Source organism: Drosophila santomea, unplaced genomic scaffold, assembly GCF_016746245.2.
Source record: "Drosophila santomea strain STO CAGO 1482 unplaced genomic scaffold, Prin_Dsan_1.1 Segkk83_quiver_pilon_scaf, whole genome shotgun sequence".
In the NCBI taxonomy this organism is placed as follows: Eukaryota; Metazoa; Arthropoda; class Insecta; order Diptera; family Drosophilidae; genus Drosophila; species Drosophila santomea.
Genome location: NW_025319019.1, coordinates 274,820 through 563,177, shown reverse-complemented (window position 1 = coordinate 563,177; position 288,358 = coordinate 274,820). Strand labels below are relative to the sequence as shown.

Sequence of the window (288,358 nt, the reverse complement as noted above, 5' to 3'; positions counted from 1 at the left end):
TCAAAAACGATGATGGCCAGAACGTTACAGTCAATGGTGATCGGTATAGAGCCATGATTACTAACTTTTTCATTCCTGAATTGAACGACCATAATGTCCAGGAGCTGTGGTTCCAACAAGACGGCGCAACGTGTCACACAGCTCGTGCCACAATCGATTTATTGAAAGACACGTTTGGTGACCGCCTAATTTCACGTTTTGGACCTGTGAATTGGCCTCCAAGATCTTGTGATTTAATACCGCTAGACTACTTTTTGTGGGGCTATGTAAAGTCATTGGTCTATGCGGATAAGCCACAAACGCTAAACCATTTGGAAGACAACATTCGCCGTGTTATTGCCGATATACGGCCAAATATGTTGGAAAAAGTCATTGCAAATTGGACGTCCAGATTGGACTACATCCGAGCCAGCCGTGGCGGTCATATGCCAGAAATCATATTTAAAATGTAATGCCACAAGATTATCTTTCATGTCAATAAAATTCATGTCAATCGAATAATCCATCGTTGTTTTATTGCAATTTAAAGTTCTATACCTCTAAAAAAAACACCCGTTATATGCATACTCCACTTAGTGTATTTTTTTTATTTTGTGTTTGTGTATATCTTATTATTGTTCGGATACAATTAAGTGGTGCACGAAAGTATATGTATGTATAACTCCATCACTATATATGTATATAGCGACACCCAGGATCCATCGCGTCGAGATCTTATCGCTCCGGATTAAAGTGGGGTAAGTTTGACGGAACCCTGTTCCCAAGTTTCTTTATATTCATATATATACATATATTCCCGTGCTCAGTTTATTTTTACAACATTACTACATATAAATATATTTGTGTCAGGTTTAAAGAAAAATATCTTATTGTCAGCCTCTTTCAGGCAATTTATTTCATTAATAGGAGTTAAATATTTTGTGTTCAATATTACTTTAAATAAATAATAATTACTTTTCAGCGACGAGTATCCGCCTTGTTTTTGTTATTTTGTGTTCCATATTGTTTTAAATTAATAAAAATTACTTTTCAGCGACGAGTATCCGCCTTGTTTTTGTTATGCAAAAACAAGAACCCTCAGAGCGACGTTTGTAGTCGTGAATAGCCAACAATTTTTGTTGACGTGCGCACCTTTGCTTGGTGATGAATTCGATATTCCTCGCTAAAAAAAGTTATAGCCAACGTATCATCTTAAATCTATTCTTTGTATTACATGGCACTAGCCAACATTTCTCAATAAAATTATGCTATTATTGTAACTACAACAAAATGAGTAGGTAAACATTTCCAAAAGGCGTGCTGACGCGCGAAGTGGAGTAGGTCAAAAAAACGATGACATAACGTTTGACGGACAACCTTGACAAAAGGGGATCGTATTGCGCGGCCCGCGACGATCCATAAGGCACTACTAATATTTATTCTCGTTATGTTGGGGAGGTGAGGGGACAAGCTTACGCCGGCATCCTGGTGCCTGAACATCGGATGCCCCTCCCTCGGCCTGAGTCCTTTCACAGGACACAGGCACGAATACACCGACGTAACAATTTGATAAACGGCGACTCGCTTTTCAGGCACACATCACCGAGATTCTGGGTCTAAAAGTAGTACGAAATGGTTCAGTGGCATCGCTTCGGGAATTTTCGGACAAGTTTAACGCTCACATCCGTGCGTTGAAGGGTTTGGGCACCACTGAGCAAATCGCTGGCTGCATCATAGTGCAAGTGCTGCTGCAAAAGCTGGATGCGGCGAGCCAAGCTAAGTGGGAGGAGCGCTTGGAGGATCTGGTCTTTGTCAACCTTATCCCGTCGTGGGAATCAATGGCTGCACTCCTGGAGGCCGGGGATTGCAGCCTATACGCCTGTCCTGGTGGACAGAAATCGTTCGACGCTTGTTGCTACCACCCAAAATTCTCTTGGTTGCATGCTTTGCCATAATGCAGGGCATGCCATATATTATAGCCCGCAATTTAGAGACTTAGCGCCAGTAGATCGACTGCGCGATCTTGCCTAAAGGCAGGTCATCAGCTACGGCAATGCAGCTCGAGCTGCTCCCGCACCCGTGGAATCAGGCATCAAACGCTGCTCCATCTAGATGGTCCGCCTTCCTCGCAGCCACATGTTCCGGTGTCTTCAAGTTTCCACACTGCAGGGCCTTGTTAGATTCTGGCTCTCAACTGCACTTGGTCACCTCTCGGTTTGCAAATCAACTGCAAATTAAGAGGTCGAGGTCGTCTGGCTCCGTCACTGAAATCGGGGATTACAATTTCGCGACTGATGGATTTTCGGTAGGAATTGCGATGCGGTCTGTCACTTTGAATTTCTCAACGAGCATAACAGCAGCTATCGCTCCCAATATCATGGATCGCCAGTCAAGCTTTATTGTGGACATTGGGGACTGGAAGATTCCAAAAAACGTGCGGCTCGCCGACCCGGAATTTCATAAACCTCATCATGTTGACCTGTAAACAGGAGCAAGCCTGTTTTATGAGCTGCTGTGCGTAGGTCAGATAAAATGGTTGCCAGTACTGCCACTGCTTCAAAAAACTCGTCTGGGCTGGGTTGTGTCTGGAGGCTGCGCGAGTTATCGGTGACGGTACAAGCATGCCTTCACCTCCCCCGAAACCCCCACGGGCAGCGACCTACTGATGAGACACTCAACCCGGACACACCGCAGCGAAGTCATCAACCCACACCGAATCAGCGGAGTCAGGATTCCCAAGAATCGAACCGAAGCATTGGAAGGGGCATTCGGGCGAAAAGCGCCAACGCAAGGGGTTTCGCAGAACAAAAAAATTGTACGGTAGGCTAAGAGAAAATTATTCTGTAAATAAAGATTCATTCTGTTACCGAATTTCGAGCGACTCACTTCGAATATCAAAAACCCTCCTCGAAATCAATATAAAAAAAGCATGAATCGTCGACCACGACGTAACTGGCGCAGCCGGAAAAGGAACCTAAAGGAGATCCAGAGCTTTCAAAAGAAAAAAGATATGAAGATCACCGGAATATTATTAAATATTATACTGTAATGCAGGTAAGCAGCCGGCCAAGTGACTTCAATAAGTGAATGCAAATGTAAAAAAAGAAAAGAAACGAAATTAAAAATATTGCAGTGCACCCAAACGAATTGTAAATTCCGACTCCAAGCATACATAAATACCTTTATACACAAGAGCAAATATGCAAAATCAACAAATAACGGTGTGCGGAAACAAAATAAACGCCATTAACAATTGTGCATAACCCACGCAAATCAAAAGCATGTTAGTAAATATATATTAAAACAAGAGAGAACGCTATAGTCGAGTTCCCCGACTATCTGATACCCGTTACTCAGCTAGTGGAAGGGAGGAGAGTCTTAAACACAGTTTTTGGCGGTTTGTAGGCGTTATAGTGGGCGTGTCAGAAAGTTTTTTGGCAAATCGATAGAAATTTACAAGACCAATACGAAAATGAAAAAATATCAAAACATTTTTCAAAAGTGTGGGCGTAGCAGCTTTGGGCGGTTTGTGGCCGTTATAGTGGGCGTGGCAAAAAGGTTTTTTGCCAAATCGATAGAAATTTACAAGATACAATGATAAAATATCAAAACATTTTTCAAAAGTGTGGGCGTGGCAGTTTTGGGCGGATTGTGGGCGTTAGAGTGGGCGGGGCAAAAAGCTTTTTGGTAAATCGATAGAAAATTACAAGACTAATATAAAAATGAAAAATATCAAAACATTTTCCAAAGTGTGGGCGTGGCAGTTTTGGGCGGTTTGTGGGCGTTAGAGTGGGCGTGGCAACATGAATCGACAAACTTGCGCTGCGTCTATGTCTCTGAAGTCTGTATGCTTAATCTCAACTTTCTAGCTTTAGTAGTTCCTGAGATCACAGCTTTCATACGGACGGACAGACAGACGGACATGGTCATATCAACTGATCAAGAATATATATACTTTATATGGTCGGAAACGCTTCCTTCTGCCTTTTCAACGAATCTAGTACACCCTTTTACTCTAGGAGTAACGGGTATAACGACTATGAATCGCTGATGACCGTTAATGCAATATACGTTAATAATATACGGTGGAACAAAGAAAACGAAAAGAAAGTAAACAATTAGGAAAAAAAACTGCAAGCCATAGAAAAAAAATATATAAGTTATGAACCCTCTTCCCTTTCCCTTTGTCTTACCCCCTCCCATCAGCCTGCCTAACACGCGCTTCCTTCTCTTGCGTCGCTTGACGGTCACTCAACTCCGCTATACCCACTTCAAAACGCTGACTTCGCCCCTCCCTCATCCATCAACGCAACAGTGTATTCAATGGCCCAAGGATGTTGAATACACTCACTAGGTGAGCTATTCAGTGACAAGAGCTCGTCACACCCCCTAGCAATCATGGGTTGCATAACTGGCGCCCGAACCAAAAGAATAAATAAAACAAATAAATGAAATTAAAACAAAACAAGAGAAAACGCTATAGTCGTATTCCCCGACTATCTGATACCCGTTACTCAGCTAGTGGATGTGCGAAGAAGAAATTTCAACACTGACAGTTTTTGGCGGTTTGTGGGCGTTAGAGTGGGCGTAGCAAAAAGTTTTTTGGCAAATTGATAGAAATTTACAAGACTAATACAAAAATGAAAAAATTTCAAAACATTTTTCAAAAGTGTGGGCGTGGCAGTTTTGGGCAATTTTGACCACCCGCCACAGCGTTAATACTGTCTCCATCCAGGAGCAATATACGCGGGCGCAAAAGCGTCTTTATAAAAAATAATAATGAAGGCCTATGTAATGACCTACTGCGGCGATTTGCTTACACTCTCTGTAACCTATTCGCGAGTGCAATGTACATAGTGCCGAAGAGAAAAAAAGGAATAAATAAAATGAAAATATGAAATAATCACCAGTTAAACTCTAACTAAAATGTGTGGTAATCTGCTGGATAGGCTGAGTGGTGTGGAAGCACCCGAGGAAGCTGCCCAGTAGATTGTGTGGCAACCGTACCATTAGTAGGCCAAGGCCAATCAGGAAGAATACGGACCACCGCACCCAGTTCAACTGTTCACTAAATTCACTCGTCACTGTCCAAAAAATCAAAACCACATGAAAGAAAGAAAGAAGAAAAAATGAAACATTGTGGGCAAATATCGTTTTTTTATATTCGTGTATGTTTCATGAATATAAAAAAAACGATATTTGCCCACAATTACTACGAGAATTTTCTAAAAAAAAACATCTTTATCTTTCCTCAGATTTTAAGAAGAACACAAAAGACAACAACACACCTCAACACGCATACAACAATTGTCAAGGGTCAGTGAAACCATATCTACGTCCAGTTGCGCTTCTCTAAAATAAAAAATAAAATACGTTCTAAATATTGACTCTCTATAATAAAAAATAAAATACGTTCTAAATATTGACTCTCTAAAATAAAAAATAAAATACGTTTTAAATATTGACTCTCAAAAAAAAAACAATTTAAGATACGTTCTAAGTATCAAGTGAACGAACCCTTGGTTAACCTGTCCGACCCCATCCTTCCGTTACCCCTACGCTCGTAATAATGGAAGAAATTAAAGAATCCCTTAACGCGCTCCTTGCTCAGTTGACCGGGTTGCAGGATGATATGAGAAAGATAAATGGTAGGCTCAGTACGCTAGAAACGGTGCCATTGGCGCGTGCGCGCAATGAATACGAATTGAAGGAAGTCTTTACGCGTCCAGATTGCGCCTAAGAACTTCAGACATTCGAAGGTCAAGCCGAGAGATACGTTTCTTGGGTGAACCGTGCGCAGGCAATTCTAAACGATTACGAAGTTATCAAAGAGAGACCTCTGCTCCGACTCTTATGGGGTTCTAGACGACGACTGGACGGAAATTAAGAGAGTTCTGGCACTGCACTACGCGGACAAGCGCGATGTGCGTACGCTGGAATATCAGCTTGGCCAACTGACCCAGGGGAATAGAACTCTAGAGGAATACTATTTGGAGGTGAATAAGCAAATTTCCCTTATCCTCAACGGATTGAAGGCTATGTGTTATCCAATGGAGGCAGTTAGGGCCCTCTCAGAACACTCGAGGGACAAGGCTCTTGACGTTTTTATCCGGGGAGTCGGCAATGATGCCTCTAGGCTACTGGTCATGCGCAGACCAAAAGATTTGCAAGAAGCATACTTCTTTTGCAAGGAGTTACAGGCTGTTGCCCCAAGAGGGGGTCACTTTACCCAGCCCTCCGCGCCGGCCAGTTTCGTACCAAATACCCGGTTCTACCGACCGCCAAACGGAAATGATAGACCTTCATCAGGCTCGGGATATGGTGGGCCCCAAAGCAATAACCGCTTCCAGGGCCCGAGACCAGCCATTAAAATGGAGTCGAACCGGTCGGGCCAATCCCACCGCTCAGATTATAGGTCCCCCCCGAACGAGGGTTCTGGAATAAAGCCAACATCGAACGAATACCAGAACCCGTTCCAAAGGGCAACAAAGCTATACCACATGGAGCCCATACCCGACCCTTCTATTGCAATTCCTGTTGAGCATAGCGGGGTCCTTCCAACTGACCCCTACTATGATCAGCTTGGTACTGAGGACGCTAGGATGCCAAAAATTTCATCAGCCCCAGAATCGCCGCCGGGTCGACTGTCCTTCCTATCCCCTTCCGCGTCCAATCGGCTACGGGCTCCGTTGCAATAACGCGCTGCGTAGCCGGGAAGTTTTTTAAGAAATTAGGAAACAACTTGACCCTTACCTTCTTTGTCCTCCCCGGACTGAATACCTTTGATGGTATCATAGGGGACGACACCCTCAAAGATCTAAAGGCCTTAGTAGACAGGAAGAACAACTGCCTGGTCATATTCCCTTGGATAAAGATCCCCCTTCTTGCTAAAAAGTCCCCCAACATCAATGCTTAGAGAATTTTGCCTCGTTCAAAATACGAATAACGCAAAGGTTGGTGACAGAATCAAAATCTTCGATTCATCTACGAGAAAGACTAGTAGAGGTGCTTCATTATTTCACCGTCCCGAAGGTATTGGTCTCAGACAACGAGAGAGGCCTCCTGTGCCCGACGGTACTGAACTATTTGCGTACGCTGGGGATTGCGCTCTACAATACTCCGACCCAAAAAAGTAAAGTCAATGGTCATATCGAGAGGTTTCACTCCACCTTCCTTGAGATTTACCGATGCTTGAAAGGTGAACACCCTGACTTCAAGTTCAACGAATTGGTCGCTATAGCAGTGGACAGATACAACAATTCTGTTCACTCGGTGACTGGGAATAAGCCGGCGGACCTGTTCTTCGACCGCTCGGCCAGAATCAACTATCAGGGTCTGACTAACTTCAGGACAAAGGTCCTAGAGGATGTTAGAGGCTTAATAGAGTATAGGCAGAAACTCACAAACGCGGCCCACAATAAGACCCGTTCTGAACCCGTGTCTTACGATCAGGGAGACAGGGTATTTATCGCCAATAAACAAATTAAGACCAAAGAAAAGCCGCGCTTCAGGGCCGAAGAGGTTGCTGAGGATAGGAACGTGACGATTAAAACCGAGACAGGTGCGGAAATAATAGAAAAAATCATAACAATAATAATAATAAAAAATAAGAAATCAAACACCTACCCCAAAAAAATTTTTTACTTAATACTGCAAGTTACATTTTTAATTGCAAGCATCATCGTGGCCCAAATGGTGGGAGCTGCGGACATTTTCAAGTATTAAACTCCGGCTGTACCGCTGCAGAAGGGCACAGTCTGGCGGGTCAACGGTCAATTCAAACTGGCGCATGTAATCGACTTAGCAAGGCTCGAGGCACTGGTTCAGGAGGTTCAACGCGAGGCTGCGCTACTAATGGATCCCAGGATTGAAGCGCTAGTAACGCACTACCTGGAAGAATCGCGGGAGGGCCTGTCAAGACTGATGGGCACGCGGCGCGGACGTCGTTCACTGGACTGGATTGGGTCCGCGTGGAAGTGGATTGCGGGTTCTCCGGACGCATCGGATTGGGACGCCATACTTCGTGCGCAGGAAAACGCCGTCAAAACGGCCGACCAGTAAGGATAAACGCTGGCCTGTTCGACGCCTCACATGAGTCCCTGAGACAATTGAAGGAAGTAGCTGCGAGGGTCAATGCCATCGATGGAGATGTACACACGGCAACGACGCTTCTGCACAAGGCCCTAATCATCGATAGTCAGGTCGGCGAGCTGACCCAAGCTTGCCAATTGGCTAAGACAGGAATTGTAAACTCCCGCTTACTTGACCACGGGGAGGTACAAACAATTTTGACCGAGGTCAGGAACTTGCCGTACCAGAATACAGTAGAAGCACTGGAATTTTCCCGCCCGTCTGAGCTAACAAATGGAACGGCGCTGCTATACATTTTGTCTATGCCCAAGGACTACCGTCTTCTTCTTCTTCTTCCAGCAACGCATGGAGGGAAACAAGTCATGGTCAAACATGACAAAGTCGCCGTAACCACCGAAGAGACCTACGCCGTAGTAGACGACTGTCTCTCCATGGGGAACACGACTGTTTGCCCGGAGAAGAGTCTTCTGAAGCTAGACGAGAACGGATGCATCCCCAAGCTGTTAAACGGCGGTCAATCTAAATGCGAACTTCTCAGGAACAACGAGGCGCGCATAGAACTGGTCGAAGATGGGACAATGTTCCTGTCTAATTTCAACGGGACGATGGAAGTCGGATCCAGGACCCACCACTTGGCCGGAACTTACATAGTCCAGTTCGCAAATGAGAAGATCAGTGTGGCCGGAAAAACTTACACGAGCTACTCCTCGACGCACTTTACAGTCATGCCGGCAGTACTCACTTCAATAACTGCCACGGGATACGCGCCTTCACTGCACTACGTCAACGCCTTTAATATGGAGAACCTGAAGAGACTCTCCGGTATGTCCGAAAAGGTCTCTTTCTCCTTCCTGGTGGAAGCATTGGTCGCCTTGGTTGTCGGAGTGGCCCTATACACCGTATGGAGGAAGCTAACATCGCCCAAGGGGATCCCAATCATAAGAGACGGCACGTTGGACCTGGATGTACAAGAAGCTAACAGGGCACCCAAGGCCCAATAATCTTGAGGGGGGAGGAGTTATGAACCCTCTTCCCTTTTCCTTTGTCTTACCCCCTCCCACCAGCCTGCCTAACACGCGCATCCTCCTCTTGCGTCGCTTGACGGTCACTCAACTCCGCTATGCCCACTTCAAAACGCTGGCTTCGCCCCCTCCCTCATCCAGCAACGCAACAGTGTATTCAATGGCCCGCCGGCTGCGATGCGCTGCGTCGGCAGGCAACACTTAGCTAAAATCGCTCTGACTGCTACGCCAGCCAGCGACACTTCTTGTTGTTGGTCGCGATCGCGCTGCCGAAAAACTGCCGCCGGACGTTGAATAAGCGACCGCCGACGTGGCATGGCTCAAATTACGGCCGCTTACCCAACTGCTTGGGGAGTCGCCCCTCACCACGCACCGGCCGCGAACACTTCCCACGACTCTGGAGCCGTAGCTCTAGTGCGAACCAGGCCCAGCGGCAGAAGTTAGTCTTTTCCTGACAGCAGAACGGAGCCGACAGCAAGCCAGCAATTATAAAATCGAGTTATCTCTAAGAATATTACAATAAAGCGAATTTATAACGTTGAAATCCATCGTCTCGTCTATTTCTGAGGATCGCCACCTTCACCGTTGGTAGAATAACAAGGATGTTGATTACACTCACTATTCACTATTCAGTGACAAGAGCTCGTCACACCCCCTAGCAACCATGGGTTATATATATAAACATATTTAACGCTATAGTCGAGTTCCCCGACTATCTGATACCCGTTACTCAGCTAGTGGAAGGGAGGAGAGTCTTAAACACAGTTTTTGGCGGTTTGTAGGCGTTATAGTGGGCGTGTCAGAAAGTTTTTTGGCAAATCGATAGAAATTTACAAGACCAATACGAAAATGAAAAAATATCAAAACATTTTTCAAAAGTGTGGGCGTAGCAGCTTTGGGCGGTTTGTGGCCGTTAAAGTGGGCGTGGCAAAAAGGTTTTTTGCCAAATCGATAGAAATTTACAAGATACAATGATAAAATATCAAAACATTTTTCAAAAGTGTGGGCGTGGCAGTTTTGGGCGGATTGTGGGCGTTAGAGTGGGCGGGGCAAAAAGCTTTTTGGTAAATCGATAGAAAATTACAAGACTAATATAAAAATGAAAAATATCAAAACATTTTCCAAAGTGTGGGCGTGGCAGTTTTGGGCGGTTTGTGGGCGTTAGAGTGGGCGTGGCAACATGAATCGACAAACTTGCGCTGCGTCTATGTCTCTGAAGTCTGTATGCTTAATCTCAACTTTCTAGCTTTAGTAGTTCCTGAGATCACAGCTTTCATACGGACGGACAGACAGACGGACATGGTCATATCAACTGATCAAGAATATATATACTTTATATGGTCGGAAACGCTTCCTTCTGCCTTTTCAACGAATCTAGTACACCCTTTTACTCTAGGAGTAACGGGTATAACGACTATGAATCGCTGATGACCGTTAATGCAATATACGTTAATAATATACGGTGGAACAAAGAAAACGAAAAGAAAGTAAACAATTAGGAAAAAAAACTGCAAGCCATAGAAAAAAAATATATAAGTTATGAACCCTCTTCCCTTTCCCTTTGTCTTACCCCCTCCCATCAGCCTGCCTAACACGCGCTTCCTTCTCTTGCGTCGCTTGACGGTCACTCAACTCCGCTATACCCACTTCAAAACGCTGACTTCGCCCCTCCCTCATCCATCAACGCAACAGTGTATTCAATGGCCCAAGGATGTTGAATACACTCACTAGGTGAGCTATTCAGTGACAAGAGCTCGTCACACCCCCTAGCAATCATGGGTTGCATAACTGGCGCCCGAACCAAAAGAATAAATAAAACAAATAAATGAAATTAAAACAAAACAAGAGAAAACGCTATAGTCGTATTCCCCGACTATCTGATACCCGTTACTCAGCTAGTGGATGTGCGAAGAAGAAATTTCAACACTGACAGTTTTTGGCGGTTTGTGGGCGTTAGAGTGGGCGTAGCAAAAAGTTTTTTGGCAAATTGATAGAAATTTACAAGACTAATACAAAAATGAAAAAATTTCAAAACATTTTTCAAAAGTGTGGGCGTGGCAGTTTTGGGCAATTTTGACCACCCGCCACAGCGTTAATACTGTCTCCATCCAGGAGCAATATACGCGGGCGCAAAAGCGTCTTTATAAAAAATAATAATGAAGGCCTATGTAATAACCTATTCGCGAGTGCAATGTACATAGTGCCGAAGAGAAAAAAAGGAATAAATAAAATGAAAATATGAAATAATCACCAGTTAAACTCTAACTAAAATGTGTGGTAATCTGCTGGATAGGCTGAGTGGTGTGGAAGCACCCGAGGAAGCTGCCCAGTAGATTGTGTGGCAACCGTACCATTAGTAGGCCAAGGCCAATCAGGAAGAATACGGACCACCGCACCCAGTTCAACTGTTCACTAAATTCACTCGTCACTGTCCAAAAAATCAAAACCACATGAAAGAAAGAAAGAAGAAAAAATGAAACATTGTGGGCAAATATCGTTTTTTTATATTCGTGTATGTTTCATGAATATAAAAAAAACGATATTTGCCCACAATTACTACGAGAATTTTCTAAAAAAAAACATCTTTATCTTTCCTCAGATTTTAAGAAGAACACAAAAGACAACAACACACCTCAACACGCATACAACAATTGTCAAGGGTCAGTGAAACCATATCTACGTCCAGTTGCGCTTCTCTAAAATAAAAAATAAAATACGTTCTAAATATTGACTCTCTATAATAAAAAATAAAATACGTTCTAAATATTGACTCTCTAAAATAAAAAATAAAATACGTTTTAAGTATTGACTCTCAAAAAAAAAACAATTCTAAGTATCAAGTGAACGAACCCTTGGTTAACCTGTCCGACCCCATCCTTCCGTTACCCCTACGCTCGTAATAATGGAAGAAATTAAAGAATCCCTTAACGCGCTCCTTGCTCAGTTGACCGGGTTGCAGGATGATATGAGAAAGATAAATGGTAGGCTCAGTACGCTAGAAACGGTGCCATTGGCGCGTGCGCGCAATGAATACGAATTGAAGGAAGTCTTTACGCGTCCAGATTGCGCCTAAGAACTTCAGACATTCGAAGGTCAAGCCGAGAGATACGTTTCTTGGGTGAACCGTGCGCAGGCAATTCTAAACGATTACGAAGTTATCAAAGAGAGACCTCTGCTCCGACTCTTATGGGGTTCTAGACGACGACTGGACGGAAATTAAGAGAGTTCTGGCACTGCACTACGCGGACAAGCGCGATGTGCGTACGCTGGAATATCAGCTTGGCCAACTGACCCAGGGGAATAGAACTCTAGAGGAATACTATTTGGAGGTGAATAAGCAAATTTCCCTTATCCTCAACGGATTGAAGGCTATGTGTTATCCAATGGAGGCAGTTAGGGCCCTCTCAGAACACTCGAGGGACAAGGCTCTTGACGTTTTTATCCGGGGAGTCGGCAATGATGCCTCTAGGCTACTGGTCATGCGCAGACCAAAAGATTTGCAAGAAGCATACTTCTTTTGCAAGGAGTTACAGGCTGTTGCCCCAAGAGGGGGTCACTTTAGCCAGCCCTCCGCGCCGGCCAGTTTCGTACCAAATACCCGGTTCTACCGACCGCCAAACGGAAATGATAGACCTTCATCAGGCTCGGGATATGGTGGGCCCCAAAGCAATAACCGCTTCCAGGGCCCGAGACCAGCCATTAAAATGGAGTCGAACCGGTCGGGCCAATCCCACCGCTCAGATTATAGGTCCCCCCCGAACGAGGGTTCTGGAATAAAGCCAACATCGAACGAATACCAGAACCCGTTCCAAAGGGCAACAAAGCTATACCACATGGAGCCCATACCCGACCCTTCTATTGCAATTCCTGTTGAGCATAGCGGGGTCCTTCCAACTGACCCCTACTACGATCAGCTTGGTACTGAGGACGCTAGGATGCCAAAAATTTCATCAGCCCCAGAATCGCCGCCGGGTCGACTGTCCTTCCTATCCCCTTCCGCGTCCAATCGGCTACGGGCTCCGTTGCAATAACGCGCTGCGTAGCCGGGAAGTTTTTTAAGAAATTAGGAAACAACTTGACCCTTACCTTCTTTGTCCTCCCCGGACTGAATACCTTTGATGGTATCATAGGGGACGACACCCTCAAAGATCTAAAGGCCTTAGTAGACAGGAAGAACAACTGCCTGGTCATATTCCCTTGGATAAAGATCCCCCTTCTTGCTAAAAAGTCCCCCAACATCAATGCTTAGAGAATTTTGCCTCGTTCAAAATACGAATAACGCAAAGGTTGGTGACAGAATCAAAATCTTCGATTCATCTACGAGAAAGACTAGTAGAGGTGCTTCATTATTTCACCGTCCCGAAGGTATTGGTCTCAGACAACGAGAGAGGCCTCCTGTGCCCGACGGTACTGAACTATTTGCGTACGCTGGGGATTGCGCTCTACAATACTCCGACCCAAAAAAGTAAAGTCAATGGTCATATCGAGAGGTTTCACTCCACCTTCCTTGAGATTTACCGATGCTTGAAAGGTGAACACCCTGACTTCAAGTTCAACGAATTGGTCGCTATAGCAGTGGACAGATACAACAATTCTGTTCACTCGGTGACTGGGAATAAGCCGGCGGACCTGTTCTTCGACCGCTCGGCCAGAATCAACTATCAGGGTCTGACTAACTTCAGGACAAAGGTCCTAGAGGATGTTAGAGGCTTAATAGAGTATAGGCAGAAACTCACAAACGCGGCCCACAATAAGACCCGTTCTGAACCCGTGTCTTACGATCAGGGAGACAGGGTATTTATCGCCAATAAACAAATTAAGACCAAAGAAAAGCCGCGCTTCAGGGCCGAAGAGGTTGCTGAGGATAGGAACGTGACGATTAAAACCGAGACAGGTGCGGAAATAATAAAAAAAATCATAACAATAATAATAATAAAAAATAAGAAATCAAACACCTACCCCAAAAAAATTTTTTACTTAATACTGCAAGTTACATTTTTAATTGCAAGCATCATCGTGGCCCAAATGGTGGGAGCTGCGGACATTTTCAAGTATTAAACTCCGGTTGTACCGCTGCAGAAGGGCACAGTCTGGCGGGTCAACGGTCAATTCAAACTGGCGCATGTAATCGACTTAGCAAGGCTCGAGGCACTGGTTCAGGAGGTTCAACGCGAGGCTGCGCTACTAATGGATCCCAGGATTGAAGCGCTAGTAACGCACTACCTGGAAGAATCGCGGGAGGGCCTGTCAAGACTGATGGGCACGCGGCGCGGACGTCGTTCACTGGACTGGATTGGGTCCGCGTGGAAGTGGATTGCGGGTTCTCCGGACGCATCGGATTGGGACGCCATACTTCGTGCGCAGGAAAACGCCGTCAAAACGGCCGACCAGTAAGGATAAACGCTGGCCTGTTCGACGCCTCACATGAGTCCCTGAGACAATTGAAGGAAGTAGCTGCGAGGGTCAATGCCATCGATGGAGATGTACACACGGCAACGACGCTTCTGCACAAGGCCCTAATCATCGATAGTCAGGTCGGCGAGCTGACCCAAGCTTGCCAATTGGCTAAGACAGGAATTGTAAACTCCCGCTTACTTGACCACGGGGAGGTACAAACAATTTTGACCGAGGTCAGGAACTTGCCGTACCAGAATACAGTAGAAGCACTGGAATTTTCCCGCCCGTCTGAGCTAACAAATGGAACGGCGCTGCTATACATTTTGTCTATGCCCAAGGACTACCGTCTTCTTCTTCTTCTTCCAGCAACGCATGGAGGGAAACAAGTCATGGTCAAACATGACAAAGTCGCCGTAACCACCGAAGAGACCTACGCCGTAGTAGACGACTGTCTCTCCATGGGGAACACGACTGTTTGCCCGGAGAAGAGTCTTCTGAAGCTAGACGAGAACGGATGCATCCCCAAGCTGTTAAACGGCGGTCAATCTAAATGCGAACTTCTCAGGAACAACGAGGCGCGCATAGAACTGGTCGAAGATGGGACAATGTTCCTGTCTAATTTCAACGGGACGATGGAAGTCGGATCCAGGACCCACCACTTGGCCGGAACTTACATAGTCCAGTTCGCAAATGAGAAGATCAGTGTGGCCGGAAAAACTTACACGAGCTACTCCTCGACGCACTTTACCGTCATGCCGGCAGTACTCACTTCAATAACTGCCACGGGATACGCGCCTTCACTGCACTACGTCAACGCTTTAATATGGAGAACCTGAAGAGACTCTCCGGTATGTCAGAAAAGGTCTCTTTCTCCTTCCTGGTGGAAGCATTGGTCGCCTTGGTTGTCGGAGTGGCCCTATACACCGTATGGAGGAAGCTAACATCGCCCAAGGGGATCCCAATCATAAGAGACGGCACGTTGGACCTGGATGTACAAGAAGCTAACAGGGCACCCAAGGCCCAATAATCTTGAGGGGGGAGGAGTTATGAACCCTCTTCCCTTTCCCTTTGTCTTACCCCCTCCCACCAGCCTGCCTAACACGCGCATCCTCCTCTTGCGTCGCTTGACGGTCACTCAACTCCGCTATGCCCACTTCAAAACGCTGGCTTCGCCCCCTCCCTCATCCAGCAACGCAACAGTGTATTCAATGGCCCGCCGGCTGCGATGCGCTGCGTCGGCAGGCAACACTTAGCTAAAATCGCTCTGACTGCTACGCCAGCCAGCGACACTTCTTGTTGTTGGTCGCGATCGCGCTGCCGAAAAACTGCCGCCGGACGTTGAATAAGCGACCGCCGACGTGGCATGGCTCAAATTACGGCCGCTTACCCAACTGCTTGGGGAGTCGCCCCTCACCACGCACCGGCCGCGAACACTTCACACGACTCTGGAGCCGTAGCTCTAGTGCGAACCAGGCCCAGCGGCAGAAGTTAGTCTTTTCCTGACAGCAGAACGGAGCCGACAGCAAGCCAGCAATTATAAAATCGAGTTATCTCTAAGAATATTACAATAAAGCGAATTTATAACGTTGAAATCCATCGTCTCGTCTATTTCTGAGGATCGCCACCTTCACCGTTGGTAGAATAACAAGGATGTTGATTACACTCACTATTCACTATTCAGTGACAAGAGCTCGTCACACCCCCTAGCAACCATGGGTTATATATATATATAAACATATTGAACGCTTTAGTCGAGTTCCCCGACTATCTGATACCCGTTACTCAGCTAGTGGAAGGGAGGAGAGTCTTAAACACAGTTTTTGGCGGTTTGTAGGCGTTATAGTGGGCGTGTCAGAAAGTTTTTTGGCAAATCGATAGAAATTTACAAGACCAATACGAAAATGAAAAAATATCAAAACATTTTTCAAAAGTGTGGGCGTAGCAGCTTTGGGCGGTTTGTGGCCGTTATAGTGGGCGTGGCAAAAAGGTTTTTTGCCAAATCGATAGAAATTTACAAGATACAATGATAAAATATCAAAACATTTTTCAAAAGTGTGGGCGTGGCAGTTTTGGGCGGATTGTGGGCGTTAGAGTGGGCGGGGCAAAAAGCTTTTTGGTAAATCGATAGAAAATTACAAGACTAATATAAAAATGAAAATTATCAAAACATTTTCCAAAGTGTGGGCGTGGCAGTTTTGGGCGGTTTGTGGGCGTTAGAGTGGGCGTGGCAACATGAATCGACAAACTTGCGCTGCGTCTATGTCTCTGAAGTCTGTATGCTTAATCTCAACTTTCTAGCTTTAGTAGTTCCTGAGATCACAGCTTTCATACGGACGGACAGACAGACGGACATGGTCATATCAACTGATCAAGAATATATATACTTTATATGGTCGGAAACGCTTCCTTCTGCCTTTTCAACGAATCTAGTACACCCTTTTACTCTAGGAGTAACGGGTATAACGACTATGAATCGCTGATGACCGTTAATGCAATATACGTTAATAATATACGGTGGAACAAAGAAAACGAAAAGAAAGTAAACAATTAGGAAAAAAAACTGCAAGCCATAGAAAAAAAATATATAAGTTATGAACCCTCTTCCCTTTCCCTTTGTCTTACCCCCTCCCATCAGCCTGCCTAACACGCGCTTCCTTCTCTTGCATCGCTTGACGGTCACTTAACTCCGCTATACCCACTTCAAAACGCTGACTTCGCCCCTCCCTCGTCCAGCAACGCAACAGTGTATTCAATGGCCCAAGGATGTTGAATACACTCACTAGGTGAGCTATTCAGTGACAAGAGCTCGTCACACCCCCTAGCAATCATGGGTTGCATAACTGGCGCCCGAACCAAAAGAATAAATAAAACAAATAAATGAAATTAAAACAAAACAAGAGAAAACGCTATAGTCGTATTCCCCGACTATCTGATACCCGTTACTTAGCTAGTGGAAGTGCAAAGGAGAGTTTTCAACACTGACAGTTTTTGGCGGTTTGTGGGCGTTAGAGTGGGCGTGGAAAAAAGTTTTTTGGCAAATCGATAGAAATTTTTAAGACTAATACAAAAATGAAAAAATATCAAAACATTTTGCAAAAGTGTGGGCGTGGCAGCTTTGGGCGGTTTGTGGGCGTTAGAGTGGGCGTGGCAAAAAGTTTTTTTGCAAATCGATAGAAACTTACAAGACAAATAAAAAAATGAAAAAATATTAAAACATTTTTCAAAAGTGGGGACGTGGCAGTTTTGGGCGGTTTGTGGACGTTAGAGTGGGCGTGGCAACCTGAATCGACAAAACTTGCGCTGCTTCTATGTCTCTGGAGTCTGTATGTTTAATCTCAACTTTCTAGCTTTTGTAGTTCCTGAGATCTCGACGTTCATACGGACGGACAGACGGACAGACGGACGGACAGACGGACGGACAGACGGACATGGCCAGATCGACTCGGCTATTGATCCTGATCAAGAATATATATACTTTATATGGTCGGAAACGCTTAATTCTGCCTGTTACATACTTTTCAACGAATCTAGTATACCCTTTTACTCAACGAGTAACGGGTATAAAAATATCAAAACATTTTTCAAAAGTGTGGGCGTGGCAGCTTTGGGCGGTTTGTGGGCGTTAGAGTGGGCGTGGCAAAAAGTTTTTTTCAAATCGATAGAAATTTACAAGACCAATACAAAAATGAAAAAATATCAAAACATTTTTCAAAAGTGTGGGCGTGGCAGTTTTGGGCGGTTTGTGGGCGTGGCAACCTGAATCGACAAACGGACAGACGGACATGGCCAGATCGACTCGGCTATTGATCCTGATCAAGAATATATATACTTTATATGGTCGGAAACGCTTCCTTCTGCCTGTAACATACTTTTCAACGAATCTAGTATACCCTTTTACTCTACGAGTAACGAGTATAAAAATTTATGCAAACATATTTTTAGCAACAATCAATCGCTGATTGCCTGATTGATTAATATGTGCCACAATAAAAAATAAATAATTTCGCATATTACACAAAGTAAAATTATACAAACATATTTAGGCGGCAATCAATAATAATTAATAGCCGCTCATGCATCGCGCATAAATATGTGAATATAGCCACACTGGAAAAAAAGGGAAAGCATAACGAAACCTATGTGCCACAACTTAACAAATGCCAGTGCTCCGCCACCTTATTAATGCATGTGTGAATATAAGAGCGGCCGATCATTTCTTTCTGTGTGCCGGGCAAGAAAGGGGAAACCGGCACCGACAGCAGTTCGTTGGGAGCCCCCCTCCAGGCCACGGCATCCGCACTTTGATAGTCGACCACTTGGGTTTGTTTATGTGGGCGCACATACTTGCATGCACGCCGCAGCGTCCGGCCGCTACATTGTGGACGGTGTCGCATAACAACATAAACTGTACTCAGTAAAATCGACAAGACGACCGCCGCGGAGTCGGATGCTTTTGCGCATCGGATCATAAAAGAAAAAATATACAAGTAATCGAATCTTATGGCTGCACAATGTACACTGGAAAACACTTAAAAGTAGCATTGTATTGAGACCATTTGGCCCGGCGGCTTTATTGTAACATTTTCTTGATGTTATAGACACATATAAATAATATCAAATTACAGATCCCAACGTATTCGTTAGGATCGACAACGCACCCCACTAACGATAAGTACAAGCAAACAAGATACACGTACTCAAGAAAAATATCCAAAAGAATTTAAGAAAAAGGGAAAGAAAAAGAATACGCTACATCCTCAAAACTATATATTATCCATATTATTTTTAAACATATTCATACATTCATTTTACACATATTTTTTCAAATTTCTATACCTTATATATTTTTTTTCTAATTCAAAAAATTTTTTATTATACCCATATTACCCCAATATTCCTATATACATTTTACCAGGGTACAACAACCCCTATACCAATACATATATACATCATTCTCTCAGACAGTCCACACCTATACATCTCAAACTTCTAAGTACCCTTGCAAATGTCCAGATGTCCAGAATGTCCAGAAAAACAATCGAGGATAAGACAAAATCTAGGCTAGGCCTTAGAAGTAGCGGCAGTTTACCAGAGATAAGGGAGGAAGAAATAATAGTTATGGATTCCGGAAACGGGTCAGGGAGATCGGGGACGACTAGTCCGGCACCCCACGTAATAAACGTGGCCAACGCTAGCACACTACTAAACACCGCAATGAATACATCAATTAACATGACACTGAATCCCCAAGACATACTAAGCTAGCACCAGTAATAAAACCCTAACATCCCAATTTTTTCTATTACAAATTATAAATTGTACCGAATTATAGCAATACCGTTCAACGGTACGCAGATAGTAAACCTACCCAACTACATACTAAGAAATTACGAAGAATTAAATATTGTACAAGACCCATGTATCAAAGTAAACTCCGAATTTGTATGCGAAACCCCCACCACCCCCGGTAACCAGTCCTGCCTCCACAACCTACTCAACAACAAACCAGCGACATGCGACACGGTGGAAACCGCAAGGAACCAGCAAATCTACAGCCCAATAAAAGGAATACTCATAATCATCAACGCATTAAGCCTCAACATAACAACAAACTGCGCACCGGAAAGAATAGTAAACGGCTCGTTTATCGTAAGATACGACAACTGCTCTATCCTGGCAAATGAAACGAGATATGCCGACACCATCACCACAATCACAGAAAAACTACAGATTAACTTGATCAAAGCCGAGGAGGTAAAAACCATACTTGCAGGAGAACCACTCAGCCTGCGGAAACTACAAATAAATACACTGAAAACCGAAGAGGACATCGCAGCAATTTACGACAACGCAACAACCCACCTTACAGTCATATACATCCTGATTGCCGGCTCCACGGCATTGGCCGCCGCCGCCTGGACGTTAAGGAAGAACAAAACGACGTACACCGCCACGCATGTCCTTCCTACCGGAACTCCGGCCATACCTTCGCTATGGCCCTCGTTCCGTCTTGAGGGGGGAGGAGTTATCGGCGACCTACTTATGAGACACTCAACCCGGACACACACCGCAGCGAAGTCATCAACCCACACTGGATCAGCAGAGTCAGGATTCCCAAGAATCCAACCGAAGCACTGGAAGGAGCATCCGGGTGAAAAGTGCCAACGCAAGGGGTTTCGCAGAACAAAGAATTGTACGCTGGGCTAAGAGAAAATTATTCTGTAAATAAAGATTCATTCTGTTACCGAACTTCGAGCGACTCACTTCGAATATCAAAAACCCTCCTCGCAATCAATATAAAAGAAGCATGAATCCTCGACCACGACGTAAATCGCGCGCCCGTGCTGTAAATGGTTCGAATGTCAGTTCCTTGGCGTTGGTCATCGTCAATCTGTAATGGACGTCAGTTAAGTGTTTCTAGTTAGTCATCGGTGGTGTAGTATGCGCCGCCAATAAGCTTAGGCTAGTAGCTCCTAATGTAAGATTCTGATAAAGGTATCAACGCAACGAAATCCCTGGTCAAAAAGTTGGTAATAGAAGTTGGCCAAAAATATTTTAGTGGAAGAATATAAAACCCATTGGTGGTAAGAAAATAACACGGAGCCCCAAAATCCAAGTCTATCTAAAGGAAATAACTTAATCGGAACTCAAAATTTAAATCCCCAATACAGGAAAAAAAAATACGCGAAAAAAGGAGACCTATGTGTTAAGCCCATGTCGGTGGTCATTTTGGTAGGGAAATCTTCCTAATCTTTTGTTTGTGTATTTTTTGGTTCCGTGTCGTGTGGAGTGTGTGTCCGCTGTCCCGTAGTACTGTTTGTCTTGTGAAACGGGGTGTTATTTTATTCCTCCTGTTCTCCTTCCGGAAGACTGTGTTTCCGGTAGGAGGGGCAGGGGGGTCCTCCCTCGTTTCGTTGAGTTTAGACGTGCGCTTTAAAGCGATGTCTTTCAAGTGTTTTTTGACCTCTGGGTAGATTTTGGTTCGAAATTCATTGAGTTTATTTAGGAAGTCGTGTCCAGTGTTAAACTTGAGTTCGAACGGTGTTAGGTTCGTGCTCGAGTGGATCGCATTATTGTATGTGACAACTGTCTCTGATAAGATTTCTTGATGGTCCAAGTCTAGTTTCCCCTCCTTCCTTTTTGCGAGGATGATTCGGTATATTTCCGTCAGTGTTGAGTGGAGACTTTCGACTGTCGAGTTACTGCTTGACTGTTGAAAGGATGTCACGTGCACCTCTACGCCGTATTGCTCTAGGAAATCCGTGAAAACGGTTCCCGCGAATTTGGCACCTTGGTCGAATATGACCTTTTTGGGTATACCGAATTGGCAGAAAAATGTTTTAAATGCTTTGGTTACACTGATGGAATTCCTATTAGGTAGAAAGAATGCTTGCGCGAATCTAGAGAATTTGTCTATGATTGTGAGATTGTAGTTTTTATTGATTGTATAGGTATCCGTATGCAGGATATCTAGTGGTTCGTTGATACTAACTCGCCGGTGCTTGAAGGTTCCTTAAGAAACGTTAAGCACCTGAGGATTTTATAGTTGTTAGTTCCTGTGAAATATTCGGAATAAGCTTTTTTAATTATTTCGAAAATTTCGTCGGTAGCGAACACGGCTAAGGTCTTGTTTGGTTCTAACGTTTTTTTTAAGATATCCGTAACTATCTCTAAGGTAAAGAGAGGTTCAGAAATCTGTCTTCTGATTTTATTTTTGGATGGGACACAGATCGTACATGACGAGTCTGGCGAAACCGTAAGGGTGGCTTGCGAATTAAAAGCGTTGAGTGGGCTCTGGGATACCGGAATGTCTCCTGGTTCGCTCGGCATAGCTATGTTTATGTGAGTGTTTGGTTCCACCCTGCTTAGTGCGTCTGCGACGACGTTTTGGGAACCCTTTTCGTGTTCCAATTCGTACGTGTATTCGTGTCTTCCTAAGTCCTAATAAGGGTTTGTGGTCGGTAACTACTTTGAATTTCCGACCGTAGAGGTATGGTCTGAAATACTTTACTGCCCACACAATTCCTAACATTTCCTTCTCTATCGTCGAGTAGCGAGTTTCAGCCTCGTTGAGGGTTCTGCTTGCGAAGCATATTGGTCTGTCACAGGTTTTTGGTCCTTGCGACAGCACCGCTCCCAACCCGACGTTACTCGCGTCTGTAGTTAAGGTGAAGGGTAAGGTGAAGTCTGGGTGTCTCAAAATTGGGTCGTTGACAAGTAGTGTCTTGCAGATTTCGAAGGCTTTGCGGAATTCGTTGTTGATTATTACCGACTTGCCACCTTTTAATTGGTTGGTGAGCGGTTTAGTAATTCGCGCGAAATATTTAATGAATATCCTGTAATAGCCTCTAAGTCCCAAGAAAGACTTAATTTGTCGAGTGGTCTTGGGGCATGGAAATTTATTTATGGCCGCTATTTTATTAGGGTTTGGTTTGATTCCTTCTTGAGTGACTACGTAGCCCAAGAAGTCTATTTCCTTACGTAGGAAGTTCGACTTGGTGAGTTGGATTATCAAATTTGCTGTGCGTAGATTTCTGAAGACGGAGCTTATGTCATCCAAATGTTTCTGGAGTGAAGCGGAGAATATTATGATATCGTCTAGGTAGACTAGGCAGATTTCTCCTATTAGCGTGTTTAAGACATTATCCATGACACGTTGAAATGTGGCGGGGGCGTTTCGCAGCCCGAAGGTCATTCTGGTAAATTCATAATGGCCGTTTTCGACCGAAAATGCTGTCTTAGCCCTATCTATCCAGGGTGGTGAAGTACTTGGCCCGGCCTAGGCTGTCGAGGATTTCATTTATGTTGGGGATAGGGTATCGGTCGGCGATGGTTTTCTCGTTCAGTTTCCTGAAATCTATAACCAGTCGCCATTTTTTGTTGCCGTCCGAGTCGGTTTTCTTGGGTACTACCCAGACGGGTGCGCCCCAAGGTGAGTGGCTATTTCGGATTATGTCTTATTCTAGCATCTTTTTTATTTGGTTCCGTACTTCCTCTTTATGGATGTACGGGTACCTGTAAGTCTTTACGTGTACCGGTGTATCGTCTGTCGTCGGGATAGAATGGTTGACTGTATTCGAAAAGGTGAGGGTCTCCCTCTCGTCGTAGAATAGATCCCGGAACTGGTTGCAGACCGCGAACAGTCCTTGTCGCTCCTCTGGGTTTAGGTGCTCAGTTCGGATTTGGTCGATAGGCCGTTTGAATTGTTCGGTGGGGTCTGGCCCCAATGTCATGCTGTAGATTTGGTCGTGTTCGTCCTCGTCATAGGGTGCAACTTCTATTGGTTGGTCTAAGCAAAGTGTTTGTTCGTCATGGGAGTTGTTTGTTACCTCGAGGTAGCTAAGTCCGTCGATAGCAGTGTAAAGTCCGCTCGTAATAGTGAGGTCTTCATTGATGCCTACTGCATTGCAGGAAAAGTCCCCCTCGTCTATTTCTACTGGTAATTTAATTCGAGACTTGCTGTGGGGTGCGATGTGGAGTTCCTGTGTACCCCTGTTAATTTTTGTTATTATATCGATTGAGGCGGATTGTGTCTCAAGTTTTAGGTTCTTGATATCAATCTTTGCCTTGAGTTTTGTGAGGACGTCTATGCCCAGGAGCTCGTTGAAGTATGGGTGGAATTTGAAGAGTAGAAGGTTTATTTCGCCCTGCTCTCCAAATTTCTTTGACATGGGCAAGGTTGTTGCCATTGTCAGTGTATGTATAACTGTCCATGACAGTGGTTATTTTGATTTTCCGGTCGAGTGTGCGGGTTGATTCTTGCGGACTGCGTTATGTAGGGTAGAGTCGAGCCATGCGTCATGTTACTTAGGTAGCCGACTTGTCGGTCGAGGCCCCTGGTTGAAAATTTACATTGTCGTCGATATTGTTAAAATTGGTTGGAGCCCTTGGAGGGGGTCCGTTGCGTCGGTCTGGGTTATCTTGTCTCGGGGCCGGTGGTCCTGACCTGAAATTGTTATTCCAGCCCCTATTGTCGTTGTTGCGGAATTCCCCTTGCCGGAATGGGTTATCCCTCCGGTTATCCGTCCTGTTGTTATGGGGATAGTTGCTGTATCGTTCGAAGCGTCCCCCTGGTCTGTTTGGGGGTGCACTGTTGTGGTCGAAATTGTTATTGTTGGAGCAGTAGTTTAAGTTTTAAGTATAAGAGAACTATTATGAAATTCCTATGTTATGTTATGTTCGACCAATTATGTTATCATTCTCATGAAAGCTCTACTATGTTAAGAAGCGCACTCGTAAAATTGAAGTCGAAGCAGATGGTTGCGCCAGCGCATTAAAACATTTTGGATCGAACCTCTCGTTTTTTTTCTATCGGTGGAAATTTCCCAGCTAGGCTGTTAGCCGCCAGTCTTAATTTTCTAACAAATTTTCTTCGGGAAAACTCTCTCGATTTTTCAGTTACTGTAATTATTTCTGGGCCTATTCTGTCTTTGGTACATGAAGCTTTGCTCTGCCTGGCACCATTTGTGGGCTTGTTCTATGGTCGACGGGTTCCTAGCCCGGATGACCGTCCTGAGCGGGTCGCGGATGCCTACTAGGAAGGCATTTAGGCAAATGCCGTCGTAAAGAGCTCTCCTCGATGCTGCACAGCCCCCTTGTTCGGAATCGGTGGCCAGTGTCAGCAGCTCGCTTCTCAATCTATTAATTTCATGAAACAATTTCCCGAAGGGAAGATAGTCCGGCTGATTCTGTATTTCGGAGATTAAAATAGGCTCCGATTTCTTGCATGCGTACACGCGTTTCAGGTTATCCCTGATGCTGTCCCATTCCAATTTTGTGTCCAGCATATTCAGGGCCTCGTCCGCCTTGCCTATCACCTTGTTACCTTAGTCACCTTAGTGTGCGTAGCAGTAGCTGCCCGTACGGAGTCTGATCAGTGCCCCTAATGAGCATGATCACTTCCTCCACGCTCACTATGAATTTTTATAGGGTCCCCGGTGCACCCTCAAAGGTCGGCAGTTGTTTTACAAAGGCTAGTATGTCTTGGGGATTCAGTGTCATATTAATCGATGTTTAGTAGTGTGCTAGCGTTGGCCATGTTTATTACGTGGGGTGCCGGACAAGTCGTCCTCGATCCCCCTGACCCGTTTCCGGAATCCATAACTATGATTTCTTCCTCCCTTATCTCCGGTAAACTGCTGCTACTTCTAAGGCCTAGCCTAGACTTTGTCTTATCCACGATTGTTTTTCTGGACATTTGCAAGGGTACTAAGAAGTTTGAGATGTATAGGTGTGGACTGTCTGAGAGAATGACGTATATATGTTTTGGTATAGGGGTTGATGTATTCTAGTAAAATGTATATAGGAATATTTGGGTAATAAGGGTATAATAAAAAAATTTTTTTTTGAATTCGCCAAAAATATATATATAAGGTATAGAAATTTGTTAAAATGTGTGTATGATGAATGTATGAATATGTTAAAAAATAATACGGATAATACATAGTTTAGGGATGTAGCGTATTCTTTTCTCTTTCCCTTTTTTTAAATTCTTTTGGGTATTTTTCTTAATTACGTGTATCTTGTTTGCTTGTACTTATCGATAGTGGGGTGCGTTGTCGATCCTAACGAATACGTTGGGATCTGTAATTTGGTATTGTTAGTGTATGTCTATTAATGGAGAATTAAATTCCCAAAGCCCCCGGCCAAGTGGTTTCAGTGCAGTGTTTCTTCTTTTCTTTTTTTTTTAAGTGTTTTCTTGATACATTGTGCAGTGCAGTCGTAAAATTTGATTATTTGTATAATTTTATTTTAGCATCCGATGCGCAAAAGCATCCGACTCCGCGGCGATCGTTTTGTCGATTTTACTGAGTACAGTTTATGTTGTTATGCGACACCGTCTACAATGTATCGGCCGGACGCTGCGGCGTTTTTTTTTTTTTTATTAAATATACGGCAAGAATGAAATCTTCTAAAGATACCGTCTACCGACCGTAGATGGCATGCACGATTCATAACCCTCCAAGTAGAGTTATGCCTACGTACTAAACAAAAACCTCCGCTCCATCTCCTGTCCTTGACATGCTCACCGGGACTGCCAGTCAAAGTATTTCATCGGTGAGCAGGATGTGATGCTGAATCGCTCTCCCTCTACTTGTGCGCTGAGCTGTTGCATGGCGCTCCTTCTTTGACTCTTTAGTCGCCACTTACGACAAGCCGAGCGAACTGTGGTAGAATTCTTACCCCGCCACCACACGGGAGTACTCCTCATCCGCCATTTCTGTTGGCCATCTCGTCCTTGCGGACACGCTTTATCATGCGGACTATGATTTCGTGAGCCCCTTTCCATACGTCCTTGTTTGCCAACATAGCGGCAATCAGGCCTCTTGGGCTGAGAGGTGCACCAGCGAGCGACTCCAGTTGGACCTTCTCCACAGCAAACCTGGAGCAGTGCAGGAGGATGTGCTCTGCTGTTTCCACCGCGTTTATGCAAAAGAGGCATTGCGCTGTATCCACATGGTGGAACCTAAACAGGTACCCTCGGAAACAACCATGGTCCGTTAGGAACTGGGTCATGTGGTAGTCCACCACTTTGTGCTCACACTCTGCCCATTCCGTTAGGTCAGGGATAAGCTGGTACGTCCATCGCCCACGTTGCGACCCTTGCCACCTAGTCTGCCAGACTCCACGAATCCACTCGCGGATCTCCGTTTGGTCAACACCTTCACGCACTAGATATTGGCGCTTTATCTCCAGGTCAATGGGTATAATGCCTGAAAGAGCATGCGCTGCGTCATCCTAAACGGTTGAAAAGCCCCTGATTAGTCTCAGTGCCATTGTCCGAGATACTGCCCGCGCACTAGCCAAGTAGGTTACTTTGCTTGTAACACAGCTCCAGATAGGGGCAGCGTAAAGCAGCGTTGCCTTAGTAACCGCCGCAAGCAGAGTCCTTGCCGGCAGTCTGGGTCCTCCCACGTTGGGCATAATTCTTGCCAGTGCTGCAGCTGGCATTGCCGCTTTTCTGATGGCATACGCTGCGTGGTCCTTAAAGGAGAGCCTACGGTCCATTAGGACTCCGAAGTACTTCAACGTACCTGCTGAAGTGATTATTTCTCCCTTCACTTCGACCTGCATGCTTTCGATTCTCTTTCTCCTGCTCAACAGGACTAATTCCGTCTTATGTGCCGCAATTCCTAGGCCGACTTTCTCAAGCCAATCGGTGATCGCCCTGATCGCCACATTACTGTGGTCCTGGAGCTCCGGTATTGTCTTTGCCACCGTTGTTACCGCAACGTCGTCGGCGAAACAGTGTAGCTCCACGCCTCTCGGCTTGCTAATCTTCAGGATCCCATCATACATGATGTTCCATAAGATCGGTCCCAGTACCGACCCTTGTGGAACCCCTGCAGAGACTTGGTGGCATCTTGGACCAGCTTCAGTTACATACCACAGCGTGCGTTCCCTGAAGTAGTTGCCAACTACGCTTCGTAGATACCCGGGTATGCCCATGTTACGCATTGCGCCGAGGATAATGGGCCATCTCGCTGAATTAAACGCGAACAGTCGCCATCAAGTGCGTTCTTCGCCACTTCAGTTACGGCTGTGAGAGCATCGATCGTGCTCTTTCCTTTACGAAAGCCATACTGTTGGCAATGAAGGCCTGTGGGGCTCTCGGTGATGGCTTCTATGCGAGTGTATAGAATGCGCTCAAACAGTTTGCCCACAATGTCCAGCAGGCATAGGGGGCGATAGCTGCCTGCTGCGTTTGCAGGCCCCTTGCCTTTTGGCAGAAGGACAAGTTTCATTGTCTTCCACCGCTTGGGGAAGACTCCTTCCAGAAGACATTGTTGGAAGGCCTCCCTGAAGACCTCGGGTCTTGCGGTGGCAGCGGCCTTGACGATTAACCCAGGAATACCATCAATGCCGGGTGCTTTGTTCGGCTTGATCCTCTTCGCTGCTTCGACGACTTCGCATGCACGGATACACGGAAAATCGGAGGCGGGGGCTTCTAGAGCGGGTTGCCATAACGTGTCTTGGCTTGGGAATAGCTCCGACACGATGCTAGCCAGTGCGACCGTATCCTGAGGGGTTCCTCCACCAGCGACGTTAAGTTTTTTCCTGACTTTTTTGTAGGCAATACCCCAGGGGTCGTAGTCAACGCTAGCAAGCAAGTCCTTAAATGCATTTGCCTTTGCTGCAGATATGCTGTTTTTGAGCTCGGCTCGTTTCGCTTTGTATGCCTCCGTGCAGTGGGCGTGGTGCGATTGTCCTCTGGATCGCTGCGCTTGTCTTCTCGCCCTTAGGCATTCCGTGCGGAGCTGGTGTAAAGAGGCGCTCCACCAGTAAACAGGGGGCTTGCGTTTCGCATTTGTTTTCCTCGGCATCACCGCGTCGCATGTTGCTTTGAGCCTGTTCATAAGCGATGTCACCTTGGTCTCCGCGTGTCCACTTGTGGTCTCCATGGATTCAAGCTGGTAGGCCAGCATATCCTCATCCAGCTTTTTGATGTCCCATACTGGCCCTAGTGCACATCTCCGCTGTCTGGGCATCGGCCTCCTTGTACGTACCCGGAACGAGATCAGGTTATGGTCGCTCAGGGTTATGTCTTCTTGCACCGTCCAGTTTGCATTGGCCGCTAAGACACTGCTGACGAAGGTGACATCGATGTGAGACGAGCCTCTGTCGTTATTAAGGGTCGGCTTGAGACCGTCGTTTAGCAAAACGAGGTCTATCAGGTTCATGGCCTCAATCACTGCACGTCCTCTTGTGTTGGAAGTCCGGCTGCCCCATTCAGTGGCCTAGGCATTGAGATCACCTCCTATGACTGTTGGTCTGCGCCCTCTTGCATGGTCAACAAGCTTTCTGAGCATGTCCTCGAATTGCTCTGGGCTGTCGCTAGGTGGAGCATAGCAGCTGTAGAAGTGCACTCCTTTTATCTTGGCGTATGCGATGCCGCGCATTGGTATGTTTTCGCACTTTTCCACAGGTAGGCTAGCGAGACACTTGATAACCGCCTTACCTAGTTAGTCGAGCACCACGGAGTTACCCACACCCGGAAGGTATGGTTCACTCAGGAGCAGTACGTCCGCATTGCGCTCCCTCGCTGTCTGAGCCAAAAGGTTCTGCGCAGCTTCGCAATGGTTGACGTTGAGCTGGATGATGTTAATAGTGTCTAACATCATTTTGGCGGCTATTGGCTTCTTTTTTGGTGCTGGCTTTGTAGGCAGGGCATGCGAAACCACCTGTCGCATGGTTCTTATCCACGTCGTTGCTGCAGATAAGGCATCTTGGTGGCGCTGCGCAGCCCTTTGCCTTTTGACCATGCTCGCCGCATCGAAGGCATCGAAGGCTGAGTTGCAGGTGCAAGACCGATGGCCAAATTCTAGGCACCTGAAGCATCTTAATGGGCGAACGTCCTGGGCGATGTGACACCGTGACCATCCTACGGTTACCGAACCCCGATTGAGGACCGTTATTGCATCGTTCGTGCATAACGTCACCGTTGCTGACTGGGTTCCATCCCTCACTTTGCGCCACCCGCTAACATCCTATGGCGTTACATGTATGCCTTGGTATTGGGAGGTGAGACTACTTTAGAGTTCCACCGCTGTTGTTGCCTCATCCATTCCACTGCATATTAGCGCCATTCTCTGCGCCCCCGTGCCATTTCTTTGAGGGTCTCCTCAATTATTCCTCTGAAAGCCGGGATGCTGGCAGAGGCTTTGCCCTCTACTTCGAGCAGTAGCTCGCCCTTTTGGGTCCTTCGGATCTTTTTAACCTGTTTCCCAAAGTCGCTTAGGTTGGGATCGGCTTTCAGCGTACGAAGCATGTCAGCGTACGAAGCTTCGCCAGTTTTCTTAAGTATAATGGCCTCTGGCTTCTTGCGCAAACGCTTTGGCATCACCTTAGTCCACACCTCCCTTGTACTCGCGTCCTTGGCAACGGTCGCGTAGCTGGTTGGCTTTGGCTCCTTCGTAATGGTGGGCTCGGATATTAACACTGGGTGTGAATGTGGCTTCACTAACTCATTTTTAGGCGCCGTCGCTTTGCGGTCTTTTGCCTGCCGCGCCTCCGTCTGGGTGGCGGTGTTGCGGAAGGAGGCCTCCTCCTTACCAGCACCCTCCTGAAGCTGGATCGCTCTAGTGTTTATTGCAGCCAGCTTTGCGATCACACCTTTGGACTCTTTCGTTACGTGACGATGCGTTTCAAAAGCAGTCAGTAGCGTGTTTATCCTGACGTTCATCAAGCCCAGTAAGCTCCGCAGGTCTTCGTTTTTAAAATCCGATTGGTCTGCAGGACGGATTGGCGAACCAGTCGGGGATTTTACCGCTATTTTTTGCGTCGGTACGCTGATTAGGTCAGCAATTTTCTTTTGGCATGGTATTGGAGAGGCCAAAGTGTCCTCCACAACAGCTCCGCCAGCTTGCCCTCCTAACGCCGTCGCCTGCACGGTTTCAACTTCTTGCACCGTGATGCCTATTTTGGTTGGAGACCTCGACATTCGAGAGCACCTCCTGAATGGGTCATCACCGTTGGGGGCGGTGCCCCCTGTTGGATTGTCCATTTGGGTCCAACAGCACCAGTTTTTCAGGTAGCAGCACGCGGATCAGCTTTTTGAAAAGTGAGCTCCCACGTAGCGCCGTTCGTCTGGCAGCACCAACAGCTGATTTAACCGCTGACCTACAATAAAAAGTTGCAAAATTGCAGCGTCAGTCCGATTGCACTAATTCCTCCTTCTGTTTTTATGTTGTTTACGCGCTCCTTTATAGCGACTCGGTAGTGCGGCGAACACCCGCGCACCAACGCTATGGGACACTGCACGAAAACCAATTGTTCTGGCCACGGTGACACCAGGATAATCAAAATTTTGCGGAGCGTACAAAAAACACGTCCGTATTAGCAAACACTTTTCTTCCATCGCCTGCGGCGTTTTTTTTTTTTTTTTTTTTTTTTTTATTACAAATACGGCAGGAAAATAAAATCTTCAAAAGATACCATCCACCGTCCGTGAATGGCATGCACGATTCATAACTCTTCAAGTAGAGTTACGCCTACGTACTAAACAAAAACCTCCGAACGCTCTCCAGTCCTTGCTACGCTCACCGGGACTTCCAGTCAAGGTATTACTTCGGTGAGCAGGATGTGGTGCCAGATCGCAACCTCACTTTTGTTGCGTTGCTGCGAAACGCTCCTTCGCTAACTCTTTAGTCGCCTTTTACGACAAGCCGAGCCCGCTGAGGTGGTATTCTTGCCCCGCCACCACACGGGGGTGCTCTTTATCCAACGGGTCTGCTGGCCATCTCATCGATGCGAACTCGTTTCATCATGCCGATGATAATGCCATGGGCCCTTACCCACACGGTTTTGTCCGCCAGCATTGTGCGCATTAAGTTCCTCGGGCTGAGCGGAGATCCAGCAAGAGTCTCCAGTATCTCTCTCTCTGTACGGAACCTTACACAGTGCAGCAGGATATGTTCCGCTGTTTCGGCTGAGTCGCTACAGAACAGGCACAGGGCTGAGTCAACATGGCGAAACCTGAAGAGGTAACCCCGGAAGCAGCCGTGATCGGTGAGAAATTGCGTCAAGTGATAGTCCACCTCCTTGTGTTCGCATCCTGCCCATTCAACTAGATCTGGGATCAGTTGGTAGGTCCATCTCCCTTGTTGCGAATCATGCCACCTAGTCTGCCACACTCCATGCAGCCAGTCTGTGATCTCTTCTCCGGAAATACCTTCTCGCTTTAGGTATTGAGCCTCAATCTCTAGATCGATCGGGGGGATGCCCGCAAGAACATGGGCCGCATCTGACGAGATTGTTCTGAATCCTCTGATCAGTCTAAGGGCCAGAGTCCGTGATACTGCACGCGCGTTGTCCAAGTACGTCACTTTATTTGTGACACTCCTCCAGATAGGGGCTGCGTATAGAAGCGAAGATTTCGCGACCGCCACGAGCAGCCTTCTGGCCGGCATCCTGGGTCCGCCTATATTTGGCATGAGTCTTGCCAGTGCTGCTGCTGTCATCGCTGCCTTCCTGCTGGCGTATCTCGCATGCTCCTTGAATGACAGTCTGTGGTCTACAATAACTCCCAGGTACTTAAGGAATCCAGCTGACTCTATTTGGGCGTCTTTGACCGAGACCCGTATACTCTCGACGGCTTTTCTGCTGCTCAACAACACCACTTCGGACTTGTGCGCAGCAATACTTAGACCGGCGTTTTCCAGCCAGCTAATAGTTGTGCTAATCGCTGCATTGCTCCTGTCCTGTAACTCCGGTATTGTTTTGGCAACCGCTGCAACTGCCACGTCGTCTGCAAAGCAGAGTAGCTCCACTCCTGTGGGCTTGCTAATGGACAATAACCCGTCGTACATTATGTTCCACAGGATTGGTCCAAGAACCGACCCTTGTGGGACACCTGCAGAGACGTGGTGATTTCTTGGCCCGGCGTCAGTATCGTACCAAAGTATACGGTCCCTGAAGTAGCTGCCAATGATGATCCTGAGGTATCGAGGAATACCCATGTTGCGCATGGCCCCGAGGATTTTTGGCCATCCAGCCGTGTTAAACGCATTTTTTACATCAAGCGTGATGATGGCGCAATACTTCTTGGTGCCACCTAGCCATCGGTCTCCATCAAGGGCGGACTTGGCCAGATCTCTTAAGGCAGTGAGAGCGTCGAGGGTGCTTTTACCTTTCCGGAAACCATACTGGTGCCTATGTAGGCCATCGGGGCTCTCAGTGAACACCTCAATGCGTGCGTATATTATGCGTTCGAAGAGCTTTCCCACGATGTCCAGCAGGCAAAGTGGGCGGAAACTGCCTGCAGCGTTGGTAGGACCCTTTCCTTTCGACAGCAGTACCAGCTTCATGTTCTTCCAGCGGGATGGGAAGACGCCATCAATCAGGCACTGTTGGAAGGTGTCCCTGAAGATTTCTGGCCTAGCATTTGCGGCAGCCATAACTACGACACCTGGGATGCCATCGAGACCAGGGGCTTTGTTGGGCTTTATCCTTTTTGCCGCTTCGATGACCTCACTTGCAGTGACACCCGGGAAATCCGGGGCAGGGATTTCTTGCGCGGGTTGCCATAGGGTATCCTGATTTGGAAATAGCTCTTGCACGATGGTTGACAGTAGGGCTGGGTCCTGTGGAGTACCACCTTCAGCGGCTTTCAGCTTGTTGCTAACCATTTTGTAGGCGATTCCCCAGGGGTCTTCGTCGACACTTGCCAGCAATTCTTTAAAAGCATTTGCTTTCGCAGCAGCTATGCCGTTTCTAAGATCTGCACGTTTCGATCTAAAAGCCTCGTGAAGTTCCGCGTGCTGAGGAAATCCTCTGGCTCGTTGCGCCTGTCTCCTTGCCCTGAAGCATTCCGAGCGTAGGTGGTTGAGGGAGCCGTTCCACCAGTAGACCGGAGGTTTGCGTTTGCCATTTTTCTTCTTTCGCGGCATCGCTGCATCGCATGCAGCTTCCAGCATCTTCATGAGCGACGCCACCATGGATTCCGCATGCCCAGTTGTTTGCTCCATTTGCTCGATGCTAAAGGCCAGCATGTCCTTGTCCAGCTTTCTGATGTCCCATGCTTGCCCAAGGGTGCTCCTTGCATGTCGTTGTGCGATGCACGACGAGCGGGCGCTGAATGTGATTAGGGCATGATCGCTCAGAGTTACGTCTTCCTGAACCATCCAATTTGCAGTGGAGGCTAGACTTCGGTTAACAAAGGTGACGTCGATGAATGATGTACCTCTGTCGTTGTTAAACGTGGGCTTGCCACCATCGTTCAGCAGCACCAGATCCAGCTGGTTCATGTCATCGATAACGGCCCTACCTCGGGGGTTAGATGTCCGGCTTCCCCATTCTATTGCCCAGGCGTTGAAGTCACCTGCAATGACTGCCGGCTTGCGCCCTCTAGCGTGGTGTATCAGGTTGTCTAAGAAGTCCTCGAACAGGTCCGGGCTGTCACTTGGCCTGCGGCGTGCATGCAAGTATGTGTGCCCACATAAACAACTGAAGTGGTCGACTATAAAGTTCGGTTGCCGAGGCCTGGAGGGGGGCTCCCAACGAACTGCTGTCGGTGCCGGTTTCCCCTTTCTTGCCCGGCACACAGAAAGAAATGATCGGCCTCGCTTATATTCACACATGCATTAATTTAGGTGGCGGAGCACTAGCATTTGTTAAGTTGTGGCACATAGGTTTTGTTATGCTTTCCCTTTTTTTTTTTTCAGTGTGGCTATATTCACATATTTATGCGCGATGCATGAGCGGCTATTAATTGTTATTGATTGCCGCCTAAATATGTTTGTATAGTTTTTCTTTGTGTAATATGGGAAATTATTTATTTTTTATTGCGGCACATATTTGACGTTTACATATTTTAATGCGCGATGCATTATGTAGCGGCAATCAGCGATTGATTGTTGCTAAAAATAAAAATAAAAATATATATAATTTATATAATATATATTTGTTAATATGCCTTTAGATTTGCGTGTGTAATGCACAACTGTTAATGCCGTTTATTTTGCTTCTGCACACCGTAATTAGCTGATTTTGCATATTTGTTCTTGTGTAGAAACGTATTTATGTATGTTTGGAGTCGGTTCTTTTTCTTTTAAGCGCACGGAATTTACAATTCGTTTGGGTGCACTGCATTATTTTTAATTTCGTTTCTTTTTTATTTTACATTTGCACTCACTTATTGAAGTCACTTGGCCGGCTGCTTACCTGCATTACAGTATAATATTTAATAATATCCCGGTGATCTTCATATCTTTCTTCTTTTGGATGCTCTGAATCTCCTTTAGGTTCCTTATTCGGCTGCGCCAGTTAAGTCGTGGTCGAGGATCTGTTCTGTTTTTATATTAAAGCCAAGCAGGATTTGTGGTATTGAAGTGAGTCGCTCGAAGTTCGGTGACAGAATTGTTCACGCCAGAAGGGCGCAAACAACTGAGCAGCAGTGTAAGCAGTGTAAAGCTCCTCCACGGCTCGCAAGCACCGCTGCTCGCGCTCTCCTTCTCTCCTCGCGCTCTCCTTCTCTCCTCGCGCTCTCCCTCTCTCCTCTCGCTCTATTCACCACTCTGCGGTCCCGCGGTACTCCCAATGTTAGTTTTAAGTTAGTCTTAATTTACAAGTGCTGTAATAAAGTGCGAATCTGAAGTCGATCCCGTGACTTTTTCATTTCTGGAGGAAATTATCAGCAGCAGCCGCAACAGCAACAACAACGACACCAGAAGTCAACTTATATTGGACAGAAAATCCGCCCACTCCATTTCATGGTCCTTCGAGCCGGATTATGAACGGCGCGAGCCACCCGGCAGGATCGAACAACCTAGCGATTTGGGACAAAACTTCTCGCTTTGTATAGGAGGGTTCCGCAACTATTTCGGGGGGAACGAAATAGAATTCGTCGGACTTTGCCCTCCACCGAATACCGAGCGTCTTGGCCGTGCTTTCGGCATCGATGTCGAGGAACTCGCTATGAAGGAGGTGTTCGGCCGGGACGTCTTTAAAGACGCTTTTGTGGTTCGAGGTCCACTTTCTTAGCGGAAACCCGGAGGCACTAAGGGCTGCTTGCAACTCTCGAATCGAACTTTGGGCTTCGTTTACGGAATTCGCCCCTGCCAGAACGTCGTCGACGTACATGTGCTGCTGGATGATGCGGCGAGTCTGCCAGCTGTTGCAAGACTCGAATGGCGAGGAAGGGGGCGCAGTTGACCCCGAAGGTAACTGTTTTTAGTTCAAAGTCTCGGATGTCTCCTTCCTTGTTTCGGAACAGAATTCTTTGAAACGGGGTATGCTTTGGATCGACCCAGATCTGACGATACATTTTCATAATGTCTGCACTGAAGACGTATTGAAAATAACGCCATTTCAGGACCTGGATCGTTAGATCGGATTGTAGGACTGGACCAGCATGAAGGATATCATTTAAGCTGGTCCCATTTGCCGACGGACTTGAAGCGTTGAATACAACGCGAAGCTTTGTTGTGGTGCTTTCGGGCTTAACTACCGCGTGATGAGGAAGATGATACGAGGGAGAATTGTGAGTCGGCGGAACTTCTTTCATATGACCCAGATCCAGGTACTCCTGGATCACGCTGTCATATTGCTCTTTTAAGGGAAAGTCTCTTTTTAAACGATTTTCGTTTCTAAGAAACTGAGCTAACGCAATGGACCTTGAATATCCTAAATCGGATCCGGATCTTTTACCATCTTTACTGGTAGATCCTCCACCTCCCAGAACTTGCTGAGAAGCGTGTCGAGCGAATCAGGATCGCCTATTTGGTGCACCTGGGTCGTGAAGGATGCGACCCGTTTCGGCTTACCCTTGGAAATCGGCCCCGTTAGCACCCACCCGAAAATAGTTTCTTGGCCCAGGAGCGAGCCGCAAATATTTTGTCGGGTGCCATCCATCATTATGGATGGTAGAATGTCAGCCCCGATCAGTACATCAATTTGAGAGCTCTCAAAAAAGGTAGGATCTGCCCAGCGGAGTGCGGGCAGGTCCTTCAAAGAATTCCGAGGGATCGGATAGGAGGGCAGTTTGCCTGAGAGCTCCGGAAGGACGTACGCTTCAGTGTCTAACTGTAGACCTGGCTTAGTAGGAGAGCGAATCCCGAAGTGACACAGCTTCGAGGATTTCGCGGAGACCGAATGATTTAACCCGGAGACTTGGTCTGGGTGTTGCGGAATGGCAACTTGATGAGGTGAACAGGCGTTCTGAAATGAACGTCGCCTCGGATCCCGAGTCGATTAAGGCTCGGGCTCGGTAGTTCGTCCCCAAATGGCACACGTCAATGATCGCTGTGCTCAGTAGGACGGCTGAAGTGCCGGACGCGAAAAAAGTTTGCACCGCTGAGGTGCTTGCCGATGCATTTCTGCTGGAGGGTCTCGGAGGTTGCTGTGTAGGGGGCGAGGTTGAGGAACTCGCATTTTCGGAATTTGGGGGGCTGCGGTGCAGCAGCGTATGGTGCCTGCCCTTACATGTAAAGCAGCTGTGTGTGCTTGTGCAGTCGCGTAGCTGGTGACCTCTGGCAAAACAATTCAGACATAGCTGCTTCTTTTTTATATAGCCGGAGCGCGAGTCAACAGACATTTGAAGAAAACGCGGGCACAATCTGACCGGATGGTTCTCCTTAGAACATAAGTCACACCCTTTCTGTTTGGTGCTGACCTTTGTCTCGAAGGATTGAAGCCTTTTTGGAACTGCCTGAGTCGGTTTCATATCTTCGATGGCTTCCAATGTCCGATACCTTTCGCTCAGGAAGGCATTCATTTCTTCCCAAGCTGGGATCTCGGATTTGGCAGTTAGCGACTGTTCCCATAAGGACAGGGTCTGCTTGGGCAGTTTGCTCGCGCAAAGGAAAACCAAGAGACAATCCCAGTTTTCTGTGGATACCTGGGAATGCGCTAGTGCTGTTAAACACCCCTGAATCGTGGATTGTAGCTCTTTCAGAGCATGACCAGATTCTTGCGAAATTGAACTCAAGTTAAAAAGGAGCTTGAGCTGGCTGTTGACTAAAAGTCGCTTGTTTTGGAACCGATCTCGAAGCGCCTCCCACGCTGAAGCAAAATTGCCGTGAATAGGTCCCGGAAAGTGGGCCATCGGAGGTAGTCGCCATCGAAGACTTCCGTGTCGCATGGAGGTAAGCGGCAGCCGGACGAAATTAGCGGCTGAGAGGGTGCTTGCGCGACTTCAGGCTTTGCTCTGTCGATTGTTTCGCCAATTTGTGCTGCACATGACTCGTATACTGAGTAGCAGTAGTCATATTTGGCCTGGAGAATAGACACTGTGTCGAGGGATCCTTCTTGGGCCATTAGGTCAGAGCATGTTTCGTACTCTCTTTCCACTTTGTCCCATAAGGCTCGCACCTGTTGCAGACGGACTTGTAACGTGTGTAGGGACGGAGAGGCTTGATCAGGAGTGTTGATCTTCGCTTCGAAAAGGCTTACGCGATCGCTGACGGCGATGAATTTATGCAACGCTGCGGTTGCGGGCGTTGGCTGCTCAGAGGATGCCATTTTCTTTGTGGTAGAGCGCGTGAAGCGGAGGAAATCAGTCCCGACAGCGGAGGGACTCTCGGATTTTCTCGATAGAGAAGACTCACTAGACGCTCGCGTCACTGGTCGGGAAATGACAATCCTAGGAGTTGTCTTCGAACTGGTCGATGGCAAAACCTTTGCTTTCGGAGTGGAAGTCGCGGTTTTGACCCTGGGACTAACGGACTTGGGTGCTGGCTTACCGCGAGTGGATAGCGGAGATTGCGGGTTGAACTTTTGTTCTTTTCCAGGTGCGGGTGTCATTTTCTTGTCTCCCTCTAGGGGCATGCTCAGCTATGCCCTAGGAGAAGGAAGTCAAGAAGGCCTGCCCGCCGCAAAAAATGTGGAATCGAAAAAGAACCAGACACAGAGAGCACCCAAATCTGGATGGACAAAGAGTCCCGTCGGAATTCGGGAGAAAGTTGCAATTGGGATCTGGAAACAATAGCTCAAATACAATAGCTAAAAAAAGCTACCAGCTGGAGTCTGGATAATAGCCAATGATTTATAAAAAATCGCTACCGATTGGAAATCCCGAAAAAAAATAGCTAATATAGAAAATAGCTATAAATTGGAATTTATGGAAAAAATAGCTAAATAATAGCTAACAGATGCAGTCTGGGTAATAGCCAATAATTTATAAAAAATCGCTACCGACTTGAGATCCCGAAAAAAATAGCTAATATATAGAAAATAGCTATAAATTTGAATTTATGGAAAAAAATAGGTAAAAAAATAGGTAACAGATGGAGTCTGGGTAATAGCCAATAATTTATAAAAAATCGCTACCGACTTGAAATCCCGAAAAAAAAATAGCTAATATAGAAAATAGCTATAAATTCGAATTTATGGAAAAATAGCTAAATAATAGCTACCGAATAGAGTTCGGATGATAGCTAATAATTTATAAAAAATCGCCACCGACTTGAAATCCCGAAAAAAAAATAGCTAATATAGAAAATAGCTATAAATTCGAATTTATGGAAAAATAGCTAAATAATAGCTACCGAATAGAGTTCGGATGATAGCTAATAATTTATAAAAATAGCTACCGGATTTAGGACCACAACGAAAAATCGCGACAAACGGATGCGAAACATAAACACCAAAAAAAAACCAACAAACACGCCAAAAAGCCAAGTTGGGAGGCTGATAAATTTGGGTGGAACTGATAAATAATTATTTTAATTTAGGAACCAGAAATAGGAGCCAGAAATAGCTTGTAAAAAATTATTATTTGGCTTAAATAATTATTAAATAATCGGGTCAGTTTTTTCTTAAATTTTGTCGTCGGACTTATTTATTTTATTTTATGTTTCGATTATAGGGTATTCTCTCGTCGCTATGCGCCGGTTTTTGTCAGGGCAATAAAGAACAAAGAGGAGACGAAAGAACTTGCACTTGGCAAGCCTATGTAAGTCGCGACTGTGTATATGTATGTATGTATTATTTGGAGTTTAAACATATATATGTAATGTAATAACGGAAGAAAAAATCAGATTTTATTTTATTCTGTATGTCGAGATTTGTGTTTTATTTTGAGCCAAGAGATAAAATTTGTTCTCAGTTCGGATTCGCTATTATTTATTATTTTTTTGGAAATATGTTTTATTTGTGTATTAAACTGGTTAAATATATGGAGTGATTTTTATATATGTATGTAGATGTAAATTTTATTGGAATATGTATATGTATATTTATATGGATATGTATATTTATATGTGTATGGATATATATGTATGGATATGTATTTATGGGTATGTATAATTTTATGTGTATGTAAAATTTTGGTAAATACGTATATGTATATTTGATTTAATTTATTTGAATTTGTGGTTTGTATTTTATATTGAGGCAAAAAACAGCAGTTTAGCAGCGGACGATAATAGTGAATTTTGGACAGTGTTTTTAAAAAATGTATATATACATATGTATATGCGCTTGGATACCAGCGGATCATCGTGAGACGAAGTAGGGGGCCGGTATTGGCAAAGTGCTTTTTTATGCACTTAAAAAAAGAAGTAATCACGGTGGCTGGGCGCATGTACTTATATATTTTCACTTAATTTTCACTTTTCACTTGATACGGATGAACGGAAAGAATAACGCCGTTGGAAAAAACGAAAATGGCGACCACGGACGGAATAGGATATAAAGCCGTACTTATCTTGATTTTTTCCGCAAGGATCACGATGTGTCGCGGACTCGAAGGACCATGAAGTGGAGTGGGCGGATTTTCTGTCCAATATAAGTGGACTTCTGGTGTCGTTGTTGTTGCTGTTGCGGCTGCTGCTGATAATTTCCTCCAGAAATGAAAAAGTCCCAGGATCGACTTCAGATCCGCACTTTATTACAGCACTTGTAAATTAAGACTAACTTAAAACTAACATTGGGAGTACCGCGGGACCGCGGAGTGGTGAATAGAGCGAGAGGAGAGAAGGAGAGCGCGAGGAGAGAAGGAGAGCGCGAGCAGCGGTGCTTGCGAGCCGTGGAGGAGCTTTACACTGCTTACACTGCCGCTCAGTTGTTTGCGCCCTTCTGGCGTGAACACAGAATAATTTTCCTCTTAGCCTAGCGTTCAATTCTTTTGTTCTGCGAAACCACTTGCGTCGGCACTTTTCACCCGGATGCCCCTTCCAGTGCTTCGGTTGGATTCTTGGGAATCCTGACTCTGCTGATCCAGTGTGGGTTGATGACTTCGCTGCGGTGTGTGTCCGGGTTGAGTGTCTCATAAGTAGGTCGCTGCCCGTGGGGGTTTCGGGGGAGGTGAAGGCATGCTTGTGCCGTCACCGATAACTCGCGCAGTTATGGGAGGACATGCAGTCCCTAAAAACGCTTGGAAGAGTTTTCTCGTCCAGTCCCATATCCTCGCTTTCGCCGTTCCTGGACCAATTTGGACTTCTTAGAGAAGGCGGTCGCCTCCGGAATTCGTCATTGGACTTTGATGGCCGCCACGGTCCCATCCGGTGACTCTGGCAATTATATCGCATTACCATGAAACCAATCTTCATACCGGACCTCGAGCTCTTCTGGGTGCAATTCGATCCCAATATTGGCCTATTGGGGGGAGAAAGACGGATACCAAGGCCTTGAACAGATGCATCAGATGTTTTCGGATCAAGCCGCGACTGATAGAGCACATAATGGCGCTTGCAGGGATCTAACGCTTTTGAGGTTGCTGGTATAGACTTCTGTGGGCCCTTCTTTCACAAGTCGGGTACTCGCAACGAGCCTGCGGTTAAATGCTAGGTCTGCGTATTCGTATGCTTTGCAACCAAGGCAGTGCACCTGGAGCTGATCAAGGATCTCTCGACAGTTGCGTTTCTGTACGTATATGCACCCGGCGGAAGCCAAAGCAAATTTGGTCGGACAACGCCACCAATTTTGTCGGCGCCAAGAATGAACTTCTGGAGCTTTGAAGGTTATTTCTCAGAAGCGAACATCAAGGCTCCGTTCAGAATTTTTGCTTTTCGGAGACGATTGACTGGCGGTTCCTCCCTCCACGGTCGCCTTATTTCGATGGACTTTGGAAAGCGGCTGTGAAAACGGCCAAGTATCATTTTTACCGCGCTGTGGGTACGACGGTTCTGACCTTCGACGAGCTGAGGACGCTGGTGTGCCACATCTCGGCAGTTATTAACTCCAGACCTTTAGTTCCCATTTCAGAGAGCCCTGCCGATCTGGACGTGGTCCAGATGGTCCGCCATCGTCGTTTGACGAGCCAAATGTAACGGGCCTTAACTATAGTCGGCTTGACTCTTGACAGCGCATCTCCTTTCTTCAGCAAATCTTTTTGTCGCGATGGAAGAAAAAATACTTGCCGTTGCTCCAGCAGCGCTCCGGATGGCGCACCCCAAGGTAGCCGTGGACAACGTCGTTCTTGTTAAGGACGAGAATCTACCCCCAATGAGATGGCCCTTGGCGAGAGTCATGCAGTTGATTCCTGGCAGAGACAACGTCACTCGAGTTACAGAATTGAGAACCGGGTCTAGAGTTATAAGGCGCCCGCCTTATACACGCCATACACAAGCTGTGTATGCTTCCCCTTGAGGACTCTGTTGAAACCCAAGCTTCCAACGGGGGGAGGATGTTGGGTCAAGCAGCCGCCAAAACTGTGCAGTAGACTAATCTTATACTCTTAATATTGTAAGCCGAAGTAGTCAGTAGCAGTTGCGATGCCCATAGTGCAAGCCGCTGTTCTCGCACGAATTTATCTGTACGGCGCTCATTCCTTCTTTTCTTTGTTATCTACCTACCTTGTTATCTACCTACATCGTTTTTCGGCAAAGACTTAACATGTGAATTCGTTATAGCCCATGGTCGGCCCTAGCTGCCACTATAATTAACAAAATAAACAGTATCGGAAAAATTAAAAAACTTTCTTCGGCTATTTATTTCTCGCAACAGCTATTGAAAAAGCTCAATAGCTAACCAGATAAGTTACCAGAAACTACTGGAAAAAGAGGATCACTTATTTTATACTTCTGCTTATTATTTGAATTTGTCGTATTCCGCTTAAGATATGATGATGCTTCTTTCCCGAATGAAGTTTGATATGAATAGTGATTATCGAAGTAAAAAACTGTAAGCAGTAATCCCAAAGATTTCTCCCAGTTTTAGCTTTGAAATGTTAAGAAGGTGGAAGGAAGTTAATGAAGGGGCAATGCAAAATTTCCTTAACATCATTATTAATTTCCAATATTTTTATGTTGTTGAATTAAACTAATTTGGTTTCGACAATTAGTCCAACTATATATTTAGCGTAATGTTTTTCAAACTCACTTATTTTCAGAATTTGACACACAAGTTTTAAACAATTGATAACCTTTTTTAAATTGTTAATCATTTAATCACAAAAGAATGGTGAGAATTTGCATTCACGAAAAAACCAGGACAGATCTTAATTTTTTTTAAGACCCCAATTAAATTAAATTAAAGGGTATCTGTTGGAAAGTATGTATGTGTGCAAAAGTCACATAGCTTACATATACTCCTGCATAGCAGAGAGTAGGATAGAGAGAAGATGAATTGCTTATTGTAGCTTATCTTCATTCTGTCTTTTGTAGCTTTGTGGTATGTGGCTTTGTGTGTGTACTCATGATCTACGCGTCGTCAGTCGATTTATGAAAGCGAGCGTGTGCAGTTCTTACAATAAAGTGACACAGAAAATAAAACATCAAAGTGCCTGTTTATTTCATGCTGGTCTGACAATATTTAAATATATAATTGAATTCCACAATAATATTAGCTAATAACCATAGGTTATGGGCCCAGACACAAAATAGCATTGAAATAATTAAGTCTTTGATTGTTAATAACAAGCTACAATAAAAAGTGAAGAATAATACATGTGTATATATATGTACATACATATATGCATTGAATTGCTAATATATGCATATACATATTTAATATAATTACATACATATAGTTGTATGGCAGTTTAATATGTGCGCGTCTTAAACGTTTATAATAATTTCACAATTTCGTCGCATACACATAAGCGTTTTTTTTTTCGCGCGAAAAACCGCGACGCTGTAGCTGGTGTCGGTACCAAATTTTTTTTTTTCTCTTCTTTCTCTCTTCTTATTCTTGCAGTCACCGCATTTCTAAGAAGACAAACGAATACAAGTTGTGTGTATTGAGTAAAAAGGAAGAATGGATAAAGGAAAGAGAAATATTAAACCTTTTGATGGGGAAAAATATTCAATTTGGAAGTATAGAGTGAGAGTGCTTTTAGAAGAAAATGATTTATTGAGTGTAATAGATGACGAACAAAATATAGTGAATGATGATATTAAAAAGGCACAAAGACAAGCAAAAAGCATAATTGTTGAATATCTGAGTGACTCGTTTTTGTTTCATGCAAATAATGCATGTACACCTAAGGAGATTTTTGCTAAATTAGACGAAATCTATGAAAGAAAAAGTTTAGCTTCACAACTCTCATTAAGAAAACAACTATTGGGGTTAAAGTTAAAGGGTGATACTTCGCTACAAAATCATTTCTATTTGTTTGATAATTTAATAACTGAGCTCATTGCGTCAGGTGCAAAAATAGATGAAATGGACAAAATTTCACACTTACTTCTAACTCTTCCAACATGCTAGGATGGGGTCGTAACTGCAATAGAGACACTATCTGAAGCAAATCTGACTTTAGCATTTGTTAAAAATCGACTACTTGACCAAGAGACAAAACTAAAAAATACAAGCAAGGACACAAGCGCAAAAGTTCTTCAAGCGATAGGCAATAACCAAGTTAAAGAAAATAAATATAAAAACAAAGGAATGCACAAAAAACAATTGAAGAATAAATTTAAATCGAAGCCGAAATGTTTTCATTGTGGAAAACCAGGACATTTAAAGAGAGATTGTTTCTTATTGAAACGGCAGGCAGGAAATCTAAATGTTGGTAGTAATATTAGTGGACAAGAGAAGCAAGCTCAAATTGCAACAACCAATTCTCAACGAGGCTTTGCATTCATGATTAGAAAGGAAAACATAAATAAAAATATGGGGCTGATTGAATTCATCCTGGACTCCGGTGCATCAGATCATCTCATCAATGATATGTCGTTGTTTTCTGAACATGAAAACTTGCAAAATCATATTGCCATCGAAATTGCAAAGCGTGGAGAGTACATACATGCAACTGCAAAAGGAGTGGTTAACCTTACCAGTAGTGGAAGGAAAATAACGCTGAAGAATGTGCTGTACTGTAAAGAAATTCCACATAATCTATTATCAGTGAAGAAGATGCAAGATGCTGGAATGACGGTTGAGTTTAACCCGGATGGCATCAGAGTAACTAAAGATGGTAATCTAGCGTTTGATGGAACATGTGAGTACAATGTACCAATAATAAGATTTAACATGAATAGTAGAGTATACACATCAAAAGTTAGAAATAGTGCTGAGTATCGCTTGTGGCATGAAAGATTGGGTCATATAAGTGCAGGCAAATTCTTAGAGATAAAACAAAATGAACTATTTGAAGATATAAATATATTAAAAGACATAGAGCTAAATCAAGATCTATGTGAGGCTTGTATAAACGGCAAGCAATCTAGATTAAAATTTAATAAATTTAAAAACAAAGAAAATATCCAGAGACCTTTGTTTGTAATCCATTCCGATGTCTGTGGGCCAATCACACTTTCTACTATTGATAATAAAAACTATTACGTTGTTTTTATTGATGAATACACACATTACTGTGTGACATATATAATTAAATATAAATCAGATGTTTTCTCTGTATATAAAGATTTTATCGCCAAGAGTGAGGCTCATTTCAATTTAAAATTAGTAAACCTTTATATAGATAACGGTAGGGAGTATCTTTCAAATGAAATGCGTGATTTCTGTGTTGAAAAAGGCATAAGCTATCATTTAACGATTCCTCATACTCCACAATTGAATGGTGTGTCAGAGCGGATGATTAGAACAATCACAGAAAAGGCTCGATCAATGATTAATAGCTCTAAGCTTAATAAATGTTTTTGGGGTGAAGCTGTTTTAACAGCAACATACTTAATTAACAGGTCCCCAAGTAGAGCGTTGAAAGAAAAGAAGACACCATATGAAATGTGGCATAATAAAAAGCCAATCTTAAAATATCTTAGGATATTTGGTTCAACAGTATATGCACTTAATAAAATGCATAAAAGAAAATTTGATGACAAGTCAATTAAAACAATACTTGTCGGTTATGAACCAAATGGGTACAAATTGTGGAATGAGAAATCGAGACAATTTATGACAGCTAGGGATGTTGTGGTGGATGAAATAAACATGTTAAAGTCTAAGTTGGTACATGAAGAAGACTCGGAGGTTCAACTTGAAAGTGTTGATGATTCTTTAAATGAAGAAAATTGAAGAGTCAGATTTTCCAATGGTGGAAAATGATGAATCTGTTGATTCAAGGATGAATGTACAACATAGTGAAAATTCCACATGTCTAAAGAATGCCGATCCAGTTATAGAAACTGGTGATGAAATAAAAGATAACAAATGTGAGCAAGAAATCAGACGCAGTGAAAGAAATAAAGGTAAACCTAAACTATCGTATAGATTTTTAGAAAAATGTCTAATGAATACTCAAGTCTGTTTAAATGATATTCCCAGTACAATTGACGAAATTGAATTTCGTGATGACAGATCTTTTTGGGAAAAAGCCATACAAGATGAACTTGATTCACATTCAGAAAATAAAACATGGAGTTTGGTGCAGAAGCCTAATAATAAAAACATAGTAGATTGTAAATGGGTTTTTAGTATTAAACAAGATGAGTTTGGAAACTTAGTAAAGTATAAAGCAAGGCTAGTAGCACGAGGCTTTACACAAGAATATATGACTGATTATGATGAGACATTTGCACCAGTTGCACGAATTACCAGTTTTCGATTTTTGTTGGCCCTTTCAAACCAATACAATTTACAAGTCCATCATATGGATGTGAAAACAGCATTCTTAAATGGAACACTAAAAGATGAAATCTACATGAAGGTTCCAAAAGGGTTGCCATACTGCGATGAGAATGCAGTATGCAAGCTTAATAAAGCTATTTATGGCCTTAAACAAGCCGCAAGATGCTGGTTTGAAGTTTTTGAAGATGTGCTTAAAGATGTTGGATTTGAAAATCTAAAAGTTGATCGCTGTATCTATATTTTAGATAAAGGAAATTTCTTAGATAATATCTATATTTTATTATATGTGGACGATGTAATAATTGCCACTAGTAAATCCGAAACAATGTCTAAATTCAAATCATACCTTCTAAATAAATTTAAAATGACTGACTTAAAAGAAGTTCGATATTTTATCGGAATTAAAATTGATAGAAATAAAAGTCAGATATGTCTCAGTCAATCTGCATATATAAAGAATGTGTTAAGAAAGTTTAATATGGAAGACTGCAATGCAGTTAGTACACCTCTCCCAAGCAAACTAAACTATGAGGCTCTACAATCTGAAGAATCATATGAGGCACCATGTAGAAACTTGATTGGTTGTTTGATGTACATCATGTTATGTACTCGCCCAGACTTAAGTACATCAATAAGTATTCTAAGTCGATATACGAACAACAATAATAAGGAATTATGGCTATGTCTTAAAAGAGTTTTAAGGTATTTAAAAGGAACTGTTGATTTGAGATTGAAGTTTGAGAAAAATGTACAGTTTAGTAATATTCTTATTGGATATGTTGATTCTGATTGGGCAGGAAATGAGACAGACAGAAGAAGTACTACTGGTTATTTATTTAAAATGTTTGAAAGTTGTTTAATTTCATGGAGCACAATGAAACAAAAATCTGTTGCAGCTTCATCCACCGAAGCAGAGTACATGGCCTTATTTGAAGGTGTTAGAGAAGCCTTATGGCTGAAGTCTTTATTGATTGAAATTAAGCTAGAATTAAATAGTCCAATAGATATCTATGAAGATAATCAAGGTTGTATTAGTATTGCAAATAACCCAACTTGCCACAAGAGAACTAAGCACATAGACATTAAATATCATTTTACAAGAGAACAAGTTGAAAGTAAACTTATTTGTATTAAGTATATTTCTACAGATTTACAACTTGCTGATATACTTACTAAGCCGTTACCATCTGCAAGATTCATTACATTGAGAAGTGGACTTGGACTCTCAGAATGAATTAAAACATAATATTCTTGGATTAAACTACAGAGGAACCAGACTGAACTGGGGCTCGTGAAATAAAGTAACATTTAATTTAATTTAATAAATAAAACTGTTTATTTTATAATTTTGAATTTCTTACAAAGACGAAATAATGTTAATTTTTAGTTAAAATTGTTTGCAAAACTGAATTAATGTAAATAATATGTTCGATTGATCTGATTGGGTTTTACTGGGTTTCCCCAACTCCTCGCAGCGAATGCTGGATCAAAATTATTCCCCAGAAGGACATGCACAGTCTTGTTAGTAATAAAAGTACAGCAATGTAACTTTTGAGGTGGCGTGTTGGAAAGTATGTATGTGTGCAAAAGTCACATAGCTTACATATACTCCTGCATAGCAGAGAGTAGGATAGAGAGAAGATGAATTGCTTATTGTAGCTTATCTTCATTCTGTCTTTTGTAGCTTTGTGGTATGTGGCTTTGTGTGTGTACTCATGATCTACGCGTCGTCAGTCGATTTATGAAAGCGAGCGTGTGCAGTTCTTACAATAAAGTGACACAGAAAATAAAACATCAAAGTGCCTGTTTATTTCATGCTGGTCTGACAATATTTAAATATATAATTGAATTCCACAATAATATTAGCTAATAACCATAGTATCAATTTTTATACACGAGGACTTCAGTTTGACATCTACAGGGGGTGTCTACTCTAAGAATCCATCTGATTGGTTCTCGAATTTAAAGTGACTTCAAAGACAGCAGTCGCAAAGAGAAAAGTCAGAAAAAGAAGGCCAGCCATATTGCTTTGGAAGCTGGTAAATAGCAACTAGACTTTATCGTTAATATGTTCAAATAGTATTAAATATTTAATTTTATGGGGTGAAGCGTAATCTTATAATCAGACAATGTCAAATACATTTGAAGGATTTACGGTGGTTGCTGTTTCCGACCTTAGGCTACCTGAAAGTAGCGAAAACGTTATAACGGTTTTATTAGTTTACTTTTGTAAGCAGTTTGTAAGATATTTCAAAATATTTTTAAAGTATCTTTCGAAAAAATTGACGACAGAGTCAGGGTGGATAACAGAAATCTCAGTCCGACCTTCACGGTTATGCATGTCGGTCACACATTCAATGCCGGAACACTTGAAATGTTGGCAGTGGCATACGGAGAATCTGTTCTGGGTAAGAAAAATGTTAACAAGTGGTACAAACTCTTCCAAGATGGCCGAAAAGATGCTAATGACGAGCCTCGCGCTGGATATGATTCGGCACATCCACGTGTTTCGGAGCACTTTATTATATTTTGTACACAAAATTTAATGCAAATCCTTTGATTCATATTTTTCGATAGCAAAAAATCGCCGAGCACGCAAAACACGTATAACCTTTATGACTCAAACAACCAAATCTTCGTCTTTACTCAAGTACCTATTGTATACCGTGCTCTTAGTTTTCTATTCAGTTAACCTGAAGTCTAAAGAAAAAAACCAAAAAGAACCTAAATTGTCTATTTCTTTAGACTTTAGGTTAACTTATTTAATTTAGTCGTAAATATTTTAAATTTTAGTTCGTCGCGGGGGGTGGTTTGATGTGTATTTTAGATCAAGTGCCCTATCGTGTCCACTTTTTCAATTGTTTAAATGACAGTTAGTTGTTTTTGCTAAATGAAGGAGGATATGATATATCAAGGATATATATCCATTGCGTACTGGGACCTAATTTCGTTTACCTTGTATAGTACTTGCATTTAATTTAGTTACCTTTGCTGGTGAGTGGTTGATTTTCTTTTGTTCATTTACATAGTTACAGTTTACATAGTTCATTTCCGGGCAGTGGGCGCATTTCAGCTTTTACAAAAAACATTGGGGTTTCAAAACCTAAGACAGTTGAAACCTTTTATGGACGGAGGGATGTAAGGTCTTATATTGATTACTTCATATCCTATCCATAATTGTCAGTTAACTTAATTATTAGAAAGCTCCGTTTTACTAAACCTGCTGAACCTATTTTCTGACTTTTTAAACTATATTTTGGACCTCAACAACGTTTTGGGGTTTTAGTTCTTTTAAAATTTATTTTTTATCTATATTCCGTAATTCATTCAAGATGGCTCCTTTAGAGATGTTAAGGTTTTTGTGTTTTAATGAGAAAATGGTACATCTCGTTTTTTACAAATTTCTACTTCTATTTTACAAGCTGATTCTACCCATTTTTATACCCGTTACTCGTAGAGTAAAAGGTTTGGCCATATCCGTCATAAAGTACAGAAGATAGAGTTTAGATTAAGCATGCAGACGCTGCGCAAGTTTGTCGATTCATGTAGTCACGCTCACTCTACCGCCGAATACTGCAACGCCCAAACTTCTGAAAATGATTCTGATATTTTCTTTATTTTTCTTTAGTATTGTAAATTTCTATCGATTTGCCAAAAATCTTTATGGCGCGGTTATCAGATAGTCGGGAAACTGCACTATAGCATTCTCTCTTAATTTTATTAGTAATAAGGATACGTTTTCAAATGTTTAAGCGCGGTCGGCCGTGTGGACGAAACATTATCATTAGGCTCGGGATCAGGATCACATGAGATTGATTGTGATGATCCCTAACTTCAGGAGCTGGTCTCAAACCTTTTTATCTCTTCGCCAGGCATGAACACCAATCTAATGGGCCACACTCTGGATTTTATACGTTTTTATTGTTTTATTTTTTTATTAAAATACCTTTTTGTTTTTCCCATACATTACTAGTAGATTAACAAATTATGTTGGAAGATAATGGTAGTCTTCTACGTTTTTATTGTTTTATTTTTTTATTAAATTAGCTTTTTGTTTTTCCCATACATTACTAGTAGATTAACAAATTATGTTGGAAGATAATGGTAGTTTACACCAGGAAAAAGAAAACAGGAAATAACACCATAGTGGAAGTGCGAACATGAAATTTTAAAATTTAATATCGATAGATATTTTACAAAAAAGAAAATAAAACGGAGCTTCAGAAAGAATGCTTAAGTCTTAATATACTTTTTAATTGAATTTTTAAATGCCCAACCCAAACTCTTATATTTTACCGTTTTAAACATTTACCGTTTGTTTCGTTTCCACAGCTGTTTTTTTAATATAAAAAAAAAGAAATACGCGTGAATCTCTCGGAAGTGAAATCTGGAAAGGGCCAATAACTGAACAAAGTTAAAAAAAAGTTAACAGTTCCGTTTTTATCGGTATCCGACTTATGCTATAATAATGGAGATTATAGAAGTGCAGTTTTGCTGTTGTTATAATTCAAATGCAGGCATGAAGAGCCTTTAATATTAATAATAATCGATAGTAATATCGATGTACTCATCGGAATATTCAGTGGCACTGAGTATTAGAATACAAGTACATTTAAGAGAGAGTAAAAAGTTAGAGAGTAAGATTAGAGAGAGTGGGAAAAAGGTATATAAAGAACTTCCAAAATACAATAGTGCTTTACAAATAGTACAATAGTGCTTTGAAAATCTTTCTACTTTTATTATTACAAAATATATTACAATAAAAGATTTCTCTCATTCAAGTAGACAATTTATGTGATTATAAAATTGGCGTGAACAGATGCCACTAAAATACTCCCAAAAGCGCAGTATGCAAAATAGTAAACAGTGTATACACATGTGTCAAATACAGACTAAATGGGTTGAACTCTTAAAATACACCGGTAAAGGTAGTTTCTTTGAAAAGTGTTTAAAAGTTATTTATTTTGTAATACTAGAAGTTTTCAGCCTAACACTTTTGAACAATAAAAAGTCAATAAACGGAGTATACATATTGCTCGGTTTGACTAAAATGAAAAGCACATATTTGACATCATTAATTACTATAATTCTTTTTGCTAATGGTATAAATGGAATTTCCACGGAGACAAAAAATAAATTCTTGTTGGAGAAAGGGAATGACTTCAACTCCGTATCGTCTGAATTATCACAAAATTTAGCAAGGCAAGTTTTTTTGTTAATAAATGTATTTATTCTATAATTACCTCACATCATAATTACTTTATATTCATAAATCCACATTTCGTACATTTATTTCTAACCTTATTTAAGATGCGTGATATTTATTTGATATGTATATGCTTAAATATATGTTTATATTTATTGTTAACAATCCAGATATATCTGGTTGTAAACTGCTTTAACCTAGACATGTGAAGAATGTTTACGGTAACTTAACAATGTATTTGTAAATCGATTACATAAGTTGTTTAATATTTTTCGGTTTCTTTAGTCAGTAATAATTTTCAATAAAAATTTGGAAAAGGCTACAGAGCAAAACAAAGAAGTACATATATGTATATGTATTCCTAAATATCCAGATATATCTGGTTGTAAACAGCTTATCCCTTAACCTTCTAGCATGCAATTACTTTCCAATGTTTTTGTAAACCGAATATTTGAATATTTAAGTTGAATATTTTTTTTCTTCACTGTCAGTAATGTATTATTTTCAATTAAATTTCGGAAAAGGTGCAAAGAATAACAAAAACGTATGCATGCAACAGGTACGATGCATATACATACATACCTATTTAGAGCATATGGGCCTATAGTTTGCTTTATATCTGCAGACACCTTTGTAGAAAGATTACTGATATTGGTTGCGTAACTAGGACCAGAGGTTTATATAATACCCTTATAAGTAATACAATAATACACCCAAAGTTTAAAACACTGAACTAACCAAGAATGCGTTTTCATGCTAGATGCCCTTTAATATGGTTATAAAGTGTATACTACGCCATATGCAGTTTTAATGAATAATCTTCAGCGAATTAGTATTAGCGTTTCTGCCGAACCTATTCTTTTTATACCCGTTACTCGTAGTAAAAGGGTATACTAGATTCGTTGAAAAGTATGTAACAGGCAGAAGGAAGCGTTTCCGACCATATAAAGTATATATATTCTTGATCAGGATCAATAGCTGAGTCGATCTGGCCATGTCCGTCTGTCCGTCCGTATGAACGCTGAGATCTCAGGAACTACAAAAGCTAGAAAGTTGAGATTAAGCACACAGACTCCATAGACAGACGCAGCGCAAGTTTGTCGATTCATGTTGCCATGCCCACTTTAACGCCCAAAACTGCCACGCCCACACTTTTGAAAAATGTTTTGATATTTTTTCATTTTTGTATTGGTCTGGTAAATTTCTATCGATTTGCCAAAAAACTATTTGCCACGCCCACTCGAACGCCCACAAACCGCCAAAAACTGTCAGTGTTGAAGACTCTCCTTCGCACTTCCTCTAGCTGAGTAACAGGTATCAGACAGTCAGGGAACTCGACTATAGCGTTCTCTCCTGTTTATTTGTAGTTGATTTGTAGTCTCGGAAAAAAAAGGATTCTCGGAATTGAGTCCCGACTACTGCTTCTCGAGTATGGGCTTTTGGGTAGTCAGTTCGAGTCTTCCCGGATATTCACATTTGGGTATTCACTTCGAGTCTTCCCGGGTATTCACTTACTAATCGGGTATTGATTAACAAGTATTCACCCGGGTATTGACTATTTTATCGGTGGGCCACGGTGTTTTTATACCGTCTTAGAGCTTTTTGAGCTATCGGTCTTCGATGCCAAGTGTTCCCACCTAGGGGTCGTATTTCTAAATTTTTTAGGAGTCAATACCCGCTCGGTGAACTGTGCCCGTAATTGGAGTAGGTTGGACACTCGTTTATTGCCTCTGACTCAACACGATGATAGTACCCCTTCCCCTACTTTAGCTTCGGGTTGTGATCTTACAAAAAGGGTGTACGTAGCTGATAGTAACCAGAAGAAGTAGACGCTGATCCGTCAAAGTCGACTCGAAGCATAGTTGTATAACTATCTTCTTTCATGACAGTGATGCGGTAAAAAGTATCTCAAAGAACGGTCCAGAGATGAAGGAACAAGAGATATATGACCAACATGAAGGAGTATGTTGGGCATATATCTCTTGTTTCTTCATCAATGCAAAATACTGATCCTTTACGACAAGATTTCGAATAAGCTTCCTCTCGAGAGATAGACCCCTCCGCAACGCCTGCCGATAGGAATCTCATAAAAGAACCAAGTTTAATTTTGCCTGCAACCGGATAGAATAATCACCAGACGGCATTCGGGCGAAGTGCTTCATCAGTAATATTTGGAGCAATTGTTGCAGTTATGTTTTAGAGTAGTCGGAAACAGTGGACCGCAGGATAAAATCTACCAAAAACCCATCAGTAACGAAAGTGTAATTGCCTATTTCCGAAACTGCGCCATAGGATCTTGATTTTTTAAGTTAAAGCTAGTTGGCAAAACGGAATGTAATAAGATGCAATTGCGAACCGGAATCAAGCAATGCCCGACCGGGAATGAACGATCCATTACAGCTGTTAACTAAAACAGACGCAGTGGCTAAAAGCGCAATGTCACTACCGGAATCCTGTGCAATGAGTGCAGTGGCATGGTGGTAAGACTTAAAGCTGAAGCAACGAATGAATCAGGTGGCACCTGCTCGGAAGAAGAGATTGCATTTTTAAAATGCAGCAAAGTGTGATGCCTGGACCCACAAGTGCGGCAGTGACTTGAATTGCATTGCCGTAGATGATGCCCTCGTTTAAGGCAGTTCATACACAGGGCAAGCCTTTTTACCTTTAAGACTATCAGATAGCATTAACTCCCGGAACCGGGAACAATAATAAATTGCTTGACCTACATCATGGCAGACCAAGCACCAAATAGTACTTGGGGCAATAGCTATAAATGAGAATTTGTTATCGTGTCTATTTTCTCACACCTGGCCGCCTGGCGAGTAGGTTGCCATAGCGTAGTCCACGGATTCTAATGTTCTGCAGCGCTGCTCCAGAAAATTTGCCATCGATTCCCACGACGAAATCAAATTAATAAATGCGAATGAAAGCGAGCCCAAGCCTTTGAGAGCGCGAATATGAATATAGTTCCGATAGTTCCCGTAGTTAAGAAACTGATCCATTACCTAATGCCTTCTAACCCAGAATCTCCGTAATGTGTGCCTGAAAAAGCCTGGTTATTATAAAATCGTTTTTGCAAAAAAATCTAACGCATTAGCCTAGTTGTCCTTCGAGATTTTTAAAGATCGGATGGTATCCAACGCAGAATCTTTCAAGCAAGACTTTAGGTGCTGCAATGGTAATTGGCAAGGTCCGGATGGCAGTCTATAATAATTATAAACATCGAGTAAAAGTCTGTCCAGTTCGCATATGCGAACTATGTCGCGTCTGATGCCTTGGATAACTGCAATTATTCGGCGTGACAAGCTCAAAGAAGCTGGGTCCGCAAAAATCGAATTTTTGAAATTTGAAAGGTGGAATCGTTTGCCCATCGTTTGCCCATGTTTGCCCACCAATTAGTTTTTTTTGCCCACGTCCAGTTTTCAAGATATGAAATTTCGAAAAATTTCGAAAATTTTCAAACTTCAAAAAGTTGAGTTTTTTGAACTTTTTTTTTAATCGCAATAACTTCGTTTGCCCACGTTTGCCCACCCTTTAGAGTTTTGAAAAAACTTTTAGTTTAGAAAATATAAGCACTTAAGGAATTAAGCATTTTCCATACCTCAAAACTAAAAATTTTCAAACAAAATCGTTTGCCCACCCTCTAAAAATGCTTTTTATCGTTTGCCCACCCTTTAAAAATTGTTTTTTTCGTTTGCCCACCCTTAAAAAAAAATAAAAACGTTTGCCCACCTCTTAAAACTAAATATTTTTAAACAAAATCGTTTGCCCACCCTCTAAAAATGCTTTTTATCGTTTGCCCACCCTTTAAAAATTGTTTTTTTCGTTTGCCCACCCTAAAAAAAACGATTTTGTTTAAAAATATTTAGTTTTAAGAGGTGGGCAAACGTTTTTATTTTTTTTTAAGGGTGGGCAAACGAAAAAAACAATTTTTAAAGGGTGGGCAAACGATAAAAAGCATTTTTAGAGGGTGGGCAAACGATTTTGTTTGAAAATTTTTAGTTTTGAGGTATGGAAAATGCTTAATTCCTTAAGTGCTTATATTTTCTAAACTAAAAGTTTTTTCAAAATTCTAAAGGGTGGGCAAACGTGGGCAAACGTGGGCAAACGATGGGCAAACAATTCCAACTTTCAAATTTCAAAAATTCGATTTTTGCGGACCCAACTTCTTTGAGCTGGCGTGACATCTTCGGCAAACGTGGAATGCGTAGCAAAATTGGCATCACGCTTGAAAATCGCTCGTATGCTAGCCTTGAACTGAATAAACTTTGAATAAACCACACTTATTGTTCAATTAATATTCTTAGTTTATTATAATTTATTTGACAGCGAAATGTTTGTATTCAGGCGGAGTATGTAGACGACTAAGATTTGTTTGTCTCTTCGAACGCTTTGTTCGCTCTTAACTTATACAATCGGTCTTGTTTAATGCTGCCAGCTGCATTAATTAAATGCAATTATTTAGTAATTTATTTGTTTAAAATAATTTATTTTTTAATACAAACAAGTAATCAAAGAAATATTATAGTAAACCGTTAAAAAAAATAAAAAATAATTCATAAAGGTAGTGTTAAGCCAATGAGCTTTTTCATTAGTCTTGGAATTAACACTTATTGTTCAAATAGTTATCTTAGTATATTATAATTTATTTGACAACGAAAGGGTCAAACCAGAGCAAAAACGTTTGTATGCAGGCGGAGCATATAGACGACTGAGATCAAAAATGAGAACGCTCTGTACGAAGATGAGCGTAAAGATAAGGACGCAAACGTTTGCTTAGATAAAAAAGCAAATAAGTGAGAGGAAAACCAGCTTTTTCCGTCGTCGATGAACTAAAATGTTTTTGAAATTCGAATATAACCCGTGTTTGGATTTTCACAACAAATTTTGTTTTTAAAATATTTATATTAAACCATTTTTATGCTCTTTAAAATTAGTTATAGATGAAGAAAATCTGTTCAATAGTTTTATTATTAACCTGTAGAGTAAAATGGTATACTTGCTTCGTTGAAAAATGTGAAACTATAAAAATGTTGAGATTAACTAGGCATGCAGTTCCAGAGACATAGACTAGCTAACTAGTTAATATTACCAATACAAGGTTTTAAGTACTTATAATACTTATAATAAGTAATATGCACAACAAATAGAGAGGGTAATTAAAGTGAAAAACCTGATAACGAATATAACTGTGAAATTAGTGAAAAAGATACATCTCGACTAAAATATAAATAAAATTAAAAATATAAAATATTACTATAGACTAATAATTAAGACAATAACAACACAAATCTGACAAAAATTAAAAAATGTTAACGCAAGCTATATGGATTTCTTTAAGCAAAATGCCCTTTGAAAAACAATAGTATCAAACCCGTTTGCATTTAAAAACGTTCAATTTAAAAAAAAATAAAAAAACCATCAATACTATGTTTCCATAAATTACACATAAATATAATATATTTCGAGTTTTAATGGCTTAATCCTGGCCATATTTATTTGTTTCTGCTGTTTATAAAGTTATTCGTTTGACATTATATAATTTTAGCAATACTAGTAACAACTCCAAATATACATTTTTTTCAGTTCACGGACGCAACGAACCATTGCGAATTCTTTTCGTATTGTTGGAATTCGTTTGGAAGACGAAACAGTAGAAACTAAAAACGGAATACCAACAGTGTTAGTATACAAGGAACAACATTTTCGAGTATTTGGTAGCGGATTAAAAGAAAATACAGCTATAACGTTTACAACTGAAAAAAACGATTATGGCGGTCCATGTCTAAAGCCAGCTACTGATCTGTACACACCGATAGAAGTATCCAGCGATGGATTTTCAGCACTATACTCAGTAAAATTTCCATCATTTATAAATGAATTTTTTATTTGTGCCAAAACAGCTGAGAAAACAACAAATGTAAGTTTTTAAGTTTAACTTTCTATAAGGTGGTGTAGAACCAAATAAGACCAATAAGCAAACAAATAAAATAAGTTCGTTTGTTTGTGTCCGTAAATTGCTATGTATATTTCCTGTTTCAATGTGCCATTTAAGAAAACTGTTTTTAACTCTTTTTGAAGGTTTTTTTTGTTATATTACTGTATATTCTAGCTACAGGAGCAAAAGTCTCTCATAGTCGACTTTCTATATTATTCCTAAGTAAATCATCATGCAACGAATCCAACTCTAGTAGGACTTCCCAGTTCGTTATATTTAGCGGAAAACACCCCTTCGCTATCTACTATGTTTTTATTTTTAGGACTTTCTGTGATTGTCCAGGTATTATTCAATTCATGACCACTTAACTCATTTTTGTCCATTTTATACTGAATTTCATGGAATGAATTTGGAACATCGTTAAAGATAATGTGAGCTTTTAAAACAAATTTATTTTAACTATTTTAATCCTTATTATATAATGTCTTTTTTTTTATATCTCACTTCTTCCACTCGTTATTTTAATATCATCAGTTCAAATCAGATTCTTTACAGATAGTGTTTCATCCAAGTATCCAGCTGTTTAATTTTCCCTACTCTCAGTCAGGTTGTTTAATCCATTACTTTCATTCAGGAGATCAGCTTGCATTTTTTTTTTCTTACTCTCACTCAGAAAAAGTATATCCGTTTCCTCAATATAAATCAGGATTTGTGTGTTGTCGCATTCCTTACTATCATTCGGGAATTTTGTTTCCTCAATTTTCTTATCATTTGGGAAATTTTTATTTGAACATTTCTTAATATCTTTCAGAAATGTTTTTTCTAATTTAACAGCACTAGAATTAACCACATTGGATTCATCGACATCCACATCTTTTGCAGCGATAATTTTTATACCCGTTACTCGTGAGTAAAAGGGTATACTAGATTCGTTGAAAAGTAAGTAACAGACAGAAGGAAGCGTTTCCGACCATATAAAGTATATATATTCTTGATCAGGATCAATAGCCGGGTCGATCTGGCCATGTCCGTCTGTCCGTTTTTATGAACGTCGAGATCTCAGGAACTACAAAAGCTAGAAAGTTGAGACTAAGCATACAGACTCCACAGACATAGAAGCAGCGCTAGTTTGTCGATTCATGTTGCCACGCCCACTCTAACGCCCACAAACCGCCCAAAACTGTAGAATATATACATATATCAAGATTATACATACGCTTCCTTCTGCCTTTTACAAACTTTTCAACGAATCTAGTATACCCTTTTACTCTTCGAGTAACGGGTATAATGAGCTTCACATTTTGCTAAAAAGTCTTTAAACATATACACAAAATACGTCAGCTTTGTGTTTTATTAAGTTATTTACACAATAGTGGGTAAACTGATCAACAAGAAGTAATTTTTTAATTCCACAAAATCAACGCACAGCGACTCATCATTATGAGATGATCCCTTGCACCTCATTTATCTACCGCGCGGTTTTCATTCACTTCGTTTACCATAATTGCAATGCCTTGTGATGTTGCGGTTTTAGCTTGTTTTTTGTAGTTTGTATTATCTTTATTTCTTTCAGTTAGTATTCTTTTATAGTGGTAACAATCCTTTTTAATGTGTCCCTGTTTGTAGTGAGATCTAACCCTATTCTTAGAATTCCCCTTCAATGTTTTCTTTTGTTTAGTTACGCGAATTTTAAATGAGTTGTTTTCATAGCTGTAGTTTTTATTTTGCACAATCGTATTTAAAAAATTTCCTGCTGATGTTTTTATGATCATTTTTAATTTTAGTTTCCTGATCTAGCATCTATTCCTAACAAATCCCAATGTTAAATAATCGTCTGATAATGGATGTGATGACGCTATCGTAAGCCGAAGGCAATGTAATAAACATTGGGACACTTTATCAATCTCTTATATTTTGGCACCTGCGGCCAATTGATATTGATTTTTCTTTTATAAATCGCGTTCAAATTTCCAAGAATTTGACGCGCCGTTATATCCCTCGTCGCAAAGTTTAGAAATAAATTTTTGCACAACGCTCAGGTAATTTATCAGGTATGTCTTGATCGATGACCTTAAGCGCATCCAGTTCGGTCAATAAAGCCCTTATTCTGAATTCCCAAGTCGCGTACTTCTCGCCATTGAATGGCTTTACATTTCGTTTTCCCTTGTCCATGATAGCGTGCACATATACACAGGTCTATAAGTATAGGTTAACACGCGTGGAACTAAACTCAATGCAATTTTACAAGAGCTCGTAATTTCACAAGAATTCTAAATTACCAAAAATCGAAATAGTTGTTTTATAAATAGTTGTTTTACAAATCAATTGTCTTAGGCATTCAACAATTTTTGCAAAAATAATAACCAACGACGGGCTAGAAACTTACTCGCCTTTATGTTATTGGCCAAGGGCAACGTAATGGAAACCAAACTTTAATTTCTAAATGAGAAAAGCTGTCGATTCGTGAAAAGAGCTATAACTGTATTTTACACAAATAACAATCACGGCCATTCAATTCAGGAAAGAAACGAAGCTTATTTATTAGTACTCGGTACACCCTTTTTGTAAACAGAAATGCCTTAAAATATTCCCCATTAAGATCTTTACACTTCAGCACTCGTTTCAACCAAGTGTTGAAGCACTTTTGCCACTGATTGATATCAAAATCAAATAACATTGACCTCTCTTTTTATTTTTCAAGAACGGAAATAAGTCGAACTTAACAATTAAACATTGTTGCTTAAAAATGCAGAGTTTGAGGAGATTTGTGGAAGCTCGCATTGTCTTGAAGTGTGATCCGTCTTCGGCGGTTGCTTTTCCTAATATCAACTGTAAAACAAATGGTTGTGTGTTTTGACTGTTCAGGGATGTTTTAGTGGTACGATTGCGACATTTCCAGTTTTTCCGAAAAATCTGGAGTACATTTTTTTGAAAGTTCTTCGTGCGCGAGCAACTTTTGTTGGATTTGGCTCATCTTGAAACAGTCGACTGCTGTTAACTTTCGGACTCTTACGGGTAAATCCCCGACGTGCTTTAAAGCACAGCGATCATATTTTTTTTAAGCATTTCTTTCTTCCAATCGGCACGAGCCTTCTTTTAAGCGATTGACAAATTGTGTGAGTTCCAACGCGATAATATTTTTTTGACGGTCATATGTTCATGTATTATTAAATTTATGCTGGTCTAACTAATGCCTAAGGTCACAGCATCAATGGTTTTTGGAATAACAACGGATTTTGGAATTCCATAAACATTGGTCTTTGATAAAGCTTCATCCACAAAAATGTCAAAACGTTCTAAGTACGTATACCCTCAAAACTGTTTAGCTTAACAATAGAGCTTTCAGTTGACAGATTGTCCATTCCCGAATAAAATAAAATAAAAGGCAACCCTCGTAGTCTCACTCTCTCTAAGCGCCTATCGCAACACTTCTGTCTGGCCACCAGCTTCAAGATTTTGTAAGAACGTCGTTTAAATGTACAATGTATTAACATTTAATGTATGCCACTGGAAAATATAAAGAATTCATTTTATAACAGACAGTTTAAATAAGTTAACATTTCTAAAATTATGCTTGAATTATCTGCCTTGTATTATGGGCTATTTTGACAATCCGCTAGAGAGAGTATTATGCTCTCATAGTAACATGACAGAGATGCCGACTTAGCACTAGGACTGTCCATTGCATGTTTATATAACCTTGGAATTAAGAAATACAATGTACCCAGTGGTACAGTAATTTTGCACTTATAGTAAATAATTTAAACGCTTGGTAGTTTTTTGGCTACAACATTTATATAAACCATTTACTCCTATGACTGGTTGGAATTGCAGCTGCTTGAGATTATGAACTCTCGCTTTAATGATCTTATTGATCAAGGATGACTTCGCTGCAAATTTGGTAATGTGACTCAGATGACTTCTTACACGACAAATGACTGTTATTTCCATAACAAACATTTTCTTCGGAATGAACCCGTAACAACCTAGCCAAAGAGCCTTCGAAAAGAAGAGACTAATAGCCCTTGCCTCGTTTCCTCGGTGATCTCTTATAGGAGCGGTTAGTAGAACTACATCTACGTTCAGAGTATGGCCAATCTAAAACAATTATCCGAGAACCATCTTGGAAATTATTATGACCATACATAGGGTGTGTTGATTTCAGTCAGAAGTTTGCAACGCTGTAAAGGTGCCTTTTGGGAAGAAGTTGGAAAGTTTTGAAGCTTTAAACTTTCGTGCAATTTCTAAGATCTATTTTATTCACGAACAGTTAAAAACATACTAATAAAAACTGTCCCGGCTCCCAAGAAATAGAAACATAGCACGTAAAAAAACAAATTCAAACTGAATATTACCATAGACCATTTAAAATAGCATCATTAAATAACTACAAATAATATCATTAGCTTATCTAATTTTACCGAAAAATAATCTGTTATATCTATTAAATAGACATTAAACAATTTATGTATATATTGCCTCTGTATCTAAAACACAATGGAAACAATTTTTTTTTTTTCAAAAATCTTTTTTCCGTCTTTTTTAGCTATCGAAATTTCGACTGTTATATTTTTATCTTCATATTTTGTAATCGTCAAAAATCCTTTGTATCTGCAATTGCTGCTTCGTCCTTTTTATAAACTCGTCGGTATTTTCCATTTCCGGGAATGAAATCACTCTGCTTTGTATATGCATCTGCGGCATACATATGCATTTGCGGCATACTCCAATTGCGGTGTTTCTGTATGCTTCTTCAATTGTTAGTTTTTAGCATGAGATGGTAGACACGACCTTTCATAACGCATGGTGGTTATCCAGTGGCCGCTGCACGGATCTCTTGTACATCTAAATTATTTTAAGGATCAAGTTAATCACGGAAATGGTGTTGTCGAAGGCTTGGGACTCCTTGCCTCCAATCTTGGAATTCTTATTAAAGTGGTCACCGAGTCACAATGTACTTTCCTTGATTGTATCAGTCTGATTCTACGAGCGAATTGCACCCATCCCTTTGTTTCAAGATTATAGCTTTTCTACGTGTGAATGTCTTACAATTTTACTAAGAGGGCGTACTTAACTAGCTCTTTGTGATCGATGCGTAAACGGATGAAATAACTTTGCAAATGAAATGCGTACGACATCTTGTTACTAATCCCATCTTGCCTTTCCCATAAATGTGTGCTTTCGACCCACTTCTGCAGTTATGAGTCTTATGTGATACCGCTTCGAACGTCTATCTGAAGTGTCGACCGGGAACTTTATTAAGAATCTTTTAGAGCTCTTGGGAAAATGATAAAGATAGGTGGCTAAAGATAACTTTATTTATATATAAATATGACTTATCCAATTTTCATCAGTAAAATTGCATGGTATAGAAGAGGCTGAAAATGCCTAATAAACTTTCGTGAATGCTCTTACAAAGATAAGTTGTGCATATAGAAGAATGAAGATGGCTCGAGGATATATGGGGAAACTCTGGATAGTGTGCATTTCTATATATTAAGTTGAAACTAAACATAACTTATATAAGTTATGAGTCGTTTGGTTTTGTTTAATAATATTTATTCGCCACTCTCCCGTTAGGGCGAGGGTCACAATATTCCAAGTATTTTATAAAGGCGAAAGCCTCGGAGTACATTTTATAACTAACTTAATGGTCCGATCCCGCTGCAGCTCCAGGCCTCTGGTTCGCTGCAGAATTGCTGGCAGAGGGCCAGGTCAGCACTTCTGTTTTATATACAAAAACGGTTACGCCTAAAAACAAGAGGAAACGCTATAGTCGAGTTCCCCGACTATCTGATACCCGTTACTCAGAGATTGTCATAAATCGACAAACTTTTATAGTTCCTGAGATCTCGACGTTCATACGGACAGACGGACATGGCCAGATCGACTCGGCTATTGATCCTGATTAAGAATATATATACTTTATATGGTTCTTCTGCCTGTTACATACTTTTCAACGAATCTAGTATACCCTTTTACTCTACGAGTAACGGATATAACAATAACACAAAGTGAATATTGTCAATAAATATATACAAAGGTGTATAGCAGTATGTCTGTTTTAACGCAAAGCGCTCTAACCGCTATCTGATACTTAAGTTACGTGGTCGGCGGTGTTGTCGGAGGCTTTGGATTTCTTGCTGCCCATCCTGGAACTTCTCAGCTGCTGTATAAAAATACGGGTTTCTTCATTATGTGCCTTCGCCTTGCCATCGCAGTCCACGATTTTCTAATCACTTCTGAGTCAAGGATATCTTCTAGTCCTAAGAACTTGAACCTTTTTAAATCCCAGAATTCCGTTCTGGATCTGAAAGAAGCTGTCCTCTCTAGACTCGATAGATTTCGACATGAAATCGATAGTCTCCCTTTTGACACGAAATCTCTATCTTCCGGGACTGTCTTTTTTTCAGTGATGTATCTTTTATTCTGGACAAGAACACAAGCCAATAACACAAGCTGCCGATTTTTTGCCTTTTTAAGATAAAGTTGATTTGCGAATCGGGAATGTTATAAGGTGCAGTTCAGATACACAGTCGAACAGAGCACGGCAAGCAACGAAGTTCTAGCTTTCGAAGGAGTACTTGGACGATGATGCATCCAGCGATTTGTTCCGTGGAGCACATTCCATTAAAGCGCGAGTATGAACGTTAAATTTATTCGACAGCTCACAAAGCATTAAAACGGAACCACTTTGCACTGCCCTTAGCCTAGGAATTTCAGTAATCTGTGCCTGAAATAACAAACGACGATTAGCTAATCTGTTCTGTTCTGTTCGATTAGCAAACTTGATGCCATCCGATATTTCCAGTGAATGAATGGTTGGAGTGTCCCTCGTAGATGCTTAAGCTTTTCTAAGATCAGTAAATTTTAAGCGGGGTGTGCTTTGAAATCTCCCCCCGAAATGTGGGGTTAATTTTATTAATATCAATTAATAATTTTCGAGCATAACGAGAATTTTTCTGAATGTTTGGTGATGCTCATCGATCAGCTCCAACCTCATATGAAGAACGGACTCATCAAACGAAGTTATTGCAGATAAGTTGATAAGTAGTCCGCTAAACGTTCCACTCTATTATAAATTGCAGCCTGTTGACTTCATTCCAGAGCGAACAGCAGAACGCAAAGGTGCAGGCGCGAGAGGACAAAGGAGAGAAAGCGCGAGGTTAGATGGACACGCAGCTTCTGTGCTGCTGTAAAAATGTTTTTTAGAAACCCTGTATTACGAATAAGGTTAGCTCAAAAAGGTTAATGGTTGTTAATCTGCGTTTTATAAAAGCGTGCTGACATTGTGAAATTATTTACCTACAAAGGTGCTGCAAATGAGGAGTTATAACATTTTAAAAAAAAAAAATGGATAGCCGGCAATTTAAAGATTCCTCTGTAATAGCTTGCATTGAATTTGCATTAATGATCCTGTGCGAACCGAATCCAACGACAGTTTAAATAGTTTTTTAACACTGAGCATTGAGAAAGGTAAAATTTAGCCGAGCACTTAAATTTTTAAAAAAATATAGATTGATAACAAGTATTTTTTCATTTTGTATAAAACCTGGACTTAAAAATATTCCCTATTGGTGATAAACAAATTAGGACAGGACCAGAGATTCCTGGTTGTGAAACCGAAACAGCCACATCGGAATCTCAAGCAATCGCAAGCAAAAGTCCCTCCACAGCGGATTTATCGGGTTGCTCCTAATCCTTTTTAACTGCCGCTCCTAGCAACATTTGGGGACTGGCAGCAATCGACAGTTGATCAGCTGTCGGGTCCTGTTGATCACTTGCCGGAGGCTGCGGGTCGTTCCTCTTATAGCTTAAGGCTATTAAACTGCGAATCTAGCGCGGAAAAGAGATCATAAGCTCGACGAAAACTATCCTTAGCCACGCCAAAACTACTGATCATTTCTTCAAGCAACCTTTAGTTTAACGTATAATCGTTTTTATCTCGTTGGTAACCCCAAGGCAAGCATAACAACAGTATTTTAGAACATGGGCCTTAGGTCATCACTTGGTCGGCCGCAAAAACTAGCGTACTTAGTGTGTACCATCTTAACGCACAGTCAGCAAATAATTTTTGTCTGCTCAGGCTTTATTACTAGATGACATTTGTTTTGGAAGCACACAACATTTGATATATACACAAATTTTATATATAAAAGCCATAAACAAATCCGTTTACTTTACGAGTAACGGGTATACTAGATTCATTGAAGTACATAACATGTAGATGAAGCCGTTTCCGACCATATAAAGTTTATATGTTCCCAATCAGGATCAATAGCCGAGTCGATCTGGCCAAGTCCGTCTGTCAGTATGAACGTCGAGATCTCAGAAACTATAGAAGCTAGAGAGTTGAGATTAGGCATGCAGATGCTATAGAAATGATCTGGACACCGGACCAGCGGTTCGTACTAGCATATTCGTATATGCTATATTCATATATGTAATAAGAAACACAATGAGTGGAAACAATGTCTTAACCGTAAATCATTGTAAGGTCAAAGTGCTGATAAACTGAAGAAAGCATCATATCATTGATTTCGTATTGGTAACTAAGTTCTAGTAGCTCACTAGCGGTAATAGTTTTGTAGAACGATCGCTTGTGTTAAGAGATATCGTAAGATACACGACGGACAAACATAGCTTTGGAGGGGGTTTTTATACATACCCCGGCAGATAATATTATACTCTTGAGAATACCGTTGAAGCAGCGGTTTGTGGCGACGGCGAAGGCTTAAACTCCCACGGTACCGATGCTGTCTTTTGCTTAAAATTAAATGTTAAGCCCTTCTAATTGCAAACGCTAGCCCATAGACATTAGATGCTAGACGAAAACCATTTCATCTTTGAATATGATTAACAGTAGAAAAATTCTATTATTATTTAAAATCATATCTAAGCCGATTAAAATCATAAACGTTTCGGGAAGAATTTAATGCTGGAAATAAGACAAAGCTGGCAAAAAACCAAATAACTTATTTCACTAATTATGATTACTTAAAATTAAGAAATATTCAATGCAAAGACGTACATTAAACTGGAAACTTAATGTGTCAACTCTGTTTTATCCAATTCGATTGGTGCTTTATATATTTGAAGATATACCTTTCACGCTTAACTATGCTGACAATGTCACAAAGGCTTCGGGAGATGGTCCTAAAACTTAAAAAAAAAATCCAGCCGTGATCCATTCCCAACGGGTCCTTTGAAATGAGTGGTGACAGAACTTTTGGGATTTCTGCAAAATTGTACTGTTATTGATTATATGTAATAAAATAAAATAAAAATCTTCATTTCCAATTCCATTATTGCACAGATGTAAGTATTTTTAGCAGTTCTTAAATTAAAAAAATTTCAAGACGCAGATCCACAAAGTGAAGAATTTACGTGCAGATAAATTTTCAAAATTGTCAAATGGTCAAAATTTATGATTCGTGTCTTAAGTTTTGTATATTGTGGCCTCTTGTAAAGTGCCTTTATTTCTTGGAATTATATTCAATTTGGAAAATCAGGAATTAGAAGTAAAAAATTAAGTTAAACCTTTTTTTGTTTACGTTTACCATTTTTTTAATTTACCCTAGTCTTTTTAGCCCTATAACTATATAAGTAAACATTTATATAAGTAATATACGTATATATAATATGATGCCGTGATAACCTACTCTAAGTGGGTGCTCTTTGGACAGAATAACACGGGTTAATAATCTTGGTGGTTTTATAGACCCTTAACTAAAATTTGTAGACCATATTTCGTCCATTATCAATAAGGCCAGGAGTGTGCCTGGTTTTGTAAAAAGGTGGTCAAAAAAATTTGATCATCCTTATTCATTTGGCTTGACCGTCCGATTCTTGAGTATGGATCACTAGTTTTGAGTCCACAATACGTAGTTTACTCGGACCGCATTGAATCGGTTCAAAAAAATCCTCTTACTGATTGCTCTACGGCGCCTAAACTGGGATGCAAACCTTATATTTCTTCCTTACTTCAGTAGACTAATGTTAATTAATTTACCTTTCCCAGCTAACCGTAGAACAATACTTGGAACAGTCTTTTATTGTAAGCTTATTCGCGGTGAAGTTGATAGCACCGACTTGGTAAGTTGGGTAAACTTCTCTGTTCCAAGCAGATTAACTAGAAACTACTTACCTCTAATCTTGATCTAACGATGAGTTTGAGAATAATTACAGAGAATAATGTTCTGACTATAACTTTATCCTATTATCTCTAATCTTGATACTCTGCAGCTCTTAATGCAAACAATTCTAACTTTTTTAACTCAATTCTTATTAAAACATTTCCTCAACATTCGATTCTGTATCCTTTTTTTGTAAAAAAATAATAAAATCGAAGTGCAAAGTAAAGGTTTAAACGTGCGAGTAACATAATACTAGCAGTACAATGCTTAGAGGACCGGTGCACCTCTTTTCTTTGCCGATAGCATTGGTTTTGAACCGAATTATATATGCTATGACTCGTACCACCTGGCAGAAACTAGAAAATCGCTCCAGAAGCGATGGCACTGAGACTGTGTGGTGAACGCGTGCCTGTTCCGCCTTTGCCTCTAGTGCGGCATCATTCATGTCGACTTATCTGATCTCCGTCAAAGGCCAGTCACCTTGACTGCGTGTAAGCCACTCCGGGATCGAAGTTCTTCAGCACAATGTTTAGCTCTTGTCGCACAGTCTGCTAGATTTTTGCTAGTACCAACATGTCTCCATTGAGACGGTGAAGAGTGATCTATAATAAAGGTGACCCTTATAGCGACGAAAGTCTTCCATCTATTGACGTCCCCGTGCAGCCAATGCAGAAATATTGTATCATCCGTCCAATAGTCTGGATGGGAAGGTTTTCTATCTACTTTTCCGTGGTTAGTCAATTCACCAACTTGATGGCCGGTACTGCACCACTCAGCTCCGTTCTAGGTATGAGAGGTTTCGTAGGAGTAACCTTTCATTTTGCAGCCAACAGCGAGGTGTAGCACGTTCTGCCCTCATGCTCGAGTCCTAGGAAAGTCGTAGACGCATAGGATGTGGAAGACTCGTCACAGAACTCGTAAAGCTAAGTTGAAGTTATGTATCCAGGTGAATAATAAATACACCGCTGAATACTTATATTGTGGATCCTAAGAAAGTTGTCAGTGTTCGACTGCACTGATGATCTCTTGCAATCGAGCGGACAATATTCGCTTCGTTGCTGGACAAAGATAAGGCATCGAAGACGATTCGCTGTTTAGTCGACTGAGGATCCTTCTCAAAGACAGTGTCATGTGAAAGTACAGAAGATGCTACGCGCCTATTCGTGGATGTATTCCTTATTAAACTGCTTTTACCAGAGGTCCTCGTCTGTTGCTGTAGGGCGGTCTGGAACCGACTCGGCCTCACAGAAACGAAGTATGGGCTCGTCGGGCAATCCGATCCTGTTGTCGGGCAACATGCGCCAGCATGTCCACTCCTAAATGGCCGTGCCTATCGATCGTGCCTAGTGGGTTTCTGCCTATGAGAGCCCTCAAATATCCTAATACTGTGGCGTAGAGCTAAGACCTGGCAGGCAGAAAGTAACCGAATTGAGAACATAAGCTGAATCAACCCCTAAAAAGAAATTTGTGTTAATAATACTACAGATTTCGAAATTTACTTAGTACTTGCAACGACGGCCGCCCCAAGGATCCACCCCAGGACCCAACCCTGCTCGGGTGGCAGACCGCTTCAGGTGCAGGGACTGAACGATGTATTCCGATACTATGGTTGCCTCAGATCCTAGATTGATTAGAGCATTGACTGCGTGTAGGCCGTTGACAGGATTTCGTTCGACGATACGAGCAGGGGCGAGAAGCACATTCCTCAAAGGGACATTCGACGAAGTTGCCGAATAGCATCTGCAAGATGCGTTCTGGTCCTCCGTTCCTTGCTGCGGGTGCACTAAGCGGCGGCGCTGAAGACCTTCTCGGATGCGGCTGTGCACGGTTCGAGGATTGGTTGAGTCAATACTGGGAAATTCTATACCAAATGATGGCAACGCCCAAAAACTTGCGATTTGCTCAAGCAATTGATGCATAATTTTTTCCTGCTCACTATCTCCTTTCTCCAAAGCAAGAAGGGTTGCGCAACGACGCAGGATATGGACGCCATCGATGTGGTAACATGCTCTATCCGGTCGTCTTGAGCGCTCCTAGGAACGGTGGCACCGCTCCCTTGATGGTGCTCCCAAACGTTATGGGTCTCCTTACGCAACTGCTATGCTACGTAATGCGCCAACCAGTGCTGCGCGTCTGAAGCTTGAACGCGTCGGAATGCAGTCAGGCAAACATAGACTGTATTAATTTTGTATTTTCCTTTTGCAGCTTGGGCGGCGCATAGTTAGCGTTCATGTGGTGCTAAAAAACGAGACGAAGATTATTGTACCTTTTAATTATCAGTCCCCAAACCACGGCGTAATTTGTCTCCGTGACTTGAATTTGTCGGATGTCATTATCGCGCCCTACTGGCCCTCTTTAAGAATGTGAATCGTTGCATATTACTCAGATTCTTGTTGTTGTGTATGAGGCTTGTGAAGGCGTCATATTAGTCTTGCCAGTTTACACATTCACCGGAAAATTTGCAATGGCGCAATAGGCGTCCATATAACGCTCCTCAAATTCCGACAGAAAATTCTTCGAGGCATAGCTCGATCCCACGAACCCTTCTAGATAGACGATCATCCGTAGTTCTTCCACATGCTCTAGACCCTGCTTTAAATAAATTCTCGTTTTCCGCAATTGCGAATCCTTCTTATGCGTCTATCCTCTATATCTGTGGTTTTGCGTTTGACACCATTCGGGCTTCTATACTCATTTAATGGCTTTTCCCCCGTTTTAAAGTGTAGAATTTTTTTCCATCTCCCGGGGATCACAATAACATTTTATTTTCACTTTTCACAAAATGTATTATTTTTGGGCTTTTCGTTAAAGAAAATGTGACGGGTGTTATTCCAATGAACCAACTAAAGGTGAATTTACTCAAGAATGCGAAGAACAGGAAATACTTGAAAAACTAACGGGACTTTTATATTTTTTATTAATATATTCCTATCTACCATAAAAAATGGAATAAGCTGACCCTTACAAATAGGAACATGCCAAAATACAGTTGTATATCTTAGCTTCGCCGGCACTTCTATATTCCATAAAACTAACTTAAATAAAAACGTATCTTCTTCATATTTTATCATAAAGCGTTCCAAAGCGGGGCACTACAATTTTTAAACAATCGGTTTGAAATTTATTAAATTTGGACGACCTTATCTGCAATTGAGTTATTCGATAAATTAATTGATAACAAGAAAGGAAACGATCCGACAAGTCGAAGTCTTTAAAACAACGCAGTAAATATATATATTTAAATGTATACATATATAATATATATTTTAAAGAAAACTGCATTATACCAAATAAGAGCATTGTTAAAATTTCCACTTCCAAACTTTGACTTTTACAGACCTGTTCCAAGACTCAGACGGAATCTAATTTCCCGTTGTTATTCCTCTATTAACTTCCGAAAAAACCTCACAAAAACATACCGCTTAGCATTTAGATTTGCTAACTTTTCATGCATATGAAATTTTAATGTTAATTTTTATATCATCAGATTTTAAATAGGAATCCTATTTTATTAAAAAATAATAATTTTGTAGAGGCATCCGAAATTCAATTAATTGTTACGTTAATTATTTTGACAATCCGACGCTGTTATAAGATAAAAGTTCCGTTACCGCGCTATGTGGAATCTACCACATAGTGGACGGACTTGACAGAGGCAGAGCATAAGGTCCCCCGACTTCGAAGACAAACCTTACCAAATACACTGAGGATCATAGTACTTTGAAAACCTTTTCTAGTTTCGATTGAGAAACTTGAATGATTTATTTTCGAACGTTCAACCATAGTATTAATGCTGAATTAGAGATGGATCCCTGACTGGCTTCACAATTTTAATATACATACCATAAGCAACCACATTTCGGTGTCCAAAATTTCGAAATAATATTTATTGGATCGAACTATCTCAAGTGTGTTCAAAGCTCCCAGTACTTTGTCAATTGTTTGCAAAATGTACTCATTTTTATATTTACGTTTGCTAGGAAACGAAGAACTGACGAAACCTTAGTAATGTGTGGCATACAGTAGAGTACCTATAATAAACAATTCTTACAAATCAAGGACCAAAATAAAAATTCTAAGGGTCCCCAGTCACATCGGCATCAAAAGCAATGAATACGCAGACACCGCAGCCAAAGAAGCAACAACTCGCTCCTTAATAACTATCCCAAACTTTAACCACACCGATAAAAATAGATACATAAAGACAAACATTATTAATGTCAAAACCAAACCAATTACATTAAAAATTCATCTCCCTGGTACCAATCGATAACCCTAAATAACAAAAACATAACTGATTATACCAAACACGGTAAAACCTGTGATATACCCAGAAGAGATCTAAAAATTATAGGACTATATCTAGGACATCTTCAAAATCATAGATCCAGCAATTCGAATTTAAAACTTACAGATATCTTAAACCACACCAAAAAATCTCCAGCATTTACTTAAATTTATAAAAAAAAGCAAACATATTCCATCTCCTGTAAACATTCTTTCGTAACACAAATAACAAATTTCCGTAATCCTCCAATTGTTAATCACTGTATATTTATTGTAAATAATTGTAAATATTGTTAAAAATATTAAGTAAATATTTTTAAATTCCGGCTATAAGCGCCAGCAGCTATAATCGATATCTGTTGTTGCATAAGTTTAAAACTTTTGTCTACAACGTATAAATAAATAAATACATAAGCAGGAAAAATGTGAACAATTCCTTGCCGACATAGTAAGATTGTAAAAATCAGCAAGGCCTATATATTTCAGTTTCTAATTCTTTGATATTTTAAAGTAAGGTTCATTTACAACCGATCAGGTATGTGTAAGAAGCAAAAATTGTTTCCCAGGATCCGTTAGATAGTTAGCGAAAACCGTTGCGCTCAACATTTGTATTCCCGAAAATATGATATGACAAAAGTCTCTCCTCATTTTTTCTTATAGGCGTTAAAGTGGACATCGCAAAAAGTTTTTTGGCACAGCCAAATTTACAAGACTAATAAAGAAATGAAAATATAACACAACAAATTACAAAAGTGTGGTTGTGGCAGTTGTTGGCCGCTTATGGGCGTTAGAGTGGGAATTACAACGTACTGAAACAAACTTTTATAGTTCCTGAAATCTCTACGTTCATACAGACGTAGAGACAGACAGACGGGCATGGTCAGATCTACTCGACTGGTTGTACTAATTAATAATATATATACTGTATGGTGTTGGAAACGCTATCTTGGTCCTGTTACATACCATTCATCAAATCTAAAATATACATTTAAGCCTTAAGGTCTCTTTGATAATGTGCACGGCACAAAGCTTAAAAGTGTGTTTTTTTTTTAGCACAGCAGAGCTGCAACGACGACACCTTTGGAACATCAAGGAAACTCCGATTTTTTGAAAATAATAACATTAGAACCGTTGATACCTGTTTGGTTGGCCATAATCATCATCGTAACATGCTTGGGCTTTTCGGCTTTGTTTTCAGGTCTTAACTTGGGTTTAATGTCGATGGACCGCACAGAATTAAAGGTAAAAGCGGAATATATAATAAAATGTTTTAATAACTGAAAACTTTAGATTTTGCGGAACACTGGTACTGAAAAAGAAAAAAAATATGCATCAAAGATTGCACCTGTTCGTGATCAAGGTAATTATCTTTTGTGCAGTATCCTCCTGGGTAATGTGTTGGTTAACTCAACCTTTACCATTCTGCTGGATGGTTTAACTTCTGGACTCTTCGCTGTTATATTTTCCACATTGGCCATCGTACTTTTCGGTGAAATTACTCCACAGGTGAGTTTTCTTAAATTTCTGATCACATAAAATAAATAAAATTATAAAAATGATCAGAACATACATAAAAATTAATACAACGATTTTATCATTTCTATGATATACATATATACTAAAGATTGAGACCTAAGTAACTTACTCAGTTACGTATAACGTATAATTATCTTACATTTTTTTATATAGTTTTAAATATAATTATATTTTTATGTATATTGTATGTACAGCTGCGAAAAATAAAATTGCACCACTTGCCCAGTAAAACTTTGAATAAGCCTCCTACAATTTAGGGTTTAAAAGGAGCTGAAATACCTTTTTAGAAAGGTTAAACAATTCACTTTTTACTGAAAAATAACTACAATTGTTCTATTGTTATATCCTAAATAAAAAAATTTGTTAAGAACGACAAAATTAGGCGAAAAAAAATAGCACCAGGTCCTGGCACCGTTTTAGGGATATTTTGCTCCAGGCATCCTTAATTATGGCCCAAAGTTATCCGTTGTTAATTGGCTTTGAAGCTGCAACTGCTTTTCTTATATCTTTTTTTTTTTTTTTTTTTTTTTTAATGCTTTGCTTTTATTTATTGAATCTTCTCATTTACGAGACTAACAATAAGTGTATCAAATCTTATACTATAACCTAATTAGGAGTCATGTAGACTGAGACAGTGGCCCTGACAAGTTATGGCTGGGTTGGAAGGTCTGATCGTTGTAGGCGGGTTCGGCTGGAGACCCGAGTCAAGACCCTTGCTAGAGGATTTGGGTGGACAGAGAGTTTTTCATTGTAGGACGCTTTTTGCTTGTCTATTTCATCTTTTACTGCGAGAATGCCGAGGTCCCTGTGGATGTTTTGGTTACGAATATACCATGGTGCCCCAGTGATAGTTCGCAGGATCTTTGATTGGGCTCGCTGTATGATGTCTATGTTGGTTCTGCTCGCGTTCCCCCACAGCTGGGAGCCATACGTCCAGATTGGCTTAAGAGTGGAGTTGTAGAGCAGGACCTTGTAGTCCAGACACAAGGGCGATCGTGAGTTTATAATCCAGTGGAGGCTGCTGGCTTTCAGTTTTAGGTGCAGATTCTTGGATTTGATATGTCTGCGCCATGTTAGACGTCTATCGAGGTGGATGCCCAGATACGTTACTTCATTAGCTTGGGGGATCTGCGTGCTATTCATACAGAGCGGAGGGCAAGTTTGTCTGTTGAGGGTAAACGTTATGTGTTTACACTTTTGTTCGTTTATTTTAATACGCCAGTCAGATAGCCACTTTTCGACTACCACGAGGTGGTTGGCGAGTTGGGTTGTTGCACGGACTGGGCATCTGGAGCGGCTAAGGATCGCAGTGTCGTCGGCGAAGGTGGATGTTGTTAGTCGGTCGCTCGTGGTAATATCTGCTGTGTAAAGGACGAATAAAGTTGGCCCAAGTGCGCTACCTTGTGGGACCCCAGCTTCGATAGTGTAGCTGTCGGAAATTGTTGTGTTATATCTTACTGCGAAGGCTCTATTGTAGAGGTAGGATTCAAGAAGTTTATGAGTGTACCCGGGCAAGTGTGTTTTAATTTTATGCATGAGACCTTTGAGCCAGACGCGGTCGAATGCTTGAGATACGTCGAGAAATATCGCGCTGCAATATTCCCTGTGTTCGAAGGCTGTGCGAATTTCTGATGTTATTCTGTTTACTTGTTCTATTGTTCCGTGTTTTTCTCTGAAGCCGAATTGATGGGCTGGGATAATGTTGTGGGCTCCCATATATGGTATTATGCGCGTTAGAAGGCATTTTTCGAATAATTTGGACAGGCATGATAATAAACTTATTGGTCTGTAAGATGACGGAATCGTGTGATCTTTTCCAGGCTTCGGTATCATTATAATAATTGATTTTTTCCATTTCCTTGGATAATAGCCGAGACTTATGATTCCATTGAAGAGTTTACAGATGACCTTAATAGCACAGTACGGAAGTTCCATTATCATTTTTGTGGTTATTAGGTCACCGCCTGGAGCCTTTTTTGGTTTTAGCTCCCTGATGACTTTTGTGATCTCGTTCGGCTGAAATGTAGTTGGCGTGGATTCAGTTTCGAGGTGGATTTGCGGAGGAACATAATCATCTGCTGCGGGGTTCGGCTGGAAGACGCCTCTGAGATGTAAGGCAAATGATTCGGCTCTATCTTTGTCGCTGCGGGCCCAGCACCCTGAAGAATTCCTTATAGGGGTGACGGTTTGAATTGGAGAGCTTAGATTTGGGTGAGCCCTCCACAATGGATGCTTTGTACTAGTTGGCGAGAGTTTTCCAATATATTTAAGTTGTTCATTTTCAGCTTCTTGCTTCAGGGCCCGGCTAAGATTGCGGGTGGCTTCAGTAAGTCTTTGCTTTGAGCATGGCGATCTGCTGGTTTGCCAAGCTCGTCGCAGACGCCTCTTTTCCAGAACCAGCTGTTCAATTTGCCGGTTGGTTTTGAACTTCTTAAATTCCCCATCCTTCCGTTTAGGGGTTGAGATCCTGGCTGCTGTGACGAGTACCTCTTCCAGTGCGGCGGTGGAGCAGTCGATGTCCGCTTCGATATTTAGTTGGGGAGTTAGCTCGATGTGGGAACTCACATACTTTCTGTATTTCATCCAGTTAGTGTTGTGCAATTGTCCGCAATTTCTGGGCTTTGAAGAAGGCTTATCAACAAAGGCGAGTGGTCAGATGAGAGATCCGGTAGTGCTATGGCGCTTATTAGATTGCGTGGGATGTTTTTTGTCACCGCGAAATCAATTAGATCTGGGATCTTTTTTGGGTCTGCAGGCCAATATGTGGGGCTACCAGGAGAAACGTAGTCCAGTTTATTGCTCACCTTTATAAGTGCATTATACAGTTGCCTTCCCTTGGGAGTCACGAGGCGTGATCCCCAGTGCGTGTGTTTGGCGTTGTAGTCTCCTGCGGCTATGAAGCGATCCCCCAGAGTGTTGTAGAAGTCCATGAATTGACCTTCAGAGATATTAAATCGAGGTGGGCAGTAGACAGCGGCAATGCAAAGGTTGCCGTTTCCTGAGATCACTTTTATGGACGTCGCTTGCAGGTAATTTGTTGCAAACCTTTGATGAAAGTGGTGTTTGATGCGTTCTCTGATTAAGATGCCCGTTCCGCCGTGGGCCTTGCCATCCGGATGATCTGTACGGTAAAAGGTATAACCTCTTATATGGAAGTTATATCTCCCTGTGAGGTGCGTTTCAACCAGCAGCATGGCGTCGATGTGATTTACGTTTAGAAATTGAGTTATTTCAAGTTTATGCCGTGAAATGCCGTTGGCATTCCACATGGATATACGTAGGTTAGTCATTTATTATTTGGACTGTTGTGCTACAAGCAACTGAATTACCATGTTCTGGTTCTGAACAAGGGTTTGCATGGTTGTTTTCATGAATGACATAAGTTCCATCATACTTTGTTGCATGGTGAACATCATAGATTCCATTTTGCTTTGCGGTTGCACTGGCCCCTGCTGGCCAAGAATTTTTGATGGGACTACGGCCTGGGGACTGTGCAGGCAAATCCAAAACAGGAACAGAATTATTTTGGAACTAATCCTTGGCTTCCTGCTGGTGTACTTGGGTTTAAAGTCTGGTTAATAGTATTCTCGCGCATTAGCCTTTTGAAGAGATTGGCGATTATTTTTTCCCACGTGTTTCGGGTTGTACGTGATTGCATTTCGTATCATTATGTTAGAGCATTGAAGGATTCGACCAATATTTCTGTATGATTTTCCTTCAGAAATTGGTTTTTTGAACATGTCACGTTTATCTGAAATGCAATGATTTCTTCGTCCCATTTTCATAATTTTTTTTAAGGTATGTTTCAAAAATAATGTTGGAAATTGGAATACAAATGTTGAGATTTATAAGCGCGTGCTCTTCACCAAAACAAACCGCCGATAAGTATTGAGCATTTGAAAAAATCGATAGTGGTGCTACTTATACCCGTTATTCGTAGAGTAAAAGGGTATACTAGATTTGTTGAAAAGTATGAAACAGGCAGAAGGAAGCTTTTCTGACCATATAAAGTATATATATTCTTGATCAGGATCAATAGCCGAGTTGATTTGGCCATGTCCGTCTGTCCGTCCATCTGTCTGTCTCAGGAACTACAAAAGCTAGAAAGTTGAGATTAAGCATACAGACTTCAGAGACATAGACGCAGCGCAAGTTTTTAGATTCATGTTGCCACGCCCACTCTAACGCCCAAAACTGCCACGCCTACACTTTTAAAAAATGTTTTGATATTTTTTCATTTTTGTATTGGTATTGTAAATTTTTATCGATTTGCCAAAAAACTTTTTGCCACGCCCACTCTAACGCCCACAAACCGCCAAAAACTGTCAGTGTTGAAGACTCCTTCGCACTTCCACTATCTGAGTAACGGGTATCAGATAGTCGGGGAAACCGACTATAGCGTTCTCTCTTGTTTTGTTTTCGGCTCCAATAAATTATAAAAAATAAAGGTATGGACAATTCAAAATTTTTTGGATGGGGAAAAATCAGTATTTCGTACTATCTATACCGCAACTTTCATTTATTTGATCGAGAATAAATACGTTATGGTGCTGCTTCTATTTTTTTTCGCAACTGTACGTTCGCCCATACACCTCCTATCCGTATGAAAGTCGGGATCTTTGGAAGGTTGATATTGGGCATGCAGATTCTGTTACCTTTTTTTTTTATTTTAATATTGTTTATAAGTTGTTGGTATTGACCAATATATCCCATTTTAGCCACGACCACTGTAACACTCACAAACCAACAAAAACTGTTACGCCCACTCTAAAGAGCCCCATTCAGTCTAGCGAAACACAAAAATTGGCCGATTACTCGAACTAACTTGAGCTGAGCAACGGGCTTTTAATAATCGGGAAACTCGGCTGTTTTTCCACTACAATTTTTTTTTTAATTACAGGCAGTGTGTTCAAGACATGGATTGGCAATTGGAGCTAAGACCATTTTAGTAACCAAAACCGTAATGGCTATAACAGCCCCACTATCTTATCCAGTTTCTCGTATTCTTGATAAATTATTAGGCGAAGAAATTGGTAATGTTTACAACCGAGAACGTTTAAAAGAACTTGTCCGTGTGAGTAAAAATTATGTTTTATTTGTAAATATTTTTTAATCATTAATAAATATTTTAAATGTAGGTTACAAACGATGTAAATGATCTTGACAAAAATGAGGTAAACATAATATCCGGAGCTCTCGAATTGCGTAAGAAAACTGTTGCTGACGTAATGACGCATATAAATGATGCATTTATGCTGTCATTGGATGCGCTACTTGATTTTGAAACAGTGTCAGAAATTATGAATTCTGGTTATTCTCGTATTCCGGTATACGATGGTGATAGAAAAAACATTGTTACTTTACTTTATATTAAAGATTTGGCATTTGTTGATACTGATGATAACACTCCTTTAAAAACGCTTTGCGAATTCTACCAAAATCCTGTTCATTTCGTATTTGAAGATTATACCTTGGATATTATGTTTAATCAATTTAAAGAAGGAACAATTGGTCACATTGCTTTTGTGCACCGCGTAAATAATGAAGGTGATGGTGATCCTTTTTATGAAACTGTCGGGTTAGTTACTCTGGAAGATGTAATTGAAGAACTGATTCAAGCTGAAATTGTTGACGAAACCGATGTTTTTGTTGACAACCGTACAAAAACCAGAAGAAACAGATACAAAAAAGCGGACTTTTCAGCGTTTGCCGAACGTCGTGAAGTGCAAACTGTTCGGATATCCCCTCAATTAACACTGGCTACTTTCCAGTACCTTAGCACTGGTAATATATATTTAACTTTATCATATATTTATTGTTTAATGTTTTAACTTTTAGCTGTCGATGCTTTTAAAAAAGATGTTATTTCTGAACTCATTTTGCGGAGGTTACTTAATCAAGACGTGTTTCACAACATAAAAACAAAGGGAAAGAGTAAAGATGATCCAAGCCTTTATATTTTCACACAAGGAAAAGCTGTCGACTTTTTTGTACTTATACTGGAAGGTCGTGTAGAAGTTACAATTGGCAAGGAAGCGCTTATGTTTGAAAGCGGGCCTTTTACTTATTTCGGAACACAGGCGTTGGTCCCAAATGTAGTTATTGGTAAGAAAAACATTGTTAATGTAAAAAAAAAAATTTTTTTCTTGTATAAAATTATCCATAACCATTTTTAATATCTCAAGAAATTGGTCTTTTATAGCTAGACAATACCAATTGAACATTGAAGACAAAGAGACACTAATAATAAATATATAAGTTATTAATTTTTTAACGAGAAAAATTAAGTCCAACAAGAAATATTTGGCTGAGGAATTGTTAGGAAGCACTTACAGGGGACTTGCTTTGTAAATCTTATTGTTCTTGTCCTAGACATAAGTTTACAATGTCTGTCTATGGCTTCAGTGTGCCATCTTTTATTTAAAAAACAACAATGGAGAACGCTATAGGCGAGGTCCCGAATAGAGATACCCGTTACTCAGCTATTGGGAGTGTGAACGAGAAAGTTAAACAATTGACATATCAATAGACCGTTTGTATGCGTTAGGATGAGAGAGAAAAAAGTTTTTTAGCAAATCAATAGAAATTTACAAGACTAAAAAAAAATGAAATAGTATAAAAATTATTTCATATGTCTGGAAACTGCATGTATATTTTCAACTTTCATATGGACGTGCAGACGGGCGGACGTAAAGATGAACAGATCGACTCGTTAATTGGTCCTGTTTCTTCTACCTGTTACAGCCGATTTCAGGGGTGAAGGCTACCCATTCCAAACCACTGAGAATTTCTTGATGACTGCTTCAAGAGTTACCCCAGCTGGTATGAGATGGGATGGTATACATAACAGTTTGAACATTCTTGTCTTGTCGCTCCAAAAAATGTTTTCCTTAATTGGGAGTTTTTAATTTTCCTGTAGTAAGCGATTTAATCGATTGACAAGGATTGCAGCTTGAAGCTCCAGTTTAGGAATAGACAACAGTTTCTTCGGGGCTAGGCGTATTTTTCTCATGACAAATATGCGCAAATAAGCAACCGCTGGAAATGCTGCTGGACTCGCGACGACGAATATATGCACATCCAATTGGTCGCAGCAGCTTAAATAGGAGAGTAATTTCGGGGAACCTTGTGCATATTGTGTATTTCAGCCAACCAACGTTTCCACTTTGTATTCAGCTCTGACGGTATATTTTCACATGCATAAGACCTTCTCGCTTGCGAGCTGACTTTGGAGATGTTTGTGAGTTTTTTTTACTTTATGATTGTTCATGTTATTCTGCAATTTATCCGAGTTCGAGGAGAAATTACGCAGCTTAAATCCTCCTTCTGTACCTTTACGACCTTTTGACAAATCTTGATTTCCTCTTCTTCAGATGTAAAACTCATGACAAGGTCGTCAACGTACTGTTGCATTGCCCTTGGAAATCGATCTTTAAAGTCTTCTGCGTTTACATTCTTAACATAATTTATCTAATCGGTTGACTTATGTCTCCATTTCGCTACAAAAACCGCTGGGTGCTCTGTTCGTTTTCGTTTATCTGCATCTGCGAACAGATTTTCCCAATATCTGCAGTTACACATATTTTATTTTGACTTCAGCAGCGCAAGTTTTTCGATTCATGTTGCCACGCCCTCTAACGTCCACAAACCGCCCAAAGCTGCCACGCCCTGACTTTTGAAAAATGTTTTGATATTTTTTCATTTTTGTATTAATTGTCTTGTAAATTTCTATCGATTTGCCAAAAAAACTTTTTGCCACTCCCACTCTAACGCCCACAAACCGCCCAAAACTGCCACGCCCACACTTTTGAAAAATGTTTTGATATTTTATCATTGTATCTTGTAAATTTCTATCGATTTGTCAAAAAACTTTTTGCCACGCCCACTCTAACGCCAACAAACCGCCCAAAGCTGCCACTCCCACACTTTTGAAAAATAATTTGATATTTTTTCATTTTTGAATTGGTCTTGTAAATTTCTATCGATTTGCCAAAAAACTTTTTGCCACGCCCACTCGAACGCCCACAAACCGCCAAAAACTGTCCTCCTTCGCACTTTCACTAGCTGAGTAACGGGTATCAGATAGTCGGGGAACTCGACTTTAGCGTTCTCTCTTGTTTTCATTTTGTATAAGTTGTTTTGGTTTAGGGCGTTGACTAATGACGAAATGGCTGCTTTTGCGAAGTAAAAGTGTGGCTTGCGAACTAAACTAAGTATCCTGTAAGTTTTAGGTGTAAGCCGTTATTGCTCGTTGGATTCGACTTTTCAGCTCCTTGCAGACAGATTAGCCTCTGAAGTTTGCTGAATGATTTTCTTCATACTTTTTTATTACCGGGGCTTCATTGTTAGCAGAGCACGGTTCGGATTTGTAGCCGTATCCACAACGTACGCAGACTGTCCTAGAATGTCCATACTTCATGTAATTCAAAGTAAACTTCGTTTTTCTTTAATAGTTGGTATCTAGTTCTAGCTCAACCTTGTCGTCTTTGGACTCATATTACTCTATGTGCATATGTAATTTCAGAGGGGTATGAGGAGTTAAAACTCCTCACAAATGCAGATGAAGATGGCATGAGGAGGGTATGCCGTTGCCAGTTACGCAACAAGTCAACGCGGTCGACTGTGTCGGAGACTACGTATGTGAACCCGGCGATTGCCTGGTGTGTCCGTTGTCAGACCTAGCCGCACGTGTTCCGTAACGAACAGACCAATAATCACTTCGTTACATCTGGCGCCCAAAAGCGTGATTATCCCGGCAGTATACGCAAAAGAAAGTGCAGTATGGGTAGAAGTTGGATCTACCGTCTCAAAAAAGAGGATTTCGCATATATCGCACAGAGGTTGTGCATATCACTGTCCGGAAGTACAGAGGACATACGAAAGGCACTGGCGGTGTACTACGCAGAGACGGAAAACGACCCAAAGTTAGCAGCAATCTGGACAGAATTGGGTCCAAGCGTAAAGCTGACAAATCCCGAGGGTAAAGACTTCATAGCAAGGCTGAAGGAGGAGATGCAGCGGTAAGGTCAACGGAGAGAGACGAGTAGGGAAAGGAGGCCAAGTCCAGAAAGACCCAGGCCCAACCAGCCGAATTACACAAAAGTGCTAAAACAAGTCAGGGAATGGTTTTTTCGCTTTGACGGAGAAGAAAAGCCCCTCGAATTCCTGGAACAGGTGGAGTCGTCCGCAAAACACGTACGGCTTGGACCTGAACATGATTCCCCAAGCAATGCCGGAATAAATGCAGGGAAAAGCTCTAAAGTGTTACATATCCAATAACAAACACTGGAGGACTTGGGCCGAATTCATAGATAGTTTCAAAACATACTTCCTGCCCAGGGGGTACTTTACGAAACTCGCGGACAAGGTGAGGCAAAGGAAGCAAGGGTTTAGTGGAGCATTTAAGGACTACATGGTCGAGATGCAGACCCTAATAAGACCCCTGGGGTACGGAAAAGGGAAACGGAATGGGAAGCCTTCGCGGAGGAACATAATTTCAGCCGCAACAGGCCCGCGGCCGCAACACACGTCACGTGTAGAAGGTGTGAGGACGCAGGCGATCTAGGTACACAGACCCAGGAACAGTGGGCGCAATATACCCCGGTTCAGTCCAGGCGACAAAACACACTTGGGGGCATCTCGGGTCAGAACCCAACTTCTGTTGCCAATCCGCAGAAGCTTGTCGTAGGTGCGGTGGACATGATCATTGGGCAAGAGGCTGCAGAAACCAGAGGCTGCTGTTCTGCTGGATGTGCGGGAAAATAGGAATCCGAAGTACGGAATGCTGTCAGAGAGCGGGAAGTGGGCAGCGATCCCAGCCGCAGAGAGGCGAGCCGGGATCGCAAGTTGCCGCCTCTCCAAACTTACTGGAAATTTAATCGAGAAGGAGCAGCATTTGTATGCAGCGGTAACGATCAGTGGGGACACGTACAAGGCCACGATCGACACCGGGGCATCAGCAAGCTTCATAAGCGAAGAGCTGGCGGACAAGCGTGGATACGACGGTAGTTTAGGTTGGCAGATGGAAGGTGCGGCGAAATCAAGGCAAAGCTCGAAATTGGTGTGGAGTTCGGCAACAGGCGACTCAGCATGAGCCTGCTGATATTACCAGGAATAGTGGATGCGTTGGTGCTGGGTGGAATTTCCTCACGCAAGTCGGGCCGAGATCAGGTGCGCCGGTCATGAAATCCGGATTCCGGCCAGACGCAGACACAACGGATGGCTCGAGGAAAAGTTGTCGGTAAGTCCAAAAGGACGGCGAAGAGGATGACATAGATAAATTCCTGGAAAAAGAGCTCGCGGAATTTCACTCTATGACCGGAACATCTAGTATAGCCGAGCACATGATAACCATGAAAGATGACAAACCGATTAAGCAAAGATACTACCCCAAGAATCCAAAAGTTCAAGGGGAGATTAATGCAAAAGTGGATGAACTTCTGGAAATGAGACTAATAGAACATTCAAGGAGCCCGTACAGCCCATAGTCATGGTGAAGAAGAAAACGGGTAAATGGAGACTATGCGTGGACATCAGGCAGATAAACGCGATTGGCCATTCATCGTGATTGGCCGCACCCTAAAGAAACACATAAGAAACCTCAGGGAAGTGTTCCGCCGTTTGAAGAACGCGAACCTAAGAATAAACCCAGAGAAATGAAAATTCTTCAAGCAACAACTACTGTACATAGGGCACCGCGTCACAAGCCAAGGAGCCAGGAGCACGAACTCAATACCTTGGAGTCGCATCTTGGTACCGACGTTTCGTGCCTGACTTCGCGCGCATTGTAAGGCCACTCAACGACCTCCTCCGCAAGAGTACCAAGTGGAGATGGTCACAGGAACACCAGCAAGCCTTCGAGGAGGTAAAAGTCAGATTAGTTACCGACCCAGTCTTGGCGTGCCCCGATTTCGAAAAATGTTCACTCTGCAAACGGACGCCAGTGACTACGGGATTGGCGCGATCCTCACACAGGGCACAGAAGATGGTAAAAAGGTCATTTCATACTCCAGCCGGACCCTAAAGAGAGCCGAGTGGGCTATTCGGAAGCTAAAGCCGTACCTGGAGGGCTACCACATTAAGGGAGTGACGGATCATATGGCTGAAGTGGCTGAAAAACATAGAAAGCCCTTCGGGAAGAATTACCAGATGGGCGTTTGAACTACAGCAGTATGACTTCGAGGTCACATATAGGAAAGGCCAGCAGAATGTAGTAGCAGATGCGTTATCGAGGCAGCCACTGCCAGAATCGGTGTCAGCAGATCCAGAGATGCTGCGAGAAAACAGGACACAAAGGCCAAAACAGAGTGCAGCTGGATCACGGAAATGCGAGAGAAGACAAAAGCGCATCCTCAAAAGTTCCCAGACTACGTATGGGAGGGTAGCACCCTTAACAGGCAGATTCCGCATAGAGCGGGGAACAAAGATGTAGTGACCTGGAAGCTATGTGTTCCGCGGCAGCTGAGAGAAACAGTCCTGCGCGATAACCACGACTCCCCAGCAGCCGGCCATGTGGGCATTCGTAAGACAATTGCGCGGCTTGCAGCCCGTTACTACTGGCAAGGAATGCAGAGAGACGCAAGGGCATACGTTCGGAAATGCGAGGACTGAGAGAAACGCATAGTCGCACGATTTGGAGTACCGAAAGTGGTGCTTATGAACAACGGCTTGCAGTTTACGAGCCGGAACGACATGGGGATAAAGCAGCCGATACCACAATGATACCACAAATTGCCGGACAGAACCAGAGAAATTGGGATGAAAGATGGCCCGAAATTATGCTGGCTGTGAATTCCAGTGTATCGGAATCTACGGGCTACTCACCCGAACGCGCTATATGACAGAGAAACGCTAGATACAGGAAGGCCATCAGAGTCGCCGGAAGGAAACGCTGAGAAGATGAAAGAGATCCTCGAAAATGTGCGGCGAAACCAGTAGAGAGCACCTGGATCTGGAGGAGAATGATGTCGAGAACGTGGATGTGGATCCGTCGGGAGAAAACAGGGAATGCATGCAGTAGAGCCAATTGTACCCAAGAATGGACGGTGCCAATCATTTCAGCCATGATGAAGACATGCCGCGAGCAAACCGGAATACTGCGTCCCACGAACATGCCTGAAGACGACTGTTTATGCTTCTGGCCACCGCCAGAGTCAACAGCCCCACCACCGGGGAAAGGGTAGACCACCACTGTCGGTATGGAGAAATGGCAGGACCCGAGAACGGACGCAACACGACAGCGTCATGCCAAGACGAGAGTCAACGGGGACATGCAGCGAGCAAGCCGGAATACTGTTTCTTTCACGCGGACATCAGGATTCCCCAACTAACGGCAGGCTCAGGCACACTCAACGTATCCCAAATACAAGCAACAGAGGCGACCGTTTCAGCGTCAGGCCAAAGCCGGAGTCAACGGGGGCATGCCACAAGTAAGCGGGGCACGGAGAAGCAATGCACTCACCAGACCAAGAAACCCACATGCTCCCGTGGAAAGGGGAGGGGCGTTACAGAAGTACCGCAAGGCACGCTAAATAAGACAGCAGGGAAGAAAGTCCAGGATTAACCAGGATAAAACGTTTTTTTTATAATCCAACTTGCCGGCAAAGTTCAATCGGTGGGCGAAAATATCGGAACTAGCAACACATGACGGGTCACACTACAGAAATACTATGGTCATAGAGTGGTGTTGGTGTGTTGCCGTTCCACCAGGCGATTGCCTTGGGGATCGCAGCCGTTATCTGCCGTGCGATAATCACATTATATTATAAAGCTAGGCCAGAATAAATACCCAAGAAACGAAAACGGCAAATGTTGTTACTGGTAACAGGATGATCACGTTTTTAATATAAATTTTGGGGGACGAACACACGAAATCTACTGAGCTAGCCGCACGTATTTGGTAGCGAGCAGACCAATAGAATCAGTTCGTTACCGGGGGTCACATTAGATTCTTTACCTTTCAGGATAGCTTGCAAGGCTTTGATGCTGTTTTATAGTTTCTTCTTTAACCATTTAACTTTTTGGTCACTATTCGGAAGTGATCTTCCGTTTTGATTTGCAGTTTCGCTTATAGTTCCTTTTGAGAGTGGAATTATGTAAAAGATATCTTTCCCAACTAGCTTAACAATTTTTTTAATCAATGCGTTTATTGTCTTCTCGGCCTTTAATTTTTGCGGAGCTCTTTGTTTATTTTCCAATTTTATTTTGTCATCTGTGTTTAATACAGTAGTTAACTTTTGTCTTATTGGCTGTATATATTTCACGATGGCTAAGTTTCCGTTTGGTAACTTTTAAGTAGCAGTCCAAAAAAATCAGCAATGCCGTGACCACTTGTTGACTTTCTGTATCATTGCATTGCTTTTGTTTTGAAATCCCTCATTATTCGACTGAAATAAATACTGACCTTATCAATTTTTTCTTTTATATTTTTTGTTTACTTATATAAGTTAAGTCTCCTAAATTGTTTGTACATTCGAATGTTTTTACGTCTTCCGAGCCGTTAAATTTGCAAAGCCAAATCATACCCCCGTTAAGTTTTCGACCATATAAGGTATATATATTCTTAATCAGGATGGCCATGTCCGTATGAGCGCCTCGATCTCAGGAACTATAAAAGCTGGAAAAATTAGGAATTCAGGTTCTAGAGACAAACATGCAGTGTAAGTTTGTTTCCAAATGTTGCAGCGCCCACAACCCGCCCAAAACTGTCACGCCCAAACTTTTAAAAAATGTTTTTTTATATTTTAATTTTTTTGTTAGTCCCATTCCAACGTTCACAAACCGCCCAAAACAGCTGATGAATAAGCTTAATAATTTTCTCGAGTGCGCGGGGCTGACTTCCAGATGTCGTTTACACTGACACTAGTAAAACATTTGACTGTGTAAATCGTATATTTTTCGTAAGAAAACTTGATTTCTTAGGATCTTCTTTCTCTTAAAATCTACTTTATTCTATCGCTTATCGATATCATTGTTTATCTTGTTCACACTAAGGCGCGCATTACAAAAATGGGATGTTAACAGTTAAAGATATTTCTTGCCATTTGGAATTGCACTGGTGCCGTGATACGTGTTATTCTTAGAGCGATCATTACTAACTTTTTTAACACATAAATAGATCTTACTAATATTAATATATTTTCTCGTTTCTTCACACTGTCCTATATTGCGTCTACCTTCTCGAGAATCTAGCCGATCTTTCGTATATTAAAGCCCACATGCTTAAAGTTTAAAACTTAACAAAAATTGTGTTAAGCTAATAAAAAATGAGCCGTCACCTTATTACATGATAGAGAATTCGCATTCTGTTTTTATGAGCCCATCATTCTCGTATTTCGATTCAATGGAACTCGACTATAGCGATCTGCCCTATTTTATTAATATCAAATTACAAACCAATTCTCATTAAATCTTTTTTTTCTAGACTCTCCAACACAAATGGGTTCTCTGCAGTCTTTAAATATGGACTCAAAAATACGCCAATCTTTTGTACCTGATTACTCAGTTCGTGCCATATCGGATGTGATTTATATAACAATTAAAAGGGTTTTGTATCTAACTGCAAAGAAAGCTACATTGTTAGAAAAAAGTCGAAAATCTGGGACATTTTCCAGTGAGACATTCGATGACGAAGTGGAACGTCTATTGCACTCTATAACAGAAGATGAAAAGCCTTTTTGCCTTGCATCAAATCAAAGTACGAGACGTCTATCTATACCTAATCGAAGTGTAAATTGTTCTCCAACAAATATGAACAGCTCTCCCGATTTGGTATATAATAGTGTCGACGAAGCTATTCAAGACGGCACGAAATTAAAAAACTTAAAGCATGCGGGCAATGTCTCAGAAAACATAGGTTCTGAAGTAGAGGACCTTCACAGTGGAGAACACGATGACAAAGATACGGCAGCAGCTTCCATGCCCCTTTTGCCACAGCTAGATGATAAATTCGAAAGCAGGCACAGTAAGCCCTGAACAGAAAATGCAGGCCACATTTATATAGAGCAGTTATATATATTATTAAAAATCATTTGTTGTATTAAAAAGCTTTAAACCATTGATTACGTTCAAAAATTATTTTCACCTTTCCCATTTTTTATACCAAATAGCTTTCCGAAGGAGTATATGAATATATATATCAATGCATTTATTGCCTTATGTATTCTTTTCCTAAATATATTTATCTTTAAACTTGTAAAAAACAACTTTGAAATTTCACAAAATAGCTTTCCCAGAACGGTGTGTTAATATATACATATACATATGTATATAAATATATATTTAATTTATTGCCCTATATATTATCTTCATAATTGTATGTACCTTAAAAGTTGCCTCGTAAACTACGTACTTAAAATATTTCTTTCCTTCACTTACTCTTCCTTAGAAATGGTTTTATTGGGGCTAAAAGCGATGTTATAGAAATAAGCTGCCTGTTTACATAAATTGCCTGTTAAAACATATTTTCTATTAAACTTAAATGTGTTTGTGAACACAGCCAATCTGGTGTATTTTATTTTCATGTCAAGAATTGAATAAACAAATTCAAAACTACTCTATAGTTGTATAATTTATTAATTACTTTTAATATTAAGTTAAACCATCCTGCAAAAATATGTTAGTACATACCTTACCTCAGCGAAAATTCCAAGGACACTTTTAACAAAATATTCATTGCATGATTGACACTTTTTCATATTAAAAGTACGGTTCAAGAATTAAGAAGGAAATTTTGTTCCGATTTCAGTTTTAACATATTAAAAAGTTTGTAAATTAAATAATCAACTGATTGTCTGGCCATGTGTATGTGTGTCCGGCCATCCATATAAAATCTGTGATCTAGGGAACTAGAAAAGCTAAACAAAAATTGATAGGCAGATTCTAATTTGTTTTAATACGTTTCCACGTAAACATTTACTATTTTGTTAATTTCTTTCCAATATCGACATTCCAAAATATTTATATTTCTATATATTATATATTAATGTAAATTTTTGTAATAGTCGAGGATATCGACAATGTGGATCACGCTTGTTTAAACTAAAATGTTTTAAGGGGCAAGTAGCTTAAAAGCCCGTAACAAGGTGTTTTTGCACTTTTTTCAAATCTATATAATATTTATTTAGGGTGATGCCTTAAGTAATAAAAAAAAACACCTTTTTACACAAGTAAACTTTGTTATTTAACCAATTTTTTAAGGATCTTGTAAGTCATATCGACGTGGACATCGTACATTTGGCACATTTGACAAATTTTTAATCTAAATTGAACAAATTTCATTACTCGAGACAAATTTTCCTACTCGAGAGGGTTTTTCGTTGTCGATGAACAAAAATCTTTTCGAAATTTGAAAATTAACCCTGTTAAACAGGCTCTGAAAACAATGTTCGGGATTGTTCAAAAACAAATTCGTTGTAATTTCTGTCAAAAAGGCTCGCAACATGTTTTGTCTATATATTAAACTTTTTTGGTGATTGATTTAATGAAAAAAAAAACATTTTCCTTTTATTATCTTTATTTGATAAGTTTTCACCAGAGGTCAGTTATGAACTAATTCTTTCGGCACAGCAAACCTTTTACAGAGGATTAACTTAAGCCTTTTAAGTTCTACTTAGCTTTATATGTCAAGCTTACCGGATCGTTAAGCGGTTCGTATCTTGGGAGAATGATCTTTATGAGGCTTTTGAAAAGTGAAGCTTTCCAAAAGATCGGCTTTAGCTTTTTTATATGAAGAGTGAATATGTCCACTCCCCCACCTTTTAGATATAAGCTTGTCCTCAAGCGATTATTTCTGGATATAAATGTGGTACTGGATTTTCAGTTTCAGCAATTTCTGTTTTTAATTCTGTTTCTTTTCGATATTTTTGTTAGTGGTTTTACTTGGTTTTAGGTAAGAGATAATAATTTTGTGTGCCGCTGTTTTACATTTCATATAATAGTAAAATATGTAAATTAAAACTGAAACAGATATGAAGATTTTTAGTATGTTTCTGTAAATTAATTGTGTTACTCTTATTGTTTAACAAAATAATTTATTTAATTTCTATGTGTGACATTGGTTCGATTTTTGTTACATTGTGTATTACAATTACAATTGTGTATTTTTGAATCCTATTAGATATTGTAATTTGTTTAAATTCTGCTGTGCAGTTGGTTATTTTTATTATTTTCATTATAAATCTCTTGACCGTTACAATTGTGATAAAATTTTTCTCTTGTCATATTCCAGGTTATAAGTAAGTATGTTTGGTTTAATGTATTGAATATAGGATTGTTTACGATATTTTTGAAAAGTATAAGTTGGTGTTTCGTATTTTATTATAATATATTAGCTATGTAATGGTCTTTGACAATACTCTGTCTTAGTGTATTTAGAACTTAGTTGTTTGCCTTCAATATTTTCCTTAATAATTTGGCCATTATTGTCGGGGTAAGGTTGGTCGTTCAATTGAATTCATAGGAATGTGGGACATTAGGAATATTTCATTAGTAGCTACGTTATATCAAGCGGAAGTATTTAAGTTTATCAGATTTTGGTAATTAACGTTTGCCAATATTGTCATGTTTTAGTAGTAGTTTAAGATTAAATATTCGTAGTCGTGTTAGTTGTGAACCCATTTCAATGTCCTCGATATATTCGGTAAAATGTTCAATGTTAAATATTAATAAATTATTTTTTTGTTCTTTTTTTTTTAAAGAATTGTACTGGTTGTTAATTATTTCTATGCCATTATTGAGACTGTCAATAACGTGGTTTAGAGTGCTGATCTGTACTGTATCTTGTGATAGAGTCGAAATTTGTTGTTCAATATGTTGTCTGTCGTCTTCGTTAGTGTGCCAAAAAGATATTTTAATGTGGAACCTACAAAGTTAACCAGTCCTCGTTTGTTTTGTTTTGAGATGCGTATGCCATTCATTTCTTTTTAAGTTTGCTTTTATAATGAATAACGTTTTGACCTCTTGTAACGAACTGATTTTGTTTGTCTGCTCGCTATGGAATTCGTGCGGCTAGCTCAGTAGAGTTTCTGGGTTCGTCCCACCAAATTTATAGAATAACGTGATCACCCGGTTGCTTAGACTTACAAAGAAAATCTGATAATCCGGCCTTTGTGCTGGATGGATTGTCCACCGGCCTCGTTCCGCTGTCTCGCCGCTCCTGTCGTCCTAAGTGTGGCGGACCTTCGTTGTTGGGCGCTCGTCGCTTGGGCTGCAAGTTGTTGTCTTACGCAGACTCATGGCAGCTAACGTCTGTGATCCCTAAGGCAAACGCCTGTGGAACAGCAACACGTCAATCCCACATCTGGTTCGGACTGGTGGCGCCGGTATCACGCCTGTTTGGATCGCACGGACACACCTAGGCGATCGCCTGGTTCAAGTTCGCGGTCTCCTAAAGAGTTCTCCGGGTCTACACCGCAATCCCTGCCGCTTATCCTGTGCTTCGCCTGTTGGGCGCTTCTGGGCTACTCGTGCTTCGTCGTACTGGACCTCAGCTACCTGCGTCTCAATTCGGAGACCTTCTCGTCCCGAACGTCTTGACGTAGCGATCTTGCTCCTTGTTGACTAGCACGGCTGTAGCTCCTCTGCTGACTTCGTTCTAACGTTGTTGACTCGTACACTTGTACTCCTCGTTTGTCTGTCCCGCTTCCAGCGTTCGGCCTGTTTATATAGGCCTCCTCTAACGGACTGGTCTCCAGTCTCCGGATCCAAAGACCACGAGTTTACCGTTGGCCCGGTCCAAAGTTCGATTTGTCCCGTTATTTGCTTTGAGCCTGCTGACTCTCCAAACTCTCTTTTCAGTAAGTCCGGAGTCTGCACCCCCTCTCTCTCCATTTCCCGAATCTCCAAACTTTCTTTCTCTAGAGTCTCTAAACTCTCTTTCTCCAGCCCAGAGTCTCCAAACTCTCTTTCTCCGGGTTTCGCACTGCCGTTACTACGCTTTGCCTTGTTCCGTAACTGGCAACGGCAGGCCTTCCTCATGCGATCACCATCCGCATTTGTGCGGAGTTCAACTCCTCACACTCTATTATTTTCGTTATAATGTTTTTCGACTAATTGTTCTATTCCGCATGTTTTTCTAAAGGGATTCTTTGATTTTGCGCACGTTAAGGGTGCTTGTCTAAATTTTGTGTCGATTTCGAAATCCTGTCGTTTTTTATTAGGTTTTTTGATTTTTATTTCTTTAATCATCTGGGTATCATAAGTCGGTGTGTCTGCGTAAAGAAGGATGTTAGCCGGTATCTGTCCGGCTGTGTTATGTTTAGTCTTGTGGTTGTATATTTATAAAATTGTTTCCATTCGTGTTTCTTTATTTTCTCTATTGTTTTCAGTATTGATAATTCTGATATTTTCATTTATGGTTTTATGAAGGCGTTCTATGTCTGCTATTCCTGTTTTACCATAAGGTAATATATATTTGTGTGTTTTCGTTATGTCTTCGTATGTCTTTGTCTGCTTTAATTTTCTGTGGTTTTCCCATGTCGTTAAAAATTCTAGTAAGGGCTCGTTTTGCATCTAACCAATCTATACTGTTTGTTACAATAAGTAAAGCAAATTTTGAATATACGTTTATAAAAGATAAATACTGTTCGTTGTCAATTGCATAAAAGTCAATAACATAAATTTCGCGTGGGTTATTTGTCTCTGGAGTTATTTCGAAAACTAGTTTTGTATGTCTATGTTCTGTAAATATAGTGAGTGGGAAAATAGTGAGTTTCTTTAAATAATCGTATCATTTTTTCAATACCAGGGTGTAACAATTTAGAATGTTGAGTAATAATGAATTCTTTAAGTTCAGGATAAGATTTTATGTCTTTTAGAATAATGATACTTTTCAGAATTTTCACGTTACTATGTGGGTTAATGGTTTCTCGATATGCTTTTTCAAAAATTAAAAAGTCTATCGTTTTCCAGGTAACACTGTTATTATTTAAGAAGTATTTAATAAGGATATCTTTTGCCTTTGTCGGGGTCATGTCAGTGTATTTGATGGTCAGTTTTATTTTGGAAAAGTATTTTGTTGTCTCTACTCGTACTTGGTCTACGGTAGTGGTTTTTCTGTAATTTCAATGTAGGTTTCATTGCTTTCTTATGAACTGTGTATTGTTGCTGCTGTTAAAATATTTTTTTCTTCGCCTACCATGTTCTCTTAAATTTTGACACGAGATAAAGCGTCTGCTACATGATTAAGTTTACCTTATAAATAGCGTCAGTAGTGACTTAAAATGTTTTTGTGAAATCAGGGCAAGTCAAAATTGGGTCGTTCATTCTGAGTGTTTTCAATTTTTCAAATGATTTATTGTATTCTTCCTTTCTTGTGTCTATTTTAGCTCCTTTTTTTTTTAGAAATATTGTCAGACTTCTTGCAATCTTTGCAAAGTCTGGAATGAACTTACGGTAATATCCGCATAAGCCAAAGAAATATTTGATTTCCTTTGGTGGCTTTGAAAGAGGACATTTTTCGATTGCTTTAACTTTCTCTTTATTAGTTCGTATGCCTTCTGGACTTATAATATGACCTAAGAAGTTTGTTTGCTTTTTAAAAATTCGCATTTGTCCAATTGGAGTTTAAAATTAGCCTCTTTAAGTTTCTCAAAAACCTTCCTCAGAGAGTCTAGGTGTTCGTTCAGAGATGTTGAATAGATTATCACATTATCTAAATAAACAAGGCAATGCTTATTTAGGACGTAATTCATGCACCGTTAGAAGGTTGCAGGAGCAATTTTTATGCCAAATGGCATGCGAGTGTACTCATAGTGACCATGTTTGGTCAAAAACGCCGTTTTTGGTATGGACCTAGGGTCCATTTCGATTTGGTGAAAGCCTTTTTCTAAGTCAATTGTAGTAAAATACTGACATATTTCTAATTTGCCTAGTATTTCGTCCATATTAGGAATCGGAAATTTATCATTTATTGTTATTTCATTTAGATTTCGATAGTCCACGACCAACCTGAATTTAGGTTTGCCAGAGGCATCCATCTTTTTGGGGACAATCCATAATGGACTACAGTAAGGGGAGTCGATTTCGTGTATATGTAATACCTCGTTTTAACATTTCCGCAATTGGCTTATTTATTTCTGCTTCGTAGGCAAACGGATACGAGTATGGTCTTTTGTAAACTGGATTTTCGTGAGCGGCTTTTATATCATGACGTATTATACTTGTGAATGTACTTTTCATTTTTGCAATATTGAATGTCACTGAACTCTTTTAATATATTTGTAAGTCTGTATTTTTCCTCACTATTTAAATGTTCGGGTCTGTATGTGTGTTCTGAGTCTATGTTGTTGTCCATGGCATAGTTTATTTCTGATGTAAAGTTTTTTTCTTGTAAGAGTGCATTAAAGTTTTTGAAGAGTTCCCATCACATGGATCTAGTTCTTTGTGAATGAATGTTCTTTCGTTAAATATTTTTTCCCTCCGAGAGTAGTCTATTAAACCGTTATTCTCCATTAGTATTTTTCTTCCCAATAGAATGTCATAATAAGGTGAAAATGAATGAATATAGAATTTTTGTGTTTGTTAAAAAAGACCGTTGGCTGGAAGGGTACATATTTATTTAATTTAGAATAGCCTGTCATACTTCGGACAGTTATTTGCTTATCTTTAACTTGAAGGCTGAAAAAGTTTGAGCTCATCATGTTTATTCAGGAGCCAGTATCAACTATGCATCTATATCTGTGCTTATTAAACTTGATCTCTATGTATTGGTGGGATCCCAGGCTGATATTGGAAAATGTTCAGCTTGTTGATATTGCTGTCTGAGTATTCTGTATTTGATCTTCGTGGAACTGTTCGTCGTTAGTAATGTAGTGTTCAGTTTCGTTATCGTAATCTAATTCGTGCTGGTGAAAATTTTCATTTGTCTGCATACGCGATTGTTCGCTGCTTTCTTTAAAACACTTATTGGGCACTCTTGGTTGTTTGGGGGGCTGATAGTAGTTTCGGGTGTCGTTTTGACGGTCATGAAGTAAGTCTGTTCTGAATCCGTTGTATAAATTTCTGTACTGATTAAGTTGCTGTTGTCTGGTCGGAGGAATTTGTCTAAAAGGGGTTTGGTTGTTTACGTTAGTGTTTTGGGTCTGTGTGGATTTTGTTAATGGAATAAAGGGGCGAAAAAGTCGTTGGTTGGGGTGAGTGTTTTTGATTTGATTAATGTTTTGTTTAATGTGTTAGGTGAATTTGATTTAAGCCTTGGTTGATTATCGGATGTTTTTAAAATTGGGTCTTCGAATAGACCTTCTTTTTGGGCGGTTTGTCTTAATTTTTGAACGGTTGAAATGTCATACCTCGCTAATGTCATGAACAACCTATCGGAGTGAGCGATGAATTGTATTTTTTATAGTAGTTGCCATTGCTTGCCAACCGCTATATTATTTCGGTCATTCTCTAATGCTAACTTATTTATAATTACAGTTGACTTATCTTCTAATTGTTCACAGAATAGACGTAAGTTACCCTTAAAAGGTGTGCGATACAATCTTCCTAGTAGGTCTCCAGGGGCGTCTGAGTCTTGAATTCCGTGATTAGGGCGTCTCTTAAAATTGTCCAATCGTTGTGCATTTCAAATTGGGAAACATTTTCCGCATCTCCGACAATTTGAAGTTCGATGGCTCCAAATAGGACCGCCTTCTGTCTAACGTCGTTCGAAGGGTATAAGTTCAACAGGTATTTTATACGTCTGTTGAACGAGCTGAGATTTGATGGGTCTCCAGAGAATTGCGGTACTTGGCGTATTTGCCGAAGTAATTGAGACAGATTTTCCGCTGCTTACGCCATTTTAGTTTAAATTATAAGTTAGTTTCTGTTCTTTTTCACAGACTGCTACAGTATGACGCGAGCTATGTCTTAAGTGAACTGCACTGTGCGCCTTTTAATTGCATTACACCTTAATTGAGGTCTTCACTTCACGAAGCGGTACACAAAATTAGGTCTTTAAATTAACTCCGATCGCGGATTTAAACGAACCGAAATCACTTTGTTGCGGCCAATTCGCGGGTACAATCAGAAAAGGTTACTTGGTCGTACAAGTTTCCTCTTTTCACTAGATTGTCAAAGGACAACGAGTTTACTAGGATTTTTTTCTGACCCATAGGGCAAAAATAAAAAAATTAAAGTCAAAACATTGACTAGAACTGAGTCAACCCTAACTCGGAATTGATCAAGCTACTAAAATCTATGATTGGTTTTGCGTTATTCTTACTAGTCTCTTTAAGAATGAGAGAGAAACATAGAGCATAAAATTGATTTGGCTTGGCAGCGTGCGCACCTTACAAGTGACGGTCGCAATTAAAATATTATTACGCGTTAAAAGAAAAATGTTTTTCAAATAGAATCATTTAATATTACAAATAAAGGTATTTACTGTAACTTTTTGCAGTTTTAGAGTTTCTGACGTGTTGTTTTTAGTTTATTAAGTGATTGTGAAACCTGTGTCATTTAAAATGCTTAAAGCATTAAATGTTAAGTGAACTCATTTTTCACTTAGAGTTTCAAAAGTGATGGCCACCTGATAGCACGATGAAATTAATTTTAAAATATTGGTCAATGTGTATAGGTAATGTTTTAAAAGAACGTTGCAGATGGCTGAGTTATCTTACACAAAAGAATTAGATCCCTCGACGGAAGAGCCCAAATGATAGAAAGGAAAAGTAGAATTTAAAAAGAGTTTCGGTCAAAAATGGGCCTAATAATTGACAAGGCAAAGGTTGGTGAATGTGGTACATGATGGATATACTGCAAGAGAATTTTTTAATAATGCAGTCTTATCAGCTGAAATAACTAGAATCGATAAAGAAATCATTGAAAGATGTGCTACTTTACTCCAGGCGCTCTCTTCAGGCTACAGTATTAATGCTGAAAAATTTAAGTCGTTCGCACTAGACATAGCCAAGATACTAACAACCACTTATTCCTGGTATTACCTACAACCCACCATTCATAAAATTTTAATACACGGGCCTGCCATAATTGAAAATGCTCTCGTATCGATCGGCGAGTTGTCAGAGGAAGCTGCTGAATCCAGAAATAAGGATATAAAAAATTTCGACTGCAGCATACACGAAAATTTTCTCGAGTGACAACAAGCACCGATCTATTTTACCGTCTATTAATACCTTTAGATCCGTTAGTAACGGGACAGCGAAAATTGCCACCTAAGCACAAATCAATTTTTCTTTATTACAACTTTTGCTTTATATCTAAATGCGAAAACGATGTTTCTTAGTATCTCTAAATATTTTTTGTATTTCTTGATATATATATTATCCTTTTGTTGTATTTTTTCATTATAAAATTAAAACATTTACATTTATAATCTTTATTATTAACAAAATTGAAGCATACTTTTAGGTGTATTTTTTGGTTTTTGCATTTTGGTGGGCGTAATTACTAACGACCACGACCATTTTTAAGCTTTTTTCCAATTCTTATTTTTCAAAGAACTTACAGTAAAAATTTCACAATGATATGTCTGCTAGAAGTATTTTTGACCGATCTCCCCATATAAGCCAGACCACTGTGCGACTGCGCCAATAAACTTTTTTGGTGATTGATTTAATAAAAAAGAAATATTTTCCTTTTATAATCTTTATTTGCTAAGTTTTCACCAGAGGTCAGTTATAAACTAATTTGCAAATGTATTCTTTCGGCCCAGCAAACCTTTTACAGAGGATTAACATAAGCCTTTTAAGTTCTACTTAGCTTTATAAGTCAAGCTTACTGGATCGTTAAGCTTGTTACCGTTAAGTGGTTTGTATCTTGGGAGAATGTTATTTATAAGGCTTTTGAAGAGTGAGGCTTTCCAAAAGATCGGCTTTAGCTTTTTTATATGAAGTAAGGACCTACTTGGTCTTGCGTAAGATTTCGGGCTTCCCAAGCTAGCTCACTTTCCAGGGCCGTGGTTCCCCTAACCCTGCCCGCTCACGTCATAACAATAAACATAGAATTCAAAAACTTGAAGTCTACGTTGTACAACACTTTAATCTCCACGTTTACATTCAAATTTAAATACGAATTAAACGGCAACATCTCTGAGTTTGTCGACATCACATTATCTTATCTGACTCGTTATTGGACACTCCTGGTGTGCTGGAGGCCATATGCTCATCCCTACCCGACCTTGCAGCCTGCTAGCATATTTATGCAGCTGCCCGAAACATTCACCTACACAAATACTTATAATTTTATTTGTTTACAATTTTCATATTCATATCCCTGACTTGGTCCGAATATCCACACTGGATTTCTTTCAACATATGTTTAAACTTGGACTATTTTCCTTAGATCCTGACCTACCATAAAAGCTCTCAAGGGAGGGGGAATATGAAGGGTAATTTAAATAAATAAATAATTACAGAAATCAGGACCAATTCAACAATAAAAAAAATATAAATATAGGTAAATATGTGTGTTAAATAAATATGGGAAATAAATCCAAAATAGATATATATATATACATAGATTAAATAAATAAATATTCGGGTAATTGGTAACATATCTAAAATAAATTACCAAATGTATAATGTATAAATAAATAAATAAATTGTGACTAAATAAATATTAAATAAGACGGAACAAACAAATAATACACAATAAAAAAAATATTATAAAATAAATATTTGTAACTAAAATTAATAAAAAAAAATGTCTGAAGCCTAAGGGCTCCCGTTGCCGCCACTCGGGAGGCGTGTCGGTTTCCTCGACGAAGATTTAACCCAATAAAATTGTGGATCAGCAAAAAAAGGAACGTTATTTGGTCAAAACTCGGATCTTATGGCCGCTCAACAAAAAAAATCTCGCCAGGTCAATTTGGACGACCTGGCTGACTTTTCTTCGGGGTTCCACTGGGTTTCGTCGGGTCTGGAATGGAAAGCCCATAAGCATGGCTTCACTCCTGGCAGCCGACCATTTAGAACCGATTGGTTCACTCTTTCAGCCGCATTGGACTGAGGAGAATACACCGCTGTTCTCGTATGCTTTATTTGGTACTTCTGCAGCATCTCCGTAAACCGCTTTGCCAAGAACTGTTTGCCATTATCGGAGTGAACCGTCTCGGGCACGCCGAATGTGTGAAAAACTTCGCCGGTGAGAAATTTTATTACCGCTGCTGTGGTGGCCTCCCTCATGGTTTTTAAAAAGACAAATTTCGAAAAATGGTCCACGACAAAAAAAATGTATGCATGGCCACTCTTCGAGCGAGTATACTTCCCCAGAAAGGCTATGAACAGCTTCTGAAAAGGGCGAAAAGTAATCGTTTCCGCGCCTATTCCCGGCATAGGTCCTTTGTTGGTAGATTTGGTCTCCTTGCTCCTCCTAACTTCCGCTACCATTCCCGGCCAATAGAAGTTCCGTCTTAACTGGAACAGCGTTTTTGCTACCCCTCCATGTGACCTTGTGGGTGGACTATGCGCCTGATCGATAAGCGTTGACGTCAGGGATGCCGGAATCCATAGCTTCCAACTGTTCTCTTCTATATCCAGTTTCCCGTCTTGCAACTGAGCACGTTTGAAGACAAAACCGTCGACTACTCTTAAGTCTGGCAGTCTTTCCTTATTCGCCTCAATATCATTCCGCAACTGAGTGTATTCTGCAAACTCGAACTCTACCTTCTCAAAACCTAGAATTTCGTCCTTTTCTTCCAAATCGATCTCCTCTACTGTTCGGGACAGTGCACTGCAGTGTATCTGCAACGACATTCTCTTTTGCTTTAATTGTCATTTCGAATTTCCTTTCCTTTTTTTAGCGTGTCTGTCAGCGGGCCTGCAAGTTTAGCGAAGTTTTTGATAAACCTGCGGTACCATCCGGTTGTTCCTAAAAACCGCCTGACCTCCTTTACACTTCTTGGTATTGGCATGCTCTTAATCGCTTAAACCGGGTCCGTTCGTAGGGCTCCTTTGCCTATGACAAAACCAAAATAACGAAGCTCTTCGAAGCAGAAATGTGACTTTTTAAGACCGATTGTCAATCCCGCGTCCCTCAAGCATTGAGATACTTCTCGCAGCGTTTCTATATGCTCCTCAAGTGTCGGGGATACCACTAGCAAATCATCCTTTGCGGTATAACCCTGTCCATCAGACGACATATCCACATAACTGGTAAAGCGGGCGCCCTGGCACAGTGAAAGCCGTGTATTTTCTGTGGCTCTCCTTCATTTCGATCTGCCAAAATGCATGCTTAAGGTCGACGCTAGATATGAACTTTGTTGTATTAATACGACTAAGTATGCCCTCAATGTTTTGTTGTGGATATGCATCCTTGACAGTTATTAAATTCAGCTTCCTAGCATCCAGGCAGAGTCGATTCTTTCCCGGCTTTCTTACCAGAGTAATCGTAGTATTCCAAGCACTATCGCTCTCCTCAATGACCCCCAATCGCAACATTTCATCGACTTCCTCATAGATGAGCTGTTGTACCGCTGGCGATCACCGGAACTGAGCCTGCGACCAACTCGATCGAGTGCTTCATTACCGCTGTCCTGCCAAGCCTATGGTTTTCAAAAGACAGAAAGGATTTTTGTACCTCTTCTAGCCTTTTCGACTGTTCCTCGTTCAGCTCTTGTGGCTCTGGCTCTATCTTTCCCTTCGGGTCTTGCAATTCTCCTGGCTCAATTGCGATTTCCTCGAGTCCGAATATTTCTGGTGCGATAACAAAACCTTTTCAAAAATCGACTCCCAGGTACAACTCCTGTTCTAGAGACGGGCACATTTATATATCCATATTAATACTGGCATTCTTATAGAAGACTGGAATTGATATTTTCCCCAGGATCTGTTGTGCTTCTCCGTTTGCTGTACGCACATTCGCGTAATAGAATCGCCAAGGAATCCTGATTTTTTCTACTAGCTCCTTGCAGCCCTTTCCCAACAAGCTTACTGATGCACCGGAATCCAACAATCCTCTTATCTCTGTTCCTGCCATTTGCACCATCACTTATGGGCGTGAATCTGTATCATTGTTTACCTTCCCAATGGCTTGTACTGACTGCTGTACTTCCCTTCGTCTCTGCCCTCGCAACAAAAACCTCTCTCTAACCTTTTTTACCTTCGTTGTCACCAATGTCATTCCTGCTAATAGATTCGCATTAAATATCCGGTCCCTTGTCAGCTTGTATTTGCGGATACGTTCTTGGAGTGATAGATACACTCCATCGGGATGGGATGTTGTTCCCTTGGCGTATTCTTCCGGGCTTTTATGGTTTTTGTTTTAATTTATTGTTGCCGCCTCGGCATCTCCACGGGTTTTCTCCCGGAACGCGGATTTCCCGCTACCCCAGCGTTCCGTAGAGCGTTTCCCTGATTACAATTAGGGCATTTGTACAAAGTAAGTTACACTGGTCCAACTCACAGTCCTTATAAACGTGTCCCTGTTGCTGACAATTCCAGCATAGCACGGATTTTCTCGTCGGGCCTCCAGAAATCGCTTCAACAAACTCATTCGATGCCTCTACAGGATTATTCTCTTCCATGACTACATTTCGGATCTCTTCCGAATCGGCCATCATTTCGAGATATTCCGACGCGTTGTCGTCGAAAAGGTGATAGAAGTCTCTTAATAAATCTTGCCATGGCATCCCGTAATGCTGCTGTAGGTGCTCCACCCGAAAGATGAAATCCTCGGCACTCATTGCGCCCTGACAGCCTGTAAAGTGGAACCCCCATTTGTGCAACGGAAAAGGACATTTCGGGCGTATTGCTGGCCGAGATTCTGCTACTCCTGTCGAAGCATTTCTTCTAGGTCTGTATGCCTGCATTGTCGCTGGAGTTGTCCATTGGTTGCTTGTCCAATTTCGCCCTCCATGTTCCTGCATAACAATTGATGACGGAATAACCGAAGGGAACCGGCTGCTGCCTTGACCAGAAAATCTTGGACCATTTTGGAATGCATTTGGAGGCATATTTTGTGCTAAACTTGGGAAGAGAACCCTATTTGCGTTTGTTTCCTGGATGTTGCCACTAGGTGCTTGGCTTGATTGTGTTTCGCCGTCCCTGCCTTCGTCTGTTACGTTCCCTGAGCCCAACTGTAGGTTTCCATCTAATCGGATTTCCCTTTGATTACTCTGCTGAATAGTCGGTTTTCTGTTCGAATCAACTTGATTGTTTGTTGACAAGGATGATGACGACGAGGAAGCCGAATTCTTTCGCATATCCAACTGTTTTAACATTTCTGCGAACCCGGTCTGCATACATGGCTCTATCCGCACATCCAACAGGCGCTGCATATCTATTTTAATTTGCTCTTGAGAAGTCAGGATCAGCTGTTCCATTTCCCTCCTACTTAAGCTGAACGCTGCTGCATTCTCTGCGCTGTACTGCTCTTGGATTGGCTCACTCATTGTAGATAAATGGGTACCGTCCATTGAGTTTTGGCAAAAAAAAAAAAATTTCGGAATAATTTTGTACGCCTAACACATAAAAAAAAAGGAAATTCCAACAAAAATTTGAATTTTTATATATGTATTAATTATTTATAACATTTCTCAATTTATTCGCAGGTGAATCGGAGAAGGAAGATTACCGGTTTTCGGGTGGCGAATGTGCTTAATAAATACAAAAAAAATAAACAATGAGCCAAATATGTGTGATTCTACAAATTAAGCAAAATTAATTCCTCTGTATTCGTCGACTATTGTAATCATCAACTGGATTGATGATATATAGTCAAGAAATTCTTCAGCCATCGCAAATACTCATTAATTTTTCTTTCCTTTAGGAACGGCCATCATACCACGAAATGCAACGTTTGCTGACATTATCGGAGCAAAGGACATCGTGCTGCATCTCAACCGCAACAAAAAGGTTTGTCGTCCGACACCTTTTGGACGTTGAATGCAGAATAAGGATCTCCCCGGAAAGGAAACAATTAGTATTAGTTTCTCTATTAATTTTCCTTATTTTATTTTAAATTTAATTGGTTATGAATTCCGTATCATATTTAAGTTTATAACCGTCCATAACAAGCTGCAATGATTTTTTTTTTTTTTTTTTTTTTTTAATTTGAATTTTATGTACTATCTATATTTGTCCGAAGTCTGTCTGGTAAGCCACTGCGCAAACTGTTTGAAATAGTTCATTTATAATTGTACAGTGTCGAGGCTGGCTGTTCTGTGTTCTGCTGATCGCAATACGCCAATTCAAATGTAAATCTGACCTAGTCGTCAACGTCTACTTTTTCTGTCTCTGTCCTAATTCTAGTTTTACATTCTTATACTAATGCCTATCCTTAATATCTTATATCACAGATATATATCACCATTGAGTAATTATCTCTAATATCACATTGATCGCAAATCTACTCTTGGCTTGTGCCGAGTGGATGTCGTCAGTGGGTCATAGAGACAGTTACACCAATGTTTATAAATTTTGGCTCGCTAATTTCAATATGTACATATTGGTCTTTGAGTCCTGTTTAGTATTGATCAGCCTCGCGAGCCACTATTCTTTTATAAAGAGGATCTCTTAGAGCAGATATAATTTGTACGATGGAGTTTATAGTGCTGCCTTTAAATTGGGCGCCATACTGTTATGGACCTACTTGGTCTTGCGTGAGATTTCGGGCTTCCCAAGCTAGCTCACTTTCCAGGGCCGTGGTTCCCCTAACCCTGCCCGCTCACGTCATAACAAAAACATAGAATTTAAAAACTTGAAGTCTACGTTGTACAACACTTTAATCTCCACGTTTACATTCAAATTTAAATACGAATTAAACGGCAACATCTCTGAGTTTGTCGACATCACATTATCTTATCTGACTCCTGTTATTGGGCACTCCTGGTGTGCTGGAGGCCATATGCTCATCCCTACCCGACCTTGCAGCCTGCTAGCATATTTATGCAGCTGCCCCAAACATTCACCTACACACATTCTACCCACCCATTCCTAGTGTATTTCTTCTCCCATTAATTCGACTCTACTCCAGTTTCATTTCTTTCCCAAATACTTATAATTTTATTTGTTTACAATTTTCATATTCATATCCCTGACTTGGTCCGAATATCCACACTGGATTTCTTTCAACATATGTTTAGACTTGGACTATTTTCTTTAGATCCTGACCTACCATAAAAGCTCTCAAGGGAGGGGGAATATGAAAGCTAATTTAAATAAATAAATAATTACAGAAATCAGTACCAATTCAACAATAAAAAAAAATATAAATATAAATATAGAATTATGTGTGTTAAATAAAAATGGGAAATAAATCCAATATATATATATATATATATATAAATAGATTACATAAATACATATTCGGGTAATTGGTAACATATCTAAAATAAATTACCAAATGTATAAATGTATAATGTAACGGGTGTTTTTTTTAGAGGTATAGAACTTTAAGTTGGCATTACTGTTCAAGATGGCGACCGATTTAACAGCTGTCAAGTGATTTATTCTCAGTTTGGTTTGGCAATTCGTCATGCGTGCTTACAAAATCCAACTCGTGCAAGAATTGAAACCAAACGATCATCAAGCAAGGCGTAGATTCGTCGAATGGGCCCAAAACGAGATTGCTGTTGTTCCCGATTTTTCATAAGCCTCCAAGATCTTGTGATTTAACACCGCTAGACTACTTTTTGTGGGGCTATGTAAAGTCATTGGTCTATGCGGATAAGCCACAAACGCTAAACCATTTGGAAGACAACATTCGCCGTGTTATTGCCGATATACGGCCAAATATTGGAAAAAGTCATTGCAAATTGGACGTCCAGATTGGACTACATCCGAGCCAGCCGTGGCGGTCATATGCCAGAAATCATATTTAAAATGTAATGCCACAAGATTATCTTTTATGTCAATAAAATTCATGTCAATCGAATAATCCATCGTTGTTTTATTGCAATTTAAAGTTCTATACCTCTAAAAAAAACACCCTATATAAATAAATAAATAAATTGTGACTAAATAAATAATTAAATAAGACGGAACAAACAAATAATACACAATAAAAAAAATATTATAAAATAAATATTTGTAACTAAAATTAATAAAAAACAAGAAAGAACGCTATAGTCGAGTTTCCCGACTATTAGATACCCGTTACTCAGCATTTAAATTTAAAAAGTTTTTTGGCAAATCGACAGAAATTTACAAGACCAATACAAAAATGAAAAAATATCAAAACATTTTTCAAAAGTGTGGGCGTAGCAGCTTTTGGCGATTTGTGGGCGTTAGAGTGGGCGTGGCAAAAAGTTTTTTGGCAAATCGATAGAAATTTACAAGACCAATACAAAAATGAAAAAATATCAAAACATTTTTCAAAAGTGTGGGCGTGGCAGTTTTGGGCGGTTTGTGGGCGTTAGAGGGGGCGTGGCAAAAAGTGTTTTGGCAAATCGATAGAAATTTACAAGACCAATACAAAAATGAAAAGATATCAAAACATTTTTCAAAAGTGTGGGCGTAGCAGCTTTTGGCGCTTTGTGGGCGTTAGAGTGGGCGTGGCAAAAAGTTTTTTGGCAAATCGATAGAAATTTACAAGACCAATTCAAAAATGAAAAGATATCAAAACATTTTTCAAAAGTGTGGGCGTGGCAGTTTTGGGCGGTTTGTGGGCGTTAGAGTGGGCGTGGCAACATGAATCGACAAACTTGCGCTGCGTCTATGTCTCTGGAGTCTGTATGCTTAATCCTAACTTTCTAGCTTTTGTAGTTCCTGAGATCACAGCGTTCATACGGACGGACAGACAGACGGACAGACGGACAGACGGACAGACGGACAGACGGACATGGTCATATCGACTCGGCTATTGGTCCTGATCAAGAATATATATACTTTATATGGTCGGAAACCCTTCCTTCTGCCTGTTACATACTTTTCAACGAATCTAGTATACCCTTTTACTCTACGAGTAACGGGTATAAAAATGTCTGAAGCCTAAAGGCTCCCGTTGCCGCCACTCGGGAGGCGTGTCGGTTTCCTCGACGAAGATTTAACCCAATAAAATTGTGGATCAGCAAAAAAAGGAACGTTATCTGGTCAAAACTCGGATCTTGCCAATAGGTTATGGCCGCTCAACAAAAAAATCTCGCCAGGTCAATTTGGACGACCTGGCTGACTTTTTTTCGGGGTTGCACTGGGTTTCGTCGGGCCTGGAATGGAAAGCCCATAGGCATGGCTTCACTCCCGGCAGCCGACCACTTACCTAATGTTTTTTCTGCACCAGGTTTTCCAGTATTCCCCCGCCGAAACTTCAATACTATTTTCGTATATTGTTGATTTTGTTTTATTGTTGTATTCAACACCGGCGTACTGCTGCAGCTCTAATTAAATATGGTTTAATTAAAAAAACTATATCTTGGTGCACGTGCACATAAAAAGTTTAATTTCTCGGGAGCGCAGCAGTTATAACGCCCTTGACCGTGACTTTGAATCTGTTCTTTCCATTTCTTCTTTGGCTCTACCATGGCATGATCCAATCCCAGTTGTTCGAATTTTGCCGGGTCAACGGCCGGATAACATTAAGGTGACCTTAATAAATCTACCAAAATATTCGGTATTAAATCACCCCTGCGCTGCGCTGGGGTTCGATATCGCTATCGATATGCCGTCCACAACAGAAGAGTGAATATGTCACTATATAGAAACAAACATATCCATTCTACACCCACAACTCCCCAACAAACACACTCACATTAATGTCTAAGTACAAAACCACACACAATATTGTAACAATTCACACGCACACATTAATGTCTAAGAACAAAATGTAATCAAAGATCGAGAGCCGTTCGATTAAGCTTAGCTGTTATTTACGCACAGCATCATATTCCAAAGTCCAGACTCTGTGGCGAGCCAACGTCGTCCCCTAAACATTCGATCACTTGGCGAGGCCAACTGAAATAACAAATCGTAAACATTTGACCACTTGGCGAGCCAACTGAAATAACAAAAACTTCCGCCCACGCAATGGTCTCAGGATTCTTCAATTACTCCTATTTTTTCGGGAGCTTCTCTCTTTATAAACAATTATAACTTAATTCTCTTAAACTTCGCTCTTAAGCTATCCCAATCTGCCTATATAAACGCAAACATGTCCCCATAAGGCAGTTTAGATCTGAGTACGTTATCAATTGCGATAGCTTTGCTAAAGCCCATTTCAACTTCGAAAGCCATTGTCCAACTAAGTGATAATCCAAAGGCTCTAGTTCTTCCTCTATTGGAATTAATAAAACGTTTAATAATATATCACAAACCAACCGTGTTATTTTTTTTTATTAAGCTCTCGGTCTGAATTCGTAAATTGCGCAGTCGGTAGGATACTGAAAAAAAGTCCAAGTAAACTCGTTATCCTTTGACAATCTAGTGAAAAGAGGAAACTTGTACGACCTCGTAACCTTTTCTGATTGTACCCGCGAATCGGCCGCAACAAAGTGATTTCGGGTCGTTTAAAGTGACTAAAATCGGTATCCGCACAAGAACCTGTGCGATCGGAGTTAATTTAAAGACCTAATTTTGTGGACCGCTTCGTGATGTGAGACCTCTACTAAGGTGTAATTGTATTACACAGTGCACAGTGCAGTTCACTAAGACATTAGTCTCGACATACTGTAGCAGTCTGTGAACAAAAACAGTAGCCCACTAAAATCAAAAGTGTGACCGCTACTATTGTATTAAACAACAAAAAGTTAAAACAGTGCAGTTCACTTAAAGCATAAGTCTCGACATACTGTAGCAGTCTGTGAACAAGAACAGAAAATAACTTATAAATAAAACTAAAATGGCGTTACCAGCAGAAAATCTTTCTCAATTACTTCGGCAAATACGCCAAGTACCACCATTCACTGGAGATCCATCAAAACTCAGCTCGTTCATCAGACGAATGGAATACCGGTTGAACCAATACCCTGCAAACGACGCTCGATAGAAGGCGATCATATTTGGAGCCATCGAACTTCAAATCACTGGAGATGCAGAAAAAGTTGCCCTATTCGGAATGCATAATGATTGGTCAACTCTAAGGGACGCCTTAATCACAGAATTTAAGACCCAGACAACCCTGGAGAAACTACTAGGAAGATTGTACCGCACACCTTTCAAAGGTAACTTACGTCTATTTTGCGAACAGTTAGAAGATAAATCAAATGTAATCATAAATAAGTTAGCATTAGAAAGTGGTAGAACTAATATTACATTTTATACACAAGCAATGGCAACCACTATAAAAAATACAATTCAAAGATCACTCCCCGATAGACGGTTCATGACCCTAGCGAGGCATGATATTTCAACTATCCAAAAATTAAGACAAACCGCCCAACAAGAAGGTCTCTATGTAGACCCAGTTTCAAAAACATCCGATAGTCAGCCAAGATTTAACCCAAGTTCACATAAACATACACACATTAACCAAACTAAAAACACCAATCCCAACTAACGATTCGTTCCCCCTTTTATTCCATTAACAAACCCTACACAGATCCAAAATACTAACTCAAGACCAGCAGAAATAAATCATCCAAATATATGAGTCCAAGGCTACCAATGAGTGCCCCAAGGCATCTAACCCAGAGGAAACCCCTCTACAAACCACAAAAAAGGAGAAGACCCTCCTGAAAATTAAGCGGAAACCCCACTTAAAACCAGATGAGTCAAAGAACACCAATGAGTGCCCCAAACCGTCTAATTCAGAAGAGACCAAGATTACCTATGAGTATCCCTATGAGCCTTCTAAATCTGAGGAAAACCCTCTTATTACCCCTTACATAGAAGAAGCCCTTCTAATAACATCCTCTAACTACGCCTTAGACGACGAGTTAAGAGAATCCAACGTATTCAGATTAGAACATTTGAATACAGAAACAAGAGAGAACGCTATAGTCGAGTTCGCCGACTATCTGATACCCGTTACTCAGCTAGTGGAAGGGAGAAGGAGAGTCTTAAACACAGTTTTTGGCGGTTTGTAGGCGTTATAGTGGGCGTGGCAGAAAGTTTTATGTCAAATCGATAGAAATTTACAAGACCAATAAAAAAATGAAAAAATATCAAAACATTTTTGAAAAGTGTGGGCGTGGCAGTTTTGGGCGGTTTGTGGGCGTTAGAGTGGGCGTGGCAACATGAATCGAACTTGCAACTTGCGCTGCGTCTATGTCTCTGGAGTCTGTATGCTTAATCTCAACTTTCTAGCTTTTGTAGTTCCTGAGATCACAGCGTTCATACGGACGGACATGGTCATATCGACTCGGCTATTGGTCCTGATCAAGAATATATATACTTTATATGGTCGGAAACGCTTCCTTCTGCCTGTTACATACTTTTCAACGAATCTAGTATACCCTTTTACTCTACGAGTAACGGGTATAACAAGTATAAAGAAATTACTGATACCCTTGCAAAAGATCTAATTAAAGAATACTTCTGCACTAAAAAAAGTTTTATTTACTTCCCTAACGGAATCGACTTTTAAATCTTTCAAAATGCGTATATTCAAATCATAAGTCCCGCCAGTTTCGCTAAAACTATGAAAACCGGTAATAAACTAATAGACATTCAAACATACGCCCAATTCAAAGAAATCATTCTCAAAACCCATAAAGAATTATTACACCCTGGTATAGAGAAACTCACGCTTCAGTTCAAAGAACTTTATTATTACCCTGATTATCAAAAACGTATCCAAAATATCATAAACGGATGTGAAATGTTCCAAAACGGAACATAGAAACACAAAATTAACTCTTTAAATAAATAACCCCAGAAACCTTCAATCCCAGAGACAAGTATGTCATGGATTTTTATTTAATAAACAATTAACAATTCCTATCATGTATTGACATTTATTCTAAATACGCCTCTCTGATAGAAGTAAACAGTAGAGATTGGCTTGAAGCTTAAAGACCTATTTTATATTAACAGAACGGAACATAGAAACACAAAATTAACTCATTAAATAAATAACCCCAGAAACCTTCAATCCCAGAGACAAGTATGTCATGGATTTTTATTTAATAAACAATAAACAATTCCTATCATTAATTGACATTTATTCTAAATACGCCTCTCTGATAGAAGTAAACAGTAGAGATTGGCTTGCAGCTAAAAGAGCTATTTTACGCATATTCAACGATATGGGTAAACCCACAGAAATAAAAGCCGAGAAAGACTCCGCTTTCACATGCGCTGCACTTAAACTCTGGTTAGAATCAGAAGGAGTGACTCTCAATATAACAACAAGTAAAAATGGAATCTGACATTAAGCGATTTCATAAAACTGTTAATGAAAAAATAAGAATAATAACAAGCGAAAATGAACCCGAAAACCAATTCACGAAATTCGAAAAAATTCTTAACGTATACAATCACAAAACAAAGCATAGTACAACCGGTCGAACTCCAGCTGACATCTTCATTTTTGTAGGAACCCCTGCTTATTACACTCAACGAAATAAAGTAAACAAAATTGACAAACTCAACGAGAATATACATGACTTCAGTATAGATACCCACTTTAGAGAATCCCCTCTAGTTAGATCAAAAACAACTAACCCATTCAAAAAGACAGGAAATTTTAGACAAATAGATGATAAACATTTCGAAGAAACAAATAGAGGTAGAAAAATAATACACTATAAATCCAAGTTTAAAAAGAAAAAGAAAATTAATAAGAGTAAATATAATAACGATAATTCCAGGCCTACTCCTGAGCATGATAATCATGTTATGCCTCCGATCGACAATTAACACACAATAAAGAAGTAACCCCATCCAGGCCAAAGACGGTTACCTAATCTTTCAAACCGGATCAATAGACTTACAAATAAACCATGAATATCATTACTTATCTATTAACTTAACTAAAACAGAAAATACTTATGAAGAACTTAAACAAACTCAACCTTTTAATAACTTACCACAAATTCAGTATCTAGTAGAAAAACTAAACAGAGAAATGAACGGTATCAGAATTGTAAAACGCAGTAAACGCGTTGAAGGAGAAAAAATGATAGCTTTAATAATTTTCAACTTACAACAATTCACGATTCGTTAATCCACGTCAATTCTGAAAAACTTTTTTATATCAAAACTTCAGCCTGGCTTAAATCTGATACTAACGAAATTCTGATAATATCCCACATTCCAAGAGACATAACCTGAACCTACCCAAGACTATTCTAAGCCAAATTTGTATCAATAGAGAAACTATAATAGAAGGCAATAACATGATAAAAGCATTTTATTGTTCTGTTCAACTAGAAGAAATATTAGTTAGCAACACAATGTTAGACTATACTCAAACTATCTATGTAAATAATAATGTAACAAAACTCGAACCACTCAAATACATGGCGCAAAGCGATTTTGACAATATCGTGATGATGGCTGACAGGACCTGGGAGTACTCGCACCCCACGATCAACGCGGTCGCCGCATCTGCTCCGATTTCAACCCATAGCTCGTCAGCACGGCACGGATCTGTGTAGCAGCAATTGACGGTGTTGAGAGCAATGATAGCCAAGCTCGGAAGGCGCCCAGAACATCAGAGCCGTAGTCAAACCAGAAGCAACAAACCCGGCTCTCGTGGAAATAGCAGTAGTCGATCAATGTCCCGTGACGATCGCTTTTGTTTCTACCACAATCGGTTCGGTGAAAAAGCGAGGAAATGCAGATCGCATTGCAAGTGGCCAGCGGGAAACTAACCGCCACTTCGCAAGAGGCAGCATGCGAAGTGGACGCGAACCAGTCCAGACGTCTATTAATATTCGACAGAAATTTGAACACAGAATATTTGATAGACACTGGCGCGGACATATCAGTTCTGCCCGCCAACGCATTCCCTCAACTTAAACCATCGTCTACGCATCAATGTCGCACCAATTAGCACCTTTGGGACGAGAACCCTAGCACTCACACTTGGACCGCGACGACGTTTCAACTTGACGTTCATAGTGGCCAATGTGTCAAAAGCTATCATTGGCGCCGATTTCATCTCGCGCTGCGGTCTCATCATCGACATCAAGGTAAAATTATCGATGAAGACACCTCACTCTCTACAGTCCGTGAACTTCGTCATGTCCAGTACTCACCCATCTCGACCGTTGCCACTGAACCTTCGGAATAACCGAAGGGAATCAACTGCTGCCTTGACCAGAAAATCTTGGACCATTTTGGAATGCATTTGGAGGCATATTTTGTGCTAAACTCGGGAAAAGAACCCTATTTGCGTTTGTTTCCTGGACGTTGCCACTAGGTGCTTGGATTGATTGTGTTTCGCCGTCCCTGCCTTCGTCTGTTACGTTCCCTGAGCCCAACTGTAGGTTTCCATCTAATCGGATTTCCCTTTGCCTACTCTGCTGATTAGTCGGTTTTCTGTTCGAATCAACTTGATTGTTTGTTGACAAGGATGATGACGACGAGGAAGCCGAATTCTTTCGCATATCCAACTGTTTTAACATTTCTGCGAACCCGGTCTGCATACATGGCTCTATCCGCACATCCAACAGGCGCTGCGTATCTATTTTAATTTGCTCTTGAGAAGTTAGGATCAGCTGTTCCATTTCCCTCCTACTAAAGCTGAACGCTGCTGCATTCTCTGCGCTGTACTGCTCTTGGATTGGCTCACTCATTGTAGATAAATGGGAACCGCCCATTGAGTTTTGGCAAAAAAAAAAAAAATTTCGGAATACTTTTGTACGCCTAACACATCAAAAAAAAAAGGAAATTCCAACAAAAATTTGAATGTTTATATATGTATTAATTATTTATTACATTTCTCAATTTATTCGCAGGTGAATGGGAGAAGGAAGTTTACCGGTTTTCGGGTGGCGAATGTGCTTAATAAATACAAAAAAAATAAACAATGAGCCAAATATGTGTGAGTCTACAAATTAAGCAAAATTAATTCCTCTGTATTCGTCGATTATTGTCATCATCAACTGGATTGATGATATATAGTCAAGAAATTCTTCAGCCATCGCAAATACTAATTAATTTTTCTTTCCTTTAGGAACGGCCATCATACCACGAAATGCTACGGTTGCTCACATTCTCGGAGCAAAGGACATCGTGCTGCATCTCAACCGCAATAAAAAGGTTTGTCGTCCGACACCTTTTGGACGTTGAAAGCAGAATAAGGATGTCCCCGGAAAGGAAATAATTAGTATTAGTTTCTCTATTAATTGTCCTTATTATACCCGTTACTCGTAGAGTAAAAGGGTATACTAGATTCGTTGAAAAGTATGTAACAGGCAGAAGGAAGCGTTTCCGACCATATAAAGTATATATATTCTTGATCAGGATCAATAGTCGAGTCGATCTGGCCATGTCCGTCTGTCCGTCCGTCTGTCTGTCCGTCTGTCTGTCTGTCCGTCCGTATGAACGCTGAGATCTCAGGAACTACAAGAGCTAGAAAGTTTAGATTAGGCATACAGACTCCAGAGACATAGACGCAGCGCAAGTTTGTCGATTCATGTTGCCACGCCCACTCTAACGCCCAAAAACCGCACAAAACTGCCACGCCCACACTTTTGAAAAATGCTTTAATATTTTTTCATTTTTGTATTGGTCTTCTACATTTCTATCGATTTGCAAAAAAACTTTTTGCCACGCCCACTCTAACGCCCTCTGGTCTTGTAAATTTCTATCGTTTTGCCAAAATACAGGTATTTAATCATATGAACTCCGCACTCCGCAACCCGCACCCCGCACCACGCAACCAACACCAGCACCCCGCACCCCGTACACCACGCACCCCGTATACCCAGCACCCAGCACCCAGCAATCGGGGAACTCGACCATAAAACTCTGTCTTGTCTTGTAAATTTCTATCGTTTTGCCAAAAAACATGTATTTAATCATATGCACTCCGCACCCCGCACCCCGCACCCCGCACCCAGCACCCAGCACCCCGCACCACGTATACCCAGCACCACGCACAAGAGAGAACGCTATAGTCGAGTTCCCAGACTATCTGATACCCGTTACTCAGCTAGTGGAAGTGCAAAGGAGAAATATCCACACTGACAGTTTTTGGTGCGGTAGCACCCCGCTGAGTAACGGGTATCAGATAGTCGAGAAACTCGACTACAGCATTCTCTCTTGTTTTTTTTTATTAAACTCTCGGTCTGAATTCGTAAATTGCGCAGTCGGTAGGATACTGAAGAAAAGTCCTAGTAAACTCGTTATCCTTTGACAATCTAGTGAAAAGAGGAAACTTGTATGACCTAGTAACCTTTTCTGATTGTACCCGCGAATCGGCCGCAACAAAGTGATTCGGTTCGTTTAAAGTGACTAAAACCGGTATCCGCACAAGAACCTTTGCGATCGGAGTTAATTTAAAGACCTAATTTTGTGGACCGCTTCGTGATGTGAGACCTCCACTAAGGTGTAATACAATTAAAAGGCGCACAGTGCAGTTCACTAAGACATTAGTCTCGACATACTGTAGCAGTCTGTGAACAAAAACAGTAGCCCACTAAAATCAAAAGTGTGACCGCTATTATTGTATTCAACAACAAAAAGTTAAAACAGTGCAGTTCACTTAAAGCATAAGTCTCGACATACTGTAGCTGTCTGTGAACAAGAACAGAAAATAACTTATAAATAAAACTAAAATGGCTTTACCAGCAGAAAATCTTTCTCAATTACTTCGGCAAATACGCCAAGTACCACCATTCACTGGAGATCCATCAAAACTCAGCTCGTTCATCAGACGAATGGAATACCTTTTGAACCTATACCCTGCAAACGACGCTCGACAGAAGGCGATCATATTTGGAGCCATCGAACTTCAAATCTCTGGAGATGCAGAAAAAGTTGCCCTATTCGGAATGCATAATGATTGGTCAACTCTAAGGGACGCCTTAATCACAGAATTTAAGACCCAGACAACCCTGGAGAAACTACTAGGAAGATTGTACCGCACACCTTTCAAAGGTAACTTACGTCTATTTTGCGAACAGTTAGAAGATAAATCAAATGTAATCATAAATAAGTTAGCATTAGAAAATGACAGAACTAATATTACATTTTATACACAAGCAATGGCAACCACTATAAAAAATACAATTCAAAGATCACTCCCCGATAGACTGTTCATGACCCTAGCGAGGCATGACATTTCAACTATCCAAAAATTAAGACAAACCGCCCAACAAGAAGGTCTCTATGAAGACCCAGTCTCAAAAACATCCGATAGTCAGCCAAGATTTAACCCAAATTCACATAAACATACACACATTAACCAAACTAAAAATACCCATCCCAACCAACGATTCGTTCCCCCTTTTATTCCATTAACAAACCCTACACAGATCCAAAATACTAACTCAAGACCAGCCGAAATAAATCCAAAGTTGATTTACTGTTAGGCAGAAATTATTTGGAGCCAACTAACACTCAAATTAATTATTCAACACAAACAGTCACTATAAATGGCTATACATTCAAAATGTGGTACGACCACATCTAAATAGATGAGTCCAAGTCTACCAATGAGTGCCCCAAGTCATCCAGAGGAAACCCGTCTACAAACCCCAAAAAAGGAGAAGACCCTCCTGAAAATTAAGCTCCAGATGAGTCAAAGAACACCAATGAATGCCCCAGACCGTCTAATTCAGAAGAGTCCAAGATTACCTATGAGTATCCCAAGCCTTCTAAATCTGAGGAAAACCCTCTTATTACCCCTTACATAGAAGAAGCCCTTCTAATAACATCCTCTAACTACGCCTTAGACGACGAGTTAAGACAAAACAACGTATTCAGATTAGAACATTTGAATACAGAAAAAAGGAAACAACTTTCCCACGTTCTGCTTGAGTACAATGGTATTCAGTACAAAGAAGGTGAAAATTTGAATTTCACAAGTACGATCAAACATTCTATTCATGCGAAACACGAAGACCCTATCTATAAAAAACCATATATGTAAGTAGCTATATGATCTAGCTAAAGGTTTCCATCAAATCCAAATGGACCAACAATCAATACCCAAAACAGCATTCTCAACAAAACATGGACATTATGAATATATTCGTATGCCCTTTGGTCTGAAAAATGCACCAGCATTTCAACGCTGCATGAACAATCTTTTAGAAGATTTAATTTATAAAGATTGTTTAGTTTGCTTAGATGACATTATCATTTATTACACTTCATTGGAGGAACATATAATGTCATTAAAAAGGGTATTTAATAAGCTACGATCAGCTAATCTAAAATTGCAACTCGATAAATGTGAATTTCTAAAGAAAGAAACAGAATTTCTCGGTCACATTATCTCGACAGACGGTATAAAACCAAACCCTAACAAAATAAATGCAATTGTTAATTTCCCTATTCCTAAAACCACAAAAGGAATAAAATCTTTCCTTTCCAATTTTGCAAAAATAGCAAAACCTATGACTCTCAAACTAAAAAAAGGAGCAGTAATTAACACAAAAGATAATGATTATATGTCCGCCTTCGAAAAACTAAAAGTACTCATCACGTCCAATCCTAATATATCCTAACTTCGAAAAGAAATTTTCACTGACAACAGATGCGAGTAATATACCCATAGCCATTATCCCAAGAACATAAACCCATCTGCTATGCAAGCAGAACTTTAAATGAACACGAACTTAACTATTCTGCAATAGAAAAAGAGCTATTAGCTATAGTATGGGCAACAAAATATTTCAGGTCCTACCTATTCGGTAGAAAGTTCGACATATTAAGCGAACATAGGCCAATGGTATGGTTAAGTAACATAAAAGACCCCAATATGAAATTACAGAGATGGAAGATGGAAGTATTAACGAATACGATTATAAGATTCAATATCATCTACCCGGTAAAGAAAACCGCGTCGCTGACGCTCTATCTAGAGTCCAAATACAAGAAAACTTCTTGTCACATCTCAATAACAGAAAGACCTCTTAATTATTATAACAGACAAATTGAATCCATAAAAGACGATTTTGACGACGTCCAGATAATAAAATATTTCCATAAAATCAGAATAAAAAACAAGAGAGAACACTATAGTCGAGTTCCCCGACTATCTGATACCCGTTACTCATCTAATGGAAGTGCGAAGGAGAGTCTTCAGCACTGCCAGTTTTTGGCGGTTTGTGGGCGTTAGAGTGGGCGTGGCAAAAAGTTTTTTGGCAAACCGATAGAAATTTACAAGACCATTACAAAAATGAAAAAATATCAAAACATTTTTCAACAGTGTGGGCGTAGCAGCTTTGGGCGGTTTGTGGGAGTTAGAGTGGGCGTGGCAAAAAGTTTTTTGGTAAATCGATAGAAAACAAGAGAGAACGCTATAGTCGAGTTTCTCGACTATCTGATACCCGTACTCAGCTAGTAGAAGTGCGGGAGAGTGTTTTCAACAGTGACAGTTTTTGGCGGTTTGTGGGCGTTAGAGTGGGCGTGGCAAAAAGTGTTTTTGCAAATCGTTAGAAATTTACAAGACTAATACAAAAATGAAAAAATATCAAAACATTTTTCAAAAGTGTGGGCGTGGCAGCTTTGGGCGGTTTGTGAGCGTTAGAGTGGGCGTGGCAACATGAATCGACCAACTTGCGCTGCGTCTATGTCTCTGAAGTTTGCATGCTTAGTCTCAACTTTCTAGCTTTTGTAGTTCCTGAGATCTCAGCGTTCATACGGACGGACAGACAGACGGACAGACGGACATGGTCATATCGACTCGGCTATTGATCCTGATCAAGAATATATATACTTTCTATGGTCGGAAACGCTTACTTCTGCCTGTTACATACTTTTTAACGAATCTACTCTACTCTACGAGTAACGGGTATAAAAATGTCTTTATAATATATTTTTTTTAAATTTGACTTTTAATAACTATATCCTTCCATTATCCGTTTGTGGGGACCGACGTGATATAAGTGCGAAAATCGTGTAGAGATCGCAGTATTCCGGGGAACTTATTGACTTCGGTTGAAAACTGGCACTTTGGTGGAACATAACCTCAGAATATGGTTAACCACAGCGATGATGAAGACGCCCACTCGAGGAAGCAACCGTCCCAGCAGGCACAAACAGTGCCCCCAAAACAAGCGCCTCTTCAATGGCCGCAGCAGACACTTCAAACACCGCTGCAACAGCAGCCGACGACCCAACCAGTTGGGCAACCAGTTGGGCAAAATTTGTTACCTATCGCGTTGCAGCAACCCGTTGCGTTTTATCGGAGTTCATCTGCTCCGCCGCCATCGCCGGGAGGCGACAAGCATGCGTCAGGCGAGATTGGCCGAGAGTCGTTTAGGGCTCCACCATACATGAAAGGGCATCCGGATGTATTTTTTACCCTACTGTAGTCGCAAATCGCAAGTCTGCATAACGGCGAACGAAACAAAGTTCCATCAATCTTTGAACGTACTGCCGGCAGAGTACTTGGAGACCATTATGTACATTCTGCGAAATCCGCCGCTTACTGGAAGGTATGAAAAAATTATTGCCGAACACATGCCTTCAACTCAGTAACAGTTCGCACAGTTGTTTCGGTCGCTGGAGCTTGGAGACAGCAAGCCGTCTGTATTGCTGCGCCGCATGCGCGAACTGGCCAGGGACGGCATTGGAGATGACGCCCTGATAGCTATGTGGCTTGAGCGGTTACCCGAGGGCTTGCGACTTGAAGTGGCGCAAAGCGATTTTGACAATATCGCGATGATGGCTGACAGGACCTGGAAGTACGCGCACCCCACGATCAACGCGGTCGCCGCATCTGCTCCGATTTCAACCCATAGCTCGTCAGCACGGCACGGATCTGTGGAGCAGCAATTGACGGTGCTGAGAGCGATGATAGCCAAGCTCGGAAGGCGCCCAGAACATCAGAGCCGTAGTCAAACCAGAAGCAACAAACCTGGCTCTCGTGGAAATAGCAGTAGTCGATCAAAGTCCCGTGACGATCGCTTTTGTTTCTACCACAATCGGTTCGGTGAAAAAGCGAGGAAATGCAGATCGCATTGCAAGTGGCCAGCGAGAAACTAACCGCCACTTCGCAAGAGGCAGCATGCGAAGTGGACGCGAACCAGTCCATTCATATTCATATTCGACAGAAATTTGAACACAGAATATTTGATAGACACTGGCGCAGACATATCAGTTCTGCCCGCCAACGCATTCCCTCAACTTAAACCATCTCCTACGCATCAATTATACGCAACCAATGTCGCACCAATTAGCACTTTTGGGACGAGAACCCTAGCACTCACACTTGGACCGCGACGACGTTTCAACTTGACGTTCATAGTGGCCAATGTGTCAAAAGCTATCATCGGCGCCGATTTCATCTCGCGCTGCGGTCTCATCATCGACATCAAGGTACGCAAAATTATCGATGAAGACACCTCACTGTCTACAGTCCGTGAACTTCGTCATGTCCAGTACTCGCCCATCTCGACCGTTGCCACTGAATGTTAGTACCATGACATAATTTTACAATATAATGACCTGACCCTGCCTTCTGTTTTCGATGAGGAAATCATGCAAAATACCCGAGTGTAGCACTACATTGCGACAGGTCCGCCGTCTGCTGAGACTTTTGCTACCGCCAAAAACGAATTTGCACGAATGCTCGAAGCGGGAATATGCGACCGAGCAGCAGCAGAACGGCGAATGGCGACCTTGTGATGACGTTCGGTTGAACGCGATCACTGTTCCTGACCGATACCCCCTCCCACATATCCACGACATCAAGCAGGTGTTCTCCGGCAAGTCCATATTCTCCACCATCGATCTGGTCAGTGCCTATCATCAGATCCCGCTCGCGCCGGAAGATCGGGAGAAGGCCGCCATCATCACACCATTCGGACTCTTCGAGATTAATGTAATGACATTTGTCCTCCGCAATGCATCGCAAACTATTCAGCGTCACATGAACAACATCCTTGGTGATCTCGACTTTGTGGCTGTGTACATATACGACATTTGTGTGGGTTCGGCAAATGAAGCTACCCACATTTTAACGTGGCTAAGAGTGTGTTCGGAATGACTGACGTAACATTTCTGGGACTCTCTATCACGGCATCTGGTACATCCCCAAAGGTCGAACGAGTGAATGCGATCAACGAATTCCCGAAGACGACCAAGATATGCGAGTTGCACCGATTTATTGCCATGCTTTATTATTACCGCCGTTTCCTGCCGCAAGCAGCCGTTGTTCAAGGCATTCTCCAAGTGTTCATCCCGGGCAACAAGAAGAACGACCAATCGTTGGTAGTTTGGTCCGAGGACGCCGAAATGGCATTTTTGCGCTGCAAAACCGACTTGGCCAGCGCAGCACTTTTGGCGCACCAAATAGCCAACGCACCCCTTACTCTCCATGTTGACGCCAGCTATTACGTGGTCGGAGCAGCGCTTCACCACTTCCACTTCTTCAGGATACTGATTAAACGGTGTTTTGATTGGTGGTCCAGTAATTCAGCCAAAACTATTTCAGAGTTTTCTTCGTTTTCGCTCGCATCCAGTTGCAATTACAGGAGACATCTGTAAAATGTACCGGCGTGTCACGGATTCGCCTGGAGAGATTCTCCTCAAGATGATCGGTGCATACTCAAGCTGGATACGTATTGCACCAAACGTGCTTTCGACCTAGCTGTGAGGTCAATGCATCAGTTGTTCATGGATGAGAATGCGACATTTCCAGTGGGTGCTGAGATTCTTCGCCGGGACTTTTATGTTGATGATTTGATATCTGGCGCCAGCTTCAAAGGAGAGGCCATCAACATAATGCAGCAGACGTTCGCACTCTTGTTCAGAGGAAATTATAAACTAAGGATGTGGTGTTCAAATGTACCAGCCGTTTATTTATTAAAGATTGTATTAAGAATTTATAGCTTTTGCGATGCCAGCATTGAATCTTATGGAACCTGTATATATGTCGTTTCTAGGGGACAATCGCGCAGCAGCCACTTACTTTGTTCAAAGTCTCGAGTGGGTCCTTTAAAAACCCTAACAGTGTCAAAACTTAAGCATTGCGGAGCTGAGCTGCTAGCTTGAATTATAGCGGATGTATGTAAATTTAAAGTATTCGAAGAAAAATTCTACTGCTGGAGCGACTCAACTCAACGGTACAATGGAATGGCGCTACTTTCCAACTGCTTTTTTGAGGAGCTCTTTCCACCAAGCTTGTACCGCCCTTTCTGAGTAACCCTACAACTGATTGGCCACAAACAGTATTAACAAAGAAGCTAACACTGTATCTTGTTCTGGAGGTGGCGATTGGCACATTTTGTAGGGACCCTAAGGCAAGCGAGAACCAGGGACAGAAACGAACTTCAACTGTTTTCTTTTGATCTTCGTTTCTCCAAATCGCAACCATGGGTACTAACTGTACTTAGGGTACTTACTGAATGGTAAGCGAATGGCGAACCCCCAAGCGATAGAAAGCGTAAACGAAATGGAACGGTTATGCAATGCACTTCGCTTCTCTATATTCCAAAAAGCTTTCAGCTTTTTTTTCGATTACTCTTTGTGTTTGTTTTCGAAGTATTTCACAATTTACAAAAACCATGCAATACTTTTTCATTTTGTATTCTGCAAACGTTTCGGCAGAAGTAAGAAAGTGAAAGTGTAATACAAACGAAAAATAAACTTAAGTAGTAGTAGTAGCATGGTGGACCAAGACCTGAAATGTCTGGACCACTGAGTTTTAGGAGCCATGGAAACTCAGGCCTTCAGCTGCAGAAGTATAATATAATACTTATTATATCTTATTATAACTTAATGTCGATGTATATATACATATATACATAATTCATTGTGTTGGTCCTATTAAACAATAGATATACAGATAAACTTAAACACTATAGAATAAGTTTAATTTTTTTAGTGTCTTTAATAAGAGTGTAATTTTTCGTATGATGGGTTTGTTAATATGGCTAATGGGGAGGGGGTAGTTGGCAGAGGGCTTTTGCTTATATAGTGCGCGTGAGTTAATTTTGTATGACCCAATCTAAGTCGAAGAAATTTTGTCCTGTCAAGAAAATGTGAAATGTTTGATTTATTGTTATTGTTGTTTTGGTACCAATTTAAGGAATGCAAGAATGTGTCATTAGAAAGGCATCTTATAATATAATATTATATTATATATTATATAATATTAAGCCTTTTCAGCTGAGCAACGAGAAGATGGTCTATGTGTGAGTTCCACTTGTCTTTGTTGTTGAATATCAGGCCTACAATTTTGAGTGAGGTTACATTGGGAAGATGAAAGCTACCAAACGATACATCGTATCTGCAATTGTGTTTGTTACTTACACTTTTCGGCTGAAAGGATAGCACCAGAATAAGAGCACCAGTTGGCTATATCATATTTAAATTTAATATCCCATTTTTTGTTTTATTCATTTTAATAAGCAGGTTGACATTGTCAGCATAGGCGCCTTTTTGTATTTCTTTGTGCAATGCTATCAACTCGACAAGATTTTGGTAAGCTATGACAAATAGTACCACTGATAAAGGCGATCGATCCTGTAAGAGAAATGTTTGCCAACTCTAACTTTTATCTTCCTGTTGGTCATAAAATTGGGAACATAATTAATGATTTTGGGGCCAAGTTTCCACTTTAATAGTTGGTTGATAATCGCATGTAAACCAATTTTATCAAATGCTTTGCAAAAGTCGAGCGAGATAATAGAAAGCCAAGGTTTTGTCAACAAGATAGTCTATAAAGAGTAATTGTCCACAACTGATTTGCCTTTCCTAAATCCTGTTTGGATATTGTGGAGGAGTTTGTAGTTAGTTACAAACCACCATAGCCTTCTGGCCACCATTTTATCGAGAAGTTTGGCCATGCAAGAGTTAAGCGAAATTGGGCGGTAATGGGTCGGTTTTATCTTTGTCAGTCTTGAGAATGGGAATGATAACAGTAATTTTTTATTGTTTTTTTACCGATTAAGTCCATTATCCGGTGCTGAAGATTCATAGGTAGAGCTTTAATCGTAATTATCGTAATTAATTCTGTCAAAGCCAGGAGTTTTTCCTTTCAGTGTGTTAAGAGCAGAGGAGAATTCAATTAAGTTGATGTCAAGCTCTATTGGGAAAGATCTTTTGTCGGGTGTGTGTCGTTTGTTATCTAGAATTATTTTAATTTTGTTTTCATTAAATGTTTGAGAGAAATTGCAATCGAGTGATTCAGATGACAAATTTTCGCAGTACAAGTCACCTGAATTGGTGAGAATGTGTGGGAGATTTAGACAGTGAATTCCCTTGGTAGAATTTAGCCCGCAAAATCGGCGGATATTACTCTATATAATCGCTGCTTCGTGATTGATATTTCGGATATAAGGGGTTGTCAGATTAAATGTGTTGGACAGCGATTCAAAAAATTTCCAGTCAGCTTTATCTGTATTAAATGGGGATCTAGATATTTATCAATGAGTTGTTTTGGGTGGAATGAAATAAATGCGTGATGATTGGAAGGTGATCACTTCCGAAAAAGTTGGTTTCTATGTATTTCCCATTCTGCATGTATTGCCAGCTCTGCTGAACAAAGTGTGTGGGAAAAGCTCATGTGTGTGGGACTTTTAAGAATGATATAGTTCGACTTCATAATGCAGGATAACTCCTTTTTTGTTGTTAGTGGGGGAACACCAGCTTCTATGCCACGAGTTGAAGTCCCCAGTAACTAGCGTTGGCTTGTTGTTTGGAGGGAGCAGTACTGGTTGCAGATTGCATCGAAATCAGTGGAGAGAGAAATTTCTTTGAACTGAATTGTCTTGTGAATTAGTATTCCAACACCAGAAGGTGATGAGTTGAGTGTGAGAAAAAGATAGTTTGTGGGGATAGGATATATTGAGTTGAATCTCTTGCAAAGTTAATATACATATGTGGGTGGTGGTATTTTATTAATGTTTGCAGCTCACTGTAGTTATTGACATAGCCATTTATGTTCCATTGTAGAATTCTTAGAGATATAAGGTTGGTTGGGAATTAGAGAAATGCTATCAGAGTAGGAGTTAAGATGATATGCAGGAGGCCTACGCTCTCCGACATCAACTACAGTAAGTACTGCTGTAATTTCGAGCCGCTCCCCCTCCCCCGCACAGCGCCAGTCCCCACGCCTAGCGCAAATCGATTGATTTGCCGGCACCGGGAGGAGCGCTCGGTGGGGAAAGGGGAGCGGACTCCATGAACTACAGCAGTTAATAAACTGTCAACAACTGAGTTGTCGGGTAACATGTCAATGTCTGAGAAGTTGACATCGTTCGTTTTGTCATATCTTGTAAGTGCATCAAAAGGTAAAATCTTTTTTAAAGTGTTTAATTGTTTTTTTTTTCTTTCGCCTTATGTTGCGTCCTCGCACGATTAGATAAGTTTTTGGGAAATATTTTATTGGAGGGGTATTTGTAGGTGAGGTGCGAGAGTGTTTGATTTCGCCAGTGGTATTTAGTGGTGTAATATCATTGTTTGGGATAAGTTTTCGAGTAGCAATAATGCCGTATCTTTAGATGTGGATGGGCTTAAATCAAATTTTTACGTTCTATCGTGATTAGTGGGATTGTCTTTATTATTACTATTAGTTTTTGGGTTGGTCTTAACTACACTGGAGTACATTGATCCGTAGTGGGCGTGCCTCAAGTTGTATAGGGTGTTTTTTTTAGAGGTATAGAACTTTAAATTGCAATAAAACAACGATGGATTATTCGATTGACATGAATTTTATTGACATGAAAGATAATCTTGTGGCATTACATTTTAAATATGATTTCTGGCATATGACCGCCACGGCTGGCTCGGATGTAGTCCAATCTGGACGTCCAATTTGCAATGACTTTTTCCAACATTTGGCCGTATATCGGCAATAACACGGCGAATGTTGTCTTCCAAATGGTTTAGCGTTTGTGGCTTATCCGCATAGACCAATGACTTTACATAGCCCCACAAAAAGTAGTCTAGCGGTGTTAAATCACAAGATCTTGGAGGCTTATGAAAAATCGGGAACAACAGCAATCTCGTTTTGGGCCCATTCGACGAATCTACGCCTTGCTTGATGATCGTTTGGTTTCAATTCTTGCACGAGTTGGATTTTGTAAGCACGCATGACGAATTGCCAAACCAAACTGAGAATAAATCACTTGACAGCTGTTAAATCGGTCGCCATCTTGAACAGTAATGCCAACTTAAAGTTCTATACCTCTAAAAAAAACACCCGTTACATTGAAATAGCTTTTTTAACGCCGACTTTTTCTAGAGTTTTTATGGCTTGGATTTCTTGCAGGATGACTCCTTTTTTGTTGTTAGTGGGGGAACACCAGCTTCTATGCCACGAGTTGAAGTCCCCAGTAACTAGCGTTGGCTAGTTGTTTGGAGGGAGCAGTACTGGTTGCAGATTGCATCGAAATCAGTGAAGAGAGAAATTTCCTTGAACTGAATTGTCTTTTTTAACGCTTTTTTAACGCCGACTTTTTCTAGAGTTTTTATGGCTTGGATTTCTTGCTGCTGGACAAAGATCGGTCAACCTCTGTAAATTGATTGCTGTCGGGTAACTTGGCGTCTTTGCAGTTAACGCAGTTTTTGTCATAAGAACAAGTTTTATCATTATACCCGTTACTCGTAGAGTACTAGAGTATAGAGTATACTAGATTTGTTGAAAAGTATGTAACAGGCAGAAGAAAGCGTATGAACGCTGAGATCTCAGGAACTACAAAAGCTAGAAAGTTGTGATTAAGCATACAGACTCCAGGGACATAGACGCAGCGCAAGTTTGTCGAATAATGTTGCCACGCACACTCTAACGCCCATAAGCCGCCCAAAACTTTGTAATAGTCTTGTAAATTTCTATCGATTTGCCAAAAAACTTTTGGCCACGCCCACTCTAACGCCCACAAACCGCCCAAAGCTGCCACGCCCACACTTTTGAAAAATGTTCTGATATTTTTTCATTTTGATATTAGTTTTTTAAATTTCTATCGATTTGCCAAACAACTTTTTGCCACGGCCACTCTAACGCCCACAAACCGCCAAAAACTGTCAGTGTTGAAGTCTTTCCTTCGCACTTCCAATATCTGAGTAACGGGTATCAGATAGTCGGGGAACTCGACTATAGCGTTCTCTCTTGTTTTTTGGTTCGTAGCAGTGCTTTGGTTTGTAACTGTGATTAGAGATAACACGAGAATAAACACTCGCGAACTGATAAACTTAGGTAACATAAGCATTGAAATAACATAAAGGTAATTATAATTAATAAATAAATATGTAGAGCGAAAGGCACAAAAGGCGAATCAAGCAACAAATAAAAAAAGGAAAATAAGTAAGAGTATATAAGAGCACAAATGTGTTTTACTCAAAAAGTGACGGTGATAAAGAAATGTTTGAAAATATTAATGTCAGTGAGAAAAATAAAGATTTAAATAAAGACCTAAAAATTGTGGTTTGTACAAAAAAAGTAATGTAGATGCTTCCCCATTTTATAAATGCACTATCCCCAAACAAACTGAAATAACAACAATCGATGGCGGTCCCTATTTACATAAATGTTAAGAAAATTTCCAGTTTAGACCGTGGAAATTTGAAAGACATAAACAAGGAAATAAACAAAACAAACCAAGAGCTTTATATAAGTAGAATATACAGATACAATTTTGCTATGATTAAAATTTATTGTTTGTTTTACATATTGCTACAATCCAAAACATAATAATGCCAGGCGGTATTCTGAAAATCTGAAAAATATTTTAGCCGATACTGTTGTGCGCTCAATGTAAGACTGCATTAAAACATAAAAGCCATTTTAATGGAGCCATATTAGGTAGGTATTATTGAATTCATCATATTCATTTTATTAAAATTGAATTGTATTTAACATTTTAAATTCACTTATATGTCCATTTTATTTTAACTCCATCACCCAATTACAAAAAACTGTTTTTTGCTTACTTTTACTTTTACTGTGTCCACCATTACCAAAACATCAACAAACGACTAAGATACTAAGAACATTATTGATACATAAAATCTCTTTATGTATAAATATGTATATATTAAGAGTATTGGATGGGTACCTATGTATGTAAGTACTTTAGTCATGAGTATCCAATTAACTACTTACTGGTAAACGATGTAGTGGCGATTAACCCTATTTGCGGACATTTTATACAAAACACGAAATAATAGAACACAATAGTTAGGGTTTGTAAAGTAAGTAGAGGTGGTCTGTTTATAGGTACTAGTGCCCAGTATTACAGGGCTTACTTGCCTCACCCTTTATTGATTGAAGTTGGACTTCGAGTAGATTTTCGGCTGAAGAACTCTATGGCCATTATAAATCACGCTTATGAGCGTTCTTAGCATAATTCGATTCCAATATTGGCCTATGGGAGGAGGAAAGCCATGAACAGGGCAGTAAGCAAAAAGCTTAATGGAAAAGGGCTAGCTTAATTAAGCACATAATGGCGAATGGAGCGTCCATCATGCGTTTGAAGTCACTGGCACCGACTTTAGTGAACCTTTTTTCTACAATCCTGCGACGCACCATAAGGCTCCTGTAAAATGCTGTGTGTGTTCTCATTTGCTTTGCAACCTAGGCGATACATTTGAAGCTCTTCAAAAATCTCTTTACAGTTGCTTTCCTGAACGGCCTAAAACAGTATGCACAAGAGGTGAACCACGAGAAATTTGGTCCGACAAACGAGGACCGCACTAAATCATTGCTGTTCAGCGGTTCATTCATACTCAATCACGTCACTTTGGTGGTATTTGTTAGACTGCAGTGAAGACAGCAAGGTATCACTTTTACCGTGCTGCGGGCTTTTCCATTCTGGCCTTCGATGTGCTGAGAACCCTTCTTTGCCACATATCTGGGGTGGTTAATTCTCGACGTTTAGTATCAATTTTAGATAAGTGGCCCGAGTATTTAACCTTACTGCAGCAGCGATCGAAGTTGCGCACTCGCAAATCTGGGTTAGTTTTGGATGACAATAAGGATGAGGACTTGCCGTCCATGAAGTGGCCTTAAGGGAGAGTCGTTAAGCTTCTGCCTGGAAGAGATTGAGTCGCCGGACAGTGAATAAACTGTGTCTGCTACCCCTTAAGGAAGCTGTTGAATCCGATGCTTCCATTGGGGGTGTAAGTCGGCTCTCGCTGCCGCCAGCAGCTCCTAAATTTATGTCTTTCTTTATTACAAACATAACCGCACTGTAATTTATAAAAGGTTCACTTTGTTACAAACTGTAATTTATTGCTTACTAATTTCTGAAGTCTGCAACCTAATGTGTTATTGCGTTTAAGGAGAACTATACTAGCAAATAATTTAATCTTTAAGGAGTTTCACATTTATTTTTATAAGCTGTACCTCTACATATTACATGTTATAAATTTTTAAGCTAATAAACTCAATATAAATATATTAATTAGACCCGTTAGAAGTTTTCGTTGAACAGTTCGCACCAAAAATATACATGGATTTGTTGACATCTCTTTCACTGCCATATATTTTTCCAGCTTTTTTAGCCATAGATCCCAAGAGGTCTTGAGAAATTTTGTGTGCGGATCTTAGAGAAGATGCCCATTCTTTTAATCCTATTTCATCCTGAAATAAAAAATAGTTTTGTGCTTAAATGGTAAGAAGAGTAGGTATTTTGCTTACTGGGTTTGTCAAAATAATTCTGCCATCTCGGGTTCCATCATTAATGCGAATTTGAATGCAATTCTCGTTTTTGTGCAGAATAAAATCCGATGATATATCTTCTACTTGGTCCATAAAAATTAATTCTGGCTTATTATTTCCACTTTCCGAATGTAGCTCAAGCCTTAAAGAAAAAAACAAATTTTCATAGGGAGAATTTGTGCATTAAAAATTGTTTTTAATGCTTGTTTTAATATTTAAAATTTTAACAGATTTGAAGTACTGACGCTTTATCAAATGCCTCTGAAATATATATTTGTAACCTTTTAAGTTTCTATGACTTACAATAACAAACCATATTAGAGTATGCAAAATATTTAAATATTTGTATATATATTTTTTTAAATGATAACTTCGCAAGCGAAGCGTTTTCAATATTGCAGGAAAAACTGTTTTATTAAAATTAAAATTTGATTTGAACATACACTATTGTGGAAATATCGGGTGTTCTTTAGGTTTTTTTTTCAATAGGGTTCAGTGTAGCCATCTTTCATGTCAGCTGACTTCTGTCGAGTGCTATATGTTCAGTTTGGTTTGGCAATTAATGATGAGAAGGTTAAACAAATCGTTGAATTTTTTCGGAATAAAATTCGTTTTTGAAAATGCACCGTTTGCTTCGCCCGTCTTATGGGGGGCAGAATGCGCACTGAAGAAAATATTGATTGAGCTATTGCCGACATACGGCTCCATATGCTTGAAAAAGTGGTCGAGTATGGAATTTCCAAGATGCATTTTCTGAAAAACTCATGTGATGGTCGTTTGCCCGAAGTTATATTTTATCATTAAGGCCATCAAATTATCTTTCAAATAAAAAAAAATCTGCTCTCTACCGAAACGTGCGCATTTGCTTTTAATTACAAAATTTATTTAAAAACATAAGCCTCCTAAAAAAACACTCTTATAATTCACTATGTATGGCTTACAATAGCCAAACTCATTACCATTAATTAACTTCGTTATTTTTTTAATTTTGAATTAAATTGCAATAAAATTCCTACAGATAAGACTGTTATCCCTGTTATCATACTCATTTAAGCTCCACTTTATTAATAAAGTCAGTCCTTCGAAGTCTCTGTCAAACAAAACACAGAACCAACACCTGGGTTTTATACACAACCCAGTCTGATTATCATGCAGGACAAAAAAAAAGGCAGTGTTGTCGTGGCAGTTTGGGACGGTGAACCTGGCAGTACTTGAAAGCAAAATTGTCATCAGTCTATGTATTTTTTAGAACGTTTCTACTCCCGGTCTAACTGCTAAAACTTTTACGCCCACCATAAAGATATGTGGAACTTGACTATAGCGTTCTCCCTTGCTTTTCTTGAGCCTAACAAAATTTTAGAAGGAATGGCTCCGGTTCATACACAGATTAGGGCTCCGGGTAATAAACCAGTTTGTTTTATAAAAAGACAAACTGACTCCAATGTGCCGTCCCCCCTTATTTTAATTAAATACTTCGACATGCCGGCGAAGGATATATAAGATGTTACGCTGGCGGGTCCGGCTTTGCTGAGTTCAAAGGATAATTATTTTCTTGATATTGCCCGCATTCTCATCGTCATCTTTGCCACTAGGAAAAGCTCTTTTGCACCTACATACGTGGGAACGATCGTGAGGACTCCTTTCAGGTTTTCTTTCAATTTGTTAATTCCCCTCTTTGTAAAGTTTTTGGAATTTTACTTTCAATATTGATATCAAATACCGGTAAAATGCAAGAATTGTAATTATAATTATTAAATATGTCAAAGGTATCGTATGTATCATTCACTTGCTGCGGTCAAGTTGAAACGATGATGCTGACTAGGAGTCCTCTCACATCAGTCGTCCAGTGCTTGCCGCTGGGAGTTAAATACGTTAAAAATTGCAGAAAACTTTTTTTTTATGAAATCCATAATTTCCATAAATAATAATTAGGCTTTTAAAAAGAAGTCTGTTGGGTGATTAATTAATACAGAACTTAAGTCTTTAGGAATAAAAATGTCTGGGCTGATAATACTAGATCTAACCAGTGTGACCGTGAGCATTAAGTTATGGATTTTGATTACTAACACCCTAAAAAGAGTCAACCAGCTTGATCTTAATTGTGAATGTGAACGTATTGATTTGCTTCTGTATCCCGATGTTGGTAATGAACAGCATAATATTTAATTTGGTTGTGACTCTAATATTTCAACATTGCAAAGTTGATTGCAGAAGATATTACGGATCTAACAAATTTAGCATGTGCGATTTTTTTGTACAAATTCGGACAACTTGGTTTTTATACCCGTTACTCGTATATGGTAGGGTATACTAGATTTGTTGAAAAGTATGTAATAGGCAGAAGGAAGCGTTTCCGACCATATAAAGTATATATATTCTTGATCAGGATCAATAGCCGAGTCGATCTGACCATGTCCGTCTGTCCGTCCGTCTGTCCGTCCGTCTGTCCGTCCGTTTGTCCGTCCGTATGAACGTCGAGATCTCAGGAACTACAAAAGCTAGAATGTTGAGATTAAGCATACAGAATCCAGAGACATAGAAGCAGCGCAAGCTTGTCGATTCATGTTGCCACGCCCATTCTAACGCCCACAAACCGTCCAAAACTGCCACGCCCACACTTTTGAAATTTTTTCATTTTTGTATTAGTCTTGTAAATTTCTATCAATTTGCCAAAAACTTTTTGCCAGCCCACTCTAACGCCCACAAACCACCCGAAGCTGCCACGCCCACACTTTTGAAAAATGTTTAGATATTTTTTTCATTTTTGTATTAGTCTTGTAAATTTTTATATTACGCCCACAAACCGCCAAAAACTGTCAGTGTTAAAGAATCTCCTTCGCACTTCTACTAGCTGAGTAACGGGTATCAGATAGTCGGGGATCTCGACTATAGCGTTCTCTCTTGTTTTTATATTATATTAGTATAATGCCTGTAATCCTATAAAAAAGTGGCAAACTTAAGCTATTGTGTGTACTATACGGTTAATATGTGTTAGCTTTAGGTGCGTTTGGCCGAGAAGAGAAAATCGGAAGGAACATTACTTCAGAGGGAAACTACCTTTTGAGGCCGAAAAAAAATGTCTTTTTTTCAGTCGCTTTGTAGGAATATGAAGACCATTCTCTTTATATCCATATAATATTTATTTAGAGTGATGCCTGTGGTAAGAAAAAAAATTGTTTTTTCAAAAGTGAAAATTGCATTTCAACAAATTTTACAAGGCTCTTGTAAGTCATACCGCCGCTGACATCATAATTTGTGTAAGTGATGCTGCCCACTGCTGTCAATGAACAAAAATCTTTTCGAAATTTAAACAGGCTTCGAAAATCAAATTTCGTAATTTTTCACAAAAAAAAGAGTCCAACAAATTGTTTTGTTTTCCCTGTGAAATAAATGCTAGATGATGAAAATCGGTTCAGTAGTTTTTTTGTTATCATTTAAATATATGAAAGCCATTTGAAAGACATGGCGCCAGTAACTTCCGGAAGGCATCTCTTCCACAATTTTGAGAATAGGCATTTGAAACTTTGACACGGTATTCCCAGGCGATATACATAACGATTAAAACCATAAAAAAAATGTATTTTTTTAAGTGTCTTGAAGTAGTTTCCCACCTTAATGTGGTTCCAATGGACCACTCTAACCTAATGAGTTGTAGAGTTATAATGAGTTTTCCGGTTGTACACGTTCTACTGTGAACAATAAGCTTTGTTTATTTATAAACCTTTTATAATTAAACGTACTCCTCCACTTCTATCTCGAAAACTATGTTTTTTGTATTAGTATGGACGCTATTCAAATTACTTTGCTAAGCTGTTTTGTTATCGTATTTAATTGTCAAATATGGTCCGTCAATGGTTGTATAAATGGCATCTATGGGATCTACGACTAGGACCATATTAAACTTGCTGTTTCATTCTATCGTGGCTCGGATAACGAGTTATATAGTATCAACAATTTTCTTATTGACTTCAATGCAAATTGATATCTCCATTAGGATATTGTGAAATTCCTCCACTTGTTCATTTAATATACTGTGCTTTCCCATACTGGTTTTATAATGATGAGATTATTGTTCCTAAATTAAAGGCTGATTCGTTGTCGCTGTATATGGACTTGGTGGTAGGTAACTAACTAACTTCAAATTGGGGCCATTTATGTCTCGAATGCAATGCATGATAGCGAAATTCGAAAGTTTGCCTACGTCAATATGGACCATTTCGCCCACGTGCGACTGGATAAGTATGATTTCCAACTCGTGCTTTTACAGAAATTACTCAAATTTTTGTTTGTGTTGTCTGTACCTTTTCACATCATCGGGGTAATGCCAATGGACCTTTTATAAACATATGTAACCATATATATAAAAATGCCTTAAGGCTCTTGGAAACAATGTTTTTGATATAAACAACAAAAAACTTTAAAAACATTTTAATTTTGAATAACAGTTGGCAAAAAACGTATGATATTATAAGTAGAATTATTATAAGGTCTCCGAAGCTTTTAAACTGGACTTTTTATTAGGCCTCTGTTCTTAAGCCTCTTGGTTTCGCGCGAGTTACCGCCTCAGCATTCACCCTCGGCGGTCCCCCGCCCAAACCCCCTCGTCAACCAGAAGTCTAGAGGGCACCCAGAAATGCTTTGTGTCGCCTCATTTGAAGGGCTGCGTTTTAATATTAACTAACACTTAAAACGCTGAGTCTTTGTATCGATTAGCACTTGGGATGCTGAGTCACCAGCCACCCAAAACCTCTTTACAAATGTAAAAAACCCACTTTTAAAGAACTAAGAAAGAAACACAAAGATCATTCGAAATTTTAAACTCAACTGCAACGGACGTATAATTTTCCTCCAAACTACACACCCTCAAACCTACGGGAAGATACCGCGCGAAAATAATAAACTTTCGGTTGGGTGGTTTTGTTCGTAAATTAAAGTGAAAAAAAAAACCAAATCATATTGATTATGCAGCGTCTAATTATTGTATTCAGCGTAATTATACCCGTTATTCGTAGAGTAAAAGGGTATACTAATTCGTTGAAAATTGTGTAACAGGCAGAAGGAAGCGTTTCCGACCATACAAAGTATATATATTCTTGATCAGGATCAATAGACGAATCGATCTGGCCATGTCCGTCTGTCCGTATGAACGTCGAGATCTCAGGAACAAGAAAGTTCTTAACTAGAAAGTTGAGATAAAGCAGCGGAAGTCATAACGCCCACAAACCGCACAAAACTTCCACTCCCACACTTTTGAAAAATAATTCGATATTTTTTAATTTTTTTGTTAGTCTTGTAAAGTTCTATTGATTTGCCAAAAAACTTTTTTTCACGCTCACTCTAACGCTTACAAACCGCCAAACACTGTCAGTGCTGAAGACTCTCGCACTTCCACTAGCTGAGTAACGGGTATCAGATAGTTGGGAAACTCGCTTTGACTTCAAATTCAATGCTTCGAATTTATATTTGTTTGAGCGAAAACCATCGGAGACTTTACAAATTTTTTTGTTGTCGATCGCAACAATCCCCCAGCAGAGACAGTTTGAAGCAATTCTAACAATCCGTGGTGAAGGGTGCCCAACTTGTGATTGCTAGAGATTCAAATATGTCTGCAACAACCAATGTTTCCCCTGATCAAACATCATCTGATGTGTTGTCCTATATACAAGACAAAACAAAAGCCGATAACAGAAAAGTACAAAAAATTTAACATTTCTTCCGCTAGGGACATTTCATCTTTCAAGAGATCTGTGCCAAACGAGCTATTTTTAACCATATATTCTGGTGAAATTTGGCCGGATAGTATGACGATGAAAGGGTTTGAAACTAAGATTAACAAGAACGCTATAGTCGAATTTCCCGTCTATAAGATACCTGTTACTCAGCTAGTGGAAGTGCGAATCAGAATATTTTTACATTTTTCTGGCATATTGATAGAAATAGGAAACAAAATTTAAATGATTCAAAAATTAGAAATGTTTCAAAAGTGTGGGTGTGGCAGTTTTGGGCGCCTTGTGGCTGTTAGAGTTTTTTACTTCATGAGATCTTAACATCATACGGACGGACATGGGCAGATCGACTCCGCTATTGATCCTGTTCAAGAATACAAATACTTTATATGTAATACTACGTTTATATAGGATAAGGAAAATACCGATTTGCCTAATTAGACTAATTAGTCTAAATAGCCTAATTTGTACAATGTATCTAAGTCGGTTAGTTTTCCTAGCCTTAGAGCGAACGGTCGTGTTTTTTTTTGCGCTCTGAATTTATTTAACATAATTATTGCAACTTCGTTCGCTTCGCGAGGGAATCTCTTTCGATTTGTGCACTACCTTTAACTAATTAACTAAATCTTTAACTATTCTGTCCTTGTGCTTCCGTGCGCTCTCCCACACAAAATCTAAAGTTATAAGCGTGCAGAAAGCTCTCTTTCGGCACATCAACAGCTCGCTTGCATGTTATGATTTTGTAATTTGTTTGTTTTTTTTTTTCTACAGTGCACAGTGGTTGCACTTGTAGGGGACCGCGGCCATAAATAGTTCCCGTTGAGATATCGTTATGAAATTTTTCCCAAAAATCTAAAAAAAATATTTGAACATGTAGTAAAAAACATAGCCAAATCGGACGACGTTATCTTATAGCTGCCATAGTATTGCTAATATGCCGATGGTGTGCAAAAACACTTCCAGTAGAGTTGCAGGTCCCATAAATATAAACAAATTAAAAATCATATATAAGAAAAAATATATTTCTTAATAATAAAAGTAAAATTGAAACGTTGGACACTGATGAAACTGATGGAACCGCAATTCAACTGAGAACGAATCTGAGTGAGTAGATTTTTATTGAGATATGGGAAAACACCGTGGCGGTCTAAAGACCAAGTTAAACAAACGTATAGCTCACGTAAGGTGTCTAATATACGGTTAACAAACGCCACCGGTTTGGTCGAAAGCTCTAAAGCTACATGCAGAGCTAGACCACTTCCTGCAATACCAGCAAGAATTGAAAACCCAAAAACTCGAGAAAACTCACTCAGAAAATACAAAAAATATAACAGTCATTAATGAAGTTCCAAAACCGACAGCATGTCCAGCACCAGCACCGGCACTAACAAAGCCTAAGAAGACCTGCCCACAGGACTGCGAAGGAGTCTGGAGTCCTCACTGCCTGGGGACTTGTGAGCAGCCGTCAACATCATCAGCAGCCCAGATATAGACAGCAGCGAGGAAGTGTCAGCGTGCCACCCCCGGCGACGCCCAGCTGACACCAGCAGATTAACAACATCAGCAGCAGTAAAAAACTAAAATATATTAATTATATAAAAAAAAATTGGTAAGACACATTGTAAAATGGAGCATATACTATTATGCCCTGTTAACCCAATATGGCCCGTGAAGCCATAGCCATCATCAGGCAGGCAATGATGTAAAACATAATCAATTTTGCTAACACGCTAAAATTTGGGAAGGAAATAATTACATATATATATGTCCATAGAGACAAATAGAATAAGCAAAACTGAAATAATATATAAAAATAAAGAAAATTTTTTACAAAACTTTGAAAATAGTATACCCAAAATGGGTTTGATAAACACTAAAACTGTTGACTCCACAGCAAATGTTATAAATAAAGTGGAAGTCCAAAATGCAGACTTGTTCTGGATAACCATATTACTAATTGTAGTTGCTCTAATTATGGTATCCAATGCATTAATAAAAATATACAAACTACATAACAAGTGTCTCAGAAAACAATACAGTAGCGCTGCAAACGGCTTAGATAATATTTAAGGAAAGTTCACTCATACGTCGCACTCAATTATGAATGAAATATAGAAGTTTAAAAAAAAAAAACGTAAAATTGCTTTTATCTAAATTAGAACCGAGAAATATATATCAATAGCCAACCATGAGTGTAGCTCAAACACAGCGCACTATAGATAAAGTCTATGAACATGACCCAGATTTTAGTAATAAAGCATTGAATATTATAAGTAATATTCAAATGTCTATAAATGATTTCGAAAATTTATATATGAGTACATACGAATTAGCATACACCTCCCCGTTATACCCTTGTAATAGTTACACAGAAAAGGCCATTGTACTTACGACATTGCCAGGTGTAAAAGTAAAATCAGAATTATTAGATTTTGGCAAACTAAGTAAATCGTTTTCTTTGTATCGAAGTAGCCAGTGCCACAGCATGGACTGGGAACAGCTTATTGATCAGATAAATGATCAAAAGAAAATTTCAAAAAATCTTATAAATGCTTCACGCAAAATAGATCAATACAAGCTGTAACAATAAACAGGAATGCCCAAACATTGGTAAATAGTTATAATAAAGTATGAGAACTGATAGAAGAGAATAGAAAGAATTTAGACAGTAAACAGTGTGCTAAAGTTTCGGAACTACTGGTGGCATTAAGGGAAAAATAAATATTAATAAAAAATAAATTAAGCCTCCAGATAGAAATTCCGACTATAGTAAACACTACATTAACTATAAATGAATAAAGCACTGACACTGACGAAGAATATATAACTGTAGTCGAGAAAGACATTAAAGAGGAAGATCTTCACGATCTAACTATACCAGCAACATTAGTGCTGAAGGAAGTAAATAATACCAATAACGCAGCTGACTTAGAAAATACCTTAACCATGGCTGAACAAGCAGCAGCCATTAGGTCTTACATTAAGGATGTCGCTTGCGCAGTGCCAGAATTTGATGGACAAAAGATCCATTTACAACGATTTATTAAGGCAATCAAATCGGTAGACTTAGCTAAGGGATCATTTGAAGACATTGCAGTTGAGGTCATTAAGTCAAAAATAGTTGGCACAATTTTGAACTAAGTTGACAATGAAACGACAATTCCAGCAATTATAAACAAATTGCAGAAAGTAGTTGTCGGTGAAACATCCGGTAATGTCAAAGCAAAGCTATTAACAGTTCAGCAAAGAGGTAAAACTGCAACGCAATTTACCGCTAAAGTTGATAGACTGAGAAAGCTATTAGAAGCTTCCTTTATCGATGAGGGTATACCTCTAGAACATGCCACTAGTCTAAGTACTAGAGAGGCAATTGACACCATGATAAATCGCGCTGAGCACGAAAGTGTCAAAAATGTACTAGAAGCAGGGACTTGCACCACTATGGATGCAGCGATAAGCGCATATGTACATAAGAACGAATGCAAGAGTTACCGGTGACATCAATAAAGTTATGTACTTTAGAGGTAACAGATCTAACAGAGGATACGGCAATGCCAATAGAGGTCCTAACCGAGGTAGAGGCTTCAATAACAATGGTTATAGAGGCAACTATAATAACGGTTACCAAAATAACGGTTACCAGAATAACGGTTATCAAAACCGCAATAATGGAAATAATAACCGCTATAATGGCAAAAATAGAGGGCGCAATAATGGAAACAGAGGCCGTAACAACAACAACCAGAATAACAATAACGGCAATAATGCCAATGTACGAGTAACCCAAGATTATGGAAACTCGCAACAGCCTTTAGGTACCCAGTAGGAGAAGATCGTAGAGTATACGCCATCAATTATTTACCACATTCATTCATGTCGAAACAGGTGTAAAACTAGTTTTCCTTCTTGATACAGGTGCAGATATCTCTATTCTCAAAGAGAATTCTTACAAATTTTCTAATGTTCAAATAACTAACAAAATAAATATTCATGGCATAAGCCAATAGATAGTTCAGTCTCAAGGACAGACTTTTATTGAGATAGAGACAGGTAAATACATTATTCCACACGATTTTCATTTAGTAGATAAAAATTTTCCCATACCGTGTGATGGAATAATAGGAATAGATTTCATCAAAAAATATAATTGCCAAATTGATTTCAAACCAGCAGAAGATTGGTTTATACTTAGACCCAACAATTTGAAATTTCCCATTTATGTTCCCATAACATACAGCTCTGGTAATAATATAACTCTATTACCAGCAATATCCCAAGTTGTATCTCAATTAAAGAAAAATTTCCCCAAATTGTTTAAATTACAATTAGAAACCTTATGCAGCAAATATACAGATATATTTGCATTAGAATCAGAACCAATAACGGTAAATAATTTTTATAAACAACAGTTGAGATTAAAAGATGATGGGCCCGTATACACAAAAAATTATAGAAGTTTCATAGTCAAGTAGAAGAAATACAAGCCCAGGTACAGAAATTAATAAAATATAAAATAGTTGAACCATCAATTTCAGAGTACAATAGCCCTTTGCTATTAGTACCTAAAAAGTCTAGCCCAGGTTCAGATAAAAAGAAATGGAGATTAGTAATAGACTATCGCCAAATTAATAAGAAACTTTTAGCTGACAAATTTCCACCACCGAGAATAGATGATATTTTGGACCAACTTGGTCGAGCAAAATATTTTTCTTGCCTTGATTTAATGTCAGGTTTTCATCAAATCGAGCTGGATGAAAGCTCAAGAGATATAACATTTTTCTTAACCAACAATGGCTCATATCGTTTCACGCGATTGCCATTTGGTTTAAAAATAGCGCCTAATTCATTCCAAAGAATGATGACTATAGCATTCTCCGGAATAGAACCGTCTCAGGCATTCCTTTATATGGATGACTTAATAGTCACCTCACTGAAGTTTTTGATAAATGCAGGGAATACAACCTAAAGTTACATCCCGAAAAATGTTCATTTTTTATTCATGAAGTCACATTTTTATGACATAAATGCACAGACAAAGGAATTTTGCCGGATGACAAAAATTATTATGTCATTCAGTACTACCCAGTTCCACAGATGCCTAGGGGTTGCAAACGAGATAAAATCGTTTATGCGCCAAACTAAAGGTTGCTTTAAAGGACTGATCAGCAGTTATAGCGAAGCTAGAGATAGTTTTCGTCAAGCTGATGATCTCCTTTCTGCGCTAGATTTGCAGTTTAATAGCCTTAAGCTATTAGAAGAATAGCCAAAGCGCAAGAATGCGATGGTGGTAGGCTGCCTAAGGGGAACACCCCGCAGCCACTGGCAAGTGATGATCAGGACTTTACAGCTTATCCACTGTCAATCGCAGGAAATCCTCAAATGTTGATAAGATCGGCAGCTAAAAAAGATTCGGAGCCATCCCATTAATCAGTTGTGGAGGGAGACCAATTTGGGATTGCTAGAGATTCCGATTTGTCCGCACTGGTTTCTCGTCCAGTGTTTCCACCTGCCCCGATTAGTTTACCATCTTAAAGGAATATTGTATTCGGACTACCGGCATAAGTTGGCAGTTTTGGGCATGGCAGCATGGGTCAACAGTTTTCCAACGTATGTATGTACATAATATACAGGCATGATCGTCCCTCCAAACGTAAAGGTGGAATCCTAATTGTGGTTAGGTCATAGGTTCATATGTAAAGCTGTCATTTTCCAATATCGCAAGTTGTCGCAAGTTAATTATATTCGAAACTTTTTGGTCGATTAATCGATCTATGTCTTGTAACAAGTCCTGAAAGTGTGTTTCTGCCCAGAGTAGCACCTCTTACTCAACATAAAAATCCATATCATCCTACTTTTAAAGTGACAATCGACACAGGTACAATAAAAAACAAGAGAGAACGCTATAGTCCAGTTCCCCGACTATCTGATACCCGTTACTCAGCTAGTGGAAGGGCGAAGGAGAGTCTTAAACACTGACAATTTTTGTCGGTTTGTAGGCTTTAGAGTGGGCGTGGCAGAAAGTTTTTTGGCAAATCGATAAAAATTTACAAGACTCTCTGGAGTCTGTATGCTTAGTCTCAACTTTCTAGCTTTTGTAGTTCCTGAGATCTCAGCGTTCATACGGACGGACAGACAGACGGACATGGTCATATCGACTCGACTATTGATACTGATCAAGAATATATATACTTTATATGGTCGGAAACGCTTCCTTCTGCCTGTTACATACTTTTTAATGAATCTAGTATACCCTTTTACTTTACGAGTAACGGGTATATGAGGCTAAATGAGCTGAGGCTAAATTTGCATGAATTGGTCCGATCTTTACTAGTGGAACAAATTAGTGGATGCCATAAATATTTGAGGTGACACACCTACGAAATGTAAAGTCCAGACATTACTCCGTTAGAAGTAGTTACTAACGTAATAGCCGATCTATTTTCAAAGCCGAAAGCAATTACAAAGGAATCTCTAAATGGTCGGGTATCCCTAGGCTTTTTGAAAATGGTATCAGTCCTTATTTGCAGCACATTTGCAGGTTAACTTTATCACCATGTCAGCATAGTTTTATAAAACGCAGACCTAACCTTTTGGAGCAAACTTCCCTGGTAATACAGGACTTCAAAAATAATCTTTAAACATACATAGTAATAAACTTGATTAGGTTTCCCTGTTGATCCTGTAAATTGAATTTTAAGTTATCTGAATGGCAGGACGCAACATTTTGTTTTATATCCAGTGTCCCACAAGGAAACCCCCTAGGTCCGCTCCTTTTTACCTTATTCATTAACGACATTCCTTTATAATAAAGCATTCGAGTGAACTTATGTAAGCTGACAATGTAAAACAAGAGAGAACGCTATTGTCGAGTTCCCCGACTATCTGATACCCGTTACTTAGCTAGTGGAAGTGCAAAGGAGAGTTTTCAACACTGACAGTTTTTGGCGGTTTGTGGGCGTTAGAGTGGGCGTGGAAAAAAGTTTTTTGGCAAATCGATAGAAATTTTTAAGACTAATACAAAAATGAAAAAATATCAAAACATTTTGCAAAAGTGTGGGCGTGGCAGCTTTGGGCGGTTTGTGGGCGTTAGAGTGGGCGTGGCAAAAAGTTTTTTTGCAAATCGATAGAAACTTACAAGACAAATAAAAAAATGAAAAAATATTAAATCATTTTTCAAAAGTGTGGACGTGGCAGTTTTGGGCGGTTTGTGGGCGTTAGAGTGGGCGTGGCAACCTGAATCGACAAACTTGCGCTGCTTCTATGTCTCTGGAGTCTGTATGTTTAATCTCAACTTTCTAGCTTTTGTAGTTCCTGAGATCTCGACATTCTTACGGACGGACAGACGGACATGACCAGATCGACTCGGCTATTGATCCTGATCAAGAATATATATACTTTATATGGTCGGAAAGGCTTCCTTCTGCCTGTTACATACTTTTCAACGAATCTAGTATACCCTTTTACTCTACGAGTAACGGGTATAATTATGCTGCAGTATAAGGCTTTTTTTTGTCAGTTGCACTTACAATCCTATCTAGATAGCATTCAAACATGGTAGCGAGATAACTTATTCAACTTAAATGGCTCCTTATGACCTTTTGTCGTGTGAACTCAATACACGCGACTTACACTCTAAATGGGTGCTCTCTGGACAGAATAACACGGGTTGATGATCTTGGTGTTTTTCTGGACCCTAAACAAAAATTTTCAGACCATATTTCGTCTATTGTCAATAAAGCCAAGGGTGGGCTTGGTTTTGTAAAAATGTCCTTACATGACTTAAACCGTATTAATTTCGCTTAGCCGTCAGGGTTTTGCGTATGGATAACCTGTTTGGAGTCCACAATACGAAGTTCACTCAGACTAAATTGAATCGTTTCAAAAACATTTTTAATGGTAAGGCGACGCCTTTGGGATGCAAAACGTATATTAACTCCTTATTTCAGTCTACTGGAATGGTAACCTTTCCTATACCACTGTAGAACGATGCTTGGAGCAGTCTTCATTATACCCGTTAAAAGGGTATACAAAATACGTTGAAAAGTATGTAACATTCGTTTCCAACCATATAAAGTAAATATATTCTTGATCAGGATCAAAAGCCAAGTCGATCTGGCCATGTCCGTCTGTCCGTCCGCCTGTCTGTCTGTCTGTCCGGCTAGAAAGTTGATTATGCAGATTAAGGATGCAGATTTAGAGACATTTAGAGACATAGACGCAACGCAAGTTTGTTGACCCATGTTGCGGGGGGGCATCAAAAGCCTAGTCGATCTGACCATGTCAGTCTGTCCGTATGAACGTTGAGCTCTCAGGAACTATAAAAACTAGAAGGTTGAGATTAAGCATACAGATTCTAGAGATATAGTCCAAAAGTTTCCACGCCCACTCAAACGAACACAAACCGCCCAAAAGTGCCACGCCCGAACTTTTGAAAAATGTTTTGATATTTTTTCAAATTTTTATAAGGCTTGTAAATTTTCCATCGATTTGCAAACAAAATTTTGCCACGCCTACTCTGTCACGCCTACAATTTTAACTTTTTTTCTCCTTTCATTACATTTTTTTCCATATTCTATCAATCTTTTCAAATGATGTGGAAATTTCTCTTTCGCAATTTATGGAATTCACACATACCTATTTGGATATAACTTGGCATATTTTGTTTGCCATAAAGATGCAAAAGAGCCCCCAAGCTTTTTTATGTATCCATGTAATATACAATCCGATTCCTTTTCATCTGCATCGAAGTGCTGCTTTTGCTTTAATTTTCTCTTTTGTTCTAGTTTATCGGTCTCAGTGTTGACCGTATCAAATACTGTTTCAGAAACTTCCTGTTGCCACCTACGAAAGATAAAGAAGAGAACAAGAAATAAAATTAACATTTTGTATTATTATTATTGTAAAACGGGTAACAATATATGGATAAAACGGATTAAATTATGTATTCATATGCGAAAATGAAGAACTTAATATAAGTTTATAAAATGAGATGCAAGTTAGGAACTTTTTAAAAATCACTATATTTATACGTAAATCCGAAACTGTACCTCAGGTATTCTTAAAATGGCAAACTATCATGGGATACAATAAGTTAAAGACTAGGTTATAGTTTTAGTTTACCTGGTCTGTCGAAATAGCTTTATGTGAAAAAAAACTGCAGGATAATAATATAGTTGGGCTATTTTTTTTACGATGACTGACGATTCAAGTGTAACGATTTCAAATATTCATACCCGTTACTCGTAGAGTAAAAGGGTATCCTAGATTCGTTGAAAAGTATGTAACAGGCAGATTCTTGATCAGGATCAATAGCCGAGTCGATCTGGTCATGTCCGCTTGACCGTCCGTCTGTACGTATGAACATCGAGATCTCGGGAACTATAAAAGCTAGAAAGGTGAGTTTCAGCATCCAGACTTCATAGACATAGCGAGAGATCACCACGTTGGTTGACCCATGTTGCCCCGCCCACTCTAACGCCCACAAACCGCCCAAAACTGCCACGCCCTCACTTTTGAAAAACGTTCAGCTGGGCTGAAATTCGGTAATATTGGAATCTCAAATCTGGAATCACCTATTCCGGTAACACAAGCGGATTACTTTGTCTTTGTAAGTTTAAGTTGATTTGCGAATAGGGACGTTACCAAGTGTAGCTGGGAGCCCGAGTCGAGTACAGTACACTGTACTCAGAGTACTTGCATAAATCAGTAATATAATTACATACGCATTGGCAATGCTAGCATAAACAATAATGTTCAAGTGAAAATGTTCTATGATCGCCGACTTATGAAGCACACTGCATAAGTGCATGGTTAGCAATTCCACGCTAACCGAAAGCCGCTATGTACATAATGTGCGCACATAGCATTCTCTCCCAACTCTCTTAACATATGTAATACATAGTGCAGCCGCTTCTCTGCCCACCAGGCAGCTAAGGCGCACTTCATAGCCTAAGTGGAATATGTTATTAGCTTAAAGAATCAGGGAAGTTTAAGAACTGAAACAAAGAACTTGCAAGTAAGCTATGCTCCATAAAAACTACAAATAAATTGTGAAACTACTTCTGGCGGATCCTACCTTCGACATGGCGACCGTGACAGGACCTAAGGACTAAGGAGGACACGCCACAATCAACACAAAAATGTTTCAAATAAATTATGGATTGGCAAAACTTTATAGCCATCTTAAATGAAATAAAAGAAAAATTTAACAGGTCATAAAAATGTTTGTCTCAGAACAGTACAATTCAAAAACAAACTGCCAATAAGCATACAACCATTCTGGTAGAATCCTTTAATCAGGGAAGATCCCATATACAGAACCAAAGAGGGAAACTAGACAAAAAACAGTGGACAACACTGTCAAAATTTTTTATTAGACTAAGAAATAACCTAATAAATAAAAAAAAGAAAGGTACGATTTAAACATATCGATACCAACAATTCTAAATTCCCCTTTGACACTAAGTCAGGAAGCAACAGATTCGCTCAATGATTCTGACTCTGAACTAGAAGTCAAAGAAGAAGACTTGAACGATCTGACAATAGCCGCAATATTGCAACTGCCGGAAGATTCAGAGAATATAGAAGATCGGGACATAAAATTAGACAAAAAGACGGAAAATTCAGACGATATCAGGGCCTAAATAAGGGAAGTGTCGAGCGCAGTACCAGAGTTTGATGGACAAAAGATCCATCTTCAGAGGTTTATTATGGCCATGAAATTAGTAGACCTTGCAAAAGGATAATTTGAGGACATTGCAGTCCAATCTATAAAATCAAAATAAATTGGCACTACTCTGAATCTGGTACTGAGCGAATCTACAATTGAAGCAATAATTAAAAAATTGTCGACTTCAATTGTTGGGGAAACATCTAAAAACATCAAGGCAAAATTATTCACAGTACAACAAAAAGGAAAACATCTACACAGTTTTCAACAGAAATTGATAACTTACGTAAGCTCTTAGAAGCCTCTTATATTAATGAAGGTGCACCAAGTGAGCATGCCAATAGATTGAGTACTAGGGATGCCATTGATGTTACTGTGCTAGAAGCAGGTACATGCACAACTATGGATGCTGCCATAGGTGCGTACTAGAGGGCTGCATAACACCATTCAAACCGGCAAATGAGACATTCGTGTTGAAACGAACGAAGTGAATTCGGCGCGTTTGCAAATGAACGAAGTGAAGTCGGCAACGCGCGCCTACTTCAATTCATTCATTCATTCTTAAACGAATGAAGTGAAGACCGAGTAAAGTGAATGGGTGATTTGAATGTCTTGTCTGCGTATGTGTGTGTGTGTGTGTGTGAGTTTCAATAAAAGATGCTAAATTCGTGTTTTAATATTATTGTTTATTATTACATAACTGATAATACATTATATTCTTATCTTATAAATATATATATATTTTTTCTTTAATTTTCAATGTTATTGTGTAAAAACATAATTTTATTAATATTTTCCGAGTTAAGCAAAATGGCAGATAAACGATGCGTCGCCTGACGTTAGCTATATAAACGATTTTATTATTTTGGTTTTACTATTCTTTTTTAAATATTTATATTTGACAACACAATTTATATATTCATATTAGACAAATGCTACAATATTATTAAATAAGACGCACACGCACATAATAATACAGTATTCAGAGTACTCTGAATTTCTATTGAAAATTCATTGGCTTCATTTAGTTTTCGCGCGAGTTACCGGTTCCAACCGGTATACCGACCCACCAGCTAAGCCACCCAGGCTTACCCTGGAATCGGGACAAACAAACACATAAACTTTGAAACCCGAACAACGGCCGTTCAATGACCGGCCGTTGCCTAAATATGAAAAATGTCTACGCTGCACTTGGGCAGGATGCCCCCACTCCGCAGCGTACCAGGAATCCACAGCTACGAGTCAGCAACAGGCCCCCACTCCAACTCAAGACAATCCGACACAGCAGTTTATTTACATTTGTATTTATGCTTAAGACTATGTAACCCTTTGTATGTACTTAAACGGCGGAGGTCTCATTGTGGCCAAAGCTAAAATATAAAGTCAGTCTGATTTTGACATCCAAGTTCTTCACAAGTATTCTTTCAAACAAACTGAATTACCCTACAAGTTTAAAACTACAGCCGATCTATTTCCTCGACAACTACCCCCGGAACTATAACTCGCGCATTCATTGACTTCATTTCGCTCGGGTGCCCAAAACTCCGAACGCATACGAAGTGAACGCAAAGAGATCGCGACAACTGAATGGTATGTATTCTGAATACATACTAAAACGAATGAGTACTCTAAATGCAAACAAAGAGAATGGTGTTATGCAGCCCTCTAGTGCGTACATAAGAACTAGCACCAGGGTAACCGGAAATGTGAATCATGTAATGTATTCAAAGAGAGGTTACTCTAACAGAAGCCAAGGTTATAGAGGTAATGCTCGCGGCAGAGGCAATGGCCATTACAATACAATAACCATAATTATAATTACGGCAATAACGGCAACCAAAATAATGGTAACAATTATAGAGGCCGTGGCAACTCAAATAAAGGAAGCCGAAACAATCAAAATCGAAATAATTACAATAACAATGTTAATGCTAGTGTGAGAGTAACCAAAATAATTCGGGAAACTCGAAACAAACCTCAGATACACATCAATAAATAAAGCTCATGTACATTTAATCAATCTAAGTATAAATATATTCATTGCATTTGACCATGTGGCAACAGGAAAAAGATTTATTTTCTTAGTTGACACTGGTGCAGATATTTCCATACTAAAAGAAGAAGCCGACTACTTCAACAATATAACTTCCAATTGCATACGCATTTAGACAATTTACTAAGGGCGAGCGTAATAAAAGTAATACTGAGCAGGAATTAGCAGCAATACATTGGGCAATAACCTACTTCAGACCCTATATTAATGGTGAACATTTTACAGTCAAAACTGATCATAGACCACTCACCTTTTTATTTTCAATGACAAATCCGGGCTCAAAATTGACTCGTATGCGACTTTAATTAGAGGAATATAATTTTACAGTAGAGTATCTGAGAGGTAAAGACAACTATGTTACTGAAGCGTTATCAAGAATAGCAATCCAAGAATTAAAAAATATAACCGGAAATATTATTAAAGTCACTACGAGATTACAAAGTAGACAAAAATCCTGCGCAGGAGGAACAAACAAATCTGAATTGTATACGTAATCAACAGAAAAAGCTTCAATGCCCAACGTATACCAAGTCATCAATAATGACGAGGTACGTAAAGTAGGAACATTGCAAGTAAAAAATATGATATGTTTCTTTAAGAATGGAAAAAAGATTACTGCAAGGTTTGATGTCGATGATTTATATACAAATGGAGTTCTTGATTTAAAATAATTTTTCCAAAGGCTTGAAATGCAGGCCGGTATATATAAAATTAGTCATCTCAAAGTGGCACCGTGGGAAAATATCTTTGAACACGTTTCAATAGATTATTTTAAACAAAAGGGCAATAAAATATTAACAAAATTAAGAGTGGCGCTACTCAACCCGGTGACCTTAATAAGCAATGAAAAAGAAGCAATTTTGTCTACACTACATGATGATCCATTACAAGGAGGTCATACAGGCATTGCAAAAGGTCAAGACATTATTTTTGGAAAGGTATTTCTAAACAAATAACAGACTACATTAAAAAATGTCAAAAATCTAAGAAAGCGAAAATAACAAAGCATACAAGGGGTCTTTGTATGCTTTACTGTGTATGACTTTAACTGAAACCCCTGAACATGCTTTCGACAGAGTGATAGTGGACACTATAGGTCCTCTACCAAAGTCAGAAAATGGCAACGAATATGCAGTCACTCTCATTTGTGACTTATTTAAATATTTAGTTGCAATTCCCATGCCGAATAAAAGCGCAACAACAGTCGCTAGAGCAATTTTCGAATCTTTTGTTCTTACTTACGGTCCAATGAGACGTTCATTACGGAAATGGGTACAGAGTATAAGAATTCAATCATCACATTTCTTTGCAAATATCTAAAAATTAAAAATATAACGTCTACCGCTCACCATCATCAAACAGTAAGTGTAGTCGAAAGAACTGATTGGGACGTATGGCTTCATTATTTCGTCTGTTTTTTTAATACAACCCCTTCTGTATTTGGTAGAACAAATAATTTACCAAGAAATTTCACTAATATAACTAGCATAGAACCAATATACAATATAGATGATTATGCTAAGGAAAGTAAATATAGATTAGAAGTAGCATATAAAAGAGCTACAACTATGCTTGAAGAGCATAAAAGAAAAAATAAGGAAAATTATGATTTACAAACAAAACATATAGAAATAACAGTAGGCGATAAAGTTTTATTAGGAAATGAAGTAGGTCATAAATTTATTTTAAATATACGGGACCCTATAAGGTAGAAAAGATAGAAAAAAGAGACAACATAACAATATCAAACAATAAAAACAAAAAACAAGAGAGAACGCTATAGTCGAGTTCCCCGACTATCTGATACCCGTTACTCAGCTTGTGGAAGTGCGAAGGCGAGTCTTCAACACTGACAGTTTTTGGCGGTTTGTAGGCGTTAGAGTGGGCGTGGAAAAAAGTTTTTTTGCAAATCGATAGAAATTTACAAGACCAATACAAAAATGAAAAAATATCAAAACATTTTTCAAAAGTGTGGGCGTGGCAGTTTTTGGGCGGTTTGTGGGCGTTAGAGTGGGCGTGGCAACATGAATCGACAAACTTGCGCTGCTTCTATGTCTCTGGAGTCTGTATGCTTAATCTCAACATTCTAGCTTTTGTAGTTCCTGAGATCTCGACGTTCATACGGACGGACAAACGGACGGACAGACGGACGGACAGACGGACATGGTCAGATCGACTCGGCTATTGATTCTGATCAAGAATATATATACTTTATATGGTCGGAAACGCTAGAAAGTTGAGATGAAGCATGCAGACTCCAGAAACATAGACGCAGCGCAAGTTTGTCGATTCATGTTGCCACGCCCACTCTGACGCCCACAAACCGCCCGAAACTGCCACGCCCACCCTATTTGAAAAATGTTTTGATATTTTTTCATTTTTGTATTGGTCTTGTAAATTTCTATCGATTTGCCAAACAACTTTTTGCTACGCCCACTCTAACGCCCACAAACCGCCAAAAACTGTCAGGGTTGAGAACTCTCTCCCGCACTTCCACTAGCTGAGTAACGGGTATCAGATAGTCGGGGAACTCGACTATAGCGTTCTCTCTTGTTTTATAATTTATTTATAATTCATAATTAATTTGGCGGGATAATCTTTCATAATCTTCTCAGGAGTACACGCTCTCTTCCACACAAACCAGCAATTTAAATATCGACAATCCCTTTCTTGAACATAACATTTAGAGTACGGGCTGTCTTCTACTTCAGCTCAATCGTCTAACTACCAAATCCCAAGTCATCAAATGTCAGCTTTGCATGCTGTCCACATATATGTTGGAATACAATACACCTTTTTGCACAAAGTCGACTACTTGGATACCAATTCGCTCATATTACAGTATCGGATTGTTTTTCCACATTTTGACCTCTCTTGCCGTTGTCAAGTTCTTCTATTAGCTAACAAATTTTATTCTCATCGGGAAAACTGGTACACTATCATTTGGACTTTAAGATCTAACGATCTCCATCCACTAAACACATGGGGCTTTATGACGTATGACGTATGAACGTCGAGATATCAGGAACTACAAAAGCTAGAAAGTTGAGATTAGGCATGCAGACTCCAGAGACATAAACGCAGCGAAAGTTTCTTGCCACGCCCGCAAACCGCCAAATACGGCCAGTGTTAAATTTCTACTTCGCACTTCCAGTAGCTGAGTAACGGGTATCAGATAGTCGGGGAACTCGACTATAGCGTTCTCTGTTGTTTTAATCTCATTTTTATAGTTTGTTTTTCCTAGCAACTTTAGTAATTAAATATTTTATCTAATTTGTATTAAAAAATTTGATTGCTTGATGCGTGAATTGAACGTTCTAACCACGAGCCTTAGACATATTAATACTAAAGGGGTGTCCGAATATTCAGCCTTGCGATAGTCACACGTAATCAAAATTTAGCGCTACTTAGAGTGTACCCACTTAAAGTGTAAGTCGCGTGCATTAAGTTGGCACGACAAAAGGTCATAACTTTACACTTAGAGCCATTAAAGGTTAATACGTTATCACGGCACGTTTGAAAGCTATCTAGATCGGATTGTAAGTCCAAATGGCGAGAAATGTCCTTATACTGGAGACATAATTGTACATCATCCGCGTACATAAGTACACGCGAATGCTTTAATATTAAGGGAAGGTCGTTAATAAGTAAGGTAAAAAGGTGCGGACCTAGGTGGCTCCCTTGTGGGACACCGGATGTGACTCGGAGAATACAAGAAAAATAATTTTTAAAGAGGACCCGTTGCGTCCTGCCATTCAGATAACTTAGAATCCAATTTAGGAGATCAACAGTGAAACCTAAAAACTCAAGTTTTTTTTATAAAAGCCAATGATTAACAGAGTCGAATGCTTAACTAAAATCTGTATAGATGACATCTATTTGAAGATTATTTTTAAAGCCCTGAACTACGAAGGAGTTTAGCTCCAGAAGGGTAGTTGTTGTTGATCTGCGTTTCATGAACCCATGCTGACATGGTGATATAATAGACCTACAAAGGTGATGCAAATGAGGAGTAATAACGTTTTCAAAAAGCTTAGGGATAGCAGACAATTTGGAGATTCCTCTGTAAGTGCTTGCATCCAATCTGCTACCTCTTTTATGGAGAGGAATCACAAAGGACTCCTTCCATATATGGGGGAACTGTGAAGATTCCAGAGATAAGTTGAACAATTTCAGTAGAGGTATGCACAAGGCTTCCGCACAGAATCTAAGCACACAGCCAGGAATTCCGTCGGGACCTGGCGAATAAACAGACTTAACTCGCTGAAGATCATAAAGCAGTGAGCTTTCGTTTAGAGTGGGACAGAATATTAAATTCGACTTTGATACCGCGTAAGAGTAAGGCCGTTCGGAATGAGGTAACGTAGAATATGTGGTTTGAAAAAATTTGGCAAATAGATCGGCAATTGCCTGATCAGATGTTACCGTAGTATTCTGAAAAAATAGCGAGGAAGGGTAGCTGGTTGTTTTGCGCTTAGTGTTAACGAAATTATAAAACGGTTTGGGATCCTGTGCGAACTGGAACTTACAATGGTTTAAATAATTCTTATAACACTAAGCATTAAGAACGGTAAAATTTAATGGAGCACTTACATATTTAGAAAATATAGATTGAGAACCGGTATTTTTATACCCGTTACTCGTAGAGTAAAAGGGTATACTAGATTCGTTGAAAAGTATGTAACAGGCAGAAGGAAGCGTTTCCGACCATATAAAGTATATATATTCTTGATCAGGACCAATAGCCGAGTCGATATGACCATGTCCGTCTGTCCGTCTGTCCGTCTGTCCGTCTGTCCGTCCGTCCGTCTGTCCGTCTGTCTGTCCGTCCGTATGAACGCTGTGATCTCAGGAACTACAAAAGCTAGAAAGTTGAGATTAAGCATACAGACTCCAGAGACATAGAAGCAGCGCAAGTTTGTCGATTCATGTTGCCACGCCCACTCTAACGCCCACAAACCGCCCAAAACTGCCACGCCCACACTTTTGACAAAATGTTTTGATATTTTTTCATTTTTGTATTAGTCTTCTAAATTTCTATCGATTTGCCAAAAAACTTTCTGCCACGCCCACTATAACGCCCACAAACCGCCCAAAGCTGCTACGCCCACACTTTTGAAAAATGTTTTGATATTTTTTCATTTTTGTATTAGTCTTGTAAATTTCTACCGATTTGCCAAAAAACTTTCTGCCACGCCCACTATAACGCCTACAAACCGCCAAAAACTGTGTTTAAGACTCTCCTTCTCCCTTCCACTAGCTGAGTAACGGGTATCAGATAGTCGGGGAACTCGACTATAGCGTTCTCTCTTGTTAAATTTTGTGTAAAGTCTGGACTTAACATTTCTTAGATGTGTCAACTCTTTATTAAACCAAGGAGGATTGTTAGAGATAGACGGATAGTACATCGGAATACAAGAGTTAAAAAATGATTTAATTGCGGTATACAAAATATTTATGGCATCCGCTTATTTGTTCCATTAGTACAGATCGGACCAATTAAAGCAAATTATAATAGCTTGCGACAATGATAAGTCGAGCAAGCCGTCAACAAAGTCATGTAGTGCTATAGGAAGAAGGATATTTGATACCAGGTATTTATACCAGGTATTGATACCAGGTATTTATACCAGGTATTGATACCAGGTATTGATACCAATTGGTGCCTATCGGACCTCCTATTTGAGACAGGCTGAGAAAAATGATTAAAATATTTTGCAAAATCAAAATGTAAGAGCAAGGAAAATAAACAATACTATTGGAAAATGAGAGAAAATAAAAGCTAACGCATATGAATTCAACGTTGCGGTACTCATACAAACTCCTCTGACGTTAGGGGTAGAACTAACCGCAATTAAGACTCCACCTTCCCGCCGGTCCCGGTCGTGCCTGTATATTGTGTACATAATTGGGATCACTTAGAAATTTAGCCTCCCTGGCTACGTGAGGGAAGTTTAATTCCTACGGCCTTTATACCCGTATACTAAATTAGCCGAGTCGATCTGGCCATGTCCGTCCGTATGAACGTCGAGATTTTTGGAAGTATAAAACTCTAACGGCCACAAGTCACCCAAAACTGTCACACCTACACTTTTTAAAATAATTAGATATTTTTTCAGTTTTGTATTTGTCTTATAGATTTCTACCGGTTTGCCGAAAATTTGTGTGCCACGCCCACTCTAACTACGCAAGTCTGCCACGCCCACAGTTTAAAAATGTCTTGACATTTTTTCCTTTTATTATTAGTTTAGTAAATTCATTTTGATTTGCCAACAAACAGCCTAAAACTGCAACGCCTAAACCTTTAAAAAATATTTTTTATATTTTTTAAGTTTTTTATTAGAATTAGGAAATTCCAATTCTACCGATTTGTCAAATAACTTTGTGCCACGCCTACTCAATAGCCCACAAGCCGCTCATAACTGTCCCGCCCACACTTTTGAAACATTTCTTATTCTTTAATAATTCAATTTTTTTTCCTATTTCTATCAATTTGCCAGAAAAATGTGAAAATTTTCTGATTCGCACTTTCACTAGCTGAGTAACGTGTATCTGATAAACGGGAAATTCCAATATAGCGTTCTCTCCTGTTAATCTTAGGTTCAAACCCTTTTACCGTCATACTATCAGGCCAAAATTTAACAGAATATATTGTTACAAATAGCTCGTTTGGCACAGATATCTTGAAAGATGAAATGTCCCTAGCAGAAGAAAATGTTAACATTTTTGTACTTTTCTGTTATCGGCTTTTGATTTGTCTTGTATATAGGACAATACATCAGATGATGTTTGATCAGGGGAAACACTGGTTGTTGCAGACAAATTTAAATATCTAGCAATCCCAAGTTGGGCACCCTCCACCACGGGTTGATCGAATTGCTTTAAACTGTCTCTGCTGGGGGATTGTTGCGATCAACAACAAACAAATTGCCGCTGGGGTTTGTCAAACAAATATAAATTCGTATTATTGGATTTCAAGTCAAAGCGAGTCAAATCAAGAGAGAACGCTAAAAAAAACATAAGTCAATAAACTTGAGCTGCGTCTATGTCTCTGGAGTCTGTATGCTTAATCTCAACTTTCTGGCTTTGTAGTTCCTGAAATCTCGACGTTCATACGGACAGACGGACATGTCTATATCGACTCGGCTATTGATCCTTATCATGAATATATATACTTTATATGGTCGGAAACGCTTCCTTATGCTTGGTACATACTTTTCAACTAATCTAGTATTCCCTTTTACTCTACGAGTAACGGGTATAATTAAGCAGCACGAGGTCGTGTTATAGTCAGGAAGGTCATGTCGGAGAATTATTTTGTATTACTAGATTTAATTATCAATAGTAAGTTTCTCAGTATAATCGATTATGAAAATAAAGGAAGATCAAAGATAATAAAAGAACAAAGGAAATGGAAGAAAGCTTTTCCATGATAGGGGTCCTGAATAAAAGCGCGGTAGGGAAGGAGAGCGAAATCCTTGCCGAGCAAGATAGAGAACAAGAGATAAAATACAAAAAGGTAGTTTAAGGTGGCCGTAACGAACTAGCAGCCAGAAGAAAATAAGAAACAATAATGTTTTCATAATATTTGTTTAACGTATACTAAATTTTTTCTTTCTCCCTGATGAAATTGTTGGGTTTAGTCAGGAGAGAGAGTGTACTCTAGAAAAGATTGTGAAGGATTATCCCGCCAAAGTAACATTTGAAGACACAATAGAAGTTAGAAAATTTGTTTTGCAAAATTAAATTAAATCATATAAGTATTTTACTTTGTCAAGCGATGTATTAAAAATTAATATAATAAAGTTGTAACGAACTGATTTTATTGGTCCGCTTGGGTGGTGCTTGCTGCCCCAGGTACTAACGCTGCCAAGCGTGATTGGTGCCGAGGAGATGGCCCGTTGAGCTAGGAAAAGTAACTGTTCCCAGACTTGGGTGAACAGGAGGTGGACTCTCAAGGCGAGAGACGTGCTAGCCGCAACATGCTGTCCCTTGTTCCGGCCGGTCCCGCCAGACGACGGTTGACTTTCCACTAACGCCCGGTTTACGCCGCAGTGAAAGATACATTTCCCCAAGCTGGTGCGGACGTACCTAGATGGGTTTGCTCGACGGCCTCGTTTCCGCTGTCGAGTTCCCCGACTATCTGATACCCGTTACTTAGCTAGTGAAAGTGCTAACAGAAATTTTAACCCTGACCGTTTTTGGCGGTTTGTGCGGTTAGGGTGGGCATGGCAAAAAGATTTTTGGCAAATAGTTAAAATTACAAGACGAATAAAAATTTTATAAAAATTTCAACACATATTTCAGAAGGGGAAGTGAACGTGGGCAACGTTTTGAAACAAACTTACACAGCGTAGACGTCGCTAGCAGAGGTCTGCATGAATACAGTCAAAGCAGCATTTAATACTCTTACTCAAAGTTCTGACCGACTGAGTGGAGACATTGATTTTTTTTTTTTTTTTTTTAAATTAATTAACATCTTTATTTAATATTATTCAGGAACAGGTCAATTAAAGCCTTTAACTTAAATGTTGTCTTAAGTAAATAATCTCTTAATTATAAAATATAATTTGTTTTCATCTTAATATATAGGAATAGGTCAAATTTCGAGTAGTGAGGTTTCAGGTAAATAATATATTCATACTATCATCTTAGAAGCAGCCCAAAATGTCTTCTTTTGAGCCTGCGAATTGGGATAGCCCCCTGTAATCTCCGGGCGAGACGATTACGGTGGGCAGTTAGTCGATCGTTGTATCTGCTTGAGAAGAACGAGATTTGGTCTTCAACAAGGCTCAGGTTTAAATCATTGTGAAGCGTTTGGCCGCTAACGAACCAGTCACAGCCAGTGATTTGTCTTAATGTTTTGTTCTGGACGGTTTGGAATCGTTTTCGGTGGGACGCAGCCGCCACTCCCCAAATTTGGATGCCGTATCTCCAAGTAGGTGCGATAATTTGCTGATAAATCTGACGCTTGCATCTTAAAGGTAGTTGATTAAAACGAAAAAATGTACTATACTCGAACGGCGAAGCAATGCACAAATGAGTACTCGCGACCGAGTACTCGGAATAACCGAGACGGCTAACTGTTCGCCGCATTGGCGACGTCAAATTTATTACGTATTTGTTTTTTCGTTTTTGTCTTGTATTTTAATACAAGACATAGAAAAATAGAAAGACATGGATTATTCAATTCCTGAATGCAAAAACATATCAGAATTGTTAAATTAATTAAATTTCTAGAATCTGAAAATGATCTATTATTAATGTGTCATTCTATTTACACATAAATTATGTATCTACATATATTATGTTATACATATGTACGCAACTTACTCAGAACATACGCTTTCGTTCGAGCTCTGCATTCTCATCATTGCCTATGCAAGCCATGAACGACGAAATTGCCAAATTTTATACGAGTACTCTAAGCATTTACTCTGCATTCACTCATTCTATCCATTCCGCTTTGGATTGAATTTTACTCATTTCGCATACAACGAAAACAACGCTAACAAATGCGCAATTCACTTATATGAAACCGTTTTAGCCCGCCGAATTGCGAGTTAGGCTTGTGAGTACTCAAATAACCGAATATTTTGAGTGCACATTTGCAGACTTCTAGTCGCTAGCAAATCTATGCGTATTTTTAATTTCTATCGAGAATATATACTTCCTCTTATAATATGTTATCTAAGAATAAATATTATATTCTGACTAGTTATACCCGTTATTGGTAGAGTAAAAGGGTATAATCGCTTCGTTGAAAAGTATGTAACAGGCAGAAGGAAGCGTTTCCGACCATATAAAGTATATATATTCTTGATCAGGATCAATAGCCGAGTCGATCTGGCCATGTCCATCTGTCCGTCCGTCCGTCCGTCCGTCTGTCCGTCCGTCTGTACGTCCGTCCGTCCGTCTGTACGTCCGTCTGTCCGTCCGTCGGTCCGTTCGTCTGTCCATCCGTCTGTCCGTCCGTCTGTCCGTCCGTCTGTCCGTCCGTCTGTCCGTCCGTCTGTTCGTCCGTCTGTCCGTCCGTCGAGATCGTCGAGACGTCGAGATCTCAGGAACTACAAAAGCTAGAAAGTTGAGATTAAGCATACAGACTCCAGAAACATAGACGCAGCGCAAGTTTGTCGATTCATGTTGCCAAGCCCACTCTAACGCCCACAAACCGCCCAATGCTGCCACGCCCACACTTTTGAAAAATGTTTTGATATTTTTTTATTTTTGTATAGGTCTCGTAAATTTCTATCAATTTGCCAAAAAACTTTTTGCCACGCCTACTCTAACGCCCACAAACCGCCAAAAACTGTCAGTGTAGAAGACTCTCCTTCGCACTTCCACTAGCTGAGTAACGGGTATCAGATAGTCGGGGAACTCGACTATAGCGTTCTCTCTTGTTTTCCTTAAATACTGTCTATATGTGTTTTTCTATTACTTGTCTATCTTCCTGCAAACTAATCCAAACACTACTTCCTGGAGGTAAATGCGTGACATTCAGCGCTCATTCAATAAAAAGGTCATTCAATATACATAAACTATCGATTAAAATCTTACCTTTCAGATATGGTCAACGAAAACATTTTATAAAGATCTTGATCGGCGTCGTTTAGTTTTATGCCCTTGGTATCTTCCTCATCAAACGATCCAATATCAAAGGCATCTGCGGCATTTACTTCTCCCCTAGGGGGTACTAAAGGTGGAGTATATTTTTGTAAGTAAACTTGGTGCCAATCAATTCCACAGAAAAAGTTGTGCATTTTTACTTCATCCGCGCTAAAAGATCGAAAATTAGGGCAAAAAATAAATATATATATTAGTACACTGTGTTGGAAAATTGAACTTTTATTGCTGGATCCCATGCGAAATTGGTGGATTACAATACGCATACTCCAAATATGGTAATAATAATGGTTCCTAATCAAAAATTCCAAGCAAAATATATATTTAGTTTTACAAAACGGTGGGCATGTACAAAACTTTAAAATTAGATAAAACTAATTTATTTTACAATTTAGGTCCAATTTCTAGAAATAATTGCTTATGGGCCAATTTACGTGGTATATTGGTAATTTGCGCATTGTATCAACAATCTTTTTTGGTTACGACAATGTAAGTTTATCCTGTTACACAGTGTTATCTCACCCGTTTCCCATGCACCCAAGCCGTTTAGAGACGTCCCTTTGAAGTAACATTTCCAACAAATTCTTAAGTTCCAAAGAAAACGATTCCGGAAGTTCTACGTTCTAAAAAAAAAAAAATTATAAAAAAAAAATAAAGTACGCAGGTTATTAAAATCTTTTTTTTTTTTTTTCCTTTTGGTAATATCCTTATTATACTTTTATAAAAACAGGGGTAGCCAGCTTCAAAAATTTTAAGTTTATGTACCCTTTCCATTACAGTCTACATATTCTTGATCAGGATCACTAGTCGTCCGTATGAACGTCGCGTTTTAAGATACTATAAAAGCTAGGAAGTTGAGATTATGTAGTAGATTCTAGGAAATTTTAAAGTGTTTTTTATGTTATTGTGTGTCTTGCCAATTTCTATCGATATGCAGAACAAATTTTGGCCACACTCAGTCTAGCGCCCACAAACCGCATAAAAGCAATCCTGCACACGTCTTTAAAAACCTTTTTTAATTTTTGTAATTTGCCTTGTCCTTTTTTTATCGATATGCCAAACAATATTATAAATATAAACTTCCCACTTCCACTAGTTGATTAACGGATATTTAGAGTCTAATATATTCGAGTATAGCGTCAAAGTGCGTCTGCTGCTGAATTTTCAGGTGCTTTCATATGTTCTATTATTAAATCGTATTCTTCTTGGTTTAACCAAATTTTATATTATTTTAATCATGTGTTTTTGCAGTAAGAAGAGATAAACTAAGGGCTAATGATTATAAAAGAGGAAAAACTACGTTTACAGGTTACCGCACTACTTTAATTAATAGTGATCGTGACTGCTCTTCTTCTAGTTACCTCAAATAAATGCATAGGCTCACTATCCACGAAGTGATGATTTACAGAACCATTTAATTATTTATAATTACTACATATTTTGATTATTTAATAGAGAGTAGTATTATAAGAAAAGGGAGTGAAAGTGCGAAGTGTAACAAAACGAAAACTTAATTTGTTGAGTTCAGTGGTAAAACATGCCTTATCTGGTTTGCACTACTTATTATATTGTTATTATATTAATATATAGTATTATGCTATAGTCGGGGACTATCTGATACCCGTTGCTCATCAGTGGAAGTGCGAAAAAGAACAACAATTTCAACAATAACAGTTTTTGGTGGTTTGTGGGAGTGGCAAAAAGATTTTTTGGCAAATTGAGAGCAATTTACAGGACTAACAAATATGTGAAAAAATATCAAAACATTTTTCAAAAGTGTGGGTGTGGCAGTTTTGGGCGGTTTGTGTAGGATATCGATAGAAATTTACATTTTTAAAAAGTGTGGGTGTGGCAGCTATGGGCGGTTATTGGGCGTGGCAACATGGGTCAACAAACTTGCTCTTAGCTCTGTAGTCTAGATCCTTAATCTCAACTTTCTAGCTTTTATAGTTTCTGAGATCTCGATGTTCATACGGACAGGCAGACGGACAGGCGGACATGGCCAGATTGACTGGGCTGTTAATCCCGATCAAGAATATATATACTTTATATATATATACTTTTCAACGAATCTAGTATACCCCTTAATTCTACAAGTAACGGGTACAAGAATAAAACTTTGAAATCAAGACTTTTTTGCTCAGTTTGTATAAAATTAGAACTTAGAAAACAATAGCTTAAATATTTTCTGATTGCCATTTTTCGATTTTTTGAAGAACAGCTTCATCAGTCGTAGCCCTTGGGATAACTTAGCTCCAGCTGTATAAGATATACTAGTAACAATATTATTACCGCAATCAAAAGTATGTTTTTTGTTTTGTATATGCGAAAAGCAATAAACAAGTGAAGAAATGACAATTCGAATAGGGATTTATTTAAACTAAACAATTCTTTTTTCTGCAAATCAGTAAAAAAGAATTTTCAAAATAAATGGTCGGAACATTTATTGTCATTTTGAGGATGGGAGTGTGGGCATGGCAATAAACTTGCAAATAAACTTATTTAACACAGAAGTGTTTCCGACCCCATAGGTATATTATTTATTGACGAACCTCTAAGACTGTGGTTATGACTGCTGTGATGTCGAGAAAAAAAAAGCATGCAGAGACGTAGACTCAGAGAAAATTTGTTTCAAAAAATTTACACGGCCACTGAAACGCTGACAAACCACCGAAGACTGCCACGCCAACAGTTTTCACATTTTTTATTTCATCTCTTGTTATTATTTGTTTTGCACATTTTGGGATACGTTGCCAAATCGCGAAAAGCAGTCAAGGCCAGAATATTGAAAAATGCTCGAATTTTTTTTTGATTTCATACATTTCTTGCCAGTTCCTATGCCAACCCACTAACAGGTCGATGAAACCCACTAACATAGTCGATGAAATCGACTAAAGCGTTATCTCTTGTTAAAGCCGTTACCGGTAGAGTAACATTCTAGATTCGTTGAAAAGTATGCAACAGGAAGAATTTGGCGTTTCCGATCGGAAACTATAAAAGTTGGGAAGTTGAGACTTGACATGTAGATTGAAGTTAAGATTGTATTATCTTGTAATTTTCTGTTTTCTAATATATAGTCAAATGTGTATACATATGCCTTTCCCTATTTTTTAGTCCTCATTTACTGTGTTGAAAACCTTTGACTGAAATCAATTTAATTTTTGCAAGGGTAAATTTATGCTTAAGTATGAATCTTGTATATATTAATGAAATCATAAATAGGACTTGTCAATTTATGGGTTAATTTATTTTTTAAATTTTAGGAAAAAAAAAACAAAATTCATAACTTTAATCCCAAATTTCTTGTGGTTGATCAAAAATGTCTCAAAGTATTAAATTGATATATTTGAAAGATCTATAAACATACCATAGTTAATGTCATTTTGTCAATTTCAAGCTTATCCTTTGTTTTATGTTGTCGAAATGGAGAATGACCTTTAAGCAATTTATACAACATGCATCCCAAGCTGAACCAATCAGCACACGAATCGTATGACGTTCCTTTGGATAGCACTTCTGGAGCCATATATCCATGAGTTCCCACTGATGCATGCGGTTTCTTTTTTGAGAAGTCGCAAGCCAGTCCCAAATCAGATATTCGTATGTGTCCGTTTTCATCGAGCAATATGTTGGCGGGTTTTAAGTCTCGGTACACAATACAGCGTTTATGCATGTGTTCCAATCCCATAATCACCTAATATGTTAGAGGTTTGAGTAAAATAAAATATTTAATGGCATTACTTACTTCAGCTGCATAAAATTTCATTTCGTCCTCACTAAAAATACCATGCTGCGATAAATGGTAATGTAGATCACCACCGTTCATTAGGTCTAATATAAAACACAGTTTATCTGGTGTATGAAAGGCATAGGTCATACACACTATAAACGGACAATCAATCTATGAAAATTTATTAATTACTAAAGTAAAGTACAATTTATAAACGATCTTACTCCAGTGCTGACTGCTTGCAACATATTTCTTTCATTAAGTGCTAACATTTCTCCTTGTTTCATTTTAATCCGTTTTTTGTCTAAGCATTTCATGGCATACATTTTTCCAGTGTCAGCTTTTCGGCATCCATATACTTCTCCAAAACCCCCTCGTCCAATTATTCTATGAACGCTGAAATCGTTCATAGTTAGCTGAAATATATGAAAATGGCTTTTTAAGAAAGTAAGAATACTTAAAAATACTGTTTAATATCTACATATATCAAAAAACATATATACACTAAAAAGATTACATAAGGCTTACAATTTTATAATTCTATTGTTTAAACGTATAATCATTTTAAAGATTTACTTCACATAAATTTTAATAACGTGATTTTGTAACCAATTTACCCTTTAAATATCTTGAGATTACAACCCTATTGTTTTGGAACAGTGAATTATAATCGATAGGGACTCTGTATCGCCTCTGCGCGCAGAGCTTTAGCTCTTGTACGCGCTCGCCCCTCTTTTCCGCACTTACGCTCTCGCTCTCATCCGAGCTCGCGCTTTCCAAATATCGCAGTCGGCCGCCGTCGAACACCCGAGCCCGCTTTATCGAAGTAAAGCGGGTGGGAGCGCCGCTCTAGTTTAAGCTTCAACTTTAGTCTCATGTATGCAGCTGAATAAAGCAGAACTCAAGACCCACGATGCCCCCGCTTCGTTCTTCTTCTTCGACCCCTGGGTGGTGTTTTTTTCGACTTTTGCTTTGCGCCGTGGAAATTTATCTATTCGCCAACAGCTTGCCACTTATCGTTGGAGGACGATCGCCCTCACAAACACTGTTTCTTCAAGCCCGGATATTCTTCCCGTCTGCCAGCAGTTCCCGGCCATTTGTTCCGCCAAGATCAGTACGAGCCTTCTTAAATTTTCTCACTGCTGTAAGACTTCTCAATCCGTATTCGCGCGCCGCCGTTCTTTTTTTCGTATATCAACGTGCAAACGGTCTTATACGTACATACATATGGTCATATGTTCGTACTTCATACATATTTACATATGTTTATATGTTCATACATTACACATCATACATATTTACATATGTTCATACATCATACATAGTTACATATATATATAATTATATAATCGCAATACTCATATGTAAAAAAAATATAATTTTATTTTACTTAATGACAATATTTATAGTTGAGAAGAACACCGACCGATTATAATTAGGCCTCAAACTGAACTCTGATAATTACTCTGTTTTGATTGACGTTCAAGCCTCGGATTCGATCTTTTCTAATATGGACTTTAGACTTTAGGGTTCTGATCAAATGAAGAGAGAAAGGTTTGGAGTTGCTGACTTTAATTGTCTTTGCATTTCTCTTGGATTCAAGTGCATTCGCTCTTGAATACAAGTGCTCTTAGATTTTTATAATTTTGTTTATTGGAATCTAATACTTCTGTTTTTCGGGATTACGAGTCCGAGTTTTGAATGTGGAAACGTGACGATGATGCGAGGGCTTAAGCAAGGAATGTTTAAGTTAGGCAACGGATATTTAGTCTACCAGGGGTGACTTATCTGGTATCTATTGGGTACATCCAGGGTAGTGTAGGATGTGTTTGTGTATACATGTTGTATGTGTATTAGTGTGTAGGCATGTGCTTAAATCTTAGGGACTTATGGATATGTCACTATATATATATATATATTTATATATATTTTTTTTAACACGAGTCTCACGGCCACACTCCCGCCCAACTGACCGAGGGGTTGCCGTGTATAGGACGGCTCGAATCGCGGGAAGATAGACGCGATATAGAAGACAATTAAGGACAAGGAAATATATGTATACAAGTAAGATCTAAGAATTTGTTAAATACGTTAGTATTGATCGCTTTAAGAACGGCAGAGAGTCGGATTAGAGATAATAGGATAGAATCTACTATATCATGCAACTCATAGTTAGATCTACATTGATTTAAAATTAGAGGTACGTAATTTCTAGTGAATCTTCTTGGAACAGTGAAGTTTAGCCGACTAACCAAGTCGGGACTATCAACTTCACCACGAATATGGTTAAAAATAAAGACTATTCCAAGCATCATTCTACCTTTGACCACCGTTTTATAAAACCGAGCACACCCCTGGTCTTATTGACAATAGACGAAATATGGTCTGAAAATTTAAGTTTAGGGTCCAGAAGAACACCAAGGTCATCAGCATGTGTTATTCTGTCCAAAGAGCACCCACTTAGAGTGTAGGTCGCGTGCATTATGTTGGCACGACAAAAGGTCATAACTTTACCATTAAAGTTTAATACGTTACTTTTAAAAAAAATGTTTTGATTTTTTTCATTTTTGTATTAATCTTTTAAATTTCTATCGATTTGCCAAAAAACTTTTTGCCACTCCCACTCCAACGCCCACAAACCGCCAAAAACTGTCAGTGCTGAAGACGCTCCTTCGCACTTCCAATAGCTGAGTAACGGGTATCAGATAGTTTTGGAGCTCGACTATAGCATTCTCTCTTGTTAATCTAAGCTTCGAACTCTTTCACAACCATACTATCCGGCCAAAAATCACCAGAACATATTATCAAAAATTAGAGAAAGTTATCTTGAATGATGAGATGTCCCTAGCGTTGTTTTGTCTTGTATATAAGACAATACATCAGATGATGTTTGATCAGGAGAAAGCCGAGAAACGAAAATTTGTTTATTTAGTGGAACCACCGAGAGGGGTTTTGGCACTGCAGGTTGTATTTCTGAAGTGCCAACTTGTGCCGGTAGTCCGGACTCATCCCATACATCCTTGCACATACGTATGTACATACATTTGTACACAATTATATGTCGGCGCAATTCTAACTCCGCGAATTCGCAAAGTGAAAAGTGAAATTGTGTGGTGACAAAAAAGGCATAATTAATATCTGCTAACTGGTGTGCACTGTGTTCGGGAATTTCTTTGTTCGCCGGACAGTCCGCCGTGTTTGCAAAATTTTTTTTCTTATCCTGGTGTCTTTTTACAGACATTCAATACATTCAAATACAGTCGACTTCTCGACGCTTCACTGTGCCCTTACATATTTATGCATGCCCATATATTTCATATACGTATATTATCTGCCATTTTCCACTACCCTCCACTACGAAATTATTAAATTACGAATAAATATAAATACAAAATAAAAGCGAGACAAAAACAACAATATTATTACAAATCCATAAGGGCGGGAACGCGATTGATTTTTTGTCCAGAAGTTTCGATTCAACCGCTGCAAAGGCCGCGGTGCTGTTGTTGCTTGTTCTCCCTCTCTCTTGCGTCCCTTACGCACACACTGCTTGCCGACGGCATAACAGCCAAGGATTTAATTCCACCGTTCCGGCTTCGCAATTATTAAGTTGGAGAATAAGTGAATTCTGCGATTAATATTTTATTAATTAATTATTTTCGGATTACGGAACAAGATCAACCTTTCGTGGGCCTAATTTTGTTTTCTAACCCAACAAAATATAAGAAAGCGAAACGTCCGAGCAACGAAATATTAATATTTATATTCACATATTCGTGTCCGACGATATGCAGATCTCGAATCTTCTTGCCTACATTCCCGTTTTCAATTCTGTTGTCCAGTCCTTATAGAGCACCATCCGCCCGCAGCACCAGTCGGCCGTTGAAGTTTTCTGACCGAATTTTCTTCGGTGTCGTCCTGAGCCCGCGCAACTATTGCCAGTTTTGGATCCGCTTCGGAGTCGCGGCGCACATTTATTCGTGTGCCACACAGGTCGTGTCATCGTCGTTCGCTGGCTGACGGGCGCGAAACAAAGTGGCAGTGTGATCATCAGCCGGCGGGTATTTTCTTGCCCGTTGGTTTGTTAGAGTCAAGTTATTTGCGGGCAAGCGTTTTTTGGACTTTTATTTTGGCCTTTCCGCCGTGCAAAAATAACCCAGTTTTTTCAACCGGCTTCAGCGGCCGCATGCCATTTGGCAGTTCACGTAATTATACCCGTTACTCGTAGAGTAAAAGGGTATACTAGATTCGTTGAAAAGTATGTAACAGGCAGAAGGAAGCGTTTCCGACCATATAAAGTATATATATTCTTGATCAGGATCAATAGCCGAGTCGATTTGGCCATGTCCGTCTGTCCGTCCGTCTGTCCGTCTGTCCGTCTGTCCGTCTGTCCGTCTGTCCGTCTGTCTGTCCGTATGAACGTCGAGATCTCAGGAACTACAAAAGCTAGAAAGTTGAGATTAAGCATACAGACTCCAGAAACATAGACGCAGCGCAAGTTTGTCGATTCATGTTGCCACGCCCACCCTAACGCCCACAAACCGCAGAAAGCTGCCACACCCACACTTTTGAAAAATGTTTTGATATTTTTTTATTTTTGTATAGGTCTCGTAAATTTCTATCAATTTGCCAAAAAACTTTTTGCCACGCCTACTATAACGCCTACAAACCGCCAAAAATTGTGTTTAAGACTCTCCTTCTCCCTTCCACTAGCTGAGTAACGGGTATCAGATAGTCGGGGAACTCGACTATAGCGTTCTCTCTTGTTTTTCTCTTTTTTCGGCGACGACAAACTTGTCGCGCATTAAAGTGACCGTCTGGCCGCTTCTTCCAAGGCACCCGTTGCTCAAGTCAGGTGACAAGCCCTGATCAGCAGAAGTCGATTCTGGAAATGCCCACGGAAGGCGACAAGAAACCCGATCCCTTCGATCCGCTTGGACAGGTCCCAATCCGCATCTCCGCGGCCGTCTCAGTTAAAGCCAAAGGCTGTCACCACTATTCAAAGGTGGTGGTCCCTCATCAAGGTTTACTTCATCGGTCGCAGAAATTACGCAAAGTGCGGTAGATGTCGCCTTAAAAAGGTTCAAGCCCACGACGGACCGAGTTGGCTTATTCAAAGCTAACCTCCACACTCCGGGCGCCTCGGAACCTGAGAGATTTTCCGAGATTTTTCCGAGAAATCCGGGCCTTAGGGGAAAATGTGAAGAAGGGTTATGATAGCTGCTCCGATCTTTTTTTCCGTGTCCGTCGAGGATCCCGACACCTTCACAGTGCTGGAATCCAAATACATCTACTGTTATTCCGTCTATTCGAGATGTGTTGTCAATCTTCAGGAGATAGTAGAAAAGGCGGCAGTCCAGTCCACTTAGGCTTCCGCCAGTGTTCCCACACCTTCGACGACAGGGTGTCGTCTACCGCCAGTGGACACCGAAGTTTTCGCTGGTGATTATCTTCGGTGGTCCACATTCCGAGACCTTTTCACTGCGATATATATCCAAAATCCCCGTCTCAGGTTTTTCAGGTTTTTTCACCTGCTTGCCAAGACGAGTAGCGATGCACACGTGAAAGTGTCGAAAGCACCGGTGACGAATGAAGGGCTTAGTTCAGCGTGGCGAGGCCTTACGGATCGGTATGAAAATAGACGCTTACTGGTTAACAGCCACTTGAAGATTTTTCACAGCCTCCCAACTGTCCACCAAGAGTCCGGGACCGCCTTAAGATACTTACAAAACACAATTCAAAGCTGTTTGACAGCCTTGAAGACGTTCTCCATTCTAGTCGAGGCTTGAGATTGCCACTGGTGTTTATGGTGTCCGCAAAGCTTCCTAAAACCACACTATTCTTGTGGGAGCAATCCATATACAACAAGGCCGAATTTCGAAATTGGGATGAGACCGAGCGCTATCGTACTCTGGAGGCCGTCGATGACGTCCGGCCCCGGGGCAATTTCCGCCGAGATCGGCAACTGCGTGCGCCTCACCGCGCAGGCTCAACTCATACGAGACCAGGGTGTCTTCCGCCCCCAAGGGGTGTGATCTCTGTTCCAGGGAGGACCACCCTATTCGCTTATGTACACGGTTCCTCGAAATGGATGTGAATGGTCGCTCCGACTACATCAAGAAAAGGCAGCTCTGCCTGAACTGTTTCGCACGAGGGCACCAGCAATGGGATTGCACTAGTGCCCACAGCTGCTTCACATGCCACAGTCGGCATCACACCCTCCTGCACCGTGACAATCCATTTGCGACCGCTCCAAGTTCGTCTGCGACAGCCAGGACTCGGCCCGCACCTACTCCAGAAGGCACGGGCGCCTCAGAGGATCCCTCAGATGTGCAAGTATGCTTCGCTTCCGGTTCAAGAGCCGTTCTAGTGGGCACTGCCCTTATTAACGTGTGCCATCTGGGGTGCAATTTCGAAGCGCGAGCCCTGATTGACCCTGGGTCCGAAGCAACCTTCATTACAGAACGGCTGTTTAACCTAATCAGACTTGAATCCGTTTCTCGATTCTCAAGGGCTCATGACAGCTTGTGACCTCCGAACTTCTCCAATATGACGAACCGCATCCGGTAATCCTTCCGTACAGCTGCCATCTGTCTCGACTCCTCGTCCATTTTACTCATCGCATAACGCTGCACGGCGGTAATCAATTGATAATCCGTCTGCTCCCTTCCAAATTTTGGATTCCGAAGGTGAGGAATTTGGTCTAGTCCGTTATCTATTCGTGCAAGGTATACGTCTTTCAAATGAAGTTGCAAACTCAACTCCTGGGAAGGTTACCCAAGGAACGGGCGTCCTTCTCGCGTCTCTTCACCCATACCGGTATGGACTATGTCGGACGCTTCGACAGCAAAAACTATATATATATATATATTATATTACACCGGACGAGCCTGCCTCAATACAAAAGGGTATGTGTTGGTATTTGTGTGCTTCTACCCCAAGGCCATCCATTTAGAGCCGACGTCCGACCTCACGAATGAGAAATTTCTGGCTGTTTTCGCCCGTTTTGTATCCCGAAGAGGATGTTCAAGTTCAGTCTGACAATGGAAAGACATTTGTGGGTGCGGCCCAACTCTCCCGCGAAGTTTTTTTGCTAATCGATAGAAATTCACAAGACACACAAAAATGAATAAATATCAAGACATTTTTGGGCGGTTTGTGGGCGTTGGAGGGGCGTGTCAAAAAGTTTTTGGCAAATCCATAGAAATATATAAGACTAATACAAACATGAAAAAATATCAAAACATTTTTAAAAAGCGTGGGCGTTGCAGTTTTGGGCGACAAAGCTGCGCTGCGTCTATGTCTCTGGAGTCGGTATGCTTAATCTCAACTTTCTAGCTTTTGTAGTTCCTGAGATCTCGACGTTCATACGGACAGACGGACATGGTCATATCGACTTGGCTATTGATCCTGATCAAGAATATATATACTTTATATGGTCGGAAACGCTTCCTTCTGCCTATTACATACTTTTCAACGAATCTAGTATACCCTTTTACTCTGCGAGTAACGGGTATAAATATGTAAACTGTTTATTGCAAATGTGATTTCTTCAGGTTCTAGTTGCGGACATAACCCAAGAATCATTGTCTTCTTATATGTTTCACACGTCGCAAGCTGAATACTCTGATAAGAAATATGTCATTTGTGAAATTTATTATGTATTATTAGGTACAGGCAACAAGTATGATTAATTATGAACAAATACTCTGTCCAAAAAGGGAATAAAATCGGTACTAATCAACACGACCAACTTGTCCATTCAATATAAGTATGCTCAGCGTCAAACTGATTTGAATTAGAGCGAACCGTGCACGAAGTAGGGAATCAGACTCGGCTATACGGTATGGGCTACTTCGGTTGCAATCAAAGTGGATCGACTAAAGTCGTACGACGTTCCATTGCATTGAACGTCTTGATTGATTTGGTTTAATTCAAATCATTTAAGGTATACTCGAGTAAAAATGTATGAACTGTAGGTATGACGCGCAAACTGAACGATTTTTATAATAAGAAAGTAACTTCAAGAATAAATTTATTTATTTATTTACATATATTTATTTTATGGCAGGAAATTTTTATAAATTGAATTTAAAAATATTAGGCTATCGACTGAGCCAGGTGCAAGTCGGTTTCGTTTTTCTGGTATTATGTTTCCAGCTAAGGAGAAGGATCTCTCAGCCGCGGCACTACTTGCTGGCATTGAGTGAATGTCCATGGCCACCTCAAACAAATTTCGAAATTTTGGTTTATTTAAAGTCCACCAATCCAGCAAATTGAACCTAATCGACATTTCCAGAATTTCTTTCGTGTATCTGTTTACCTCTTCGTCTGGAGTTTTTATTTTTTTATATTAATTGCGCAAAGAAAAAAGCGTCGTTTGAGAAAAATGAAACTAAATTATCAGATTCGCTTAAGGCATCCGTCTGGCTATCTAAATTCAAGTTTATTGAGCTTGTAGGGTGTTATTGGTGTTAATGCCTCATTTTAGGCCTTTTCTGAAAAACAAGCCTTTTCATCCAGCTCAGTTGCTTGCATATTAATCGCTGGAGGGTATAAAAAGAAGGCAACTTTATGCCAAACATTTAAGTTAGCCACCCAAATGGTTTCAACGATTTCTAAAATGTGTCGCTTTAAAATAGTTATTGAGGGAATATCCTCCGGATTTGGGCAATACATAACATAGCGATGGTGCCTTTGATCATTGGATAATAAGTGTCTACTGCAGTTAAGTCTAATGTTATTTTGTAGAGCTTTAATAACATTTGAGCCTCTATCGGTCACAAATTTAATGGGCTGTATATTGACAACTCAAAATTCCTCAAATACACTGTGCAGTTTTTTAGAGATTTTAAAGACATTGATTTCATCCCGAGCACAATGACTTGTAACTTGTTGTCGACCATGTAGTGGAATGTGACGCCCAGAAAATTTCGATGAACATAATTATCCGTCCACATATCAATTGTGGCCGATGCTTTTTTGTTGCCTGCAATTTCTCCTCGAAGCTGTCTTTTTTTCTCCGCTGCGTTCTTTTCCACGTTCCTCAATATGGTTTTTAGATCGGGTATAAGGTCTTCCAAGTCAATATTCTCCCCGTAAAAAATGTGAGCATTTTTTTTAAAGCCAGCACCTTGTATAGCTGAATACGGTCGGCAATCTTCGGTGACCCAATTCGCACAAATTTTTGTTGCCTCGTTTTTTATTTCAACAGACATTTGTTTTAACGAAATTGGTTTATTCATGGCCTTGCCAAACTTATGCCTATGCAAGTTTGAGGTTTGGCCGTTTTTATAATTTAGCACAATTGAGCACGTGCGACAATAAACGAACCCGGGCACAATTACGTCTTGTTCATTTTTTATTTCGGCCAATATATTCCATAAGGAACTTCATATACTTAAGGTATATGTTCCGCACTTTATTTTATCGGATACAGCTGAATTGTTTTCAATTTTTACAAAAGTTTAACCAAACTAACCACGTGCAATGACTCGAGTAAAGGCTTTCAGTTAGTATGATGTTCTACCCGACCTCTTTCAAACGCTTCAATCATACAAGTATTAGTGCGAATCATTTTCGGTTGTATACTACAATGGTGAATGTGCAAAAACAAATCAAGTATGTGGTGATTGGTAAATACTTAAATTGTTGGTTGTTGCTGGTCGAAGGCAAATTCATATACATGAATCAAACCGAAAGAATCATTGAGAGTCCAAATCAGTACTCGAGTATGAACAAATATGTTTGACTCGTTGCAGCTCTCTGGTACATGAAAAATGTTTTGATATTTATTCAATTTTATATTAGTTTTGTAAATTTTTATCGATTTGCCAAAAAACTTTTTTCCACGCCCTCCTTCGCCCTCTCCTTTGCACTTCCGGGTAACGGGTATCAGATAGTCGGGGAACTCGACTAAAGCGTTCTCTCTGGTTAGGTTATAAAGACTTACCAAATAAATATTTTGGTAAAAATTACAAAAAATACTCTTTCAGAAGTGTTCCGCTTCCTTGACCATTTTTGGTGAAGGGTGTATAGCACATTCTATTAGGCGAGGACCGAGAGAGTTTTTAGAGAGGGATAAATGAAGGACAAGAATTACAAGATGCGTGATGAATTTGCCTGTGAACGACGATGTTGTTGTACCCCCTCTGTTTCAGGTTATGAGTATTTTATGTGTGTATGCATGCAAGTAGTACAAAAAATAAGTACAAAATCAATTAAATTTCAGTCCGGTTGCTTTGTTCTAATTCACGAGCGCTGAACTAACGTATGGAGTGGGGAATGATTTACACCTGCTAACAGAAATCGAAGCAATTTCAGACCGATCTCAATGCGCCATGTATTATCAGAATGCAATTCATCGGATGTTTTATCAAGCGGGATTGCACCCAGCAAATTAGAGAAAATTGGAAGAAAAAACCCTGAAATTGGCGTACAGTCACGTATTCTGTAAGCAGTGGTCCATTGAAAATCTTCAGGAGCTGCAAGTGCGAAAAAAATGGTAAAATATGTCTCAAACCGTTAAAACATGACGGCGAGTACTACTAAAGAAAGACAACTTGAAGGTGATGATGAATTAAGCAACATGATCGAGAGGTTAGGAAGACTCCGTACAAGTAATAGACGTTAAAACTTCATTAGACATATTTAAACTACCAGTAACTAATTTAGCTTTTGAACAGAACTATACAGCTTATTTTATAAAGCACCGGTTACAAAAGAAATCCCAACAAAAGAGAAGAAAGTTAAGTGTGCAGTACTCCCAATTTGGCTGACGATCATAACTCTGTATTTGGCGAGCTTGACTCGAAATATGCGGAGGATATTATCAAGATCATAAATTAAGTCAGTTTGAATAAGAAGGTATTAATGATGGTATTTAAAAAGCAATCAATTATTATTAGCTCTACTAAAAAATTCACTACAACAAATTTAGGATCAAAGCAAAGTCGAAGCAAATTTGGCCGATCTAATCGGAAAATGCTATTCAACTGTACAGAATCATGCATTCTGAGGGCACCACAACATTCGGTCATACAATATTCAAAAGTACACTACCTCTGCTATAATCGATTCATACTTAAGACCCCAATAGAGATCAATTTTGGGGACTTACTTAGGACGAGGTTATGCAATGTGTACTGCTATCCAATAATGAATTATAGTGCGAATATACTTAATATTTTAATTGCTTTGTTATTTCTGTTACGGCCTGCTGATTTCGATGGGGCAAGGCCGGCTAGCCAGTCATCAACAGGGCGGATTCTTCCCCTGTGCCCACAGGTCGCACCATAAATTCCACTCGGCATGGAATCCACAAAACCAATAAAGAAACATCAACAGAAACTACAAGTGAAGGACTAATACCGGACGACACGACGCAGATTTGGGTCTTCGATGGAAAGGACCCTGACGCACCCTCCCTACCAAGGATCCGTCTATTTTCCATTTGAGGATCTCCCTGGCATGTGGTTCATCGGCTTCCTCCAGGTTATCGGCTCATCCGTTCGTTTTCCCCCCCCTAATTAACACACTCTAGCAATTCATCGTTATAATCTTTACTTATTTAAATATTCAATTATACTAAATAACATTTTCAATTTTTCCGAAATTTTAGGCTTCCATCGCCCTGGGCCAAAGCAAAGACGATACAAAGAAAAAAGACGACGAAAGAGCTGGAGAGGACAACAAAGACGCGAAACTACTGCACGGGTATTGACATATAAATATATATAAATTAATAAAATTAATAAACCCTCATTTCACTTCAGAATTAATGCCTACATGGAGCTCCAAGGAGGATCAGGGGCTGAGACGGGTCAGGTGGTTATTTACGAAAGGTCCATACTCCAACACAGGATCGGCCTGGTCTTTTTGGAGGTCGTATTCCAAGATTTAGATTTAATTTTGCTTGGACTCGGCGCGATTTAATTGTACCTAAGTTACTGGTTATTTATATCATATTTATAAATTTTTGATCATCGTTTTACGTGTTTTAGGTTTTATCGTCCTTCAAACAAATATTCGTGTGTTTGTTTATGGCATGCTAAACGCCACTAAAATAAATAAATAAATAATTACACACAGACGAATATTTTACATATTTTAACACGGGCACATCAATAAGTTAAATAAATAAATAAATAACGATGAACAAATAAATAGAAATAAATAAATAAATGCGAATAAATAAGGCGGATTAAATAAATAAATAAATAATTATAAATAAATAATTATTCTAAATTTTTTCTGGCCGAGCTTCTCCCGGGCGGTTTGGCTTGGTCCTCGGCGGGATTTAAGGTTGGAATCCACCACGGGTTCCAGAAAAGGTCTCCCCGGGTCCAAACTGTGGATATCCCGGGTTCAAGAAAATGCATGTATACCCTCTGCAACCCAGATATATAAATATTATGTCTATGCCCTCTCGGAACGGACTCACATTTATTTTCCACTTCCGGCTGCCGGGTCTTCCTGTTCTGCTTCTGTCCTGCTCCCGTCGATCTCCGGATCGGGTTAAATTATCTTAATTTCCCTATAACAACAATAAAAAAACATCACTAACGTTTCATCGGAGCTTTCACCTCCGGTAGGCCGACCGCACTCACACGTTTATGTGCGCCACCGATTTTAAAACACGGCCGTTAGATTTAGTTCGCGGCAGCGGGTCGTCTGATTCCCAAATTTTCTCTGGTCCACATGGCGGTCACCTCGCCCTATTTATGGGTTCGGCTCTGCCGGTTCCCTTTCCTATTCTTTTGATTTCTCCTTTTCCTTCACATAGGTCGAGAACCGACTTCAAGGCCAATGCCAGTGCTCATTTCCCGTCTTAGTGTGTGTGGATGCACTTCGTCGGTGTTCTCCTCTCTCCACATACCATCCACACTTCCCCTTTCTTGGGTGTGGACGGTAGGGGGCGCTCTACATCCATCCCACTTTCCCCTTCTCCTCTAGGGACTGCCAAACTCGCCTTAGGTGCTCATTCCAGACGATATTTCTTTCGCCCGCGGCTATCGATCACCGTCAGAATGCAACACCACGCGAAAATTCGCCAATCGAATAGGGAGGGGAATATTCGCGAACATTCCACACCAACACGTAAACAAACAAATTATGGAAACAAAAAAACTCGGACACGCTCCGCGGTGTTCACCCGGCGATCGGCCCTTGCCCCTTTGCTCCTGGGTTACCCCAACGTAGGCCACACCCACGGTAAGCATCCTGCTTTGTCCCTATCTTGAGCGTGTCGTTCTTCCCTTACAGCCGCAGGTCTTTCGCATGGTAGATGCCAATAGGTTTCCCCGCCAGGTCCTCCAACTCGAACATGTTGTTCCCGACCGGCCTCCTGATTCGACATCTCGCGAACTTCCGGGCGAACTTGGCGTTGTAATTCTTCCCGAAATCGCTCAGGGTGAAGTTACGCCGGAACACTTCTTGGCCTGGTTTCACGTGGAACTCACGGGCGCGCTTGTTGTATTGCCGGCTGCTCCGCTCGTAGGCCTGATGCAAGTGTTGGCTGATACGTTCGCGGATGATGTCTCTCTTGTTCTGCGAGTTCAACGCAACTACCTCATGATCCGTCATTGACCGCAGTTTCCTGGACAGTTTGTAGCAGCTGCCGTGGAGGTACATCTGCTGCCCGAATACCGCGAAGAACGGCGTGACGCCTGTCGCTTCGTGGACAGAGTTCCTTATCGCGACTTCGATTTCCGGCAGATATGCGTCCCAGTCTTGGTGGTCCTGCTCCAAATATGTCCGGATTGCGGCCAGTACTGTCCGGTTTACCCGCTCTGCAGCGTTGCTTTGCGGCGAGTACACTGCCGTCCGCATATGCTGGACCCCGTACGGCTCCATCATCTCCTGAAAAGCTTTGGCAGTGAACTGCTTCCCATTGTCAGAGTGGATTACCTCCGACACTCCAAACTTGAAAAACACCTCCTGCACCAGGAACTCGATGACGTTGGACGTTGTGGCTTCGTTCATGGCCTTCAGGAATGTGAATTTGGAGAAGTGGTCTGCTACTACAAATATCCAGGCCTTTCCTCGCTTGGATCTTGGATACTTGCCTAGGAAATCTATGTAGAGTTTCTGGAATGGCCTCTCAGTCACCACTTCCTGCCCTATCCCGACCTGTGTGTGGTAATTTGGAGCCTTCGACTCCTTGCATTGGATGCATTGCCCCACAAAGTCTCGGACTTGAGTCGTCATCTTCGGCCAGTAATATTGCCGCTGGAGTCGCTGCAGCGTCTTCCTTACGCCTCCGTGTCCTGACGTCGGTTCGTCGTGGGCCGTCGCGATCAGGCCAGCTGTGAGCGGGGCTGGGATCCACAGCTTCCAAGACCCTCCTTCGACTTCCTCCTCCAATCTGTCGAATCCGCTGCGTTTGAAGACGAGGTTCCCTTCCACTCGGACATCCGGCAGTCGTCCTGATTCTCCAGAATCTCATCCCGAATCTCTTTGTACTCCTCAGATTCGAACTCCTTCGTGGCGAACCCGAGAGCATCGTCGGCATCCAGCTTCAGCTCCTCTACGCATCTGGACAGCGTGTCGGCCACAACGTTTTCGGATCCCTTCCGGTGCGCTATCTGGAAGTCGAAGCTCTGCAACCTGAGTGACCATCGTGCCAGGCGCCCACTAAGGTCTTTCATGGTCATCAGCCACTTCAGACTGGCGTGGTCGGTGATGACCGTGAACTGCATCAGTTCCACGTAGGGCCGGAACTTTTCGATAGCAAGTACGGCTGCCAAGCACTCCTTCTCCGTCACAGAATAATTTATCTGATGTTTGTTTAGCTTTGCGGAGAAGAAGGCAATCGGACGTTCGTTCTTTTCCTCGTCGTATTGGAACAGGACTCCAACTCCATAGTGTCGCACTGGACAACGAACGGCCTTCTAAAATCGGCGTGAACCAAGACAGGAGCCGAGGTAAGTGCCGTCTTTAGAGCCTGTATCGCGTCCTTGGCCTCGTCGTTCAGCGCTAATCGGGTGTTCTTTCCTTTTTTCAGTGCGTCGGTGAGCGGGGCCGCCATGGTCGCGAAGTCCTTGATGAACCGGCGGTACCATCCCGCTGTTCCCAGGAAGCTTCGTAACTCCTTCACCGATTTCGGCTCCGGAATCTTTTGGATTGCGACGATCCTGTCCCCATCCATCCGAAGTGTCCCTCCACCGATTATGAACGCGAGGTATTTCAACGCCCTGTAGCAAAATTTTGATTTTTTTAAACCTATCGTCAAATTCGCTTTTTTCAGGCATTCCGCTACCAACCGGAGATACTTTAGATGGGTCTCGAAGTCTGGAGCGAAGTCTGCACAGGCCAAACGGCATCATGGCGAACTGGTACAAGGGCCTCCCCGCAACCGTAAACGCTGTATATGGACGGCTTTCAGGATCCAACTCCACCTGCCAGAATGCGAATTTCAAGTCGACGCTTGAAATATAGTAGGTCTGCTCGATGCTGGACAGGATTCCCTCGATGCATGGCAGCGGATAAGCATCCTTCACGGTGAGGTTGTTCAGCTTCCGTGCGTCTAAGCAGAACCTATTTTTGTCCGGCCTTCGCACCATTGTCGTGCGGTTACTCCACGGACTCTCGCTGACCTCGATCACGCCCAGCTGCAGCATTTTGTCGACTTCGGCCCACACTATCTCCTGCATCGCTGGCGATTGTGGATAATGCCGATCCTTAAACGGCTCTGCGCCTTCCACGAGCTGGATCCGATGTGTCTCCACCGATGTCTTACCCAGACCGACGTCCACGAACGCTAGGAACTCTTTCTTTACCGCTTCTAACCGATTTTTGTCTTCTTCTTGCAGGTTCCACTCCTCGATTACAGACTCTTTACCGGCTTTGCCATCCAGCCACGGATTTGTTGCGTCCCACAATTCCTCCACGTTCGCCTTCGGTTTCGTTGCTGGTATCTCTCCGAGGATAGCCGGTGCCAACGCGAATTTCCTCCAGAAATCGATCCCAAGGTATAGCTCGTGCTCCAGGTACGGGCATACGTGAAAGGTAAGTACCTTCTTCACTCCCTTGAATTCTACCGGAACGTGTACAGACCTATAATTGACCGGTCTTCTCCAGCCGCAGTCCTCACGATCGACGTGTACTTGTCCATGCGGACCCCGAGCTCCTCCAGCATTTCACGGCTGCCTTTTCCCAGGACATTAATGGACGCGCCTGTGTCTAGCAAACCGGAAATGGGCTTGCCATGTATCCGGACCTCGGCAAACACCCTGGGATCACCTCCCATGCCCCGACGAACGGCTTCAACCACGGCACGTCGCGTCTGATGCCTCTGCCGGAATCGTGATCTGGCCTTTAAAAGCCTCCGGCTGACGCTCCGCATCCCGTCTATCTGGTGGTTGGCAAATATTCGGTTCCGAACCTCAAGGTACTTCAGCATCCGTTCCTCCGCTGGTAAGTATCTCAGCTTATTGCTATTCTTAATGACGATTTTATTACTCTCTACTATAGGTTTAATTGTTGGTGGCTTCGGTGGAAGGTTTACTGTCGGTTGGACCTGTACTTCGAGCGCGGTCTCCCACCTTTCCGGCGCTCGTCCTCCCGTTTCCCGCACATACCGGACAGTTCGGTGTGATCACTTCTGGCTTCCCGCAGCGGTAGCAGAAGATCTTCCGCTCCGACGATGCGCAGTCACGGAATCCGTGGTCCGGCTGCCCGCAGTTCCAGCAACTAATTCGCTGTCTGGAAACTTCCTCGAGCGCGGGTCTCCCACCTTTCCGGCGCTCGTCCTCCCGTTTCCCGCACATACCGGACAGTTCGGTGTGATCACTTCTGGCTTCCCGCAGCGGTAGCAGAAGATCTTCCGCTCCGACGATGCGCAGTCACGGAATCCGTGGTCCGGCTGCCCGCAGTTCCAGCAACTAATTCGCTGTCTGGAAACTTCCTCGATGTACGGCTCCGGCTCTCCCGCTTCGCCGTCGGATGACTCCGTCGCCACTTCCTCCACCTGTCGTCCGCTCGACGGAAACTTGGCCGGCGCGCCTCATTTCCGCCTCCGGTATCGGTGCCAGCAGTCTGTTTCCCAGCCTCCGCATCGCTCGGAAATAATCCTCGACGGACTCGCCTGGCTGTTGCCGTCGATCTTGGAGTGCTCGTCTGCGCTCGAACTCGCCTCCGATGCCCCGGAACCTCGCCACCAGGTTCTCCTTGAGGTCCTCCCATGTCTGCGGAGGGCTCTCTTTGACATATTGCCAATACCACTCGGCAGCCTGTCCTCGCATCAGCTGGTAGAAGCTTCCCAGCACCTGGTCCCAGGAACACCGAGACTGCCGCTGCAGGTATTCCACGCGGAGCACAAAGTCTTCCACGGCGAGCTTATTTTGGTCGCCGTCGAATCCTGACGCCTCTAACCGAATCTCTTCTCCTTTCAGGACCTCGGAGACCCTCCGTGCTACCCCTTCGAGCCTTACACTCCGTCTGGAAACGCTGCTGCTCTGCCGGATATCCACCGGCGCCGACATTCCTCTCCGCGAGTACTTCGCTTGCTCTTGGAGGTTTGGGTGGAGACGTCCAAGGATTCTGTCCCTCTGACCGGGTCTTGGGATATGCGCCCGTCGCCTCCTGGCATCCTCGTGCTCCTGCATGCTCGTCACCTCGCATCGCCTGCTGCTGCATCGACTGCACGGCTGCTGCCGTTTGCTTCAGCGGCTGGACCACCTCGTTGATCATCGCCATCATCTCGAGGAAGCCTTGGCGAATCTCCTGTTGCAACGTCCGACTGACGTTGTCGGACATCGCCGCCCTGTGCGTCTCGTACGCCTGAGCCACCGCAGCGTTTACCGTCGACGCGATATCGTTCGGGATTCCCCGTGGGGGAGAGATTTCCCAGCTATCGCCGGCCAACCTCCACATGCTTTTCTGCGTCTTTCATCTACCTCTGCGAACGAGTTGTATGCCATGGCGAGCTCCATCGGATCCTCTATCTTCTTCCTGGAAGATAGGGCATCGAGGGCGCTCACATATCTACTCCGCTTCATGTCCAGTTGCGCCGCGGATGCGCTTGCCAGTTCTTTGGCCGTCCCGGGTGCATCGCATGGTGAACCCTGTGTTCCCATGGGCCACCCGGAGACCAGCCATTCCCCCGCGCACATTCGCACCGCAACCAGCAGAAGACTCTCCTACCGACTCATCCCATTGCGAGTCCTCCGTTCGCCACCAGGCACCGAACGGGTCGCAAAACTAGCTGGCGGTATCCGCCGCTAGCGACATACCCTTCTCTACACTTTAGGTGTTTGTTCATATTTGTAGTAATTTGGTCGTTGTACTAAATTACTACAAATATGAACAATTACTTTGTGATTTATTTTTTTCCAGCATCCCAGGTCTTTCCGCGGCGAGCAATTATGTTCGGCTTTTTGGATAGCCGACATAAGCCATCGCACGCGTTCCAACCTGGTCTGCCGGCACCACGTGGATTCCATTCCCCCACTGGATTTTTATTTGTATCTACTTTTCCGCGTATGGGCTCGAATGTCCTTTTTAGAGGACCTTCGCCACCCCATTCCTGGTTTAGGTTTGGGCGCCATTATGTTACGGCCTGCTGATTTCGATGGGGCAAGGCCGGCTAGCCAGTCATCAACAGGGCGGATTCTTCCCCTGTGCCCACAGGTCGCACCATAAATTCCACTCGGCATGGAATCCACAAAACCAATAAAGAAACATCAACAGAAACTACAAGTGAAGGACTAATACCGGACGACACGACGCAGATTTGGGTCTTCGATGGAAAGGACCCTGACGCACCCTCCCTACCAAGGATCCGTCTATTTTCCATTTGAGGATCTCCCTGGCATGTGGTTCATCGGCTTCCTCCAGGTTATCGGCTCATCCGTTCGTTTTCCCCCCCCTAATTAACACACTCTAGCAATTCATCGTTATAATCTTTACTTATTTAAATATTCAATTATACTAAATAACATTTTCAATTTTTCCGAAATTTTAGGCTTCCATCGCCCTGGGCCAAAGCAAAGACGATACAAAGAAAAAAGACGACGAAAGAGCTGGAGAGGACAACAAAGACGCGAAACTACTGCACGGGTATTGACATATAAATATATATAAATTAATAAAATTAATAAACCCTCATTTCACTTCAGAATTAATGCCTACATGGAGCTCCAAGGAGGATCAGGGGCTGAGACGGGTCAGGTGGTTATTTACGAAAGGTCCATACTCCTACACAGGATCGGCCTGGTCTTTTTGGAGGTCGTATTCCAAGATTTAGATTTAATTTTGCTTGGACTCGGCGCGATTTAATTGTACCTAAGTTACTGGTTATTTATATCATATTTATAAATTTTTGATCACCGTTTTACGTGTTTTAGGTTTTATCGTCCTTCAAACAAATATTCGTGTGTTTGTTTATGGCATGCTAAACGCCACTAAAATAAATAAATAAATAATTACACACAGACGAATATTTTACATATTTCAACACGGGCACATCAATAAGTTAAATAAATAAATAAATAACGATTAACAAATAAATAGAAATAAATAAATAAATGCGAATAAATAAGGCGGATTAAATAAATAAATAAATAATTATAAATAAATAATTATTCTAAATTTTTTCTGGCCGAGCTTCTCCCGGGCGGTTTGGCTTCGTCCTCGGCGGGATTTGAGGTTGGAATCCACCACGGGTTCCAGAAAAGGTCTCCCCGGGTCCAAACTGTGGATATCCCGGGGTCAAGAAAATGCATGTATACCCTCTGCAACCCAGATATATAAATATTATGTCTATGCCCTCTCGGAACGGACTCACATTTATTATCCACTTCCGGCTGCCGGGTCTTCCTGTTCTGCTTCTGTCCTGCTCCCGTCGATCTCCGGATCGGGTTAAATTATCTTAATTTCCCTATAACAACAATAAAAAAACATCACTAACGTTTCCTCGGAGCTTTCACCTCCGGTAGGCCGACCGCACTCACACGTTTATGTGCGCCACCGATTTTAAAACACGGCCGTTAGATTTAGTTCGCGGCAGCGGGTCGTCCGATTCCCAAATTTTCTCTGGCCCACATGGCGGTCACCTCGCCCTATTTATGGGTTCGGCTCTGCCGGTTCCCTTTCCTATTCTTTTGTTTTCTCCTTTCCCTTCACATAGGTCGAGAACCGACTTCAAGGCCAATGCCAGTGCTCATTTCCCGTCTTAGTGTGTGTGGATGCACTTCGTCGGTGTTCTCCTCTCTCCACATACCATCCACACTTCCCCTTTCTTGGGTGTGGACGGTAGGGGGCGCTCTACATCCATCCCACTTTCCCCTTCTCCTCTAGGGACTGCCAAACTCGCCTTAGGTGCTCATTCCAGACGATATTTCTTTCGCCCGCGGCTATCGATCACCGTCAGAATGCAACATGTCATACAATTGAAATACGATCTACTTTTGTGAAAAGTAAATGTTTGAGACCCATGGAGACCCAGGAACAGGTTCGTTATCACACTCTGATAAGTGCACTGCACCTTCTTGAACTATAGTATCAGTACTTACATAGTACTCAGTACTTACATGAGTTTTGGCCATCTCACAAACTATGTTGAGAAAGTACAACACAATTGTCTAAATCGGACGAGCTACATCTTCTTCAATAGAGGCTGCGAAACTAAAGGAATCAAAGTGGTCAACCCAATTCACAACCAAACTATACTGTAGTGGCCTACGGGCGTTAGCAATATCACTTATTTTGATTATGGCATGTGTTCGAATGCAATAAAACAATGGAATTATGGAAAATGCATCTGAATAATCACTACGCAGTGACACTACCTTTCCAACGCAGGTGTGCATTAAACATTGGTGATAATGTGTTACGTACAACCTTTTTTTAAGATCATAAGACTTTGAAGATTTACATATAAAACCAACCAAAATCTAAAGACTGTGAAGGGGTACTACCATCTCGTCGAATCAGATGGAACGCGACAAAAAAAAGCAAGTCGACAATAAACGAGTGTCCGATGACCAGTTCACCGGCCGCAATAGGTTATAGAGAAATCCTACTCCAGTTACGGGCACAGTTCACCGAAAGGGTATTGACTCCCAAAATACGGGAAATAGGAAAACAGGACTGTTTAGCTATTGAGCTTTTTCAATAGCTGTTGCGAATAACAAATAGCCGATTATACTGGCAGCTAGGGCCGACCAAGAGCTATATCAAATTCACAAGTTGAGTCTTTGCTAAAAAACGAAGAAGTGACAATTGGCGGGACAGACATCCGATATGCAGCGCCCCAGCTTAATGTAGGTAGATAACAAAGAGAGAGTAGATAACAAAGAGAGAGTAGATAACAAAGAGAGAGTAGATAACAAAGAGAGAGTAGATAACAAAGAGAGAGTAGATAAGAAAGAGAGAGAGAGCACTATGGGCATCGCAAATGCTATTAATGACTATTTCGGCTTACAATATTAAGAGTTTAAAATTAGTCTTCTGCACAGTTTTGGCGGCTGCATGACCCAACAAAGACTATGATAGAAGACCGCTGTCCGGAGTAGCTCAGAAAAAGATCTAAGCTGGTATAAAAAGACCTTAGCCCACCGAAAAAGTAGTCAATAATCGAGAGTCAGTTCTCGAGATTTCCTTCTCAAGAATCCATCCTCGAGATTCGCTTTCCGAGATTCCATTCTCAAGTGAAGACTGTCTTAAGCGCCAAGAACCTTGTTCAAAAGAAAAATGCCGAGAGGAGAGAAAATCTACAATCCTACCGACTCAGAGGAGTCTCAAGATGGTTGGCAAGGCATCCGACAACACCGCCAACGTGATCAACGCTGTGGAAGTCATCGTGCAACATACACTTGAGTTCATCGTGATGTTAGTGTTTCTGGCACTATACAAAGGATCTGAAAGGATCTACAAGCGGGACCAGCAAAGACAAAGTAACAGCACTGACTTTTCAAACAAGTGCAAAATTCAAGTAATCTGAGAACCAGATAGCGGTCGAAGAGTGACGCAGAACAACATTCAACATTTATTGTTAGCCTTTTCCAGGCAATATATTTCATTCATAGAAATTAAATTTTCAATATTGTTTAAATAAAAAAACCTTTTCAGCGGCGAGTATATACCTTGTTTTTAATATGCCAAGACAAGAGCCGTCAGAGCGACGTTTGTAGTCGCGAATAGCCAACAATTTTACTCCCTGCTAAAAACAGTTATAGTCAACTTCTCATAATCTTTGTATGCTAGCCTTTAATTTATGTATTACACATGGCACTAGCAAATAATTTGTTAATCAATTAAGTTTCGCTCTTTATTTAACTACAATAAAATGAGTACGTAAACATTTACAAAAGGTGTGCCGACGCAAGAAGTGGAGTAGGTCAGAAAAGATGACATAAAGTTTGACGGACAACCTCGGCAAAAGGAGATCGTATTTCCCGGCCCCCGACGATCCATCAGGCATGCGGACGCATGAAGGGGAGGGATTGTGGCCGAAACATTGCCCGATCGTTTTACGATCAAGCTACAGCTAAGCTTAGCAGAGAAGACTGCTGACTGACGTACGGTACGATCTTTTACAGGCACATCTAATATTTTCTCGTTATGCTGGAGAGGTGAGGGGCTTACCAAGATCCCACGACCCAAAATCGACGAGCTTACACTGGCAACCTGGTGCGTGAAAATTGAATGCCCCTTCCTTGGCCTAAGTCCTTACCCAGTACACGGGCACTAATACGCCGACGTAACAGATGGCAACGCACGGGAGAATGTGTAGTCGCAGTAATATATGTACATTAATAATTTAATAATTAAAAATACAAAGACAAGCTTAATTCATTGCATTCAATAGAGGCTGTCGTTAAGACTGTAGATCCTCTTATGCTACAGTATTCTAGTTACGAAGACCGAGGGCACACTGTATGTACTGTATGCCAGGCAACTAAGCCAACAAACTAACATCAATATTTTTAGAGACATTTAAAAAATTGTCAATATGTAAAATCTCTTCCTAGGCGTGAAAGAAACTGCGTAATATCTCCTCAAAAAGTCTTATCTGCTAAGGCGAAAATTCATGGTCAATGTGAGAGAAGAAAAATCAGCCATCAGATGCAGTCGAGCTGGCGTTTTGCATAATAGTGTGTTGGGTCCCGTTTTATACATCCTTTACACCTCTGACCTGCCATATCCCAAAGATACAGTTACCCTCCTGGCAACGTATGCTGGCGACGTAGTGTATATGGCAAGCTCGCCGTGTCGATTCGTCTAGGAAAAACCCAAAACTTTTTCGGCCTTTATAGCGAATGGTCTAGCAGATGAAACTTATTCATCAATGGTAATAAGTCCATAAAGCATACATGTAAAAAGCGTTGCTCTGCAGAGCGCTAGTGGTCCCTTCTATTGGACTCTGTCGGACTCTAACATAATGAGACTCCAAAGGGTCCAAAACCACGCGTTGCGCACAATCACCAATGCGCTCTGGTATGCGAGAAACATCGCCACAGCTAAGGAGCAGATCAATTGACATTCAAATCGCTACAACGATCGGCTTTAGGCCCACATCAACCAACTAGCGGTTTCACTGGGTAACCTGACAGCCAGGCGACACGAGGGACAAAAAGAACGCGAGTGATTCACCAGTATCCAAAACTATTACCTAATCTTAATTATTCTTAAAAGTTGTAATTTATCATTGTTATGTTCGTTGCCACTGTTAGTTCCTTCGTTTTCAAGCCATTTAATTGGTAGCATAACGTAAAATAAAACAAGAGAGAACGCTATAGTTGACTTTACTCAGCTAGTGAAAGTGCGAACGAGACTCTTCACTACTGACAGTTTTTGGCGGTTTGTGCGCGTTAGAGTGGGCGTGGCAAAACGTTTTTCTGCAGATCGATAGAAATTTACATTACTAACAAAAAAATTATCCTGATCGAGAATATTTATACTTTTTATGGTCGGAGCGCTTCCTTCTGCCTGTTACATACTTTTGAACGAATCTAGTATACCCTCACAAAAGAAAAAAATCAAATCTGTTAAAATGTTAACTGTGATCACAGCTATAACAACACATGTTATTTGCATAATACATTTTATCTCTATATATCTAATATTATGTTCTTCTCGCATAGATATTTAGTTAGACCGTTATATAAACAGCCAATCCTTCTCTTATTCGTCGTAGACAAACCTGCTAAGGTTGCTTCTAAGTGCAGTATTTGATATGAAATAAAGCTTACTTTAAGTATTTATGTGTCCTAGGGTCTTCGGGTGTCCTCCCAGTAAACTTTATGGCCGCCACTGACCATTGGGCAAGTAAAGCTTACATGCTGGGGTCGCTGTTCTTTAATCCTTCCCAGTTACTCGTGGATGTCGTTTGCCAATTTATTGATATAGTAACCAGGTATAAAACTGGGCTGAGTTGTATGATATCGTCCGAAATACAGAGAACAAACGGGGGGACATAGGCCCTCATGTAAGACTTGTTTTCCAATAGTGGACCACGGGATTAATGTCTTGCAAAGAGACTAGAGGAGTATATTATGCCTTTGCTTAGGCACCCCTCAACTAAATTTCACAAAAGTGACACATAAAACATTTTGATACCATCTTCAAATTAAGTTAAACAAAAACAACTACAGTCGAGTATCAAAAAATCGAATAGGTGTCGTATGATTACTACGGTACTTTCAAACACCCATCAATTAATTTAAGTAACAAAAGAACATGAACTTTAAAATACCGATGTAACTAAAAGGAAATGTACCTCTTTTTATACCCGTTACACGTAGAGTAAAAGGGTATACTATATTCGATGTATGTTTTTCACCATATTAAGTATATATTATATATTCTTGATCAGAATCAATAGTCGATCTGGCCAAGTCCGTCTGTCCGTATGAACGTCTATATCTCAGGCACTATAAAAGCTTGAGATTATGCATACAGACTCCAGAGTCATAGTCGCAGCGCCAGTTTGCCCCATGTTGCCACGCGCACTCTAACGTCCACAAACCAAACCCAAAGCTGCTACGCCTACAAACCAATCCAAAAGCTGCTACTCGACTATAATGTTCTTTCTTGATTTGTTTATTATTTATTATAATTTATTATCAACCAAACAAATGCCTATAATACGTTTAGTAAATATAAATATGAAATAATATGAATACAAAACAGAACAGTAGTTCCTAGTACAGTACATTTTTATAACAATCGAAAAAGCCCTCGTTGTATTGTCTCAAGTGACGGTTAATCTGTTATCATGCCCTGCTTTCGGTTTTAGACTCTGCACCTTTATGACATTCGCGCCGGAACCCTTGCCCTATATTTTTATGCAGTAGGTCATTGGGGGGACAACAATCATTTTGAATAGCAACACTTTGCTTGCTGGTTGGCTTGAGCAGCCTGTTCAGCTTCCTAAGCTTAGAGCCACATGTGGCCTTTATGTTCGGTTTATGCTGTTTGCAGGTAAGTCTCTTTTACAGGATCAAACCGAAGTATCTGAATCTGGGAAGATTGTGGGCCAAATCCCAGAAATGATTTTGTCTCATTGAGAAGTTACTGTGTTGCAACTTGATTCTATTTATAGAAATGTTTCATCTGTTTGTCCGCTTGCCGTACGAGTCCACAAATTCCTGAGCCAACCTTGACGCCTTGATTCGACATGAAGAGATCGCCAAGAGTTTTCAAAAGTGAGCCCGATTTGTTAAGACACTGAATATCTAAAATGAACAGAGTACAAAACTACTAAGCTTATTGGTCGGTATGACTCGACGAAATTCTCCGGTTTTCCAAGCTTTGGTATCATCGATATCACAGCGCACTTCCATTAAGAGAGGAAGTGGCGGATACGTAGCATAGAATTAAGTTGGAGAACAAGTAACAATATTCCCTTATTAGGCAATATACAAAACAATATACTCTAGATACTCTGATGGTGTACTCTTGCAGAGTCACAAAAATTATATACCGTTTGAGAGAGTTTCCAACCCAAGATCAGCTATCAAGACTGCCTAGACCTCAGCCTAAAAGATAGATAGTCTATACCAGGTTTCGATGCGTTGATCTATGAAGATTCTAGTCAAGGTTTTAAGCTACATATTCCATCCAATTTCCGGAAAGCAGTAGTCGCATTCCCTGACACGGTTCGCTTGGAGTATTGCTCCTTTAGGGATTGTATGAAAAGCAAGGCGCCATTAGCTACTCAGCTACAGAGCACCACCTTGTGATCACCAAAGGTCAGTCAATTATGGATTCCAGAGCTCCACATTTGGAATCAACTTATTATGACAAAAGCCGCATAGCCCGACATGGTACAAAAGCTGCATGCTGTTTTTAACGTCCACAGTCGGTATAAAGCTTCTACACTAAGTTTAAACAACTGCTGCTTTGGAGCACACCTGCGCTACCTAGAGGAGCGGAGACGTTACCACGCTCGCCAGCGAATTTCGCTTGGCTGACCAGCTTCCTGCTTGAGACCCTATGACTCCACCACCTCGTCTCGTCTCGTTTATAGCAATGCTTACTTTTATGTCAATCAATGTTCCGCTTCTTTAAAAAGAAAGTAGGCTCGATATTTTCGTGATATTGCATAGTACAGTGCTTTTCCGAAACAATTTAAGAAACAAGAGAGAACGCTATAGTCTAGTTCCCCGACTATCTGATACCCGTTACTCAGCTAGTGGAAGTGCGAAGGAGAGTCTTCAATACTGACAGTTTTTGGCGGTTTGTGGGCGTTAGAGTGGACGTGACAAAAAGTTTTTTGGCGTATTGATAGAAATTTACAAGACTAATACAAAAATAAAAAAATATGAAAACATTTTTCAAAAATGTGGGCGTGGCAGCTTTGGGCGATTTGAGGGCGTTAGAGTGGGCGTGGCAAAAAGTTTTTTTGCAAATCGATAGAAATTTACAAGACCAATACAAAAATGAAAAAAGATCAAAACATTTTTCAAAAGTGTGGGCGTGGAAGTTTTGGGCGGTTTGTGGGCGTTAGAGTGGGCGTGGCAACATGAATCGAAAAACTTGCGCTGCTTCTATGTCTCTGGAGTCGGTATGTTTAATCTCAACTTTCTTGCTTTTGTAGTTCTTGAGATCTCGACGTTCATACGGACGGACAGACGGACGGACAGACGGACGGACAGACGGACATGGCCAGATCGAATCGGCTATTGATCCTGATCAAAAATATATATACTTTATATGGTCGGAAACGCTTCCTTCTGCCTGTTACATACTTTTCAACGAATCTAGTATACCCTTTTACCAAATACATTAGAATAACAAGATGCGTAACGCCATACGATTTTTTTGCACACGATTTTTTCGTGGTGGCTTTTCAAGTGGCTCCAGGCTCTCTCGAAATTTTGTTCAACAGCCAGTGAGCGGCGAGCTCTAGAGCCAGCAGCTCTCTTGTACGCATACAGCGACCACTGTATTGGTGCACACGTATGCACATGCATTGTAAAAATGACAAAATATGCCCTTCATTTTAGAAGTTCTTAGACTTTAAATCTATATTATTTTTTATAAATTGCCACCACTTAAAAACTCTAGTTTTGCATTGCCTTAACATAACAATTATTTAAATTCAACATAGAAATAATAATAGCACAATCTATGTACCTAATAATGCATAATAATTTTCAAATATGATTTTATATTAGAATAGTTTTCATTAGAGTATTCAGCGTGCGACGTGTGAAAAATATAAGACGTCAATGATTCTTCGGTGCTTATGTCCGCACTTCGTGCATCAATGAAATCCATTTTGCAATAAAGAGTTTCCATATTTTTATTTATTTTATAATTAATATTTTAGTTTATGAATTATTTTTATGAAATATTTTAAATGTAATTTCTTTTTTTTTGAAAATTCTTTGTCTTAAATTACAGTAGTTTTAATAATTTACTTTATATACATTTTAATTATTTACTATAGGTCTTTAGTCAAATTACTAGTATAAAAACAAGAGAGAACGCTATAGTCGAGTTCCCCGACTATCTGATACCCGTTACTCAGCTAGTGTAAGTGCGAAGGACAGTTTTTGTTAGAGTGGGCGTGGCCAAAAGTTTTTTGGCAAATAGATAGAAATTTACAAGACTAATACAAAAACGAAAAAATATCAAAACATTTTTCAAAAGTGTGGGCGTGGCAGCTTTGGGCGGTTTGTGGGCGTTAGAGTGGGCGTGGCAAAAAGTTAGAGTGGGCGTGGCAACCTGAATCGACAAACTTGCGCTGCGTCTATGTCCCTGGAGTCTGTATACTTAATCTCAACTTTCTAGCTTTTGTAGTTCCTGAGATCTCGACGTTCATACGGACAGACGGACAGACGGACATGGCCAGATCGACTCGGCTACTGATCCTGATCAAGAATATATATACTTTATATGGTCGGAAACGCTTCCTTCTGCCTGTTACATACTTTTCAACGAATCTAGTATACCCTTTTACTATACGAGTAACGGGTATAATTACCAATTTTCAGTATTTAAAATGCAAATAAGATTCACTTAAATTATTTTTTTATATTTTATTTTGATATTTTTAAAAAATGGTGGTAAGAAATGCTCTACGAGTAACGGGTATAAAAAACTTCTTTCAAACCATAAGAGTTACGAATCGAAATTGACCAAAACATTAATCAATTTGTTTCTTAGATCAAAATTGATTTCGGCCCTAAAATCGTCTTCTAGCAAAACCAATGTATGGCCGTGACGCATCTTGTTATTATAATGTCTTTGCTTTTACTCTACGAGTAACGGGTATTATAATCCCTTGTCAATTGCAACACAATTAGGGTCGCCTAAATCGCTATGTCTACATGGTTTTACCAAGTGAGTTAACCTCAATAGTAAATAACAATTTTTTTTTAGCAAACACCAGACTGATTATCGGTCAACCATAGAATAATTATTAAACAAGAGAATGCTATAGTCGAGTTCCCCGACTATCAAATACCCGTTACTTCAAACGAGACATTTTTGGACGGTTGGCTGGCGAAACAATTGTTGTGGCAAACAGTTTTTCGGCTAATCTATATATATAAAATCCTTTGTCCTCACTGACTGACTGACTGACTCATATATCACAGCCGTGGCCAAACCACATGTCTTAGAGACTTGAAGTTTTTTTTTTTAAATCAGAAAAAAAAATTCCAGATTGGTATGGGTATTTAAATTTTCTAATTCCACCTGCAACCCATTTTAAAAAATAAAAAACATAAATTTAAATTGCATTAAATGCAAGCTCGCTAAGCAAGCATTCAAAACGTTCAATGCGTGTATACACATACATACACAATTTTAGCGTGGGCAAAGAGAGCTATGGCATTTATTTTTGTTGTCGCTCCCGTGCGAGCAAAGTCGCGAATGTTGTTGTTGTTTTGTTCCGGTGAACGAAGCAGTAATTTATATTGCGTTCTTTGTCATACATACATAATAACGCTCCTTCAATTTACTCAACTCATATTCGTGTTGATACTGAATTGAATGTGTTGCCAACGCGCACAATAGCGAGCCCTCTAGTTAAAAAATAAAAATAGAGTAATTTTTAATAATTATCTTAAAAATAAACTATGTCCATCAACGTCGGAACCCGTTTGGATTATCTGCGAGTCTGTTAATAAATAAACAGCTAACTTAAATGTTCTTTAAGAGAGAGGGAAGAAGATCTGAAGTTGGCAGTCATCATATGTTAATATAAGTTAACAACTAAGAGCAAAGACATTCATGTCAACAATACACTAACACTAGTTACTTCATATAAACAATGCTGACGCGCCCCAACTGAGTTCAGCGCTCCGTGCGACGAACGGTCAGCAACAGCAAGCGTAAATGCATAATGCATAAATGCTGAGTCGGCTTGCCGACCATGGGTTTATGTCGTGATGCATTGGAGCCAGAGTAGATCCACACTTTGCATATTCTTTTGTATTCAGTCTTAAGCCAGAGCTTTAATAAAGAGCAGCTATTCACTCCGGCAGGCAGCCGTAAAATACCATTTTCTTAACATATTGAACATTCTCGCTGAGCCAAAAGGCCAGCGATCGACGAAGAGGGCTAAGTCACGCCCTCCAACCTAAACTTCGTAAGAAGCTATTAATCCCTGGTGGCAGCATCGTACCGAATACCACAGGAAGGAATATCCACACCGTCTGGAGACCACAGGACGCATCCCGACGGAGAAACACATTAATTTATATTTTTAAACAAAATGGATGTGTATTCAGTTTAATTGGCGGTACACATCAAACAATGTGTAAATAGTGTGTATAATATTTATCGAAATTGATTACACTAAGAAACTCTGAGCTTGAATATATTTCAACGCATTACAGCACTGTAATCAGGGACTTAGGAAGTAGAGGGCTGCATAACACCATTCTCTTTGTTTGCATTTAGAGTACTCATTCGTTTTAGTATATATTCAGAATACATACCATTCAGTTGTCGCGATCTCTTTGCGTTCACTTCGTATGCGTTCGGAGTTTTGGGCACCCGAGCGAAATGAAGTCAATGAATGCGCGCGAAAACTAAATGAAGCCAATGAATTTTCAATAGAAATTCAGAGTACTCTGAATACTGTATTACCATATTATGCGCGTGTGCGTCTTATTTAATAATATTGTAGCATTTGTCTAATACGAATATATAAATTGTGTTGTCAAATATAAATATTTAAAAAAGAATAGTAAAAACAAAATAATAAAATCGTTTATATAGCTAACGTCAGGCGACGCATCGTTTATCTGCCATTTCGCTTAACTCGGAAAATATTAATAAAATTATGTTTTTACACAATAACATTGAAAATTAAAGAAAAAATATATATATATTTATAAGATAAGAATATAATGTATTATCAGTTATGTAATAATAAACAATAATATTAAAACACGAATTAAGCATCTTTTATTGAAACTCACACACACACACACACATACGCAGACAAGACATTCAAATCACCCATTCAATTTACTCGGTCTTCACTTCATTCGTTTCAGAATGTGCCGTTTGAATTGAATGAATTGAAGTAGGCGCGCGTTGCCGACTTCACTTCGTTCATTTGCAAACGCGCCGAATTCACTTCGTTCGTTTCAACACGAATGTCTCATTTGCCGGTTTGAATGGTGTTATGCAGCCCTCTATTAGGAAGGCAGCTTCAAACAATTTTAAAGAGCTGGGAGTTTTTTTCATGTTGATTTAATGTATATTCTTACTTCAGCTTTATCATGATATATCTTATATCTATAGTTTCATAATATATTCAGTTTTCTTGTTTGCAATAAGAAGCAAATTTGCGCAAGCACGGACAGGCATGTTGATTTAATGTATATTCTTACTTCAACTTTATCATTATCCATCTTATAACTATAGTTTCATAATATTTTCAATTTTCTTGTATGCAATAAGAAGCAAATTTGCGCAAGCACGGAAAGGCAAACAAACAGGCTAATTATACAGATGTTGCAGATCAAGAATGTAAATATTTTAAAGGGTCTTCATTTAGTATAACCTCTGCAAGGTTTGGATTAATATGAATTAACCAATGTCTAAAATACTTACTTGTATGTTTAGTTCTAAGTTTTTCCACTGGCAAAACCTAGTAAATTTATCGCTAGAAAAAAAAATGACAAGAAGATTAATTATACTTGTAAATATACGGTAATAATATGAGATATGAATATTCCATTCGTTTGATTATATTTCGGTTTAAAAAACTCAACAAATTAATTAGATACTCGCATTTGAAAATGTTAAATTTACATAAGCCCATGGATTTAAGAAATACTTTGCCCGCTAGCCTGTTATCGGCAATTAACAAGAGAGAACGCTATAGTCGAGTTACCCGACCATCTGATTGCCGTTACTCAGCTAGTGGAAGTGCGAAGGAGAGTCTTCAACACACAGTTTTTGGAGGTTTGTGGGCGTTAGAGTAGACGTGGCAAAAAGGTTTACAAGACTAACACAAAAATGAAAAATAGCAAAACATTTTTCAAAAGTGTGGGCGTGGCAGCTTTGTGCGGTTTGTGGGCGTTAGAGTGGGCGTGGCAAAAAGTTTTTTTGCAAATAGATAGAAATTTACAAGACCAATACAAAAATGAGAAAATATCAAATTATTTTTCAAAAGTGTGGGCGTGACAGTTTTCGGCGGTTTGTGGGTGTTAGAGTGGGCGTGGCAACAAGAATCAACAAACTTGCGCTGCTTCTATGTCTTTGGAGTCTGTATGCCTAATCTCAACTTTCAAGCTTTTGAAGTTCCTGAGATCTCGACGTCCATACGCACGGACAGACGGACGGACAGACGGACATGGCCAGATCGACTCGGCTATTGATCCTGATCAAGAATATATATACTTTATATGGTCGGAAACGCTTCCTTCTTCCTGTTACATACTTTTCAACGAATCTAGTATACCCTTTTACTATACGAGTAACGGGTATAAACAGTGGGTAGGCAAATCAAGAACATCATGAAGCGTTGACCTCTCCAGCCAAGCGCATACCAGCTTCTCCAAGAGAAACCGGCTCCGTCGACGAGGATATTGACCGGAACGATGAAGGCTCCTCTGGTGGCTTTTGTGGCTTAGGGAGAAGCAGCAGTTTTTGGATCTTTCACTGGTTTGGGGAGATGACTTCGTTTAGGAACTTGGTGAACGCCTTCGCAAAGATGGCTGGCTGAAGGAAAAGAGCTAGTCAAAGAGCCCTGTTGGGAATGCCGTCGGGCCCGGGGGCCTTGCCGTCCTTCAGCCGTTTCGCCAACTCCAGTATCTCCTCGCTGCTGACCGTGGCGTCTGCTTCGTCTTGGCCCTCTGCGGCTGGGTCGCGGGGGCGTAACATGTCCATCCTGGGAAACCGATGCTCCACTATGCTGCCGAACCTCACAGGGTCAAGGAGCGTAGGGGCCCTCGTATATGCCTTCTTGACCACCAAGGCACTTTCCATGGGTCTCTGTCACCTGCGTCGCATAGGTCGAGGAAGCATTTTCGCTTGCTCTCCCGTAGTGCTATCTTGAGTGTTTTCCTGCATACTCTGTATTCAGCTTGGCGTTTGGCAAATGACTCCGCACATCTGGAGCGTTGATAGAGACGTCTGGCTGAGAGACATTCTCGACAAGCCGTCTCTATCTCCTGGTTCCACCACGTAGACTGGGGCCCTTTGTCGGCCTAAATTGCAATGTCTACATGGTTTTACCAAGTAAGTTAGCCTCTGGTCACGTACAATTAGTTTCGACGAGCCGTCTCTATCTTCTGGTTCCACTATGTAGACTGGGGCCCTTTGTCGGCCTAAATTGCAATGTCTACATGGTTTTACCAAGTAAGTTAGCCTCTGGTAACCAGTAAAATTAGTTTCGACGAGCCGTCTATATCTTCTGGTTCCACCAAGTAGACTGGGGCCCTTTGTCGGCTTTGGGTCCTGCTTGTTTGCCTGCTGGCGTCACAGATGACTCATCAGTGCATCTGCCGTTCGTTCAGAGCCTTCTCCTCTCACCGAGGGTAGGAACTGCTCAATTTGTATTCCTTCTTGGCTTGGACCGCTGGTAATGGCTAGGTGGTCACTGTCAGTGTATTCCATGCTAAGTCTCCACTTCGTCTGCCTGAACGACGAGCCACTAGTGAAGGTGAGGTCCAACACAGAGCCCATCCCTGCGCGCCTGAACGTGTGCTGGTTCCCTTGATTTAAAGGTCCAGAGACGCGAACACCTCTAACACCATCCTACCTCTCGAGTTGGTGAGTGCACCGCCCCAGCCCCCTGCGTTGCCGTCGCTGGCTAAAAGGACCTGGGTGCGGCCTCTAGCATCCGATACCAGTCTATCTACTGCCCGACTGAATTCGCTTATCTGCCCACCTTTGCTCTAACAAATTCGTTGTCCCATTGCAAATGGATTATTTGTTCAGCTGCGCTGCTACACCTCCATATCGTTGCTTTCCTGGTGCGGTCGAAAGCCCAGTCTGGGCTACCCGCCGTCCGTCAGGCCCCGCTAAGGAACGCAAGACCTGCCCTGCGGTCCCGCACCATATGCACTAGCAGGTCTTAGGCTGCCGTGCAGTGATTTAGGTTTAACTGAATCATACGCATCATGTTGAGGCCTTAGATGCTTCACGGCCCGCCAAAGGGCACTTTCGGGTGCTTGCTTGGTGGTTGGTCACCTGTCTTCCTCTGCTTGCGCTCAGAAAGCATTTGGCTTCGTTGAGGCACTCTGCGGCCTTGTCCAGCGGCCTTTGTTGTTAATTCGTCCAGGTCGCGAATCAGGAATACCTTGGATCACCAAAGGATTGTAAAGGCTGTTGCAATCTCTTATCACCTCTCCCATGTCCACCCTAAGCTTCTGTGTTAGTTCTTGGGCAGAGGCGCATAGCTGCAGGAGCATGTCCTCTTGACGCTGGTTATGCTTTCCCCGATGGCCCTGAGTCTGGCGTTTTTTCCTCTAGTGACCAGTGAGAGCACCTCGCTGTACGGTAGCCCAGCTGATGGGGTGATGAGCATAAGGCCTCTCTCTCGGCGGTGTTTTCCTGCGTGACGCTGAGCATGGCCGACGTTGCCGCACTAGCTTCCGGGCAGCTAGGAGGGCCTAAAGGGCTGGCTGGTGTCGATTGTTGCGCCGCACTCGGCTTGTGTAGGTTCCGTCTCCGGCAGTCTTACGTGCTACTTCTGTTTGATTCTGGAAAAATCGTTTTTCATTGCCAGGTTTATACTTCTTACGCCATTTTAATGACCTTCGCCAGAAGGGCGTCCTCGATGCCTTCCATCTCCTCGACTTCCAGTAGCAGGATCTTGACCAGCTTTGCTGCTTGGATGGGGAGCGGTCTCTTCTAGTGGCCTCTTGGGAGTGTCGACGCTTGGCTTCTGGGGAGGGGTCCTTTGCACCTTGGACCTTATGCTGAACCCTATATGTTTATCTATCGCACTTGTATCATTGCTTGATCCGACGGCCAATTGTGCCGCCGTCGGAGCAGGATTGGGGGGAAAAGTTGGTAGGGCCTCCAGAATCCGTTCCCTATCCTCGGGATTAGCCGAGGGGGGATTTCCAAATGTGTAGCTGCCACCTGGAGTATTTATGTTACTCTCAGACATTTCAAATTTTTTGTGCATTCTATACCTTCTGACATGTGTGCGGACCTATACCTCCCGCCAGGTTAGGTAATGCTGCCGGCCGTTACGGCTCAGACGCAGACCATTACGCCGGCCGTGTAGGCACAGACGCGGGATGGGGTTTTTTTTTGGTCCCGACTGTGTACGGGCGCATACCAATTGGCTTCCATTTCAGCACAGGCGTTCCGTGGGTTTCGTCGGGTGGGTGTTAAATTGGGGATGCCTCATCGCGGTCGGCAGAGCCCCGATTAACGGTGTACCGTGTGAGCGGACGGGTTGGGTGATGGTCAGCTCCTTGACCCTGGACACCATTTTACCATTTCACGATTTCTAACCCAAAGAGTTTAATTCAGACCACACAGCCTTAATGAAATTAAAAACTAACGTCTACCCTTCATAACAGAGGAAATTAGAATTTCTAATAACCTACTCAATAGCTTGAAAGTCTGGAGTATAAAGACAATACATTGTAATGAACTGATTTCTTAGTTTCTGATCGCTAAGAATTGCAACGGCTAGCTCAGAGAGTTTGTTTGTTCGTCCCACCAAATTTATGATTTGTGTGATTGCCGGACCAATGAGAAGATAGAGTTTCAGCTTTAAGCGACCTTTATTCAGTGACGCTTCGTCGCTCCTTTGTCGTCCTTCTTCGCTGGTCCCGCGTCGCTCTCGACGGCGTATCCGAGCCGGCTCGACTGGGGCTTAGGATGTTATGGGGACAGGGTGTATAATCCGTGAGATCAGCCAGAGCTTCTTCCCGAACCACCTTTGTCGGCCAAAGACTCCACCGTCCCTTCATGCGTAAGCCAGGCACTCGTCGCCCTTGCCAAAGGACCAACCTGCGGGCTCGGCCAGGGCTTACGATGTTATGGGGCAGGGTGTATCGTGAGACAAGCTAACGCTCCTCCCCGAACCACCTTTGCGACCAAAGACTCCACCGTCCCTTTTTGTCCACGCTAGGTCCTGTTGTTTGCTTGTCCTTTGCTTGTTCTTGCTTGCGGAGATCCTCTTCGGATGCCGCCTCGACGCTCGCTTGTACTTTAACTTGTTCCGGGTCTTGTTCTGCGTACTATTCCGCTGTACTTTCTGAACGACTATGATACTCTACGGGCACTTTCTTCACTGGCTGTCTGTCTGTATGGCACTCCGCGTACTCTCCTGATCGGCTGTCTGCCTGTATGGCATTCCGCATACCCTCCTGATCGACTGTGTATCTCGACGTACTTTATTTAAATCTTTCTATATAACTTAAATTATTTATAATTTGAAATAATTGTATTAGTTAGAGACGGCCCTAGGATTTCTTTGCTGGGCTGGAGAATTTTTGCGCTTCAGTCTAATCTGACTCCATACACGCGTAAGCGACTTCGCGAGACGATTTTCGTGAGCGGCGAACTGGTTTTGCCTGTTTTAAGTTTCATAAGTCCTTTTAGATTCTATATGTCACTGCGTCTATCTAGGTGAGATATATTACTACATACGTCTGATTGTGGGATGAATGTATTGTTTGGAGTACATGGTGGGCAGGTTTGTCTATTCAGTGCGAATGTTACATGTCTGCTTTTTTCTCGTTTATCTTAATGCGCCAGTCCGCAAATCATCTTTCCACTATTTTAAGATGACAGTCAAGTTTTTCTGTTGCCTTTGCGTGCATTTAGATCGGCTGAGTATTGCGGTATCGTCAGCAAACGTAGAGGTTGTGAGCTGAAAGTTTGTAGGCATGTCTGCTGTGTATAGGGTGTAAAAAACGGGGCCCAGCATACTACCTTGGGTGACTTCAGCATTGATAACGCGGTCGTGTGAATTCCTGATCACTCTTTTGAAGAGATAAGATTCGTACACTTTGTGGGTATTCTGGGGAAGAAGATTTGTTATCGTGTACATTAGTCCTTCCAGCCAGACTCGGACAAATGCTTGTGCGACATCTAAGGTTATAGTTGAGCAGTATTCCCGGTACTCAAAAGCAGTACGAATTTTGTTTGTGATGCGATTGACCTGTTCGATCGTTTCATGATAGGAGACTGATTTGTCTGTAGGACGAGGCTTGCGTTTTGTCTTTGCCAGGCTTGGGAATCCTCATTACGACCGCCTTTTTCCACCTTTGGGGATAGTATATAAGTTTCGTAATAGCGTGAAGGAGTTTGCATAAGGTGAGAACCGCACACGGTGGGAGTTCTTTAATCATTTTTGGTGTCACCAAGTCGTGTGCAGGTGATTTTTGGGCTTAAGATCTTTTACTATAGATGCTATCTCACTTTGGCTAAGTGTTTTCGGATTAATTGGTGGCAAGATTTTACTTACTGCAGGCAGGAGAAATTGTAGGACAGACAGTATTTGGCGGTTTGTGGGCGTTAGAGTGGTCGTGGCAAAACGATTTTTAGCAAATCGAGGAAAATTTCACAAGATTAACAAAAATGTGAAAGAATAAACGTGGCAAAAAGTTTTTTGGCAAATCGATAGAAATTTGCAATACTAATAAAACAATGTAAAAATATCAAAATATTCTTAAAAATTTTGGGCGCGGCAGTTTTGGGCAGTTTGTGGCCCTGGGTGTGTGTTACTCAAAGAGTAACGGGTATAAACACTACAAATGAAAGAGAACCCTTTCTGATTACAAAGCAGAAAGAGATCAATCTCTGATAGGTTAGGTATAAAAGAACCACCAGACGAGCTGTGCCGACGGCGTACATGTAATGGAACGCAAGTGAAATAAGTTTAACGGTCTCCCCAAGTTGCGGCGCAGCACCCAAAACATGAGAATCGTCATGACTGAAAACTCTCACATGAAGAAAATACCTGAATTAAGGCGGAAAGTTCCCTTAGAGAGCGAACACAAATATTTTTGCAGTCGCTTTGTAGGAATATAAAGACAATTCTGTTTATATCCATAAAATATTTATTTATAGTGATGTCTAAGGTAATAAAATACATTTTCTTTTCAAAAGTGAAAATTGTATTTCATAAATTTTTATAAATTTTATACATCTTTGTAAGTTATATCGACTGGCAAAAATCCTCCATCGAGGAGGAGTCCTACCCCTACCTACCTCCTAAAGGGTGGCCAAGCCGCTCAGGTGCCATTGTCGATACAGACTGGATACTTCAAAAAAGAGAAGTAAATCCTCCTCCGCTCGCCGAAACCAGGCACCAGCTCCCCGCGCAGGGACGGGCCGAAGTGTTCAAGCGAGGGGATGAACGCTAAGGCGCAATATAAAACCGCCCTTCGCATCCTGAGCCGGCTCAAGGGAAAAGCCGCCCTATCCCGACAGGAGAAGGAAAAGCTAGCCTGGGCCGAGCAAAGGGTCGCAGAGGGTAGGCTGCACTTCGCCAACCTCCCCAACATGGATTCAACGGGCGGATTCGTCAACAAGGTGGAGGAGTCGCTTGCCAATAAGAGGCAACGCTCAACCGAGAGCGCCAATAAGGACGCACCGGGGAGCAAGCGGCGACGCGGAGAAAGCGAAGAAGCCCGAGAAGAGGCTTAAAGTCAGTGAGGCGACCAAACGACACTTGATCGTGGCACTCATCGACAGAAGCGATGAAGCCGGCAAGATGACCGAGCCGCGGTGGAAGTTGGTGCATGCGCGACTCTTTGAGTCATTGTTTGCACGGATGGAGGAAGCTCCTGAGGCCCCCATGCCCACTTTTGATGGTGTCGGGTGGCTGAACGGGGTCAAAATCCCGAAGTGCATGGATGACCCGACGAGAAAGTGGCTGACGCATACGGTCTGCCAATTGGAGGCGTTGTGGGAGGGGGCCCAGCTGGAGGTGGTGGACAGGAAGCTAATCCCTTTCATTCCTAAGGCGAAGGTTCTCTTTTCCATCGCAATCCAAGGGGACCGGGCGCTGAAGCTACTGCAGTGGCAGAATCCAGATATACCAACCGCGGACTGGAAGGTTCTGCACCTTGCGACCCCATCACCCAAGGAGGGGGGCCAGAGAGCAGTCCTTCAGATAAATAAGGAGGCAGAAGACATCCTATATCCAAGGTACGGGAAGATGGCGTGGGGCATGGGGAGCGTGTACCTGCGCCTCAAAAAACGATATCCCGGGGATAAGGATGCTCACACCCTGAAGGCAGGCGAGGTGGAGAAGGACCTAGGTCTGGAAACCATCGCGGAAGCCGCCCAGGGACTTTCGCTAAGCGAGACGGGTGATGAGGACGGAGACCTAACGTTGACAGTCAACCCGTCGAATGCAGATGAGCCCAGTACCCATGCCACTGAGGGTGCTGCAGCTCAATCTTCATAAAAGCAAGGTCGCGTCGGCGGAACTCCTATTCGCCCTTGAGCAAGGGTCCGCCGACATAGCTTTGGTTCAAGAGCCATGGATTGCCTCGGGCAATGCCGTCGCCAGACTAAAGTCCTCTAATTACAACCTCTTCTACACACCATCGGTAATCGTACTTGTGCGGAAGGCCCTGCATGCTAACCTAATGTCTCATTACAGCACGGATGACCTGACTGTTGTGATGCTGGAAAGCGAGAGGAATCGCCTTTTGGTAGCTTCCTGCTACATGGCACACGACAGAACGGCCCCACCGGAGGAACTCAGGAGCATGGTGGTAGCCAGCCCGAACGACCAACAACTGATCGTGGGTGCAGAGGCCAACGCGCATCACTGCGTATGGGGTAGCCCCGACATCAACGACAGAGGTGAGTCACTCCTAAACTTTTTACTATCAACCAACCTATGCATAGCTAACGTGGGGGAAGAGCACACCATTGTAGGCCCTACCTCCTCGAACGTGCTAGACCTAACACTCGTAAGGGGACAAAGTACTATGGTTTCAGAATGGAGAGTCCAATTCCTATGCGAATTCGAACACTCTCCCAAACCGACCTCCTTCAGAAACCCCCGGAACACTAACTGGGAGAAGTTCAAGAAGATAATCGCGACGACTCGCGACTGTCCCGGGCCTAGTACAATCCGCTGAAGATATAGAAAAGTCCCTAGAGACCATCTCCAAGGAATTGTTAGATGCGCAACGCGCAGCATGCCAGACATCTAGAGCCAGGAAGAGGACCAGGCCACCCTGGTGGAAGGGTAATCTTTCTCTTCTACGCAATAACCTCCGAGATTTTTTTTAAATCGCTAAAGACGCGAATAATGATATAATCAATGGGGAATACAAGATCCTACTCAGGGATTACAAGAAGGAAATACGAAGGGCACACAGAAGCTCGTGGAGAAACTTCTGCTCGAATATCGAGACGGCCCCAGAAACGGTTAGCTGCTATCGAAGCAGCCAACCATACAGAGTCAGCTCAAACGCGATGACGGACAGTGGGCTGAGGGCAGCGAAGAGGCCCTAACAGCACTAATGCATGCTCACTTCCCAGGATGTACCGAGACATCCGATGCCAACAAGCACCAGGACCTCGTAACTGGAGAAGAGCATCTCCCAACAGATCTAATATCCTCTAGAAGAATCCAATGGGCCATAGACTCCTTTGCGGGAATAAAAGCTCCGGGACTAGATGGAATATTTCCAGCCATGCTACACTCTATATTCACAGCGTGCCTAAGCACGGGCTATATCCCTATCCAATGTAGGACCTCTAGGATTGTCTTCCTGCCAAAAGCAGGGAAGTGCAGCCATATGAGCCCCAAGAATTACAGGCCGATTAGTCTCACCTCTTTCTTACTCAAGACGCTAGAAAAGCTGCTGGACATATACATCAGAAATGATGCAGGACGACTACTGTCATCCAACCAGCATGCTCACACGAAAGATAAATCAGTGGAGACGGCACTTCACTCATTAGTAGCCACCATTGAGAAAGCCCTGCATAACCAAAAATATAGGGGGCCAACAAGCCCCCCGCTATCAAAGATAACAGCTTATGCTGACGACATAAGCATAATTATCACGGGAGTCTGTCCATCGACACTCAGCTCGATTATGGAATCAACGCTCAGGGAGATATGTGAGTGGGCGAAGAGGGTAGGACTCACCATAAACGCGGACAAGACGGACCTCATTCTCTTTACCAAGAGATACAAGGTGCCGCTATGGGTCCCCCCTTAGATTAACTCATCCAGGCTAACCCCGAAGACACAAGTCAAGTACCTTGGAATTGTTTTAGACAGCAATCTGACATGGAAGCCCAATGTACTAGAGAGGGTGAAAAAGGCCACCATAGCGCTATATGCATCCAAGAAGATGCATGGGGCCTCTCACCCGCTCTAATGCACTGGGTTTACATCTCGGTGGTGCGTCCAACTCTGATGTATGGAGTCTTAGTGTGGTGGCAGGCTATGAAAAGAATACTTACAACAAGCTCATGGAGAGAACCCAGCAGCAGGCACTGCTCTGCATAACAGGGGCGCTGAGGTCAACCCCCACAAAAGCACTCGAGTTGATCCCCTAGACATCCACGCGCAAATGATCGCAGGAAATGCTACACAACGCCTAGTTGCATCAGGGAATATGTCTCTACAAGGATTCGGGCATAGTTCAATTGGTCGAGACATGAGCAGCATATCTGACTACATAGTCACCAGAACGTGCCCGGATGTAAGAACAACGACATTCGTGGAACCAGACGACTGGAAAACAGATCAGGACCATGCCCAACACCTCAAGCGGACGGCTCCAAGATGGATGGAGGAGTTGGAGCGGGCATATACTGTACAGACCCTGAAATGAGGCTGTCGTATAAGCTACCAAGCCAATACAGCATATTCCAGGCGAAAGTATTCGCAATAGGGAAAGCAGCAGAGCTTGCGATGAGCATTGACCGCCCACATGAAGCGGTCAACTTGTTCGTAGACAGTCAAGCGGCGATAAGATCCATGCAATCGTCAGCGGTCAGTTCCAAAAGTGTACTGGCAAGCAGGGAGGCAATAGATATCCTTAACACGACCACGTCAGTGAGGATCTACTGGGTTCCCAGCCACCAGGGCATCGATGGTAATGAGACGGCAGACGAACTTGCAAAGAAAGGCGTTGGACTGGCGAATGAAAGATCAGAAAACGTTCCTGTCTCCCTTAGAACGCTCCAAAGCGAACTGGAAAGACGGGCCAAAAGGAGATGGAAGAAGAACTTCCACCACCTGCAAAATTTCAAAAATCATGTGCAAAGAGCGCAACGTAAAACTCAGTCACTACGTGTCTTCCAAGGAATGACTGCAGACTGTTAGTGGGAATTCTTACAGGTCACTGCCTAACTGCCAAACTGGGCATTACTGACAACGCCAGTGTGTGACGAATCCGAGTCAATTGAAACCTTGGAACATCTCATTTGCAAGTGTCCGGCCCTAACAAGGGCAAGAATAAACTACCTAGGTGCTCCGGTTCTGGCATCGCTAGATGGCATGCCTCCAGGAAGAAGCCAGGAGAACTACTTGCCTTCGCGAAAAATACCTCGATCCTAAATGATTTCGAAAACCGCGAAAACATTCTATAGGTCCATAAAGAAACATTCGGACAGCTATGGGCCATATTGGCCTATGCGCGGTCCCGTAAGAGCCTTCCGACCTAACCTAACCTTGTAAGTTATATCGCCATTGACATAATAATTTGTCTAAGTGATGTTGAACACAATTTTAGTCTGAACAAACCAATCATTTTTTTACTCGAAAGTGTTTTTAGTCGTCGATGAACTAAAATCTTTTCGATATTTAAAAGGGTTAAACCGACTCCAAAAATCAAAATTCGTGATTTTCACAAAAAATTCGTTGTAATTTCTGTCAAAAAGAATCTACAAATTGTTTTGAGTCTATACAGAATAATTTTTTATGCTCTTTAAAGTGAATGATAGATGATGAAAATCGGTTCAGTAGTTTTTTGTTGTCATAACCTAATACGATCAAATTAAAAATTTAATTTATATATTGTTAAAAAAACTGTTGTTGACTCGGGAGTCAGTTCTCGAGAGTCAATTCTCGATATTAAGTTCTCGGGATTTAATAGTCGAGATTCAATTCTTGAGATTCCCTTCTCCAGATTCCCTTCTCGAAATTCTATTCTCGCAAAGAACCCTGGTCAAAAGAAAAGTGCCCAGGGGAGCGAAGACTCAATCCAGCAACAAACCCCTGGATACTAGAACTTAGACTGGATGGATCAAGGACCATCATAAGGAATACTCTTGAAGAAAATCTACAATCCTAACGACTCAGAGGAGTCTTAAGATGGGCGGCAAGGAGTCTAAGGCATCCGAAAACACCGCCAACGTGATCAACACTGTGGAAGTCATCGACCACAATGATTAGTTGCAACTTATACTTGAGTTCATCGACGTGATGTTAATATTGCTGGCACTATTGAAACTAGTAAGGATCTACAAACGATCAGTGCTTTGGCGTCGGGATTATCACCATACCCTGGAATGGATCGTATTCAGTATTCCGCAACACTAATAGTGCATAGCGCGGGAAACGGAGGCCGCTTAGCAGATGTAGTCAAAGCAGTGTAGTCAATGAAAACTCACTTGCCTACTACCGAACATAACATAAAAGCCGGCAAAACAAATAAACAAAGAACAAGTGAACCGGTGCATATTTTTGTTGTATGTGGATATCAGCAAAGACAAAATAACAGCAGTGACTTTCCAAACGAGTGCATAATTCAAGTAACGCAGAAAACATTTATACCAACGTACATATATATATATATAAATACATCTAGATAGACGACCTTTACGATACTGTTCGGTTTACAAATTATTGGTGCACGAATGTATATGTATGTATAATTGTATATTGGAACACCCAGGATCCAACGCGTCGAGATCTCAGAACTGTTCCCGTGCCTTCTCTATATTTTTATATATACATATATTCTCGTGCCAATTTTATTTTTATACGATTAGTAAATATATGTATAATAATGGTATCCAAAGGGTGTTAGGTATAAAAAAAGATGTTATTGTTAGCCTCTTCCAGGCAATATATTTCATTAAAAGAAATTAGTTAACGAAAAGTGGAATAGGTCAGAAACGATGACATAACGTTTGACGGACAACCTTGACAAAAAAAGATCGTATTGCGCGGCCTGCGTCGATCCATCAGGCATGCGGACGCATAAGGGGTAGGAAATGTGGCCGAAACATTGCCCGATCGTCTTACGATCAAGCTGACTGACGAACGGTACGAACTAACATATACCAATTAAGAACACATTGCTCATTTATCTGCTTACTTATCTTTACGCTCATCTTCGTACAGAGCATTAGGAGAGACAAACTTTCTCATTTTTAATCTCAGTCATCTACATACTCCGCCTGCATATGAACGTTTTTGCGCTAATTTGACACTTTCGCTGTCAAATTACAATTAACTAAGAATACTATTTGAACAATAAGTATTTGAACAATCAAAGCCCAATGAAAAAGCTTATTAGCTAAACATTTGGTGACCCTGACGTGATTTGTGCATAAGAAATAATATATCTTAATGCAAATCGCGAAATACATAAATATCGGCAAATAATTAGCCATTAATACTGCTGCAAATTTTGAGTTCTCAGCTGCGCGAGGGTATTGTACAAGCTGTATACATCTTTAATAAAACCAAACCCAACGTTTAGATTTTGGTTTATTAATTAAGCAGGCAATAATTGCTTACATATTATATATATTCGGTATATATATACCTATATGTATACCGGTATATGAAATAACTGTAGTTATAGTATTTATTTCAGTATATTATAATTTCAAAATAGGCGCACTACGGCCAACCGGCCAATCGATGCTAGCGATCCACAACCAGGGCCTAAGCTCTCACCCACCAGGACCACGGTCAGGCGACTGCACTCAATTGGTGACCCAGGCATATAAGCCAGCGGGCTCTACTCCCATAGTGACTGCTGAGAAGAACTTTCATGCAGCACTACATAACATGATTAGTTTATATATATTTTATATGAATGAAAAAGTCTTCTTTATTGCGATGCAAACTTCTGACTGAAACTATATACATATAATCTGCAAAGGTATAAAATTAGGTTGTTTAAAAAACATTAAAAGTATTTTCAGAAATATATAAAAGAAGCTGAAGACATTTGGGAAATATTTATGAATACTTAAAGAAGAGCCCTATGCATTCCAATGGTGAGACAAATCGCAAATCTTTTTATTTAAAAGGGTCGATTTACTTTTGCTTACCTAGTTGCACAATTCTAAAATTTACATACACTTAGCAAGAGTAAAAATTTGGGCATATACGTTAAAAACTTACCTTTCTAAAAATTTTTTAAATGGCCTTCCTTTAAGTTGTGTAAATATTTCTTCCAAATATGGCTGTAATAATAAACAATTTATTTCCGGTGTGAGCAGGGCAGAAAATATTTTTTTTAATTCCAAATAATGTATATGAGCAATTTATTATTTTGTTTAGTTCCCCAGCACAAAATCCTATATGTATATCCTTCGTTCATATATTTAAAATAGGTAATATGTCGGAAGTTTTTCAAAATAAACAACAATTTTTTGAAATTTAAAGAAAGAACGCTATAGTCAAGTTACTCCACAGTGACAGTTTTTTACGATTTGTCGTTAGAGTGGACGTGGCAAAAAGTTCTTTGGCAAATCAAGAGAAATTTACAAGACATAAAAAAATATCAAAACATTTTTCAAAAGTGTGGGTGTTAGGGTGGACGTGGTAAAAAGTTTATTGGCAAATCGATAGAGACTTACTGTACTAATAAAAACAAGAGAGAACGCTATAGTCGAGTTCCCCGACTATCTGATACCCGTTACTCAGCTAGTGGATGTGCAAAGGAGAGTCTTCAACACTGACAGTTTTTGGCGGTTTGTGGGCGTTAGAGTGGGCGTGGCAACATGAATCGACAAACTTGCGCTACTTCTATGTCTGCTATGTCTTCTATTGCTGCTCACCTACAAAATGTACTTTGTTAACCGTTGACTCCCACCAGCAACACACCTTAATTGTATTTCGTCACCCAACTTGGTTACTTCGATAAAACAACGATAAAAGAGATCGATCATCATAATGATTCTAAAGCCTGGTAAGAACCACACAGTCCATTCATCTTACAGACCAGTAAGTTTACTCTTATGTATTTTAAAACTATTCGAAATTCGACTTATACTTCATCTGAGCGCCCACAACCAAATCCCAGCTCATCAATTTGGCTTTCGTGAAAGCAACGAAACCCTTCGGCAAGTGAATCGAATAACAGCGGAAATAAGAACTGTTTTCGAAAATCGAGAATACACCGGCTGTACAGCCGGTTTCTTAGACGTATCCCAAGCATTTGACAGGGTCTGGCTTGACGGCTAATGTTTAAAGTTAAAACTACACAAGATTGCCCTTTTGCTTGTTGTTCAGCACCACTCCCGAGACCAGATGAGGTATACATCTCGACAAAAGACTGGCGCAAGAACATCGATAGCACAAATAAATTCAACTTAAACTTAAAGCCAACAACATACACTGGCTCATCAACGCTTGCTCTACACTCAGCCTAGACCACAAAGTCATACTCTACAATTCCGTATTGAAACCTATCTGGACCTATGGCTCACAGCTATCCGGCAATGCAAGCAACAGCAATATTGACATCATACAGCGATCACAATCAAAGATCCTCAAAACCATCACTGCCTCAGTGGCAGTGGCAGTGCCACCGTGGTACGTTCGCAATAAAACCATCCAAAGAGACTTAAATATTCCACCTGTCAGCAATGCGATTACAGAACTTCAAAAAAAAATACCATAGCAAGCTTTCTTCGCACCCTAACCAACTAACGAGAGGTCTAACACAACTCAGAGTTCGCTCCCGTCCTCATCGAAAGGACCTACCATCCCCGCGAAGAAATTTTTAGGGTCGTATAATCAAAAAACAATTGGAAAAATAAAATAACTGTTCAAAAATTTCTTATTGTTAAGATTTTTAAACTTATAGTTGGTTCTTATACAAGAAGATTCTATAAATAACAGTAAAAGAACAAAAAAATAATAATTATAAAATTAACTTAAGCATTATCAAAATATTTCCTGCACCATTCACATGTGAAGATTTAGTAAGTTTTATACAGTGTATTTAAAAAGTCATTTCTAACGTTATATTTTAGTATTTTTTAAGGTTTCAATTTATTACAGGTGCGAGCTCAAGATTGCTGTTTTTTGAAAGAAAGAAAGAATTTAACAAAATATCTGAAGAAAATGATTACAATATAATTGGAAAGAAAAAAAACCGTTTATTTTTTCAGACCCACAGAAAAGGCATTAGGGGCAAATATATAATATAAAAACAAGAGAGAACGCTATAGTCGAGTTCCCCGACTATCTGATACCCGTTACTCAGCTAGTGGAAGGGAGAAGGAGAGTCTTAAACACAATTTTTGGCGGTTTGTAGGCGCTATAGTGGGCGTGGCAGAAAGTTTTTTGGCAAATCGATAGAAATTTACAAGACCAATATAAAAATGAAAAAATATCAAAACATTTTTCAAAAGTGTGGGCGTAGCAGCTGTGGGCGGTTTGAGGGCGTAAGAGTGAGCGTGGCAAAAAGTTTTTCACGACTAATACAAAATACAAAAACAAGCCGCCTAAAACTGTCAGTGCTGAAGACTCTCCTTCGCACTTCTACTAGCTGAGTAACGGGTATCAGATAGTCGGGGAACTCGACTATAGCGTTCTCTCTTGTTTTTTTTATTTAATGAATTTTGTTATATTTCTGTTAAAACATAACAAGTACAAGGAGTCAAACAAAATGAGCGGACTTAGGGAAATTAATATATAAAGTACAACCCGCCGTGACAAGCATTCGTAGCGTGAACACATTCTTCAAAATTTGGTAGAACGGCTTTAGTTAAAAACAGAAAATCACACAATTTCGATAAGATTTCATTCCGGAGTAGTGTTCGAAGGAACCTTGGTTAATTCTACGCTCTTGGAGCGTAGAGTGTGTGGGCGTGGAGGCAATGATCGGCTTCTGGGCTTCTTTAAGTGAGGACGTGACACTTTTGGGCCGTTTGTGGGCGGAGAAGAGATCTAATTTGTAATAGTCAGTCGATATTTAAGGATTTAAAGCGTCGGTCATCGCCACGCACAGACATACGAATTCGCCTCATTAAGTGCAGACCGCACCAGTTATATTATAAATTACACAAATCTAAAACGCATGATATCAAAAGAAGACAAATAAATCTAAAACCTATGATATCAAAAGGAGACAGCTAAGTCTAAAACCCACGATATGAAAATGAGAAACACAACAGCCGGAGCAGATCTACTCAAGCGGCGATTAAAAACAAAAAATACACTATATATTTCAAAACCTCACACAAGTTGTAAGTACAACGCCCCTTAATTAGTTAATAAAAAAAAAATAAAAATATAAATAGCACATTGATGAGCGACAGTGATAAAGAGATCGACGAATTAATCAAGTAGGAATAGAATATTAAAAGGAATTAGTAAAGTAGATACCGCAAGAATGCAATTGTCAGCAAATCAACTGACAGCAATAGTAGAAAGTGCCGTTAATGGTGCGCTTGCGATTTAAAAATAATTATTTGATAAAGAATTACAAGCGATAAACGAGCGCATAGGAAAATTTACAGTGAACACCCCAGAAGTTGAAACTTACACAGATGCTGAAATTATACCGAGTGTGTAATGAATCTTTAGACATAGTAAAGTCGGTGCTAGACTTTGGGGGCGAAAGTGAGACCTATGTGTCGTGGAGAAAAGCGGCTTATGTCGCTTTTAAATTTTATGAATCGTACGATGGAATTTTAAAATATTAAATTTAAAACGATTTATTACGGATAATACCTAAGGCTTGATAATATTTTAAAACAAACAACGTGCTCGCAGACCGTTAAATTTTATGTAAGCCTTGACTTTACATACGCTGACAAAACGCCCATTTACCTAATCAAGCAAGAGTTGGCGACGTTGAGAAAGGGCGATATGACACTAACCGAATTTGATGCTTACATATACATAAGACTATGATGACGTGCGATAAATCCTTGCGTTTACACTCAATAAATACACGTTTACATGTACACAAAAAAGTCATTGAGCGATAGCCTATTTGCCAATGGAGCCAAGGACTTACCAATTGCCCTTGCTCTAGCACAGTAGGTTCATTCCAACCACGAGCGTTATCAATTCGCTCTGAACTACTCAAAAAGCATGCAGGGCAAAGATCCAATGCCGGAAATAATATTATTAGAGATAGAAGCACTAATATGCAAGGCAAAAACACCTAATCAAATAAGCGCCAGTTTGTTGCCAGTTTTGACAGACAAGCTGGTCAAATACCAGTCCAGGTACCGACTCAGCTGTTTGATACTGATGTATCTATGCGAACAGTTCGATCGAACTGACTTAGGCAAGCACCAATCTTGAACCGAGGTAGCTTATCCCAACTTTAAAATGTTTGTCCAACTCAATAGCAACAACAAAATAACTCAAGGCCTGTTAACGCACAAACTAACTATGAACATACAACAAAACAAGAGAGAACGCTATAGTCGAGTTCCCCGACTATCTGATAATCGTTACTCAGCTAGTGAAGTCTACACATTCGTGGAAGCGGACGTCTTTCGATAGCGCTGCGCGAAAATCTTGTGTTAACGTGGTTGTGCTGAACAGTGTTAGCGGCAAATCTGCAAAAACAAACGGTGGACTTGTGCCATAGTTCTGCGCGTAACCTAGGCGTGCTGAATGACCGCGTGTGCAGGTGGTTAGCAAAATATATAAGTTTGCAATTTTTGCAGCTGATAAAACAGCTGACAGCGCTGCCAACTTATCTCGGGGGGCGATCATGAGCGAGTGGCGTTGCCACATCAACTGTAAGACCAGTGCTGAGGTGCGAACGTTGGGCGCGTAATTTCAAAAATTAAATTCAAAATTTGATTTAATTTAATTTAAACAAATAAGTGCCACGCACAACAAGCTCGAAAAAATGAGCAGCGATCAAAAGAATGAGCGTAGAAGCTCCGTCAACCCAAGAAATGCTTGCTACTCCTATTTCTCAACTAGAGATATAGATCAACATCAGAAGGCGACAAAGAGCAACTCGACTCTACTGACCGTCGACAGCAAGAGAGCCAGCTCTTGCTCACCCTCTCTACTCACCCCAACTCCCGCATCATGGAGTTACCAATGCCAAACCCCATCACCGCCGGCTTCGCTGAATGAAGCTCCAACAACAAGCAGTGCTAAAATTTCTGCAGCAAACTCACCACCAATAATTAAACCAACTACCAATACTGCGAGTTCGGTCCCAACGGCCGCACAACAAAATAAAATGGCAACAAAAACAGCTAGCCTCGATAAGCGACAAGCGGTCCCGGCTATACAGACCGGCATGGACCGCTACATCCAGATTAAGCGCAAGCTTAGTCCACCCAACACGGTTGGCAATAAACCCAAGATCAATCGAACCAACAAAAGCACCGATCAAACGAGGAGCTCCAATGAAAACCGATTCTCCATCTTAGCAGAGACGGACAACAATCAACCAGAGTTGGGGCAGGAGACCCAAAGAAAACCTAAGCCCCCCCCTATTTACGTAAGGGAAAAAAGTTCAAGCGCCCTGGTCAACAAAATTGTTGCGCTGGTCGGGGACGAGAATTTCCATGTTGTTCCGCTTATTAAAGGGAACATTCACGAAACAAAGGTTCAAACGAAGTCTGAAGAACACTTCCGAGCTGTGTCTAAGTACCTGGAAGACACAAAAAAGAACTTTTACACCTATCAACTAAAAAGCAGCAAGGGAATGCAAGTTGTGCTAAAAGGTATAGAACCTGACGTCACCCCCTCTGAAATTCAAGAAGCCCTTAAGGCCAGGGGTTTCTGTGCCAAAAATGGTAGCAATATTGTTAACAGAAACAAAAAACCGCAACCACTTTTCAAGGTCGAGCTCGAACCAGATAGCAAAGCCTTAAAGAAAAACGAAGTGCACCCGATCTACAAGCTGCAGCTCTTACTGCATCGAAGAATCACCGTGGAAGAACCCCACAAACGCAACGGCCCTGTTCAATGCACAAACTGCCAAGAGTATGGACACACCAGGACATACTGCACACTTCGGACGGTCTGCGTAGTCTGCGGAGACTTCCACAACTCCGTAAACTGCCCCGCAAACAAAGAAGACCCCCAAATGAAAAAATGTGGCAACTGTGGAGGAAACCATACGGCAAACTACAGAGGCTGTGCGGTCTACAAGGAGCTGAAGAGTCGTATGCGACGAGCGACAGCTACGCACCAACAACATTTCGCCAAGGCAGCCAGATCATCTTTTGGGCAGCTAGATACAACCAAGGGAATCTCCTACGCCGAAGCACTAAGAACAGGCATGGAAAATCCGCCCCAGCCTCACTCAGAAAATGCTCAGCAGGTTCCAGTGCAACCGCAAAGCAAATTGGAATCTATGATGTTCACCATGCAACAAAGTATGATGGAACTTATGTCATTCATGAAAACAACCATGCAAACCCTTGTTCAGAACCAGAACATGGTAATTCAGTTGCTTGTAGCACAACAGTCCAAATAATAAATGACTAACCTACGTATATCCATGTGGAATGCCAACGGCATTTCACGGCATAAACTTGAAATAACTCAATTTCTAAACGTAAATCACATCGACGCCATGCTGCTGGTTGAAACGCACCTCACAGGGAGATATAACTTCCATATAAGAGGTTATACCTTTTACCGCACAGATCATCCGGATGGCAAGGCCCACGGCGGAACGGGCATCTAAATCAGAGAACGCATCAAACACCACTTCATCAAAGTTTGCAACAAATTACCTGCAAGCGACGTCCATAAAAGTGATCTCAGGAAACGGCAACCTTTGCATTGCCGCTGTCTACTGCCCACCTCGATTTAATATCTCTGAAGGTCAATTCATGGACTTCTACAACACTCTGGGGGATCGCTTCATAGCCGCAGGAGACTACAACGCCAAACACACGCACTGGGGATCACGCCTCGTGACTCCCAAGGGAAGGCAACTGTATAATGCACTTATAAAGGTGAGCAATAAACTGGACTACGTTTCTCCTGGTAGCCCCACATATTGGTCTGCAGACCCAAAAAAGATCCCAGATCTAATTGATTTCGCGGTGACAAAAAACATCCCACGCAATCTAATAAGCGCCATAGCACTACCGGATCTCTCATCTGACCACTCGCCTTTGTTGATAAGCCTTCTTCAAAGCCCAGAAATTGCGGACCACCCCCACAGGCTGACGTCGCACAACACTAACTGGATGAAATACAGAAAGTATGTGAGTTCCCACATCGAGCTAACTCCCCAACTAAATATCGAAGCGGACATCGACTGCTCCACCGCCGCACTGGAAGAGGTACTCGTCACAGCAGCCAGGATCTCAACCCCTAAACGGAAGGATGGGGAATTTAAGAAGCTCAAAACCAACCGGCAAATTGAACAGCTGGTTCTGGAAAAGAGGCGTCTGCGACGAGCTTGGCAAACCAGCAGATCGCCATGCTCAAAGCAAAGACTTACTGAAGCCACCCGCAATCTTAGCCGGGCCCTGAAGCAAGAAGCTGAAAATGAACAACTTAAATATATTGGAAAACTCTCGCCAACTAGTACAAAGCATCCATTGTGGAGGGCTCACCCAAATCTAAGCTCTCCAATTCAAACCGTCACCCCTATAAGGAATTATTCAGGGTGCTGGGCCCGCAGCGACAAAGATAGAGCCGAATCATTTGCCTTACATCTCAGAGGCGTCTTCCAGCCGAACCCCGCAGCAGATGATTATGTTCCTCCGCAAATCCACCTCGAAACTGAATCCACGCCAACTACATTTCAGCCGAACGAGATCACAAAAGTCATCAGGGACCTAAAACCAAAAAAGGCTCCAGGCGGTGACCTAATAACTACAAAAATGATAATGGAACTTCCGTACTGTGCTATTAAGGTCATCTGTAAACTCTTCAATGGAATCATAAGTCTCGGCTATTATCCAAGGAAATGGAAAAAATCAATTATTGTAATGATACCGAAGCCTGGAAAAGATCACACGACTCCGTCATCTTACAGACCAATAAGTTTATTATCATGCCTGTCCAAATTATTCGAAAAATGCCTTCTAACGCGCATAATACCATATATGGGAGCCCACAACATTATCCCAGCCCATCAATTCGGCTTCAGAGAAAAACACGGAACAATAGAGCAAGTAAACAGAATAACATCAGAAATTCGCACAGCCTTCGAACATAGGGAATATTGCAGCGCGATATTTCTCGACGTATCTCAAGCATTCGACCGCGTGTGGCTCAAAGGTCTCATGCATAAAATTAAAACACACTTGCCCGGGTACACTCATAAACTTCTTGAATCCTACCTCTACAATAGAGCCTTCGCAGTAAGATGTAACACAACAATTTCCGACAGCTACACTATCGAAGCTGGGGTCCCACAAGGTAGCGCACTTGGGCCAACTTTATTCGTCCTTTACACAGCAGATATTCCCACGAGCGACCGACTAACAACATCCACCTTCGCCGACGACACTGCGATCCTTAGCCGCTCCAGATGCCCAGTCCGTGCAACAACCCAACTCGCCAACCACCTCGTGGTAGTCGAGAAGTGGCTATCTGACTGGCGTATTAAAATAAACGAACAAAAGTGTAAACACATAACGTTTACCCTCAACAGACAAACTTGCCCTCCGCTCTGTATGAATAGCACGCAGATCCCCCAAGCTAATGAAGTAACGTATCTGGGCATCCACCTCGATAGACGTCTAACATGGCGCAGACATATCAAATCCAAGAATCTGCACCTAAAACTGAAAGCCAGCAGCCTCCACTGGATTATAAACTCACGATCGCCCTTGTGTCTGGACTACAAGGTCGTGCTCTACAACTCCACTCTTAAGCCAATCTGGACGTATGGCTCCCAGCTGTGGGGGAACGCGAGCAGAACCAACATAGACATCATACAGCGAGCCCAATCAAAGATCCTGCGAACTATCACTGGGGCACCATGGTATATTCGTAACCAAAACATCCACAGGGACCTCGGCATTCTCGCAGTAAAAGATGAAATAGACAAGCAAAAAGCGTCCTACAATGAAAAACTCTCTGTCCACCCAAATCCTCTAGCAAGGGTCTTGACTCGGGTCTCCAGCCGAACCCGCCTACAACGATCAGAACTTCCAACCCAGCCATAACTTGTCAGGGCCACTGTCTCAGTCTACATGACTCCTAGTTAGGTTATAGTATAAGATTTGATACACTTATTGTTAGTCTCGTAAATGAGAAGATTCAATAAATAAAAGCAAAGCATTTTAAAAAAAAAAAAAAAAAAAGCTAGTGAAAATGCGAAGGAGGCTCTTCAGCACTGACAGTTTTTGGTGGTTTGTGGTCGTTAGAGTGGGCGTGGCATAAAGTTTTTTGGCCAATCGATAGAAATTTACAACACTAATACAAAAATAAAAAAGTATCAAAACATTTTTCAAAAGTGTGAGTGTGGCAGCTTTGGGCGGTTTGTAGGCGTTAGAGTGGGCGTGGCAAAAAGTTTTTTGCCCAACCGACAGAAATTTACAAGACTAATACAAAAATTAAAAAATCTGGGGTGGCAGTTTTGGGCGGTTTGTGGGCGTTAGAGTGGGCGTGGCAACATGAACCAACAAACTTGCGTCTATGTCTCGTCTCTGGTGTCTGTATGCTTAATATTAACTTTTGTATTTCCTGAGATCTCAGCGTTCATACGGACTGACAGACGGACATGGCCAGATCGACTTGGCTATTGATCCTGATCAAGAATATATATACTTTATATGGTCGGAAACGCTTCCTTCTGCCTGTTACATACTTTTCAACTTGTTATACCCGTTACTCGTAGAGTAAAAGGGTATACTTCCTTTTACTCTAAAAGGGTATACTACCTTTTACTCTACGAGTAACGGGTATAACAATGTGAACTGTGAAGAACAAACTGACACAATAATTGACAGAAGTCAAAGATATCCAGTATCTGATAAAAAGGACATAACTTTTACATACAGGAAATAAAAACCGTTCACGAGAACTCAGTATATAAAATACCGCATTAATATCCTTTCGGGTTTAAAGCAGAAGTTCACAAGTAAATTGAGACATTCTAAAACAAGACATTATCCATTTTGCATTGTTCCCAAAAAAACAAATCATCTGCCAAATCATATCGAAATGAACCTAACTCATGACATTTGATTTGAAAAATGTCCCAGCAACTTTCAACACCTCATAAACAAACATTGCAAGTTAGATAAATGTGCATTTATGAAAGAACAAATTGTTGAATATCGATTATGTAGAATATCGAGTATTCTTTTGTTTGTAAGCTTTATACCAACTAGCTGGCAGCCTTGTAATCTCTTATGCTTTACTCCACATTTCTATGTTCTCTTTATTAAACGTTCACAATTCAACATTGCTTGTGTGATATTTTTTTATTATCTAAATAACCAACGATGGTTATGGAACGAGATCCCTCGTGAATTGTGAAGAAGCCTAGAAAACGTCAGAGAAAAATTCGTTATGAGTATGTCAGTTTAAATAGAAAAACTTGATGACGGTAATGATGAATGGAAAACATTTTTTAGCATTCATATGCCGTCGGGACCAATAAAAAAACTCAGTTTTATCAAAAACTAGTAAGATGGAAAATACCGTCTGGGGATACTGCGTCTCATTACGTTAATTCGTTTGTAAACATAACTAGAAAATTGGCAGAGCTTGCAATAACTTTGGGAGACGAGTTGGAGTCTCAATAGAGAGAGAGAGAGACCCGACGAGATGCCGCCAATTGAAACGGTAAAAATCAAATTTCTCGAAGGAGGAGAGAAGGAAGAGAAAGTAAAAAAACAGAAGCTGTATACACATACACAAAGCAGAACACCTGAACGGAAGGACAATCGCCTATAAGATAAAGCTAATTTTAAGGGAAAATGCTACAAAAAAACGGAACATCGCGCGAGTGAATGCAAAAAGAAAGAAGAGAGAAAAGAAAAAGAGAACGAACCTTTCAATTTTTTAATGCATGGAAGTGTGGTTAAAGACAGATAAATATGTGGTTCCTTCACTCAGAAAACTGAAGAACGAATATTTTGAAAACGAACGTTCTTAAAAATGTACTCTGTCGTACTAAAAATTTGTAAATGAACCGGCGTTTTTAAATCAAGGGTAAGTACTTATTAGGGTTGTTGACAATATATAAAAATATCAATATATCGATCGTTTTTTCTGAAAATGATATATTTATATCGTGATATTTTTTTGCCCAAATATCGGTATTGCGATATTATTTTGATATTTTCCCTTCGCTCACATTGATTTCGACGAAATACCAAGTACATGAGCACGTGATAAAACGAATATCAAATTACATAGAAATAAAAAACGGTACTGCAAAATGCAAACTGTGCGAAAGAATTATAAAAACCAGTGAAAACACTGCAAACATGTCCTCGCACCTTAAAAATAAAAATTACGACGTTTTCGTAAAATGTGCGAAAAAGAAGGTACATACAAAGACATTAGAATAACAAGATGCGTAACGCCATACGAATTTTTTGCACACGATTTTTTCGTGGTGGCTTTTCAAGTGGCTCCAGGCTCTCTCGAAATTTTGTTCAAAAGCCAGAGAGCGGAGAGCTCTAGAGCCAGCAGCTCTCTTGTACGTATACAGCGACAGCTGACCACTGTATTGGTGCACACGTATGCACATGCATTGTAAAAATGACAAAATATGTATGCCCTTCATTTTAGAAGTTCTTAGACTTTAAATCTATATTATTTTTTATAAATTTCCACCACTTAAAAACTCTAGTTTTGCATTGCCTTAACATAACAATTATTTAAATTCAACATAGAAATAATAATAGCACAATCTATGTACCTAATAATGCATAATAATTTTCCAATATGATTTTATATTAGAATAGTTTTCATTAGAGTATTCAGCGTGCGACGTGTGAAAAATATAAGACGTCAATGATTCTTCGGTGCTTATGTCCGCACTTCGTGCATCAATGAAATAAATTTTGCAATAAAGAGTTCCATATTTTTATTTATTTTATAAATAATATTTTAGTTTATAAATTATTTTTATGAAATATTTTAAATGTAATTTCTTTTTGTTTGTTGTTCTTTGTTTTAAATTACAGTAGTTTTAATAATTTACTTTGTATACGTTTTAATTATTTACTATAGTTATTTAGTCAAATTACTAGTATAAAAATTACCAATTTTCAGTATTTAAAATGCAAATAAGATTCACTTAAATTATTTTTTTATATTTTATTTTGATATTTTTAAAAAAGCGCTCAATTATGGGTGGTAAGAAATGCTCTACGAGAAACGTGTATAAAAAACTTCTTTCAAACCATAAGAGTTACGAATTACGAAATTGACCAAAACATTAATCAAATTTGTTTCTTAGATCAAAATTGATTTCGGCCCTAAAATCGTCTTCTAGCATAAGCACGCACACATGCACACGATCTCCTTTATTGTTTTTACTCATACAAGCAAGACAATTCTATTTTTAGATTTTAACGCTCTCGATTTTAGGCGAGCGAAAAGAGAGCAATTTTGGTCGTCACCAAAAAAGTGGCTGCATAGTGCAAAACCAATGTACGGCCGTTACGCATCTTGTTATTATAATGTCTTTGGTACATACATATGTATGTACATATGGCATATGTATGTATGTATGTGTGCGTATGTTCAGATTTCAGAAAGTTCAAAAATTCATTGAAAATTTATTATTATCTGCATTATTATCCTTGTTATTATTATTATGATCTGTATTAGAAATCCATGAATTTAAGTTATGATATATTAAGTTTAAATGAAAATATAAAAAGAAATATATTTTTATTATTAGGGGAAACAAAATTTTATTAAAAAAAAAAATATCAAATATATCGATATATTTTTATGATATTTTAAATATTATTATTTTGTTTTGATAAAAAACACAAGAGAGAACGCTATAGTCGAGTTCCCCGACTTTCTGATACCCGTTACTCAGCTAGTGGAAGTGCCAGTGTTTGAAAAACTGCAGTCGAATTAGCAGAAGACTAAATACTTTTGCTTTTCACTGCTTCTGCTGCGAGCGAAATCAGAAAGTGAAACAATTGCTTCTGCTTCTGCTTCTGAAAAATCTGAAGTCGCAGTCAAAGCATATGTAAAAATCACGCAGCGACGAATATCAAAAATCAGCAGCAGTCGCCGTTTTTCGTTTTTTCGCTTTCTGATGCTTTTGATCTAGACGTAAGTCACTGCTGCAGCTACCGACGACTTTCGGAAGTCGTCAGCAGTCGCAACAGCATAAGTCGGCGCCTTCGACTGTTTGCTGCTTTTGACTTTCGTTGCTATTGCTGCTGATCAACAGTCGCAGCAGCGTAAGTCGGTGCTTTCGACTTTTTGCTACTTCTGATTTTTGCTGCCGAGCAGCATAAGGCGACAGTCGCATGAGGCGACAAATTCATTCAGTAGCCGCGACTTGTATTTAATTACGAATGACTAAATTTTTTGGAAATTACTTATAGCGTACTTCTTGTACTTTTTTATTTTTTTTTTGACTTTCTTTTTGTATAATGCTTATGAAATAATAAAACTAATCAATTTTAAAAAAATTATAGAAACAAAATTAGCAAATACAAGAGAGTTCCCCGACTATCTGATACCCGTTACTCAGCTAGTGGAAGTGCGGGAGAGAGTTTTCAACACTGACAGTTTTTGGCGGGTTGTGGGCGTTAGAGTGGGCGTGGCAAAAAGTTTTTTTGCAAATCGATAGAAATTTAAAAAACCAATAACAAAATGAAAAAATATCAAAACATTTTTCAATAGTGTGGGCGTGGCAGCTTTGGGCGGTTTGTGGGCGTTAGAGTGGGCGTGGCAAAAAGTTTTTTGGCAAATCGATAGAAATTTAAAAGACCAATAACAAAATGAAAAAATATCAAAACATTTTTCAAAAGTGTGGGCGTGGCAGTTTTGGGCGGTTTGTGGGCGTTAGAGTGGGCGTGGCAAAGAGTTTTTTGGCAATTCGATAGAAATTTAAAAGACTAATACAAAAATGAAAAAATATCAAAACATTTTTCAAAAGTGTGGACGTGGCAGTTTTGGGCGGTTTGTGGGCGTTTGAGTGGGCGTGGCAACATGAATCGACAAACTTGCGCTATGTCTCTGTAGCCTAATATCTGTAGACAAACGGACGACGGACTCGGCTATTGATCCTGATCAAGAATATATATACTTTATATGGTTGGAAACGGTTCCTTCTGCTTGTTACATACTTTTCAACGAATCTAGTATACCCTTTTACTCTACGAGTAACGGGTATAATGATTATGAACAGGGGGCAACAGCAGCTGTTGAGGATATTGAACACGAACTTACAAGTTATGACAATGTGCATTTTTTAGCCAAAGGTCCTTGCTACCGTTTATAGAAAGAAAGATAGCAGAAAAACCATAAAAATCGTAATCTTCAAAAAATTATATACAGCCACTCGCAGAAGTACATAACGCCGGTACAAAAAGAATTTACAGTTAAGTCTCTTCACGGTTGCAACACGGTGAAATATAAATGCATTGTTGAACTTTTAAACAAGACTGTTCCCTTCTTCACTCTACCGGACCTCTCAAGCTTTGACGATATATTAGGATTTGACACGCTAACGCAGATGAATGCAACATTTGACTTTAAAAACAAGAGAGAACGCTATTTTTTTTTTTTTTTTTTTTTTTTACGCGCGAGTCCCACGGCCACACCTCCCGCCCAACCGACCGAGGGGCGCTGCCGTGTATCGTACGGCTCGAATCGCGGCAAGATAGACGCGATATAGAAGACAGTAAAGGACGAGGAAATATATGTATGCTAGTAGTAATATCTAAGAATTCGTTAAGTACGTTAGTATTAATCGCTTTAAAAACGGCAGAGAGTCAGAATTAGAGATAATAGGATAGAATCTATTATAGTCAGAACATAATACTCTGTAGGGATCATGCAACTCATAGTTAGATCTACAATGATTTAAAATTAGAGGTACGTAATTTCTAGTAAATCTGCTTGGAACAGTGAAGTTTAGCCGACTAACCAAGTCGGGACTATCCACTTCACCACGAATAAGGTTAAAAATAAAGACTGTTCCAAGCATCGTTCTACGGTTAGCTAAGGAGGGTAAGTTAATTAACATTAATCTATTCGAATAAGGAGGTAATCTACGGTTTGCATCCCAATTAAGGCGCCGTAAGGCAAAAAGTAAGAAGTTCTTTTGAACCGATTCAATGCGGTCCGAGTAAACTTCATATTGTGGACTCCAAACAGGTGATCCATACTCGAGGATCGGACGGACTAGAGAAATAAATAATGTTTTGGTCAAGTAAGGATCATCAAATTCCTTTGACCACCGTTTTAGAAAACAAAGCACACCCCTGGCCTTATTGACAATAGACGAAATATGGTCTGAAAATTTAAGTTTAGGGTCCAGAAGAACACCAAGATCATCAACATGTGTTATTCTGTCCAAAGAGCAGCCACTTAAAGTGTAAGTTGCGTGCATTGAGTTGGCACGACAAAAGGTCATAACTTTACACTTAGAGCCATTTAAGTTTAATACGTTATCACGGCACCAGGTTTGAAAGCAATCTAGATCGGATTGTAAGTCCAAATGGCGAGAAATGTCCTTATATTGCAAGCATAATTTTACATCATCAGCGTACATTAGTACACGCGAATGATTTATTATTAAGGGAAAGTCGTTAATAAATAAGGTAAAAAGGAGCGGACCTAGGTGGCTCCCTTGTGGGACGCCGGATGTGACTCGGAGAATACAAGAAAGAGAATTTTTAAAGAGGACCCGTTGCGTCCTGCCATTCAGATAACTTAGAATCCAATTTAGGAGATCAACAGGGAAATCTAATAAATCAAGTTTTTTTATTAAAAGACAATGATTAACAGAGTCGAATGCTTTACTGAAATCCGTATAAATGACATCTGTTTGAAGATTATTTTTGAAACCCTGTACTACGAAGGAGGTTAGCTCCAGAAGGTTAGTAGTTGTTGATCTGCGTTTCATGAACCCATGCTGACATGGTGAAATAATTGACCTACAAAGGTGCTGCAAATAAGGAGTGAGAACGTTTTCAAAAAGCTTAGGGATAGCAGACAATTTGGAGATTCCTCTGTAACTGGTTGCATCCGATTTGCTGCCTTTTTTATGGAGAGGGATCACAAAGGACTCCTTCCATATTTGGGGGAACTGAGTAGATTCCAAAGATAATTTAAACAGTTTTAGTAGAGGTTTGCACAAGGCTTCCGCACAGAATCTAAGCACACAGCCAGGAATTCCGTCGGGACCTGGCGAATAGACAGGCTTAACTCGCTGAAGATCATAAAGCAGTGAGCTTTCGTTTAAAGTGGGACAGAATATTAAATTTGACTTTGATACCGCGTAAGAGTAAGGTCGTTCGGAATGAGGTAACGTAGAATATGTGGTTTGAAAAAACTTGGCAAATAGATCGGCTATTGCCTGATCCGATGTTACCGAAGTATTTTCAAAAAATAGCGAGGAAGGGTAACTAGTTGTTTTGCGCTTAGTGTTAACGAAATTATAAAACTGTTTGGGATCCTGTGCGAACTGGAACTTACAACGGTTTAAATAATTCTTATAACACTGAGCATTAGGCACGGTAAAATTTAACCGAGCACTTACATATTTAGAAAATATAGATTGAGAACCGGTATTTTTAAATTTTATATAAAGTCTGGACTTAACATTTCTTAGATGTGTCAACTCTTTATTAAACCAAGGAGGTTTGTTAGAGGTAGACGGATAGTACATCGGAACACAAGAGTTGAAGAATGATTTAATTGCATTATAAAAAATATCTATGGCATCGGCCATTATGTTGCAAGAATATAGATCGGACCAATTAAAGCCAGATATAAAAAGATTTAGCCTCTGAAAGTTTGCCTTACGAAAACAATGAATTCGTTTGGTTGACTTTTCTGGCCTCTCTTTTATTACGGTACCTGTGTCGATTGTCACCTCGAAAGTTGGATGGTATGGATCTTCAGGTTGACTAAGAGGTGCTACTCTAGTCAGAAACACACTTTCAGGACATGAAGCAAAACATAGATCCAATAAACGACCAAGAGAATTTCGAATATAATTAACTTGCGACAACGATATGTCAAGCAAGCCGTCAATAAAGTCATGCTGTGCTATAGGCAGGAGAATATTCGACTGTTCCTCTGTGAACCACTTAGTGCCTGGTGTATTAAAGTCACCTAGGACAACTAGTTGGTCCCTGTCGGACAGTCTGTTTGTAACGGATTGGATAGCGGACAAATGGTTAATATATTCAGGAAATTCAGAAGACGGCGGAATGTACGAGCACGTAATATAAACATAGCTATCGGAAAATGACAGCTTTACGCATAAGAATTCTAAATTACGGAACTCGTCAAAAAGTACCTCCACTGACGTGAGGGTAGACCTAACAGCAATTAGGACTCCACCTCCCCGCCTGGTGGGACGATCATGCCTGTATACTGTGTACATACCTGTCGAGTTCCCCTACTATCTGATACCCGTTACTCAGCTAGTAGAAGTGCGAAGGAGATTCTTTAACACTGACAGTTTTTGGGGGTTTGTGGGCGTTAGAGTGGGCGCGGCAAAAAGTTTTTTGGCAAATTGATAGAAATTTACGAGACTTATACAAGATATTGATAGAAATTTACGAGACTTATACAAAAATAAAAAAATTTCAAAACACTTCAAAAGTGTGGGCTTGGCAGTTTTGGACGGTTTGTGGGCGTTAGAGTGGGCGTGGCAACATGAATCGACAAACTTGCGCTGCGTCTTGTACTCTGGAGTCTGTATGCCTAATCTCAACTTTCTAACTTTTGTAGTTCCTGAGATCTCAGCGTTCATACGGACGGACAGACAGACAGACGGACAGACAGACGGACGGACAGACGGACATGGCCAGATCGACTCGGCTACTGATCCTGATCAAGAATATATATACTTTATATGGTCGGAAACGGTTCCTTCTGCTTGTTACATACTTTTCAACGAATCTAGTATACCCTTTTACTCTACGAGTAACGGGTATAATGATTATGAACAGGGGGCAACAGCAGCTGTTGAGGATATTGAACACGAACTTACAAGTTATGACAATGTGCATTTTTTAGCCAAAGGTCCTTGCTACCGTTTATAGAAAGAAAGATAGCAGGAAAACCATAAAAATCGTAATCTTCAAAAAATTATATACAGCCACTCGCAGAAGTACATAACGCCGGTACAAAAAGAATTTACAGTTAAGTCTCTTCACGGTTGCAACACGGTGAAATATAAATGCATTGTTGAACTTTTAAACAAGACTGTTCCCTTCTTCACTCTACCGGACCTCTCAAGCTTTGACGATATATTAGGATTTGACACGCTAACGCAGATGAATGCAACATTTGACTTTAAAAACAAGAGAGAACGCTATTTTTTTTTTTTTTTTTTTTTTTTACGCGCGAGTCCCACGGCCACACCTTCCGCCCAACCGACCGAGGGGCGCTGCCGTCTATCGTACGGCTCGAATCGCGGCAAGATAGACGCTATATAGAAGACAGTAAAGGACGAGGAAATATATGTATGCTAGTAGTAATATCTAAGAATTCGTTAAGTACGTTAGTATTAATCGCTTTAAAAACGGCAGAGAGTCAGAATTAGAGATAATAGGATAGAATCTATTATAGTCAGAACATAATACTCTGTAGGGATCATGCAACTCATAGTTAGATCTACAATGATTTAAAATTAGAGGTACGTAATTTCTAGTAAATCTGCTTGGAACAGTGAAGTTTAGCCGACTAACCAAGTCGGGACTATCCACTTCACCACGAATAAGGTTAAAAATAAAGACTGTTCCAAGCATCGTTCTACGGTTAGCTAAGGAGGGTAAGTTAATTAACATTAATCTATTCGAATAAGGAGGTAATCTACGGTTTGCATCCCAATTAAGGCGCCGTAAGGCAAAAAGTAAGAAGTTCTTTTGAACCGATTCAATGCGGTCCGAGTAAACTTCATATTGTGGACTCCAAACAGGTGATCCATACTCGAGGATCGGACGGACTAGAGAAATAAATAATGTTTTGGTCAAGTAAGGATCATCAAATTCCTTTGACCACCGTTTTAGAAAACAAAGCACACCCCTGGCCTTATTGACAATAGACGAAATATGGTCTGAAAATTTAAGTTTAGGGTCCAGAAGAACACCAAGATCATCAACATGTGTTATTCTGTCCAAAGAGCAGCCACTTAAAGTGTAAGTTGCGTGCATTGAGTTGGCACGACAAAAGGTCATAACTTTACACTTAGAGCCATTTAAGTTTAATACGTTATCACGGCACCAGGTTTGAAAGCAATCTAGATCGGATTGTAAGTCCAAATGGCGAGAAATGTCCTTATATTGCAAGCATAATTTTACATCATCAGCGTACATTAGTACACGCGAATGATTTATTATTAAGGGAAAGTCGTTAATAAATAAGGTAAAAAGGAGCGGACCTAGGTGGCTCCCTTGTGGGACGCCGGATGTGACTCGGAGAATACAAGAAAGAGAATTTTTAAAGAGGACCCGTTGCGTCCTGCCATTCAGATAACTTAGAATCCAATTTAGGAGATCAACAGGGAAATCTAATAAATCAAGTTTTTTTATTAAAAGACAATGATTAACAGAGTCGAATGCTTTACTGAAATCCGTATAAATGTCATCTGTTTGAAGATTATTTTTGAAACCCTGTACTACGAAGGAGGTTAGCTCCAGAAGGTTAGTAGTTGTTGATCTGCGTTTCATGAACCCATGCTGACATGGTGAAATAATTGACCTACAAAGGTGCTGCAAATAAGGAGTGAGAACGTTTTCAAAAAGCTTAGGGATAGCAGACAATTTGGAGATTCCTCTGTAACTGGTTGCATCCGATTTGCTGCCTTTTTTATGGAGAGGGATCACAAAGGACTCCTTCCATATTTGGGGGAACTGAGTAGATTCCAAAGATAATTTAAACAGTTTTAGTAGAGGTTTGCACAAGGCTTCCGCACAGAATCTAAGCACACAGCCAGGAATTCCGTCGGGACCTGGCGAATAGACAGGCTTAACTCGCTGAAGATCATAAAGCAGTGAGCTTTCGTTTAAAGTGGGACAGAATATTAAATTTGACTTTGATACCGCGTAAGAGTAAGGTCGTTCGGAATGAGGTAACGTAGAATATGTGGTTTGAAAAAACTTGGCAAATAGATCGGCTATTGCCTGATCCGATGTTACCGAAGTATTTTCAAAAAATAGCGAGGAAGGGTAACTAGTTGTTTTGCGCTTAGTGTTAACGAAATTATAAAACTGTTTGGGATCCTGTGCGAACTGGAACTTACAACGGTTTAAATAATTCTTATAACACTGAGCATTAGGCACGGTAAAATTTAACCGAGCACTTACATATTTAGAAAATATAGATTGAGAACCGGTATTTTTAAATTTTATATAAAGTCTGGACTTAACATTTCTTAGATGTGTCAACTCTTTATTAAACCAAGGAGGTTTGTTAGAGGTAGACGGATAGTACATCGGAACACAAGAGTTGAAGAATGATTTAATTGCATTATAAAAAATATCTATGGCATCGGCCATTATGTTGCAAGAATATAGATCGGACCAATTAAAGCCAGATATAAAAAGATTTAGCCTCTGAAAGTTTGCCTTACGAAAACAATGAATTCGTTTGGTTGACTTTTCTGGCCTCTCTTTTATTACGGTACCTGTGTCGATTGTCACCTCGAAAGTTGGATGGTATGGATCTTCAGGTTGACTAAGAGGTGCTACTCTAGTCAGAAACACACTTTCAGGACATGAAGCAAAACATAGATCCAATAAACGACCAAGAGAATTTCTAATATAATTAACTTGCGACAACGATATGTCAAGCAAGCCGTCAATAAAGTCATGCTGTGCTATAGGCAGGAGAATATTCGACTGTTCCTCTGTGAACCACTTAGTGCCTGGTGTATTAAAGTCACCTAGGACAACTAGTTGGTCCCTGTCGGACAGTCTGTTTGTAACGGATTGGATAGCGGACAAATGGTTAATATATTCAGGAAATTCAGAAGACGGCGGAATGTACGAGCACGTAATATAAACATAGCTATCGGAAAATGACAGCTTTACGCATAAGAATTCTAAATTACGGAACTCGTCAAAAAGTACCTCCACTGACGTGAGGGTAGACCTAACAGCAATTAGGACTCCACCTCCCCGCCTGGAGGGACGATCATGCCTGTATACTGTGTACATACCTGTCGAGTTCCCCGACTATCTGATACCCGTTACTCAGCTAGTAGAAGTGCGAAGGAGATTCTTTAACACTGACAGTTTTTGGGGGTTTGTGGGCGTTAGAGTGGGCGCGGCAAAAAGTTTTTTGGCAAATTGATAGAAATTTACGAGACTTATACAAGATATTGATAGAAATTTACGAGACTTATACAAAAATAAAAAAATTTCAAAACACTTCAAAAGTGTGGGCTTGGCAGTTTTGGACGGTTTGTGGGCGTTAGAGTGGGCGTGGCAACATGAATCGACAAACTTGCGCTGCGTCTTGTACTCTGGAGTCTGTATGCCTAATCTCAACTTTCTAACTTTTGTAGTTCCTGAGATCTCAGCGTTCATACGGACGGACAGACAGACAGACGGACAGACAGACGGACGGACAGACGGACATGGCCAGATCGACTCGACTATTGATCCTGATCAAGAATATATATACTTTATATGGTCGGAAATGCTTTCTTCTGCCTGTTACATACTATTCAACCAATCTAGTATACCCTTTTACTCTACGAGAAACGGGTATAATAATATATTAAAAATCGAAAACTCAGTCGAACCAATTAAATTTGTAAAATGTTATAGCGTTAATTTCACTAATATAAAAGACATCGTAGTACCAAACCAGATAGCCGACCAATTCCACATAATGCTAAAAGACCGATTGGGTGTTTTTGCAGACCCAGAAGAGGCACTGTCATTCAATACCAATATTATGGCTACCATACGTACGGAAGACGACCAACCGGAATACTCAAAACTTTATCCATATCCCATGGGCGTAGCAGATTTTGTAAATGAAGAGACGAAGGCGTTTTTTAAAGACGGAACTATACGACCTTCGCGCTCATCCTACAACAATCCAGTTTGGGTAGTCGACAAAAAGGGTACAGATGAGAAGGGAAATAAGAAAAAGAGGTTGGTTATAAACTTTCGGAAGCTAATCTCAAAGACGACAAATGTTGTATTCATCCAATCAAATTTGAGAAAAGCCAGATTATTTACCACACTAGATCTAAAGTCAGAATTTCATCAAATCCTACTTGCAGAAAATTATAGGGAAAAAACCGCATTCTCTGTTGCACATTGAAAATACGAGTTCTTTAGACTTCCCTTCGGCCTTAAGACGATAGCCATAGACGATAGGAAAGTCTTGTTTTGTTTACGGTGATGACGTTATTATTTTTTCCGAACGACTTAAGGACAATCATATTTGTTGGGTACTACTTGAAGCCAACATGAGGTTGTCTTAGGAGAAATCGAACTTCTTTAAGGAAAGTTTCGACTATTTGGAATTTTTAGGGTCCAAAGACGGCATTACAACAAATCCTAAAAAAGTAGAGGCTATCCTTAACTATGGAGAACCCACTAATTTGTTCAACGTTAGATCCTTTTTAGGTTTAGCTAGCTATTGTCGCTGTTTCATAAAAGTCTTTGTTTTAATAGCTCGACCTTTGAATGACGGAAAAGTCTCCGCCACTTGCTCTAAAAAGATACCCAATATTTTAGATGATAAGCAACGCTCTGCATTTGAGAAACTTAAGAATATCTTAGTTTCCGGAAATGTAATGCTACCTTTCCCAGACTACACAAAGCCGTTTGATTTAACTACGGATGCTTCAGTTTTTGGCCTGGCCGCGGTTTTACCACAAAACAGCAAGCCTAATACGATGATATCTAGATTCTTAAAAGGTAAATAACTTGGTTTCGCAAGAAACGAACGAGAGCTTCTAGCCATTGTATGGGCTTTAAAAACATTAAAAAACTATCTGTATGGTACCAAAAAAACTGAATATTTACACAACCGTTTTGCAGTGTCAGATAAAAACACAAATGCTAAAATCAAAAAGTGGAAGGCATGTTTAGATGAGCACAACGCAAACATTTTTTATAAACCAGGGAAGGAGAACCATGTCGCAGATACACTATCCAGGCGGGCCATCTACGCTTTAGAAAGATACCTCCGGTCAGATATGGCAACCATACAGAGCGAAATTTCGCTTTCATACACAATCAAAACAGCCGACAAGTCGGTCAACTGCTTTAGAAACCAAATACTAATAGGATAAAGCACAGCGGATAATTTTCGAATTTTATTATATTTGGTAACAAGTCAAGGCACGTGATACAATTCGTAAATAGGGAATCGTTGGTATGCAATATACTGCGAATTGCCCATACCGGCATTTATCCAGAGCAGAATTTTAGAAGAGTTCGCTGCAACGAACTCTCCGGCATACATAAAAGTTGGCAATTGACATTTATAGCAAAGAGAAACAAATAGAAATAGTAACCATTGAACACAGCAGAGCGTACAGGGCAGCGCAGGAAAACGTTAAACATATTCTACAAGATTATTTTGTCCCAAAAATGTCACAGCTCGCAGCGAGTATAGTAGGTAACTGCCTGGTTTGCCAACAAACCAAATACAAACGTCACCCGCAAAAACAAGTCCTTGGGAGAACGCCTACTCATTCACAAATCGGCGAGACATTACACATTGATATTTTCTCTACAGACATGAGATATAAGATAAGTTCTCAAAATTTGCATAGAGCCCACAATAATGCAATTAATAAACGCAAAGACAATATTTTGTGACAATGAACCATCTATAAACTCTGACTCGATCAGGTCACTTTTATCCAATCGGTTCAATGTTCAAGTGGAAAATTCACCACCCTATCATAGTAGCTCAAACGTACAGGACGAAAGCTTCCACAGCACACTGTTAGAAATAGCACGATGCCTAAAACTAGAAAAATTCATAGTTAATACGGTAAATCTTATACTTCAAGCAACCGTGGAATACAACAATACAGCACATTCAGTCTCTAATAAAAAGCCGATCGATATTATGCATGCAATGCCCTCAGAATTTGCAGAGGAAATCTCAGAAAAAATTGACACGGCACAGGAAATACAATTAAAAATAATTAATAAATCAAGCTGTGACAGAACTTTCCAGGTCGGAAACACTGTCTTTTTAAAGCAAAACAAACGACTCGGAAATAAACTTACCCCACGTTACAAAGAAAAAACAAGAGAGAACCCTATAGTCGAGTTCCCCGACCATCTGATACCCGATACTCAGCTAGTGAAAGTGCGAAGGAGAAATTACAACACTGACTGTTTTCTTTATTTAAGTCCGTCATTTATATTTTTGTAGTGTCAATTTGCCAAAAGTTTACTTACATTAACATTTATTAAATTTAGACAACTACCCCAAACATTCAGTACGATATAAAGAATCGATAACTGTTTAAGTGCACCCTAAAAGTAAATCTTGAACGACCGTCTCTAATGATTTACGCAACTGGAACCCTTCGACTCAAAAATTAAGCAACAAAACAACAGCTTACAGAACAATAGCTCAGAATAAAAAACCCATTAGTGTTATTAATCCTATTTTCATATCATAATAAACAAGTTTAATCAACGAGCGTTGTACATTATTATATATTATCACTATTATTAACTATCAATGTACTTCCAATCGACAACTTATTATATATTATCACTATTATTAACTATCAATGTCCTTCAAATCGACAACTTAATCATCAAAATACAAATACAAAGCAACCGTATAATTTTAAAAAACTGAGGACAGCCTTTATCTTAGTAAGGGAGGAGTTAACTGGAGTCACTTACTGCGTACGCCCTGCTTAATGCAAGCACATCGGAGCTTTCGAGAAAAGAGCTAAACTTTGCTGAAGAACGTAGGGTAAAGTTAAGAGATCTAATTTGTAATAGTCAGTCGATATTTAAGGATTAAAAGCGTCGGTCATCGCCACGCACAGACATACGGACTCGCATCATTAAGTGCAGACCGCACCAGTTATATTATAATTTACACAATTAAATATAGACAAAATTACTTAATTATAATTAACATGATGCACGTCAGAACGTAGGTAAGAATATGAAAACAATTATTTTTATATCCATAAAATAATTATTTATAGTGATGTCAAAGGTAATAACAAAATTTTTTTTGTTTTTCAAAAGTAAAAAATGTATTTCAACAAATTTGAAATACGCCATTGACATCATATTTTTATGTCAGTGATGCTGGTCACAATTTTTGGTCTAAAGTGAAGAAACCAAACATTTTCTTTCTTGAGAGCTTTTTGTCGTCGATGAACTAAAATCTTTTCGAAATTCGAAAACTAACCCTATCAAACCGACTCCGAAAATCAAAATTCGTGATTTTCACAAAATATTTCGTTGTAATTGCTGTCAAAAAGTGTCTAAAAACTTCTATACAGAATAATTTTTTATGCTATTTAAAATGAATGCTAGATGACGAAAATCGGTTCAGTAGTTTCTTTGTTATCATTTACACATATATGAAAAACATGGTTTCGATAAAATTACGTTTAAAGTTTTCAGTCAGGGCTCGGCGTCAATTACTTTAAGAAGACATCTTTTCCACAATTTTGAATCTTTAAACGATATTCTCAATAAAAAATACCGATCAATTAATAAAAATCAAGAGAGAACGCGAGTCGAGTTCCCCGACTATCTGATACCCGTTACTCAGCTAGTAGAAGTGCGAAGGAGATTCTTTAACACTGACAGTTTTTGGCGGTTTGTGGGCGTTAGAGTGGGCGCGGTAAAAAGTTTTTTGGCAATTCGATAGACTAATACAAAAATGAAAAAATATCTAAACATTTTTCAAAAGTGTGGGCGTGGCAGCTTCGGGTGGTTTGTGGACGTTAGAGTGGGCGTGGCAACATGAATCGACAAACTTGCGCTGCGTCTTGTACTCTGGAGTTCCTGAGATGTCAGCGTTCATACGGACGAACAGACAGACAGACGGACAAGGCCAAATCGACTCGACTATTGATCCTGATCAAGAATATATATACTTTATATGGTCGGAAACGCTTCCTTCTGCCTGTTACATACTTTTCAACGAATCTAGTATACCCTTTTACTCTACGAGTAACGGGTATAAAAACTGGATGTAGTTTACCATCTGCTTTCCTTTGCAAGAGGATTGATCCGAAACCTATCGAACTCTCATCGCAGCGCAATTCTGTTTCATCCTCAGGACTGTACAATGTTAAAATAGGCGTTTTTAACAGCTTGCTTTTTAATTCATCAAATGCTTCTTATTGCGCTGGCCCAAACTCGAACTTTTTGTCTATCTTTGTCAAATCATGGAGTGGCTTTGCTATTGTTGAAAAATTCTGTATAAGTCTTCTAAAATACGAGCACATCCCCAAAAAACTTTGAACACCATGAACTTTTTGTGGCACGGGAAAGTTTTCAATTGCTTTCACACCGTCTTCATCTGCTTTAATACCCTTTTATGATATTATATATCCTAAATATTTCACCTCACTTTGAAAAAACATACATTTATCGTAGCTCTAATTTGTTTTTAACTAATCGCTCAAATACTTCTTTTAATATAGCTTGGTGATCTTCTATATTCTTTGTCGCTATCATTATGTCATCGAGATAAACTATCACTTTCTTTTCCCTAATCATGTCGTCAAATACTTTGTTGATGAACCTTTGAAAAACAGACGGAGCATTTGTCACCCCAAAAGGCATTCTTGTGAACTCATACTGTCCTAGTGGCGTGGTAAATGATGTATACTTTATCGATTCTTCGTCCATATGAACATGGAAGTATCCATTTTTCAGGTCTAACTTCGAGAACACAACTTTGTTTGCTGGGGTATCTAATAAATCATCAATTAATGGCATCGGGTATCTAACTTCCGCCGTGATCTTATTTAGTTTCCTATAATCTATGCACATCCGAATGCCACCCAATTTCATTTTTACTAGTACAATTGGCGAACAATACTCAGACTCACTTTGTCGTATAATACCATCTTTTAAATAATCATCAAGGATTCCTTGTAATTTTTCTTTCTCTTTCTAAACGGCTTGTCTTCTTCTAACCTTAGCTTCATTTCACATTTTATATTCGGTTCACTCGGTCTTTTTGGTTTAATATAATATTCTTCAATAAAATTTATAAATTCGCATCTTTGTTTAAAATTTAATTGTGAACCTATCTCATATACCTTTTCATTATCATTGTAATCAATTAATGATAGTTGTTTTTCAAAATTATTTTGTTCGTCTGCATTGGTCTCATAATGACTTTTAAGTTCTTTACTTTTATTTTGATTTTCTTCAACTATCGAATCTTTTTTTATTTCAGATATTTTTTCGTGTTCATTATCAATTACAATTTTGGCCTTTACTCTTGCTAAAAAATCCCTTCCCAATAACATAGCATATCCCATAGATTCATCATCCACGACATATAGTAACATAGGAGTATCTTTATTTGAGAATTTAACTGAACATTTTACGCTTCCATGTATTTGTAATTTACTTAAATTTAATCCAAAGTAACTTTAAGAGGTAGTCTTTTCCATTTTTATTTGACTTGGTATAAAACGTTTTTTAATAATACTTATCGGGCTGCCAGAATCTATGATACATTCTATAAAAATGGGGTTCAGCATATTATACTTTGTACAAAATGTTAATTCAATATAACTTACATATTCGTTGTTCCCGCCCTTCGACTTCTTGTATTGTTTGCATTCCCCATCTTGTCTCTTAGGCTTGCGGCACTCTTTGGCCGGTCTTGAACGAACGCGACTTAGCCAGATTGCGTAGATTGACATCGTGTATGCCGTCAATGACATATTCCAAAAATTCATCTTCTTCCAGTGCTAAGATATCCGCCAGCTGCCACTTCTCGTTGTAGTACTTGGAGAACTCCTCACCTTTGATCCAGACGCAGTTCTGTAGCTTCTGCCGCATACTCAACTTTGACTCTTTGGACATTACGAACATTTTCTCCAGGTGGCTTAACATTTTATCCGCTGTGTCCATAGTAGCGCTCGTGCTTGAATACAGCCATATTTCAGCATCGCCCTTAACTTTGTAGTGAATCAGCGCACGCATCATCTCGTCGCCGACTTTGAAATTTTTCTGGACATTCAAAAGTTGAGATAGCCAAACATTGAAATTGTTTCCGCCATCGTATACCTTAACGATCTCCTTTAAAATTTTGAAAGAAATGCTTGAGTCTGTGTCGTTACTTCGTTGTTGTTTATTTTTTAACTGGTCGATCTCATTTTGCAGCTTCAATATTTTCAACTCATTTTCCCAGTCTTTGAATATCGCTGCCTTGCATAGTTACATTGTTGCGCATCATTTGGTTTCCAAAACATTGTTGCGGATCCTTGTTGCCAGCCATTTGCATCTCAGGATCATTGTTGCTAGCCATCGGCATAGCTAAACATTTGTTGGACTCATTGTTGCTGGCGCTCACCATCTGCCTCTCAAAACATTGCTCGATCTCATTTTCGTTGTTAACATTCATTTCACAAGATCCCGTTACTTTTCTCGAACCTTCTGTTTCTTGCATTCCTTTGTATGTATGTGCAAACGACGCCGTCATCGTGTCGCCGTCGTTGTCGCCACTTTGTTCTTCGCCGTTGCCGTTGTTTTCATCCCTGTCTATTTTACCGGTTTGTTCTGTGGCGTTGATTTTTTTCATTGCTGTTTTATTTTTTTTCATGCGCGCACCACTCAAATTTAATATTTTCAAGTCTTTTAATCAATTCGATTTTTGTGCCACTACTTTTAAGTTTGTTTTGCAGGCACAGAGCTTTTAGTTCTTTTAATGTGTAATTGCCAGGATTACAATTCATTAATGCCGATTTTTATTTTTCTTTTGAAATGAGTAGGTCCGACCACTTCTGAGCTTTAGTGTGCGCTCTGTGACAGTTCAGCGACGACTGACTCTTCATTTATTCAGCAAGTGTGTGTGTACTGTTTACATTCGCGACTCTTATAATTAGGTTCTTACATTCTAATATTGCAATGGGTCTTATACTACTATGCTTATATACAATTACTACTACTACTATTACACAAATAAAACAGTTATGACACATGACGCGGCCACAGCAGCCGTCCTCAATGAACAACACAGAAATGACGCTTAACATGCGTTCATATCTGGCCTAAAAACATCACTGAAAATAGCCGTTTTTCCGGCACAACCACAGGACTTGCATTGGAACTAGCTCAAGAAGCCGAATCGAGTAACGATAGAAGTGTTTTCGCGGCAAACTTTGCCCGGCATAATGAGGAAAAAAATTATAAACCGCAAAATCAGCGGCAGGCAGGGTGGAGAAATCCATCACAGCAAAATTCATATAACTATATTGAACAGGATCAGAACCTAGGGGCAATGAAAAAAATCCCCATTTCATAAAAACTCAAAGGGGAGGAAATCATCAAACCGGCTCGCTTAGACAGCAGTCTCGTCCGTATTTGGGAAACACCCAAAGCCAGCCGCCACCACTCGGTCCAGGCATCCTGCTACTTGGCAAAGGGGCCAATCCACACGGACTCAACAAAGAATTAACTATGTGCCAGAACAGGGGTCAAGAGATGAAGATTATAACGAGTTGCAAATGAGAGGGTTGAACAAATAGAAGACGACCTCGACACAGACGACGTCTGCAATTTTTATACCCGTTACTCGTAGAGTAAAAGGGTATACTAGATTCGTTGAAAAGTATGTAACAGGCAGAAGGAAGCGTTTCCGACCATATAAAGTATATATATTTTTGATCAGGATCAATAGCCGAGTCGATCTGGCCATGTCCGTCTGTCCGTCCGTCTGTCCGTCCGTCTGTCTGTCCGTATGAACGTCAAGATCTCAGGAACTACAAAAGCTATGCCAGAGACATAGAAGCAGCGCAAGTTTGTCGACTTATGTTGCCACGCCTACTCTAACGCCCACAAACCGCCCAAAGCTGCCACGCCTACACTTTTGAAAATTGTTTTGATATTTTTTCATTTTTGTATTGGTCTTGTAAATTTCTATCGATTTCTATCTAACGCCCGCAAACCGCCCAAAGCTGACACGCCCACACTATTGAAAAATGTTTTGATATTTTTTTATTTATGTATTAGTCTTGTAAATTTCTATCGATTTGCCAAAAAACTTTTGCCACGCCCACTCTAACGCCCACAAACCGCCAAAAACTGTCAGTGTTGAAGACTCTTCTTCGCACTTCCACTAGCTGAGTAATGGGTACCAGATAGTCGGGGAACTCGACTATAGCGTTCTCTCTTGTTTTTCCTTGTATTTTACTTTTTTCTCTGATATTGTCTCAAAGACAAGTTTTATTTGAAGGTCTCTGCATACATTCTCGTTGCGAAGATGGCATGGAGCTCTAGTTATGATTCTCAGAATCCTAGACTCGTTGTACTATGTCGAAGTTGCGTCTCGATGCAATGCCCCATAGTTCGGAGCCATGGGATGTACGTCAAGTATAGGGAGTATAAAATCATACCCAGAACATTTCCTTGGTGCAGTCCAGCTTCTACAGGACAATCGCTTGAAGTGCTTGAACTGCATCTAACCGCGAACACTCATTGGTATAGGTAAGACTTTAGAAGCTTATGTAAGTTTTGAGAAAGCAGTTTGATTATTTAAAACATAAGTCCATCCAAATCCAACCATATTCTATCGAATGCTTGTGCAACGTCTAAGAATTAAGCTTTGCAGTGCTTACGATGTTCAAAGGCGTTTCTGTTGTGATGCGGTTAACCTGCTCAATAGCTTCATATTTTGCCCAAAAACCAAATTGGTGCGATGGGTGTTTGTAGTGTGTTTCGAGGTGGGTACTGGTTCGTAGCAGCTGCACTTAAGCTTATTGACCTTTATGATGATGGCTGTGTTTTCTCTTTCCCGGGCTTAGGGATCATAACTATGAGCAGTGGTCAGATGAAAGTTCTGCAAGTGCGTAAGCTGTAATTATTGATTGGGATATCCTCTTGGTGATGGCAAAGTCAATCAAATCTGGAAGGTTCTTAGGATCTCCTGGCCAGTATGTAGGCGCACCCGGAGAAACATAATTGAGCTTGCTTTGCGGTTTAATAATTGCTTTGTACAGCTGTTTTCCTTTTGGGGTCGCTATTCGAGATCCCCGGTACATGTGCTTGGCTTTCCAATCGCCAGATGCAACAAACCTTTCATCAAGCGAGTCAAAAAGTGTTGTGAATTTGTCCTCAGATATTGTGAAGCGGGGTGGGCAATAGACAGCAGCCAGAATGTGGTCACCGTTATAGCGTTGCATGCTTATAGAGGTTTTTGTAGGCAGTCTTCTTGCCAATTACTAAGAAAGTGGTGCTTAATTTGGGATCGGATTAGTATGCCAGTGCCTCCATGGCCTTGCCATCCGGGTGATTTGTAAAGTAAAATTGTTATCCTGATATTTGAAAATGTTACTTTTCAGTAAGGTGAGTCTCTGAGAGTAGCATAACATCAATGTTTCTGTCAGCTAAGAACTAAGCAAGTCCTAGCTTGTGTCGCGAAACGCTTGTAGCGTTCCAGGTTGCTATTATTGAGGGAGTCATTCAGGCATGCCTACGATTTGGATTTAAAATCAAAAAATTGGTTCTCCGGTTTTCGAATTCGTAACAATTTTTCGATTTGTAAAACGGGCACTTTTGTCCGGCCGAAATAAAAATGAATGCCTTTTTTATATCAAATCAGATATTATTTACTAAGTGAAAAAAATAATTTACTCAGTGGTCTATTGATGTTAATTGTACATCACCACAAGATCATTCTGCCTTTTAGGTATTTTATGAAAAATTTATTTCTTACCCTACCTCAGATTTGACAAACAAAATGTGGCCATCGGCAACAACAATTTTCGATTTGGCAACGGGTCGATAAGTACGTCGGCAAAAGCTATCGTGAAGGTTGCCATACCGTAGGTGAAACGAAAAAGGCAGGTAAATATACTTATAAAATATAAAAGAATTTATTAATTAATTTAAAGCAGGGCCAAAACTGTTGTTTGTATAAAATGCTATTTAATTTAATTGCTTAAATGGTCAAAGTGTAGTAAAAATGTAATTGCGAACATCGGAATTAGAACTATAAAAAAGGTGGCAGCTCTAGATTTTCTAATTTTTTCACATTGTTAAATTGTGACTAAAGAAAAAATATGCCGTTTGAGCAGCAGGAAGCGATGAGAAACGAAACACTCCGATAGAAAAAATTTTGCACCTAAAAACGAAATCAAAAGATTTGGCCCACATCGAAGTCGAATAAAAAAAACGATTACCGGAGCATGCCTGATTATGTTGTTTTTAAAGAAACGAGCTCTTGCATAGTTGCTTGCATGAATGCCATGAAGTCTTTAATGATTTGCTACATCGAAAGCACAATCGGTTCAACTCCAATTGGCTGCTGTTGCATGTTCTCTTGATTGTATGTTTTATGAATGGGGTTGTATGCTGATTTGACTCTGACTTCAGTGTACTTGCAACGGAAAAATTTGGCATTGTTAGGTATCTGCCAGACGAAAGAATATTAGTTGTAGTCGGTTCCGTTACTTTGTGAATTGCTGGTATGGTACGATCACGAGCTGAAGCCACTCGTTTGATTAGACGACTCTCAAGTTCCGTGTAAGCAATGCATCCTCACTAGTTGGCTGTGTGTTTTACGCTACAATTACTGCATATTTTTATTGAACTGTCGTTCTAGTTACGCTTTGCTGTACTGTGAGCATCGCTGCAAACGACGCAGAGGGATTTTAGGGTGCAGTACGCTTTGGTGTGGCCATATTCTTGGCAGTTCGTGCACTGTAAAGGCTGCCTGCGCTTGTGTGGCTCTTTGACGGTTATTATCCGGTGCAGTAGAAACTGTAGTTTTTAAATAGGATGTTTTTCTCCTTTAGTGCTTCGATAATTTCGGATCGGGTCACTGATAATTGTATTCCTTTAATGACAACCTGCAATCCTTTGGCACTATTAAGCTGGTAGGTGAAGTAACTTTTCCCAGGTTCGGTACTTGGTCACTGATCGGTGGCTAGACTCATCCGGAGTCTGCACTTTCATTTCGAGTATGTTTCCCTTAGTAAGAGGTTTCCTCACGTATTAATATTGAAGGAGTCTTAATCTTCTTTTGATCCTGTTCTTTGGTTGGATGCACTTCGCAGTCATGCAATAATACAAACCTATTTGAAGTTGAGTTGTTGTAAACACGATTTAATTTCGTCTGATCAGCTGTCGGTTTGTGTTGTGGGCTTAGGTTTCGCTTTATTTGGATGTAGCGATGTAGCCCTGTTTGACCCAGTTTTTGTTTTGTTTTGGTTCTTGTCCGCTTTTGCTTTCAAGAGTCGATGTGAGTGCACTTGCTTTGGGTTTTGATGGTTCAGCAGAAACGTACACCGCTATCGGTATTGTGCATAGGGTTGATGTTGTTATTGTTGTTTCTATAGGTGCAGTTGCAGTAGATATTGAGATTACTGTGCTGGTAGCTACAGAGCTTGAAGGCGTTTGCAATAGGGAGAGTCTGAGAGAGATACTCTCAGTGCGTTCGGGTTCACATAGGGTTCAGAAGTGTCCGAACTGCCGCGGTGATTTCGATTCAGGGGCAATAAAGTGTCGCCAATATAAAATGAATTTTATAGTATGATGTATGGTGTGAGTAATTTACTGGAAACCCCCTGTGTTACCAGCACAAAAGGGTCGCCTAGTGAATTGTGTGGCAACCGTACCTTGTAGGCAACAAGTCAAAACGGAGTAATAATTCAGTAAAGACTACGAGTCTCACTGGCGCAATCTGCGCGATGTATTTGAAAAATTGAGACAGGCCAAGTTGCAAGTAAATTTAGAAAAAACACAGTTTCTACACAACCAGGTGGAATTTCTGGGCTGCCTAGTAACATCGGACGGGATCCGAGCAGATGGGAAAAAGGTGAAAGCTATAAGAGAAATGCCCCGCGCCAACCTGAAAGAACTCAAGAGCTTCATAGGGATGATTTCCTCTTATAGGAAATTTATTTACGAGGGGGGATCATGCTCAGGTCATAGCGTCCCAATTCAAACGTATTTCAATTTCACTCGACGAGGAAGCCACAAGGGCCTTCGACGATTTTATGAACATCCTTTCTTCCTCAGAGGATTTATCTTTCCCAGACTTCAATAATTCTTTCCACCTAACTACAGATGTCTCTAATTATGATCTCTCTCAAAAAGACAACGGGAAAGATCGCCCAATCGCGTATATTTCGCGGTCTCTGAACAAAACCCAAGAAAACTATGCAGTAAATGAGAAGAAAATGCTTGCGATAGTATGGGCCATTGAGAATTTACGATCCTACCTATATGGGGCGGGATCCATTAAAGTTTTAACCGACCACAAACCATTTTCATTGGGTAATAGGAATCATAATGCAAAATTAAAGCGATGAAAGGCACGCATAAAGGAGTACAACTGCGAGCTTATCTACAATCCAGGGAAATCCAATGTGGTTGCCGTTGCCCTCTCTCGCATTGTGTCAAATTTGAATTATATTAGCAGCGACGCAGCCTCAACTTCAGCAACGGACTTTGTTGCTACCGTCCACAGCGCACTTCAGGACGCATCTGATCGGATTCCCCACGTGGAGGCACCCATTAACGTATTAAGGAATCAGCTCGTGTTTGACCCTAACAGGCAAGAATATGCTCGCGAAACCCCACACACGGGTTATGTGCGCCACTTGATCCCCCTCAATTCCAAACCAAACTTAAAACCTTGTCCAAAAGAGTATCTGAAGCTAGAGTGCTGCAGAGTGCTGCAAGAGTGATGCAGCCAGAACTTCTTGGGGGATCTGGCAGATGAAGAGGAGATGTGTAGAGTAATAAATACCGAACATCCGAGAGCTCACAGAAGTCCGAAAGAAATGAAAGTGCAAATATTAGAAAAATACTATTTTCCCAGAATGGCCTGCCGCATCAAGTAACTGGTCTCTTCCTGCCAGACCTGTAAAATATTGAAGTACGATAGGCATCCAGTCAAACCGGAGCTTCAACTGACCCCTATTCCTACCTATCCATGCGAAATTCTACACATCGACCTTTTTATGATCGAAAAACTCAGATTCCTCAGTTGCACTGATAACTTTTCCAAATTCGCCAAACTATTTCCAAAAGAGTCAAAATCATCAGTACATCTCCGCGAGAGACTGGTCGAAGTTCTCCATTATTTTACAGCACCGGAAACGATAGTGTCCAATAATAAAAGGGCCTGCTCTGCCTCACCGTGCCAAATTTGAATTATATTAGCAGCGACGCAGCTACAATCCTTTGAAAAAGCCTCAGGATAACTGAGTTGGTATTTATTGCTGTACACAGATACAACAACTCTGACAAATCCCAAACCAGTCATCTTTTTTGATATAACTTCAAGAATAAATTATCCGGGACTTATTAATTGTGAGGAACAAACGTTAGAGGACATAAAAGGATTGCTCCTACACAAACAGAAAGTGGCAACTGATAGGCTTAATAGACATCGAACTTAGCCGCTTAACTATAATCGGGGGGATACCGTGTATGTCTCCAATAAGCAAATCAAAAGAAACGACAAACCTCGATTCAAACCAGAAAAAGTACAAGGCGGATGCAAAGTCACGGTAAAAACCAAATCAGCGAAAATAGTACACAAGTCTCACATTAAAAGTTAGAGACCACCAACCGAAAACGTTTCACAAGACCCTTTGGGAAACATATATAGGAATTAGAATATTAATTAAAAAATTATAAATCAAAATAATAAAAAAATAAAAAAAAAAAAAAAATACACAAAACACAACAAAAAAAATACAAAGGCCAAATTAGTAGTGATAGGATATAAACAAAAACGGAAAAAACTGTATAATTATAGACTCCAATCCCTTCTTCCTGTTACATACTCATCAACGAATCTAATATATTCATTTAGTCTTCGAATAAAAGATATAAGAAACTAATAAAAGAGCGTTATTAATAATTATAATTAATTAAAAAAAGTTCGTCTTTATTTTTTTGTGCCCGTCTGAATACTGCCATCCATGTAAAAAATGTAGTTCGTGTTTTGGACGTCCTTTTGTAGTCTGGTAATAATAATAAGAAACCACTATGAAATCATAAAATTCAAAATCGGTCAATAAACACTCAATTGTAAGTAAATGTATTAATAGATAAAATGGCAAGCCCAACAATGCAGCTGTCCGAGAACCACATAGGACAATTCCTTGTACAAATTAAGAAGATACCTGATTATGGTGGTAACATGAAGGAGTTCAGCAATTACATGAATGGAGTAGGTAATTTAAGTAGAAATCGTAATTAAATGAAAAAATTGGGTTACACTTGCCGACGGTTTTGAGAAGATTTTCGTGTACGTGTCCTTGGCGTCAAAAAACCTTGCTCCAGGGATTTTGGTGTGACACCACATAAGTAGCATGTGCATCCTAATTTAACCTTTTTTTGCTCCCCGTCAATGTAATTAAATAGGAGCATACTTTTGTAACACAGTGTTATATTCGAACTTTGTATTTTTAAAAAGGAATTTTTTATGAGAAATCAGTTAGTGATTATTCTGGACAAGGAAACAAGAAGTAACTTGTGCCAGTCGTGACATCACCGCGAGAATATTCAAAAACAAGAGAGAACGCTATAGTCGAGTTCCCCGACTATCTGATACCCGTTACTCAGCTAGTGGAAGTGCGAAGGAGAGTCTTAAACACTGACAGTTTTTGGCGGTTTGTGGGCGTTAGGGTGGGCGTGGCAATAGGTTTTTTGCAAATCGATAGAAATTTACAAGACTAATACAAAAATGAAAAAATATCAAAACATTTTTCAAAAGTGTGGGCGTGGCAGCTTTGGACGGTTTGTGGGCGTTAGAGTGGGCGTGGCAAAAAGCTTTTTGGCAAATCGATAGAAATTTAAAAGACCAATATAAAAATGAATAAATATCAAAACATTTTTCAAAAGTGTGGGCGTGGCAGCTTTGGGCGGTTTGTGGGCGTTAGAGTGGGCGTGGCAAAAAGTTTTTTGGCAAATCGATAGAAATTTAGAAGACCAATACAAAAATTAAAAAATATTAAAACATTTTTCAAAAGTGTGGGCGTGGCAGTTTTGGGCGGTTAGAGTGGGCGTGGGAAAATGAATCGACAAACTTGCGCTGCTTCTATGTCTTGGGAGTCTGTATGCTTAATCTCAACTTTCTAGCTTTTGTAGTTCCTGAGATCTTGACGTTCATACGGACAGACAGACGGACGGACAGACGGACGGACAGACGGACATGGCCAGATCGACTCGGCTATTGATCCTGATCTAGAATATATATACTTTATATGGTCGGAAACGCTTCCTTCTGCCTGTTTTCAACGAATCTAGTATACCCTTCTACTCTCCGAGTAACGGGTATAAAAATCCTTGGAATGGAACTTTTGTTATGACGTTCGCAAAGCTATTGGTCGGCGAAGCGTTTGGATCAGGTCAAGTAGTTAGCTATGAAACACGGTCTGAACATGAAACCCAGAGCAATGCTTTAAAAATTATTCATAGCCAACAGCATTCGCTTTATGAATGCTTTATGACGATGCTGGCAGGAGAAGTCCATCTGCAAAATCAGGGACAAGGACAAATACTACGCAAACCCTGATGCGGTCCCAGAGCATAACTACAATGAAAATCTGTAACGTATAAATGAGATCTGCTATCGGACCCTACTATTCCCTCCAACTGCATTCCCTGTCGACGTTGACCGAAGCGGTTGAAGAGTTTGAAGATACAAATAACAAACGGGCGGTACCTTCGAAAAATCATAGACGCCCTAGTACTGTGGTGTAAAAAAAATATATGGACGAGAATGGATTTCGCAGTGCTAAGTGTGACGATACCGGCGAGGGCGTAGAGTCAAAGCTTGTCGCGCGACAGACTGTCGGTGGCGGTCTTGATTAGCCAATTAAGCAACAGCACCATTCAAATAACACTGCGATTCAAAGCGAAATCAACGTCCCGATCGACAAGCTACTTCAAATCATGTCCCGTTCGCGTGATCATCGTGATCGTGATAAAAAAAGAGGTGAGGAACGCATAACCCATGCTTATGAAAAATTATATCCTGAAAAAGCTAAGAGAGGCGAAATACAAAAATAGCATTGGACCGAATATGTAGGTGCGCGGTCGGGGAACAACCAGGGGCGAAATGGATTAATGATTCCTATCTCCAGCTACTGGCATCACCCTAGGCGTTCCCATCCTCTGCAAAACCAGAGGAGACCGAGTAGAAATCCCGGATGTGGAGCTATCCGACGAGGTGTGGCAAATGAGCTAGAGGACACGTTAAGCGGTAGTCTCCTTAGAGACGGGAGATCGACCAGGTGCAACTGTACAGTCGCGGCCAATCGACATGGTGTCACTAGCAGTCGATATCGTGGACGTGGCCGCCGACAATGGCGGCAAACGGTATCGTCTGAAGATGGGTCGGAGTGTGGACGCGAGAGCCCTAAAGGCCAAGGCGTTTGAAAATGACCGATCACACGCAGGAAGAAAAAGGACGTAGATGGTAAGGATATCAAGCAGAGGTATGACGCCGCAAGCCTTCCGCAGGCCTCTGAAGAGGGAGCAACTTAAAGCCGTAAGTGGTTCAGCAGGGTCGGCCACTGTAGCAAAGAACCATCGATACATGGTGGAGCTAGAAAAATTCTAAAAAGGTAAACATAATGGCGGAATTTACACACGAAACCGCAGGGGATCACCTTTGGCGGTCTGCAACACCGGAACCACTCGGATTGGAGAAATCGAAAGGGATATCCATGGATATATCAGACTATGGGCAGCACTGGACATGGAAACTAGGGACAATATAACAACGACATGTAATTGGTAAAGCGATCACGGCGGATTGTGAAAGAAGAGGGACGGTTAATGACGTGGTAAATGAGGGTAATTCCAATTACCTGTACACTGTCAAACGAAAGAATGTCTATCTGTCTAAAGATGTGTTTAGACATGATAAGTAGACAAACTATAAATACGTTCTATTTATGGGCTGCAATAAACATGGCACGGGACAACATAAGTGGCAACTACAGATAAGTACGATTGCAGTGGTCTATTGTCGAAGTGTCAAGAGATATGATCAAGAGGGAGGTGACTAGCGCGGTCATAGGCCACAAACATAGATTTAAGATAAATCTCATCTGCATTGACCAACGCAGACTGCAGCGTCTTACAAGCGCTGCATTATATAATTAGATGATAAGAACCTATGTAAGAATGAATAAAAGGCGATGCCCTCGCAGTAACGAGTCAGTTAGATTCAAGCACCCGAATTGAACTCATTAAGTGTACGCATTAGTTTATAGTGTAAACATTTTGGTCCTTCGAGAAATTATGTTGTTTTCCCCCACCAGTGGTAAGAAACACAGAAGAAAAAACCAGCGCTTCAAAGTAAAAAGAGCAAGGTCCTTCGAAAAAATTCTGTTGTTTTCCCCCACCAGTGGTAAGAAACACAGAAGAAGAAACCAGCACTTCAAAGTAAAAAGAGCAAGGTTATTCGAGTGATTCTGTCCTTTCCCCCACCTGTGGTAAGAAACACAGAATAAAAGACCACGCCTTAAAGTACTAGGACTATAAGGTGAAACATTGTGTTCTTGCTTTTCCTTGGCTGATCAATCAGCTGTGAGTCGAGGCACAGCTAGGTCAACTGGGCGACCAATCAAAAAGTCCTCCAACGGATCACGCCAAAGAATACAAGCAGGAAGCACAAGTCACAGTGATTGTTTTCCCAAGATGTTGTCGGAAAGATCTGTGAAATTGATGCAAGACCAAGGAGTGCTGCAGAACAAAATACTGCAAGCCATCAAGGACAAGGCATCTATACCAGCAATAGAAGCGTTGGTAGACCAATTTACTACTAACAACAATGCGCTGGTAAAATTGGGAGTTGGCGATCATCAATATTTTAATGATAAAATATTTATTAAAACTATGGATGCTGTCAAGGCCTACAAGGAGTCGCCATTAAAGGTAGAAACACTTGAAGAGATAAATATACCAAGTGGATCAAAATTATCTGATACCGCATCAGCTCGGAGCTCCAGTCCAGTTGATAAACTGGTTCAACTGGTGGACAGAAGAGCGGACAGGGTGAGGCAACAGATGAGCCTAATCTACGAAACCCTGGATAGTTCAAGTGAGATTGAACTAGTCAAGCAGCTGGCAATGATGAAAAGTCATTGGTCCAACGTGACGGACACACTGAAACTGCTTGAAAACAAGTATGACAGAACTGCCTTTGATCAAGATGAGGCAGACATTCTGCAATCTGATGTTGCCGCACTAGAAATGGTACTTCAGAGGAAGTTCAAAAGTTCCAACTACGACGTGCCAGAACTCCCAAAAGTGGACCTTCCAACGTTCAATGGAAATGCGAAGGAATGGCCAACATTTTACGAGCTGTTCTCTGAACTAATAGACAGCAGGAAGGATCTCAGCAACACAAGGAAGCTGGGATATTTAAGAGCCTGCTTAAAAGGAGAAGCTTAAATGGTGGTTAGCCATTTGATAACAGGATCAGCGGCTAGCTATGCAGCAGCGTTGGAGCTTATCTGCAAACGCTATGAGAATAGCAGAAAAATATTCTCCCAATACTTCAACAAATTAATGGAACTGGAGTGCTTGCTGCCCCATGATGAGAAAAATTGAGGGAAGTTCTTAGATACTGCGACCGAGAGCATATTTATCATAAAGCAAAAAGGAAAAATAGGAAGCACAGCTGACGTAATTTTAGCAGAAATTCTGCTGCGGAAATTTTCGCCAGAAGCCTTGCAGCTGTATGAACAGCATGTACAAAAGGCAAGAGATATACAGTCCTTACAAGATGTACTGGAGTTTATTGAGCAACAATACAACTCAGTAAATGCCATTACCAAAAATACTGCTCAGCTTGCTACAAGAAAAGTGCAAGTTAGATCGTGTGCCTTTTGCTCTAAGGATGGCTATATGATAAAGTGCCTCAAATTCAGAGCACAATCAATCGAAAAAAGAAAAGAATTCGTTCAAAAGAACAGCATGTGCTTTAGATGTTTTGGAAAGCATAATGCTATCGACTGCAGAAAGGAAAGACACAACAGCCTTCTTCATGAAGACACAAAACGCAGTATCAACAGCAATAGCCTAAAGCAAGGCCAAGACACACTATTCGCTACAGCTGTTGTTTTAGTGAAAAACAAAGCTGGAGGTTACAACGAGTTGAGGGCGCTTATTGACGGTGGATCCCAGAAGACGCTGATTTCAGAGGAAGCAGCACAAATATTAAGGATTCCCAGAGTAAGAAGTACTATAGAGGTCGAAGGTATCTCCCAGACTACTCAATTATCAAAAAAAAATTGTCCACCTGACGATCAAACCAAAAATTCAAAGCAGCTTCAAAGCATCAGCGGAAGCATTGGTTTTACCAACACTCCATACACACCAACACACTTTGATATTAATATCAACAAAGAGTGGAAGGGCTACAGGCTAGCAGATTCACGATTCAACGAGCCAAGCAGAATTGACATGGTGATAGGTGTGGATCTATTTCCTCTGATTATGATGGAGAAAATAAAAACCGTAAATGGAATCTTGGGACAAAAAACCAAATTTGGATGGATTGTGTCCGGAAATATAACTCGAGCTGCAAAGCAGCAAAAAATTATAAGTGTCACTACAACAATAAATCTAAAGGACCTGGATCGCTTTTGGGAATTGGAAGATGAAGCCGATGAGACGATTACAGACAATGCAGAATGCGAAAGAAAATTCCAAGAAACAACTGTCATCAACGAGGAAGGCAGATTTGTGGTTTCAATTCCATTCCACCAAGAGGCAAAGCTGGGGGACTCTCGCAAACAGGCAATGGCAAGGCTTATGCAAATGGAAAAGAAGTTTCAAAGAAACCCAAAGAACTGGGCTGCATACAACGAATTCATGAGAGAATACCTTAAGATGGGACATATGGAATATATTCGATATTCTAATTAAATTGCGCAAGCGGCAATATGTTATGGTAGCTGACATTGAAAAAATGTATCGCCAAATAAAGGTTGCTGAGAAAGATCAAGAATACCAATATATCCTATGGAGAGATGATCCAAAATTGCCGATCAGTGAGTTTAAGTTAACAACCGTAACTTATGGCACCTCGGCAGCACCTTTCTTAGCAGTCCGATGTATACGAGAGCTGGCAGATCGGTTTTGCCAAGAGGATAGCGTCTTAGCAGAAACAATTATATGGATGACCTCATAACTGGTGGAGACACAGTCAACGAGTGCTATGAACTTCAAAGGAAATTGAGACAAGTGATGGAGAAGGCCGGCATGCATCTGCGAAAATGGGTTGCAAATGACGAACGTATTTTATCCGACATTCAGGACGACGCTGCTGCGGAGAAAATCTGCATTAAGAAGAATGAATCGATCAAATCCTTAGGACTTCAATGGGATCCGAAGAAGGATACATTTACGTTTTCGGCAGAAAACCCAATGCTAACACGCATAACAAAGCGGTTAGTGTTATCACAGTTGTCCAGAATTTTCGACCCACTGGGATGGTTGGCACCTGTAACGATTCAAGGCAAATGTTTCATTCAGGAACTGTGGAAGTTACCGATGACTTGGGACGTTGAATTGGAATTCAACTTAGCAAACTGGTGGATGGAATATGCTAAAGGTCTATCAGATTTAGAAGAAATTAGCATTTCACGCTGGACTGGATGCTCCAAAGGTATTTTGGAGCTACATGGATTCTGCGATGCATCAGAGAAAGCATATGCAGCGGCTGTGTATACAAAAGTAGGCGACAGAGTTACTTTGCTAGCAGCAAAAAGCAAAGTAAATCCTATAAAAAACAGGAAAACAATTCCAAAGTTGGAATTATGTGCTGCGCATTTACTAGCAAAGTTATTAGCGAAAGTGCAGGCTATATGGAGCAACAAGATTACAACGCATGCATGGAGTGATTCGCAAATTACTATTGCTTGGATACAGAACAAGCGCAGCAAAGATAAGTTCGTCAGAACTAGAGTGGAAGATATCAATAAACTAATTCCCAATGTCAAATGGAATTACGTTAAATCGGAAGAAAATCCAGCAGACGTGGCTTCAAGAGGGATATCACCGCAAGCTCTTAAAATCTGCGAAATTTGGTGGAGTGGCTATCTATAGATGCACAACACTGGCCAACTCAAAAGGAATCGGAAATTGTTGTGGTATTGATAAAATCCGAATATCTGCAAAACTATCTTTTATCGAAGTATTCATCGATCGACAAACTTCTTAGAGTAATGGCGTATGCATTACGCTTCATAACAAAGATGAGAGGAAAATCGCAACAGCCGTCACATCTTACGGTGGAGGAATTAAAGCTATCGAAGATTGCTGTGGTAAAGATACAACCACAGCTAGATTTTGGACACGAAGTCAGACTACTCAAAAACAACATACCTTTAGACCCAAAGAGTAAGTTGCAGGCGCTAAATCCGTTTTTGGATAGTGATGGCGTACTTCGAGTTGGTGGACGACTACAAAACGCAATTATACCGTATAATGTAAAACATCCAATTATACTGGATAAGTCACATTTGACTTGGTTAATTGTAAAGTATTCTCATAAAGAAACTCTGCATGGCGGAATTAACATTATGAGAACTTATATTCAGAGGGAGTTCTGGATATTTGGCATACAAAATTCCTTAAAGAAATATTTAAGGGAATGTATTGTATGCATACGATACAAGCAAGAGATGTCCAGTCAACTGATGGGAAATTTACCAGTTTATCGAGTAACGGCTGATTACTCGTTTCAAAATACTGGAATCGACTACGCCGGACCGTTCCAGATTCGCTGCTCAAAGGGAAGAGGTCAAAAAACGTATAAAGGATACATTTGTGTATTTGTTTGTATGGCAACAAAAGCGATACATCTGGAAGCTGTTAGCGACCTTTCGTCAGACAAATTCCTGGAGGCTCTTCGACGGTTCTCTGCAAGACGAGGCAAGAGTGAGAACATATACTCAGATAATGGAACAAACTTCGTAGGAGCTTCAAGAGTATTGGACAAAGAATTTGTAGCTGCCATTAAAAACAACAATGAGTTAGCACCTACACTAGAAAAAGAAGGCATCAAGTGACACTTTATTCCCCCGGGAAGCCCTCACATGGGAGGTTTATGGGAAGCCGGTGTAAAATCAGTGAAGCATCACCTTAAACGAGTTATTGGTGAAAACAGCTTTACATATGAAGAATTTGCATCGCTGCTATGTCAAATCGAAGCAGTGCTAAACTCGAGCCCATTAGTCACTGTAAGGTCCGAAAACTATGGTGAGGAAATATTAACGCCGGGTCATTTTCTGGTGGGAAGAACTCTAATTGGAGCTCCTGAACATTTTGACGAAAGTAAGACAATCAGCTCTTCGGATAGATAGAAGCTTATTCAACGCATCAGAGGTGATTTTTGGAAGAAATGGAAAGAGGAGTATCTGGTGTCATTGCAACAGCGAACCAAATGGCGCCAAGTAAAGCCAAATCTTATGGAGGGACACTTGGTTCTTATAAAACATGAGAACACTCACCCTACAAGATGGCCAATGGGAAGAATCATTAGTACGACTAAAGGACAAGATGATAAAGTCCGGGTAGTCACGATTAAAACAAGCGATGGGGAATTAAAAAGATCGCTAAACAAGATATGTCAACTTCCTGTTAGCCAAGCAAAACCAGCTGGAGCTGCAACGCCATCTATAACGGAGTCAATCCAGCTAGGCAAGGACAAGAAGCTTAGGCAGCGAGTTCCAAAAGGCAAAAGGAATGGCACTGGAAGCATAGCTACTGTGCTATGCTGTTTATTGATATTGCAAGCTACAACTGCGACAAAAAATTCGGAAGAAATTCCCAAAGAACTTGGGAAAATTTACGACATCGACGCAAAAGCTGCAGTTATGGTAAACAAAATTGGTAAAATTGAAGTCGCTACATCCAGTTGGCAATTATTGTTTTATTATGACATGCAAGCCTATTTTGATGTCATAAAACAATCAGAGGACTTCCTGGAAAAATCCCGCCTGGTTTGCAAAAAAAATGGGAGACTTCAAGGACTTCTGCGATTTCTTCGGCACGACAATACGGACAAAAATTAACAACATAAAAGAAAAAGACAAAATACTACGGCACCGTACCAACCGAAAGCAAAGGTTTATACTGTTCTTTGATATCGGAAATGCAAATAGTATACAGGAAAATATGCTAACGATCATAAAAAACGAAAAACATCTAATGTTTGTATCTAATATGTTGACAATCAGACCTCTGTCATCAATGCCACGGAAGAATTAGTAAGAGCAACTACGATAGAAACAAACCGGAATTTGGGAAAACTGACCCAACAAGTCAATATTATTGCAGAAACGATGAAGGAGCACTTTATGGTATATAAGGAGTCAATTTAATTCCTTATGTTATCAAATCAAGTGCGAAACTGGATTGAAGAGGCAGAAAGCCTACAAGTAACAGCGATCTCAATGGTAACGGACATTTGTGAAGGAAGAATTCATCCTACACTAATTGCGCCTAACAAAATGCTGGAGGAGCTCGAAAAAGTTAAGCAAAAATTAGGACGAAAACAAATGCTACCGGGTGGAAAATCAGTTATACAATTACCACTGATCTATAAACTGATGAAGGCACAAGCTATGTTGAAGGATAATGTCCTATTCATTGAAGCAAAATTGCCGATATACAACAATCAGGAAACGGATATCTTTGAAGTAATCCCAATACCACTGTGGACAAACGGAACAAAGCCTATTCCGAAATTGAATTCTAAATATTTTGCGTTCAATACAGACATAAACGCATATCACCTAATGTCTGAAATGGAAATTAACCAATGCAGACAAGAGGATTCGATAACATGGCTTTGCGAAAATAATTGGGCATGGAAAAATGCGGATGATAACTCTTGCGAAATATCTCCATTGAAACCAAGCAAGGCACACTCATGCGAAATGATGGAATTCCAAGGCAATTCGTTCATCAAAGAGATAAGTGGATCCAACCGTTGGCTATTTAGACTGTTTCGGAATACAACAGCTAATATAAGATGCAACAAACATCATCAAGTTATAAGACTGCCCAATCAAGGCATTGTACAACTACCTGCAGGATGCACAGCAATATTAGGGGATACAACAATAATTACTCCTCAAAAAGTAATTTCGACAGCGTCTGAAATGTCTATCTTCCCCAGTTTACGAATTATAGATGACAAGGAGACATGGAACGTGGTCCCGCTGAAGCACTTGATTGTCAATAACACTAATGAACTACAAAATCTTCAAATGCGCATCCAGACTCTGAAAAATAACAAAGTACACATTGATGACTTCATGTTTCTTGAACCGATCCCTATTTAAAAGAACAGGATCAGATATGGTTTTAGTTTACTCACAGCCTGCGCCCATTTTACCCAAATTCAAGTAGAAGTAAAAAATGATATATTAAGGTGTGTCCACTATATTAAGGTGTGTCCACTAGTTAAAATATTATAATTAAAAAATGTAAATATACCCGTACTCGTATAGTAAAAGCTCGTATAGTAAAAGCTCGTATAGTAAATAAGAACGTCACACATAACAAACGAACGTCACAATTCCACCCATGGAATTATTTAATTGCATTTGCTTGATGAAATTAAAGTTTTTTGTTTTGATAAAATCGCTTACTTCAAATAACTCAACCGGAACCTCATTTTTTAATAAATATTTTTGGACACTCGCAACAGCATGTTTGGAGTATTCCTATAAATATAAGTTGAAAAATTACATTTGGTCAATTTTTATTAATGGTTACTTGCATAGGTGTGCGACAGCATTTCCTCCATTATAAAATTGTCATAAATATCTCTTGCCATTTTCTTTCTCTCATCATAACATTCTGTTTTTTCAAAAATTTTTATCTAAATAAAAAATGAAAGAGTTAATACAACTTCCAATAAGAAAAAGGTATTTCACCTGTTCAAAAAACTTAAGTTGCTGTATAGGTTCATCTGAGTCGTTTTCACAAAAGTCTTTGAACAATAAATAGCCTGCGAATAGTTTTATATAGTTACAAATTTTTTAACATATGTAGATTCATACTTACCCAAAACTTCATTAAATATTTTATGAAAATTCAGTTCGCCTTCTTTTTCCAAATATTTATACATAACACTTCTAACACTGAAATAAAAGATTGGTTGATTAGTACAAACAAATATTTATAGTTTGTTTAAATTAATGAGGGCAATATATAAATGCCTCTGTTAGGTTTACTGTCTCGATATCTGTATTCTCGAAATCGCAAAGCTATCGACGACGAAACTGGCACGTCGCTGCTATATAGGGAAAGGGTATCCGCCGAGCTGCTGCGCCAGTTGGTAGTATATTTGTTAATATTTATGGTGAAAGAAGTTTTTTTAAAACTACTTGCCTTGGAACTTAGTAGACCAATACCCAGATTTAAGTAATGCCGTTTGAGGTATTGTGTTTATTATTCAGCTGTATATAACAACAAAGAGAATACAATTTTTTGACTTAAAACTAACATTGCTGTTAGTTGCTGTTCGAATTTTAGAATGTATTCCGGGTAACGTTCACTAAAATGTGGAAGGTCAGGGAGACTTAGAATATTTATAATAGTAATAATAGTAAGGGAGGCGAATTTGCTACTTCCGCGGTCTTTTTTGGGACTGCGCCGTGATTAATGAAAATTGTTTTGGTCAAAGATAAACAGAACCAGATGCTGGGAATGTTGTACACTCGCATCTGCGTTGACCATAATCATGAAAGCTTAATTTAAATAGGCAATTGGCTGTAGATCACTGGGTCTCATAATGTGGTACTCCGCCAGAATGTAGTTCAATCCCGCAAGAACTTTTTACTGCTGGTAGTCAAAATATGATTCCTGGTGTCACCAAACAGTTTTTAATTAAATGGACTTATCCGTCGTAACATTAAATTATAATGTGCAAGTAGAACATTGTATTTTTATATGTATATTCTAACTTGGTGTATATTCTAATTTAGTGATAGTGTAAAATGTTTCTGGATTGACAGGCAAGATGTCCCTAACGGGAGCATCACTAGGCTCCGATATCACACCATTCCCGCACTCGTTTCTCGAATATCGATCGTCTTGGACGTCGGTCTAAAAGAAGGTAATTTTGTTTTAGAAAGATCTTATCACGGTAATTTCAGTGAAGCACATACTATTGAATATCGCAATGGACTCTCTATTTGTAGCCGTCGACTCTGTTTGACCTGACAATTATGCCGATTGCACATCGTTACATGAAAATTCACTGGAAAGCATATACCATTTACTTCGAAATCGAGAAACCATTCCGCTGCCACAAGCTCGCAATAGCCAACACATACTGTGACGAGCTTGTTTATCTACGGCTTCATTCACATCACAACTTTTGAAATTAGTCATACTTCATAAAACACAAGTCGCATCATGAATCGATTAATGTCCTTTCTTTTGAAGAACGAGGAAAATGCAGTTCGACAGTCATACGCCCCAAACATTTTCATGGAAATTCCATTGACTCCCAGAATAAGGGAAATAGTGAAATATTATTATTGAGTTTACCACTCTGATTCCTTTAGTTTCGCCAACCTTTTTTGAAGAAGAGTTAGTTTGTCCGATTCAGACAATTTTGTTGTAATCTTTCGAATTGTCTTTGTCACTTGTTCCACAGCAGAGTTTTTTACATGCCCAAAAAGGGTGTATGTGGCCTTAAGGGATGTGAGTGATAGTGTTGAATGTACTGTTATTAATGTTCAATTTGAGCGCAGTGCAAACTGCGAAGAGTGATAACAAACCTGTTTCCTCAAGTCGTATTGTAGTCTGTATAAATTTGCACACAGCTTAAAGTATAATGGATCTATAAGTCTTAAACTTTATATTATATCGTTTGTCAAATGGTTAACATCACATGGAATTTCAAATAGTAACTATATTCGCACTATTATTCACAACGACGTTCCAACCTACAGCTGTATGATTAAAACATATGTATTCATTCATAAACATTCATAATTCTTTACAGTTGAATTAAATTTTCCGAAAAGATCGTAAATATTTTCTTCGACGGGAAATGATCCTGAGTTTGTTGTAGTGGATCTATAGATTACTAGAATTAGGCTGATGGTTCGGTTCTATGGCGACTGTCAGTAAGAACGCTAGCAATCAGCTTGCACAGTTATCTCAGCTGTTAGGACGGCAAATGCTTGTCTCGATTGCCTTGATATTTGCCTCTTTATTTCTTGATTGTTTATTGCTGCTGACCTAGATTTCTCATGCTGACTTGCTTTTTTAGTACAGTTAAGAATAATTGATTGCTTTTTAAATACCATCAATAATACCTTCCTATTCAACCTGACTTAATTTATGACCTTGACCTTTCATATCCGCAGCATATCTCGAATCAAGCTTGCCAAATACAGAGTTTGCTTCATTTCACACTATGTCAAGTAGTAATATACGCTGCCAGGAATGGCTTACCAGACCTTTTATGATCGCCAGGCAAATTGGGAGTACTGCACTCTTAACTTTTTTCTTTTGTGATGGGATTTCTTTTGTAACCGTTGCTTCATAAAATAAGCTGGATATCTCTCTTCAAAAGCGGCGCTAGCTAAATTAGTTACTGATCGTTTAAATATGTCTAATGAAGTTTTACGTCTCATACTCGGACGGGGTCTTCCTTACCACTCCATCATGTTGCTTAATTCATCACCTTCAAGTTGTCTTTTTGTAGTAGAACTCGCCGTCATTCCTTAACGTTTTGACATATATTTTTCCATTTGTTTCGCATTTGCAGCTCCTGATAATGGGATAGCCTTTTACCTTTGAATCTTTCCAAAAATATCCTGTTGCCTTTTAATTTGGCAGGTGTAAATCATTCCCCACTCTGTACGTTAGTTCAGCGCTCGTGAATTAGAACAAAGCAACCGGACGAAACTTAATTGATTTTGTACTTACCTTTTGTACTACTTGCATACACTGCTGCGTATTTGTGTATTTTTTCATTGAGTGAAACTTTTCCGTCAAATATGTGCCTATGAATTTGCATTGTAATTAAAGGATTGCGATTAGCGTGGGAGCTCATCGTCCAAACCTAAGTCTAGCGTCTGCACAAATATCATTGCCTTTACCACCACATGGGCGAAAGGCCCTAATACATCATATAAATTTGCTGTTTCAGAGTTTACCACCGATTAGTGGTGTAAGCTTGCGGCTAGAAATATATACTTAATTGTTTCTTTTCTAACATTCAGAGCAAACCCAACGTTTCAACACTAGTTTTTCAGCGTTTTGTCGAGTTTAAGGTGTTCGAATATCATCATCGGGAATTTCCTTAAAAACCTGTTTACTGTTAGATGACCATTTCAGCAGCTTGTTTAAATACTTATGTAGGCATATTAGTACCCTTGTGCTGTCAATACATATGTCATCATTATACCCGTTACTTTACTATACGAGTATACTAGATTCGTTGAAAAGTATGTAAACTGGATCAAAAATTATAAATTAAACTTAAATGCCAATTATACTGAGATAATTACAGCCAAGAATGAACAGCCGGCCAAACAAACAATAGAAAATATAGGACCTATGCTTTTTTTTTAAATGCCAGCTAAAATAAAGTAAGAAGTTATTATGTGCTCATAAGATTTCGAGATGTATGACGTTATGGCTATAGGTCTAAACCCGTTGTTGCCCTTAGGTATTGGTATTATTTAATTCCCCAATTTAGGGAAAGTGTTAAAAAGCTGGGTTAAAAACAAATATGATTACAAGAATCATTAGTGGAAGTATAATTCTGAAGTGAATGTTTTAAATCGTCTCAGAAAATTCCTCCCAGAAATTACGTACCAGGAGGTCCAAAAGAAAAAAAAAACCTAACTTGCTCTTATTTATAGTATTTTCTCTTTAAGGAATAAGTGCATAAAATCTTAAAGTTAAACTTATTTTTCATTGATGTTGACGCGAAAAAATTGATAAGCTCTAATAATTACACCTCGTGGTGTAGTGGATAGCGCAACTACCTGTCAAACACGAGGTCGTGGGTTCAAACCCCACCCATGACGAGAGCATGGCCACACAAACATTCTTCTCAAAAATATACTTTTCTAGTTTTTAGAAAGTATTCTTCCATACATAATGCCTAATACAATAACCTTCGGCAGCTTACTCTTGCCCAACCACTTCACCCCCTCTCCCCGCTATATGGAGTAAAACGGGGTCCCCCACATAGTTACCAACTGCACCCTGTGTTCTGCAAACAGCAACAACACCCAGCAGGGCCTGACGCACGTTAACCGACTGTTCGCTTTTCTACGACTAGCAAGATCGGTCGAAAACTTTAAACCGATTTCCGAAACTGAAACGAGAGAATTAAACATAAACGGCCCCCCAAATTCGATGACGACCATAGGCATATCAAAACGGACACGAATTGGTCATTGGAATATTAGAACACTGAGAGAACCATCTAGATTAGCACAGTTTGAGGCGGAGATGGAGAGACTCCATATTGCAATAGCTGGAATCAGTGAGATGAAGTGATCTGGCAGTGGGGAAACAAAAACATCAAATAGCAATCTTGTCCTACACAGTGGCAACAATGAAGGCAGCAGATACGGTGTGGGGATTTATGTGTCCAACCGCATAAAAAAGACACTGCACTCCTGGGAACCCATTTCTGATAGACTCAAGACAGCCAGTTTCAGATGTAGAGCTAGACATTTAAACATCATACAATGCTATGCCCCGACGGAAGACGCCAAAGACGACTTATACTGTCTCACAGCAACCCTCAGCAAGACGCGGCAAGGTGACATTAACATCCTCATGGTGACTTTAATGCGAAAGTAGGCCCCAACAACACCGGACTAAGATCTGTCATGGGCCAACATGGTACTGGGACTCGCAATGACAACGGAGAGAGATTATGGGAACTCTGCCAGCTATTCCAACTGGTCAGCGGCGGCACAATATACCCACACAAAGATCTCCACAAATACTCCTGCACATCTCCTAGTGGTAACACGCGCAACCAAATCGACCACATTTGCATTAGCAGGAAATGGAGACACTCACTACTGGACGTTCGGAACAAAAGGGGAGCATCTATAGACAGTGATCATGAGTTGGTCATTGGAGAACTTGAAATAAAGTTGAACCGCAACTACTCAAGGAACACTGATAACAGCCAACACCGACGAGCACCCCCCCTGAACCTGCACCTCCTTAGCGACTCCACTCTGAGGACGAGAATGACGTCCACATTGCGGGAACAACTGATCCCCCTAGAAGACCACCCTTGGGAGCGCACCGGCAGACAGCTAAGGACCGCAGCTAAGCAAATAATTGGGCTGCAACAACGTGGAAAAGCAGGCCGTGATATCTGAAGGGACCTGGGACCTGATTAGAAGGAGGAACAATCTGAAGCCTCTGGCGGACCAGCTCACACAGAATCGTGATGAATATCGCGAACTGTGCAGAGCTGTGAAAAGAGCGGCCAGAAAGGACAAACGAGCGCTACTGGATAGACTTGCGACAGACGCAGAACGAGCAGCCGGCGAGAACAACATGCGCTCGTTATACCAGCAGATTGCACGGATTGCCGGAACCCACCACAGACGGAACCTGCCAGTCTGAGACCTAGAAGGCAACCTATTATCCAATGATGATGCACAAATCCGGAGATGGCGTCAACACTTCATGTGAATTAGCCACACCACATCACCAAACGTGGCTACGGACTATAGAAGCATTGCGCCACCGTGTGGGAATTCCAGGATACCCTCTACACCCCCGCATGTAAGAGAGATTGCGAATGCAATAAAGAAGCTAAAGCGCAACTGGGCAGCCGGCAAGGACAACATACCAGCCGGACTGCTTCAAGTTGACACTCAGCTGATGGCTGATACGCTGCATCCACATTTCGCACGCATATGGGAAGGCGAGACTGTACCCGACTCCTGGAAAAGCGGAATCATCTTGAAGCTCCCCAAGAAAGGCGACCTTAGCGACTGCAACAACTAGAGAGGAATAACACTGCTCAACACTAGCTATAAAATCTTAGCTACACTGCTGAACGAACGCCTCCAGGAAAAAATCGAGCCAACAATCCGAGACGAACAGGCAGTCTTCAGACCACACAGGAGTTGCGTAGATCAGGCAAACACACTACGCATAATTACCGAGCAAGCTGTGGAATGGAGAGCCCCGCTATATCTCCTGTTCATCGACTTAAAGAAGGCGTTCGACTCAGTTGAAAGGGCAGCAATATGGCGATCACTTGCAAGGAAAGGAGTACCTGCGAACCTCAAAGTGATGTATGACGATGCCAACTTGGCGGTACTGCACAACGGAAAAACAAGTGAACCCTTCCAGACGAACACCGGAATTCGGCAAGGATGCCCTCTATCACTCTACTCTTCAATATCGTGGTCGACGAGTTAATGAGCAAAGTATGCTCGTCCAAGCGCGGAATTACGTGGAGCCTCACCAAACACCTTGAGGACTTGGACTATGCAGACGACATCTGTCTTATCTCTCATAGACTCGGCGATATACAGAGGAAAAGTGATGACCTCGTCAGGATAGCCAGCAGCGTCGGGCTCGAGATAAACGTAGCAAAAAAAACACAAGCTATGCGATTCAACCACTCCAACCAAGGAAACATGTGAACCCAATCGTATTCGTCAACAGTTTCCCATACCTTGGCACCATAATATCCAACAATGGTGGAGTGGATGATGATGTCTCGAGTCGCCTTGGCAAAGCCCGCTCAGCTTTTGGGAGACTATACCGCATTTGGAAAAACAGAGAAATAAGCCGGCGAACAAAGCTCCGGATCTATAATGCGTGTGTGAAATCCAATACTGCTATTCTTCGCAACGAAGAAAGTAACGCAGAAAATGCAGGTTTTCAGCAACAAATGCCTGAGAATCATATGTGGGATATTCTGGCCAAACAGAATAGCCAACACAGAGCTGTGGCGCGTTACGTGCGAGCCCCCGATACACACCCAAATAAGGAAGAAGAAATGCATGTGAATAGGGCACGCTCTCAGGAGAAACCCTAGTAGCATAGTAAGGATGGCACTGGACTGGAACCCCCAAGGAAGCAGGGGGGTAGGAAGGCCAAGAGCAACATGGAGAAGAACCGCTCAACAAGAACTTGCCCAAATAAATATCACATGGGAAAATTCTAAACAGACAGCACAAAACAGAGTTAGATGGAAGGCTCTCGTATAAGCCCTAAGTTCCCGAGAGAAATAAGAAGGAATTAAAAAAAAATAATAATAATTATTACTAAGCTGTGTAATCATTTTATGCGGGTTTGGCCACAATGTTTTTCACATATCGATAGAAATCTGCAAAACAAATAATGGCACGTATAAAAATACATTTTAAAAAGAGTCCGTGGATAAAGTTAATCAGTTTTTGAGCGTATGAGTATGCAAACCATAATCTCAAACAAATTTACGGATCCAAAAGTTCATATGGGTTTTGGGAAGGAATTATACAAAATAGCTTTTCAATCCAGGCTTAGGGAAGAGTAAAAATTTTCAAGACAGTATATTCTCTCTTTTAGTCTCAGGTGAATCGTTAACGCCAGGAGAGCCATATCTCTAGATGTATACCCAGTACGTAACTTAATCAGCTTGTGGGTTGCTTTGTATATTTAAAACAAGAGAGAACGCTGTAGTCAAGTTCCCCGACTATCTGATACCCGTTACTCAGCTAGTGGATGTGCGAAGCAGAGTCTTCTACACTGACAGTTTTTGGCGGTTTAAGGGCGTTAGAGTGGGCGTGGCAAAAAGTCTTTCGGCAAGTCGATAGAAATTTACAAGACTAATACAAAAATGAAAAAATATCAAAACATTCTTCAAAAGTGTGGGCGTGGCAGCTTCGGGCGTGGCAAAAATTTTTCGAATCTTTTGTGATTTGTGTATTATTTTAATAAATTAATACAATCTGTTCTCTTTCTGCCTTTGCGTTTTGCTTACTCTCTCTTTTGTGCGTTGTCCGTTGTGCTGTTTGGTGTTGTTTTTGTACTTAACTGCACGGTGTACCCGCTCTCCCACACAAAATCCTAAAGTGCAGACGGCGCTCTTGCGGTACATTTTTGATTTTGTCTTTTGGTACAGTGGCCTAAACCCAATTAAATATGGAATCCAATGTTGTCTGCTTCCATAACAAATGCCGTCAGTCCTGAGCAGTCAAAAATGACTTGTTGGCTATGTGATAGATTGGTGCACACTAAGTGCGCTGGCTTCAACGGCCGAACAAGTGATGACCTGCAGTCAGTTCACGATCGCAGCAAACCCTCAAATGTTGCTTAGATCGGCAGCTAAACAAGATTCGGAGCAATCCGATAAATCCGTTGTGGAGGGAGTCCAGCCTGGGATTGCTACAGATTCCGTTTTGTTCGCACTGGTTTCTCAACCGGTGATTCCACCCGTCCCTAATAGTTTACCACCACAAAGGAATATTGAGGCCGGACTACCGGCACTCGTTGGCACTTCAGAAATACAACCTGCAGTTCCAAAACCCCTTTCGGTGGTTCCACTAAAGAAACAAATTTTTGTTTCTCGGCTTTCCCCTGATCAAACATCATCTGATGTACTGTCTTATATACAAGACAAAACAAAAGCCGACAACATAAAAGTGGAAAAATTTAACTTTTCTTATGCTAGCGACATCTCATCTTTCAAGATAACTGTCCCTAATGAGCTATTCTCGACCATATGTTCTGGCGACTTTTGGCCGGATAGTAAGGTTGTGAAAGAGTTCGAAGCGAAGATTTAAAATAGAAAAAAAGGGCCCTTGGGTATTAAACTTCCCTCACGTAGCCAGATCACTGCCCCATCTCCCTCTACTACTTCTACCTCTTTATCTTCAAAAAACTAAACTCTAGTCTGACTATCTGTTATCAAAATGTGAGAGGCTTGTGTAAGCTAACTAATTTGTATTCAGATAGCCTTTCCTTTGCATCCTTTATTATTGTGTTTACAGAGACTTGGTTAAAACCGGATGTACTTATCTCTGAAGTTTTCCCAGGTATGGACACAGTGTACAGGCATGATCGTCCCTCCAGGTGGGGAGGTGGAGTCCTAATTGCTGTTATGTCTACCCTCACGTCAGAGGAGATACTTTTTGACGAGTTCCGTCACTAAGAATTCTTATGCGTAAAGCTGTCATTTTCTGATAGCTATGTTTATATTACGAGCTCTTACATTCCGCCGACTTCTGAATTTCCTGAATATATAAACCATTTGTCCGCTATTCAATCCGTTTCAAATAGACTGTCCGATAGGGACCAACTAGTTGTTCTTGGTGACTTTAATATACCAGGCACTAAGTGGTCCACAGAAGAACAGTCGAACATTCTTCTGCCTACAGCACAGCATGACATTATTGACGGCTTGCTCGACATATCGTTAATTATATTCGAAATTCTCTTGGTCGTTTGTGTGTTTCTGACTAGAGTAGCACCTCTTAGTCAAACAGAAGATCCGTACCATCCGACTTTCGAGATGACAATCGATACAGGTACCGTAATAAAAGTGAGGCCAGTTAAGTCAACTGTCGGAGGCTAAATCTTTTTATATCTGACTTAATTGGTCCGATCTTTATTCTTGCAAAAAATAATAGCCGATGCCGTAAATTTTTTTTATAATGCAATTAAATCATTTTTCAACTCATGTGTTCCGATGTACTATCCGTCTACCTCTAACAAACCTCCTTGTATCTAAGAAATGTTAAGTCCAGACTTTATATAAAATTTAAAAATACCGGTTCTCAATCTATATTTTCTAAATATATAAGTGCTCGGTCAAATTTTACCGCGTTATAAGAATTATTTAAGCCGTTGTAAGTTCCAGTTCGCTCAGGATCCCAAACAGTTTTATAATTTCGTTAACACTAAGCGCAAAACAACCCGTTACCCTTCCTCGCTATTTTTTGAAAATACTTCGGTAACATCGGATCAGGCAATAGCCGAACTATTTGCCAAGTTTTTTCAAACCACATATTCTACGTTACCTCATTCTGAACGGCCTTACTCTTACGCGGTATCAAAGTCAAATTTAATATTCTGTCCCACTTTAAACGAAAGCTCACTGCTTTATGATCTTCAGCGAGTTAAGCCTGTCTATTCGCCAGGTCCCGACGGAATTCCTGGCTGTGTGCTTAGATTCTGTGCGGAAGCCTTGTGCAAGCATCTACTAAAACTTTTTAACTTATCTCTGGAATCTACACAGTTCCCCAAATATGGAAGGAGTCCTTTGTGACCCTCTCCATAAAAAAGGCAGCAAATCGGATGCAACCAGTTACAGAGGAATCTCCAAATTGTCTGCTATCCCTAAGCTTTTTGAAAACGTTCTCACTCCTTATTTGCAGCACCTTTGTAGGTCAATTATATCACCATGTCAGCATGATTCATGAAACGCAGATCAACAACTACTAACCTTCTGGAGCTAACCTCCTTCGTAGTACAGGGCTTCAAAAATAATCTTTAAACAGATGTCATCTATACGGATTTTAGTAAAGTATTCGACTCTGTTAAATATTCACTTTTATTAAAAAAACTTGATTTTTTAGGTTTCCCAGTTGATCTCCTAAATTGGATTCTAAGGTATCTAAATTGCAGGACGCAACGGGTCCTCTTTAAAAATTATCTTTCTTGTATTTTCGAGTCACATCCGGTGTCCCACAAGGGAGCCACCTAGGTCCGCTCCTTTTAACCTTATTTATTAACGACCCCTTAATAATAAAGCATTCGAGTCTACTTTATGTAAAATTATGTCTCCAGTATAAGTACATTTCTCGCTATTTGGACTTACAATATAACGTATTAAACTTAAATGGCTCTAAGTGTAAAGTTATGACCTTTTGTCGTGCCAACTCAATGCACGCAACTTACACTTTAAGTGGCTGCTCTTTGGACAGAATAACACATGTTGATGATCTTGGTGTTCTTCTGGACCCTAAACATAATGCTTGGAACAGTCTTTATTTTTAACGTTATTAGTGGTGAAGTGGATAGTACCGACTTGGTTCTATACTTCTCCGTTCCAAGCAGATTCCTCTAATTTTAAATCAATGTAGATCTAACTATGAGTTGCATGATCCCTACAGAGTATTATGTTCTGACTATAATAGATTCTATCCTATTATCTCAATAAAGAGATCAATACGAACGTATTTATCAAATTCTTAAATCTTACTAGTATATATATATTTCCTCTTCCTTTACTGTCTTCTATACCGCGTCAATCTTCCCACGATTCGAGCCATACGATACACGGCAGCGCCCCTTGGTCGGTTGGGCAAGAGGTGTGGCCGTGGGACTCGCGCAATACAAAAAAAAAAAATAAATAAATACAAAAATCAATAGACATTTACAAGACCAATACAATAATAAAATTATATCAAATTATTTTTCAAAAGTGTGGGCGTGGCAGTTTTGGACGGTTTGTGGGTGTTAGAGTGGGCGTGGCAACACGAATCGACAAACTTGCGCTGCTTCTATGTCTCTGGAGTCTGTATGCCTAATCTCCACTTTCTAGCTTTAGTAGTTCCTGAGATCTTGACGTTCATACGGACGACAGACGGACATGGCCAGGTCGACTCGTCTATTGATCCTGATCAAGAATATATATACTTTATATGGTCGGAAACGCTTTCTTCTGCCTGTTACATACTTTTCAACGAATCTAGTATACCCTTTTACTCTACGAGTAACGGGTATAAAAACTTAATCTGTTTGCCTTTTTCTTCATGTACTCGTATGCGCAAATTTGCAAGACATTGTATAGACATGTATAGCGTGGCCATGTATAGGATTGAGCCCAGATCCCTTTCCTTGGGGCAATTCAGCTTCTATTGTGCAATCGCTTGAACTGCATCTTACAGCGAACACTCTTTCGTACAGGTATGAGACTATTGAAGCGTATGTCTTTAGAAGCAGCAACTTGATTATTATATACAGAAGTCCATCCAACCATATGCTTACACAACGTCTGGGTATATAGCTAGGCAATATTCACGAAGTTCAAAAGCAAAGCGAATTTCTGTTGTGAGGTGGTTAATTTGCTCAAAGGTCCATGTTTTGCCAACAGCATAACATTTTCAAATAACTTTTCAAATAACTTTAGTCTACTTTTTGCGCCACGTTATCTGTTCTTTTGCATATACCTTGCAACGTGGGCGTCTGCTGGATTTAATGCTTTTGCAGGTGCATCTAGTGTTGATTTTAAAACTCCAGCAACCGACCAATGTCTTGCTCGTTTACCAGGGGGCGAAAAAAAATGTAGTTCAAACCCAACTTTTTTTTAACCTTCCCAGTTGGTCCTATACGGCCGCTCGATGTGTTGCAGATGAGGTAAAAAATGAAAAAACACCTGGCAGGGTTCAGATGGAAGTTCTAAAAGTGCCTGGCTGTGATTACTGCTTGGGATATAACGGGTGTTTTTTTTAGAGGTATAGAACTTTAAGTTGGCATTACTGTTCAAGATGGCGACCGATTTAACAGCTGTCAAGTGATTTATTCTCAGTTTGGTTTGGCAATTCGTCATGAATAGACTCACGCCTGAACAACGCTTGCAAATAGTGCAATTTTATTTCGAAAATAATGGTTCTGTGCGGAATACGTATCGCGCACTACGTCCATTTTATCGTCGACAAAATCGTCCATCAGAGCAGTTAATTCGATTAACCATGGACCGTTTTCGCACCGCGTTTACTCTTATTGATAACTCGCATCCCCAGAGACGCCGTACGGTGCGTACAGAAGAAGCTATTGCTGCTGTAGAGCGTAGCATTGAGGAAGACCCGAATGAGTCCATCCGCCATCGAGCACAGGAATTGGATCTGTGTCCATCCACTTTATGGAAGATTTTGCGGAAGGATCTTGGTTTGCGTGCTTACAAAATCCAACTCGTGCAAGAATTGAAACCAAACGATCATCAAGCAAGGCGTAGATTCGTCGAATGGGCCCAAAACGAGATTGCTGTTGTTCCCGATTTTCATAAGCGAATTTTGTTTAGCGATGAAGCGCACTTCTGGTTGAATGGCTACGTCGACAAACAAAACTGCCGCATTTGGAGTGAAGCTAATCCTCAAGTGTATGTCGAAACACCGTTACATCCAGAAAAACTGACTGTTTGGTGCGCTGTATGGGCTGGTGGAATCATTGGTCCGTACTTCTTCAAAAACGATGATGGCCAGAACGTTACAGTCAATGGTGATCGGTATAGAGCCATGATTACTAACTTTTTCATTCCTGAATTGAACGACCATAATGTCCAGGAGCTGTGGTTCCAACAAGACGGCGCAACGTGTCACACAGCTCGTGCCACAATCGATTTATTGAAAGACACGTTTGGTGACCGCCTAATTTCACGTTTTGGACCTGTGAATTGGCCTCCAAGATCTTGTGATTTAACACCGCTAGACTACTTTTTGTGGGGCTATGTAAAGTCATTGGTCTATGCGGATAAGCCACAAACGCTAAACCATTTGGAAGACAACATTCGCCGTGTTATTGCCGATATACGGCCAAATATGTTGGAAAAAGTCATTGCAAATTGGACGTCCAGATTGGACTACATCCGAGCCAGCCGTGGCGGTCATATGCCAGAAATCATATTTAAAATGTAATGCCACAAGATTATCTTTCATGTCAATAAAATTCATGTCAATCGAATAATCCATCGTTGTTTTATTGCAATTTAAAGTTCTATACCTCTAAAAAAAACACCCGTTACTTTTTATTAAGTTTCCTAAGATCTAAAGGCCAGAATGTAGGCGCTCCTGAGATAACATAATTCAGCTTGTGTTGCGGCTCAATGATTGCATTATACAACTGCTTTCCTTTAAGGTTCGCTATCCGAGAACCCCCGTACGTGTGCTTGGCAGTCCAATCACCAGCTGCAACAAATCTTTGACCGAAAGAATTTTGTTTACCCGCCAACAAACAGCCCCAAACTGCCAAGCCCACACTTTTTTTGTTTTGTCTTGCCCGCTTTTGAATGAGTGCACTTGTTTTGGTTGTTGCATGTAATCACAACCATGTACTAATGTACGCGGGATTGGCTTTTGGCTATTTACGAAAACCCCACTAGTATGAAAAAGCTGATCCCTAGACAACGACAATGACGACAATGTGATCGAGAAGAGCAACGACTACAGATGAAGCTACGGCCGCGGAAACATGACGACGGCTAAAATGTTAATACTATTATACATGCATGTTTTTATTCCTGTAAGCGTGCCTACGTCTGCAGATCCTAAAACTGAAAATTTTGTTTTAAGAGACCCGAAATTAATGATTATAGTTTTCGAAATGTAATAAAAAAAACAGTTTGTTCCGAAATCAGCTAGTTTTTATAATCAGGGTACGATTGAACCAAAGACATTAGAATAACATGATGCGTAAAGTTTTTGGGTACATTGGTTTTGCACTATACAACCACTTTATTGGTGGCGTGAGTGCGTAAAATTTTAAAAATTATTTTTATTAATATAAATTTATATATATGTTTATTATTAATAATATGTAATATACGTAATAACTGATACCAACGGGTTCGTATATTTATATGACCTTTGAATCGACTTGAAATATTTTCATGTTAAATCAAAGAATTTAGCAGGGACGTGGTGCTTAATTCGCAATCGCAACCCTTTCCATCCGAATGGTTTGAAAAGTAAAACGTGTAGAATAACAGGATTGCTGTCTTCTTGATTGTTTGAGTGTTTATTGGCTAAGAGGGTAGCATTCACTAAATTGACATTCGCTTTTACAGCACTTTGCGTGCGCTTATTTTCGATCTCCTCTTCTTTCCCCTCAATCGGTATCGATTATACCACTTAGCTATCGCTTAAAAACTATCGGGTTTTGCTCAAAATATTCTTGGACAACAACCCGCTAGTTACATTCGGCCTTTGACGATCCACATTTTCCACTAGATATCGGTCGTTGGGCAGCACTTTAGATGCAATAAAAGAACCTTAGTAAACGGATGATTGATGTCTCCAGGGCTCTGTGGTCGTTAACAGAGGTCGCAGCGTCAGCTCGAAGCTTCTCTAATTCGGCATCAGTCATCATGCCTTGGTCTTGATTCTGGATCACGCTCGTCAGTGTGTTTTTAAGGTGGAATGGGAATCATGTAGAAGAGCTATTTACCATGGTATTAATGCTTCACTGGATTAGTCGCAGCATACATATCTTGTTTTCATTTGAAGGCAAAAGCTTTGACAAAATAATTCAATTTGTCCTATATGAAGGACCGTTGGCTCTTGGTGTTCTCACGTCGTTGACACATTGCTCGACTTGCAATATATCTCAAAATCGTTCGATGTGAATGCGGGACCTCGATCGGTAATAATTCTATCTGGCATTCCAACGTAGCTGGTGACTTCTTGTAGGGCATCTAGGACGTTCTTTGTTGCGACACTTTTTACTGCTTGAGCTATGGTGAACTTGGTGAAAGCGTCGACAAGCACTAAAATATGTTCATTTCGCATTGAACTTTTCGAAAACGGTCCCAGGTGGTCCATGTGAACGGTGGAAAATGGAATCGGCTTAATGTTGTTGTAGTGGTACTGTCCTGGCGTCCACCTGGTATTTTATAAATTGCGTAGCCGACAAAGGACTTTAAATAGCAGATTCACAGATTCAAAATCCGACTGATGGTTTTATCTGTGCTCATGTGTCCGGCTTTGTCGTGGCATTCGTGGAGGATATGGAATCTAAACTGTTTCGTCACAACCCAAAGCATCTAGCTGTCATATTTGCAAAACAAGCGATCTTGCTCGATCACATACTCGTCATTTCTTCTCGTCTTTCATATCAGCAACTATTTTCTGGATTTTCTCATCTTTAAGTATGGCACACAACCAGTCAAATCTTCAGGGATGCTGTCTCCATCTCATGTGATTCTTCAACTGGCGCTCTATTTAACTCGTCAATGTGGCACATCTGAGTTCCTGCTCTATGAACAATGTCGAAGTCAAACCCTTGTATTCGCAACCACCATCTTGCAATTCGCGGTATCAGCTCTCGTTTTTCCATGGACGTTTTTAAAGCGTTGCAATCAGTAATAAACTGTGGCTCGGCTATAATGTGCAATTGGCTTTGGCTCCGGCTAATCCAACGGTACTTGCATCTGTATGTTCTTCATGTTCAGCATATATGCGGTAGCTAGTTACAGGCATATCTTCAATTTTTCAGAAGCATCGTCTTGTGACTGCTCCAATTTGTACTTTTGGTCTTTGCGTAAGAGGATTCGCAATGGCTCTGATATTATTGCATATCCGGGTACGAATTTCCGAAAATATTCAGTGAGACCAAAGAACTGTCGCACTTCGGTGATATTATTTGGCTTTTCGAAGTCAGCAATGGCATTAGTTAGGTCTTCCCCGGGGCTGATTCCATCAGGTTTGTTCTTTAGTCCAAACGGAAGGTGTTTAAACTCGAAAAATCCACTCGTGATGAATTTTCTGCTGGTTCCATTTCAATCTGATAATATCCGCTATTCAGGTCTAGGGATGAAAAATATGCGGGACGCTTCGCTTCCTGCAACCTCTCCTCAATATTCGGTACGGTGCAATTTTTCTTTCTGAGCAGCTTGTTCAGGCGGCGGTAATCGATGGAAAGTCGACCACTACCGTTCGGCTTCTTAATGATCACCACCGGGCTGGCGTACTTTGTCATGGGTGGAGTAATTATAGTTCGCTCTAATAGTTCGTCGACCATATTGGGAACAACTTACTTCTACGGCTCGGAGACTCGGTATGGTGCTTGAGAAACTACTTTGCCACCCTCAACATCAATTTGTGCCTAAACGACATTTATCTTGCCTATGCCTTCCGAACCTGTTTAAAAAACCGTCTGCAAACTTCTTAAGCAAACTGCATACTTTGTTTCGTTCTTCTTCTTTCTGAAAATGAACAAAAAGGTTTTTTAAAATACTCTCGGTTGAATGTGTTACCGGTTGATGAACTGCTCTTGACTTCTATCTCGCTTGGCTCGAATTTCAACAAAAATTGTCCCAACGACAAATCCTCCTGCAACAGATTGTCGTCGGCGATGTAAACTTTGGCTGTCCACATATTTTCAGCGATTACGATATTCACAACCATAGCTTCGGTAAGGGTACGTGAGCCCTCCACATATGCCCACAATTTTCATGAAGCATTCGAGTCGATCTGCGTCGTTCTCGTGTTCCACTAGTCTTTGCACTAGTACTGCTGTGGAGCCTGCAACTGCCAAGTTCCTCTCTCCTACGAGATACCGCAACTGGTCTGCCTTGAGCTCCGCTATCTTCTCCAAAAATGATCTCTCCTCTCCGAAAACTTTGACTGTTTTTCTTCCTATGTACGCACAACCACAAGTTCGCTGTATGCCCGTCTGCAAGGGTGATCGCATTTTCACCACCATGCTCGAGAATTTTACCTACTGTGAATATCACTACGACGCTACACATACACACAAGCTTTTTGCATGTATACCTGCAGGTTCACCAAGATTCCTGAGTACTCCGCTTTGAATCCATCAGCCAGGCATCCATAAGGATGCCTTATCCGTAAATTGCAATCTCTTGCCGTTTAGACTATCCCATTACAAACTTATCACGCCAACGACTCTTCTGTTGCGTCTGCTTTTTCGTGTCTCTCACACTGTGAGTGTATCAGATAGTCGGGGAAACCGACTATAGCGTTCTCTCTTGTTTTTTTTGTGAACAGGTTTATCTACTGACTCAATAGTATACTACAGTAAAAATGTATGTTCAAAAAGGATCGCGAATTTTGAATTTTCGCGGGTTACGTATAATCGAATTTGAATTTTTTTTTGTGGCGTTATGTTGGTACTTATGTCTGTCACTTAATTGTTGACAGCTGCTTTGCTGGCACGTGTTTCGGATCGTTGAAGACCTATTCAAAAAACTGGATTTAAGAACCTGCATTCCGAATTTTTACTTTGGCTCACGGAAAAGCTACCTTGGACCGAAGAAACGTTTATCGGTGGTACGAAATGTTATCAGAAGGCCGAGAAGATGTGAACGACGAAGAGCGGGCCGAACGCCCGAGCAATTCAACAACAGACGAAAAAATTAATAAAGTGGGGATAATGGTATTGGCCAATCGTAATGGTATTGGCCCTTAGTAATCAGCCCTAGGAAAATCAACAATTAAGGACTAATACGGTTAGTTTATTCGTGGTGAAATGAGCACCGAGGACGGCGTGAGACGCCTAAAGGAAGAATGTTATTGACGAAACCAACGAAAACATCCACAAAATGATATTGGATGACTGTAATCTGAAATGGAATGAAATAGCTGAGTCTCTGAAAATATTAACTGAACATACACTTCACATGCTTCAAGAATGAGAAACCTCTGTGGAGCTGCGCGAGCTCACTTTTGACAAAAAACATCGAGGAGTTGATGATTCGGAGCAGTGTTTGAAGATATTCAAGCATAATAAACCCAAGCATAGGCCGGGGACTATTTAATAAACCTGTTACGCCAAAGCATCTTCAAATTAAAAGTGTGCATCAATAAAACCCCATCATCGTTTTATTAGAGCATTTGTATTGGTGTAGTATGCATATATCGTCGTACCGAGTATACAAGGACCTAATTGAACAAAGTAATACAGTGTAGTTACGTAAACATAGAGTCCGCCCATTAACCCCAAGTGGCCGACGAAACGCGATCAGCTCTAAGTCCTGAGCATTTGATAGTGCAAGTGTCAGCAGATCCCACAGTCTCTCGCGCTCTCTTGTGTATGTCTGTCAACGCTCTGCAAGCAGCGCAGCCGCAAACTACTAGCTGCTAAGTCCCAAATATGTGAATCTAAGAACCTTGAATAAAAATCACTTCAACGAAGAACATGTGTCCAAACCCATAACCAGGTTCACGAGTTCCTCGCTAATCAAAAACCTAATCCCTGGGAATTGGGAACACTTTATTACATCGGATACGGTGTACGTCAAAGGCTGATAGTAGATATAAATGTTTAATTCTCCGATTCTTCAGTGCCCATACATCAATTCCGGATTGATCTGAAGACGCAAGTTATTGGGCAATTTTACTGCGACAGCAAAGTGCCTAAGAGTTGGGTTCGGAATTTTCAGTAAGTTTTGCCGCCAACTCACAAGTCTTAGGATCTGGCTACAGAAAAACAACACCTCTCGCAAGGTCAAGACTATTCTGAAATACATTTTTATACATGAAATTTATAAATTTTAAGCGAATGATTAACCCTATGTACATATATATTTTTCGGGTTAACGTTGTAGTTTTCGTTATTGTTCATTATTTTCTCTATTTTAAGTACTAGCGTTGAAAAAACTTTATGATTGTAGATGGCGAATATTCGCGTTTGCACTGCTCAGCCGTTCGTCTCAGACTCCCCTTTTGTGAGTCTATTTGACAGGCATTCGGCTTTCCTTTCACTTTCTCGCAGTGCGCACGAGAACACGCACGACAATCGTAAATTCTACCCTATAGGCAACTCTACCTATTAACGACAACCCTATTAACGATTGTGCGGGTATTTCAAATAAACCATTTAATCTTCGACACGGCCATTCTGACAAATTAAACGCCCTCGTGTAACATAGTTACAATTTAAATTTTATTTGATTCAATATCCTAACAGTACAAACTAATTTCTTAAGATTTATCGTAATTTTCACAATTTTTAGTATGCTGGTTACATATCTTCTTCAGTTACTAACAATTTTTCATAATGTTCAACCTCATGTTCTTTTTCATGTTCATAATCAGCTTTAGGGCCGGGTACTACCAATTTACCATCGACTACTGTCTATCAAGCTGCTCTTTCGTCTATTTCAACGATTTCTCTTTGAGGTTTAACCTCGAACTTTAGCTAATTTGATACACATGCCCATATAGCATTCTTCTTAAACTATCGTTACATTAAATCTTTGCATTTTAGTTTCTTGATATTTTTAAATTTGAAATTCAACATTCATTGTTATTCCTATGGTTTGATTTAAGCATGGTTCCGTCAAGAGCCCCACACGCCATGTGACAACCATTATTGTCCACTTGTGCTTGCTCAATGACGCAGCTATCTAAAGTCTAAAAACCATATCGCCAAACAACAACCAATACAGACGCTTTGCATCAGCCAGGTTATTTCCACTTTAACTCGCAAACAACACCTCCTGTGTTCTTCCGCTATTCTCAACCTGACACAGCATATCACACAGATATCTTGCCACAATCTTAACAAGAATCAAGCGGGATTTCCAACTCATTCGGAACATAACCATCTGGCATCCGTCATGGCAATATTTATATGACCGATTATTATGCAATGACTTTAATGTATACCGATCTCCATCTAAAACTTCACTGATCCTAAATGGTCCCTTAAACTTCGGATCTAATTTAGTTTGATGACGTTCTTCATTTTTTAATAAAACAAAATCTCCAATTGTATGTCTTACAACTTCTGCCTTATTTTTGTCAAATCTATATTTATCATTACTAGCCTGAATATTTATTTTTACTACTGCCCTGTCTCTAACATTTTCTTTATCTACCTTTATCTCCGTGTCAAACGGTGGCATCAAGCCCAGGGGACGGGTCTCTTTACCAATCAGCATTTCTAAAGGGCTTGCTTTGGTTGCACTACTAACTGTGCAAGTTGTACCTCGCCTAGAGAATCCTGCCATGACCTGTTACTTGATTCCACCGCAGTCAAGAGATTCTTGAGCGTTTCCATAACGCGCTCAACTTGCCCGTTTGCTCGACTTCCTCCTGTAGCTATAAGATGCAGCTTTATCTTCTGAGATCCACAAAACTCTGAAAACTTTCCGCTGGTAAAACATCTACCCTGATCGGCTATTATTCGGTTCGAACACCCAACAAAGAAATAGATGATTTTAATGCCTTCACGCAACTATCGGTGTCCAACTTTAAAGTGTGAAACAAATAAACGAATTTGGTTAGAGCATTTATTTGTACCATGACATATTCCTTAATATTATTCTTCCCACTTGCCATGGGACATTTACTTTTGGGATTGGATATAACTCTGCTTGTATCTTCCCAGATGACCCCTTTACACTTTTACACGTTATACAACTGTCGACAAACTTTCGAACGTATTTATTCATTTTGGCAAACCAATAATATTGATAAGTCTTATCGAGAGTCTTTTTACAACCGAAATGCATAACGGACTCATGAACTTGATTGATTACCGACCATCGAAAGGCATGCTCTGTATGCATTCCTCTGTATTTTTCGAAACAAGAAATCTTTTGTTTTCAGTTTATTAGGTTAGGTTAGGTTAGGTTTTACCGGTCGTCGGTAATCTTACGCACTTAGACCATTAGAGGTCCATTGTGATACCGTGTATGTTTTCCCCTTTTGCCCGTCGAGGTTCGTGTGAAGTAAGCAGTTTCCCCAGACAGAGGCGCTGGTGAATTTTTGTATCCGATGTGGATCGGTGTCGGACAGGTCGGACGTGTCTATCAGGAATCTGCTTCCTAATTGAGCAAGTCTTTTCGCTTGCAGTGCTGGACAGTGGCATAGTAGATGCTCTACCGTTTCTTCCATTTCTTCTTTCCTACAGCTACGGCAGAAATCGTTATACAAGGCATTAAGTCTTCTGGCATGGGTGCCTATCAACCAATGCCCTGTGATGACTCTCATAGCAGTGCTGAGGTTTGCTCTGGTCAATCTTAAAAGTTTTGACGTTCTTTTTGAGCTTATTCTTGGCCATATTTGGCTAGTAAGGCGACTGTGTGTGGTATTTTTCCATATTGTCTGTTTGTTTTGGTTTAGGTTTTCCCTAAGTAGTGGTTACAAGTGGCTAAAGGCATACTCATGCACTCCATCTCTTGTATGAGTGGCGCGGTAGTGCCTTCTCGAGCTAGTTCATCTGCGATGGAGTGTCATCTCGTGCAAAGATGAGCGGCAATTCGATACTGTTTTTGAGTGACTTGAGATAGCTGCTTGGCTATCACAGAAAATGTTTACGTGTGAGCTTTCCGGTTTTAGTGCTTTCAAGTGTTTTAGGGCCTCCCTTATTGCTGCTACTTCAGTTTGCAATGATCGGGGAGTCTGAACGAGATGCGTTGGCCTAGCTGTTCGGAGTAAACTCCTCCTCCTACTCTGTTCTGTAGTTTTGACCCGTCCGTATAGAAGCATATAGCATTCTGGGGGTCAGGTGTTCATGAGTTCCACTCGTCCCTGTCTGGGATGATTGAACGGTGCTTATATGTACTCCGTTGGAGTGCAGTAGTCTGTCCTGGAGGGGACTATTTGAATGTGTTTTAGGAGACATGAGTTACCCGCTTCTTGTGGGTTCCACTGTTTGGTATCTTTAAGCCTAATTGTAGCCTGTTCCATGCCAGCTAGTTCTGGGCTTGGGAGGTTGAGTATGGCATTTAGGGCTTCGTTTGGGGTTGTGCGTAAAGCACTGCTGATGCAGAGTGCCGCGGCTTCGGTAATCGCCGTTGGGATGACGTTGTTAAAAGCTCCTTCTATGTCCAGGAAAGCTACCAGTGTATATTCCTTTTGGGGTATGGATTTCTCTATCTTGGAGACGAGAGAGTATAGTGCTGTCTCTGTCGATTTCCCTTTCTTTTAGGCGTGTTGCGTGCCTGTGATGAGACTTGGATTGAGTTGATCTCAGATGCAGGCCGATGATTCTTTCAAGGGTCTTTAGTAGGAAGGATGACAGACTAATTGGTCTGAAATCCTTGGGGGTCGTGTGTGATGGTTTCCCTGCTTTGGGGATGAAGACAATTCGGGACTCTAGCCGCGATTGCGGTAGGTGTCCAAGAAGTAGGAACCTTTTAAAAATGTTAAGAAGCCAGTTTATGGCTATATTTCCCGCATGTTGTATTTCTGCGGTTATGATTTTGTCTGTACCTGCAGATTTGTATGGATTAAAGCTGTGAATGGCCCAATGGAGGACCTTTGGGTCTATGCACAGTTCGATACTTGCCGGTGTGGCGCTTGTTTGTTGGGAAGTGAGAGCGTTTTGGCTGTTTCCTGGGAAGTGAGTGTCTAGAAGTATCTTCAGAGATTCCTCACTCGTGCTGGTCCAGGAGCCATCTGCTCTTTTAAGGTAGCCTAGGGTTGTGGCCGATTGGGAGAGGATTTTTCTAAGTCTGACTGCTTCAGTTGTATTTTCAATTTCTGAGCAGTAGGAATGCCAAGAGGATCGCTTTGCTTTCCTGATGGCTTTTTTGTAGTTTCCTTCAGCTTATTAACAATATCAGAAAGTTCCGAGTCCTGACATTGCTCATCTGCGAGCAAATTATTTGAGATTTCTGCTAAGTTTACACGTTTTTCTAGGATTTTAGTCTTTTGAACTGGTATTGCATCAGGCACGTGATTCCTGGATTCCTCATGCGCCATGCGCTTTCCTTTCCTATATTCTAATTTGAAATCATAAGATTGCGATGCACCCTAGGTGTTAGTTCAATTTTTGTTCGCGATGCTTTTAGCGAATTGCAACCCGTAAATAAAACAAACTCTCCTCCGAGCAAATATTGCGGAAAATGTTTAACTGATTCAACAACAGCCAATGTTTCCAATTCATACGAATGGTATTTAGACTCAGCAGGGCAGGTGGTTTTACTATAATACTACATAAGGATCCCCCTTGATCCGATGAATTAGCATTGCTCCATATCCACAAGAGCTCACATCAGTATGCAATTTTATGGAATGTTGTGGGTCAAAATAACAAGTACTGGCTCACTTGTCAGAATAGTGTAATTATTCTTCCTAATCTCCTCCAAATCATTAGTCCAGTTAAAAGTATTTTTGCTGTCTACACGTCATGCCCTATACCTCGGATAATGACGACATTATAAATTGTTTTATTAACAAATTTATCAGCAGCACTGTTTCGAACGAACGAGCATTCCGCCCAGAGTCAAAACAAATAGGAAAGAGCTCACCTCCGTGTGTCATAGTTCCTTTTGGTTCGGACACAGAGCACCGATTTATTTTCTTCTCGAATTTTCCATGTTTTTTATATTGTTAATGCACCGATTCGCAAAATGTCCAAGCTGTCCACAACGATAGCAGGTGACGTTTCGCAAATCCCGCTGCTGCTGCTGCTTGACCTCCACGTCAGATCGCTTGAGTCGACATTCCGCCATCCTATGCCCAGGCAGCTTTCATGCGTGGCATATTATTTTGGCACGCTTGTGTCCAGCACTGCGCTTCTTCTCAAACACATTTAACTCCATCTGCAGTTGGTTCCTCGAGCTAACATCTGACGAAAACGCCACACTCTACAAACGGCTGTCAAAATTCACCATGTGTCCTAGTACAGTTGACACAGCTATATGCTCGGCTGTCATTTTGCGCCATTTCGTTGTCAATGTAGTTACCATGCGGCTTGCATACTCTGCATGACACTCATTATGTGCTGGACGACTGTTTAGCAGATTCAAAATTGCAGCTGCCGGTGTCTCCTTCACTTCAAAGCGTTGTAGAAACAACTCACGGAACTGTTCCCAAGTAACGCCAGTATAGCAGATTTGGGTCAGCCATGACGAAGCATTTCCCTGCATGCAGTTACTCAGCAACATAATTAAGTTACTTCCTTCAATCGTTTGTTCTTCCAAACCGATATGTGCAGTTGCGCACCATTGAGTTGCATCAGCGCCAGCCACATACGGATTAAACTTAATTTAATTAATAAATATATTTTCGGACGCGCCGAAGACTGCATGACTTTGCACATCTCCAAAAAAATTCGATTTTGCATTTCCAAGACAATGCGCAATAGGGCAATGTGCGGGCATTTCAAATAGACCTTTTAATTGATAAAGCAATATAAGAGCTCGCGGTCTATGTGTTAATATGAACATATTTATACCCGTTACTCGTAGAGTAAAAGGGTATACTAGATTCGTTGAAAAGTATGTAACAGGCAGAAGAAACAGTTTCCGACCATATAAAGTATATATATTCTTGATCAGGATCAATAGCCGAGTCGATTTGACCATGTCCGTCTGTCCGTCCGTATGAACGTCGAGATCTCAGGAACTACAAAATCTAGAAAGTTGAGATTAACCATACAGACTCCAGGGACTTAAGCGCAGCGCAAGTTTGTCGAATCATGCTGCCACGCCCACCCATAAACCGCCCAAAACTGCCACGCCCACACTTTTGAAAAATGTTTTCATATTTTTTTATTTTTGTATTGGTCTTCTAAATTTCTATCGATTTGCAAAAAAACTTTTTGCCACGCCCACTCTAACGCCCACAAACCACCCAAAGCTGCCACGCCCACACTTTTGAAAAATGTTTTGATATTTTTTCATTTTTGTATTGGTCTTGTAAATTTCTATCGATTTGCCAAAAAACTTTTTGCCACGCCCACTCTAACGCCCACAAACCGCCAAAAACTGTCAGTGTTAAAGACTCTCCTTCGCACTTTCACTAGCTGAGTAACGGGTATCAGATAGTCGGGGAACTCGACTGTTGTTTTTTTAATTGCAAGCATGCCTACTTCCGCAGATGCCAAAACTTAAAATACAAACTTAGTTTGAAGAGGAACTAACGGTTCTAGTTTTCAAAACTCAAAAAAAAATTTTTTTTCCTAAAACAGCTTCTTAAAGCTGCCACAAATGGATTGATATATTTGGGGTACGATTAAACCAAAGACATTAGAATAACAAAATGCGTAAAGGGCATACATTGGTTTTCACTATACAGACAGTTTTTTGGTGGCGGCAATAATTGCTCTCTCTCCGCTCACGTAAATCACTTGCTTGTGTGGGTAAAAACAATAAGTGAGAAAGTGTGGATGTGTGCGTACTTGTGTCAGAAGACGGTTTTGGCCGAAAACAGTTTTGATCTAATGGGATTGATGTAAAGGGAGGCCATGAAAATTGTAATTGGGTCGTATACTTATATGATCTTCGAGTTGACTTGAAATAAGTAGAATATTCAAATATTTGCATGTTTCTAACTATTGCATTTCAATATATTTTGCTTCTCTTTTATTAATTATGTATATTATATATTTTTTCCATATATGTAGATTAATTTTCAGTTGCAATAAAAATTTTATAATTAATTAATTTTTTGCACATAACATTCATTATTTGGTGATGCATTGCTCTAAAAAAATTTCTTATGTGCACGGTTAATTCAAAGACATTATAATAATAAGATGCGTAACGGCCATACATTGGTTTTGCACTATGCAGCCACTTTTTTGGTGACGACCAAAATTGCTCTCTTTTCGCTCGCCTAAAATCGTGAGCGTTAAAATCTAAAAATAGAATTGTCTTGCTTGTATGAGTAAAAACAATAAAGAAGATCGTGTGCATGTGTGCGTGCTTATGCTAGAAGACGATTTTAGGGCCGAAATCAATTTTGATCTAAGAAACAAATTTGATTAATGTTTTGGTTTGAAAGAAGTTTTTTATACCCGTTACTCGTAGAGCATTTCTTACCACCCATAATTGCGCGCTTTTTTAAAAATATTAAAATAAAATAAAATTTAAGTGAATCTTATTTGCATTTTAAATACTGAAAATTGGTAATTTTTATACTAGTAATTTGACTAAATAACTATAGTAAATAATTAAAATGTATATAAAGTAAATTATTAAAACTACTGTAATTTAAAACAAAGAATTTTCAAAAAAAAAAGAAATTACATTTAAAATATTTCATAAAAATAATTCATAAACTAAAATATTAATTATAAAATAAATAAAAATATGGAAACTCTTTATTGCAAAATTGATTTCATTGATGCACGAAGTGCGGACATAAGCACCGAAGAATCATTGACGTCTTATATTTTTCACACGTCGCACGCTGAATACTCTAATGAAAACTATTCTAATATAAAATCATATTTGAAAATTATTATGCATTATTAGGTACAGAGATTGTGCTATTATTATTTCTATGTTGAATTTAAATAATTGTTATGTTAAGGCAATGCAAAACTAGAGTTTTTAAGTGGTGGCAATTTATAAAAAATAATATAGATTTAAAGTCTAAGAACTTCTAAAATGAAGGGCATATTTTGTCATTTTTACAATGTATGTGCATACGTGTGCACCAGTACAGTGGTCAGCTGTCGCTGTATGCGTACAAGAGAGCTGCTGGCTCTAGAGCTCTCCGCTCACTGGCTTTTGAACAAAATTTCGAGAGAGCCTGGAGCCACTTGAAAAGCCACCACAAAAAAATCGTGTGCAAAAAAATCGTATGGCGTTACGCATCTTGTTATTCTAATGTCTTTGGTTAATTTGTATTATTTTGAAAAATATTTTCAGAAACCTAAATATGTTTTTTTTTCGATATTAAAATCAAATCAGATGGTTCTCTTAGTTTTTCCAAGTCCAATTCTATCGAGTACTTTTTCTCAAATATGGAATGCTCTGTTGGCGCTTATATGCTCGGATTCTTTTTAAAATCAACAATCAGCATTTATCGCAACGGGATCCCTTATAATATCTACTTGAAAGTTGGACATTTACATGACAATATACTTAGACATATGTTTTTACTTTTATACCAATACTTTGTAATAATACATATACTAAATAATTAAAATACAATACAAAATTAAAAAACAAATTGTTATGGTAAAGTAATACCATAAAACAAGAGAGAACGCTATAGTCGAGTTCCCCGATTATCTGATACCCGTTACTCAGCTAGTGGAAGTGCGAAGGAGAAATTTCAGCACTGACAGTTTTTGACGGTTTGTGGGCGTGGCAAAAAGATTTTTGGCAAATCGAGATAAACTTACAAGACTAACAAATAAGTGAAAAAATATCAAAACATTGGCCAGATTGACTCCGGCTATTGATAATCAAGAATGCATATACTTTATATGGTTGGAAACGCTTCCCTAGTATACTCTTTTACTCTACGAGTAACTGGTATAAAAATCCAGCTGTAATCCAACTTATCCCAATCATTTCATACTCTAAACATGATATTAGCATCAGAGGACATAGTTCATGCAAATACAGACTTTTCGTTTCTCTTTGTTTTGGTTTTTGGTCAACTGTTCTCATTCGCGTGGTTCTTGTTATGCTTACTCAACAACAACTCAGAGAGAGCGAGCCAACTGAACGCTCGCTCGTTGAGGGTCAGCAGAAGAGCGAAAAAACGAAAGACTCATCGTAAACGGTCTTTTGTCTTCAGTGCCTTTTAAACAAAGCTTAGCAAAATTTTTTACATATTTGTTAGATGTAAACATTAGATTTATTACTTATTCAGTATTAAGTTTTACAACTAGTAGCGAATTAACATTTTCTGCACTTAAAGAGCTTCGTCGTTCGCTTAAAATGTAATGAAGCGCTGAAAAGGCCCTCTCAACAGACACCTGAGTCGCCGGTGTAGCAAGTACAACGTGTGCGAGCGCATTCAGGTGTGGCGACTGCAGCTTAATATCAGTAAAATACTGTAAAATGTTCGCATTTAGTGGCAAACGTCCATGCATAAGGTCGAAATTTTCTATGTCAGCATAGATCTGGACCAGTTTTTTAGATGCAGGCTCTTCTTTAGTTTCGGAGATTGTCTGTACGCCATCCAAATAGGCGGAAAACAGAGACTCTTCTTTGTCAGCACGTGTGACTTACAAGTTGACTGATAACCAGTTTTTTAGATGCAGGCTCTTCGTTAGTTTCGGAGATTGTCTGTACGCCATCCAAATAGGCGGAAAACAGAGACTCTTCTTTGTCAGCACGTGTGACTTACAAGTTGACTGATAATTCGCATATACATACACAAATGCAAATGCAAAAGACTTTTATTTTCTTCGATCGTTGCAAAACGGTCACCGAATAAGCAGAGCAAGAGGAAAACACGAAATTGGTTTTTGGTTGAGCACAGACCATTCGTTCAAGAGACACTGGTGAACGGTTCTTGTCTGATTTTTTGCGCAAGTGGTGCGCAAAAACCAGTTATTTGGTGACTGCAAGAAACGGTCAACTGTTATTTGCGAGCTCTGTTTTATCATGTTCGTTTTCACCGCTTTAATGCAATTTAGTAATTCAGTAATGCAAGCCTAAAAAACCAAGAGACGATTATCTGTTCGGTGAGCGAATGGTTTCCAATTCAGTTTCTTGGCTTTTCTATGTTTGTGGGGTCAGGTCGTAGTAAACATAATAAATAAATATCTAATTAATTGGCATAGCCCCCAGTTAATCTCGGAAGCTATAGAGGTTGCTTTTGATGATGCTGCTGATGGCCGCAATTACAAAGATAAATTCGTTTAGAAAACGCATTTGCGAGGCGCGTAAATCTCCCCCAAACTAAGGGGAAAGTGAGAATGTCCTCAAATTTTTCACTCAAATTAACATATATTTTCTCAAATACAAGTTCATCAACATCGTTGAGAATTTTCCTAAAAGTTTCTTGAATGTCATCGATCAGCTCGTTTTCATAAAGAACCAGAGAAATACAAATACAAGTTAAACACAGACGGTCGCGAATAATATTCTATCAAGTAGGACGACATGAAGAAATCTATTTGGTCGTGACTTGGCATGTCACGGACAGAAGTACATAGTCAATTCTATTAGGAGGGCTCTAAAAATTTTTTTATTAACGATCACACTGAGCCAAAATACATACATTTCTTTGGACCGTTCATGGTTCAGTTTAAGAATAATTTGCGTTTTTTCTTTATTTTGTTTCAAAAATATTAAAGTAACTTGCAATACAAAGCGTATAAATGATATATTAAATTATTTATTTGAACGCCCTTTAGGTTATTAGAAGATTTTGAACAATTTTAGAAAAATAACATTTAACAAAAGGTATAGAAAATATTTACCATCTATAACAAATAACCAATTGGTAAAACAAAATACATAAAACGAATACATTAAAGTTAATGTGTGTATAATGTATATATAAATGTAATTGTTACTTTATTATACAAAATTAATACCTCGGGTCTGGTAAAATTAATTTTTTGCTTGCCCTTGCAGCTGGAGTACATTTTGACTTTTCCATTGCCATTAAATAGCTGACATCAGCCAAAACTGCTTCCAAATCAGCCATTGCCGTTTCTTATTTGTTATCTTTCGTGTGTAATACCATATACACTTGTTTATAGATCGTTTTCCAACATACTGATTTTGAAACGACTCATTTTTAAATTGATTATATTAATTTCATTATTGTCAACAAAAATAAATAGTATGTATATTCAAGAACTTTTCGGTCATATCTAATGTGACCGTACTGAACTCAAAAAAAGTGCACCCCGTAATCACTGCTGAATTATAGCCTTTTCTCACAGAGATTCATTCATTTGATTAAAAATCTGGAGAGCTAATGTATTTAGGTGTATCCTTAAAATAATAGTTTTAAGGCCTGTTGTCGAATAAGTAAATATTATTTATTGAATTTTCTTAGTTGCATATATTTTTTAATATATTATTGTGACAAAAGTTGTTATTAGTTCTGTTTCTGTTTGTTTAGGTGCATTCGTCACTAGTTTTGACCTCGTTCACAGGTGTGTTTGAGTGATATTAGATATTTTTATTTTTAGTTTTTATATTAGTGTATTTTGCTATATATGTATAGCTGTTTCCCGTTTCAAGTTTGGAACGTTATAAAAATAAACAAGCAATATACTTTTTGTTTTTGAAAAATGTTTTAATCGTATCATTGGATTTTAACAAATCGGGTGTCACAAACATTTACAGTTTTACAGATTTTTTCTGTAATTCATAAAGCTTTTTCTTTAAGCCCTTCCTTTTGCTATATCACTGATTTTGTGTATCTTTGTACTGATTAGACAACTGCAACAAATTTTTATTTCTTCGTGTACATATATGCAATGATGTTACTTCCTGTTAATTTTAAAATTCTTACTTCTAGACTTTCACAACTTTTTGTCCTGAACCATAATCCCATTTACCGTTTGGACTGCTCGTCCACAGTGATAAAAGGGAAACAATTTTCTTACGTGCGTGAAAGAACTATACAGCTGACAATGCCGGATTAACCAATTTTGCTCTTTGGCAATAAGAGATACCAAAGTTGAAGTTCCGAGTGGAGATAAAGGAAGTAATCCCGGAACAAGGAACCGAATTCCGCTGGCCACTGGAATGGGGAATCTGTACAAAAATTGTTTAAGATATAAATTTGCCTCTAGAGTTTAAGTGAATGAAAGACATAAATTTTATGAATTGTAAGATAGAGTTTGAGAGTTAGAGCGGGCGTGGCAAAAAGTTTTTTGGCAAATCGATAGAAATGTAGAAGACCAATACAAAAATGAAAAAATATCAAAACATTTTTCAAAAGTGTGGGCGTGGCAGTTTTGGGCGGTTTGTGGGCGTTAGAGTGGGCGTGGCAACATGAATCGACAAACTTGCGCTGCGTCTATGTCCCTGGAGTCTGTATACTTAATCTCAACTTTCTAGCTTTTGTAGTTCCTGAGATCTCGACGTTCATACGGACAGACGGACAGACAGACAGACGGACTGACAGACGGACATGGCCAGATGGACTCGGCTATTGATCCTGATCAAGAATATATATACTTTATATGGTCGGAAACGCTTCCTTCTGCCTGTTACATACTTTTCAACGAATCTAGTATACCCTTTTACTCTACGAGTAACGGGTATAATCACGCAGCGACGAATATTAAAAATCAGCAGCAGTCGCCGTTTTTCGTTTTTTCGCTTTCTGCTTTGCTGTTGCTTTTGATCGTAGACGTAAGTCGCTGCTGCAGCTACCGACGACTTTCGGAAGTCGTCAGCAGTCGCAGCAGCATAAGTCGGCGCCTTCGACTGTTTGCTGCTTTTTATTTTCGTTGCTATTGCTGTTGATCAACAGTCGCAGCAGCGTAAGTCGGCGCTGTCGACGGTTTGCTGCTTTTTATTTTCGTTGCTATTGCTGCTGATCAACAGTCGCAGGAGCGTAAGTCGGTGCTTTCGACTTTTTGCTACTTCTGATTTCTGCTGCCGAGCAGCATAAGGCGACAGACGCATGAGGCGACAAATTAATTCAGTAGCCGCGACTTGTGTTTAATTACGATAACTAAATTTTTTGACAATTTCTTATTCTTAAAATTACTTATACTTTTTTATTTTTTTGACTTTCTTTTTGTATATTGCTTATAAAATAATAAAACTAATCAATTTTAAAAAAATTATAGAAACAAAATTAGCAAAAATAAAAACATAATAGTATATGAATTTTGATGAATTATAAATAAATACATTTTCATTGTTTTCTGTTTTAACTATTATTTTACTTATTTTATAAACTACTAAGAGTAAGTTCTTCGTTTTCAAAAAGTGGCGAAGTGTCAATGGCCATGTCCAAAAAGGTTGGATTTAATTTAACTAGCAATATGTTCTCAAGAACATCCTGGCTTAATCGATTGTCCAAAAAGGTTGGATTTAATTTATCTAGCAATATGTTCTCAAGAACATCCTGGCTTAATCGATTGCGGTAGTCGGTAAGCACCAGCCTCAGAGTGGAGAATGCTCGTTCAATCGACACCTGTTATAAAATAAGAAACTATCTAAGAAGGAACCTAAATTACTAACTGCGTATAACTCCTGGTCATTATACTGCTTTCTTTTCTAGTAAGATAGCACGTCTATGTCAAATCTTTGATACGCAAGTTGTAGATTTTTAATTTTCGTGTACACGTCTATTGAACTATTTACTTTTGATTGAACGCCTTTCGATAAATAGGCCTCTTACATTTCGTCTCCTCGTCATAAAAGAAGTTGTCTATTTGATTAAAGATAGAGTTGGGAGTTGAACACATATCGCCAGTAGGGTTCAGACTATATAGTCTGTCCCAAATTGATTTTAAATGATTTATTGCGTCGGTTTTTTGTTGCGGAGACAATATATGTTGAAAGCGGGGATCCAAAAACAAGCATGAAGCTACAAATTTATTATTTAAATTGTGACTTGAATCATTGACTATTTTTTCGGTCGATATTTTTAGTTTAAGCCATTGGGCGTAAAAATTACTAGTTGCGCCTCTTGGAATCTTTGTATAGATTTTTGCAAGGGACTAAAAACATTACAATATGTTTCAATAAAATCCCAAAACGAGGCATCTACATCAAAATTCTCTTCATCCGTTCTGTTTTTAAGTGACTCAATTTTACTTAAAATATTTTTCGCTTCCAATAAGTTTTTTAACATTATGTACGTGGATCCCCATCTTGTTGGACAGTCTAATTGTGGCACTTTTAATTTTTCAAGCTCAAATATTTCGCGATATCCATTCGATTTTTCTAATATATTTAGTCATATTCCTACAATTAAGTAGGTATTTAATTAGGTCCAATGATTTAATTACATCGAGGGCAACCAGCTGTGCTGTGTGTGCAGCACAACGACAAACTTCAATATTTCCTATTAAAACTATAAGAATTTTTTCTATTAACTCTATTTTATCTAAATAAACGTCGTTGGTGCACTCGTAATCGTTCTCTTCATTATTTTGAGCGTTGAATTGTCTATTTTCAAAGATAATAACGTGTTTTTAAGTTCAGCTGTTATATGTGTTCGTATATTATTTGCCACTATTTCCAATGTATTTTCACAGTTTACTGCGTTTAATTTCATCATTTTTCCTTCAGCTGTTTTTATACCTTCACAAATTGGGTCAAGTATGTTTCTCATATTTTGTGAATTTAA

At 40.3% G+C, this 288,358-nt stretch overlaps 4 protein-coding genes and 1 long non-coding RNA gene across 13 annotated transcripts; 2 read left to right on the top strand and 3 right to left on the bottom strand.

The window, feature by feature from the left end:
• Positions 1–51,595: 51,595 nt before the first annotated feature.
• On the top strand, positions 51,596–89,553 carry LOC120457846 (unextended protein). 4 transcript variants are annotated; one of them, XM_039645364.2, is made up of 9 exons: positions 51,596–51,820; positions 51,875–52,100; positions 57,691–58,024; positions 73,519–73,707; positions 73,756–73,971; positions 78,902–79,075; positions 79,140–79,785; positions 79,840–80,106; positions 88,424–89,553. In XM_039645364.2, exons 1-9 carry the CDS (start codon positions 51,718–51,720, stop codon positions 88,972–88,974), a joined length of 2,706 nt encoding a protein of 901 aa, XP_039501298.1. In that variant the 5' UTR covers positions 51,596–51,717; the 3' UTR covers positions 88,975–89,553. The 4 variants fall into 4 exon arrangements, with proteins under 4 accessions (XP_039501298.1, XP_039501297.1, XP_039501299.1 ...); XM_039645366.2 differs by having other exon boundaries at positions 51,686–51,826; positions 51,885–52,100; XM_039645363.2 differs by having other exon boundaries at positions 51,596–52,100.
• A 23,281-nt stretch (positions 89,554–112,834) lies between these two features.
• LOC120457847 lies at positions 112,835–114,022 on the top strand. The gene is made up of 3 exons (XR_005617100.1): positions 112,835–112,948; positions 113,717–113,802; positions 113,935–114,022. It is a non-coding gene; the product is annotated as an uncharacterized LOC120457847 (long non-coding RNA).
• Positions 114,023–129,182: 15,160 nt separating this feature from the next.
• On the bottom strand, positions 129,183–284,905 carry LOC120457843 (G protein-coupled receptor kinase 1). Of its 6 annotated transcripts, XM_039645354.2 has the most exons (15): positions 284,625–284,905; positions 254,757–254,833; positions 254,627–254,700; positions 254,470–254,571; positions 254,339–254,413; positions 207,580–207,641; positions 193,866–193,917; positions 162,566–162,757; positions 162,357–162,512; positions 161,979–162,305; positions 159,134–159,234; positions 158,546–158,764; positions 143,901–144,107; positions 129,520–129,682; positions 129,183–129,462 (listed from the first exon to the last, which is right to left on the bottom strand). In XM_039645354.2, exons 1-15 carry the CDS (start codon positions 284,735–284,737, stop codon positions 129,280–129,282), a joined length of 2,103 nt encoding a protein of 700 aa, XP_039501288.1. In that variant the 5' UTR covers positions 284,738–284,905; the 3' UTR covers positions 129,183–129,279. The 6 variants fall into 6 exon arrangements, with proteins under 6 accessions (XP_039501288.1, XP_039501289.1, XP_039501290.1 ...); XM_039645355.1 differs by lacking the exon at positions 254,339–254,413; XM_039645356.1 differs by lacking the exons at positions 193,866–193,917; positions 207,580–207,641.
• LOC120457844 lies at positions 175,005–178,340 on the bottom strand. The gene is made up of 2 exons (XM_039645360.2): positions 178,230–178,340; positions 175,005–175,862 (listed from the first exon to the last, which is right to left on the bottom strand). Exons 1-2 carry the CDS (start codon positions 178,338–178,340, stop codon positions 175,599–175,601), a joined length of 375 nt encoding a protein of 124 aa, XP_039501294.1. The 3' UTR covers positions 175,005–175,598.
• LOC120457845 lies at positions 233,473–237,282 on the bottom strand. Its single transcript, XM_039645361.2, has 2 exons — positions 235,767–237,282; positions 233,473–235,709 (listed from the first exon to the last, which is right to left on the bottom strand). Exon 2 carries the CDS (start codon positions 235,683–235,685, stop codon positions 235,332–235,334), a length of 354 nt encoding a protein of 117 aa, XP_039501295.1. The 5' UTR covers positions 235,686–235,709; positions 235,767–237,282; the 3' UTR covers positions 233,473–235,331.
• Positions 284,906–288,358: the final 3,453 nt, after the last annotated feature.

Coding starts and splice junctions, on each gene's coding strand:
- LOC120457845 (XM_039645361.2), bottom strand. CDS start 235,685: ATGATGCGTGCGCTGATTCACTACAAAGTTAAGGGCGATGCTGAAATA.
- LOC120457846 (XM_039645363.2), top strand. CDS start 51,718: ATGCCACTAAAATACTCCCAAAAGCGCAGTATGCAAAATAGTAAACAG. Junction 73,972..78,901: donor TCGGTGAAATTACTCCACAG/GTGAGTTTTCTT, acceptor TTTTAATTACAG/GCAGTGTGTTCAAGACATGG. Junction 80,107..88,423: donor GGTCCCAAATGTAGTTATTG/GTAAGAAAAACA, acceptor TTTTTTTTCTAG/ACTCTCCAACACAAATGGGT.
- LOC120457843 (XM_039645354.2), bottom strand. CDS start 284,737: ATGGCTGATTTGGAAGCAGTTTTGGCTGATGTCAGCTATTTAATGGCA. Junction 254,414..254,469: donor AAATGCTGTCGCACACCTAT/GCAAGTAACCAT, acceptor TTATATTTATAG/GAATACTCCAAACATGCTGT. Junction 207,642..254,338: donor TTCCGGTTGAGTTATTTGAA/GTAAGCGATTTT, acceptor TTATTATTACAG/CCATATTTGGAAGAAATATT.
- LOC120457844 (XM_039645360.2), bottom strand. CDS start 178,340: ATGCCCGTACCTGGAGCACGAGCTATACCTTGGGATCGATTTCTGGAG. Junction 175,863..178,229: donor ACGAAACCGAAGGCGAACGT/GGAGGAATTGTG, acceptor ATCCGCGAACGT/ATCAGCCAACACTTGCATCA.